This window comes from Cygnus atratus, chromosome 4 (genome assembly GCF_013377495.2).
Source record: "Cygnus atratus isolate AKBS03 ecotype Queensland, Australia chromosome 4, CAtr_DNAZoo_HiC_assembly, whole genome shotgun sequence".
NCBI classification, from domain to species: Eukaryota; Metazoa; Chordata; class Aves; order Anseriformes; family Anatidae; genus Cygnus; species Cygnus atratus.
Window position 1 is genome coordinate 35872276 of NC_066365.1, and position 252967 is coordinate 36125242.

Sequence of the window (252967 nt, forward strand, 5' to 3'; positions counted from 1 at the left end):
GGAAAAATAAAGATCCAGATTTCAGTATAGCATTTAGTGTTGCATAATTACCCACCACAAATGAAAGTATTTAATTTTTTTCCTTTTCTCAATGACTTAGAGTCATGAGTACATTTCTTTTTGCTCTTTTAGTGTCAGGAATCAGCATTTCCCTTGTGATCATCGTGATTTGTATAATTGTTTTTCTTTGGTTTAAATGGAAATTGTCTAAGGTAAGTCCAAGTTTCTACCTTTGGTTATTTGTTTATGTGTGCATATATATCTACACATTATAGAATATGAAGTGTCAGATGCCCAGTTTTTCCACTTTTCACTCAGATGTGTGGCGCTTGTTTGTATTGTAGTTGCTTCTTCTCTGGGATTTTTTTGCCACTGCATAGTATTCTTAAATTAGTCATCTTGTAATCAAGGTTTAATTTACTGTAGCTGACCTCCCTTCCTGGTCAGTACCTGCTCACATTTTAGTAGGAATGGTTCCTGTTTTGCAGTTCTATTCTCCCTTTAATGACAGTTACTGTCATTAAAGGTCCTGCATCAGAGATGATACTCAGCATTTCAAGTGAGTTTTATCTGTCTGGGTTACTTTGGGTGCAGTAATTACATTGCAACCATAAGTTAATATTGCTAACAAATTAAAAAGTAACTTATAATAAGAATAATACAGTAACACTAAAGGTTCAGGTATGCAAACATATGCTACTGCATTAATGAAGCAAGTTAATGTAAGGAAAAAATAGCAGACAAACTAATACTATTATTATATTGACATTGATTTTGTGTTTGCGTAGCTTAGATGCATACTGCAACAATAATAACGTATTTGTGTTTCTTGCACAGGGAAGTTCAGCTGAAATTAATTCTGTCCCCTCCAGTGAAGCTGTGGTGACCTTAAAAAATACCAAGTTATGAGAACCAATGTGAGTGGCCATTTGAAAGAGCATTACAATGACAGTGGGAGAGCTGTTGTGTGACCCCTTGGTCTGTGCACCTGTATGGCAGAACAGTGTAGACTATGGGACTCTGAGCCAGCAGTTTCCCCTTTTTCAGTGAATATTTCAAATCACTCAAAAATAACTTGGAATGTCAGATAACAAGTAATCTCTGTCACCAAAAGAGTCTTGGGCAATGCTTTTAGGTAAAGCATTAAAACTGGGGGAAACATTAAAACCAGGGAGATTCTTAAATACCACCTGACTTGGCATGCATTGCCTGTAGTATAAAAAGGGAAACGTTAAACTGCTGCAGAGCCCCAAGCCTTATAAACTCCTTCCTCATCAATACCATAACTAAATCGAGTTCTGAGAAATGTGTGTGATACTTGGGACTCCGGGAAAATTAACCATTGGTATTTATGGCCTTTACTATGTATTTGGTCTGCTATATATTACAGTGAGGTGTGTTTCCATCTTACTCGTATTCCAATAATATTTTTCATTGTTCTCTTTTCTTATGTCCTTTTCAGGAGGAAAGAAGAAATGAAAGTCCTCTCAGATGATAGCTATTTAAAGGGCTCTTCCACAAGAGCAGTATATTCAAAAAATAAATTCTCGAAACTAAAGAGATCCAAGTTATAGAAAATGGCACACTTAGGCTATGTATATACTAATGAATTAAACCTGCACAGGAACATTAGCACTGTTGAGACTTAGCTGGAATAGCCCTTGTTTAAACTTGTATTGTGTGTATTACCTATTGGGAATGGCTCCTGGAAGCCTCGAACTTCCAAAATTTGGCTAGTGCCACAACCAAGTTACCTGAATAAACAACGGTATTCCAGTGCATGGGAGTTTCCTAGACATTGTTTAATTTACTAGTCTAGATACATAGCCTTATTGTGTAAAGCTATTTCTAAATGCCATATTTCATGTACATATTCACTCATTTAGGGACAGTTATTATCAGTGATTAATCAAAGCTGGCCACTGCAAACCTTCATTTACTCACTGCACTGTGTTTGGCTTCTGCATTGTAACTGTGTAAAAAGCTAGTCATTTAAATATAAGTCTTGTTGTCATAAGCTTATTAAGATGTCTTAGACTGGAGCATGAATTCAAAGTTGACCTATGTTGCACTCTCTCAGTAAGTAGATGATTTCATGGAACAAAATAACAGAATAGTCTCATACCTTGACCTTAGGCAAAAGATAAGCATACAAACTAAGTGAATGCAGAAATCACTAGTGCAGCGTAAATTCATATCCTGGCATATACTTCTGAGAAGCTACATAAATTTAAGTGTGTGAAACCCCATGTTGTGACAAAGCTGCCTCTACTACCCAGAGAAATTCCATAACCTCAACAAGACATGCAATTCAGTTTTCAGCACATTTATTTTGTAAGAGAGGAAATAAGGAAATTTCTGGAAAAACTATTTCCATAGTTTTCCATAGTGTGAAAGATATGTTAATACACTGATAAAAACTTGTCCATTAACATAAGCAACGGTGTCTATAAAGGATTAACTGCTCGCTTTAATTAATGGACCTTCCTTACTCTAATTCCAGTCCTTGGTAACAATACTAATAATTCTAATAATCAAGAGTCAGTTAAGGCTGAAAACCTGAACTTTACTGGATGATACCATCATTATTCCACTACTTCCCCTAATTGAGTAGCACCTACTGACTGGTGTCAGAGGCACTCAGCAGCAAGTGACTTCAGTGGGGTTCTGCTTGAGGAGGGTCTGGGGGATGTGGGGCAAAAGGGGTGAGCAGACACATGCTCAAAGGGCTGCCCTCCTGTAACGTGTCAAGGGAAACAGAACTGAAGAGGTAAGTTTGAGACAGTGTCAGATTGCACTACCAAAACATTCCTGTGTGAGCTTTGGCAAATGACTTTTACTTCTGAATCTGAGCTCCTGTTCTACAGGACAAAACTGGTAGCATGTCCCTTCTTCATATTTATCTGTGAAGATGAATACATTTAAGAGCATGCCATGTCTAAGTCCCACAGTAATGAAGCTGTACTGAGAGTTGTAAATATGCAGGAAAACACAGATTCTGTTTCTCTGTAAATCTTACCAAGCCAGTTATTTTCCTAGTAACAGTGGAGAAGAATGCTATATCAGCTTTCAGCTTGAGGTATTGATTGACATTCTATGCAAATAAAAGCACAAAAGCAGTGTTTTTTTGTCAGGGTCTGGACTTACTTCATGAAAGCCAAAGATACATTTTCATTTGACTTTAGTGAAATAAAAGCTCATTCTCTGTGCAAAGGAATGGTTAAAAGGTAACCACTTTGTCCATCTGCTCAATAGATAAAGGTATTTTTTCTTTTCCATGTGTTTAATTCTTAGCAGCAGTATTATTTGAAGTGGGAAGGTTGTGCTATAGCTGTTTCATTTTTTTTAATGTACATCTTATGTTTTTTTTTTCCATTAAATAGAAGTGCACTACATGCTTAAATGCTTTACTAAATACTAGATCAAGGGTGCCCTTGGCAACAAACAGTGTTTAGCTGAATGCAGAAGAAATAAGTATAACAAACATTTGTCTGTTTTCCAGGAATAATTCATAGAAACCATGTTTATGTTACTTTTAACTTGATATTTGCAAACCCCTGTGTGAATGACTCTGCTTTTGGAAATGTTTTCAGAATGGCTGTATTTTATCTGAACTTTTACAGAATCCATGTACTAGAAATTATATTTACTATTTGTAATTTGGTGTTCACTTCTTGTTACTGCACTGTCTAAAATGTTTGTGATTGTTCAAGTAATCAGAAAAAATCTCTCTAGCTTGGGTGACCAGTCCTGCAAGAGTGGATGCTGAATACTTTGTGGTTAAACTACCCATGAACTTGAAATTAGTTGTGTAAATGAAGTCTGTGCAACATATGGCCTGACACATGCACTCACAAAGCAGTTTGCTTGGCTCATTACACTGCAGTTTCATAGTGTGCTGATCAGCAAAGACTGATGGGCATTACATACAGATGGAGTAGGTGGCAGTAGCAGCTTGCTGCGAAACAGTGGGGAGATGGTATTGAAAACGTAGGTTTATACAATGAGATAAAAAAACTAAAAGAACAGTGTGCCATGGCTCTGATTTGGAAATGAGACGTTATAGAAAAGCTAGAGAGGTGTGGCAGGAGACTGGGGAATTTCCAACTTGTAACAAATAACGACAGCAGAAAGCTAGCTGTATTTATGAGTAACTTGCAAGTGAAAATAATGGAAAATCAACTCAGTACCTCTGGAATGATAAATTCAGTCTTCTTTAGCATTGCTTTACAGATTTGAAGACTGTAAGAATAATTCCTTTTTCCACTTGTCATGTATGTGTCCTTTTCAGACAGAATTCATGAAATCAGATCTGTCAGAAGAGGCTTATTGTGGCTGCAAGTGGATGCTTATCATCCCCTCTGTCCTGAAGTAGCAATACCTTGGGAAAACTACACACACATCTGTACTGTCACAGCAATAATGCAGCCCATGCCATTGGTTTCCTTAGGCACTTCTGATTTGTTTCTTGCTGTACTATAAAGTTGTACGAATGGTCATAGTAGGTAAGACCAAAGGCCTACTGAGCCCAGTACTCTGCAGTCAGCAATGTTAGTAATAGGTGCCTAAACGAAAAGGTGAGAGCAGGGCAGGTTTAGAATAACTTTCCTCCCTTTGTGTTAAGACTTTTTCAACTTTACAGACTTTTCAACAGTATAGATTTGACTGGTACAACACCCCAGAGACATGGAGGAGATCTTGAGCTACTGAGTTCTGCAGCTCAAGATCTCCTTTTTCCCTCTTTTTTTTTCTTTTTTTTTTTTCATCTACTGTGTAGTAAGCTTATTCGTTGTCCTCTTGATCTTTTTACTATGAACAAAATCAGTGGACAGTTACTCTCTTTTCTCCTTTTCCATGTTGTTCAGGATTTTATAGGCCATGAACATAATTGCTTTGTCCCCCAAAGTAACAGTGTTGCTTACAGTACATTGACCTAAGGTTTAACACCTTAGAAATGTGAAAACACATCTGCTTTTAATAACTGGAGGCTGAAAATTGCAAGCTTACTGTACTTTCTGAGGTTACCTCAGAAATAGTTGCAATTTTTACAGTTTCTGCAAAATGTTTAAAAGTTAGTGTTGACACTATGGAACACAAGTTAGAAGCAAAAACTCGTGCTTCTTCAGTTTCAGTATGCTTTGTTAAAGAGCACTGACAGTATTTTATATTGTCACCCCTGTATTAGTTCTGTATCATCCCTGTATCTATACGTGCTAGTTAGCCTTGTTCAATCCAAAAGACTTACACATAAAGATGAACGGAGATTGGAGGATTCACCCATATGTCCCATGAACCTCTTTCTCATAAGTAGAGAAAAACATTTTCAGACTGACAGTGAGAAGTTAGGCATTTTTAATCCTGAAACCAGTCTTTTGAATCTGCAGCACTTGCTTTTAGAAGATATAATAGAGCTGACAAAAGCCTAAAATAAAGAAGGAAGATACTGAGTTCCTTTGAACTCCTTTGGGATGTAACTAAATGACTTAGCAAACAGGACAAATTGAAGGTTATACAAACTTTAAAATAATAATGTAAGTATATTTGAATATTGATCTTGCTAAGCAAGTTTTATTCTGACTGTTCAGTCAGGCACATATAAATATTTCCTGAAGCATTCTAGTTTAAGCAATACCCTGGAAGATGACTATGTCAATTTTTGCACACAACAAATATCTCTATTACCTACTCACTGTCAACAGATAAGTAGTATCTAGTTACAGAATTTATTTGTGGGGTATAATGTAACCATAGAGTAAATCCAGATCTGGCAGATCCTGGATAACAACTGTCAAGCATTGCTGAATTTTCCTAATTATAAATGTGCATGTGGTGAAATACACACACTGAAGGAAAGCGTTCAACTATTACATTCACATCAGTGTCTGAGTGTAGTCCATTTGTTTCCTGACACGTTAATGATTGCTCCCAACAGCAAATGAGTAAAAATTTGAGAGTGGAGATAAGAAATATATCCAGAGTATTATTGATAATATATGTGTCTTTATTTAGACAGACAGCAGGTGTGATCACCAGCAGGCCATCTCACACCATCTCAGACAGGACTGTGAAAGCACCTTGCAGTGAATTGTCAAAAATCAGTGGGACAGCATCTGATATTCAGCACTCCTTACCAGGAAGCTAAGTGTTAGACAGACATACAAACACTCACGAAATATCTTTCTGTCTTATAAACATTCCCAATAGTGAGCTTTGAACCAGGCTGGAGGCAAATGGGATGCCTTTTCTTGATAACACTTGTTCTTTTGATAAAAAGCCATGGGCCCGTTGATGGGGCATTGCAAACCAGTTGTTTTCAAAGCATTAAGTTGTGTTCTCAGGCATCACTCTGTGATCATGTTTTAGTATTATGCAAGTAATTGACTGTGGCTTTCAATTCCCAATGTGTGCTCAAGTTACAGTAGAGAGAAGTGCCGAAGCGTAACATCTGTGCAGTGCGATTTGGGGCCTCCAGTCTCTGTACAGGAGCAGGGAGGGGTGTGTTGTAACTTATGCCATTGATAGGGTTTGTGTGAGGTCCCCTTGTAAAGATAAGTTCTATTGTGCCCCTCCTTGCCTCAGTTAACCTGGAAACACCCTCTTTCTCACTTTATGCTGGACAAAACTTTTTTTTTTTTTCAATACAAAGGTAATTTTGAATGAGAAACAGCAGAGGGGCTTTTGCCAGGCTTGTGCCATCAAAAGTACTTCCAGGAAGGGAAAATTCTTCCTGAACTCTTCCTGACACCTGTGGATGGTTAGGATCATGTGGATGATCATTTGCATAGGTGTAGCCTTAGTGGAGGGCCTGCTCTAATTTTAGTGGAACTACTTTCCGTGTATCAGGTATATCTGGCAGCAGTTTTTTACCTCCATTTTAAATAAAAAGAAAAAAAGAAATTTCTGGAGGACCCTTTACCTAAAATTTTTCAGCAGGCTGACTCATATTTTGTAGCTACCTCCAGAGGAATTCTGAAAGTTTAACAGTACAAGCTAGGTAGGTAAATACAGAGATGTGTAAAGAATGTGTCAACAGCCATTGTTTTAAAGAAAAATATATAGTTTGACATCATTTCTTCCCTCATTTGTAATATATGGCAAAAATCTAATTTTTGCATGAAGACTGCTTCTTTATCTGACATGGGTTTTGCCATGTTCAGCATTACCAGTTTCTGACATTGACTGGTGGTAAGCAGCTACGCATCTTTTCTGGAAGTCAGCCATACATACCTCTTTGTGCCTCTCACATGTAAAGCACTAAGTACTCAGGAGGTTTCAGTAGAAGTGTTGCCAATGGCTTCTAAAATGAATTAATTTTCTGTGTAACCTTGGGCCAAATTATGTAAAATTTTCTCACATCCACTGGAGTCATCAAGACTGTTCATGTGAGCAACTTACTGACCTTCCTTTCTCTTGCTCTGTGCAATAGGTATTGAGGTGATATTTTCTTCCTTCTTACAACTTCTTTTCAACTAAAACTCTAGTTTTAGATCTCATTTGTGTTAACAAATGAATTACTTTTAAAGTTTCATTGTTAGGTATTTTTTCTAAGAATATAATTTCACCACAGCATGTTATTCTGAGTTTGCAAAGTGTCTTCAGCCAGTAAAAAAAGTCTCAGATATTCAGTTATCACAAGTAAGCATAGATCCAGTGCCTACAAGTTATGTCAAATGAAAATCTCTCTCTCTGAATAATAAAAGAGAAAAAATAATCTACCATTCTTCAGTACAGATTGGCAATTTCAGCAGCAGATGGCTCAGATACAGCAGGGTCTGGGTGTATGAATAGCGACATTGTTATTCATCCATCAGCCTCATTACACCTAGGCAGTCTGTCCATGCCCTGTTACAGGCACCCTATTGTAACTCGACAATACGTTTTGATCAAGATGTATAATCCTGAAATTGAATAAGTATATTTTAGGATGGGATTTTTGTGGGGATGATTAACATGACATCCCAAATTCCGATCCTACAGTGATTAGAAGGAGAATGAATTCATCACCACTGCATTTTGAATCCTAGCACCTTGAGACACTCTGGTTACTCAGTTGTCTGGATTCGCTTTCTTATCTGCATATTGAATTTCAGGACTGATGGCAGACCTTGTTGATAGAAAAACTGTAGTCATTGGAAAGGTGCATATAAAAATAGTGGTATTACAAAAAGCTTTAAAAGCACAAGAGGAAGTATTAGCTTTGAAGCCTGTAGACGAAGAGTAGGTTATGGCTATCTTAATTTAATAGCTGAACAGAAATGGAAATAGGAAATATATACAACTGGAGCTAGGGGACAACATGTTTAAGGTTTTCAAAGATTACAAATTTACTCTGTTCAGGTTATGCATTTTTTCATACAATCAGGCAAGATTTAGAGCTGGGTGAAAAAGTCTACCTTTTAAAAGGTGCCTGCCTTGCATCATTTTATATTATTAAGCCCGTAAAATTTTTATTCAAAACATATTTGTAGTACTTCTGTGTAAGAAGCTGAATCAGTTTCTGGGATTTGTAGTGACTAAAGATTCCATGTTTGCTTTCAGACATGCTTTTGCAGGAACACCCAGCGTGTGTGAAAAGCAATGAACAAATGAGGAACATAGAGAAAGACAGAGAGGTGGAGACTTAGGGAGAAAGAATGCCTTAATCACTGCTCAATTCAACCCCTGATTAAAAAAGTTATTTTAAGGTATTCGTTGTTGCAGTTTTTAAGGCTCCTAGGTAGAGATATGTCATTTTGGAAAGTCATTTAGGCATTTAAGACCTTAAGTCACGATTGATTTGTATGCTGCTGAAATCAGATTCTTCAATCTAAATTTGTCACATCCTCAGAAATGTACAAATAGTTTCCCCTGGAAATCAAACATGGTTTCTTCTCGCTAGGCTACTGTTGAGTTTGTGTTGATGAAGTTGATATGAAGAAACTGCATTCTGCTCATATTAGGCTAACCAAGCAAAAGTATATGTTTCTTTGGTTGCAGGCTACTTAGTTATTTGCTGGGAAACTTAAAATGATTTTAGAAATGACCATAGGTGTTTCAGTGTGTTTGGAAATCTGGATCTCAATTCTCATTCACAAGTTTTACTAACAGCTGTTTTGGTTAGTACCAATGAGAAGCATGGTTGTTTGTTTGTTTGTTTGTTTTGTTTTCCTATACATGTGTATTTGATAGAGAACCAATGGAGGAAATCAAGCAGTTTTGCATGTGCTGATTATAAATATGATTGGCAACACAATTGGATTGCATGCTACTGGGAAAACCAGTTGAAACTTTAACTTCAGGAGGAAATTACCCAGAACATTGTTAGATGGTTTGCCATCATTTTATGGCCTACCAATTCAGCTTCTCAGCCAAGCTAGAACTTTCAGTTCGGTGTTGTACCAATGCCAGCTAAGGCTCTAGATTGTGTTCGTGGCAAAAATTCACGGCAAATTCATGCCAAAATTGCAACCTGTATGCCATTCTGAACTCTCAGCTCATCTCTTGTGAGCAGAGTTGTGAAACATATAAAAATCCTGTCTTGCAGATGCAGCTCTCATCTATACAAATAATCTGCTTGCACATACCAACATAACAAACAGCCATAAAAGAGTAAGGGAAAGATATCTTGAATCCAAAATCAAGGTAGTCACTTTAACTTTTACCAGTCTTGATAGTGTTTGTGGTGGTGAGCAGCAAAGCCCTTCATGTACATACACGTAAATCAGAGCAATGCAGTGTGTTTGAGAGGCTGTTTATGGCAGGCACAGTTGTCCATTTCTCATAAAACAGCTTGAATCAGCAACTCAGGATATGACTGTGTAAAGCTAACAGCTAGGGTTTAGAGGAGAAAACAACTACTGCAAGCAAGGAAGAAAAAGCTGTACTTTCCATCTTCCTGGCTCCAGAGTCTTAAAACATTCTTTCATTCCTGGTTTGAACTCACTGTTATTTCATGGGCTATGAAGGGCATTCACAGAGAATGCAAGAAGTGAGATGTAAGCATGAATGGGGCCTAGTAGAAAGATCTTAGAAGAAAGTCCTGAATTGTATGACAGTATTGTAATCCATCTCTGCTCTTCTCCAAAGTGGTCATACTAGATTCAAGTACTCAGCCAACTGAACAGATATATGCCTGAGCCCAACTTATGTAGACTTCATTAATGTTACAATTAATGAATTCTGTTCATTGCTCTGCTCTGAACAAAATCCAGTCAATTAAGAAAAAAATTAAACCAGGGAGTTCATTCATATTCAGCAAGGAGTATGCTTTATAACATTCTTCTCCTACTAGGGTACTTTGCTTTCTGCCCTTTACATTGCTCCAAGTGGGAAAAAAACATGAGAATTTTTCTCCTCCTGCTTTTTTACCCCAACCTAAGAAATGGGGCAGCATCCCTCCCTCTGCCCTGGGGGGTGCATTACATGCTTGTGCAAGACTGTGCACTGCATGACTGAGATGCCACAGTTCAGTCCTAGCTGCTCATAAGGCAGTGTCTGATGGCAAGATTTGTCATTATGAGAGCATATCTGTTTTTCACAGAATCTTCAGTTTCCTGTCTGTAAGACATATTAGGTATGTTTTAATGACAACTCCAGACTAGCGGAGGCTAGCGCTAAGTATTTTGCAGCTACGCAGGTTATGCCAAATTCAAAAAAACCCACAAGACTGATGCTGAATGTCAGGTTAGAGGTAGATGTGGTTGGGCCAAGCATTAACTGAAGAAAGTGGATATAGCAGCAGGCCTTTGAATACTAGGGTAAGCTTGGCTTTTACCACAAAAAACAATTTCATTTGGACTCACAGCTAAAAATGTCACTACTGTGTGTGCTCACTTCAGCTCAGAATGAGCTGTCAGTGGAAAATACGATCTTCCAAAATTCCCTCGTGCTTTTTCACCACACAGAATCCTGGAACCCTCAGAGGTGGTGTGGATACACAGAACAATGCAATTTTTATGTAGTCACACAAACTGCATGACCAAAATGCTTTCTGCATATAAATAATACAGATACAGATGCCCCCCTTTGCTAAGATGTAAGAAATCAAAAAGTGCAGTTCTGAAATGCTATGGCAAGAAGCTGTGTTTTCAATTTAAAGTGAGAGCTGGGAGAATGTGAAGAATAAATGAACTGGAGAGATTAAGCAAGACTTGGGATAAATATTCTGGTTCAGATGTAAAGGCTTTAGTGACAATGTCAGATGCCTGGGGGCAAGAATGAAGCAAGGACAGAAAAGATCAGGGTTAGAAACAGTTTACATAAATGGAAGAAATAGGTCTAGAAGTACAGAAGAGCATAAGTATGAAATAGCAAAGAGTACTAAAAGACCGGTGACAGAAGAACAGATTGAGATTTGAGGACTGAAAGTAGCCAAGCTAATAAGCAACCAACAATGAAGTCGGAAAAGTAGAGATCATTGAAGGAAGGGAATACAGTTGGAGCTGGGTGCTTGGAAGGCTGAATGAGCAAGACAGAAGGAAATGGAAGGGAGATGTTGAGATTTTGAAAGGGAGTGAAATCAAGCAACTCAGCATTTACTATTTGAAAACAAAAGATGAGTGCAAACAAAAGTCATGAATATTGATTTGAAGTGCCCAAATATTAGAAAGGACCAGCATGTTTCAGAATAAGAGCTCATATCTGACCTGATTAATGGAAGCCAACACTGTCTATAAAAAGGGAAAAACAAAATTGCACTTGGAAGCAATCCTGAACTCAGGGTGTTTTGGCCCAAATATTGATGATGTAAGCATTCTCCTTTTTAAAAAAATAAAATAAATTTGTACCTTCAGCAGCTTTACAAACACAGCTATTATATTTAAGTCAGTAGATTGGTACCAGCTTGTGAAAAGCTGGATATAGTTTACCTACCATTTTTTTTTTTTTTCCCTTGAAGGCATTGGTACTTTTGGTTCAGACTGAAATCAACACAGTAAAACTCTTTTCTTTCCTTGCATGATGGAATAGAAAATCTTGAGTCTCTGAATTGTACACAGTGGGTGAATGAGGAAATAGGAGTTTTGTCCAAAGGATGGAGTGTTTCTAAATCTGAGTCTTAATCTTTTCCTAATGGTATGAACCCTTGCTATGATGATTTCTACACAACACCCCTGCAGTCTGATTGTGTGGACACAGAGGTAGATTTCAAAAACCAAGAGCATTTTTTTCAAAATGTATGTATTCAGACTCAGGGTATTTAATCTTTCTGGTGAACAATGCAAGCTGGATAAGTTAATGATGAACAATATAACCTTATGTGAAAGGGTAGTAATAATCTCTCTTTCCTATTCTAGAGGAGAATTCTTGGTAATCCTTGACAGGTTTGTTTTGTTTTGTTATGTGGCAGGAGACATGTTTGGCTTCATCACTCATTTTGTTGTTAGCCAAACTGAAATCCCTTCCAGAGAAAAGACTTAAACTGTAGAATGGTCTCAAATTTTTGAAAGCTGTATCTTGAGCAGTTCCAATACGCATGGTGTTCATGCAAATTACTGCCTTTGCTTCATGTAATGACTGGTCAAGTTCTCTTAAGAAATTTGTATTTCAACTGCTGGAAATTATCCGTAATAGAAGTATCTGGACAGAAATGTGCTTGAATACCTATTACTACAGCACATTTTCATCAGCAACTGAAGCACCAGAGCCTCTTCAAGTGCTAGGTAGGAAGATGAGCATGTCTTTTCCTAGAACCAAATGAAACTGATGGACAGCTAGGAATTTCAGGGAAATCTAATTTTGCACTTCAAAGTAATAAATGTGATATAAATATAATTACTTGGGGGGGGGAGGGGAGGGAGGAGAATGTTGTGTTATATCAAGGTAACATGCTACTAGAAGGAAGAATTCTGATGACAGTTTCTCCAAAAAAGTGACTAGACATTCACGCAAAACACTATGTCCTTGCTTGTAGCAATTCTCACAGTCAGCCTATTATGGACTTCATTGACAATTTCCACAGGTTTTCAAAGATTAAGAAATACATAGTTTTTGCTTATGATGGGATATAAAAGCTACCCTTTAAAATACATAATTATATAAGTTATTACGTACCTTTTAACAGAAAATACTCTTCCTCTTATCCCTGGCCTCCTGTGACCATAGAACATGAAGCTTTGTGTCCGCTCTACCTCATCTGTGATATCTAAGTCATGGGGTGAAAATGAAAAATGGGGCTAAGCAGAAAAGAAAATTTAATGTAGCTAAAACTCCTTTCCTTTCCTCTTTCCTTTCCTTTTTCTTGCCAAAATTGAAACTAATAAGATGAAGCAAACTCAGGTGAAGTGGCTTGCCCAGGGTTACCTGAGATACAACCCTGGTTTTCTGGAACAGTTCATTGCTCTTTACCCTTCACAGTGATGGTTATTTTATCAGAGGCCCCAAGGGTAGGAGAGCTGTGTTTGAAGGCTGCATCAATCCGAAGTAGCTTGAATCTACATTCCAGCAAAGCACCTCAACCACGAAATACTGTGAATTCAGAGAGTTTGGTTTTCAATCCCTGCCTTGAAGGCTGGCCATGCTATTACTGGAGTCAAATACTCAAAAAAAAAGAAAAAAAAAGCAGATAAGAAGTCAATCTTATTGACCAGCCCAGTTGCTGAAGCAAATGGGGTGTAGTTTCAGCCCTAGAAAATGGGTGAATATTGACAGTTGTTCTCCCACTGGTTTTTAACCAGGAACAGTCTAGTGTAAAATATGTGTACTCGCCTGATAGCAGGGCATGATGTTCTCACTGAGCCCTCTTTCAACTGAAAGCAGAGTCCTGCTTGCCTTCTTTTCTTCTACACGGAGATCTGGCTTTATTGACTGCACATCCAGAGGAAGGCTGGAGCATGCTCCCTCTTCTGCTTCAACCCTCCCAAAAGGGCCTTCAACTGCTGCTTAAGATACACTGTACAAGTTGGAAGGTTTAAGTCCAGAGCCCGTCTAGTTAAGAAAACCTAGAACATAAATTTTCCCCTTCCCAGACAACTGTCATCCATTAGACTATAATGCAGTAAAGCAAGAGAATGTTACGACTGACACTAGTGTTGACCAATGATATTATATTTTTATTATTTGTAAGAGCTGTTCTCACTCTACTAGGCATCTATCTATACAAAGTTAAATATTCTAGATCCCAAGTAGCAGAAGACACCTAGTATTCCTACACAAACAATGGAGGAGCCTTTGAAGATCCAGTTTTTGTCCAAAGAAATGTTAGAAAATACGTCCAGATGGTTCTAAACTACATGCTCTGTCCCTTTCCCTCATCCTTCACCCACCTCCTGGCTTGGCACCTTAATAAAGTGTGAAGTAATATCTAAAGTAGGCTGCTACTTCTGCCCTAGTGAAAGCAGATTAGAGTAGAAATTGGCAAACTCATCGTCTACATGCCTAAAGAATATAAATTACTGGGTAAAAAATGGGGTGATGAGACATGCAGCTATTCAACTAGACATCCAAGTTTTCAGCTGGGTTTCAAAATACCTGATCTTGGTGTGCAAGCTGTTTGCATATATTTCTGAGCTTCAGATGCTTGCATTTTGCTAGAGGGTGGCTTTTTCATTCATGTGTAGTCAGATGCCAGTTTCTGCTTTAGTAAAATGAAAAAAAAATTCTGAATATTTTCATTATTGTACCCATCAGTTATTAGAAATGTTTGGAAATGTTCCCATCTTGCTTTAAGAAGGTACCATGAGTACAGCAGTTTATTCATAATTATTCTCCATTGTCAGTTTTGTCCACTAAAACGCTCCTTGTAGATAATGTTTCTCTTATTTAGAAGAAATTAGTAAACTTCCTACTAAGGACCTTGACTCCCTTTAAAGGATGCTTGGAGAGATACAAGTGAAAAATACTAATAACAACTAGACAATACTGGTTTCACGTATTAGAATTTTTTGCTCAAAAATGACCTACTGGTATGTTCTCTGAGATGGTGGTTTCTGCTCTCTGATACTGCTTCATAACCCAGTCAGTAAGCATGAAGAATGCCAATATCAAGCATAAATTTTGGCACAAAGATTCAGCCACATCAGGGAGAAAAGGCAATCCTGAAGACAGTGAAATATTTCATCTTTTATATGAAACAGACATTTTGTTAATGTTACAGAAGGTTTCATTTCTTCATTTACTTGTTTTTAACAACTTTTTCCTTTTGGGTCAAAAAAAAAGAAAGTGTAAAATGCCATAAATAAACTACATAATAAGAAGTTTTAAAAGCACAGGAAGTGAAATGTAAAAAACTTGGTTTGGTTCCATCTTAACTTTTTATTTATTTATTTATTTTTATAAATTCAGATTGTTTCTCTTTCTGACAGGAAAAATATCTTACTTTCTTCTGCTGTTCCCAACCATTTTAACATCACTGGGAAACTCTTCTATCATACTTCAGGATAATGAAAATATGTGAAGACATGCAGAAACATGCTTCTATATTCTTTAGAGAATGCCTGCTTTAGAAGATTTAGTGAAGATGAGGCAGTGATACATAATTGCAGCTAATTTCTTTGTTTGACAGGTTTTAATGTTTTATTGTAGGTCTATTGCTACGGTTTTGAGAGATTTCATTGAAAGACTGCTTGCTGGTGCAACCACTTTTTGATCAAAATTGTCTTTACTTGCTTGGAATGGAATTTAGGAATTAAACAGACTAAAGAAAAATTTCAAGGCCAGGTCAGACAATCTTGTAAATCTTCAGCCATTACTCTTTAGAGACAGACTGAAACGAATACCACACAAATTGTTTCATGGAAGATCTTCAAGCAGAGCCTATTTATTTTCTCTTTGGATAACTGTGACTTCTTCATCTTAATCAAATCTTTGTCTATGGCACAAGTCTTTCACCTTTCCTGCCATAAACCAAAAAATTACCATTTTTTTTCCAGCTGTACCTTACTCTACAAAAGCAAACATGCACAATCTGAAGACCTACTACTAATGTAAAAAAAAACTATCTTTGAGCCGTTGCACAATGAAATCTTAGGCAAACGCAGAAATGGAGGACTTTGCATCCAAGGAGTCTGGTTGTAGCTGTGCTTGAATTAATGCTGTTCAGTGGTACAGTGAAAATGATCACTTGTTAACACAAAATCTGAAGCTACATTTTTAGTTCAATATTTTGTTTAATCAAAACTGCTCACACAATATGTTTTTATGCACAAAAATTCAGTTGTGATTTTGGAACAATTTTTTTCTATCTGACCTCAGTGATTTAGCAGTTGGACAACAACATCTATTTTTGTATGTTTAATAAAATCTAGAAATGTTTAGTCTATCCATGTAAAGTCTTAAGAAAAATCCCCTCATTTTCAAAATAGTTTCTGCATGAAATTTCAATACATCTGTATGAGTGTTCTTTTCGGGGTTAGTAATCTGGCTTATAGCTGCCAATTGAAACATGAAGTGTTTAGAAAAAAAAGTCCTGATTTAATCTGCTGTGTTTCTTAGAGAAGCATCTGCAGTTTGTTTTGTTGTAGTATTTAGATACATATTTCTTCAGCAAGCCCATCTTTCTTTCATAACTAAAACTGGTATCTAATTTTACAGATACAATATACAAACTGTACACAAGCAGCCTTGCAGATAATTTGGGCTGGAGATAACTGGATCTGAGGAAGATTATCATAGATATGTCTAGGTATAGGTAAAGCCCCTTAATAAGGGTAGGATAAATATTTTCACTTGCAGCAGGAAGCTAAGTGATAGTCTGTCTTTCCAAATGTTTTGTAAATATTTGGGACCTCTGCTGTAGTTTGCAAAACAGTTTGTAGAAAATATCTCCATACAGACACACCCAGAAGATTGCCAATACTGTCTGCTGTAACTACAGACAGGAATTACATTCTTTTCCTCTGTGCATGCCATAGTTCAGTTTCTGGTTAGTTTTATCTTTATCTTTTTTTTTTTCTCCCCCTCCTTTCTCCTTGTAAATCTCCCCCTAGTTTAGGACATAACTTATCAATAGTTGAGGACATACCCTCTTCACAAAAAGAAAATCCAGAAACCATGGATATTTTTAAGTAGTATCCGAACTCATAAAACAAATAAAAATGGCATTTACTTATTCAGATTTCAGTTTTTTGTACATGAGGTATATCAAGCCCTACACCCCAAGACCCAGCTCCAGCAAGGGTGTCACTTCTGTCCATTACAGGCCAGTCACTGGGGCATCACACCAGTTACACACCAGTTACAGTACCTGTGACCTCTGGCTCTGGCCCCAGAAAACGTGTACTGGTTAATGAGGCACACCTGGTGGCACTGCCCACCTGCTTCTCAGTATCAGATACAGGATCACAAATGTAATAGTCATAAGAGCAATAGAAGATTTTGGAATAACCTTTTTTGTATTATTATTTTTAAGACTTTTTTGAACAACTTGTTGGAGTGGAGATGTACAACAAATTACACAGCACCATATTTATTAGCATAGATAAGAAAGCATGTTATCTTGCATGGGCTATCCCTGGTGGCAGTTTAAAAAAAGGTAAAGAGGCTGCTGCTGTCCTCCCCTGAGGAGCCAGCCCCCTCAGCAATCAGTGTGACTCGTACCACCTGGCACCCTGCCACAGAGCAGCCACTTGGCCTTTTGAAGAGCTTGCTGCCACATCCCATGGCATGAGGTGAGCCACTGCTTCCATTGTTTTGGGTGGAAAAGGAGTAAAAACACACCATGAATTGGCTGAGGTAGCAGGGAAGGAGGGTGGGGATCAGGCAGACAGTTTAGCAGCCCCTGCAGGGTGAGACAATAGGGCCGCCATTACACGGGGAGGCAGGTGGGCCGCCATTACAGGGGCAAGGCAGGGCAAGGCAGACTTGATGCTGCTCATCCTCCTGAGGGTGAGGGCTGAGTTGTACGGCCACGACAGAAAGCTCAAGGTGGCATGTGGCTGTAGGGAAGGGGTGGGAACACCTTGGGGCTGCTGGGAGCGGGTCTGGGGGCAGCCTTGGCCCACCAGCATGGCAGCAGCCATGTTGTGTCACGCCATGCGGGCTGCAGGGCTGAGGCCACCTCAGTGAAAGCACAGAGAGCTAACCTGCCATCTGCAAGGTGAGTTTGTGTGCAGCCTTGTTTGTCTCCTTACTGGTAAGGGCACAGGGTGGTACAGCCAGTAAGGGGTGAGGGCACCAAGTACATGCTCACTTTGTGCTTTTCGCATAAATGTAGTGCATTTTCCTGTCAGCTTGTGATGCCTCATATGATATGGTACAATAAGGTGGGTTGGGGTGGCGTGGAGAAGAACCCTGGAAGTTTTTCTTGGAAAAACACCCTTGTTTTTCCACATAGCTCAATGTTTTACGATTATTAACTTGGTTTATTTCTTTTGTCCCATGTTATTTTGAAGGTGAACTGTAATAACTGGCCTTTGCTTCAATAAAACTCAAACTTATCTCAGACTTATGGAACAAAATTATTTATGTATACAATAGCATTTTACATGCTGACATGAATATGGAGAGCTGGTGAAGGAAAATATGAATTCTGATACTTAATCTCCTTGAAATCCTGAAAGTATGGCTGTGGTGTGTCTGAAATAACTCCCTTACTAAGGGAAAATGTCTTACGTTGTTCAAATCCATGCTACCTGATTAGAATTTATGACTGTCTAAAAATGCTTTGTGGCTGAATTACAGTGCATGTGTGTATGTTAAACCTGGTGACTGTGGAAAGTAAGCAACAATGATATACAACTTAAAGAAAGATGATCAAAACCAAGAGCTGGTGTGACCAGTGGACTCCAATACATGTAAGTAGTTTGAGTGCTTGTCAACTGTCCACGTGATCCTAATGTTGGCAGACTGTTGAAAGTGATGCGTGGGAAACTAGTGCAATGTGCTGATTTATTTTATGCTAATGGGGAAAAGTCCATATTGTTCAAATTAAGTCCTAAAGCAGAAACAAATCATCCAGCCAAGCCTATCCTATGGAGTTTCATTGAAACAGTTAGCGGTCTCTTTCGTGACCTCAGAGTTGTAAAAATTAAATAATGTTAGGGGGCTGCTGTTTTCAAGTGCTTCTGTCTGCTGAAAGTGGCTGAGATTCTCCTGCAGATGGCTATTTAAGTTAAAAGCCAAATGGAGAGATCACAGCAATTAGTGCACATTGGCTTCTTACTGCATCAGAGTGAATAATGTGGGAGATGTGAGCCAGGACTGTGCCGCAGTCTGTGTTTTTTTTTCCCATCAGAGACTGAGTACCAGCAGTTCTTCTCAATTTAAGAAAAAAAAAAAAGAGGGAGAACTTCTTCCTGCTTCACTTGAACAAAATAAAAGAGATTATGCAAAGATGGACTGAAGTGGGAGGAAAGAAAAAAAATATTTCAAAGGGGAGAACAGTCTACTTGAGGGCTCTGACTGGGTCTGTAGTACAATGTTTCTCCTACTTTTGCTATAAACTCACTCCCCCCGGGCTCATTCCGGGGAATGAAGCTCTCCCACTTTTTTGTATGTAGCCTGAGCCATGGAAAACCGTAATAGGACTTCAGAGTTTTTACCTACAATAACTGAAGGTAAAAATGATTTGTCACCTTGAGGATTTAGAATTTCATGGGGGAAAAATGGAGGCCCAAAGTACTTATGAATTCAAATTTTACTTCTTACAGAGGGAATTATTCTGTGTAAGAGCTATCCCATACCACAACACCAGTTTCACTAAAACTGTTACAACATTATCCAATGGGAGGTAGCTTTTCCATCACTCATGAGTGTCTGTGAATTTCTCCTTTTCTGGAGGTTTCTAGCTATCCAGTGAAATGACTTGGGGCAATGAGATTGCGTTAGAAGATAGTGATTGGAGAATTGGTCTGAATTCAAGTCAAGAAATGCCTCTGGAGAATGATCAAATGCAAACCCAGCACTTTTTCCTTCAGGTCCTTTTCTTAGTGAGCATGCAAAACAATGGCAAAATGTTTCTGTTTCATGGCCAATGTTCAAGTAAACATTCAGCTTTTGCCTCCAGCAGATGGAGTGATATAAGTTTGATTGCCTTATGTTATTGAGTGACTTGTTGTTAGCATCTAGGGACTAATAATCTGTAAATTAGTGTTTATTCCATTGGTGCTGCAGTGAAAAAGTTTAATCCCTGAAAATTTAAAAATATAGATTGCTTTCTACACTGCTGTTGTAGTTTCCTTAAAAATGAGGAATGAGGAGCCTACAACTAATAAATCTAGAACAGAGATATTCCTCATGTAGTGTGAGGAGAGACTGGGAATCAGTTCTCAGTAGTTTTTGAGCAGTCCTGGTGGTTCTTGGAGATTCCTGAGGAAGAAAGCAATGTCACTCCTATCATCAAGAAGAGCAAGGAGAATCTGGGAAACTACAGGTTCGTCACCCTCACCTTGGGGACTTGATGCAGCAACTAATCCTGGAAGCAATGTCCAAACATGAACAGGACAAGGTGGTGATTGGGAGCAGTTAGCATGCACTGAAGGGGAAGTCATCTTTCACCAACCTGATAGCCTTCTCCAATGCAATCACTGACTTGGAGGAGGAGATAAGTGCAGCGTGTGTTTACCTCAGCTTTAGCAAGGCTGCTGAGACTGTCTCCCATAACATCTTTGTAGACAAGCTGATGAAGAACAGGCTAAATAAATGGACTGGGAGGTGGTTTGAAAACAGTCTGAACTGCCAGCCTCAAAGGGTTGTGATCAGCAGTGTGAAGTCCAGCTGGAGGCCAGTCATTAGTGGTGTACCCTGGGGGTTGATACTGGGGCTGTGTCAGTGCAGAACAGAAAACTGTGAAACGTGTTCTGCCACTTGATGGCAGCTGACAACTGCATATACATACGCAAGGTTGTTGAAAGGACACAGAAACTGAATTGATGCCTGGAGGGGCAGCTAAACTACCTCAGAATTTGGCAATACAAATTATTTCAAGTAAAGGTTACTAGGGTTGCAGGGGGAAGCAAACTTTGTGAAGAAGAAAGTCTCAAGCTGACTGTAAACTCCTGAAAGAATAGAATAAATTGATGCCAGCCAGCTGTGAGAGCTGCTGACAAAGACAAGAGGCCGTGGAGCTGACCCTTGACACTAGCAGTTGCCATTGCCTGGCATGAAACCTCCCGTGTTGCTGGCAATAGAAAGGCTGGGAACAACTGCTGGTGCCACCAGGGGGTGAGGAGAAGCCAAGCTGAGCAGCAATTCCATCAGCATTTATTTACTCAAAGATCAGATGCAATACAAACCAAACCAGGGGACTTGGGGTAACAGTGTGTACTGACATGGAGGGGATTGCACTGCATGGGAAAGGAGGATGTTTGGTGACATGGCTACTTTACAGCTGGGTGGCAAAGCATAGCTATGTTTTCACAAAACAGTTGTTTTATAACGTTGCAAAACTATTGTGACCACTTGTTTTTTTTTTCCTCATGAAAATTGAAGATGAAATCGTGGCCTACCTACGTCTTAACTTTAATGTGCTTTTCAGCCTTCTTTTCTACGGTCTGTTTACGTAGAGAATAGGAGCACCTTCTGTCCCATTGTCCCCTCACCACACACACAGTTTCATTATGAATTTCCAACTATATACATGCAGGTCAAAACCATACTACTTACTTCTCCTAGACCAGTGAGGCATTGCATTTCTGTAACGCTTATACTACAGCACGTGTACTGTAACTGATGCTCTACTAATATCAGAGGAATTTTTAGCAAGCTCCAGTTGAATTTTATACTGGATTAATATGCTATAGCTTGTATCTGAACCACAGTGCTCTTGGTGCTAACCGTTTCCTTCACACTGCCATTTCATTTAATGATTGTGGGAAGTGTCTTAATTTGAAGAAAAGATCTTTGAGGTATGTGTTCATGCACAGATCTATATAGATTTTTGGACTATAGAAATTATTCTCTACAGTACTTTCTGCAATTGTAGGAATACTAAAATCTTGCAGACACATACGGGCTATCTTAAATGATGAAGAATCCCAAGTGTGTGGAAACCATCCTTCAGTTGTGAGCAGATAAACTACTTAGGAACCCCTTCCTTTCCTTACTAAATGCATGCTCCAGTAATTGTTCAATATGTTAATATAAATATGGAAATTATGTGGCTAAATTAACCTTTCTGGAACTTGTTGAATGGAAGTACTTGAGCATGCTTAGTGTTGCATGAATGCAATTTTTTCATGCAATTCAGGATTGAAATTCAATAGTGTATTCTAAATGAGTAATAGAAAAAAGGTTCAATAATAAAAGCAAGTATTCCTAAGGCTCCTGCATTTTGCAAGGTAGTTAACTAATGTTTATCCCTGTTCTGTCTTAAGCCTAGCTGACATGTTTTTAAGTAGCATTGCTAATGTGTGCAAAAGGTGATAGGTATTGGCAAGGCACTTCGCCTGTCTTGTATGAGAGACTACTACTACTTGTATGAGTGACTACTGCTACATCAGGGTATTTTGCTGTGCATTCTGGTAGTATATTCTTTAAAATAGTGACAAATAACTGCAAGTTTCAAATTTTTACAGGAGAAAGTGACCACAACAGTGTTAGTAGTCAGGAAATGCAAGTAGTCACTCTTCTCTCTTGAATGTTTCAACTTCTGCATGCAAAATACGTAACTTTTTTTTTTTCCATTGTAAGAGAGTCCTCTTGTGATGAATATCTGAAAATCCAAGCGTCCTCTCTATCTCTTCAATCACTTGTATTCCAATTTTTGTAGGATAATACGGTGCAGGAAGGAGGCAGCAAATTTATTAGCATTGGGCACTGAGATGCTCCTTTTAACAAGATGAAACTAAGCAGGGCTGCTTTGCCCTGTTGCTCCTTGGAGAGAAGTTAGTTCTTTTTCTTCAGTACACAAACACTACCAACAAGGACCCTGCTTACCTCTAAATTATATTGAGATGTTTGTGTATGCATCAGGTGTGTAGACTATGAGATGAATTAGAGAGAGTCTAACATCACCTAATGCTTGTGGAGCAGGTTGTTGATTTGAAAGAGTTTTATTCTTCTTCATTTTATGTGGGCTATCAGAAATCTGCTGGGACATTGGCTTTGATTCTCTTTACTATCACTTAAAGATCTGCCAAGGTTCTTGCTAAATGTTTCTGCCTATTGCTAAACTCAGTTTTTTTGTGTGCCCTGTTGGGATAATGCTAACTAGCTTTTGTTTTGTTTTTTTTTTTTTCCTGGAGAGGTCCATAGCCTGACGGCACAGGGATGCTAGTGTAGCAGGATGATTTAGAGGCTGTGGGTGGGACGGTTGGTTGCAGGTTGGTTGCATGTTATGAAGACTTCTGATTTCAGCAGAACTGCTTCTGAACACTTTGATGCTGTGTCAAGCATGGTTTGCTATAAGATCATAGTTGGAGTCCTCAGTATATTAAAGTACCAAGTCTTTCATCTCTCCCAAATTCCACTGAGGAGTCTCCTGTTGATGTCAGTGAATTTTCGATTAAGTCTTTATATGCAATTGAACGTCCTCCTTGTAAACAGGTTAATGGCATTCACTGAGGAGATAGGCATGTCGTTAAATGCATATGTTTTGCCGGCTCTTTGATAGGCTTCTGTAAGCATTATCAGATTTGCTTATAGATAAAACATACAGAAACATATTTACAGAAGATGAATCCATGCTGCATCACACATCATCTGTGTGTCTGATCCACCAGACCTGTGGAACTTGTATTAAAAAAAAAAATAATAATACAACACACAGCAAATGTAAGTGCTAAAACCAGTATTTCTATATTTACACATTTCCTATTTTATATTTGTGTAGTAGTTCTTTGTGGAGAGGAGTAAAGGTTGATAAACACTAGCTTTTAAAATTACTTCCTTAAAAGAAAGTTAAGTTAAATTAAGTCGTGGAATGACGTACTCAACAGCGCTTTCCAAATACCTTTATTAACCCCAAAAAAGGAAGCCATTGCAGAATGGAGTTGAAACAACCCACACTGGGGGGCAGTGTTGACTACTACAATTACTGTCAGTCCTTGTTAGCCCAGAAGAATTTCCACAAACTGGGTTTTGGAAAGGCTGGATGTGACATTAGTGTGACAGTAAACATACAGGCATGTGCCTCACATGCTTAGACCTCATATATTAAAAAATATCTTTTTTTTTCCTCCAGGAATGGTGTGGATATTGCCTTTGATGGCAAGTATCCATAAGATTTTTGTGAAATGTAGCATGTCCCACCTATCTTATAGTTCTTCTCATCTGGTTCAACATATTTGTAATATATCTCATGTGCCATAAATGAGTATGCTTCCATTTGCAGATTATTTGGATGAGCATTTCTGCACTTAGAAGGAACTAGAAGGACTGTAATAACATGGATCTCAAGTGAGAAGGAACAGATGTTTTTTGTTCCAGCTGACATAGGTTGCTTTGATAGACATCAAATGTCTGAGAAATAGCTGAGAAAGCTATGGAAAAAAAACTATTAGTGGTAATAGTAGCCATAATATAAGGGAACTTAAGCAGCTGAGTGTTCCCCTTTCTCATCTGTTTCCTTCCAAGACCAAACTGTAACATGTATCATGATCACACTTCATATCTTACTCTATCACCATACAATAGTCATGTGAAGTCACTGAAATCGTAGTGCTTACAACTGCATATCTCTACCGACAAACAGTAAGATGTATTTCCAGCTGATGAAAGTCTATCATCGCTTTTGCAGGGTCGAGATTTGTACCTGGGGATGCAAAAACAAAAGCATCTAATGCTTTGTAATGAGAAAAAAACAGAGTTACCTTCTGTAGCTCATGGTCTGAGAATAGAAAGCAGGAGAAAAGCATGAAATCCAAGGAAAACATTGTCAGTATGTGCTTATAACTGTATTTAACTTAACATGAGACACCCTGTTGTCCTGCAAATGTTTGCAGTCTTGTATGATCCTGAGATGTGATCCAATTTCTTACAACTATATTTCAGTGGCTGGGGCTGCAATACTGTAACATAACAAGCCTGTCAGCAAAGGACAAAGTAATGTAGACAGTACTGGGGAATTTTAGAAACCACTGAAAAAGATTCAGAAGGAAAAAAAATCACTTAATGTTTGTGCTGACTACTGTAGGGCTAAGCACTTTCTTCATTTCTCCTTTTATAGTCTTACTAAATAATAAGCCTAGGCTAGAGAGATGGATAAACTTGTTCCACTGTGCCTATCCTTTGTGTATACCAGAGTAGTTGCAGTCCAATACCCACATAAACTGTGAAATCCATAATCACCTTATACCTTAAAACACTTTAAAAAGCAGACTGTTTCTTCTTAGTAAGCAATAGAAGTCTTACGGTCTGTTGCATTCTCCAGGTTTTAAAATATGCTACATTCAATGTGCTTTGTCCCAGTAATTAACAGGAAGAAATAGTCGCAAGAAACAAGACACTTGTATTATTTATGTAAAGAGGTTGAGATAAATTTCTCAGCTGGAATGTTAACTGTTCCTACAAATATTTTGCACCACTGTGAGTAGTTGTGGTATAATAATATGCACATCTATATTAAAAACTTAGCAGCCAATACTACTTACACGTTCTCATAGCTGTGATGTTGATGGTTCATTTTCACCCTTGGTAGTGTTATGTTAACATGTCAGTGCCAAGAGCAGTTTCTCCCAGCAGCAGGATTCTCTATAAACAGAATTAAACAGAATTTGTCATAAATCAAGCTGTTTTTGTTTTTTTTCTTTTTTGGAAACCATTTGTCTGATTGTGATTTTTCTACCCTGTGCCAAGTCAGAATATTTTGAGAGCTATCAAGTGAGCAATGAAAACACACAGCAGATTTTCCAGGTAGCACTTTATGTACTGTTAATGCACAGGGTTTTCGGTAGCAATTATCACCGTTAAAAGCAGAGGACGATTCCTTTTTCTGTATAGCTCGGTGACTGCAAAGCAGAGGTCAAGAGCTTATTTCTCATGTTTCCATTCTCCTGTTGGTTTTGGTTGGCATATTAGTGTAGGACCTCAAGGATCTGTATCCAGCAGGAAACTGATACAACACGCAGCTATGCCAAACTAATCTTAACCACCTCTGCATGGCAGTGCACACCACCACAGCAGCTGAGACTACGCAGTACTGAAGTCACAGTGCTGCTGCTTTCTACAGACTCCAGTGTTTCTTTACAGCGTTGCAGCCCATCACCTTGTTTAGAGAGATTTCGGTGTGAGGTAAGGCTTGCTTGCAGCCACAGAGTCTCTTAGATCTAGGCTTGACCCCAGATCACTCGAGATTACGCACCACTTTAGCTAACATAGACAGACTCCACTTCTGTGAGCCTAGTGTGCTGCAGATACTTCACGTTCTGGTTATACAGGCTGGCCTGTCTTCTAAGGGCTTGGTAAAGCCTCATGCAGTTACTCTGATGTCTGGGTACATTGTTTGCTCTTGTAATCTAAATAGGCATCTACAAGGTACCTCAAGAGTGTGTTCTAAAACAGAAATCTGCTGTTGCTTTAGACATAAAATACCAGTTTCCATGAGGTCAGCAGAGTACAAATTTGAATCTCCAGTGCAGGTAGCTCAAAGGGGAAGCAGCAAGACTGTAATTAGTTGAGTTGTAAATTTAACGAGGATACCCAGAGTTAACACGCACTGGTTTAAAATTCCTTACCTGTTCCAGTCTGGTAGATGTATTTAGTGTACACTCAACACCTTGAGGTAGGATCAAGTCCCCACAGAATATGTGCACGAAGACCTTCTCTTAAACCAAAGTGAAATTGATGGTGCTGGTGTCCATCCTTACCTTTTCTTAACTGTTTCAGTGTTTGTCCAGGAAATGGGATGTGTAAGTACAATACCTAAGAGATATAAAAAGGCATAACCCAGATCCAAAACAGAGTACACTACTAGGTTAGTCATTGTTCTGGACAAGGGTGCGTCTCTTCCATGTAATCTTGCAGGGTAGAGGCTAGGAGGAAATTCTTCACTCAGAAGGTGGTGAGGCACTGGCAAAGGTTGCCCAGAGAAGCTGTGGATGCTCCATCCCTGGAGGTGTTCAAGGCCAGGCTGGATGGGGCTTTGAGCAACCTGGTCTGGTGGGAGGTGTCCCTGCCCATGGCAGGGGGTTGGAACTGGATGGGCTTTAAGGTCCCTTCCAACCCAAACCATTCTATGAATCTTCCCCCAGATTCAAAGTGCTCTCTGTTCCCTGTATATAAAACTGGACTTCAGATGGTCACATATGCTCCTTTGGAAACACTTTCTATTCTCTTCACACAGACCCTGGTGCTAGGCTCAGACTGGATCTCCGGCTTTTCATGAGCCCTTAAGTCCAATGCTTTTGTCCTTGGAGAGCATACTTTTCATCCGTGATTCCAAAAAAAATCACATTCTAGGTAAAGATGTCTTTTTACCAAAAGAAACTCATGTTCTCAACAGGATCCCACGTGAATTTTCTTAACCAAGTTCGCATTACCTTTAGCTTAGCAGAAGCTCTGTTCCCTTCCCTAGGTCAGAAGGGACAGATTTCCTTAGTCTTGGTGTAACCCCAAGTCTGCTGACAGTCTGCTTACATATTTCCCAAGGCTATCAATTCAGGTATAACATACCCCTAATCCTGGGGTCTGATTGGGAAATATAACCAGCTTTCACTTAAACGAGGCCTAAAATAGGTCGGAATTCCTTTGAATCAGGTGTCTTATCCTTGTCCGTGTGTCAGTCTTGTTTTCAATTCAGCTGCATGGATGCTAATCTATCATAAGCAGGACTAATTGTACATTCTTATTTTGCCACTGTCTCTTCTGTTCTTTTGTGGGGGATCCAAATGCCCTTTCAGTGGTGTTTGATATGCTGAGCTTAGCTGCCTATGCGTTCTGCTGTGTTGCCCTAAATTTGCTTTGAAAATGCAAAAATACAGTGAAGATTGATCAAATATTATTTTGTGGGATTCCTCTCAATTTCTCTGTACTGCGACACTCACCTCAGGTCTTAGTAGGAGCAAAATTTTGTTTCCATGGAGAGAAATTATAACAGAGAACTAAGCTGCAAATTTCTTTTAATCTATTTTACTCTTTTGGGTCTTAGTCCTCCAGTTTGACAGGTAGGCATGGTGTCATGGAGGAAAACAGGTACAGTCATTAATAGCAGTTGGGGTGGCTGCTGATTTCCAGATTGAATGGAAAAGAGCAAGAAGAAATGGAAGGCTTCAGTCAACAGATCTCAGCTTCCAGATGAATTCAAGCTTTCTGGCTGAAATTCAGAGTGTACATGTAACAGAATTTGTTTCGATATTGAAACAGCTGTCCACTTCCTCTCTCTGTTTTATTAAATAGTTTGTGATCTGCTTTTTAATTACTGCGTGCACTTGCTTCACAAAGATAATACCTTCTTTATGGTGACTAGTTGTGCTACAAATCAGAACTAAGCCTGTACACTAGGCTTGTCTTGCAAAAAATCTTTTTGGTCCTTTATAAACCTAGCTGTGAGCAATGAGAGAAGCAAATATTCTCAGACTGTAAATGGTTCAGGACAACCTTCTTTTCCTTCATTATTTGGAGACGTGGCTTTCTTTTTGTAGCCAAATAAGCATCAAAGGATTGCAAACTTGGAAACTGTGAGTTATGTAGGATTATGTAGAATGACTACAATGAACCCTTTTATTATGAGAATTAATGTGGTACTCCTTCTGCAGTTCCCAATTCAGCATTTGTTATAGTCAGAAATGCTAGTAAGTGAAATGTTATGGGATTCATTATGTGTATTTTTATAGGTTGTAACTAAAACCATTGACACTCAATAGAAATTTTTAATACAGTGCTTTTTGTTATACATGATATTGAATATCACATGTATATCCAAGATAGTTCGGTCATGGTTGTGTTTCTGTTAACAGTGATTAAGGGCAAAATAACATTTCTGTTACTGCATAGTTTAACAAATAAGCTGCACAGAGACTGAATTCTAATCCAAGAAATATTTCCACATAAGCAATGAACAATTGCTAAGTACTTCAGAGCCAGCCAACACAGAATGACTGTACGCCAGAAAAGTAACAAACGAAACTCTGCTATATATATTACTGTATGAACCATTGGGAACATCATAATTCTGGGTGTTCCTAACAGGATGCCAGAGATCTTTCTTCTTTCATGGTGGTCAGGGAAGACGCAGAGCACTGACTTGCTGGCTTGTACAACTAAGAGAAAAATGTGACTTTTCTCCTTGAGATAAGCTGGAGAACACATGTTTTGCAAAAGCAAGAGGGTGAGGAAGATAGCATGGGAACAGACAAGATCTTGGATTATGTAACTCCCTTTTGGAGGAAGGGAACCCCTTAGCTTCAGGCAGAACCTTCAAGTCATTTCTGATACAAACCAATGTGAGCTCAAAGCCAAAAGAAAATATTTCTTTAAAACATCCTCAAGCTTTTAGTAGAATTATTACATTTGTAGAAATGGGTGATTTGAAGTGAAAAGAAAAGGAGCTCAGTATCACCACTTCAGGGCCAAGAACCTGGCAAAGGCTTCACAGCTCCCCTAGGTGAGAACGCCTCGTTCATGTCTGCAGCTTGGTGGTACGTTCACAAAGCACCATGAGACCTGAGGGACCTCTGTGCTGGAGTCCAAGCCCATCAGTGGGGGTCATTCAGACTCAAATCTTCCTCTCCCAGTTAAGCCAAGCAGAATCGAAGCAGAAGAGTGTCTGACCCTTTTCCCTACCGTACCACTTCTTGATCTGTAATAACTGGTGTTTGTTGGACCTGGCCTGAAATGGTTTGTCTGCTTAGGGAGAAAGTGGATGGCAATTTCCGTACTTACTGAGCTCTTAGAATAAGTGATGAACACACTGTGATGTGCTGTTGGAATGTCCAGTCCTGCAGATTTTCACATGACTTGCTTTTCCTACCCCTGCAGCTATAGGCTTATGGGTCAGTACGCAGGCAAGTGTTCTGGGATCTGACCCGAGACCGATGTGACACCACGTACAGGAGATGACAGTTCAAATACTTGCTCAGTCTTTCGTGTGTCACTTTGACGTGCACTGTAGAGTGTGAAGTTTTACAGATGCACTCTTAGGGAGGAAATGAAAAGGGTGTGACACAACTCCATGTTCCTATTCTGTAGTTTTTCTCAAGTCACCTTCGTTAATCAAGAATCGAAGTTGGTAGCATAAGCTTCAAAAGGTGGTGAAGTACAAACATCTGTCGGTCTTAGGAGATAACAGCAGTGTTGTCAGACCTTCAGTGCTGATAAAATGGGTTTTACTCTGTAGAGCTTGGAAGTTCAAAATGTAGACAGCTATTGAAGCTGGAAATCCCAGAGGAAGTGTTAGAAACTGCTGTGAAAACTGCATTCCAGTAAAGGTGAATGTTCACCACCACTCAGTACAATGCCCCCTTCTTGAGCCACTTTACAAAAGTCTGATGTTCTGCTCCCTATAAGATCACTTACAAGTTCTGTTAAATTGTCAGTAAGTTTTTAACAAGCCTCTTCCTTGCTCCCCAAAGGTTTCTCAGTTGAAGTGCCACTGAACGTGCTTTAGGGCAAGTGCTGTTGGAAATGTCTGTTGTGCCGGATGCTTTCTTGGGCAGAACTGCTTACGGAGCAGAGCAGAGGTTAAGCAGCTGAGCATTTGATCCAAGTCTGTTGCCTGGGCACATGGAAACGGTACTTCCGACCTATAGGATGTGGGAAGGGATGAAATACACTTGGTAGGAGGAATTTCAAAGCTCAAGAGTTGAGCATAAAACTTGGAATTTTACTGTTAGCATAGCAAAGCTCTCATGCAGACAAACATTTGGCTTTACAGGTGATTTACCAAAAGGGTAGGTAGGTGTTTTCCTCTTTTCTGTAATACCTCCAGGTGTTTGTTACAGCTGTCAGAAGCTTCTTAAAGGGAAATGAAGAAAAATCTCTACTGTGCTTAAACCTGAAGGGAGTAGGAAGAGCAAGCACAGAGAATCTTGTGATAGCAATGTGAAGTCACTGGAATATGAAATGGATCTGTCTGATCGCAGGTAAAGAAAAGGAACCAAATCCAGACCAGGTTCTGAAGTATCAGCTTGGCCTGGTTGTAACTGTCTCTTCATAGACCTTGGGCAAAAGTATTTGCTTTGGAAAACATTGGCAATGTTTACTGAGGTTGTTGTAACAGTAAGTCATTTAACAACTTTGTGCATCGGATTGGTAGCAGTAATCAATCCGTATTTGCACCTATTGAGAGGTAAAATGAAGTAATGGACTTGTGTAACTGCTACCAGTGAAGGAGCACACAGGATGTTACAGTGAATTAAAGTGCACAGGAGAGTCTGAGTAATAATAAAGTTAAACTGTTCTTCAGATGAATAGAAATCTGTATTGTAGGAGACAGAATAAAACACTGCTGTCCTCTAAAAACAGAAAATTAATAGAGGGATCTTCAAGCACAGAGGTTGTGTTATATGCTAAGAAAGCATCCACTGCTGATGGCTGTGCTGTAGCAAGCAGTAAAAAATAATTTTTGCAAGAATAAAACTGCCTTCAGGCCTACATTCTTATTTTGCTATATAGGTAACGTGGTTATCGTGCATACGTAGAACACTTATCTTGTCCAAGCTAAAAAACACATTCTTCTAAACAGCAGTCAGGCAAACAGCTTCAAAACAGGCAGCCACTATGTCTAACCTTCACGCTTTCCAAGAATGGGAAATATTTCTTGCAGTGTAGAAAGCCTTGTTAATTCCCATTCATAGCAGATCCCACAGGGAATTCAATGGCAAAGTTTTCTTCTTTCTCTCTCTCTCTCTTGCAGAGAGACGAGAAAACCTCCTGAATGGAGATCCCTGTCTAGTTGGTACAGCTGTAGCAGTTCTGAGACTTCATCCTTCCTGACTCCGCACTTGCCGTGGGACTGGACTGGGGTTGCACACTACCGCGCCCCGTGGCTTGCGCATGGTTGGATGTTGTTAGTCCCAATGAGCTAAATTCCCTGGCAAAAGTCCATTGAAGAATAATGGTGTAGGGCTAGGGGGGAATTCAGGACAAGACAAGCCAAATACAGTTGAGACAACTCTAGCTAAGCCAGAAAATAGTTCTGAGCTTTATTCATGGTTTGTGTTCAAGTGGATAAGGAGGCAAGTATGGTAAAGGAGCCATGAAATGAGCTAGTGAAGTTAGTCACCTTCTCACCTGTCCTTCTATCCTGAGACAAAGTAGCTTTCAGCTCTGTGGTGAGACTACTTGTTGAAGGGTTGCAAAGAGTCGGTAGGACTCACATGGAAATGCTCCATCTCTGTAATGAGATGGTGGAAGTGTGGTACAGAGGGATGCACACACAGTGTGGCGTATTTGCTGCTTTCACTTTGTGCTCCTTGTCCCAGAAATCAGTACAAGTTTTAGCTTTAAATACCTGAGCCGCTTGCTTCAAAACTTGTTAGATTTTTGCATTTTCATCTTCTTTTGCTAATCAGTGGGAAAAAGGAAAGAGCCAGAGCTGTTTTTTCAGTTGCAGATTACCAAGGTGTGCTTTGCAGACTGCCTTTTGAGGAATGAACTGTAAGACTATGTTGCTGCTCTAAGTTTATGTATTTTTAGATCAGAGAAATGTGTGGTGCTAGGCAGTGTACCACAGTCATCAAAACAACAGCTATTACAAAAAGTCTTAAGCAAGCAAAATGCAAACTTGAAAACCCAGTTGGAAGCATCTATCAATAGACCACACCAAGCCCAGCCTAAGCCTGAAGCAAAAACAAATTAGAACACTCATCTTTCTTGAAATCCTATGAACATATTCTTAAAGTTTCCCATGAGGTTTCAAAAAAGGCATTTTGTTACGAATAATTTGAAAAAGTTTAGGTTTTCAGTGCTTTTTTTAGCCTATCAGACAAGTACAAGCCTACGACTGGCTACCACCCAAAGTCCAGATCATCTAACTTGCCCACTAGGTTCTCGTTACGGTGTTCCTTGGAGTAAAATGGAAGTTTAGATACCCCTTTGCATATCTGCTATTGCATCCAGGGTGCTAGAGAGACTTAAACTGCAAAAATCACCACTTCAACAAGCAGTATCTGGAGGCTGGGGATAAATAATAGCTTGCAAAACTCGTTTTCTGCTAGGAAGCAGATGAGTTATGTGGATGAGTTATTAATCTCACGCATGTCTGTCCCTTCGTGTCAGAACACCCAGTGCTGTGCATTAGCTGCAGACAAAAGATTCACTCCTGACAAGTTTCCTACCAGCTCCTGATAACTGAAGAAAGAGGCTGCCCTGTTCTCCCTGAGTGGGTTGCCGTGTCCCCAGATGAGGTGGGCTGTGTAAATACAAAGACAGAGAAGCAGCATTTAAACTGGCTAGTCTTACTAGATACTGTAGAAAGGAAGGACCTCCAAAGAGATGTTTTGTTGCCTAGGGATTTGATGGTTTGCAGTGTATACATTTTTAAATAGTCTTAGTGTGCTTCAGAGAATGTCGTTTTAGATGTGATAATAATCCTAATAGGATTATTTACTACTTTGAATTGTATTTAGGCTTTAAATTGCAGTAATTTGGTTTTCAGTTCATGTAATCATTCTTGATAAGCGATATTCATTGTGTTTGTGTTCCTTAGTCGCTGTTAAGTAGCAATGAATTCCCCAACTGAGAAAGGGAAATACTGTTTTAGACTCTAACATTTGTTAGAGCGGAAAAGCGTTTCCTATCCAATTACATGGACATTTTGAAGGGAGTTTTTCTTATCAGACATTCCCATTGACAAGGAGGAACAAAGTCAAGACGGTAACAGCAAAGCTATTGCGGGTTCCTGAGTCAGGTCCCTTAGGGCAGGAGTCCAAATGAAGTTTGTGACTTGATGAATGTGATACATTTCAGGCCTTAAGAGCCTGGCAGTAACAACAGTATGGGAGAGGAAGTGAATTTAGCCAGAAAAAAGATTACAGATATGCAAGAAAGAGTACAATGGAAAAAGCACTTCATTTTCAAGCAGTCTGTGCAGTCAGTACCTGTCAGCATTTGAACCTCCTGGTTAGTCATAATGCAGTCTATTCCATAAACTCTGCTCACGTGCAGCTGGAGCATCTTTCTCTTCTAAAATGGTGTAAAACCTTGAAGCATTTGCCATGATTTTAAGTGAATCACTTGGCATGCATAAGGGCCTAAATCAGAAAGATAAATGGCGAGGAAATATATAAAACTAGGAAGCAAAGCTGCTGTGTGATTACTGTATGGGAGGTGTGTTTGTCTGCCTGGGTGGTTGCTCCTGTGTGGCAAGGTAGCAAGGTAATCCTTCCTCTTTGCCTTTCATTAATTACTAATGAACTAAAGAAATTCACCCCAAGCTCATAACATGGGATCTAAGGAACCAGTGCTGTGCAAAGGAAAAGTGCTGGCAGTAGAGAGCCTGTTGCCAAAGAACAGAAATGTTTATCACAATTAAGTAGTATTTCTCTTCAGGAATCAGTAATGTTTGAGGACTGCATCACTCAGGCTGCAGAACTTGTGCAAGCTAGGAAAAAAAAATCCTAATTCATTTAATGATAAAAGGACACTTTTTATATGAACTGTATTTAGATAGGAGTTAAATTATTCCATATTCCTCGAAATCAACAAATACCTGTCATCACTTATTTCAGATAACAGGTGTTTTAAAGCTAATTTATTACATCTGAAAATGACATAAAATGTATATGATAAAGGATGAAGTTTTTCTACTCATTTTCTACAGTTAGAAGAAATTTGTGAATGGTATTTCCAGTGTGATTACAAATAATAATAATAAAAAAGGCACAAAATACATCCATACATCCAAAGATGTAACAAATAATGTTTGTTCAAAAAGGTGAATAACCTTGTTTTCTTTCAAGGCTTACTGTGACTCTTTTTGAAAAAATGAGCCTGTTAACTTTTCCATGTGTCATGCAGAGCCTTGCTTAGAGAACTGCCATTCTGAAGATGTGTCATGATCTGTTATTCCAGTTGTCATCACCAGTTCAAAGACACTTTCCATTTTACTAGTGAGGAAGGTGTCTGAGCACGCCTCTGATTTATATGTCATGTTACATTCACCATCACAAGCTGTCAAGGAGATGCAAGAGGTATCTTTGTTCAGTCTATAACAGACTGAAAAGAAGTCCTCAGGAAGGAAAATACGAGGATGTTAATACCGACTCTTCTACCACTATTGCTTGAGCCAAACTGTGACACTAGATGTATGAAAACACTGCCTTTGTCTCAAGAGAATCTTCCAAAAATTCGTTGTTAGCTTAATAAAGCAGACACCTCCTAACTATTGAAAAACTGAGGGAGGAATTTTATGCATAACAGCAAAAGGGAAATTCACTGGGCTGTGTCCACAAAGCATATGGCTGGGTCCGCAAGTGTTTCTTCAATGCTTATTGACCCTGTGCAGTATCCTGTGTACATGGCTTCCAAATCTGTGCTTCCTCTTGCTGGTGGGTTGTGTGACCTCAGAGCACACCTTTGTGTCCTCGTGGTTCTGTGGTTAGTCTGTGCAGCAGTTAGTTAGCTTCTCTCTGCACTTGCCAGGTGTGTGCACGTGAGGTTTGGTTCAGTCTGTCACTAATGCTCGGTTCACGCAGGAGCGAAGGTAGTCTGGATTTCAAATGGTAGAAGGCCTGTGTTTCCACAGTGTTTTTGTAATGTATTGCTAACAAAACCTTCCACTTGAGACAGGAAATGCAAAGGGATTTCAATTTTTTTTCTACATCCTGTTTATAAGCAAGCATTAAGTATGCTTATAGGGGCACGCTGCAGCTAGAAAGGAAAAGCTTAACACCAGTGATTTGAATCCCGGAGGAACCCTCTGAGAATAGCCATGCATATTGAATACATTAAATGACAACCAGCTCTTACATACCTGCATGAATGTGATGTTGCAAGTTATTTCTGACAGTATTCTTTTTTTCTCTTTTTAGGATTTACTGTGTGAGGCCATTGTCCTACAAAGTTTTCTGGAGATGAAGTCTTCTAGAGGGAAGCTCTGAGAAATGTCAGTCATTCCTGAATGATTACTGGCTCAGATTTCCACCCTAAGCTTTCATCCGTCACGCAGTACAGAGCAATCTGTCGGCCTGTTCACAGGAGACAAAAAGGTAAAAGTAAAGAGATAATGATGGCAAGACAGTTCCCTAGCTATCACTTTAAAGCAGGTGGAAATTTACTGTTAAACCTACCTATTTACAAGTGATAATATGATTTTGAAAATACAGTCCTTTTTGTTGATTTAGTAAAAACTAGATGCAAATTAGCATTTTGGATCCAATTCTGGCCAGGTAAGTACACGCATATCTTTGTATACATCATGTTAGATGTCAGTAATGCTCTTTATTTCATTTTTTAGTCAATAATTATTTGAAATTTTTACATACACCAAGCTTAATCTTCATATAAAGATACAGAATGTTGTTGGTTTAGCTCCTGCTCTTTCAGACAAATGTATGCATTTGATTAACATAATTGTATGAGATGGAATAATTGGCTTATCTTTTAATAAGTTTTCTCTTTGTTACTTTCATGTGTGGTAAAAAAGTAGTGGAGTGGGTGCTAGAAGCTGTGATGTTCTGGAGAGGGAGCTGCTTTTTTTTTTTTTTTTTTTAAAGTATTTCACGTTGGTTGCAGGAAAGGGTGCATTGTAACAAAAATATCTTTAATAGGTTGTTGGAATGATTAATATAAATAATTGGATTTAAAGGGAGTTTTCGAAGCAAAACATCACTTAAATAGGAAGGAATGGGAAGGAGATAACAAGGAGATGGTAGACTAGAAAAACGTCTTTTTGAAAGCACAGGAGAATTTCTGCTAGGCCGGAAAACACGCAGTTTTGTTTAAAGACTTCAGGAACATAGTGTCCATAGTAAAGTTGATGATTACAAATAAAAATACTGTAATTTAGAGAGAGTCACTTGCTTGTGAAAGCAGTGAGCTTGATTATTTTTACCAATGAAGTGGTGCAAGGCAGGCCTAGACTATATAAAGTTAGAACTGATCGATAAACTTACTACTACAGTAGTGACTCTAGCTTCAAATAAGTATTTCATGTTTTTGTATCCAATTGTTTCTGTGCCAAATTGAATTCTTCCAGGGTAAGACAGGATGATGCAGTTTTCTGGGTGGGTGTCAGTATTACCATACCCAGTTCATAAGTGGATTTGATGGGAAAAGCTGCCGAAGAAATACAGGGAAATATAGGGAATATAGACAAAGTACTGGTGAGAACAGTACTAATTTTTCTGAATTAAGTAACTAAACAAATTTATCATAGAGATTACATAAGGAATATTGCTACTTTTCATTGTTGCAAAGACCACAAAAAGCCAAGTGTCTTACGGCTGTCTCAGTTGCTCAACTAGTAGATAAATATCCCCATGGGTGCTATGTAATAGACCTTATTTATTTAAAAAAAAAAAAAAGTATGCTTAAGCTTTAGATGTTTTTAAAGAACTGTCAAAGCATTTTCCTCACTTCATTCTCTTTTGCCTCACCTTTTCCACTTGCCTACACATACGTTCCTACAACTGAATGTACGGTATAAGCTTGAAATACAGCAGACCCTTGCAATACGCAATAGGCCTTTATGGTGCCCCACAGCTCAGAGAGGAAATATTCAAACTGTGAATTGGAAAAGTATACTTATTGTCATAAAATCAGCATACATAATTCTGAGCTATACTTGACTATAGAAAACTTACTACATTTTATTGCTATACAATCTATGTGCTGTGAGGCTAGGGTTAGAGGAAAAAAAAACGAACTTTTAAAATAATTATTATATATTTTTTCCTTCTTAGCTGTTTTGGTTGTTTTTCTTCTGTTTCAGTCTTAATCAGTCATGTTTCACGTGTGGAGCAGTTCTCCTTAGCAGAGTTTTAATTTCTCCCTGAGAACAGATGAAAAACTTGCACATATTGAAAAAGAAGCCAATGAGGGAAGTAACGTGTGGCACGTAGTTTTCTAATAACCTGTCAGACAATAGGGACAGAGCATTTTTTGAACTCCAAAGTGTGTGCAGGGGGGTGTTAACATAGGACTCTCATAAAATGCTTTGGACATGATAGATGGCTGATCTGTGGAGAACCGGCAAGGCCTGAATTGCCACTGACAGGGAGTTGGATGCATGGATGTGAATAGTGTTAATCAAGTATTTGCCAGCTTGCAGCTGTTTATTTTGCTGGTTTTTAAAACCTGTGTTTTAATCTCAAAGTTTGGAGAAAAGAAACAACCATGGTCTTTGCCTTGGCCATGAGTGTTCCTAGTTGAAAGTCAGAAGTCTACAGATGGTAAATGGTATTTCAGGAACTTAGCACAACTTTACAGGATTGCAGGATTGTGCATCTTTATGGCTAAGATATTTGAATTGATACTTAGAACCGATACTAATGTAACATGCAAAACTTTTTCTGGGATTAGATTTATACTTTATATATTCTCCTAATTCACGCACTTCAAAGATATCATGATCAGAACATAAAACAAACAAAACAGCTGTCGTATGCAAAATATAGGTTTTGCTGTATGATAAGCCTGCAGCTCAGGAAGCCTAACCAGAACCTAAGAATAATCTGTCACTCACAAAAGCACAACACAATTACGAAGCAGATAAGGTGAGCCACTTGGGAGAGTATATACCTTCTGAAGCTCCCTCTGAAAGATAAGCATTTGGGTCAGCTGCCTCTGAGTTTAAAACAGATGAAAACTTAACCACAAAGTGGCCAGCATATTAGACCAAAGGAATTAATTATGAAATTTGCCTGGTAAGCAGTTCCTAAATGTCAGTTCCTTGTGTAATGTGATAAACTTGCACAGACAGAAGTCTGTTGAGCTGTGCAGTAATTAACATGCCTCAATAGGCTTGATTCTTGAGGTTTGTGTTTTCCAGCTTAAAAACTTAAAACTTTAAAAGCTTAAAGTTTTTCCTAACATATACAGCTCTTATGGTTTTATTCTGTCATAGGGAAAGACTTCTTGCCAAACATTCAAGAACGTTTTTGACTTCAAACTGTGTCAGGTGGCCATAACAACAGCTCTGAAATGAGTTCACTTTCTCAATCAACTAAGCACTTAGTCATGCAGCTTCAGTGAGAGCTTAAGTTACTTGCATTCAAGCTGTCTTTCATGAATAACGAACAGCTGCCAAGCCATTGCCAGGCTTGGTGATCTTTAAAGAGACATGGCTGCATTCTGTCAGTGGATGCAATTCTGACAGATCGGACAGACCTGCTTCAGAAGTAGAAGTGTCTCCTCTTTTTCAGTTCTTTTCCCCTTTTTCCAAACGTATCACAAGCATTAATGCTCTGGGTTGATATTAATAGAATAACTTAAACTGCACAAAATATTTAAAGATTGTTTTTCCAGACTTCTGTCTCAGTCATTGATGTTGTAGCAGATTGCATCAGGTTCTCCTAAGATTAAGCTGTCCCCTCTGCTCAGACAGCATCAAGTAACAAGACAGCTTGAAAAAATCAGCTTACGTTGCTAGTGGTGATGAGCAGTGAGAAACATGCTAACAGAAAGAACCATGCATTAGTCAAAGTCCATGAAGTACTCTTAGAAAGCAGCCCAATTACCAAATGAAACAGTACAATCACCACTCAAAAAAAAAAATCGTTTCCTGCATGTCCATCTTTGCAAGCCTTGTCAATGACTACTAGCCAGGTACCATCTTGATAGCCTGGTGGGAAATGAAAGCAAAACCTGGGTACCACTATTAGTAAGTGTGTATAAACTCATCTGTACTGCTGCCCTGGTGGCTGTAGAAGACTGGTGTGGTCTCCTTCCCTAAAGAAAACAGTTTGTGATATAAACTTCTAATGTGCATAGTACATACATCATTTAAAAATAGCCTCTTTTTTTTAATCCATACACTGGACAGAAAAAGTAAGGATAGGGTGTTCAGGTAAGTGTAACTCCTTTACTTGTTCCACTCAGCTGTATATTTACAATCAGTTGGCAGAGTCATCTTAATAAAATTAGCTGAGTATCAAGTGGAAGTGGCCACAAGATGCTCTTTGGTTTTGTGTTAACTAGAAATGGGAATATCAGATGTACTACTAGAAAAAGAAATAAATAGTGGTTACATTAGAAATATAATAAAAGTGACAGTAAAAATGTCTCTGAACCTGGAACATTGATTGATATGGAAAAAGCAGTGAGATGTAAGTAGATTTAATCAGAGATTTGGATAACTTAGATAACATTTAGATAATATTTTTTTCCAAAATATTTCTTGGGTAAAAAACAGGCTTGGCCATGCTATACCAAAACTAATAATAATTTCCTGGACTGTGTGATGATCTTCACCCAGTTAACTTTTTTCTTTTCTCCAGTAGACACACTGGGGGGAGAGGAGGGAATATCTTTCTACTGTTCTATGTATGGCTCCTATTTACTTTGTCTGTGGCATTTTTGGAGCCCTACTCAAGGTCCAGTCTTGTTTGCAATGTAAACATGAATAAGGGTAGTTTAGCAGTCTGGCTCATTAATTCTGTCAAGATGAATTTAAAGCCTAGAAGAGAAATTCAAAAGATTTGCCCTTACTGTGGCAACCATACATAAAACTAATCACAATACAACTGGAGAGAGCATTACATGGCCAGCCCTGTCTCATTTGTCTCCAGAACCAGTGAAGCCTGGAGAAACAAGTCAAACTAATGTTACTTGCAAAGTTCTAAATTGTCTTACATCACTGTTTTTAGCAAAAATAACAATGTTGTGGTGGCACTTTTTCCTCAGGAATTCTGCTACCATGTAGACTTAAAATTCCATCTTATCACAGGCTGACTGCTAACAGGGAACTAGAGCACTGAATCGTTATCCAGCTCAGTTCTTTATTTGTTAAGGCAACTTGACCTTGAGTCAACTTTTTGTCAAAGAAGTTAGATATTCAGCTGAGATATACACTATATGTAGACTATATTTCACTATATATAATTATTACAGCTTGATGTAAATTACACCTGGACTCTTTTCATCACTTTGCATTCATTCTCACTTGACAGCCAGAGAATGTTTCCAAATTCCCTGTTTTCCAGTGCTGTTTCAGGAACTATAATCTCAGTGACAAGGAACCCATATTCCCAAATATTGTATAACACCTATGAGAAAACTTTTTGAATAAAAGTCAAAGAAAGAAAACAAAATACAAGATTTTTCTAAGCAGTTACAAAAGAAAAGAAAAGTTAATAAAAATAGGATATTTCTTCACTTTAAGAGATTGAGCTATTCCTTAGTTTACCAACAGAGAATGTCTCCATTCATGTACTTGGGTTAGTCCTGCCTCCCACAGAGCATGAAGGACGTTTTTGTTTTTTTGAGAGGCAGTGGAATGGCAAGATGCTTCTTCATGTGGTGAAATAACCTATAAAGGCATTTAGAAAGAGACAGAATAGCAACACCCAGTTAGCAGAAATTGAAAAGATGAAGACTCTGGCAGCTGTCAGAGTTGATGACTGTGAGAGTTGGTTGCGATATGAATGACTCAGGTGAGGTTTTACTTCTGGTGGCCTTGTGCCGCCAATTTTAAACCAGAGGAAAGCGTACCCAAGTTTGCCAGTTTGGGAAAACAGCATGGAGCTAGCCCTGGGCAGAATGCATGAATAAAACCTGACTAAGAATCATCCAGAAGGCCAAAGATATCTGTCAGGCCAAAGTTCACAGATAGAGATGATATCTCCAATTAATTCAAGTGGAAATAAGGAAAAATAGACAACTTTGGCCATGCAAGGAATCACTGAAAATCAGCTTGTATGCCTGGAAATTTATATGATTTTTTCCAGCTACTTACAAATATTGCTAGTGTCCTTAAGTCACACAGACTACAGTGAAATACTGCTAAAACGTCTTGAACTTGCACAGAAACACTAATGTCTCTCTCTCTCTAAAAGAGGCTTTAAACTAGAGTATGCAGTTTAGTTGGTTGTGAACAACTGTCATCTAGACCCCTCGGTTAGCAAACGTTACAGATTCAGCCAGAGACATACAGATAATTTCTTCTGTTGATGTAATATCTTTATATCAAAAATATCCTCAAATAATTCCTAAGTTAAATTAAATAGGTAGTGGGAATGAAAAGCTGGGAAATGATGAGGAGTGAAACGTAAGTTTTCTTAAAGACTGATGTAGCAAACAGAAGTAATAGAAATATTAACTATAATGGCATCTTGGTAGGCTTGCACTGAATGTAGTTAATGTTTAAAATTAGATGTTTTTTCCACACTGGCTAGTAAATAACTTCTATGAAAAGCTTGATGAGATGCAAATAGTTTCACATAGCATGGAAAGTAGTAGAAAATAACAAATATTGCGGTTTACTTAGGAATACAGGCTTTTGGTTAAAGAATTTGCTGGCGCTTCATGCCTGAATGCTTTAAGGGTATTTGGCTTGCTTACAGATTTTTATCTCGTTAGCTTTGATGGCCAATAAACTGCTTTTCATATTCATTTATTTGTTCTAAATTGTAGTGGTTTATAATCTGAACTCCAGGTTTGCTTTCCCAAGTATCTCCCTGGCAAAAACAGTTTGTATGTCACAGTTCTATGAGGCTTGTTACTATTGTTCAAATAATGTGGAAGAACAGTAATAAAATGCTAAGTAAACCATTCGCCATTTCAGGCATCTGTTTCAGTCAAACAGGAGCTCTGGCTTATTTCAGATTTCCAAAAAATTAAGTCTTTTGATTTACTTAAAGAAGATGGGACACCTCTCATGGCAGTGAAGAGTTTTACTTAAACCCAAAGCCATTTAGTCTCTGAGAATGAAAGATATTCAAGGCCGCCTTGAGAAGTTAGATGTTTGCTTTCTTCAGAGAGACTACTGAAATTCATATGCTCGTTTTTCTTAGAAGTTAAGTAGCATAGTTTTAGTAGGCTATTGAATATACTTTTTAAAAATCTGTGTTAAACACAACCTGTTTTTGTCTTAGGGCTTATTAAACCATGGACCCAATCACTTTCCCATTCTCTTGCTTGCTTTTGAATACTGAAGCCTGCTGAATTCTTTTTCCCCTTGAATTTTCCTTTCCAAAAATTTGTTGTCAGCTTTGAGAAATGAAACACTTAGCATTTTTTGAGGTATTTTTTATTTCTTATACTTACACTGTGGGTTTTTTCATATGTTTGCTCCAGAAAGGTTGCATGACCATTACATGGGACTATAGTTCCATTGTATTTTAGTAAAGAGGAAGAAGAGCTATTGAATGCACAAGGACTAAAACTAGTTTCTCTTCCTTTATAAGGAAAAAAAAAAACACGCATATATATATATATATATATACATATTATATATATATAATATATATAAAATTGTTTACAAAAGGCCTTTAAATGAATACGTTGGTCTGTTTCATATTTAAGTCATCACGCAGCAGAAGAACAAGTAGCTAACTACTGCTTTTCCAAAGGCATCTTGGCCTTTGGACCTAATATAGTCAAAGGTCACTGGGTCATCATGAAAAAGTCAGAAGAAAGGAGTTGGTGGTCTTGGACTGGAAGCAGTGTATTTGCCAGATTAATATATTTGCCAAGCTACTACTGTACTCCTAATACTATGATCTTGTATGAAGATGTCGTAATACTTTTATTTGTGATTACAGGAAGAAAGCAGGTAAATTCTGTACAACTGTCTTAAAGCATAGAAAGGAACTGTGTTGTGGCATACAGTCAGATATATTTGTAACTTCATTTAGAGGGAATCAGGAGATACAGAAAGGAAAATTGTTCCTTTTCAACCAACAAACTCTAGCAATACTAAAGGACAGACCATTGTTTCAAATTGATTTCCCTAAAACCATATGGGAAATTCTATTTCATTCCCATGGAACTATTTGCAATTTCAAAAGAAATTCCTATTCCACATGCAGATGAAATGAGCAAGTTTAAAATACTTGGGAAGGAAAAAAAAACTGAAGGGAAGATTGTTCTCATCTGTCAGTTCTTGTTAGCCTGGTGGTTGGGGAGCTCATTTAATATACAGAAACACTACTGTTCAAATTCCTGCTACACCATCTTCCACCCTGGAGGGCGTCCACCATCCCCAGGAGACTGTTTTCAGTTTTCTTAGGAGGGTTGTTCTAATTCGCCAAGTCCATATACTTCTGAGCTTGCCAAAGATGCAGAGAGATGCAGATAACAAGGTGAACCCGAATCTTCTGTGTGAGTACCACAATGTCCAATGGTTCGTCATCACAGACAGGAGGTGTTCGTGTCGCTGTGACCAGAATCTAAGCTTGCCTTGATTTGCTTTGATTTCTATGAACATTTTTCTTTTCTCTACGGAAAGACCTTTGCCGTATTTTTATGTTTGTTTGGTTTTTTTGTGAGGAAAAAATCTGACAAACATTTCACTGACTCAGATAACTTCAGTAGGGTCATGATCTTGCTTTTTAAATTCATAGATAGTTGATCTTTCTCTCTGTGTTTGGTATTCTTTTGGTATTCTTTTATTTCACAGTGAAGATGAGAGAGGTAACGCATCCCTCCTACAGCAGCTGGCACTGCTGTTTTCTGCTACTGTGATTAGTGAGGAAAGTATCCTTGACTGAAGTAGAAGCACAGTTTGGTACAGTTTAATCATCACCTTCCAGAGGAAGCTGCGGTTTTGCTTGGAAACTATTCTTACCCTTATTCACTGCTGCATTCAGAATAGTGAAGTGTTGGAAAAATATATTATTCTGTCTCTCCACCTTCCAAGTAATGTTTGTATGCAACTGTACAGATGTAGCTGGCAACACTGGTACAAAACTCTGGCTGGGTGGGTGGTTGGCTGACTTACCTGACGTGTTTTGATCCCAAATATGTCATCACGTGTCTCCTCTATGATTTTAGTTTGAAGGAGTGAGCGCTTTCTTAAGCTATTTTAACTAAACCACCAAAGCTTCAGCTGAAATGAACATACTCCTTAAAGAAATCCATCCTTCAAGAGTTCAAACTTCTAACTCATGATGTTTCTGGGTTCAGGAGTGGAAATTTACAGAAACTTACACTTGTTTTCTGTTTTCTCAGAATTTTATTTTATTAGTCATTGCAGATTATTTTGCTGGGAAAACACCGGGAAAAATTCTCTGAGACAATGCTGAAGTCTCAAAGGCCTTTGTGACATCTTGAGTACACGAGAGAGAAATCAAAGTACTTGCAACACCCTGCTTTCTTTCACAGTCTTCAGCAGTCAACAGTTCAAACTAACAAATACTATACTGACCGTGGGGTCACCAGGTGCTCTCTCCATACTTACTCTGAAAGCTCCTGAAACAAAAGAGCGGTTTCCCAGTACACCTTCAGAGGTTCATCTTTCTGCAAATCACTGTAACTGTGGGAGAATATGTTTACATGAATTTCTTCTGAGTGCTGTCAGGACTGTGCTCATGTGTTATGCTCTGTTTTAATAATAAGGCTCCCTGTCATCAGTTTTCGCATTAAATTTTTATGTGGTTTATTGTTTTTCTGCATCAGCGCTCCATCTCCTCACCACAAAAACTGATAGTCTTATCTGTTGTTTGGGCAGACTGTGCAAGCTACTGATGGTCCATAATGAAAAGAAAAAAAAGTGTGTGCACATGTGTATATGTGCATATGTATTTTCACTCTGGAAGGAAGATGGTGGAAAGGGAAGATGTTCAGCTAAAGTTTCCCGTGTTGTCAGAAATTTGGACTTGGCAGTGGAGCTGATGTATGCATCTTACTACCTTTGGATAGTTTTCTTCAAGACTTGTTGTCCAACTTGTATGTTATAGTGACACGGTTTCCCAAAGCAGCCAGCCCTGTTTGGGTTAACTAGCTCGTGAAGGTAGGAGAGGCTGTGAGGAGTGCATTGGCAATGAGAATTTTGGCCTGACTTCTCTAAGGGACTGGATTGCCGTAGTCCTGCATTCAGTTCTTTTTCGTTGTGCTAGCTAGAGTCGGATTTGGGCCTTACTGATTTATGTATTTCTCCTTCTTCCTTTAAAAAACAGAGTAGAAATTATGACCCTGAATAATACCTTTGAGAACATGGAATTCAGGAGCTAAAGTGAATAGCTGTACTGGGGGGATAAGCATGTGGAGAGCAAGAGAAGGCTGAGAAAAGCAGTGGCTCTGTTACTGTTCCCTTGTTTCCCATGTAATTTTTTTTTCTGTTGACAAGTATGGTAGTGCAGCATCCTAATGAAAGCACAGCAAGATTGTCAGAGAGAAAGAGGCTGCGTCTTTCCTTCCTGTACCTCCATGAGAAGACAAGCAAGCGTGACAGGCTTGGGAAGGGGGTAAGTCCAGAGCAGCCCAGTCAGCAAGAAGCGAGAGCTCCAAGCCACACTCCCACTGCTGCCCTTTCCACCCAGAGGCCACGGGGCTCGGCTCCCCTGCAGGCAACTCCATCTGGGATGACACTTACAGCACTTTCTCTATGCTGAAGGAGGAAACACTGTCTGAGAAGAAGGGCTAAGCTGTGGGCAGCTTTCTATCCTTGTCCCTGCCTATGTATATAGTAGAGGAGATGGGAAAGCTGGTGAGGTTTGGGGGGGACTGCTGCTGTGATTTAATTTTAAATGTGTGAGTGAATGCTTTGAATCCCATGATACATCTATAGCAGCAACTTAATTTTGGCACTTTCTTGAGAATCATTTGATTTTGAATCAGTTTTGAATTTCCACCATTTTTTCTTGTGTGCACTGGTTGTATAAAAAATGAGGGACTGTCTGAAGGATCCTTATATTGTGAATGAAATTCTTCTGTGAATCTCATTAAAGGAGTTCACCTTTCATTTAAATGGATGATCAATATGTTAAAGAAGTGCTGTTGGACCATCCGGTTACATAGTGAGTAGGGAGATCTATCCCTGGTAATCTCATCAGTGAGGTGGAGTAGGATCTTCCATCAATTTTCAAAGCAATTTATTTCTTTCTTCTATCCACCATCTGCCAATTTTATTGCTGTAAAGAACTATGAGGAAAAACAAGGTCAGAGGTCTGTCTTAAATTGCAAAGAAACCTGAAATTAGAGTTAGGACTGAAAACCCATCCTTAATTATTTCACTGTGCCTGTGTATTTCAGGTGTATGTCTGCACTTGCACGTGCCATCGTGCTTAGGCAAAGACAGGAGGAGAAAGTTTAGGACTGCCATTTCAATCTTCACTCTCAGTTTCCTGGCTTTTGTGTATCTTGAAAACAGACCTGTGACATTATTTTAAACATTTGCAAGTAGCTTATGAACCATCTTTCAATAATGTTGTGTCTGGAATGCCCCAGGCAGTACTAAGTTTGAAGAGCTGTCCTGTAAGTGAGTTATAATATAAGGAGGCCACATAGTGCTGTTGCAAGAATTTGTGTATAGGAGAACTTATATCTGACATTCCATCTTGTTTGTTTGCTTTATGTTGTAGAAAAGGGACTGATCCACAGAATTCAGGAATGTGCTGCATTGGGCCATATTCAAACAAAAGATATGTTGATAACAATAATTAAACAAAATACTAACAAATTGATTTTGCATTTGGAGATGTTGTCCCAAGAGGTAAACTGAAATTTCAAAGACAGTCTTTACTACCTATAACCATTCTATTTTTGTTACTGGCCCCCAAATTATTAAGGTGAAAAACATTAATTCCTCTCACAGTATCATCCTTTCCCTGCTGCCTCATCTTTGGCAGTCACTGGTGGCAAAACTCTTACCAGCATTTCCTAAATTACTTTCATCTGTTTGAGAAAGTAGGCGAAATCAGTTTCAAGAGTAAGGCTACTTCCAGAAGGCTTTGTCAGTTCTGTTTTACATGAACAGTTCCTTACACCATCAGCCCCTCAGAAGAAATTTTTGGGTAAGCAGAGTTAAGTCAGCCAGGTTGTACTTGGAGAAAGAAGCCTCACCAGGAGAATGAGGCAGACTGCTCTGTGAGCTGTGGCACTTCACTGGGAGTGTAGCAAGACTTTCTCCTCAAGCAGTTTATCTCCATCTGCCATTTTCAGAGACCATGGGAAGAGGCCTGCCCTGGTGTCTCTGCCCTGTCTGTATGTGTACACTTGCTATATGTCTCTATCCCTGTGTCTGCTGGATGCAGGAACAGTGAGTGTGAGCTATCCTCTAAGTTCCAAAGCTTTACTGAATTGGTTGGGTGAATAGGCTTTGCTTTACTTACCTGTTTTACTAGTTGTGAAGATGGATTTTCAAGGCAACCAAAAGCCATTGAGCTTCAGATTGAAATGATGTTTAAGTATGAAGCAACTTGATATTTGTTCACTTTTTGTAATTAAGCATTGTATATTTTTTCTGAGTGCTGTGACCGTGGATTATAGTTCTGTTTTAAAGCCAAGAGACAGATGAATGGCAGGACTTCAGAAGGGTGGAAAGGAGTTTGGGCTTTTTCCCCTTTTGCAGAATTTTTCAAGTTTCATAATTGGACTCATTGGCTGTCTGAGAATAAGGAATTAGACACACGTGGGATTTGTTAAAACCGTACGTTACACATAAAACAAAGTAAGTCAACAGAGAAGCTGAAGTAGTCAGACGTCCAGGAAGTCTCTGAAAACAAGAGATTATGTATTGCTTCCATTAAGAAACATGTCAAGTAGAACAAGATTAGTCAAATGGTTTTAGGTGTCACCATTGCCAATAGAGTATTATAGTAACTAGATAATGTTACTTGAATCTCTGCTGGTTCTCCCTACCTGTGTAAATCACTCTGATCCTTATAAATCAGGATGATTTAAAGCAAAGCACATTGCCCACATATAAGAAATTACAGATCAGACAGCAGCAACTTTTTGAATGTTTTCTATGAGAAAATGGAAAAGGAGGAAAGGGGCTTTTGTTTTTATGGGGGAGGAAGAGAGAGTCTTCACATATGCAAACAGGCGCACACTACAGTTCCCTACAGATTTTCTGTCTTTTATTATGGAAGTGTGGTGTTACCTAATATAACAATGAATTATCATTGATCAATACACAAAACTGATGGAAAAGTTACTTCCTTCACTTAAATTCAAAGAGGAGCAGCCATTCTCTGAGGATTGGAAAATAAATGTCTATTGTTTTAAACACTATTGTTCTCATAGCAGAATACTTTATATCACATTATCGTACCTCCAAACTTAGAGATTGCATTGATCATATCTAATCTAATCTAATTTCCATTCAAAGGCCAACTTTATTCCCAAAGAATGTACAATATCGAAGAACTTCAACACTTTTTTTTATAGGTAAAGACAACAAACCCCTGTTAAGATATCTTCCAAAAAAGGGACTAGTAAGCAATTGCTGTTTTTGTTTTGTTTTGTTTGTTTGTTTTCTTTTGTTTTTCTGGGTAATTTTGTTGGCCTTCCGTAGTGTGGAACTAATGAGGAGAAGAAAGCTCATGAGTGCTTGAGTCTCTATTTTCAGGACTGCTGGTAGCAGCACAGGGTGGACTGGCCCTGGGAGGACATTGGAGCTGAGTTGCACCTGTGCTTGCTCTGGCTCACCTTCTCCTCTTGAAGAATTGAGTAACATTACTAGCTCCAAAAGGGTGAGAATTAGGTCAGCCAGTAAGTGTTGTCTTAGGGCTCAGGTCCTTAAAGAAGGAAACAAACTGGCCAGTTGTAAGAAAATTTGGGGGAGCAAAGTTGTAAGAATTCATTTTGGGGGGAGGGGGGAAAAGGGCAAGTTATTTAGAACTTCGAGTCCTGTAACTCTTCCTCCCTAAATCAATCATGGAATGGTTTGGGTTGGAAGGGATTTTCAAGATAATCTGGTTCCAGCCCACTGCCACGGCCAAGGACAGCAGCCACTAGACCAGGTTGCTCAAAGCCCAAGTGTGAATTATGGGGGACTTAGAGGAGGTTGGCAGTGTATATGTCACATAAACCACCTGAGAGGACTTTGGGAGCAGATCCAGGAAAAGTGTGTGCTGGGTACAACATGGAGAAGGTGCGACTGGACTGAGCCTTAGTGCAGAAGTTGTCTTTGATGTCCTCAAAGGTGTGGCCAAGTGAGATTGTCCTGGAAAGATCAGGTAGCCTCTGCAGTAGAACCGTATTCAAGGGCGACAACAGGAGACCAGGCTAGCTGAGGTCTGGAGTTCACGTTAGTCTAGGGGATGCATGCAACCATTACAAATCAGTAAACTGTGTAAAATCCCTTAGTCAGTCATGTTGTACCTAAACTTTTGTTCCTGAATGAGGCTTGTCTCTGTGTTTTGATTCTGTGACCTGAATTCCTTTTCTTACATGCCATACCTACTTTCTAGGCACAGCCAGCAAGCGACCTGTACCCCTTCTGTAACTTCAGTTGTTCAACTGCAGGAGCTGTGTGGGCAAAAATTTACACAGAAATGATGAGATGTGCACATCTACGCTAATAGAATTGGAATCTCTTTCTAATTGTCAGGGAAGAGGACTTAAACAATAATGACAGGATAAATGCTGTTGGTTTCATTGTAAATGTCTGCCCCTCTTCCCTTAATCTGATTTCAGTAAAATAGAAATGAATGAATGAATGGAAATGAATTAAACAAATGGCTGCTGTCCCAACTCTGCTTCCTTTAAAAGGCAATAAAGTTTCATACTGTAGTGGGTTTTTTTTAGGCTTTTTATTTGATTAAAAATGAACTTACATTCCTAGAAAAATATGATATGGAATAGGAACATGCCCCAAAGAAGGGCCCATGATCACCTTGCTTGCAACACATGATGTGCCTGACATAATAAAATACTTTTTTGTGAAGCTCTGCTAACTCCCTTCTTCAAATCCTGCTACTCCAGAGGTGTTTGATAGCTGGCCTAAACATACCTAACTGTTTGATAAGCATGCAGAAATCTGAAATCTGCAAAGGTATTTTCCGTACTTTAGACAGAATAGGTGACCAAAGAAATGGGTGAATTTTGGAAGTTTGTTACTAGTGAGCCAAGTTCTTGTGGAACTTGGTTGCTAAGCTTCCATTGACTTCAGCAGAAGCACGGTTTCACTAGCACTTTGTGAGGTCAAACTTAGGACTGAGCATGCTACAATCTTCTTTACTTAATCTTCATACTTCTGTAGTAATCTTCATACTACTGAGTATGTGCTTAAAAAGGATTATAGCATGTTTTCATTTGGCAAACCCTAAGTTTAGCATACAGAAGGAATAGCTTTAAGGATAATAAAGATATTAAAATACATCTTTTTAAAGCCAGATAAGAATAACATTTTTTTCTGGTGACAGATTTCTGTTCATTACTATACAAAGGAAGGGGAGGCAATTTATAAGAAATACAAGCAGGATGGTAATCGCTGTTTTTTAAAATCTTGAAGGTTTTAGAGTCTCATAGATAACCGCTATGCATCCTTTAGATTCTAAAAGATCTTGAAAGAAGACTAGGTATAGTGCTACAGGGACAAAAAGAGTTATTTAAGGGATATTAAATGAGTTTTCCCACTAATTAGGGGATATTGATTATATTGGAGAAATATTTGAGGAGCTTGATGCCAAGGCAATACCAAAAAAATCACATTATTTTAAATGTAATAATTAGAAACATTCTGTACGATATTTGTTGATCAAAGGCAATGTTAATTATAAAATAACTGTACAAGAGAGATATTTCTTTCAAAATTTCCAAGGCAGAAAAACACAGCATTAAGTGAGTTAACATAAATTTTGGATGTATAACCAAGACAGTAACTGACAGAAGCAGAAAGATGATCTCACCTTTTTGTAGCTTTGCTAACAACAAGTACAGATACCAGCAGCACAGAATACTAATGCTTATGATAATAAGAAAAGCATTAAATTTAGAGAGTTTAGAAGATAGGAAATCTAAGAGAATGTAATGAGAAGATGCCATGATGTGTCATACTTTTGTTTAATATAAATTTTATCGTGCATTTAGGGTTAACTAAGTAGTTAGAAAAATATAAGTACATATATAATGCAATAGTGGTATTCTTCAGACCATAGCTTTTGTGCCCATAACGTCTGAGGGGTTGTTCAAATAAAAGACTTAACTAACCACCAGAGGAGCTAAGTCAAAATAGCTTGCGTCTAGGCTCATCAAAGGACAGAAGTTAGTAAACAAATCTACCTGTTGTGAAGCTCAGTGCTGGAAATGGAGAATAACCAATAACTTCCAAATAGAAGCTATGATGAGGGCTTGTACACATACCACAGCCCGAGATGAAATGCTGTCCTTGTTCAGTGTTTCCAAACACATTATTGGGGTGGAGGAAGGAGTTTTGATGAGGGAGTCACTTTAGAGTGTTGGGGGGTGGCTGTCTTTTTTTTTTTTTTTTAAATAAAGGACATCAGTGTTTGTAATGTGAGGCTTACAGTACTCTCTTTGTAGTGAGCTCTTTGTGATAACGCGATTATTCTGCGATCTAAAACCTCCCTTCCTGTCTTCAAAGCAGCTACAAATTATAGATTTCATTCTAAAGTCTCTTCCTCTCAAAGGCTGTAAGCTTTTTACAAAACAAAGAAATTATATGCTTTAGATCTGAAGTGCATTTCTTCTTTTGTTTAACCTCCAGTCTCGCAAACTGAGAGCAAGAGTTCCCTGTGCATGGTGACTCCGTGGGTCTCAGCTGCTCAGCGGGGCTGGGCAGCACCTTCCCCAGGTGCAAAGGAAGGCTGGTGCCACTCAGGCCAGCCCAGCAACACCTGCTCATAACACCTGAAAGGAGAAAAAGACCTTGGAGTGTAGAAGTTCTCAGAGAACACTTCTACTAGCTGTAGAGGTAGGCAGCTTTTCTCTTTATAGGTTTGAATGAATTAATAAGTCTGTTTTTGGTTTGTTTGCATTTCTAAATGTGGAAATGTTTGTCTTACTGATAATACAACTAGAATGGCTCTTCAATCAGTCTTTTTAAAAATATTGTTCCTTGTTTAGCTTTTATTTTATATTAAAAATGGGCTTGTTTGAGTGTTGTTTTCTGGCTGGGGTGTGTGTGCACGTGTCTTTTTGATTTGCTTGCTTTTACAAAGTGGTTAGCTGAAATTTTTGTGATCCTGCTGCGGAGGAGTTCGAGGCTCAGATGATGTGACCCCACTTAATCAAGGGAAAGGGTGAAAGAACAGAAACACTACAGAACTTTTTCAGGAGACTGTGTTTCTGATAGAAAAGCCAAGTTGGTTTCAGCTAGAGCTCCTGCCATAGCTAGGCTGTGCTCCTAGCTAGAGTGTGCCATGATAATGGCATGGTACAGGATGTTCTTGGCCTGTGGTATGGCACTGGGACCTTTCCAGATGCTGAGCCTTGAGAGGACATCTTGAGAGTCCCAATTTATGACCTTGGGAAAAGCTTGCTACCGCTCTGATTTGTGAACTGCATTCCAGTCACTAAGTTGCTCAGGAAGGTATGAAATAAAATTAGATAAAAATAATGTTGGTACTGCCTTAGCTTACCAACAGCAGCTGCCGTACATGAGAGGTCATGGTGATATAGCAGTGTAACTGTAAGCATGTTAATGTCCTTCCAGGTGTGTCACAGGATCTCTAATTTGTATTTACTTACAATCAAATGTGTGAACATAAATGAAAGGGAGCATTTCTTGGCATTTGAGATAATGGAGGACAGTATCAGCTTTTAAAGTCTCAATCTGTGAATGACAACTTTTTTTCAAACTTCATTACTGGGCAGGTGGGAGAATTGCTTCTAGTTGGCTTTGGTGTCTGTAGGATTATACAAACAACTATCTTGGGCACTCAGACCCAACCAACTGAGAGTATGTGAGGCTCTCTAGAGGAGAGAAGCCGGAGGATAGTTTCTTAGTTGGATGTAACTTTATTTAAATTCAGTGCAGTGCTAATACTCTATACTCGTGAGATTCTCTTATCAGTGTTAACCTTGCTTATATATCTGATTACTCGTGTTTGTGTCTGTACCTGTGTACAGCTGGTTCTCTTTAAGCCCATAACTGCTTACAGGTGTTCAAACTGCCTATGAGCTCCTGCACTGTGTTGCAGACTTTGCAGTTGTTTTCAAGGATGGTCTATAAAGTTGTTGTCCCTATCCAAAGATGTGGATTCTGAAGATGTCTGATGATAGTTTCAGTCTGTTGATGCTGCATTTAAACAATCTCCTTACTTAGGTATAGAATCAATAGAGAAAAGAGCTCAGCAGCACAGAACAAAGTAATGAGTGCTTGTATGTCAATAGCCAAATCATATGAGATGATTATAAATTTGTGGTGTTGTTTAGGGTTGGTATTTCTTTCTGTTTGCACTGGCAATGTAAACTATTGTATTAGTGAATGCTCTTCAGCTTAAACTTGATAGTGCCTACACCGAACTCTACCAATTAGTCTTGAAAAAGTGTTCTAAATTTAAAGTAAGCTCTTCAGTTGGAACAAAGGTGTTCTTGTTGCTGCTGGAGTTCTTATGAGCTACCTGGTTGTTATCAGATTACACCATATCTGCCTCCTGAGCTACTGCAAAGTGCTGCTAATGAGGCTTTTAATATTAGTCTAGCAGGCTTTCAGATCCTTTTCTAAAGCTCAGAGAAGCACTTAGCTGTAGAACTCTCTGAAGTTCCTAGCATGAGAAATTTCCTTTGTTGCTTAGAGCTTTGCATTTCCTGATATTTACTACTTATACTACATTGTGGCATAATAATAGAATATGAAATTTAACACTGTCCTGGGCTTTTCTAATACTTCAGAGTTTGAGTTGAAAAGAGTTATAACCTTATGCAGGGCTCTAAAAAAACCACAGAAATCTAGAGGCAGTTTTTAATGCAATTTTCCACATGTATATTCTACAATAAAGCACCTCTGTTGGCTTACAGTCCATAGAACTATCAAACTTCAATCTCAAACGCAAGTTGTTTTTTTTTTTAAATACTAGGAAGAGGAAAAAGTTGTTGAGAAGTGATTGCTATTCCTGTACACAGTTGAACTTGGAGCATGTATTTGAGACTCTTCCTAGAGAGAGCAAACGTGATAATATGTGCATTAGGAAATTTAACTGCCAAATACTAGCCTCAGTGATATTGCTGAAATGTTAAAAACCAATCAATAAGAATCACTTGAAAAGGTTGTTACCTTTATTCTCTAACTTTTTTTTTTTTTTTTTTGAGACCAAGCAGTCAACAAGAGTTAGATTTGATACAATGCTGTGTTGTAGCAGCACCTGTTGCTGAGGGACTACTGGTAAGCATAAGCTGTTGCTGCTCTAGTGATGGTGTCTAGTTATTGACAGGGGACTTTGAGGGAAGTAGGACTGTTACTGAAGGCTCGTACAATGTCTATGGTGTCTGATTAATCTCTGTAGCTCTTGCTTTATTACTGGCTCTGAAGTTGTAGCAATATAGGGGCTAAGAGATGGGTTGATAAATCTCCTCTACTTCAGCTGGAGGCATAGCTGTCTACTTTCCCTGCACAGCTGGGGATCCTGGGAAAAAAATTGTGGTGATTGAGAAAGGTTCTGTGCATAGTGTCTTGCTTGTGATGACTCAATCAATGAGTTGTGGCATCCCCACCTAAGCAAAACTCCTTGAAAGAGGTTTCTTGCTTCAAGAAAAGCATGTGCGTGCTCTCTCTCTCTGTCACTACTACTGTTTCTAGCTTGCTGTTTGTTAATGTTACTGTGAGGGTTCTTCCTTTTGCACAAAGCTGCCTGGTCTTTTAATTGTGCCAATTCTTGTTCACAGAAGAATAATAGTATAAAAGAAGTTGGGGAAGAAAGTAGAATGTATTCCTTAAAAGGCCAAGTGACTCTTGTATTGAGAAGGCAGGGGGAAGAAATAAATAAAAGGAGACATGGCATCAATGGCTTCTTGCCTATGTGCTCTCACAGAGCAGCATCTTCCTAATGCTGTTTGCAGCACTCATCCTATAGTTCTTTATCAGCATTTCTAGTGCATCAACTGAATCAGGATGAAATGCTGTGCAACAGCTTATTTGGGTGCACGTGTATAGTGCATGACCATACTACTATCAACATTTGTGTTGACATACGTATCCTATATTTGTTTTCTGTAGGCTTTATAGGTTTGGTTTTCTAAAAGTTTTAGTTAGAAACTGTTTTCTCAAAGTTGGGACATGCAGCAAATGAATTTCTCAAAATTCTTGATTTTTTTTTTTTATGGCAGTGTGGCAAAAAGAATAGACAAGAAGCTGCATGCTGAGATGTCAGAAGCCTCAAAAAGGTGTTTTATCATACTGTGTTAAGGATCATGTGAGATCCTTGAAGCAGGTGGATTCACCAGATCTAGTCTAGTTATTAATTTGGGCTGTTGAAGACTATTCAAGTACCCACTTTGCCTATTTCCCCAGGCTGTCCAGGGGGCGTGCCACAGCATTTCTTTATGGCGCCGCACTCCTATGTAGCCCTGTTGCCTGCAGCCTGAGTTTGTGAGTCCTGCCTGCAGTCAGCTGGTTCTGCTGCTTTAATGAGTGCTTGTCTCTTCATAAGTCTCTACTTCATACCACTCAACAAGTAGGTGCTGGCATTCAAAAGCTCCCCCTCCCTTCCCCTGTGAAACTGATGTTTTCCTTTGGGAAAGGGCCTTTTCTTCAAGGGGGGGGGGGGGGGGGGGGGGGGGGAGGAAGGAAAACAAACAAAACCTCTGGGTGAACCTTAGTCTAATCTTTCCTACTTGACGTATAAATGCTGAGAAGTGGTTTCATTGCTTTTAGTCTCTTCCTCTGTGGGCTGTTTTGAGTAACTTGGTTTATTACATACACCTAAATTCTCTCTTTTATTCCAGAAATCTGAATGGCTTTCTATTTAGCAGTAAATAGAAGCAATGGAGTAAGAGGGAGAAAACTAGTATTAGAATCTTTTAAAGAACACGTATGACTAGATATATCTTTATGTGGTGGAGAAGGGGAATTTTTTTCAAATGTCATCAATAGTAGAGTACTCTTATTCTTCTGCTGTACAGGGAAGCTGAACAAGCAGGAACTATTTCTTATTTTACAGGAAACGAATCTTGGAAAAGTTCAGCTGCTGCAGGGATCTAGCAATGGATCTTTGCTTTTTTTCCCAAAACACAAAAATCTTTCTCCTGTTGTAGTCACAGTAAGAGATGGATTAGATCCCCTGAATATTGGAGTGTGCATATGAGATGACTCCCTCCTAAAGCAGGATGGCATCACTGACTAGGAGATAACTAAATCCTCTTTATATTTAACATGAAATACCTAGAATTTGAACTTAGATACCAGAGGATCTATGTCAGAGCAGATGGTGCAGACAGCATGGGTAGCATCTGGTTTAACGGGTCTTTCCCAAAGATATCACTGCATCAATGTAATGCATCATATGCCAAAAATCCTCAGCATGTTGTTAAAGATAAACCCATGTGGAAAAACCCTGATACAAATAGAGGACGACTTCAAGTCCATCTCTAGTAGAATATTGAAGTGTTTGGTTTTAACTGGTGAAAGTTTCTACCACGTTTCTTCCTCAAAGAACAAATTGAATAGTTGCTACAAGGTCTGAGAGTTGTCAGGGACAGATTCAGCTTAGACTTCCTATATCTGGGTTACACTTAGGGAAGGACTAATAGCATTAAAACAGTACAGAGTGGAAAACTTTGGCTTTTACAAATGAAACTGGGAATTAACTTAATTTCAGTTTTCTGAAACTTCTGACCGATCCAACTGCTGTACGTTATCTTCTTGTAATTAATAAGTCATCAAATGTTAAAAAAAATCATACAATTTTGTTTTAAAATATGAAAAGCAGCCAATTTTTAGAGCCACCCAACTGCTTTTAGTTTGTAAATATAGGGAGCAAATCTCCAGAGTGGCAATAGCTTGTAATAATTATGGGCAAGTGAAAATCTATCAAATCATACTCTGCTGAAGAATGGATCTAAGGAAAAAATTGCTATTTTTGTAGTGAAGTTGCTAGGTTAGAGATTTGATGAAAACTAAACCAATTGATAAAATGCACTAAATCACTGTGGAAGCCTAAACTGAAGTAAGCCATCCTGATTGAGAACAAATTGGAGCAAAGATATGAAGGAAACTATATATCAGCCGCTTTCATTTTGCATGACAGAATTTACTCTGATGAAATCTGGAAAGATGTGTCAGTACATTATGAGTTGTTTGTAAATGATTTGCTAAAAAAGATTCTGTAACATCTGTAAATACTTAATGGCTATAATATATTGCTGTATTTCTGTATTGTGATAAAATACATGGCAGATGCTTTATCTTAGTGTGTTTTTTTGGTTTGTTTTTTGTTTATCTTCCATTGACTTGCTTTCATGTCCTTTTTCATTCCTGCTAACTTTCGTAGGTGGTAAGATCTAGCCTAAAATTGGATGGTTTCTACTTCAAGGGGGAGACAGCTAAAGGATCCCACACCTTTCAAATAAATATGTATGCTTCACAGTGGATCCCAAATCCCCAGGCTTTCTGCATGAAGTGCTCACTAGCCTGCCTGAGCAGATCTGAGGACAGCTGTCAGTTCTGTAGTCCTCTCTGATGTTAGGTAGTGTTTATGTGAACAACCTCACTGGCATTTACTTTGTATGATAAAGAGTGCTCAGAGGTATTGAGAAGACTAGCCTATTCATTTCAGAGAACCCAGTGTGTGGCTTAGGATTTTATTTAAGATGGAAAGGGAGATCATGGGCAGCAGACCATTAGATAAATTAGCAATCTGGCTTACCTGGGCAGAAATCTGTATAATTTTGTTGTTGTTTGTTTGTTTTTAAATTGGGAAATGTCACACAAGGAACATAGCAGCATGGATGGAAGGAAACCCATGCTGTGCACTTGGTAAAAGTGACTGGGTAGCTACTTGGCTGCCAGAAATCAAATGTATGAAGTGTGCATACAGGAGACTGAAATGGTTTTGGAACTCAACTGAGCATAAGTATAAAACTGTTTTTTTCTATACTTCTGCAAAAGCACACAACCATTGGACTCTCACTATACTTGTATACAAGTGAAGTTTTAGAAGGTGGGCACGGTATGCTTGTCAGAATGTCACAAGTGTTAATAGAAATGAATGTATGAAATAGCAGTGTCTTATCCAAGTCTTTGGTCATGGTCTTAACTATTTCCTCTCCATTAAATGCATTACACTACAGTATGTGAATCCACATGGTAGTCCAGAACAGAAACAGAGAACTCCTGATTTTATTTTCATGGATTGTCACTGGCTATCCTCATTGACTTCTAACAATTTAAAGTTGATTCAGAAAGCTTATTTGATTCACAATATGTCTCTCCAATATAACTGTCTAGTTTTCTCTCTGTGCTGATAACTTCTGAAGCAGTTATCAAGAAGTCTGTGAGATCTCTTTCTGGGAGAGAAGAGGACTTCTGTTTTCTTTTTAGTTGCTGTTACATGCTTGTATTAATGCAGTCTGGGAATGTGCTCAAAGGCACAACTCCTACTCACTGTACAGGGTAGGACAATTGTGTGTGCAGGAGCATGTGCTTTTAGCTTTCCCTCTGCATTCTGCAGAACCTGTTTCTGTGTGGGGAATGCATGTAACTGCCCATCATACAGGGCTGTGTATGGAGCCTGTAGCCAGATACAGATCTATGACAAGTTTGTATTCTACCACAAGAGTAGAAAAATGTTTTGTCTGGGCACAATGCTTTCAGTCTGACATTAGTTTAAGCAGGGAAAATTTGGTCTTTTCAAAATCCGTAATTATCTGCAAGCCTTATTTACGTACCCCAGAATGGTATTGTGAACCAGCAAAGCCCCTGAAATGGACAGCAAAGTTTGGGAGCCTTATGCACAGGGGAGCTTCTTGATGTTTGTGTGTGTTGCTGCCCAATTGCTCCACCTTGTCAGTCAAACTCGATGAAGCCTCTCGCTCCATTGGGAGGAGAGTTGTGGTATAAAATGCGCACGGGAGCATTCCTTGCGGGAGCTCCCAAACTTCATTTGTGCTCTGCAGCTCTGAGACAAAGAGGGTTGAAAGAGGTCCTGAGGATGGCAACTGCAGCATGAGTTTTTCCCCTGTTTAAATGGAATAAACCTTTCTAAAAGTTTAATAGTACCTAATCACTTGCAGAACACATGTAATTTCAATATAAAATTTCTAAGAGCTAACAAATTTGTAAGGAAAGAATATTATAGATTGACTAGTTACTATTTATATTTTCAGTGTTCATATACAGATTCCTTCATATATATATATATATATTTTAGCTGGTCATACACCATTTGCTTAGGAAACTGTCACAATGACTGTTTTGGACTAATTACCAAGATCTTCATTAATAACTGCATTTTTACAATAATATGCAAAATTGTTTTATAAGCATCTTGAAGCCATTGTATGCACTTGTGCAATGGCGGAAGATTCTCAATTTTAAGTCAAGCCTGACTATTCATAAATTTACTTTAATAAACCTCAGAGGGAGCTCTCTTACTCTACATATTGATTTAAATAGCTTGTGTGCTCATAATGATGTGTTTAACTCCAGGATTATTTTACATGGAAAGCTTCTAATTGGTGTTTGTTTGTTCTCGTTTATCATAACTGTTCATTCAGACTGCAAGGGGCCCCATGCTTTAACTTGAAATACCTAAGTCAGTGTTTGTGTCACTTGGAGGGGAGTGTGCAGGGGATGCATGAATAATCACTTCAGATTCCGTAACAGCCTCCTAAACTTGGAGAAGGAGGCTTTGAATATCCCTGCATCTGGTGAGATTAGTAACATCAGCTTAAGTAGGAAAGAGTACATTTCATGGACTCTTGAATACGAATGGCCTCCTCTTTCTTTGAAGATAAAACATACCTAATGATTCTTATCTCAACCTTTATATCCTTGTTGATTTATGTAGTGAGTGGGTGGATGCAAGATTTTAGTATTCTTCAATATCAGACTGGTTTTGAGTTGAAGATATTAATGTTATTCCTATCTCTGCTTAAATAGTCTCTTGGATACTTTTGTTGTCCTCTAATTATTTAAAGGTGAGGTGTCGTGATGCTGACCCAGTAAAACTCTATTTAAGCATCTCCAGCTGTGGAATGCTTATTTGAAGTGAAACTTAATAAAACTAGCCCAGCAGTATATAAACTAACTTGATTTTATTTTCCAACCTTTTTCCTTTCCCTACTGTAAGTAGATTTTTTTTACCCGCCATGGATATTTTTCATATTCCAGTTATACATGTAGTCTTAGAGATATTTGTAGTGTATGAAAAAGTGCAGAAGTAGATAGCTCTAGCTTCGTGCTGTAGTTTCTAACAATACCCAGCTATTCCCCTGTATGCTGACATATCATAGCCAGTGCAGATATCAAGTGGAAATTTGTTTGGAACTGTGAATGCTTTCTTTTTTTTTTTCCCCCCTTCATTTTTGCTCAGAAGTATCTGTGAATGTCCTAACAGCTTTTAGGCACAAACCCTTAAAGGAGTTAGTTTGATTTGCTGACCAGTTACTTGCCTAGTTCATGCTGGTATTGAGATTTTGGTGATAGGTTAAAAGTGAGCATGATGTTAATAAAAATCTCTGTAGGAAAAGATGGTCACCCAACAGGTTAGAGGATAAAGGCAGATATTATCTGCTATTCCAGTGATCAGCTAGAAGTCTGGAGGAATGACATTTTCTACACTGAGTCACTAGTTGACTTTCCAAGCTGATGCACCACAGACAGCCTTCACTCTTTGGCCTTGGGAGGGAAGGTCCGAGTGCAGGATAACCAGCCATTCTGCAACAGACTTTGGCATCTGCACGTTCACCTGGGGCCTGTCCCCTGGAAGACTTTGCAAGTTTTCGCTTGCTCCAATGTTACAGCTGGGGGAAGAAGAATCCCAGTTTCCCCTGGCATGTTATGCCATACTGTGGTGAATTCCAGAGATGACTGCAGGTCTCAGCAGTGTAGGTACAGGGAGGAAAGGTAAACGCTTCTCAATGGAAAAGGACGGCTTCTCCTCTGTGTGGTGCGAAGAATCCATGGCTGTGCAGTGCCAGGGGTTGGTGCACTACTTGCAGCCTCTAAATAGGCAGGTCTGACACCTGCTAGCTCTGTGTGACCTTTGAGGATCTAGCTGCGTATACTGTGCTGCACCAAGGTTTGGACTACCTCATACCTGTGGTTGCCTTATGTTCTCCACTAAATGTTGAGAAGAAATGTTCTTGAGCCTAGTTTGGAACCCTGGAGTATTGATAAAAATATGTAGAATATAGAGGAAAAATGGGCAACTTCCATCTCTTTGTAGTTACACTACCATAATGCTGGACTAACATGGTGGTAAATCAGGATATCTAGAAATGTTCACTGATATCGAGCATCCATGTTTTTATAGGCTGATCTCTACTGTTAGACATTGCTTGCATTGCTTGTTTTAATATTGGAATACTGTGGTTGTATTTTTTAAAAATCTGGAATATTCCTTTAGGAAGGAAACTACTTGGCTTATTTGAGGCCCAGTGAAGAGAAAGTACTTTGAAGTTTACTTCAACAGTTCTTTGAACTTGATTCTAAATATCTTCTATAACTAACGTTGATCCAAAGCCCATCAAAGTCAACTTGAAAGGTGACTGCAAAAGTTAGAGGGCTCTGAATTAGGTTCTGAGAACTGAAGGAAATGCTCCTTTTTTGATGGGAATGCTTTCATATGTATTTACAGTTTTAACAACTGTACATTTAACATTTACAGTTTTACCAGACTACTGGTATGTAATAGCAGCATCTATGTTTAAATACTTATAGGATGGGCTTCAGTGACATAAGCAAGATGAAATAATTTAAAAGCCAGTGAAACAAAGAGGATAAAAGTTCTTGTACTGTGCACAAAGTCAATGGGTAGAAGCAAGACAGGCCGAGCTATTGAATACTGTTTGAATGGAGTTTGGCAGTGCTTTGAAGTACTACCGGCTTTGTGTAGCTTCCTAATGCACTGTCTGCAGTTTTCCAAATTCATCTAATGACGCGTCTTCATACTTCTGATAAATATTACTTCACACCAAGCTGTGAAATTGAGCAGTAGGCTAAGCACATGCACAGGAAAACAATTCTTCACTTTCTCCTTGGAAAACTTGTGATTGAATAGATTTATCATTTCATTTGATGAGAATTTCTTGCATTCAAAAAAAAAAAAAAAGAGGGAAGCAGCATCCAACCATTGAGTTTTATGCAGACCTTGTGTACTGCCACAGTTCCTTACCACAGAAGAAATGCCTAGACTGGTTAAATGCGTGGGGGGGAAATAAAGATGTTTCTGAACTTTGCATGCCTGTGTGTATGTACTGTATGCATATGAGAAGTCCTCCTATTTAGTCGTTGATAAACCAATAGTACACGGTTTATTGAGTTGTTCGCTGAAACACAAACACGGTTTGTCTCCCTGTGCACTTTACTAGTAATGAGCACATCTTTACAAATAAAGATAACAGAGCACAAGCAAAAAAACTGAAGAATGAAAAACCCAATCCTATTTTAATGTAGTTAGGTCGTGGGAAAGCAATTAATCTCAATGCAGAATGGGACAGAGCTCCTGCTAGTTGTCTGAGGAAGCTGAAAAAAACAGTAAATAAAACTTTAAGCAACGTGTCCACTTAATGAAATAACAGGGTATATTTTCAAAATACTAAAAAGGGCGGTAGCGATCCCCATAACTTCTGTTGTTGTGTTTTAAAGCCATTTTCCTGCCTGCGCATCCCACAAAGCGTACATCAGACGTGGGGGGGAGGCGGGGAGGAGCTGTCGCCGACGGGCAGGCTGCAGCCCCAACCCCTCCTTGTCCCCCTTTCCTCAGCTCGCCGGGGCAGGCCCAGCCCTACCGGGGGCGGGCGGTGCCACCGCACCGGCCCCTGAAGAGCCGCGGCGGGGCCGGCGCAGAGCGCGGGGATGTCGCTGGTGCCTCACCCCGCTGCCCCCTGCCCGCCTACGGGCGGCTGCTGGAGGCCCGGGGCCAGCACCTGCCCGCCGGCTGCCCTGCCCGAGCCGGGCTTCTGGTGCTGTTCGTGGTGCAGGTGGACCGGTTCGCGCTCACTCCGGACTTGCTGGCTGCTCACTTGGAAACCCCGCCGAAAAGTCTGCAGTTCATCTCTCAAGTTACAGCGTTGTGAAAATTTGCGGTTCGTTTGAGAATGTTTCGTACGTTTTTCAGTTGACAGAAAGCACACAGATCTGCAGTGCCAGAACAAGAGCAACTGGTAACCCCAGGGGAGCAAGTATTTTGGTAGATCAGAATGAGGTCTAGAACAGCTTAATGCTGAATGGAGTGTAAAGAACATTTAGAGATACCCTGAATGTGTTTGTATTAAATTGTTGTTTATTTAACAGAAATAAAAGTAGAAGACTTCTGTGTATATTCATATATTATACGAATAAACTATGTCCTGTATTCTGCAGTAAAACGTTATGGTGATTCGTTCAATGTATGTCTCTCATAGCTGATATTCATGAAATGAAGATCAGCTACGTCCTGAAGGAAGGTGATAATGTTACCAATGACACCTTCTATTTCTCCTTTGAAGACAGTGGTAAGACTAAAATGCTTTACTATGCGTATCTTAGAACTACACCATCTGGAAGATATTTAAGTAATACATTTTTCTATAAGTAATATGTAAAAGTGTCATGAACACATATCAAATCAGGATATTTTGTTCATTTTGGCATAGTGTCACAATTAACGCAAGCTGCTGTGACAAACTGTGAACTCTTAATGAGATAAAATATTCATCACTGTAACTTGAGGTCACATGCCAGGTCACCAGTTCCTGAAAGTTGTCATGGTACTGTTTGTTCAGGGGCCTTTATGGAGGACTGTTGCCAGTGACAGTCAGTTCTTCATGGTCAGCGGTGCGTATTACAAAACTTCAACCATGCAGTGTGGAGCATTGATGGTTTTGGACTCAAGGCCAACTACTGAATGAAACTAGAAAATTAATACTGACTTTCTGAAAATAAGGAAAGTTCAGTTCCTCTAGATCATGGGTGAGAGCCTGGTGAAATGGTAAGACAGGCTGGTTGTGTCCATTTTGCTCATTTATACAGAAGCGCATCTGTGTCTTGCGTGTTGTTCTTATTCCAAAAGCTTTAGTGGACCAGTGATTATTTATATCAACTGATATGTCTACATTGCATTTTTTGCATGTTCCTTTGATGTCTCTTATTTAAATATCTGCTTTGTTCTGCTTGTGCATTGGCTATTTTTTTCATGTAGGCTGCAATATTTTTCCCCAATCATCTACATGAAGGCTTCTTAGTGAACTTGATTCAGAATTTTACACTAGCTCTTCTTAATTGTGGAGAGACAGGAAGGTTCATAAAATAAGTTCTCAATTCACTTGAATAACATCTGTAAGGATCTGCCTTCTCAATAAGCTCTGTAAACTTTCTGACTACTTTGATGTAATCCTGAGAGCACAGAAGGTATCGGAATAACATTTGACAGAAAGCTGAATTTGTGAGCATTTCCTAACAGGCCTCAAAACAAGTTTGAAACACTGTTAAAATATTTTGTCCAAAGTTGGTAGACTCAGTAAAAAGAAATCCGTATTAGTCATGTGTGGATAGTCACTGAAAAGCAATAGGTTATTTGAGCTTGCTAAGGCTTCCTGTTCTAGTTACTGCAAACCAGAAAATATGTATCTTGGTCTCTTGAAAACCAGTTACTACATTCTGTCTGTAATCAGTCTGTTTCTGTTCTTGTAGCAGTATAAATTGTTGTAGTTTAGAGACTTAACTGGTTTTAAGTTAAAACTAACCAGACTCTGAAGATTGTTTCATCTGCAAGCTTATCATCATTCTCCAGAGGTAAGATGAAAGATTGCAAAAGATGAACTATCTTCAAGACATCAAACATTAACAGGGTTGTAGGAATTTTGGCTTAGGGGTCATACAGAAGCTCAGCATAGTTCAGGGAGGATACATACTGTTCTTGGCCTCTCCCATTGGTACGTGTGGTCCTGTACTGTACCGTGGTTGTACATCTTCCCTCCATCAGTGGCTTTCTTGAATATGTACAGTAGGATTCCTCTTCTAATGGTATCTCAAATATGAAGAGAGGAAGATGCTCTTGGTCACGACAGAGGTACTTCAGAATTACTAGATTTGCCTTAATCAGCCTAGATCTTACTCAGGAGATTTTTGCTAGCTATCAAATTAAACTATTTTGTCCTATACTACTAATAATGTAAACTAACAATACTCCACCGTTTGTTATAAACCGATCCCACCACAGGTAAGCACGTGTCTGACAAATAAGCATTCAATTATGGGTTAATGATTATCTTGCATTCTGTTTAGCTGAGACATTTTGGTTAGCTGAACCCATTTGTTTTATGACTTGAATATGAGTGCCTTGGATATGGCTTCCACTATTTTCTTTATAGTGTTTGTAGGGCAACATACATTGTTCTCAGACAGTGCACTGAAGGCATCAGTTAGCAAAACAAGGAAATGTGACTTGTTTATTTTCAATTGTCCAACAAGTAATTGAGCATTTGGAACCAGTCATTTGTTATTGTCACTTTGTTTGTATATGAAAGGTTATATAGCTTTTAAAGGACTTTAAAAAGCTTTTCAATATTAGGTCAACCTTGGGTCTGGTTCACTGAGATCCTGTCAAGGATTAGTTTTTGATGTTTACAGATGAAGATGGAATAGTAGGCAGTGGGAAACGCACGATATTCATAGTGTGAAGTTCCTTTCTAGTTAAGGTTTGGGTAAGCAAATCACTTCATTCAGCTGTGGTTGTACCAGACTTCAGGAAACTGGTAAACCTCTGTTTCATAATCAAAGAATGTACCAACCCATATTCCGTGGCTGGCACTTTGCATCCTTGGCAACTTTACAGCTGGAAAGATCTTTCTGTTTAGGAGTCGGTAGAGTAATACAGAGACAAAGCTATGACAGACTGAAAATGGCTCTGGCTTTGTGCTTCCTTGGGTTATGCTGAAAGAAAAGGTTGGACATTGGCCAGCTAAGTGGGGGTGGATAAAACAAGCTAAATTTCATAGACCAATTATTTTCTAGCTCTTTTTGTAGTAGTGTGTAACTGATGCAGTTAAAATCAAATAGGGCTATTCATTTAAGAAAATGGAAGATGCATTCCCTGTCTATTTTTGCTTACATTTAATTTAGCACACAGGCAAAGGTGCTGGGAACTTGCCACTTGTGTTTCTTACATTGTATTTTTGTCAGTTGACGAATATATGAGTCTTTCACCAGCCATGGCATGGCTACATGGAGTAATAATGATGAGAAACAATGAGGGAAAATAAATAAAGAATTACATGACCAAACAGATGGTAATTCTTATCCCTTGTGCTCTCAGGGACACAAGGGTGTCAGTTGATAGATGTTTTCATTAACAGCACTTTGTATCTGTGCTAAATGGAGGGATTCTTTCAGCTAGATCACTTGATCATCTATCTGCTCCAGATACCAAAAAAGAGAGTAAGAAAAGATGTGGCAAGAAATGCGTGCAGCTATGCTTACAATGAAAGTATGTACTGACTGAAAAGTTTTTGTATACTGATGTGACTGGCACAACTACGGGAGGAGTGTGTGGCTTCAGGAAAGTGTGCTGAGTGAGTAACATCTGGAAGTTCACTTAAAACTTGCTTGGTGTGGGAAAGAAGGTTGAAAAGTCAATGCTGTCATTACTGTTTTAGCACAGGGAAATGCTTTTAAAAGAAATTCTATCTGGATTAGGCTTTTGATGGCTTTGGTGCTTAGAAGTACATTAGACGTATTTCCCTGGGGGTGTTTACCTCCCAAAGGAGTGCCTAAAAAATGCACAAGTGTAATAGCTGTTGTACAACTCAGGAAAAAATATCTAAAGGCATATCAGGAGAAGAGAGCATATACTGCTTTAGTACAATTTACAACTGGTTCAGCAAAACACACGAAAAAGTCTGATGTTTTCCACATTTTTGTGTTCTGTGTGAGGAATGTGAGGAGAATCTTCTTAAAACTATTTATTATTGCATCAGTTCAACGGAAAATGAGCAATGAAAACAGTGTGTGTACTGTTGTTGTTAAATGTAGAAAACGAATGTGAGGAGAAAATGTGTGTATTTTTCTTTCCTGTCACTTCCCTTGCACAAGCACAATCAAGTTGTTTCAGACAGAAGTGTTAACCTTTAACGTGACAGTATACCTTCTGAATATTTTGTCCAACCTGAGGGTAGGAAAGATTCCTTTAGATTCTTGATCTGGATAACTATTTGTTATGCTATTTAAGAGAATTGTTGGGAAACCTCTGTTGGTGATACATGTGAGAAATAATGCCTGGCAGTACGTTTTCAGAAAAGATGATCCCTCTCATTTGAGGAAACTGTTCCAATTCCCACCATTAAACTGAAGATTTGGACAGAAATACCAGAATTTTAATCTACTAGTCATGGTGCGCGCTGGCAACTCTGAACTGTGAGTGTCCAGTGTTGAATGTACAGATCTGCAGTTCAGTTCACAGCCGGTATAAATTGAATCTGAAGTAGGTAGGTTTCAGCTGTTCTTAATGTTTTACTCTTGAGCTGAGTATACAGATAGCATAATATTAAGGTTGTTCAAAGATTTATAATAGAGCAATGACAAGCCGTAAACCCAGAGTGGTTATGTTTGACTGTACCATGTCTGATTTTGGAAGCATGTGTTGTTTTTCGTTGATTTTCCTGCAAAGATCTTAGTTAACTGTTTAGTCCAATGCATCTCCACCTGTTTCGTATCCAGTAATGTTTTGTATGAGTAACTCTTTTATTTACCTATGGCGTTCACCTTGTTTATTTTTTAGTTTTCAGTACACTTAACCTTTTGACACTCCTGCCATTGCTGCCCTCCAGACCTTTTTTTCAATTACTCTTGACAAAAGAGTAATGAGAGGCTGCTGATACTGACAGCTACAAGGTTTTGCTAATGTGAGCTTTGTGGGACTAGTTCAGGCTTCTTTCAGATGTTGTGTGGAATGTGGTTTTAAAACTTAGAATTCCCTTTGGGTAAAGGAATCCTACTGAAATGCTCTAAGGAGTATTTGCAAACCATGAAATATCAAGGAAAATATTGTATTATGTACACCTAGCTACCCATAAGTAGCTCTGGAGAAAGAAAAATTTAGAACGTGATTTAAAGTGTGAATTTGTTCTGTGTGTTTTATTTGATGCAGTTCCAGGTGTGAAAATCTGACCAAGCTACAGTTAACGTGAGCCTTGCTATTTATTCATTTTAGTTGGCCAGGGATTTCACTCAGGGGCCTTCTCACCTATATTTGATTGATGCTACTGCAAATAAATTGTATGGGGGAGGTGGGGATGGGTGAAAGCCCTGAGGAAAACTTTGCAGGAAGTATGTCATTTTTCCACCTTTTTACTTAGCTGTTGTGTTTCAAAGACTTTAGACTATCCATATAAGTAATTGTTCCAGGGCTGACCCAGGCTTCCCTGAGGCTGATACAAGGAGCCTCGGCTTTTTATCTTTAAGCTTGTAAAACTTTTTTCTAGACAATGTAGTGCAACTCCTTAATTTTGAAAAACCTCTCAGAGTTTTGATTGAAGCTGGCACCTAAGACAGTACAAGAGTACAGACTTGTGTAATTCTGTGAATTGCGAAGTTCTCACAGATTCTAATGCAGTATCATAGTAAGTCATATGCTTACCTAAAAAAATCTATAAATGTTACCATATCCAATCACTTAAGCACAGGTATTCTTGTGCAAGTAAAAAATAACCCCAAAGCAGAATTACATGGTGGCGTTGTTTCCTTTTCTAATACCATCTGAAATATGGCAATTTGGGCAGCTTTTTAGCGATCCTTGGTTTGAATTTTATCACCTAAACTGGCAGAATTTAGTTACTCCTTAAACTTCGTATCTCATGAGGTTTGTGTGTTAATGACTATATTTATCTATCTACTTCTACGTGTAAGACCTCCTCTAATTTTATTAATAATTTTACAAATCAGCATTGTGTTACTGCATGCAAATCAGTGCACCTTCCTTTTGCTAAAAAATGCCCCCTTTTAGTAGAGATTTTGCATTTATCTCCTCATATTCACAAATCTGAAAATAGTTTGCAGACATTGCAAGTATTGTTTTACCACTTTTTTGGATACAAAAGCAGATTATTTAAGAGAAAAAAGTTGTTGGATACCATTTCTGCAGATGCAAGGTTTTTATTTTTACTACTGTATAATAGAGGACTCTTACCAGCCTCCTTTGCAGTTCAGTGTTAACTGTGTAACAAGGAAATGGGTACATCAGGAAATCAATCAGGTAAATACATGAGAATATATTTAGAAAAGTTAGGTGATTTCAAATAAGCTGCTTTGAAGTGTGTAGGAATAAGATGTCTTTAAACATGTAGAAGGTAACTTGGAGACTATGTGCTAAAGGAAGGCAAGGGGCACTGGCTGCACATGGGGAGTTGAGAGGTGCTGTACAGTTTGACTGTGCAGCATCTCTTGTGGTACAGTTTCAAGTGAAGTTTAAGGAAACCTCGTTCAGGTTAATGTTAGTTAAAGTAGAAGCTGCAACTCTCAAATATATCATATGGAAGCTTAAAGGATCCTATAAGGATAGAAAAACCCAGAAGAATATTTTAATTAACAGTAATTATGAAAAGGAAATGAAGAACTGGTGTAGAAGCTTAGTTCCTCAGTAGCGAAGTGAGTGGTACTGATACCCGCAGTGATGGCAGCCAGGTCTTTCTTCTGTGATCCTGAAGGGATGACAGCCAGCTGGGGTCAGCTGTGTCCTGACAAGCGAGGGGGACAGAAGGAGTAGAGTGGGTAAGATTATACAATAAGGCCAAAATTTTTCAAGCAATTTGGCAACCAATTGTTCAGGCAGACCAGCCATTAGAAAAGTGCAGTCTGGCTGGAGGTCTGCACTGGGTAGTGGTTCACTGTCAAAATGCAATAACATTGGGAATGAGGACCTGATGTGGATCAGAGCTGTTTGATACTTTCATACAGGACTTTGGTTATTTCTAAAGATATGTACCCTAAGTAGCTAGTGTTCAGTTCTCTCTGGTGGTGCTTGAGAAAATGGTGGTTTATGTTGCTTTAGAAATAGTTTATTCTCATATACTGCAAGGCGATCAGTCTGCTTCTGTCAAAAGAACAGAAATCTCTAGTGAACAGTTCTGTCATTCCAAAATCGGTAATTTCAAAATTTCTTTGTATTAAAAAAAAAAAAAAATGCTCTCTAGGTTTTGAATCTCTGGAGTGGAAAGAATGATTCTTTGATTTAAAAGTGCTAACTTTATTTTTTTTTTCCTGTGTCATTACTCAATGCCACAGCAAGCCCAGAACAAGAGACAGGAACGTAGAATGTTAAGGGTTTAAGAGCTAACAGCTTGAAGAAGCTGAGCTCTACTAGCTAACCAGTTCTGTTCTGGCAACATCAACAGCAAGGGCTACCAAAGACATAATATTTAAAGAACATCATCACCATTAAACAGATAGCTGTTCAAAAGCATAACCCTGACATTTGGCACTTGGTATTTTCTATTTCTTACTGATTGCTCTGTTTCTCATTAGCTTATGTGTTGCTGTTTTCCAAATTGCTGCTTTCATGTCTTCACTGAGGCATGCTAGATATTTGCAGAGTTGTCATCTCCTTCATTGTGACTTTTTGGTACTTTAGAGCTGGAAGGTCATATTTGTAAAGGCCTCATTATTTTCTGCTATGTGCAACTCCTGTCCTAGCAGAGTGAGATTCTTCTCTAGTCAGTGTCCTTGGGGTTCAAATCTGTACCTTTTATGTGTGTGCAGCAAATAGGATGTGTATCTGAAGTGTGAGCATACACCCAGAGTACTAGTACTTAACATTGTAAGCTGCATGTATGTGAAACAAGTGTTGTGAAGGTGCTGCTATCTGTTTTGCCTTTATGTTAGAAGCTTTTTTGTCTTGGATCTTCTAAGGCACAGAAAAAGTAGCAAAGATGCCAGTATTGAGAGCTACTCACTCACCTGCCATGGATATAAGAAAATTGTATGTTTTGTTTGGGTTTTGAGGACTTTCTCAGCAAAAGAAAAAAAGAAGTAACTGCATGTGAGGCCTAGGTTTTAGATCAGATTGAAGAACTGTTGTTGAAATTTAAAGAATTTTAAGAAATGTAATATGCATGCTACAGAAGTAATTCTAGCATTGCTTCAGCGTGAATGAAATTAAAACCAGGGGACTCTGAATCCTGAAAATTCACTCAAGTAGAACTTATTCATTCTCAATGTCACAACAAGACCTCCTTTAGAAGATATCTGGAAGGGAGCTTTAACCATTATTGTGTCTCTGTAGAACTTACTTTTCAGTCCTATGGGTTTGCTAGGTTCAAACAGTAATATTGACCTTTAGGGAAAAAGCACTTGATTTTTTTCTTTCATTTCATTTCTTTCTTGGAAGTCCTATGTGCTTTATCTGCGGATCCACACGTGTCTAGTTATATCTGAGGTCAGATTCATTTTGGAGTGTGATCTTTGATATTCCACTGAAAGCTTTCAAAACCTTAATGGTGAAAGCTGATCTGTAATGTATTACTATTGATGGGGTTTGTCATGAGTTGAGCATATTGAAGCAGTTTAAAAGGAGAGAAAGGGATTTTTGCAGGCTGAGCATGGACTTTTTAACAATGTTTTCTTATCACTGCAGTGGTTATTGCAGTATTGCATATTGGGATTCAAAGTAAAAAAAAAATCCCCCAGAGTGTTTGCATTGAACATAGTGAATGGTGCTAAATCTTGAATTTGTTAAGTAGCTGGGATCTGCTGCACAGATCTGTTCTCATAGTGCCTGGGATGATTGCCGGGGCAAGCAGAGCAACTATGTTTTTGCCTTCATCAGTCTTCATCTGAGACCACCCTGTTATGCATGCTCAAAGACACACACTGAGAACTTCCTTACAGTTTACCAAAGGTCTCGGGAGCCTGGGGAAAGTCCCCACTGACTGGAAGCTAGGCAACATTATACCGATCTACAACAAGGGCACAAAAGAAGAACCAGGAAAATACACACCTGCTGGTCTTACCTCAGTACCTGGAAAAGTTATGGTGATTATCCTGGGTGCTATTGAAAAGAATTTGAAGAACAAAGCTATTGTCAGGCATAGTTTACCTGGGTTCATGGAGGAAAAGTCCTGCCGTAGTAGTTTGATCTCCTTATTGTAGAACAATAAGGTCACCTGCTTGGTGGATGAAGGGAAAGCAGTGGATGTAGTCTTTCTGGATTATAGTAAGGCTTTTGATACCGTCTCTCACCCTATCCTGGACAAATTGTCCAGCTTTGAGATGAACAGGAGCATGCTACGCTGGGTGATGAACCAGCTTGATGGTGGTTCTCCAAGGGCCGTTGAGATGGGGCTGCATCTGGCTGGCAGCCAGGCACTAGCGCTGTTCCCCTGGGCTCTCTTCTAGGGCCAGTCCTGTTCAACATTTTTATCAATGATCGGGATGCAGGAGCAGAATACATCCTTAGCAAGTTTGGTGACAGTACTAAACTGGGAGGCACTGTTGACTCTCTCAAGGGATATATGGCCTTGCAGAGAGATCTAGATAGATTGGAGCACTGGGCAATCATCAATAGCATGACATTCAGCACAGTGAAATGCCGGTTCTGCACCTGGGATGGAGTAATGCCAGACACAGGTACAGATACTGGGAGCTGAGTCACTGGAGAGCAGCTCAGCAGAAAGGGATCTGGTGGTGCTGGTCAACAGCAGGCTCAATGTGAGTCAGTGATGTGCCCTGGCAGCTAAGAGGGCAAACTGCATTTTTGGGGTGCATTAAACACAGCATGGCCAGCCGGTCATAGAGGTGATTGCCCTGCTATATTTAGTATTGGTGCAGCCTTATCGTGAGTATTCTGTGTACTTCTGGGCTTCACGGTATAAAAAGAATGTTAAGGTACTTGAAAGCATCCAGAGGAAGGCAGCTAAGGAGGCGGAAGGGCTGGAAGGCACGTCCTGTGAAGAGGCTGAGGACACGTGGGTTGCCCAGTCTGGAGCAAAGGAGGCCGAGAGGCGGCCTCCCTGCCCTCTGCAGCCCCTGAGGAGGGGATGCACAGAGCGAGGTGCCGGTCTCTGCCCCTTGGTCTCCCATGACAGGACACATGGGAATGGCGCAGAGCTGCCCCAAGGAAAGTTTGTACTGGACATTAGGAAACATTTCTTTACTGTGAGCGTGGTCAAACACTGGAACAGGCTTCCTAGAGAGGTGGTTGGTGCCCCTGAGTAGTTGAGGCCTTTCAGTGTTCAAGAGGCATTTGGACAATACCCTCAATGATATGCTTTAACTTTTGTTTGGCCCTGAAGTGATCAGACATTTGGAATAGGTGGTCTTTCTAGGTCCCTTCCAACTGAACTATTCCGATTCTAATTTTATTTAAAAAAAATGCTTGTTTAAATCCCATATTTAAACATTAATGCCAGCATATGCAGTTGTGAAGAGAGATGGTAATAGCAAAGGAAGCTGTAGTCATTTGAAAACGTCTTACAAGTACAGTATAAAAAAACTAAACACAGAAAATTGGCAAGGTTTAATGCCCCTTTCTTTATGTGCAGAAGATTTCATGGCTGAGTACTTGTATTTGATCATACCAAACAGAGTACAGAGAAACCTATTTTAACTTTTCAAAATCATGTATATTAAATAATTCCTTGCCAGTATCTTTTTATTGGACTAAAACTTGAAATAAAATGAGTTCTTCAAACAAAAATTTGGCTGCCTTAACATTCATGTGGTAGTTGCGTTAGAACCTGCATCTTGCCTTTTCAAAGCTATTGTGATGTCTCTTGTACTTTCTCTAAGGAGACTACTGCAAAAAAGAGATGTTTCTCATCTGTCCTTACCAAATACCTCTACCACCTGTGGTAGCTTAATTGCCTTTCCGGTCAACTGTGTGTAGGTTTAATTGCTGTCTTTGAACCATCCACAAGTATGTTTTTCATTTAGCCTAGTTCATTTTAAACTAAAAACTAAAGGTGAACATCGTAAATTTTAAATACATCTTAAAAAAATAAGTTAAAGCTATGTATTTTGCTGTATAGTGGGATGTATAATTTTATATTAATCCTTCATTTTTTTGCCATCTTTGTCTTCATGTCCTTTCTCATCTAGGAGCCTGATAAAATGCTTTTGAAGTAAATGGAGGTCTTTCCAAAAAATCCATTAAGCTTTGCTTAGGCCTCAGAGTGAAGCCTTTTCTAGGCAGGAGCAACAGCACATGTCCTCAGAAAGCTGCTTCCATTTACACAAAGCTGCTTAGACAGTGCAAAGCATCTGGAAAGTTGCTTAATTGGTAAACCTAAGATGTCACCTACCATGGTGGCACCTTCTTGGATGAGGTGTGTTGTTTTTTTTTTTTAAAAAAAAAAAAAAAAGACACCAAACTGTCTATAGTAAGAATATGATTAAATGGTAGTAGCAGTAAAAGACATTATCATTGAGTTGTGTGCTTTGATCTTCTTCTAATAGGTGAATTAAACTTCACTTTCATAGAATACTTGTTTTAGAGCACCTTGTTGTTAAAACAACTGTTAATGTTGCTGTGGAGTGAACAGAGTGGACTAGAGACTGTAAGTGTTTTCCCTTTAACTTGTTGTAGGAAATCTGAAGATTAATTCAGTCTCTTGGGGCATCTCTTTTACTACAGTACATGCTGCAGGGAAAAAACAAACAAAACCAGAGTTGAATGTTATGCAGACATTTTGTCTTCATGGTTTTGGTTCTGTATCCTAATGGTAGAAGATAAAATATAGGTTACTGTTTCTTGCATCTGGGTAAGATTAAGGAAAGCAACTACAAAATGTAACGAAGTATTTCTCTTACACTTTTGAGAGCAAGCAAAATACTTGATAAAAATACCATTACTGGTTTTTCCAGTTAACACGTTTCTGCTAGTTTATATAGTGTTCTTGTGTCAAGCAAAATATCAGATCAATTTCTGTACTTCTTGTGCAACCAATGCAGAGATTACTTTTGAAGCCTGAAGTTCTAATAGATTGTTTTCTTGATGGCCACCCAAGAATGTAAGAAGGGTATGGGTTCTACAAATACAATCACACTCAAAATGTTTTTATACACTTGTTTAAAGCGTGGCTTCAGGAGTGTCATGGATTCATGTGCTCTGCGTATGTTTCTCTCAATGCCTACATAAACTAAAGGAAATGGGACTTCAGTAATTTATTTTTTTCATTGTTTGCAGTCTCAGAGCATGCAAACAGAGTTATTACAGACAAAGTCTTGTATGTTACTGCCATAATTTGCTCGTGTTGAAGCCCTCAGATCTGTCTGCCTATCCCCATCGTAATTCTTTGGTGGGCTTGGACATTTTGGCAGTTCCTACAGAAAGTTCAACTGGTCTATTGTATTTTTTTCATTAGTGGGTTGGTTCAGAGCTTGCAGCATAAGAGTTCACCAAGAATGATGAAAGCCTTAAAGCACCAGAACATAATTATCCTTTGTTCTCTGATTTTACTACAAGGCTTGTTCTCTGCCCTTGTAGCCATAAGACAAAATTTCAGAGTGTGAGAGAGAGTGTGCAAGTGAGAGAGAAGGAAAATGATATGAAAGGAGTCATCCATGGAATGACTGTCTTGCGCAATTCATCTGTGGACACTGATTAGAATTTCTTCATATCTCAGTCTGTTTACATCTTCCTTTGACAATGTACATGTAGCATTAACAGACATTAATGGTCAATTAAGGACTTTTATGACTTAGTGTTGAAATTAACCTATTTTTAGACAACTATTTTTTATGGAATTAATGCATTTGACTTCCTTTCCCACTATGGATAATATGTTCCATTTTGGTTTTGTCATAACTGTAGCATGAAATTACAGAAATCTTCGGTTTCTGATTGTATACAGGTAAACAGATACGCTTGTTCAGTTACGAGATATGTAGAACATATCAGAAAGGGTTTTGTAGATCAGGCACTGACATATTTGTCATTGCTTCAGAACAGTAACAGAAGTGGAATGGAAACTAAAACAAAACACAGTTACCCCAGTCAGCTGATACTGTGTTGTGAATGTGGGTACATTCATCCTGGCTGGCATTGTAAGATTTTTCTTATTAGGAGAACTGATGTAGATTAACCCCTTGGTCAACAGATAAAGCTAGTTTCTTTCTGTCTGCTTACCTGACATCTTTGGCAATGTTGGACTTTTGTTCCCCTGTGAGTATACCAAGTAAATATTTCTTACAGCTGTCACTTAGAGAGGATAGTTTTCCAGAACAGGGCATACTTAATTAAGGAGTGCAACGTTCTAGTCCTGATGAAATCAGTGACTTGATAGTCTGTGTTCTCCTTCCTGAAGACCCAATACACCTTGGGTAGTTTTCTGTTCTCCTTTTGGTTCTTTTGAATCTTAGATTTTTTTCTTCCACATGTCTTCTGGCAATCCTTCACTCCTTTTTTTTCCTGCGTTATATATCAGTAGGCTCTGCAAGACTAAATTCGTCTACTGTCTCTGTGTTCAGGGTACACGTATCTATCCTAGCTGCGAATTCTCTTGAGGTCCATAAAATCTGAGTCAACACACGCATACCTCATGTAGCTATACTTCACCTCAAGTATTATCTAACCATCAGATGTAACTTAGCATGGAGTCTTCATCCTTTTCACTGCTCACATATCTTTCCTGATAGCATTTTCTCCCTACCAGTGGTTCAACGTCAACTTCTAGGTTGTCCTCTCTGACGTTATTTCCTTATATCTAAGCCCAAACTAAATCTTTCAGAAAAATGATCCTGCTGCATTGTCTTTCCTGTTTGTTTGTTTGTTTCTGAGCTCTTTAAGTTTTAAAGAATAACCTACCGCAAAGGAATATTTAAGGAGTTCATGCTAACATTTGTCCATCACACTTGAAGTTACAATGCAGTCATTATTTTCAGGAGATGGAGTTTATGTCTGCATGGGTTTGCTATGGGTGTTTCTGCTAGTGGATTCATGGGCCTGTTACTTGCTTTTCTAAAGTCTTTGATAGCGTACATAGGTAATTTTCTTTAAAGTTTTTTTTTTAATTTTTCTTTAAAAGGAAAATATTTGCATTCACTAAGCTTTTCCAGTGAGGGGTATTTTAGCATGAGGATTAAATGCACATTCAAAATGGTATTAAGTGGCTTCTAGTTTAACCTCTTGTAATTTAGAGGGGTAGAGATTCCACTGTAATTCCGTTCATATCTGGTGAATTGTCTGAATAGACAGACGGATAATTAGGAAATGAAATATAGCTTCAAAGTGCAAAATATTAATCCAGAGGTCATTTTTAAATTATGTAGAACTAATTAACTTTAAAATGTCTTTTTATGTGCTTTTCTGTTGGGTATTGGTCATGCCATTTACACATGTGGTACACTCAGGACGACGTGGTTATTACTTCCTCTGTCACTATCCAGAAATTAGAGGAATAGAAAAGAACATATAAACCTGTTGCATACATGCCTCTCACAATCTGAATGCAAATTCATCTATTCTGTTCAACATGCGTCTCCTATAGTAGCCAAAATGGTTTGGGGATACTATGGGATTCAGTTTCAGGTGTTTGGAACTCAAGTTTTGCAATATGGAAATTAAAATAGCAACCAGTTGCAAACTTCTTTTCTGGTTCCACCTAAATTTCATTGAACTTCATTGTCAGTATCAGTAAAAAGCTTCTTAACAATAACCTCTTTGAAATCTGAGTCTAATACTTTCCATTTGTTTTAGCTGACTTCTAAGAACTGGTAACAGGCTATTCTGAAATACTAGAAAATGCATTTAAGTATTGTTACTCATCTGGAAAAAATTGAGCATACTTTAATGGACAGAACGTGTAGACCAGACATTGCACTAAAGTGCTGTCTTTCAAAGGAGCCTAGGAAGGGTTTGTTATCAAGAGTCAAGACACTGAGTTTCTACAACTCTTGAGGGGCACAGCAGCTGCATTTATAGCACTCATGTTGATGAAGGTGGTCTCAGCTTGTTAGATTCATCTCCCATGTAGACAGAGTGCTCTTGTGCTCTTTGTAAGGCAGGGCCTTCTCTGCCTTTTCCAGGTAGGCTCCACCACAGTATGGGATGTGGTAGAAGAGCGCAGCATTTTCTCCTTACAATGCTGTGACTAGGAAAATACTTCTTAAGGCATTTGACTTCTCACATGTCATTTGATTCTAGATGGCACTAGTGATGAGATGACTTTCCAAGGTCAGCTATGTTCCCGTGAATTACTCTGGCTTGTGCCCTCATCACCCAGAGTGCGTTTTGCTTTGTTATGCAGGAAATGGCTCCACAGATCAGCAGCAATCACAACAATTGCATCAGCCTTTCTCTTATGTCAGTCAGGTGCTTTTTCTGACACTGTACAGGTTTATGATGTTTCTTTGTGATTGCAGATAAGAAATAACTATGCTCTCTGAGAATGTTATTTATTTCTCACTTCTCAGAGGTGCTGTCAGTTTTTCAGCCTCGGTCTCTCCCCAGTATGCCACTATAAGAACCATTTCCTTCTGACCACCTGTAGTATCAACTGTGTTGCCAAGTTTCGACATGTTGATGTAATTTGGGGAATTATGCAGGCCATAACTTTCCAAGACAACCATTATGTTTATGAACCCTGCTGATTCAAAATGTGGTTAATTCAGCTTCTTCTTCTTGGAATACTCTAAAGGTCAAATTGGAACATAAATCTCTCGCACTGATTTACAACATCTCTAAGGCCTCAACTTCTTCAGGCAGGGACCTGAAATGCCAAATGTATTCAAGTGTGTTGCAAAAAAGCATTGGGTCAGGGTAGGAATTTCATTTGTAACTAAAGCTGCCATTTGCATTGTCGACAGACAGTTTTGTCTTATGCTAACACACATGGAATTCGCATTTTGAAAAATGTAGAGGTGTTTTGTTTATAATAAAATCTCTGCATTTCTGAGGTAAGATTAGCATAAAATAATTGCGTGCTTTGTTCTTTGAAAATGCACGTTGTCAGTCATGATGTTATCTTTGCAGAGAATGACAAACTTCGTAATACGTCTTTCTTCCCTACTTAATTTGACGGTTATGAAATTTAGTGCATTTTGGCACTGACCATTTAACAGCAAAACTGAAATTATATTTTTTCAGGGTGTAGCATGCAGGAGCACAGTATGAATTCATCCTTTGATCTTTCCTTCTACTTTCTCCAAAAGTAGCCAGTGAATCAAAGAATTGTTGGTCTCCGAGACAAGGATTGCATTTATAACTGTATGTTGAATACCACTTAAAGAACAACAAAGAATACTCTTTTACCTTTTTTTTTTTTTTTTTTTAAGATATTTGTCATGTATATCCAGTCTGATGTATAAACCTACCTACATCGCTTTGACTTTATTCTAACACAGTGAACAAATTTGGCTTCTTAATCAGGCAGCTCAAACAATAATAGTCTACCTCAAAATCAGGCCTCTGATGCACTTGAAAGATTTGTGGAGTTCTTGTCCAATTCAGGTGATGCATTTTGAATTCTTGTATTCTATAAGATTACATTGCACAGTCATTTCATCATAGTTACCGTGAATGGAACACGTTACTATACCTTCTATTAAATTCAGTCACTGTGAGGTACCAGATAACTTTTTTTTTTAATTTATTTTTTATTATTATTGTTATTGTCATACACTGGTGTAGTCATAGGCATCGACAAAGCTGTTGGGAAGGGGACCGCAAGTGCAGCTGATAACAGTTTAGCTGTCACTGACAGGTCAAATAGAGATTCTTTTTAGATTCAGTTATCAGAAAGGCTAGGGGATGATTTGGGACCAGATCCAAAGACTTTCTCTGCTGAGTATTTTCTAGGACAGAAGTTTGAAGAGTATTTTTGAAAAGTAAACATGCAGTAGTTAATTTGTTTGCAGAGCTAATTAACTAGGTTGTGATCTTTTTATTTATTTATGTATTTATCAGATTCAGGATTAGCATAAAGAAATGCTTGCCAAAATCAGTACATCCATACGTAGAAGATATCTTTCTTCTCCTTTTCGTACCACATTTGATAATTCAATCATCAGTTTTTCTTCAGGGGCAGTGTACTCACTTGTGGAGTTTGGCTCCTTTTAGGTTTGCAACAGTTATTTCCTAATTTCAACCAAAGTATCTGCTCTGTGAGTAAATGGCATTGGCATCACTCACTTGCCATGTCATGAAGTTGCTACCAAGCTTTCTTCACTGCAACACAGTATGTAAGTGATGATGAAGCTGCTACCAAGCTTTCTTCACTGCAACACAGTATGTAAGTGATGATGAAGCTCTTACCTAGCAACAACTTTTCTGCTTCATGAGCTCTGTCAGTAAAAGTGAGCAAAGTTGTATTCAGAAGCTTTCATTTCTATTTCTTTCTGCTTCTCTTTCTCTCTTTTACACAGGCTTGCCTAGAGAATGTTGTGGCTAAGTATGATAGCACAAGCACCTTTCACAGTGCTGTAGTGTTTCATTATAGGTTGTCTGCGAGATATAGTTAAACAAAAAGCGATCATTGTCTTGAAACAGACCGAGCATGCTTCTTCAAACAACCCAGCCAGCACTCCCTTGTGAGGGTGTCAAAGGACAGGATGTATGGGCAGGCAGCTTTCATGCATGAAGAAATCAAGGCTGTCACAGAGTTACAGGGGCAGAAAATCAAGAGAAAGGGAGGCAGAGGCAGTCATCGCTTCCTGTAATGCTGATACTTGTCAGACAAATGGTGATCTCTGTAACATTCCCAGAGAGGCTGCAGGTCATTGCTCTGTTGTGGAACTTCAGCCAGCATCAAGTGGTTGGAGAGTTCGGAAACCTTATTGTCGTCATCTGTCCTCTTGTGCTGCTCTTGCTATGGCTCTGTAAATTGGCAGTGTGGCAGGGATCTTTGAGACTGAATTGGCATTTCTCCAGGATTAAAAGGGAAAAGATGAGATCAGAAGAATGAGCTCCATGGACTGAAGCACGAAAGAAACAGATCTTATATTTCTGTGGTACCTCTTGCCACTTCTCCAGAATTTAGACAGGAGTCAGTGGAGACTGGTTCAGCATTTCTAGTTTCGTTTATGATTTGTTATCTTGTATGTTCTTGTTCCTTGGCCACTGCACAGTATCCATAAAGCACGTTTATCATGCTGCCCTTTCATAGGCTTGTGGGAGAGTCTGGAAGGCATTTATATTCTGGTGATAAAAGGATCTTTGTTAAAAATCATATTCTGTGTATTAATATTTTAGAGTTTTGGCAAATAATTTCTATAGGTAACCAGAGGTGGCAGCTTGCAAATGGATTAATAGCTGTTTGAAACAACTGATACTGTGAGGAAGCCTAAATTAGATCAGATGAATTAGGCTGGATTAAGATCAAAGCCCAGATAGGCCATAAATATATGTAAGATGATGACTGACTGGGGAAGGAAATTTCTAATGAAGAATTTATCACACAGATTTTGCCAGCTTATCAGTACAGATGGCTTGCAGAATTCTTCAGTGTATTTGTCGTTGTGAAGATCAAACAGAATTTACTGGTCAAATCATCTTCAGCGTACAGACTGTTTGTAAATTCAGTAGTGCACGATTTAGACTGTCTAATTAAATGAATTGGTTGATACTGCTGCTGCTGCAGTGATAGATAGTTTCTGTAATTAGCCTAAGTGTGGAAATTAAGGTGATTCCTTGGAATACAGTTTTGGATATAATTAATACAAAAAAAGGATGGTGGTAAAAGAATAAATTTCAGTCACCACAGCTTCTTTCAGGCCAGGTATAGTACAGAAAAGCAGTAACTTTAGCATTACCTTTACTTGTACATATTTTTCAAGGAACACTCAGCACTTTCTGCAGACAATTCACTTCCTTAATAGTCTTCTGCATAATAAAAATCTGAGCACCATCTAGAACAAACAACTGACAAGTTTCTGAGTTTATTTTTGAAAAAGAGGTTTTATTCTGTCAGAGAACTGGTTAGCCAAAACTTCAGTTTTGTGCTTGTTCTAATTAATGTGTAAAGTGACTAATGAGCATTTTTCCAGACACTGTACAAAATGTTGTTACCTGAAGCACTACAAATTAAAACAAGAGTCAGCATCTCTGCTTGTATTTCTGCTGTCTTTCTTATCAAGTCCTAACAAGCTCACTCTTAGCTTTCCTCAGGAACATGTTCCAATATTTTATTTTCATTTTTATTTTATTTTTATTTTTATTTTATCTTATTTTAATCTCTACTGTTCTGATGTTCCTTTGTTCTGCCATTTCTCTCCCTCCTTTTTGTCTCCTGGTCTTTCCAGACAAAGCTTTTTGTGAAGTAATAGCTGGCAAACTCCTATTTCCCATCTGTTTTGTATATATCTTTGTTGGACTATAGGCCTGATTTCATGGTCAATTGTTTGAGCTACCTGAGTAGATGAAGACAATCAGTTTGCTCTTAACTGAGGAGTAGGAGCTAGACTTAACTCATAAGAAGCAGAGCATCTAAGACTGTGTGTGTGAATGACTTCTAACAAATTTGGTTGTCTCTCTGTAATAATATAAGCCCAGAGCATGAGTGGGGAAGGGTGGGCAAGCAAAGGCAGAGAAAGGGTATGACTTTTGGTCTCCTGCTGCACAAGCTCGATTAATGTTTCACTGTAGGCACTGACTTATCATTCTCAAATGACATTTTTTTCTGTCAACTTCCAGGTCTCTTGGAATTCAGAAGGATGAAAAGATGAAATCCTCATAATTGGGTTGGATTTAAAAACGGAAGGCAAGGTAATTCAACCTGTGTACGCCAGCCCTCCACCACAAGCTGCAGTAATGGAGTTGGCTCCAGTGAAATGTGAACAACAACATGCTTATTCCTTTAACGCCCTCTCTAACGACATCAAACAAGAAAAAAAAATGTGAGTATAAGCAGCTTTATGCAGTTTGATTAAGGTCTCAAAATTTCCTGACAATAAGTGAAATTAGGCATGAATTGTGAAAGACCTATTAAATACTGATTTAAAGGCCATGTGAAAGGCTTTACTAAGAGGCAGTGCCACTATTTGAGATTTGAGCACTGAAAATGATCAGGTGCATTTTTTTGTCAGCTAATTTTTACTCGTTTGGAGGTTAGTCCTCTTTTCCAAAACCTACATTTTTCCCCTATTTTTACTTATAGACACTTAAAGAAAAAGTGCAGTACTGTTCAGCAACCACTTTTGACATGTATTCTGCATGTAGATATTAAAAAAAAAAAAAAAAAAAGGTAATTTTATAGCTTGCTGACTTTCTTTTTACTTGTTTGTTCTGCCAAGTCAACTCTAAGGTTTTTTCAAATGCTGGCATGTTCTTAAAATGGAATTTATGTTATAATCAGACTTAAGGTGTTTAGGACACCAGAGTGACACATTTATTTAGAAAGTAATTCCACCAGTAATCCAGCATTTCTCCAGATTTTTCTTTTGCTGAGATACAAAATGGCTATTAAAATGAAGAATGAGAGGGCTTGGAACAGGCCAAGGATGATGACTTATTCCTGAAAAAAGTGGTTGATAGGTTGATAGCCTATGCTGTTATTTCAACTATTGAGACATTCAGGAGGGAAAAATCTACTTATTGTGTCAAAATTGAAGACAAAGAACTAGTCATTTTTTAAAACATCTTCATTTTGCAGTTTGTAATTACTGTTAATTTTATAGAAACTATTTCTAGAATTAAAAGTGTATTTTTAGGAACATCTAAGTCTATTTATGAATTTTCAGTCTGTGGTTATTGTAGGCTATTTAGTTAGTTAGTTGGTTATTTCTGTCAAAACAAAGTTTTCCTAAACCTAATAGCATGTATGCCTGCTGCTTGTCCAGGTAGCTTGTTAGATCTTAATGTGCATGCCAGCAAAGCAGGAAGATGAAACAAGATCAGGGATTAATGGCAGCTGTTTAGCTGGTCCGCTCAGCACTGCCACTTGCTCCTTCTGAGCCAGAATGTTTGGTCATCGCAGATAGCAGCCTGAGAATACTCACTCATTACAACACAGCCTGATATTGTGGTATGCAAGAGTAAAAACCAACCACCTCCACCACCACCAAAAAACATTTAAACCTGTACATCTGTGTAAATACAGGGACAGGTGCTATCTGGGGCAGGGGACAGCATTATGTGTCTGTGTCTGTGTGTCTGTGTCTGTTATGTTTTGCTTTGTTTTTTAGTTTCTTGGAAAGTACGTCTCTGAAAAAATGACTGCTTGAGCCATAGTGTGAGGTTCATTTTAGTCCAGGTAAAGACACAAAGACAAACTGCCAACAAACTCTGTTTTCTGACCCACCATCTTTCCCTTGCCCAAGAATTTGTGAAGATTTTTGTACAATGGGAGGAGAGCTGCTCATTTGTGACTTTGCTGCACCTTAATGCTTTAGCTAAAGTTACAAATGAATTTAAGTTTTCTGTTCCCTCTCATCTCCCTTTGTAAGTTTTCCAACTTTTGGAACTATTTCCTTTTCATACTTATATATATGTACTTTTTCTGAGCTGATGGTTTTTGTTCTTTCTTCCTTCTGTGCTTCTCAAACTTCTCATTCCGTTTATTTCCTTCACTGTTTATTTATCTGAACTGTTTTCTCCCTTTCTGATCCCTTTCAGTAAATCTTAGTTATCTGCAAATCAAAATCAAGTGCAAATATGCATGCATCCACAGAGCAGCTGTTGTAAAGAGACATAATTTCACTTGATGGAATTGATAGAAACCCTGCCAACCACCCAAGCTAAAACAAGGTCTGAGATGGTGGTCAGATGTACTTTTCACCAGAGCAAAAAGAAAGAAAGTGTTCTGCCATTTGGCTTATTAATGTACTATTCTTTACTAATTTAAAACTGCTGAATATATTTTTGGTCCCTCTGTGAGGGCTACACCAACGAAATTGGTGTTTCATAGCATGCAGGCCCCATGTGCCAAGCACATGACCAGCTTTTACCTCCCTGTATTCATCTAGTCTTTTCCCCCAAATCTAATAATACTTGGCATGACATCAATACTAGCATAGGGTTAATAAAACCAAGGATAGTATTTTTAGGAAAGCACTGAACATGGAATGTTCTCTTTTATGAAAGTCAGGAGATTTTTATGACGTTTCTTCTGACAGGAGGAAAACAGTGCTGGCTTTGTTAGATTGATGAAGCTGATTGTATGAGACGTCCCTTGAAGGCTTCCCTCTTCGGGAAGGAAAAGGTTGGTGGGCTGTGTAGTGAAAGAGTTATGGGCCTTATTAATTATAATACCTTGATGGAGTACCTCTGTTTATTACAGCTGTAGAGCTGGCAACCATCTGATTTGAATGCTTCATACTGGCCAGTTTGCAAGATATGTTTTGTTGTCATTTTCAGTGTTCTCTGTTTCTCTGAAAAATGCAAATATAAAATATTTAACACAAATGTATAAATTTTCTGGCAGTTGAGCCTGCAAATATATTCTTCCTAAAAATTGCAAAACTGGGAGGCCAAAAAATTTTATGCATTTTGATGCATGTGCAAATAATCTAACGAGTTTGTGTTTAAATAAGAAAATACAGAGATTTAAGTATGTATTTGTAACATAGTTTACAGAATAAAAATCTCCTGTTATTTTTAAAGTAGAAGTCGTACTAAATCCTCAACATAGATTCCTTAGATTACACTTCATTATTTATTAAAAACTACAGAAAATACATTCCTTAAATCTAACTGCTTCCTACTCTGGCCTTGCCTTAATTCTGATTTGAGGAAGGGGTGAAGAAGCTGTAATGGTAAACAAGTGTTGAGCCTTGGTATTGTGCATAGTATCAGTTTCTGAGCTCTTCTTCTGAGGATTCATGGCAGCTGCTCTGTATCATCAGCTCCAGCAGTCAGTCATCAGGTTCTGTGATACACGCCGTGCCGAGATTGCTAATGCTATAGTTGAACATCTGCAATATGTGTTTGTTTCCCTACAGTATGCAGGGGTTTTGTGTGTGTGTGTGCTGCACATTAACGATAATGGTGTAGGGGGCTTTTTACTTTGTTGTTAGGTTTTGTGTTTTGTTTTTTTCAACAATGTTATGTCATGGCTCAATAGTCTGGAGATGGTTATATTGCAGACTGGCCCTCTCAAAAACCTGCCTGTCCTGACAGACATTTCCAGGAGAAAATAAGTAGAGAATATCTGAGGAATTATGAACGTCTTTGCCAAACAACCACATACCATAGTGTGTTTACCTACGCATTTAAGTGTGCTTCATGTGTGTGGAAGAGGAAGCTGTATGTTTTGTATGTACATGGGAGGGCTTTCCAGTGCAAACTCTGACCTCAGAGATGCCAGTGCTTGTGACTGGAAACAAGTGTATGGGTGGTCCCATTACGTGTGGGTTTTAGCTCTGTAAAGGGCCATACGGCAGTTTGTCAGTAACTTCATGCTCGAGCTTTTGACTGCAGTTGTAGACTGATAGGAAATTTGCTGGTTGATCATTAATTTATTCTTGAATTTAAGTTTTTTTGTGTGTGTGTTGTTTTTTAATCTAGCCTGAAGTCAGAGTTTCCCTTTGTTTCCAGTCGTTTGTTTCTAAGCTGATGAATCTTTGTTAATTTGGAGCACCACATTAACCACTGTGTTTGGTCTTATTTTAAACTACAAAAAAAATAAATACGGAGTCTGTCAAGAGATAAAGGCTCAGTAAAGATATCAAGCAGAAATATAATGATTGCACTGAAAAGCATATTTTGTTGGCAGCAAAAATGTCATCCACTGGGATGTTTCTGAAGATAAGTAGAATATTTTCTGTAATGAAGTAGTCACCAAGAAACACGTGAATGATGCTTTCACTAGTCTTTTTCTAGCCTATATATAGTAATATAGTATCAGTTAAATCATTTTTTTTTAATATATATATATTTCAGCTGGTAAATAAGTTTAAACTTCAGCTTACAGCTAAGGTGATTTCAGAAATCTATTTTTTGTCGATGGTGTTTTCACAACACTGCTGAATGCCTTGTACTTTTTCATCAAAGGCACGATTATTTACTAATTGTAACTGCTTAAAACATCTTAAAACTGACTCCAGGCTGACAGGTGTTACACAGCCATAACCTCTCTATTTTTTTACTGAAATTACATGCAACGAATAATCTAGAATAGCTTCCAGTTAGCAGGAGAATCCTATGCTGGACTTTGCCCTACACATTTGAAAGGCCTGAGGCAACTCCTGTAGAGATGTTAGTCTAAGAATTTGCGACGTTGAAGCAAATCAGAATTGTGGGGTGATTTTGATTACATGCCAGCTGGGCACTAGTAGAGAATGAAATCCTTTAATCCAACATTTCCGGTGCTTGTTACATTGAGTGCTTGAATTGGTTGGTTGATCTTGATTGTGACCCTTCTGTAACAAAAGTGCATAATTATAGACTGGAAGAATAATGTTAACTAACATTAATTTTAACAACAACAAAAAAAGATGCTGAATTTGGCTTGTGCTCATGTTTGATGTTGATAGGCACATGCTATCATTGTTAAAGAGAGTCAGTAATGTAAGACTGCAACATCACCTACAAAAGGCCTCCCAGAGAGTTATTTTCCCAGCTTAAGCCTGCTCCTGACAGAAGTAATCTTTGAAAAAGTAATCTCTGAGAGCTAATAGGTAGCTCAGTTAGGGAGCTGGTGTGCTAAGGCCGAGGCTGTGACCCCTGAGCTAGCCCCCATCATGTGGAAGATGTGTGCCAGTTGCATATGGAAGTTCTGGGAGAATTGAGGCATTGTGGTTCATGTGATGCACCTCTTGCTCTCGTATCCACAGGTGAAAAAGGAGATTGGTTTTGTCCTGAGGTAAATATAAATGTATTTAAGCTATGATCTAAGGGAATTTTAGTTGCATTTTGCTAACTGTAAGTAAGTAATATTCAGGACACTTTTTCTTTTACACAGGGGGGGATGTGTTAAAGAGTCAGCCATTTTGACTGAACTGGGCTTGGATTTCGCTGGAGAGGGAGTACTCCGTCATGGATGAGAACTAGAAATTTCTGGAAGTGACCATAAGATGCAGAGGATATCTGGGAGAAACCTCTTTTATCAGTAAGTAAATCTTTAATGTTTGAAATTTCTTGCAACAGGAAAGGCAGCTGCTAAGTAGCTGTTCCACAGTTGCTTGTTCCTCTGTTTATATATAATAAATGCAAAATAATGAGAATAACAATGGTATAGATATTTATTGCTCAGATGTGTCTCTGTGTTTCATTTTCCAATGCTGCCACCCAGAAATCTAAGTGAGTATATATCAGTAGAAATAAGAACAAATCAGTAAATAAGCTTCTGCTGTTTATCCAGTGCTCTTCCTGCTATTTATCCAGTGCTTTTTTCCTGAAGTCAGTTGTGAAACAACAGAAGTCAGGATGCTCTGTCTCCTGATCTGTGCCCATTCAGTCCTGGAAAATGACATATTGTTTTATTTTGGCAGGAAGATACATTTCATATTAACTTTAGTTGATAAATAAGTTATTTGTTCTAGATATCTTGAAGTAGCTGGTCTCTGCTTGCAGAACCAACTTGTGAAGTGAGTTACAACTCCACATTTTACAAGGGCAGTGTTATGCTGGCCTTTGCGTGACAAGAAAATCCGAAAGCTGCTAGATATTCTCAAAGGGTTATCTGCTAAGAGACGTGTCAGGTGTGAAGCACACAAGTTATGAGTGTGCTGTCATGGGATAGCAGAGTACCCACTTGTGACAGCTCTGCAAAGTAAAATAGAAATCAGAGGAATCTTCTTTGCATCGAGGAATTTGAGAAGCACAGAGCAGAAAGTTTTTTTTCTCCCTGATTTAAAAACAAGTTAACAAAAAAAAAAAAAAGGTTTAAGGTTTTAAGTGTTTTATAATTTAAACCCACACTTCACAATATTTGCTTTGCTCAACACAAATATATCAGGATATTGTCTGCATATTAAATCAGACATTTAAAGCCTAAGTGGTTTTATACTAGAGAAACTGCAAGTTCTATTTTAGGAATGATTTCATACTCCACTGCCTTGAGAAGCTCTTCACAAGCCATCAGATTCTCTCCCAATCATGTAGGCCATGGACTTGAGAGGGATTAATTATTCTCACTTGGGGAGGTAAATAAAGTGTGTCATAATTGCTGCTGTTGAACCTCAATAAAAAAAAAATGCTCGTATATGTGAACTAATGCTGGATTGAAACCCAAAGGTGGTAATGGATTTCAAAACCCCATGGTGAGTTACAGATCTTTTCTTCTTTACATCCACAGTTGGATTCTGCCAGTATGTGTGCACCTTTGATTAAAACAAACAAGAAGCCTAGCTATAAAGCTATACAGGCATAAAATTTTGTAAAACCACTTTGCATTAAAAAAAATCTTTTACTGAGTCCTTTCCATGACATTTTTTCAAGTATTGTACAGCTTCACTTAAAAAAAAAATAATTTAAAATAATCATAACATTGAGTGTTTTTACTGCATTAAGTAACAAAAGCCGAATGAAACCTTGCATCAGTTGTACCATCCTGCATGCGAGTTCACAATAAAGCATGTTCCAGTTTCTGAGTATTATGTTTTTGCTCTACAAAACCTTCATGCTTTAACATTATTTTATGAAGTCATGCTACAACAAAAGCCTTCTGATCTGAATAGCAAGAAAAGCCTACTGAGTTAAATCATCATCTGCTGCTTTGAACTAAATGGATTCATCTCTGGCTCTAGAATCTCTGTGACACAAACCTCTCTGATTTTTGTTAAGGTGAGAACATGCAGTCTTGTAAACCTGGACAGTGAAAAGATTCTGCTTGGATAATATCCCAGCAGAGATAATAGAAATCTGACAAGTTACTGCATTTCAGAGTTAAATGAGGAAGAAAAAGTGGGGGTGGGAGAGAAAAAGCAAATTTGCATAGCATAGTGGACACAGTAAACCCTGAGAACATTATTCTGTCTCATTGAGCTGTAATTCCATGTCAAATGTCCAGTTATTTGCTAATCTAGCTAAGAGAGCATCCAAGCGAGATGTGGACAGATGAGACAAGTCTTTAGGGTTTATTTGGTGCATAGGTAACAGTGACGAAAGAACTTCACAAACTTTTAAGTGTGTATGAGCACAGCACAGATACAGAGCAGTAACAGAAACTTTCAGCACAAAGTAGTAAATATAATGGTGTGATGTTTGTTTTTAAATGTACACGACTAAGTTACACTTTCAATGAAGCCTTGAACACCCTAAGTGACATGAATAATTGTCTTAAAAGGCTGTTACAGCTTTTCTGAAGGCATAACTGGAAAACTCAATCCACATATTTTTATACAAATGGGAAAATTGGCTCTGTTGAATAGTTCTCTTAAGTTACATTTGATAAATATCCTCATGTGTTAACTTTTTTGATGTTTGTATAGTTTTCAAGTGCTTAGCAGGTGAAGTCAATGGAATTATTAATGTAAATACAATTCCTTATGCACACGTTAGCAGGAACCTACCCTAATTTATTTATTTTTAATGAGCTATACAACAGTGTTAGTGAAAAGTGTTGTGTAACTGTCTTTTTAATTTTTTAAGGTCACTAACTACCAAATGAGCATTTAAAAATTGTTTGTTGTCGTTGTTTTAATTTTTTTAAAATATGTGGAGAGTAATTCCTCTGAATTTTTACTCAGGTATTGGAACCAAAGATGGTACAGCAGTTAAGGTAAAGACTTCAAGGGGAAACGTCAGAAACAGGTCCAGTTCAATCCAGGACAGGCTTCTGCTACCTGGCGAGTGAGGGTACTTGTAGACAATGAATATGAAGCATCTGAAACATTCCAGATTGTTTTGTCTGACCCAGTTATGGCTGCCTTTGAGATTCCAGCATTAGTAATAGTTGAAATTGTGGATCCTGGTGATGGTATATATCACTTCTTGTTCCCTGAAAATTTGTGATTAGGTGCAGTACTGATCATTTGCAAGCCCCGTAAGTACCTCATCTGTCTTTGTTCTGTTGTTCCATCCTGTCTTAAAGCTTCAGCTAGCTGAACAAGGAATTTGTATTCTTTATTGAAGTACTTCTTTGGCTACCTTCTTACTCTGTATGTAATGTCATGCAGGTGTTCAGCCTGTATCCCCCCTTTTCTCGTCTTGTTTTTCTTCTCAGTGTCTACAGCATATATTCCTCAGCTGGAATACAGAGTAGAGGAAGATGTAGGTGGACTGCTAATTCCTCTTAGAAGATCTGGTGATGTCAGTCAAAAATTGATGGTCATTTGTTCTGCACTCCAAGGTATGTTATCTAGCTGGGAAACATCCACCTGTTAGCAGGTATTTCCAGTAACTTCAGTGGTTGGAACAAATGATTTTTGCAGGCAACTCGCATGTTGTTTTAATTTGTCTAGTTCGCTGCTTAAAGAATATTTTAAAGACTGAAATGTAAGTGCATGCGTGCACACACACGCATGCATGTATGTGTATTTTTGGAAGAGACACCATTTTATTGCCTGCAGCTTTTTCTTGCAGAAGAGAAAGTGCCTGTCCCTGCAGTGATTGTTTAGAGGAGGAAAAAAGACTGTTAAGAGGATACGAACATTATGTATGCTTCATGGGCAAGGATAATGGGAAATCATCCTTAGTTCTGAGACTTACTTAAACTTCTGGTTGAAAAAAAAACCTTCTGATGTCTTTTGTTTCTATTTTACCTTTACCTATAAGAGTCAGCCTGAGTGGCCGGCAGGAATCCTCAGAGAGTCAGGGATTCTGTCATTTGTTCATTCATCAGTGACTTACAAGGGCTCAGCAACATTTTTCCCTTCTTTGTTGTATATTGAGGCACAGAAAATCTTACCAAGTTAGCTAGAGCTTTTTGTCCTTATAGCCCTTTTGACCTAGGTTTATATTGTGTATTAGCCTTACATTACAAGTATTTCAAACAAATGCAGCATAAGTAAGATGGAGTAATTTATTTATTTATTTATTCCTTGTAGGAATTGCACAATGAGGTAAAAGTGAAGTTCAAATTCACATTTGTTATTGCAGGATGAGCTCATCCTAAAGTCCCAGAGACTTTCCTATGCATTCTGGTCCATGAAAGGATGGCGCGTAGAAATGAAAAGGAAAAGCTGTTCTTGCATTCTTTCCTTCTTCCTGCACAAAATTGCCTTACATTGTGACTGTTGAACTGCTGGTGGGACTGTTCTCTAAATGATTTAGATCAAAGCATATTTTTGAGAGGTTTTTTTTAGTTATTTGACTCATTTCACTAACATGATTGAAGTAAAGCCCTACAGAAAAGATGAGTCAGGATAACTGGAGAGAAAAGGAAATCAGGAGCAGGACAGGTTTCATGAGGGTTCCAGATGATAGTAAGAATTCCCTAAGTTACTTTCCTACTGGAAAAAATGTAACCATAAATGAACAGGAAGAATTGCTTGTGTTTAACTTGTTATTAATGCATATTTGTTAGTCAGTTCCAGCATAAAACATTCTTTACAATTTGTTTAATTTAAAAGTCTATTTTTCTTCTGCTTCTTTAATGTCATGACTCCCTGTAAGTCATCTAATTTCTCTCCTCATAGGTTCAGCTACTGGTACAGTACCATCTACTGTCTTGTCTTTTTCTGACTACATCTCACGTCCTGAAGGTCATTCCTGTGTTAATTTTAATAAGAATGAGACTGAGAAAAGCTGTCATATTATCATTATTGATGACTCCCTTTATGAGGAAGATGAGACCTTCAATATTTCTCTGAGCATGCCACTAGGAGACCAAGTTGGCACTGAATTCCCGAGCACTAAAGTAATAATGTTGGCTGACGTAGATGATGGTGAGTACAAAGAAGCACGTTTTTTTTGCTGGGACTTTCCTCTTTAGAACTTTTACTGATAAATATTCTCTTTGTGGTTTTGTTTTTTAAATATCTGAAACTGTGGGTCTAGGATTCACTTATTCTTTATAACAACTGACGGTACAGGCATGAACTATTTTTAAGATACAGCGTAAATATGGATCATTCATTTTGGCTTTCACTGTTTTGTTGCTGCATTAGGGGTTGAGGATTAGATTTTATTTTCATTACAGGTACAGAATTAGCTTTGTTACTCTGAAGTAGATTTGCAAGGACTAGATTTACATTACTGCAGCACAACCTGTGATTACAGTAGTTTCCGCAGGTATAGTATTAGTTTTGTGACAATACTATAGATGAAATAATTTGGAAACCATCAGGTAAAGCTGAAAAGTAGAGTTACTAGAGGCTAATTTGACATGCACATTGATTCTCAATATGTCAAGCTCTTTTAAGTGCAGTATGCTAACAGTCAAAGTATATATACAAAACTTGAATTAATTGCTAGTCTCAGCAAAGGAATAAGGCAATAGAAAGCCTAACAGTGCCTCTTTCCAACTGAAAAGAGGCTGAGCACAGTTCTGATACAGGATGTGACTTAACAGTATTTGCGCAGTCCTTGGTCAAACTAGTCTTAATGAAGTGTACTGTGATGCCTCTAACAACAAGAGGAGGAAAAGAAAGAAATGGAGAGAGAAAGTTTTTACTTGCATTAAGCTTTACAGCAAGAAGGAAAGCCATTTAAAGTGTCATCAAAGAAAGCGGTCTGGTATGGTGTCAGATTTTCTGTTGGCGCAATTTCAGTATTTACACAGAGCGGTTCGCAAGTCATGCATAATTCAGAAAATCCATTCAGTCAGTAAAAATAATGTATGGTAAGGTGAGATAAATACAGATATTCAAATTTTACATTATTTTAATTACTATTCCCATTCTGAAATTCAGATACCAGAGCAGAGTTGGGAATGGAAATATTTTTGTCTTGCTAGCTGTTCTGTTAAGATGTCTCATGAGAGTTTCATAAAGCTGGTGAGATCACTGGTATGTGCTGTGTGTGTGTGACGATGGAGGGGAAAGCAGTTTTCTAGTTTTACTGGTTCAAGGTTGTTGTTTGGTTTTTCGTGTATTTGGGTATCCCTCTGAGAAGGGCCCTATATTACTATTTTTTTAAACAAATGGTTCTGCATAATGTCCTTATACTGGAAAATAAAGCACATGATACAGTGACTTTTTTTCAGTGAAATGCATGAAAAATGTCAGTGTTAAGTCTGTACACAGACTTGGTTTTCATCTCTCAAATTACAGTCGTAGAAAAATTATCCCTATTTGACATCTGAAAGATTCGCATTTCCACCACCTCTACTAGAGTTTGATGTGATTTGTGCATAAGGAGGAAGGCACTAATCAAAATGTATGATCAAGTATGGTTTGGGAAACATATGCCCAGGGATTATTTAAAATGAACAGACTTCATATAGCAAAGGGTCCTAAGATTTTGTTGTCGCTGTCATAAGCAGAGGCCTGCCACAGACTGCCTCAGGTGAAGATCCATAGCTCCTCATAGAGTCATATTATGTAAAAAACAGAAATAACTCATTATTAGGTCTCAAGAGTCTCCAGAGGTGCCAGTTTCATAAAACTTGGGGGATGAAAAGGTTTAAAGCTTAAATATGTCCGAAACTAATTTTTACACTCATTCTCATAGCACCGCAGTGACATAAATGAAGTAAAGTATTCAAGAATTAGATGGAAAAAAAACACCAAGTTAACACTGAAGGCATAATGGGTATCCGTTGATCTAGGGGCTCTCCAAACGAAAACACTGAAGGTTTTGTAGCACACCCTTGATCCTAAACCAGTAAACTGAGTTGTGTATCATTTGCCTGTAACATGGGAGCATGCTGTCTGTGTCTGGCTGAACAAAGGGTCCAGTTGTTCAGTAAGAAGCTTTAAAGAGAGACGTGCAAAAAAGCTTGTGATTTTTACAAGCAAGCAGAAATGCATATTAGCTCTTTGCTTGTGTGTTTAAGTGACATCACGGTAAGAACAGGTTTCAGGTCCACAGGTAAAAAGAAATTAAAAAAAAAAATGGGGGGAGAGATTTGCAGGTGAAACAAGACAGAGCCTTTTATTTTTAATGAAGGAAAACTGATTTTAAATGAATAGTTAATGGCATTTCATGACTGAGCTCTTTATTGTTCACTAAAATTTATCATTCAGGTCAGATGCCATTCTGCTTTCTTAGTTAAATCTTTGGTAATTAACATAATGATTTCTTTACTAACTGTCCTTAAAGAGAAGGAGAAGTAGTAAATACATAAATGATCTGCTTTTCGTTTTTAATTTGCAAGCTTCAAAAAGAAGGTAGGTCTGCTTCCTTTTTTTTTATTATTTTATTTATTTATTTGAGTTAGGTTTTGAAACCCAAAATAAGTTACATGTTTTAAAAATATTTCCTAGGTAAAATGTGAAGGGTACTGAGGTCATCTTTGGGCTCACATAATACAAACGGATTAAATTTCAGACTTATGAAGTGCCAAGTAGCATCATCCTTGAGGGCTGAATGTGTGCTTTTAATAGCCCATGGATGATGGCTTTTTTCCTATTTTTTGAAGAGTAGGTGTATCTAAATTGGACACTAAGAACTCTGAAGACACAGAAAATGCTATTGAACATTTGACTAGTCACAGTTGTCTAAGGGAAAGTTCTCTTGAGTTGTACTATATTTACATGGAAAATGTTCATTTGGGTGATAAAAAAAAGAATTAGATGCTTTTTTAATCTTATTTTCACGTGCATATATTGGAAATAAAAGTATTTGCTTAGTATTTTTCACTAACAATACAATAAGATTGAGAAACTCCCTTTTGGATCATTGTAGCAAGCATTTAAGTTCTTATATAAAATACATACATATATTTTTACATATGTATGTATGCATGTGTTTGTATATTTATATGTGTGTGTATATATAGTATGGAGGAAGCAGTGCCTCGAGGCGAATATAAAATTCTCAGTCACCTAAGCAGTGCTGTCCCTGTTCAGAGGAGAACTTGGTATGAATGGTATAGATGGTATGAATTGGTATAGATGGTATAGAACGTTTGCAAAAACATTTATCTAGGTCAGGTCAGGTCCAAAATCTAAAACATGATTTCTAGAACAAGGGACTTGTATCATTGAGTTGCTTTATTTTCTACAGAAAAGCCTGTCTATTTTTCTCTGCTGTACTTGGCAGAGTGAGTTACGAGAAGCTGCCTAGCACTGCTGTAAGACTGGCTCTAAGCTCAGTAATCAACTGAGCTCCAGAAAGCTCTAGGTAGCCAAAAATTAAAACTCCTTATGGACTTCAGTGTTTTCCTCTAAGCTTCCATCACCCCAGCTGTAGGAGACAACAGTTGTACCTCCTAAAGCTTTTCGGAGTTGGATTTCCCCAAGAGATACCATAGAAATGAAGAGTATTATGTGACTGCCAAGTTGTGTAACTGTAGCAATTCTGCTAGAGAAGATGCTGGCTGTTGTGCTAAAATAATGTTGCAGTGACACTGGAGAGATTATTTACATTGTGTTAGTATAGATGAACAATAATACGCAACACAGGAAAAATGTGTCAGGTTCTATTAACACTTCTGGCAAAGATAAAGGCTGCTATTGCTTAGGTGACAGAAGTAAAGGAGACCATGTATTGAATTTTGGAGACTTTATCTGTTACTTAGTAAAAGCAGCAGGTATGACCTGACTCCAGTGTGCGCTTCTTCATTCTTCTTGATTAGTATTCAGAAGGGCTGCTAAACTGGTGCTCCTTGAGACAGGCTTGTGAAGTTTGATCTCTTATGCCAAACAACAGTCTGCCTAAACCCAATTTAATACTGACCTTTTCCATGACCTGTATTGAATAACTTTTTGCATTTCCTATGAATAACTGAAGTCAGTTTGTCACACTGAAGGAAAAAAAAACAGCTTGTAACCCTTTAATCTGCCCCATCTGTGTCAAATGTATGCTTTGACAACAATTTAAAATCATAAATGTCTGAACTCTGACAGCTGAAATCCTGCCTTTATCTTTTGGAGACGGAGGAATGTGTATATATATTTCCTTTAATAGTAAATAATAATAAAAATCTACATTGTTCTACGTAACAGAAATATAATGGAAGAACTGCCTCATCTTATATCTGTGCTAGACTCCATGGACAAAGTTTTTGAAATGGCTGTTTTACTTCAAATGGTAAGCTAAACAGCCAGCTGTGGAAGATCTTTGTCAGTTGCAGATAAGAGGAAAAACATATATAACACTTCATTTATTTAATTCAGTGAGTGTTTTGTTTGTTTTTTAAAGGATATAAAAAGCTTACATTATGTGGTAAGCAGGTGCATAATAATATTTCTGTAGGTGGGCAGTAGATATCATTGGGATTTGCGGTGGAAATTGGTAACGTTTATTTTTCTTGTAGCCATTAATGGATTAAAAGTCAGACTGCAGAGTTTGAGCAGTACGTGTAAATGTGCACAAGAACAGGCAAAAAGAGGCTCCTTTAAAAATATATTCATTTCTGCCTGTATTTAGAACCTACTTAGTACTTCAATAACACTGAGTATCGAGCGGATGGAAGTGCTGGTTATGTGCGTATTCATGTCTGGAGGACTGGAACAGATCTGTCCGAAGCAGCTTCTGTCACTGTGTGCTCCAGAAAAACAGAACCAATATCAGCAGAGGGTGAGTTTCTCATAAAAATGTTGCTCAGTTTTTTTTTTTTTTTTTTTTTTTTTTAAGAGTATGTGAGCAAAAAAATGGGGTATCTGGTATTCACTCTTATTTATCTCCAGTGTACCTATAGGGTGGAAAAGTTAAGTAAAGGATATTGGATGTGGATTTATCAGGTGGAAAACACCAGGTGTGTGGGACAAGGGCAGTTCAGCTAAGTTCACTGACTTGCTGATAGAGACTGCAGGATGGCTGTGGGTAAAACATTCATTAATTTACTTGCACCTTAACTGATGGCAGGGACTAGGAGAAACAGACGTGAGAGTATTTTCTTTAGAGCACTTTGTTACCCTGCAATAAAACTGAATTTAAATCCCCAGTTGCCCTGCAGCGATTCTATCAGTACATTAGCCGAGGAACCTTTGTTTATCTATGAGAATAATATAATAATATAATATAATAATATAATATAGTAATATAATATAATATATAATGTAATATATCTATGTATGTGAGATTCTAGGGTCTCTCAGTTACTGTGGAGAGGACTTCTGGGAAGGCACCACCAGTGTGACCTTCCAAGAATTTTCCAACGTTGATCCAAAATACCCAAGATCTGGTGACTGTCTGTAAAACCTTTTCGTTTCTCAGTCCCAATGAAAAGATGTTTTCCTTATCAGCCTTTGGGAATATTTCGGCTGCCTGCTGTTTTGCAGTGCTGCTTAAATATGTTGATCAACTTGCTTGCTGCTAAATTAAATTTAAGGAGCAGTTATAGCTGCTGGATGTCAAGGAAATCAGTTGCATTGATGAGAGTTTCTCCGTTCAGCCCTGAAAATTGATGACACACTGGCAAGAGACAGATAAGTCTTCAGAGATACTCACGTTAATCAAGCTGAAGGCAAAATTTTCTTTTTGAGTATGTATGTGATAGATGATCAGATTTGCTGCCAAAATAACAAAGAATTGTAGTAACTAGTACTGCAGCATGTATCATTGAAGTTAATTAACGAGTGGGTATATGGAAATGGAATTTAACTACAGTTACTGAAGAACAGAGAAGTGGTTAACAAAATAGACATGGTAAATGATTCACTTGCTATTCAGGTGAAGAAATTAGATTGGTCCTATGGGATTTTCTTTGTTGTGTGTAAGGTAGTGAAGTAATGTTGCATTTCTAACTGTATATTTATAATTAAAAATCATTTTTGTAAAAGCCTAGTTATAAGATTATGAAAAAATATCCCCTTCACTAGATCTTTTCCTGATTTCATGTATTTATACAGTATTGTGGACACAAAAAAAATCTTAATATGGTTGTATGTGAAATAACTATGCACATGGTATTTGATTAAGAAAAGAACAAAACCTGTGCAAGAATTGTTGTTCTTCACAGTGCGCAGAGCTGCATTATGGTAGGTGTTTTCTATGCAGGTAAGCATTCCTTGCCTCTCATCAGAAAGTTAATTTCTTTTCCACTCTCATTTCTTTGCTTTTGCATGCTGATTTTATATCATGCCAGATGTTATATTATGCCACCATGCCAATTACTAATAGTAGTTTGGCAAGTTACAGTTTGCCCTTTTTTTTCTTTCAGGAATATCAATGTTCTGTTCTGTCATCAGTGGTGATGTCTGCTGACCACCCTGGCCTCGCATTTACACTGTTAGGGAGCGAGCCAACCTTCCAGCAGCCTCTGCAGCAGTGGAGTTTTCTCTCTGATTTTGCTGTGAGTTTGCACTCTGACCTCAATCTAGAGAAGCAAAGGGAATTGTCATTTTTTTAACATATTTTCCACGCAGTCATCAGCAGTATAAGATCAGTAAGCATCAACTCATTTGGATGCAGTCAGATGCTTTCATTGCATAACGAACAGTCAGAAGTCCCTGGTGTCCCTGGATCTCAAGTCTGGAGGCCTGAATCCTAGTGAGCACCTTCCATTGAGCAGGCCAGTGCTAGAGCTGTGGGCAGTCTTGAAGAATTTGCCTTAATGTTGTCACCCTCGGTGTTGTCAGGAGACTGTGATCCTGCAGCTCCTGCTGCAATTGTGTCTGATACGGACATTGGGTTCCAACAGGTACAGCCTTTTACTTAGGACTTACAATTTTTTTCTTGAGGCCTAATGGGCAAAACTGGCCAAAAGCAAATGGAGGTTGGGTGGCAGGTGTTCTGTAACCGCTGAAACAGGTGATCTGGTATAGGCCATCCAGCAGCAGTTGTCAGGAGAAAATCAAATGTTTTCAGATGGAGACTTTTACAGTGCTTTCAGATTGCTGTAGAATTCATCATCTCTGATGAGATAAAATTGAACTAAAGGATTATTTTTTCTTGTAATTAAAATCTTCTTTTTCCATTTAGTTACCTCATAGTCCAACCTATTCCTACGTACTTTGCTGCTTTTTTTTTTTTTTTTCAGCGAGGTGGGGGAATGGGCAGGGAGTAGTGTTGGTTTAGTTCTAAGCAAGATTGTTTTCAAAATTAACCTGTTCTGAGACTGATTTTTTTAAACTGGGAATCAGTGTAATAGAATTGAATCAGTAGAGTTATTTCTCAAAGAAGTGGTAAAACACTTCATTAAGTGTGAGTCTGGTTTTCTGACAATTTTCCTGTTTATATTAAAGAAAAAATGCAGTGCACCAAGTAGCCCTAACTTACTGTTGTAGACTATTATAGAGACTTTCAATGAACATACAAGACTCGTTAAAAATCTCTTAGAATAACATTGCATCCCTAAGCCAGTATATGAAAAGGACCTATTTTTTCCCCAAAGTACTGGATATTTCAAAGCCCATGTGTCAGAGCTATTTAACCTTTTTGAACGTTAGAGCTGCTCTTTATCTTTCTGCTTCATTATCCAGTTTTGAATGCCTTGACAATTGTAGAGACAACTGTACTGCATACAAATTAAATGAATGTCTCAATCTGGTTCACTCAAAACAATTTTAAGTGAACTGAAATGTTATTATTTCAATTTAAAGATACCACTTCAGTAATAGTCTTCACGCTGCTACCTTGTAACACAGGAAATTAATGCTACACAGGAAAAGGATTTGGGGATGAAGGAAATAGCCGTGGCGGTGGTGGCACTTGTGTGTTTGAATTAACTGCATGCTTCCCTGTGTACAATCACTGTGTACTGCTGAAAGTCTTGATCAGCACATCACTACTACGGCAATGGTGAATAATGATCATCGTAATTCTACTGCTAAGGTGATTTTGTTATTCAGTTCCTTTTCCCCACAGGTCAGTGACCCAGTGGCCGCAGATTTCAGTCTAAATACTCAGATGTTTCTGCTGTCTAAAAAGGAGCTTTGGATATCTGATGGGTCAATAGGATTTGGAGAAGGAGCTGATGAAGCTTTTACAGAAGGTAATGAGTCACTTGCACATTCAGCATGTTATGAAAGCCAAGAAGAGAACAGCATTTAACAAGAGATGAATACATATTTTACTAGTTCTATACCTCTTTTAGCAACATTTTTGTGTCTATGTATTTCCATGGCAGAAAAGTAAAATACAGAAACACTAAAATATGATTTAATTTAGTGTAACGGCAACAGACTTTGGTTCTGTTTATTGGCTTTAAGAGGAAAAGCATTCCAAAGGGAGGTGCAGAATTCAGGTGCCTATAAATGAAACCACAGTTCTGAAAACTGTTGCTCAGCTATTATGTAATCGCACGTTCCCTTCACTCTGGTGGTTTTGCTTTAAAGCTGTCTACTCTAGAACTTGTTGTCCTGTTTTGAGAGGGATGAGTAATTTCAGTCCTTTCCTTCAGTTGTTCTAGTCAGGTGTGTTGTACACCTGAGACTCCTCAGGACTCGATCCTGCAGCTATTCCCGATGCAGACTAGATGAACGGTACCTGCATCTGGTTTCAACCAAGCTGCTCACTCTGTCTTGATTTTTTTTTTTTTGAGTTTTGACCCAGGGTACAGTGCTCTCACATACAGCACTCACCAACTGGAGCTGTTAACAGCTTCTAAGGAAACTCCTGGTAAAGGCAGTATTAGATCAGAAATAACTTTGTCTTTAATTGGTCCCTTATTTGAGCTATTGGTCTGAAACCCAATGAGAACCCAGTAAGTTTGTTAATAACTTTATTTTGCTTAATATATTGCTATCGGTGGGTAGCTTCTTATATGTGAATATGGGTTGCCCTCTAGTGAAGAGAAGGGAAAAGCTTACTAAGAAAGGAGCTGCACTGTAAGAACCCCATCAGTATGAATTGTAACAGAAAAAGAGACTGAAGCCTATGATAAATTAGTAGTAGCAGTCATGGAGTGCATTGTCTTCAAGTGCAAAGGGAAATACTCTTAAACCTAGGTAATTTCTGTCCTGAGAACCACAGTCACAATGGCTTGGCAATAAGTTGCTTTAATAATTTTAAATTGACTAGCAAAATGTGAAATGCATTGATCTGTTTTGCTAGGATCTGAAATCTGTGGCTGAGTGACAGTGGATCCTGTTCAGAACCTTGGTGACTCCTTCAGCTGCACCATCGAGGTGTTCCTTGGCACTGGTGCCGATGGGTGCGTGCCCAAGTACAGCCCAGACAATCGGGAACACAGGTGTCTGGCTGACTCACCCTCACTCATGTACAGATTCAAGATCCTGGTATGTAAATAGACATGGTAGCAGGCATTTTTAGATCCTTGACTTCCAAGTGAACCTGTAAATACTAAATTTGCCTCCTTTAGGATAAAGCTCAACCTGAGACACAAGCAAGAGCCTTTGGAAACCTGAAGTTTCATGCTACATTAAGCAGCTGACCACACAGATTTTTTTCCTCTAGTAAAAGACTAGTGTGTGTTAGGTAGTTGCGATAGCCTCTTTATGTTAACACTAGGAATAAATAGAGCCTATTAAAGCATGTTTTACCTGGCCTACTTCAGAAGGATTCATTAAAAAAAGATTAATCTTATCACCAAGTGTATTTCTGTCATTGGCTTTAATAGACATAATTGCAGTGAACTTGGACCTCCAGCTGGATTAATCTCATGTTTGGCATCTTCTAGTTTACAGTAAATGTGCATGGGGGGGCTTCTCGGTTTTGTTTGTTTTTCTGAAGGTGGCAGCAGGCCGAGAATGGTACATTCACACTACAGTCTGATTAAAGGAAAACACACACAGGCATAACCGCAAAAGAACTCTTGACTACCACCATGTGTTGTCCTCTGCTAGTGGAAGAGTTAGCACCACGGCCTCTAAATGAAGCAGAAGAGCCAACCCAGATGCCCCGGTCTTGATGCAGGACATTGGAGCTCATAAGTGTGCCTTACATCCATCAAGGAAGCCTGGTTCTTAAAGAGATGCTGCTTCTAGTTACAAGTATATTATCCTAGTTTTCATGTAACTGTGTTTTGCTTTTTTATTGTTAATTATTCGTGGGGAGGAAGGTGGTGGTGGTAGCAGTAGAATGGACGCTAAGTAGCAGAGCATTCGTCTCAGTGATTGGTACCAGTGGGTTTGTCTCACTTTAATGAGAACTTTGGACCTATGGACAGCAGTGGAAGACTCAACACAGGTAAGGCTGCAAGTGCAGCTCTGTTGTTATTACCTATGAGGAGAACATTTATGTAGGAGCAACAAGAATTAGAACTATATTGTAAAACCACACTAGATAATATAGCAATTTTCAGGTACTGGCATTAAATGTTTTCAAACATGCTTAAACAGATTCCAGCATTTCAGACCAGTATTACAGCTTTCCTATATTGGACAATAATTGCTTATCTTCCTTTGCTTGAGTATTTGTTTTGCCAGATAGCTAGCACTGGGGGAATGCACTTGTATCATCCAGAGCAAATATTTTGCTTTAACGTCTACCTGAAAGAAAGAAAGAAAATTGACTTTATACAACTTGTAGGCATGCCATTTAGGACGTTAAAGTTTAGTTCACTTCATTCTGCAAACTGGCGCTTGCAAAGTACTAGCACAAAGGAATTGCTGCTCAGCTATTTAATACATCCTTCCTCTCAAGAATGTTATTTAGGCTAGGTGTAAACAAACTATCATGGCTTATTTGATTGGTCTGGTTTTTTTTTTTTTGCTGTTGGGTTGTTGTGGGTTTATTCTTTTTTGCAAAGAGGGATGCTTTGCAATGGGATGATTTTTATAGATGTTTTCAGCAGTAAAGCTTTTTTGTTTAGAGTACACTAAGCATAAGTTAAGTTGCATTTTGAGTAACATTTTCTAGGGCTGTCATGACATTACAGAGTTGAGATTTTTTTTTTTAGTGGATTGGCTTAAGGTTACTCAATTCAAATTGAGAATTTGTCCTTTTTTTTCTCTAGTGAATTTCAAAATTATGTTAAACTAGGTGATTGCATTGGGAAATGCACAATTTAATCTTGGTCATAATGTGCCAGAGACTCAGGTCAGCATAGGAAACACTCCTGAATGGTACCATTTGTTTGACTAGAGCAGTCGAACAGAGTGGATTGCAGTGTGATGACAACACAGAATCTTGCACACTTGCAGTCAGCATCAGTTCTTTTCACAGGAATCAAGACCATATCTGCATTTTTCCACAGCTGTTTTAGACATGTGGGTTGTTAACATACTGTTAAGTTCTATGTTCTGACTTGCTGCTGTTTTCCAATAAAAGTAATGCTACCATTTTTAGGCCATTCTAATTAAGTACAAACTTCAGTGTCGCTTCCCTTTCTGCTGCCACTGTAAGTAGAAAAATGTTACGATTTTGTTCCTATCTACACGTTTGTCATTAGTTCTTGAGGTAAATACCTGGCCTTACCACTAATGTCAAAGAACAATGTATATTTGTGCAGTACAATTAAGTTTAATTAAGTTAAAATCCAAGCCACGGAATTTCCAGAAAGGGGGGACTTGATGGGTCGTGGCTTTTACCAAAAAAAAAAACTCACCTAAATAAGTCTATTTTTCATAACATAAAAGCACTGTTTGCAACACCCTTAGAGGTTAAAACAAAAGCAAAGACACAATTTTGGAGTGACTAAATAAATAGGTATTGAAGTAGAAACATTAATAAAAAAAGTCAAGTGAAACCTTATTAATAAATGAAGCCTATTTATTACTTCAAGTGTTAATGGTAAAAAAAATTCAGCACAGCTGTTGCATTTAAAAAAGTGAACCTACAGTAAGTACTATGTTTCTAGTTCAGTAAACAGATGAACCCGATGTCCTTTAATGACATAATAGTTGAGCATTATACAGTACATCTTATGAAGACCCGTAAATTAAAGAACTACTTTTTAAACTTAGTGATTACAAAAATTCTGCATTCACAGCTTTAGCTTCTTTTTTCTTCCACGACCATCAGGAGTACCATCCATTTTGCGCTTCTGTGCCTGTAAGGTAAGTTTTTAAAGTAAGTTATTGTGACAGAGAAAAATTTTAAGTAGTGCATTTCAAGTCAAAACTGCTAGAGATCACAGTGTAACCCTGGCAGCTTAAAATGTGATAAATCACAAATGCAGTGTGGCGAATATGCACATCCCACTCAGGACAGTAGCGGTCTTGTACTCTCCAATCCTGGAATAGTACCATTTCACAGAGGAAAAAAATGTATAGAGACAAATAAGGAGCTTATAAATAAAGCTCCCTTACTTAAGGAATGGTATTTCTGAACGCCTGTTTAAGTATTTTGAGAACAGTTCTAAGTAACAACTTCAAAAACAAAATCTAGGTAAGAAAATGGGTAGAAGTTGTAATTTCCTTTACAAAAAAAGCTCTGCATGTTTAGCAGTACTTCAGTTAGCAGAGTACTGTCATGCATATATGCTTGTTTTCCCAAATCTAGCTCTAGAGCCCACTTCATGACCACCACCACCCAAAATAAGGCACGTGATGGCAGGCAACAATGTCTACATGGGAACATTTGTAAACAGATCTATAGCATTCTCAGAGGGGAAGGAATGGTCTGCATCACCTACATACCACCCCTCAGTGGCAGACATCATTTCTTCATGGATAAAAATTAATAAAAAGGTTAAGTAAATCTTAGTTGCATTTTATCAAGGTAAACTCCTATAGCCCACAACTCAGGGATCAAAAACGTAACAAGCTATCTGCTCCAAAGCGTGTGAGCTACAGTTTAGAACCTGAACTTAGTTTCCATCCACAAGGGTACTTAGCTGAATGACAGGAGTAAACTTTAAGCAGCGCTTAGCACTGCCCTGTAAGGTTTTTTGCTGTGTTATCTTTAAATAACTTTAGACATCACTTGGCCTAGACAATTAGAAAAGCACGCTGTCTTCAAGTGAGCTTTCCTACAAAAAAGCTTTTTTAAATCCTACCGAAGATGGTTTTGGTCCACGTTTCTTCTTTTCTGCCTTTTCCTTTTCTTCCAGTTCCATGTTTTCTCTTTCAATCAGGGTGATTAAAGTATTGCATCTCCTTTGCAGCTCCTAAATTGCAAAACATAGTCAGTCACTCACTACTTTAGGCAGCCAGTTCATGTAAAAAGCATCTAGAAATGCCAGTAAGTAATAAGTTTGTTTGTTTTTCATCATGCAAAACCTTGGCAGAGCGAAAAAGGAATGAAACAAATCTTTTATGGTAGTTACTGGCTGGCTTCATATGAATGGATTTGATCACAGATGTTTGTTTTTAAAACAGATTTGTATTTAATTCAAATTCATGTTGATTTTGAAACACAGTAGCTTGGAATTTACATTTCTTCTCTCATGAGACTTTTTAGTTTATTGCATTTGTCATCCATTACAGTTGCTGTGGAAAGTCTTAGAAAAATTAATATAGCGACCACATGCACATACCTGACTATTTCAGAAGTGATTTAGTAAGCTTGCTATGTAACTGTGGTGTGCTGTCATGGGTGTTCATGAGCCAAAGAGCACGACAGATTAATACATACCATTGCAGTTCTGGACTTGAGAAACCAGTCAAATCTGAATTGTGGCGAGTTTCGGATACACTGTCTTAATTCGTCATAGACGTTTTCCTTATCAAATCCTAGCTTGTGAAGCATACAGATTAGAAAGCGATCCTCTTCTTCAGTATAATTCTTCCCCTTATTGGTACCATATGATATTCTTAGCTGGTGGAAGGGGGCTTTGTATCTGCCAATCTAAACAAAACAAGATCATACATAACTAAGAAATCCTTTAGAAACATGGAACTGTTTTCTCTGAAAGCAAAAAAATGACATGACAGGCAGAGGAACAATATACCAAGTTAAAAGCTCTAGTTTTCTATAATCTCTGGTCCTGAAAGTCACCGTGTTTAAGGAACTGTAGATTCTAGATACTGAATTAACTATATCATCTAAGCAGCCAGGTTTGACATGTTTGTTTGCTTGCCTGTTCGACAAATAATCCTTTGATTTTTGATCGCGCAGTGCAGGCCTGACACTACATTTGAAAATAGTCACGATCTGCCAGCCTGCAACTGGCAATGATTCTTTTTAACAAAAAAATCCTCAGAAATGGTCAAAAACAAAGGAAAAGGTACATGGCTCAGCTGCATTTTGGTTAATAGAGTGAGACACTGTTCTTCCCCTGACTTCCTTAGAAGAGGAGCTAGTCAAGCCTAAGGTGGGGAAAAATGTCTGGTATTTATTACAGGTGTCTTAATTTATTATAAATCTGTTACCAAGCCCTGGCTGGTGAAATGCGCAGGATCAAAGAAAACTCCTCTGACTGGTAAGTCTTCTCTTTTTAAGTCCTCTAAAAATATAGTAGTTTCAGCTATGTGGGTCCAACAAACGGAAATTGTGTTTCTCCAAAAAGCACGTAGTTACTGGGAGCTGATCACAGTACAAACAGTTCATAGTGCCATATAATGACGATTGTTACAAACAAGAGATTAGGCCACACCTGAAGTTATCACCATAGCTATCAGCCGAAATAGGAAGTTTAAACCTACCAAATGCAATTAAATTCAAGAGTAGAAACTGCAAAGGACAGCAGTTCTATAGAATAGAAAAGCAGAAGGTAGAAACCGCTGAGGAACAGGTAAGAGAGGAGTATTAGGCCTAACGTGTCTTCTTAATGTACTATAACATTGGCTAGGCATACAGCATGGGACCTCACCTCATTGGCACAGGGAGATAAAGGAAGCAAGAAATACAGCAAAGATACCTTTGTATCAAGTGCTTTTTTTATGCTAATTCGTCTCTGAATTCTGGCTTCTCCTCTTTCTATCTGAGCCATGATCTTCTCAATGTCTTGGAGTTCGTTGCACCTTTCCCAGAACACAGCTAAGAAAAGAACAGATGGTTAGTTTCTAATCACGGAATTAGGTTTTTGCCTTAAAAGATGTTATATGTTATTTCCTTTTACCAGACCTTACTGCTGTATAAAAATAGATATGCCTTTACCTGATAAGGGACCTTCACTTCCTGAAATTGTGTTGGGAGTATTACAAATGCTATTGTGAAGAGGGTAGATACAGGAGCCCTCATTTTAAATGGTGTGATTTGGCCAGCCAATTTCCTTCTCAAAGAGAAAGTCTTAAAATGGAAACTGATAAAACAGTAATACAGAAGGGAGTGGGATTGCCACTGTAAGTTAGTAGCCAAAGACAGGAGCAAGTGTCTAAAAGACAATTAGGTGTTTAAGTAAAATGTCACATCTGTAAGTAAGCAGCTGTATACCGTAAAAAACAAAGTCCCAGAACCTTGCAGCTGCACTGCAGGAGAAGACCCTTCTCTGAAACATCAGCAGTTAAAGTAATCAGCTGGTATTCAGTTACAAAAAACAATGTTCATTATTCAGTCACAGAACGTTTACAGTATCCCTAGCTTTAACAGTGTGAAATAATAAAGGGGTAAAGAGTCAACACAGTTATTGGTTGGTAAATCTAAGGAAAAGAGAAATCTCCATCTAAGCATTTTTTTCCTCATCATTTCCTTTTTGCAGAAATTAACAAGAATTGAAACCAGCACTATCCAGAATATATCGAACACCAGTTAGAATATATGAAAGTGTGTCATCAATAGAGCATGTGCACATTTCAGTACAGTTTTAACTATGCAGGGGTTAAACCTACTAAAATCTGTATCAGTAGACCTCAAATCCATTAGCACAATCTCACCCTTAGAGAGTCATACAGGGAGCTCACCCAAGTAAGATGGTCAGCTTGTTCACAGGCATGTCAAACCAGGACAGCAGCATTAGATACAGAATTGACTACTTGAAAAGTAAGTTACCTGAATACTCGATGACTTCCTCTGGGGTTTTTCCTTCTACTTCTCGAGCTATATTTTCAATATCATCACGGCCCCACTTCTCATTAGCTTTGATGAACTGGTTAAAATCTCTCTTATTCCAGTTAGTAAATCCCTTTACAGCAATTAAAAGCAAACATGGCACAAAAGTTCAGCATTTGTCCATCTCCACATTTCTTTCAACAGATAATTTAAAATGACTAACACTTCTGTAATTCCAAAAATATTAAACCTGTGCTTTCCTGCAGTTTGATGGTAGTAGAAAACCTGCTTTTATAGTGTGGTCACTGTAGTCTCTCTCCATCTAAAAACTACCTAATAATTAGCACTGCTTCAGCTCATAAATTAACCCCTCTTACCCATTATTCTCTGAGAGACAACATGGGATCACTTTTTAAGGAAAAAAGTCCCTCAAGAGAGGCAAGTAGTCTCTGTAATGGTTTTGTTCAGTCACAGAGGACCACCAAGTGCCTTGCAGATACCATCAGCCTTCTGCATCTTCCCTGGTCTCTCTCCCTCAAAGTCTGGAGGTATTTTGTGTGATGTTACGCAGCAGGGACAGGAAAAGCAATGCTGAAGTTATCAGCTGCCAAGCCAGACTAACTGCACATTTGTATTAACTTTTAAAAGAAAAAGTACAAAAATATTCAGCCAGACACATTATGATTTAACCAGAGCTTATTTGATTGTACTGGCTTTTAATAGTGAGCTGCTCCAATGCACTACTACTCAAACAAGAGCTCGTCCTAAAATTACCCACAAAATACACGTGAAAATATAATACAGACAAGGACTAACAGGTATTAACCTGCCTTGAATTATTTAAATGTACAAGCTACCTAATTATGTACCTATTCAGCTTATATCTTCTTTAAGAGGGGGATGTTATCACTTCTAGTCCTAGTTTAAGAAATCTGCCCCTTCACCCTGCAGTGTATAGTTAGTACCTGTGGACGTGACACTTTGGGAAAGGCTATGCTTTAAATTACATGGAAAGTCGCACATGCAGCTCTGCAGCTAGTCTGCATGGTCCCCCAACTGAGAAAAGATGTCAGAGGCTACAGTCAATGTGAACTTGCCAAGTCAGACTCTGGACACAGCTCTTACTTAAAAATATACGGACTATGTAGATCAGGTTCAGTAGAACCTAAATACACTAATTTCAAAGTATCCTTCAGAAGTATCTAAGCCCATAACAAGCCCAATGCTAACCTTTTTTTCAGCATGAACCAAGATTTACAACCATGTTAATTTAAATATGGCATTTGTAAATCACTGACTAAGAAATGTTCGCGTAACACTGTAAAACACAAACCAAGCTTCAGATGATGTCAGTCTCACTAAAGAACCAACGATACCTGGGTTAGAAGCTTCTCTTTCTCTTCTAGTTCTTCATCATTAAGAGGTTCAGCCTCGTCAATCTTAAGCTGCTCTTCCTTTTGTGCTTGGGCTGCATTGGGCAGATCAGGATTACGAGGTACCTGAAAGATTATACATTTGTAAAATCTGAAGACTTTTCACCAGTGCTTGGTGTAGCTTCTCCATTAATACAACCTAATCATTTGTTCAGATTAACATGATTTCATTTAAATCAGCGTGAAAGGCAGAACAAGTATATATTCTCCTACCAGTAACTGCTGCAATAAAATACACTAAATACACTAATGTAATGAATGAATTCTGTTACCTTGTACCCGATTGTTTTCCTGTAGTAGAGAATCTCTTTTTCCAATAGTTCAAAGAGCCGTGGAGGAAAGAACTGAAAGTCCTGTACATTTGGCTGCTTTGGAGGCCGCGGTGCCTGAAATACATAAAAATGCTTGTATTTGACTCCTGTTCACATCCAGAATCTGTTTGCTAGTAACTGAGTCCTGTCTGTGAGCAAAAAACCGTCCATTTTTTACAAAAATTACCCTAAAACAGCACGCAAGTCAGGTACAACCATGAAGACTTACAGAAGTAACAGGTATATGAGAAAAGCAGACAGGATCTTTTGGAAAGAGAATGGTGGGGAAAGATTCGCACATGCATTCCCTTGAACAAAGTTCACGTATTTGAGTAGCAGTAAGGGTATGTTCCATAGGTAAGAAAAAAACTTCTACTACTTAAAGAAAGTAAAAATAAAATATGAAATACCTTATATCCTTACCATCCTAAAATCTTGTAAGTTTCATACTGCTCTTACTTTTTCCTCACAGAAATTTGTCTTAAATCCTTGGGATTTTTCTAAATTTAAATCCTTCAAGTGCCTCCTCAATTTATGAAACCAAATGAATTAGCAATTTCTTGGTTTCAGCTTTGACCACTTTTCATGTGTATTTGAACAGTTTGTTTATTTTTTAATTAGTCAACTCACCTTGGGTGCTTTTGGCTCGCTGACTCGAAGAGCTTCTCTAAAGTAAGCATCCACAGCATAATTGGCTTTTCTTTCTCGTTTAGGTGGTTCAATCCACTCTGTAAATGCCATCTATAAAAACAAATCCCACCACCCCCAAGAAGTATTAAGACTAAGTCTTGCAAAACATTCAGACCAGCTATGAGTTTGATATAAAAAAGTCTACATATACTTCATTAAGTAACTAAACTTACAAATTATTTTTATAGCTGCATTGTATTTTATTTAACCAACGTATCTTAAAAGTATGGTTTAATCATACAAATCAGTGCTTCCCTCCAAAAAAACCTTAAATGTTACCTTCTGTTTTTCTCTGTAGTCCTCCCCTTCGAAATTATACACGCTGGACTCTGTATCCATTGTGAAATTTCTGAGGGAGCTTTCACCCATCTTTGAAAGTTTTTCATTCATTTCTGCAGTCTGGGGGCAGGAAAGAGAGAAAAGACCAGTAACCTTTTTGGAAGGTACTTCATTATAAAACATCTCAGTTATAACAGCATTAAAAAATTAACACATTTGAGCAATACGAAGCTTCTCAATAACAACCACTCTATTTTCTCCAGCTTATAATGAAGCTATCATCCAGCGATACACTATCTTACCACACAATTTAAGTCTACGGGGAGTTTTTCTTTCTTTTTTTTTTTTCTTTTAAACTTGATCTCACCTTCTTTGCACCTCTTTCCAAAATGTGATCAATATCTTCATCTGTAATCTCGCTTTCCTTTGAGGCAAACACATGTGTTGCTCCGTGTCTAATCATTTGCAGCATTTCATCCTTCCCAAGTTTATTTAAGTTTTGATCCACCAGTCTTCCTGAAGATAAAAGAATTGAAAGGTAGCAATTAAAAATTTTATATTACTGAAGGAACAACATATGATTTCCCCCTTCCCTTATATTTTCAAGTTAAAACTATCTCATTTTTGCTCAGGGAAACTCCACGTGAAAAAAATAGTAAAATAAAATAAAATCCAGCAAAATCTAGCCAGGGACAACATGCATTCTCTTTACTGTACTTTATTTGTGTTTGAACAATTTTGGATGCGAGACCTTATATACAAACTTTATGTTATGGTGTGCATATTTTCATAATTTCAAAACCAAACCTCGCTGAATCCTTTTTGCGTAATAGTTACTGACTCCAAACCAACCAAGGTACCATCCTCATCACTTCTCCCCATCTATTAAAAAAAGGCCAAGGCATTAATTTCTCCATTTAGGAGTGGAAGTTGAGTGCTTTTAAAACAAGTTTGTCTATACCTCCTTGTCTGCATACTTATCACTGGGGAAGTAATTAAAAAGTTAATGAGGAAAAGCCTATCCCTGCTGTAAAATTTTCGGGTCTTTGCACTCTATATTCAGAATACAGCTGAGGCAAAAGCAACGTTCCCATTAATTCTTACTACATAATTTGTCTGCAGTGCTGTTAAAAAAAAAAAAAAAAAAAAAAAGAATTGCCTCCAAATACTTGCCTTGCTGGATGACGATGGAATCTAGCCGGAGTTTCATTTCTGCACGTTCCACTATTCTTTCTTCCACTGTATTGTCTGTGATAAATCTGAACACTCTAACAGTCTTTGTTTGGCCAATTCTGTGTGCTCGATCCTAGGCAAAAAAAAAAAAAAAAAACACAAAACAAGTAAATCAACACTTTCTTTCTAGTGTGAATATATAATTATCTTCAATTTTCATTGGTTTCAGCAAACTAACTTGTAAAGCAGAATAGTGTAGGTTAGTTAAATCTTTACAGAAATCACTTTAACATGACTACCCAAGATATCACATTTGCAGTTCAAGTTTTTTCTTGTTAAGCAACATCAACAATAAGTATGTTTCTAAATTTCATACCTAAAAATAGCTTTTCCTTTTTGTTTTGTGTTTATGTGTGTGCGTGCGCACGTGTGCATTACCTCACATGGGAAAAGAATAGATGCTTCTGGCATTAGGTAACCTTCTGTAAAATCAAAATATTTAAGAAATTCTCTCTGTACTGACCAGAAGCTACCTATCCCCAAATCATTCAGTCATGCTATTAATATTTGAAGAAAAATACAATGTACAACACCTCACCTGACTGGCAAATCATTAACCACTGTGAGAATTAGTATTCTGAACATACGCTTTTAGTGGTAACTGGAATGATCTTGATTTAGCTTCCAGGTACTGCTTCTGTCATTCTTTTGAACTAATTTTTGTTAGAATACTTGAGAACGTACAACTTAAATTTACAAGGTTTGTCACTGAAAGGCCTCATTTGCCAATGGTAACACTGGTAGATTTTTAAATATCAGCTTTACTTTCTTATCCAATCAGTAGTGTTCTTGATAGGTACCATGGCTGAAAATGCATACAAATCTACTTTTAAATAAATAAATAAATAAATAAATAAAGTTGCTAACAGGAGCTTGCTCATTTATCACCACCCTAAAAGCAATTTTTATAAACTTTAATTCAAATTTTATTTGCCTCTTTTCCAAAATCTCACTGAAGACAGTATAAATACAGTAAGGTCTACTTTCCAGAGAAGGAAGATTTTATAATTTTGGAGTTAACACATACCATTAGTTTTTAAAACTAAAAAAGGCTGTTTTCATTAAATACTACTAAGGGTACTGTAGCATATATCACGGCATTCCCTCCTGCAAAGTCCAAATGTGACTACATGTTCCACAAAGTGCAAGCTGCACTGCAACTGAAAAATCAGTCTTAAAAATACTATTAATATTACGCTAAAACTGGAAAAATGTCATTTAAATTTGAAAATACTATGTCACACAGCACACGCATTTCTAGGACAGTTATATGAGGAAAAAAAGGACATTTCCATCTGGATTCTTACCATAGCTTGAAGATCTACTTGTGGATTCCAGTCTGAATCATACAAAATTACAACATCAGCAGTAGCCAAATTGATTCCAAGACCTCCTGCCCGTGTACTCAACATGAACACAAATTTTGAGCTACCAGGTTCATTATATGCGTTAATAGAAGCCTAAATAAATAAAGAGAACATGATCAGTTGAACTAAATGTTTTATAAATACTATTTTTACTTAAGTGAAATACTTTAAATTTTAAATACCTGTCTCTCATCATGAGGTGTTTGTCCATCCAATCTACAGTATTCATAATTTCGCCACATACAATAATCTTCCAAGATATCCAGGACTCTGGTCATCTGGCTGAAGATTAAGACTCTTGAATCTGTTTGGCGTAAAAAGGTTTTATGTTTTCATCAAAACTTAAGATTCATTAAACTTCACAAAAGTTTGCCAATCAGAAAGGGAAGGAGGGCAGTTGCATGTAAGAGTAGTTATAAATAAAAAGACTGATTTAAGTAATACAATGAAGGTAAGTTTTCAGGGCTAAATATATTTACATATATTTAAAACAGTACCTAGTATTTTTATTGAACAGCCATTAGAAGGTGAAAGAATTAGAAAGGTCTGATGTCATCTCAGATGTCTATGAATTACAGAGCCTAATATATAATACAGGTCTGCAGATGTTGCTAACAAGTACTGTAATGAATTTCTAATATTTTACGTATATATTTCCGTATTCTTTAAATGCCTATGTGTATTTATTGTGCAAATGAAAATTTCTTGGGACAAGTGATGTAGAAGAAAATTTCTCTTTCAAATATAAAAACATCAAGAAATAAAAAGAACAAAATGTTAAAGTGTTTTGGATTTAAGATAATTAGAAATTAAATTCTTCTTAAAGACTTGGTCAGTCAGCTTGCTTACCTGCTAAGAACAACATTCAAAAAAATTTAAATATATATTAATGTATATGTATATATAGAGACACAGCCAAATGTTTCAAATGTACTTGAGGGATTTAAGGAAAACAAAGAATGTTACAAAGTTTCTGCTTCCCCCTACACACTCCCAGTATGACTTTTGTTCTTTGGACTCAAGGTCTAATAATTAAATGCTCTCTTTTGGTTAATATCAGCAGTTGATTTAAAACCATACCAATTTTATTTGTCATGTCCCAACAATGAGTCTCACAGCAGAAACAAACGAAAATTAAAAAAGCACAGTAACCAGTGAACTTTTTTCCAGTCTTACAACAATGCATAGCTCCACAGCTGTTCAAATACTATCCAGATACTGGGTACAGGTTACTTTTATATTACCTAAGACTAAGGATTGATTTTTTTTTTTTTTAATCCATAACGTCTCCCCAGTCACAAGCTTTCCTTCACTTCAGTGAAGTTACAGTAATGTTGAAAATATAAAATATATATTAAAAAAATAAATAACTGGGTGTGCCCCCAGTTTTGACTAAAAAAAACTCAAGTGCGGTTCAAAAGTCATATCCAGAAAGAACAAAAACCATTTCACAAATGACTGGACTTTAACCCTACATGAAGACTTGGAATCTAAACCGGTATTTCATGGCAAACCAAAGCAGTGGTTAAAATATTACACGATTAGGTTTCAAACAGCTCATATTGCTGAGAAACTTAAAGCACAGACCAACTGATGCTTCTGTGGTCTCAGCTGGAAAACAAACAAGCAAACCAACCCCTTTGCAGTCACAAAAAAACCCAGTTACTTATAAAGGCACTTCACAAGTCTTTCTGTATCAAGTATTTAATATGCAGTGCTTGAGAAGTCAGTATCATGCTAGGAATCAACTATGATCCTACATAACATGCTCTGATTTTTGCTCAGGAGATATGAAAACATTATGAAGTACTGACTTCAGTTTTTATCATTAAACCAAACACCTCTCAAGCAACAATACAACAAAAAGATGCGTACCTTGCTCTTTCAACTTTGGCAGTAATTTGTCCAGTACTACCATTTTGCCACTGTTGGTGACCAAATGCATATCTGTTGTGTAAGGTGGACCAGGTTCTGCTCCATCAAAGAGATACGGATGATTGCAACATTTTCGTAGTTGCATAAGGATATTCAACAGTCTCATTTTGTCCAACTTCCCAGCAGAATTCAATATATCTATATCCTTCATTAAGATTCTTGTATACCTATATCAAAGGAAAAAAAAAACAACCTTTGTAACTATAAAATGAAGTTGCCCTTTGTTTAACTAATCACAAAATGGTTTGGGTTGGAAGGGACCTTACAGCTCATCCAGTTCCAACTCCCTGCCATGGGCAGGGACACCTCCCACCAGACCAGGTTGCTCAAAGCCCCATCCAGCCTGGCCTTGAACACCTCCAGGGATGGGGCATCCACAGCTTCTCTGGGCAACCTGTGCCAGGGCCTTACCACCCTCCGAGTGAAGAATTTCTTCCTCATATTTAATCTAAAGCTACCTTTTTTTTCTTAGTTTCAAACCATTACTCCTTGCCCTATCGCTACACTCCTTGACAAAGAGAATATGGTATAGTCAAAAGCTCCCCCCCCTCCTTTCAGCAGGTAACTTGCACTGATCTGCACAGTTTTGTCATCATAAAAGTGTCACAAGGAAATACATACACCGAAATTTAGTATAGCAGAAGGAATTAAATCAAGTTCTACACAATAGTTGAGTCACAAGCAGCACATTCCTTCTGAACCTTAACCACAGCACACACAACTATCTCAATTACCATTCTCGCTGCATTTTGCTGAGACCCACATAAATTTTAACTTCCTTCTTTGGAGGCAAACTTTTCTCTACATCAGCCTTAATGCGACGTAGGAGGAACGGTCGTAGCACCTGAAAGAGATTGCATTATTAACTGTATTTTGGAAACTGAAATACTGAAGGGGTCAACAACACCAGTGCAGGCATACTCTTATAAATGCTCAACCACCAGACCTATTACCAGATCATCTGAAAAAGCAATCCATATCAGCAGGTTATTTTTACATAAGCTTCCTTTGGAAGACTCTAGATCTTCTAGGACAAGTCTTTTAACAGGGGATTCCTAACAGTCTTCCAGTTTTTCCCGTAGAACGCTCCTGATATTTCAAGTGAAAAAAAAAATAAAACTTTGTTTGACTGAAATCTTTGTAGTGTCTTCGTAGCCTATATTCTAAATGCAAGTATCTGAAAACTTTGAAAGCCAGAACTGTCAACCCTTTTCTCTCCCCCAAAACAATTTTCTTTTCCTCTCCTCCAAAACAACTTTCTTTTCAAGACATAGACACATTCTGCACTTCACCAACCTTTTCTGAAAGCCCACCATGGTTTCTGGAATAAGCTATCTTACCCTAATATTTCGTCACAAGAAATATTAAAAGAATTATTTATAACCTAATGTAGATGTTTTGAAAGCACACAAAAAGCAGAAAGACTTACCATATGGAGACGTTCCACCAACTTTTGATCACCTAGACAGTTGTTTGTATCAAACCATGAATCAAAATCCTGTAACAACATAATTGGCATGTAAGAACTTTTCTTTCAAGATGCAGTAGCATTACAGTGGTGAAAAACTGCAACTCAAGTGATTCTCTTACACACAGAGTAAATAAAAGAACAAATCATCCCTTTTGGTGTATTTTCTTGGAGAGATCTGTATCACTACATCTTTAAAACAACAACAACATACCACTGGGGGTTAAAAAAATTAAAAATTAAATCATTATTTTTTCTTGAAATCCTATCGCTCCAGTGGACAAATTCCAGCTGGAAGATGTGTACCACTGCAGCATTTGATGAAAAATGAAAAGGAAGAAGTAAAATTCTGGTGTAATATGTCACAAGATTTCCACTTCTATAGATGTGAAGCTCCCAATTCGGTTACGCTCAAAACCAGTTAAACACATGCTTGAAAAAGGCAAAAAATAACAACAATAATAAAAAGTATCTTCCTGAAACCATACTATGATGCACTGGGCTTGCTCAGCAGAGGTGCCACTTAGTGAAGTCTGTTGCTAATTACATGGTATCTCCCAACTCACAGTAAACAAGTTTAGATAAACAGTAAGGTAACTTATAGTTAAATGTAAGAATAAAGTTGTTTTACCAACTGCAATGTTTAATCCTATTTTGAAATGCAGTAGAGATCACCTCCAAACTGTGACTTGAAACACCTCTCATATCTGCTAAGCTCACAATAGCCCTTAAGAATGGTCAAGCTGGGGAAATTAGTTTATATACTATACTTATGACATACAATATTGGAAACATGCACTGACTGTCAGTCTATAGTTATAAGCAACGGATACGTCTGACTGTGTATCTCTATCTACATATACACACACACACACACACACATATCTACAAACACACACAAACAAGGCCTATATTCCAGGCCTTTCCAAGTCTGGAAAACCACCAACGTTCACTTATTAATGGAAAGTGAGACTTACTTCAGATGAGTTAAAGACATCTGGCAAAAGGAAGTTAAGAAGTGCCCAGAGTTCATGTAGGTTGTTCTGAAGTGGAGTTCCAGTTAATAGCAGCCGATTTGTAGTCTTGAATTCCCTCACAATTTCTGATAACTGAAGGAGATTGAGACATAAATGAATATAAATATACTACTAGTACCACCACCTAGCAACTCAGAACAATATCTCTTTCAGTAAAAGTAAAAATTACCTTTGACTTTTCATTTTTAATCCTGTGGGCTTCATCTATAACTAGGTATCTCCAGTTAAACTTCTTGAACACTGATTTTTCTTTGATAAGCATTTCATACGATGTTACGCAGACATCCCATTCTCCTGGCAACAACACATCTCTGACAAAGGCAGCCTAGACAGCAAGGTGACAGTTCTTTATTGAGGCTTTGTCAAAACTAAAACAAAAAGAACACACTAGAGCTGCTAAGATTTTAAAACAAGGCCGCTGAATTTGAAAATAAAGGTAAGATTAATTACAGAGTCAATATAACATACAGCCACTGTAAGACTTAAAGGCTGTAAGACTTGTCAGTGCTGAAGCTGCTAAAACCCTTGGGGCAGAGCAGAGAAGGAATTTCAGTTCTAACTTCAAATAAGGTTTTCAATAGCTAAACTGTAACATTTAAATTTAAGAAGGAAAAATAAATTTAAAAAAATCAAACAGAAAATACATTTTGAGTCCTAGTTTAGACACGGATTTTTTTAATTGAAAAGTAATCCCAAACAGCTTTATTTGGCAACTTGATTTCTAGAATGCCGACATCCAAGGATTAAGAGAGGACACAGCAATTATTAAGAATTCAAATTATAGAGGTATACAGATATTAAGGGGTTAACTTATGTAAGCGAGAAACATACTAACAAAAAAGAGCATGGACTTTTGATTTCTAAAAAGACACACTAAAAAAATCACAAGGTATCATACCTGGATCAATGACTTCCAAAATTATTTAAAAGTTTAACCAGTATTTCTGTAATTTCTAACATAACAAACTTTTAAAGTAGAGCTAGGTATCCTTAGAAGAATAATCAGAAAACCTGCTGCCAAACAGCACTATCACATGCTGGATTTAACACGTGCAAACGCAGGAAAAATAATGATATCAAAACTTACTCGCTGGTCTTTGTCACCTATCAAACACACTGCTCGAAGTGTAGGTACCCATCTCTTGAATTCATTCATCCAGTTATGTAGAGTGGACTTTGGAACTAACACCATGTGAGGACCAGGAATATTTCTGTAGTGTTTCATATATCCAAGAAGAGAAATTGTTTGCAGTGTCTTCCCGAGACCCTGTGAAAGGCATTAACGTGTCAGAAAAAAATCTCTCAGCAAACACCTTTAAAAAGCTCAACAGTGAGCTCTGAGTACATTATAGAAGCCACAGCAGCCTAAACAAATGGCTAAGGTACACTAAAAGGCATCAACATTTTAGTTACAAAAAGCTTATATAGCATCGCACAACTGAAAAAAAAAGTAATAGAGTAACATTTTCAAACACAGGATTATGAAGTTAGAACTTTGCCTTATCCCTCAAGTAAGAAATTCTTAGAAGTGCAAGAAAACGTTATTACAAAAAAATTATTTTTGTAGGATAGGATGTACTCAGATTATTTACAGGTCAATGAACTTTACAAACTGACATATTCCTTATCTTAAACTTGAAATTAAGTGAATAAATTAGGAACCCTGTAAGATGACTTTTGCAGGCCACAACATGTCGTCAGTTCTCATGAGAATAAAGCCAAGCGTAAGTAAATATAAACAGCTGCATATATCAAAAAACAAAACGAATACTGAGCTGCTTTAAAAGTACTTTCTAAAGCACTGTTCACTATTCAGCAGAAGTATTAAAAATCTTATATCTTCACCGCATAGTTTTAATTAAAACAAAACAGGAAAATACACAAACCCCAGACCCTGTGTATAATTTACATAATTCAAAAGACTGTGACTCAACTGCATCGGATTTAAAAAAAAATAAATCAGTGCAAGTTATTTTTGTTTCCAAATTTCAAGTCTTTGTCTTCAAAATGAGCACATTCCACCTGGTGTAAGATGTGGAAAAGTGTTTACAGGCTGTGTGAAAGGCATAGATAAATTCAAAAAGATAAATATTTAAGAATAAATCCAAAAATACTTCACAGCAAGCATTTAAACTCCTCAGTCCAAAACAAATTTTGGAAGACCACGAATCCACAGACTTCGGAAGTTTCCCAAACTTCTTTGTTAACACAAACCTACTCCACTTAGAACTCTACTTGCCAAAGAAAATCCTCTATTCATAAACTTGTACGTTGAAGAAAATCCTTGATCTATTTCAAAATCAAATGTGCTCCTAAACAATAACGTTATTTGTCTCTAATTTACCTTGAAGTTTTATACATAAAACCAACTATCAGTAAGATATGAGAAATGCATCATACCAATATATAATTCAACTTTTGTTTTTTCTTACCTGCTCCTGTTAAAAATCAGATGCAATTAAAGGAGGAGGACAAAAACCTATCTGCCTCTCCAGCTACTACAATTTCTTTTGCCTTCATCCTTTGTCATCAATGGAAAAAGAACAAAAGCAGAAACAAAAGATGCTATGGCTAGCACTGACTGAAATGCCCATGGTCATGGTGCGAATGAAATGTTAACACGGCTCTCTGGCTACAACTTAGCATCATTTTTCCTGGAAAGTTTCCCACTGTTGCAGTTCTTCCTGCTGAGAACATCAATCCACAAAGCACACTCGTATCGTGCTATCTGTATTTTATATCCTAATAACAGGCAGCGTTCCCACATTTGTTGCTCTTTTCATGTATGACACTCTCTTCACAAGGGCAGCTTCAGAATACCCTGGCAAAATAGCTGTGGTTTTGAGAAAATATACAGGACACGTTGTTCTATAAAATGCCTCCCCCCTCAATTATATTTTTCTAAAGTTTAACAGATCCCCTTTTCATGCCTGTTTCTAAAACTGCCTGTAAAGTTTATTTAAATTAACATACATGTGAAACTGTTTTAACATTAGTGACCTAAAAACAAACTAGAAAAATAAAATTTGAGAAATCATATATTGCATTTTGTGCTATGTAAAAAAAGTACATTGCTGATCTAAAATTCTATTGCATCACACGTGGTACCAAGCCCCCCAGTAGAAATATGGGCTACATGCATACCATTTCATCTGCTAGGATACCATTGATGCCATTTTCATACAAAGAAATGAGCCAGTTCAGTCCTCGGACCTGATAATCACGCAGCTTTCCCCATTTAACATCTGCAAGACATGAAAGAATAGACTTAATGATTTGTAAAGACTTGCCAAAGAGCCATTCCTTTCCTGCTAATTGACACTGATTATCTAAACTACAGAACAAAATCAAGTAGTACACCCTACGCAGTAAATTCCAAGGATGAAGCAGACTGGACACAAGTGATACACTCATTTTGTTTCTGTGAGCTGCTTCAACAACTTTGATTTCTGCAAGAACACAAGTTATATGGAAATTCTAACCCTATAATCCCTCCCAAAATCAGAACACAGTACAACAGTAAATCAACAGAATATTAAATTCTCTGTTAAATTGACTGGAAGCCATTATGTACTTTAAATTGAATCAGAAGATGGGCTACACCTGAAAATTTTAAATGACCAACTTAAAAGCTAGCTCTTTCCCAGTAACTAAGGTATGGCAACTGGATTTCTAAAGGACAGGATTGACTGGACCCTCCTTCTACCCTGCCAGAATATGAACAGTCCCTAATGTATTTTGTTCCATCAGACTAGTGCCTGTTACTGTTTTCTTTCTCTCTTGCCACCCAAAAATTGACTCATTTTCTTTGGGAAGGGTGAAAATAAACTCCTCTTTTAAACTCTAAAGGTTTGACTTTTGAAGGAAAATAACTTTCAAGGGGAAAAAAAGTGAGAGAGGAAACACACATGATGGAGATTCTTCAAATCGAGTGCAGACATTTGTTGTCTTGGAGCTTTCTGTTAACAGTTCCTCGTCTTCTTCCTGTTCTGTTCTACGGTGTCGGTAGCTGAAAAAGTGGAAGAAAGTAGTAAGTTTCTTGCTAAACTGAAAAGACACTAAACTGTTCCAAAATTTAATGGCACTGCAGTACATACAGATCACAAATACACAAAGAAGCTTCTTGCAGTTTTCTTTAAAAGAACTCTAAAGTTAGGCTCATGAATTGAAATGCTTTTTGACTTTTTAGAACCAGTAGCTTCTTAATGGTAAGATGTCCACTACATTCTGGCTCACATTGGAGGCTCAAATGTTAGAGCAGTGTGACCAGATAGGGGTAAACCACACAGTCAGGGTGCATCAGTCCCGGCCTTTAACTACAGGACAGGGAATGACGCTGTGTTTAAGAGCTCTGCAACATCTGCCAGAAGTTCCAGAAATAGTGCAGACATACAAGCTGCAATGAAGGCAATCCAAATATCTTGACTTAGGATTTTCAAGGTGCCTGTAAGATGCATTATGTTCTCCGTGAACTCTTACAACTTACAGCCATGAATGCTCTACTTTTCTGCCCCCGCTTTTCTTCGTGCTGGAATACTTTTAATTGTGATAGTGCTTTACCACCATCACAAAATTCTTCTAACTCCTAGAATTCTTAGACAACCCTCCACTTACAAGTGGGCAGTTGAAAAAAACACAATTGTACAGTGTAAAACACACACCCAAACAGGACAAAAGTCTAGCAAGTTTAACTTACGCTTCTAAAGTACAATAAAATCCTTAATTACAGTACAAGGTGGCCTACATGTCATCACTCACTCGCCAACTGACAGTAAATTCTGTTTCTCATCCTTCTTTATTCGTGGACGTCCTGGTTTCATTTTCAAAGGTGAAGTTGGAGTTTTCTGAGCAGCAGGCTGAATGAAGTGAGCAAACAGCTCAGTCTGCTTCAACAGATACTCAAATCTGTTTGCTCTGTCTGTTTGCTGTTGACAAGGGAAATTAAGTGGAACAAGTGTGAGACATTACAATATGCATTCGTTTAAAAGACAAAGCTAACAAATGCTTTTTAAACAATGCAGATTCACATCCCTTCACATACATACCTACAACAGCAAAAAAAAGATGATTAACATCAACAATGTAACTGGAGCTGACAGATTCAGTATTCTGTCATTGGGTCAAAGCTAACCACTGCTAAAGAGTAAGATCAAAGTTTCAAGACAGATCTGCATTAAGACTGACATCTGAGTTGGGCACAAAGGTTGCCCAAGTGTCACTAAACAAGGCAGCAGAGTCCCTTTAACAACCTTCTCCTATCAAAAATGATGGTCCCATTCCCAGAAATTGACTCCCACCCGGGATGCACAGGATCCATCAATGAACTTGTTCCTCTTGCCCACCTGGCAACAACTATTCTCTCTTCTTCCACAGGAGTGTCCCGACTGCTTAGTGAGATAAACCATGTCGCTGAGGTGTCAGATAAGCAAAAGGGCTGGCATGAAAGGCGTGATGGACAGCAGAAGAGCCCATAGCTTGAAGCCAGAAAAACTATTTTAGTGGCAAAGAGCTGTTAGATATTCTCAGCCTAAGCTGGACTTAGAGTGCACCCTTTGATACGAGTTGCCATTTGTGCTGCACAAAAAAGATTACAGGAGACAATATCCAAAAGTTTAGCTCCTTTGAGACAGGTTCCGTTTAGAATCAACACACCTTCCCAGCGCCACTCCAAGTATCCTGAGCTTACAGGAACTTCGGAAGACAGCTCCAAGTTTACCAGCAACCACCCTGACATTCTGCCAGCTGCCACAACATAACCTGGTATTTAGCAACTTGCACAGTTACAGGAAGTCAGTTTTCTTAGTAAAAAGGAACATATGTTCCAGACTTCTGCAAGGGCAATGCCAGACCTGTGAGTATTCTCCTCTTTAAGCAGATCCTACTCGGCATGAAAGACGGGTGAGAGGAGACCAAGAAAGCAGCAAACCCCGTACATACCACAAGAGTCTGACTGACTCTAGCCATAGTTCAAGCTTGATTAACACAGCTACAATCCACAGCCCCCAAATTGCAGCTTTCCTGTCTATCCCTCAAAGATTGTTTTGGTTTGCTTCCTAACAGCTTCTGACATTTAAACTAGGTAAGACCTTATTACTATCCACATCACTAATCCTTATTTGTAAGTACTTTTCACCGGCTGTACAAAAGATAAGAAATACAAACTGCGTTGCACAAGTTTCCTTGTTCAAAAATGTTAGCAGGGAACTTTCCGTAGGTTTTGGCACTGCACACACACGCCACAACCCATTTTCAATGCACTTCAGGATATTCCTTTAAGAGACTAACAAACATTGTCTGTATCTTTTAGATAGGACACAGACAAGAACAGGCTGTACTACGCAACCTTGAGCTATCCTCATACCAACAGAGACAGAGAAACTTTCCCTGTTTTCTTTTGCAGTGCATCTTCTGACTATTTTGACAATAAAATACAATCTTTCTTGTAATTGTGCCTATTTAGAGACTACAGGAGACAAATCCAAGTTCACCTTCTTCTAGGAAGTAGCACAAAGAAATCAGCAGAAGACTGGGTTATTTTCAGTGGTAAGAAGAAACACAGGAAGCAGCAAATTATAAGAATCAGTTTCACTTTACTATGAAGAAATTCCACATGCAGTCACAGACACTGGAACTATGAACAGGAAGAAAGGAAAAACAGAAAGAACAGAGCAAGGAAATGTGATGGAGTGGTGAGGAGCGGGTGACTCCATCTCCTATTCTCTGGATACCATAAAAGCTAAAAAATAAGGAAATAAAGTATGTTTTCTCTTATCTAACACGTGAAGTACAGAATTAGCCATCTTCATGCTTGAGCAGTCTTAACTAGAGCTTCATGATGAACAAATTAAACTTCAGAAAAGCTAACATGATCCCTTTCAGTCTTGACAAAGTGAAAGCGCTGAAAAGTTTAACAAGGCTTACAGTTAGCACTTGTACTTTACAGCACACATTTTCTCAGCCTCCTGTGAAACAGCTTTTGAAAGCTTTTTACTTTGCACCATGCACTGTACTGCTTGAAAGAACTTGCTTATTATGAAGTCCCCCTGCCAGAGTATATTTCTATAGTGTACAGTGTACATTATAGTGCATTATAGTATACAGTGTCTACTCAAAGCCTTAAGCCTTACGCTTTTCCTACAAAGGACTACTAATCCTGCAGTTCAAAAATAATTATTTTGGAATTATTTTCCTGTATTCGGTAGTGATATAAAAAAGATCCTAGACTTCAACTGATTCCATACGTTCAGAAAGTAAGGTAGCAGCCGTTTAGAAACTAATGGATGCTTTCCTAGAGAATCTTTCTTCTTTTGAGACAGTGAATACCCAAATCTTCATTACCCTCCTCGTCTGCAGGACAACTCTGCAGCCAACTTCAAAAGCAACATTACAATTTTTTTTTCATTTTTTTTCCCACTTAAATTTGAATACTTCCCATTATACAATTCTTCTAAACATAGAGCACTTCAAAGCTGCTCAGACTAGACTTCCTAGGAACAGCAAAACACGTTAACAGTTGTTCCCACAGAATACCACAGTGGAAACACAGAAGGAAGAGAGAACAAAATGCTAAAAATGAAAAGGGTCTATACGTTGTTTCTGTTTATTTGTTTCAAATTACTTAAATTTTATTTTTGAATGACTAGACAAAGTCTTATAAAGCCAGTTATGAGACTTCTAAAGAGCAGAACACTAAGTCTACCATAAGCAAGGCCTGAACACTGGATAACTGTACGTGTTCCCAAGTGTTACATACCATTTTCTCTTCGTATGTAGGATCTGCTTCCTGGATTTCTTTTTGTTTTCCTGGTGACGCATCATCAAAAGATTCCTGAGATGAAAAAGAATTAGAAAGAACTTATTATCTGAAGAGGAGAATATAGCCATGTAGAAGAGTATAAGCTCCCTGCAAATTACCCTCTATCCACATCAGATGGCACATGCATCTTTCGCTGCTTTGATATAGTCAGCCCTCTATTACTTACTGTAAAATTACCTGGAGATGGATCAAAGATCCCTGCCACAGGGTGACGGACAGAGCTAGCTCTCTATAATCTAATTTAGCTCCACCATTAAAGCATCACATCGAGGTAGACGAGAGAGCCAGCTGTTGTCCAGAAGCTCAGTGCGCCACTTCAAGGGTGCTGAGCCCAAACCTTCTAAAGCTGACTCTGGAGAGCACCGGGAAAGAACCAGTCCTGAAGCAAGAGTCGTTTCAAGTTTTTTTCCTTTTCCAGGTTACCCCAATTCCTCACCGTTCTGTATCAAGGGAATAAATCTAAATAGAAAACCTGGACTGCAGTTCTGTCCTGGAAGCAGAGTAGGAATTTAAGAGAAACTGTATTTCTCCCGTTTGGTTTACTAAATCACGTAATTGTTGTTATCACCAACAGTACTGTTCGTAACAGAAAAGCAGGCAGGCGGGAGGGGGCAGTCCTCCCTCATCCCCCCTTCCTGCCAAGTCCTTGCCATACTGCCTTCAACTGCTCTTTCAGATTGGGTTTATTTTGTCCTCATCTCCCCTTATTAGGTTAATTCTTCCCCCATCGTCCCCCATGTGTAATTTCACCTTCTGTTCTTAAAATCAAACCCAACAGGACAACCCTTCTCTGCTACATCAGGCTAAGACAGTACATCACAAAACAACCCTTGAAAGGCTAAGAAATGGAAACATATGAGATATCCTCAAAATTATTAATAATCAGCTGTTTAGCTGAGCAAAGTAAGAGCTAAATTAAGTCTTTCCTAGCCAACACAGACCCAAGGAATGTGAAAATAAGAAACAACGTGAAACAAAGGAAGGCAAAACATGGGATGTTTGTGGGCGGGCGTCTCCTCACATAACTCTGGCAGGTAAAGCCTGTGGCAACAGAAGCAACCTAACAGACGTCTCATTCAAAAGTCAAAATTAAAGAGCAGAGTATGAAAAACTACAGCTAAAGGTCTTCTAGCCTTACACCAGATCTTCTTGCTCATCTCCTGCTGGACTTGGCTGATACCCATCTACCAGGGAGCACGGGGTTAGGGCTGTTTGAACTCGTGTACAACGCTCCCGTTTCTCCTGACACACTTGCCGGGTGAAGCACAGCAATGCAGCAGCACGCCGTCTTACCTCCTCACGTGCAATAAACACAGTGAAGCCTTGCGATTTTGCTGGAGAGTAAGAAAACTGATCTCCTGAGGTGACTGGGACTATCAGGAAAGTACTTAGGCACTTATCTGTCCGTAAGGTTATCCGTTCCCTACGTGGAGAGGCACTGACTTTGCAAGCAGCGAAAGAAGCCTTGCGCAGGTTCAAGCAGCACCTATTACCCACAGTGCTCTGGCTACTCGCTCATCCCAAAAACACGGCGCTCGCAAACGCGTTCAGACCGGGGGGGCCGGACTGCGCGGCGTGACTCAGAGCACCGCGAGCAGGACCGACCAGTTTCCTCCTATCACCGCAGGAACAAAGCTGCGATAAAATTAGCATCTCCAGGCACACGTTCAACCCCCCTGAAATTTCTGGAATAAGCACCTGTTGCCAAAAAAAAAAAAAAAAACAAAAAACAAAAAACGGAAAAGTAACGACCCGAGCCCCGTCGCCCCCCGCCTCCCCTCACACACGCGGCGCGGCGGAGGAACACGGCCCCACGGCCCCGCGCGGTGCGGTGCGGCCCGGCCGGGCGCGGAGCGTTCCGGGGGGCAGAGGGCGGCCCCCGAGGGCCCCGGTCCCGGCGGCGCCGCGCCCGCCCCGCCCGCCCCTCCATTGTCTGCCGCGGCCCCACGCGGCCCGGGGCCGCCCCGCCGGCCTCGTGGCGGGCACCTGCCGCCGCCCCGGCAAGGTGCGCGGCGCGTTGGGAGGAGGGGTGGTGGCCGCGGGCGGAGCGCGCCTGACCTCCATCGCGGCGTCGCCTCCGGCCGGGCCGGCGGCGGGGGGAGCCGTCCCCGCGGCCTCGCTGCTGGCGGTGCCCGGCGGGGCGGGCGGCTGCGGCGGCGGCGCGGGCGGCTCGTCCGGTTGCGGCGGCGTTGGCCCCTGCTGCCCGGCGGACATGATCCTGGGGCGTACGGGGCCGGGTGGCTGGGTGGGTGCCTGGCTGCGCGCAGCGGGGCCGGGGGCGGCCTGGCGGCGGGGGTCGGCGGCGCGGAGCCCGGTGCGCGGCCGCCGGCGGAGGCCCGTCCCCGCTGCCGCCCCGGCTTTCTCGGCGGGCTCCCACCAACCAGGAACCGAGCCGGCTCCCCGCTCTCGCGAGAGCCCGGCCGCCGCGGGAGCGAGCGCGGCCACGCGCGGTCCCTCCTCCGCCTCCTTCCTCCTCCTCCCAGCCGCTGAGTGGCGGCGCTCCGGCCCCGCGGGAAGGGGGGGGGGCGCTGTGGGGAGCGCGCAACGGCCGCCGGAGGGGAGGGGCGGGGCGGGGCGGCCTCGCGCGCCCGCCCGAGCGTTGGGGCCGTTAACGGCCGCGCCGCGTGCGCGTGGGGGGGGGGTTGTTATCCGTCATGAAGTGGGGCAGCGTGCACCAAGGGCCTGGTTCTCACTTTTAACACTCACAATTAACATTACCACACTGCCCCCAGGGCAAGAGCACGGAGCGTAAGGGATAGTTCCATGCCCTTTTCCAGAAGTAAAGGCAAGAAAACATGAGTATGATACCAGACCGAACACAATAAGTGTGTTTTTTTTTTTTTTGCAGGCAGCTCCAGCTGGAGTAAAAGGAGTTGATTAGTCACTGAAACAGGTGGCAAAGCTAACCCCTCAAGCCCCCTTCTCTCTCATCTCCTGCCAACCCGTAAAATAGTATCTGGGGAACCTAGGATCCAAAGGTTGGGGGTATTGTTTAATTAGACAATGGAATAAAGCCTGGTGCCAGCTGCTGTCCTAAAACCCTCATGTGCTGCATATCCCTGCTGTATTAGACAAGGGAGCTGCTCTACACCAGCCTTTGTTACCTTGACACAGCTGAGGCACACGCTCCCACAGCCACCCCACTCACCCTGACAGGTACCACAGGAGAAATTGAGACTGCACGAACCAGGTGAAGCTTGACTGGGAAGGAGAATTTTCTGAGCACCACTGGTGTACTCCAACTGCTGACAGAGGCTGAGTCCAAAGGGGCCAACCGAAGCCAGGCTGAAGCTCCCTCACCTTTTGTTCGTAGGTACAGCTAGATACTGGGTACTCCAGCTGAACTGCTCTGCAATTAAAAGTAGAAAGTGTTCAGCTGTGGATGCACCTGCATTAACAAGCAGTGTTAATGGAGGGACATCCCCTGAGCATAGGCTGCTGGTTTGCAAAGCTGCGTGTCCCACACAGAGGGGGGGCTAACAATGCAGATAGTAAGAGAAATTACTGCTATGATTATTACAATTCATTTTTCTTTTTTTTTTTTTCAGAGACTTTAACATTTTTTTGAAGTTAAAATAGTTTGCTTTGACATTTCCAAACAATTGTGTCAATTCATTTCTCCCTAACTACTCAGAAGAGTAGTAGTAACTTCTCAGAAATTTTCAGTTTTCCTAGAACAGGATTTCTCAACTAGTACCAAATTTCCTGACATGTCTAGGCACTGTTTGTTATGATTTCTCATCATAGATGAAAATCCAGTCCCAGGGCTTTGCTGAAGGTTCTTCTCTACATTCAGTGAGACAGCTTTAACTTCTCAATATAAGCAGTAGCAAATGACACTAAGTTTACTGACTTATCCACCATCTGACTTGTCTCCAGTTTTAATCTGCTCTGCCTTAGCTCCTGCCCCTTCTCCTCTCCTCTTCTAGAGCTGCTTCTGATGACGCAGTACTATCTGCATCGTGTGGGCAGTAGGTGAGGCTAGGAAGCAGGATTCTCCCCTTCCTGATTTTTCACTCTTCTGTTTCCCCAGAAAAGCACTCAAACAAAACCACACATGGAAGATCCCTGGTGAAAAAAAGTGGAGCATTCAGGAAGTAATCAGGTATTTGGGAAGAGGATGATGTTTCAGCACCTTCACCATCATTTGTCAGTGTAAAATTGCCAGGTAAGATCATAAAGGTTGGTAGGAGAGGAGAGAGAATTGTTAGTATTTTTCTCCCTTTTCCTACTATCTCCATTCAAACCTCATTGAATCTTGGCCATCCAGCAAGTCAGTGAGAGGTGCTGAGATACTTTTGGGCCTCAGAAAAGATTAATATATCTTTCATCTTCAGACTAGCTTCTTCTCTCTTCCTGGCTACTGCTTTAGCTTCTCCATTTTCCTCACTTTCAAGAAACTCTACCTTTATGATAAAGGAACAACACTTTTTGCTTAAATATCAAAGTTAACATTGAATAAAGTACCAGCCTCAAGTATTTTGTTCAAATACAGTGAAATATTGTAAAAAAAAAAATCCTAGCCACAATCTGAATTCCACAATAAAACCAGAAAATCTTTGTATTTTTTTTCCTCTCTGCAGAGGCAAGAAATAAAAATCAGTCTTGCAGCTGCACAGACATTGCAACATTGTATGAGTATTTTTTGATAACCCTATTAGGATAACAGTGAAATAGTTTCATATATCCAAAGGCTTCTGAATATGATTTAGTACACCACAAAAAAAAAAAAACAACACTCTTACCTCTAATTCATCCATAATTTCATTATTCAATATTACTGACATTAAGTTGTCATGGACGCTGTATCACTGCAAGAGTGCAATATCAGTAGGAGTCAACTCTTAAATCTGAATTTTAGACAAACTATTTCCAAGCAAAGAGAGCCATGCTGTGAAGCAGCAGTAGGAGTTAGTTATGGCTTAACCCAGCAGGCAGCTAAACACCACACAGCTGTTGAATCATGCCCTTCCCTACAGCAAGATGGGGGATAGAATCGGAAAAGGTGTAAGCGCAAGAACTCATGGGTTGAGGAAAAGACAGCTTAATAAGAAAAAGACAAGTGACAGAAAAAAAAGCAAATGATGAACAAAACTATTGCTCACCACCAGGTGACAGATGCCCAGGCAGTCCCCAAGCAATGGCAGCCTCCCTTGCCAACTCCCCCCCGCTGTATTGCTGAGCATGGCATCATAAGGCAAGGGACATCCCTGCCATCCACTTGAGCCAGCTGTCCTGGTTCTGTCCCCTCCCAGCTCCTGGTGCACCCCCCAGTCTCCATGCTGGCAGGGCAGTATGAAAAGCACGAAAGTCCTTGGCTCTGAGTAAGCATTGCTCTGCAGCAACTGAAACTGTGTGTGCTATCAGCGTTATTCTCATCCTAAATCCAAAACACAGAACCTTAACAGCTACTAGGAAGAAAACTAACTCTATCCCAGCCAAAACCAAGACAGTTACAAAATCTCATGGTCAGAAGAAAAGGCTGAACTACAGACAAAAATAAAGCAAACTATTAGACTTCGAAGAAGTACAGAAGGCAGGCATAATAAAAAAATAAATCCAAAGGTTTGAAATTTCTAAAAGCTCTAAAACCGTAGAAGACCAAGCAAGAACAAAAAGAAACAATGACCTCCAAAGTTAACATATGTTCATAAATGCACAAAATCATAACAGTCCATACAAGCCCAAAAATGGAGACCTTAAATTAAAAGCAACCAGGAACATAAAGAAGCTCATGACAGAGGTTACTGATGTGTTAAACACCAACATGTGCTCAAATACACAATAAGGCATAAAAATTCTCCCTCAGCCAGTACCAAACTGTAGAGACAACTAATTATTAACTTGCTTATAAAGTTAGTAAAGAGCACTTTAATTACAGATTTTTGTCAAATCTCTCGGGTGACATCTTTCAATTTTGTTGCTCAGTTGTGTAATCATAACTAATATTCTTGAGATGACTTCTTGTTAAATTTAAATGAAAACACCACAAGAGCAACTCAAAATGATACCATTAGCTGTGCAGCAATTATGTTAATAGGCGTTGCTGCACATGCATTAAACACTAAATCTTCTCAAAGTTTGGAAAAGGAAAGGAATGAAACAGAACTGTTTGTGGTCACAAGATCAGACACATGCAGGCCATTTGAATTCAAGAAGCTAGGAAAAGGGAAAGAATCTGGTTTGCATTAAGTTATTAGTTGTTTTTGGTTTAAGTATAGTTCAAAATGCAAAAGTAAAATGCTACACAAAAGTTAGATGTTAGATTCTGCCCAATAACAGAGGTGCAGCTGCATCATAACTGATGATGCATTGACTTTCACTGTAAAAAAAACATACACAAAAGATACCATACATTAATTTCAATAGATTCCTTATTGCAATGGAAACAAAGTTTAAGTATTTACCACTTAAGTGTATAAATATCTATCCACGTAGCCTTTACTGGGAAGATGACATTGAAGTTATTCAAATTACACAGTAACCATGCTAACACTGTGTTTCATAGAAAACAAATGGCGCTGAGTTCATCCAGTGCTTAAGCTGTAACATACATCCACAGAGCACGTCAGTCTCTGCTTGTGTCGGATTTAGAGCAAGACCTTTGGTCAGTTAAATTTACCCATAAAAAGCGTCAACTGTTGATACTTGTTAAAGTAATCCTCAAAGAAAGGAGATCCTGTAACAAGTAGCACTCAGAGAAGAAACCCACAATAGATAATAGATGCTTTTATTTTTTGGAAGCCACTGTGACTAAAAACACTCAAACAAAATACACAATTATATATTTTTACATATAAAAATAACACGAAATAACATAATATGCTCATACACATAATTCATTATGAATACACATCCTTCCTTCTTCAAAGCTTCCGATTCTCATCCCTGCCAGTGGTCAACTTCTTCACAATGTTTTCTCACAGTCATGAAGTTCACTTCTCACCAAATGGCATGGCAATGAGAACAAGACAATGTAAGCAGAGCTGCTCCCTCACAAAAGTCAATTACTACATCAACAGGCACTGACTGAACTAAAAATCAGTCTTGCGGCTGTATAGAACTGGCAACATCATATGAATATTTTTTGCTAACCCTAACAGGATAATGAAATAGTGTCAGAGACCCAAAGGCTTCTGAATACGTGATTTACTTCTCAATGAAGCTTTTAACACTAATTCATCCATAATTTCATTATTCAGTATTACTTGAAATTGTCATGGACCTTCTATCACTGTGAAAGTGCAATATCGTTATTAGTGATCAGACCGTATCACCAGTACCCAGCTATTTTATGAGGAAAGGCTGACAGACCTGGGTCTGTTCAGGCTTGAGAAAAGAAGACTGAGAGGGGATCTTATTAACGTTTACAATTTTCTTAAGTGTGGGAGACAGAGGGGTTTGGCCAACCTCTTTTCAGTGGTTTGTGGGGACAGGACAAGGGGCAACGGCCACAAAATGGATCACGGGAAGTTCCACACCAGTATGCAAAAGAACTTCTTCACAGTGAGGGTGACGGAGCACTGGAACAGGCTGCCCAGGGAGGTTGTAGAGTCTCCTCCTCTGGAGATATTCAAGGCCCGTCTGGACGCCTACCTGGGCAACCTGCTCTATGGAACCTGCTTTGGCAGGGGGTTGGACCCGATGATCTGTCAAGGTCCCTTCTAACCCCTACAATTCTGTGATTCTGTGACTATCGACATCCGCTCCTCAAAAGATCACAGAGTTGGTTTATGTGCCTGGGGAACTTGGAACCCTATTACACTCAATACTTTTCAAAAATGCTGCTCCAGGCCTAACTACAGATCACTGAACATCATTTGTTTTAACCTTCTGGCCTCAACTACAATTAATTTAATAAATAAGTACAATATGATTTATCTGTGTTACTATGAAGACATCAGCAGAGGGCTGAAACACCATTTGGATGCAATTAACTCCAGACACAAGCTGAGGTACTCCAGCAGGCCAGTCCGAGGCATCTCCACAACTCCCTGGCTAGAATCTTTCACCGCTGACAGGTAAGGGGAAAAAATCCTAAACCACTTCAATTAACCTGCATAATGTGTGCATGTAAATCCACAACACAACTGCACAAAAACAAGTACTGATTACTTCTTCTAAGTCTATTCCCTGAAAACAGCCTACAAATACCATGTCTTATATAACTTAAAATCTGATAGGAACTGATCAAAAATAAGGTAGTAATTATATTTTCTCCCATTCTGGTGAGCTGATTAAGAAAAAGTAGTAAAGGCAACTTTCAGCTGCATTTATTCACATTCGCTAACAATGATGCAAATAGGAACCTATTGTCTGTAAATGGGATTTTAAAATAGAAATATGTACTTTACCTGCAGCATTCCTTAATTGTTGTTTCTTGGGCACGCACTGGGCTCTGCACTGCTAGGTTACACTGCTAGTCACTAGCTAGTTACAGCTAATTCAAGAACAGCTCAACTCTCCTGCAATGAAATGACAACAGCTAAACTTGAATAAAATATCAAGTTGTCCTACTATAAGCCTTTCATTTTTTCCTCAGTCAAAAGCACTTTATTTCATACTTGAAAATGCTCAGTCAGTTCCAAAAGTAATGCTAAGAATGGTTTTACTATGTAGTATTACACCTTTTAAATATCTTCTTAAGACTGGATTTCCATACCACCTTCCAAAACACAAATCAGGTCATCTGGGCACACTACGCAAGTCCCACATACACTAACACCCAACAACAGCTGAAGAGAACTTCAAACAGCATTTAATCAAATCTTGTAATAGGACTCAAATTCTTATTGGCTTTTCTCAAAATTCACGTGACACGCATTTTCTTCTTGTTTTATTGCAGATCCACCTTGCTAGGAAAAGGCTTGGGATCAGTCATGAATCCTGTAAGAATATTCAAACATGGATTAGTACAAATATTGATTTTATAACTGAAAGAAAACTGAGTATCTCATTTTAACAACTTTGGTATTTTATGTTCTAAACTACATGGGATTATTTCTATTCCATTTTAACACAGTGGGCTAAAATACTTCTAAATTAAGAAATGAAAACAAAAAGTATTAAAAAAATTAACACAGAATTAAAGGCACTGCCATGTGCCTCATGGTTTAAAAACAGGAGAAAATTTCTTTTGTCTTACTAAATTCTGCATCATAGTGAGATGCTTCCATTGAAAGTCAATTTTACTGAAGTGTTTGGTGCTTTTAGTGTTTCTTAATTTATGCACGGGCACCACAGGTTACGTATCTCTACATTTCAGGTAATTTGTTTCTTGTAAAAAGAAGTCAAAGCAAACATCAACCTTCTCAAATCCTCTAAAATATAGGAATTTTCATTTAAAAAAATTGTGAAATGAAATCCACTGGCATTCAACAGCTGGATTGTTCTGATAAGACATCAAGCCTCTCAACTAGTTAAGCATCCAGCACCTATTCTCCCATTTTTGTTACTGAAAATTAATACCAAGGATGCTAAACCTTAAACATACACTGGGAAACTTTTAATGCCAAAGACATGTTCATAAGTATATCGAGTACCTTCTTGTTTTGTCCCACTCTGTACTTCATGAGGCTGAGAACTAGACTTAACTATACCTTGTTAAGTTAAAATAGAAGTTTAACAAAGAGAATCACATCTTGGTCTTCAGTTCATCCACAACAAATTGCCACATTTTTGTGGAACATTTATTACACTAATTGCTGGACAAGCACTCGTTTTTGTTGTCATGGATCACCTTAGTATTTACATGTAGTAAGACAAGAGGAAATGAACGTCAAGAAGTGTTTGGTGCAATACACAGAAACCCCAACCAAATACAAGAAATATAGAGGATAGTCTCCAAATTTAAGTCTGCCTGTGGACAGCACTCTGCTTCTTAAGAGTTGTAAGCGTAAAAAAAATCCAAACGTTACATGGTATTACTGCTTTCTAAAATACACTGACATTGCACAGCAAAAGCTTTTTCTTGAAAAAATATGTATATCCTCTGGCTCTTTATGATACAAACCTCAATGGTTAAGGAGGGAATGGAGGGTTCATTCAGGGCTGGTAAGTTTCCAAAGTAGTTTTGCAAGACTATAATATATATATATGTATATATATATATATATAAATTGATAGCTGCAATCATTAATAACTAAGCTTAAATGTCATTGTGATAAAGATCTTGCTTAGCTCATAATGGAATTTGAAAGCTAAAGAGCTGCTCATCTCTCCCCATTTAGCTATATGGAGCAATGAATTCTAAATTACGTAATTAAAATGGCAAGATTGTAATTTGTCTGCATGACCTGTGTGTGGCACTACGTCAACTACCATACATGAATGGATTGCAAGATTTTTCTTTCATATAAATAAAAATCTCAAAAAAAAAAGACTAACAGTCATGTTTATATTGTCATCTTTTTCAAGGTCACTTCACATATTTCTAGCATAACATAACAGCTGTTTCTGCACCTGCGCTTTATGAGGCTATAATGATTAAGTCAGTATGTAAGTGTGGCCAGCAGTACTTACCAGGAAAGCAATTGCTCAGATCGTAAGGTAAGGGGATGCCAAAACATTTTCATAGTTGATCTTACTGTACAAGGCACTAAGATTTTCTTCTGATTTTTGTGAGGAAGATTTACACACATATTTGCAGTTTAAAATTACTCATCTATGACACAGCAATTAAAACTATTTACAAATGAAAACAGTGTTTTAGTGAAACAAGACCTTACCTGTTTGAAAAGGAACACTTGAAAAACTGCTTCTGCACTGATCTCTACTGGAGTTTCCATCAGCATCCATCCCTGTTACCAGAGTGTTCTCTGGGAGCTGGTAATGGAAAATTGCACATCTAACAACAGCCTAGCTTTCTTTCTACCACTTACAATTTTAGAACTCATTCTTAATGTAATATTCACATTCTTAGGAATTTCCAGAGCTCTGACAATCCTGCAACACAAAGTCCCACTCTAGCTTTCTAGGTGAAATACCAAACTTAGTATCATGTCTCTGATTCTGAACATTCTTTGGTCAACATGGAAGTAGAAAAAACACTTCAATTAAGGGGAGAAAACAGCTAAGAAATCTAATAGACTAAAGAAAAGTTCTAGATGACTACTTTGTATTCTACTACCTATACAGGCTGAAAACTTATTTGCCTTAACAAGGAAAAGAGCCTCAAAATAGAGTTTATTATCAATCATAATAATGTTATGAACACTGTCAAATTTAAAATGAAGAAAAAATAAGCATAATCTGTAAACCAAATACTGATGTCAGCAAACAGAGCAAAACCACCTTGTGTCACTAGCTCAAGAAGAGAGGCCAGCCTAGGAAACTGATTTTTTCAGGCATTTATACTTCACTACCAGAGATGCTCAAAACATCTGAAAAAATACTCTTTGATATTTAAAGTGTCAGTGCTCAACTACAAAAAAAACAGTTGTAAATATATATACTTATATATAGACACATGTAGTTGTGTAGTCAGTAAATGTTTCAAGGAAGGAGGGGTTAGGGATGTGTGAAGGATTAGCAGCCCTTCCAAACTTTCTCCCCGAGATTTGTTTGTTCGCTGAGAAAATAAACTACAGCTTTGAAATATTCTAAGATCATAATTAATCCTTGGGCATATGTGTGATTGCAGGAGTACACAGCATGACTCTTTCCCACAACGTTAAGCAAAGTAACTACAGCGCATAAACAGGAGCAGTGATTATCTAATCACTTCTGCTAACACATTAGAGGCAACTCATCAGTAGAGGTACACAGTTGCAATTGTACCAATAAAATGATTAAAACCAGTATGTCCTAAACCAAACATTAGACTTACTAATTATTCACCATGCCTGTGGCTTTGTCAGCCGTAGCATCAGTGAGGAGCAGTTCAGTATTGGATAAAACCTTCAAAGCAGAGTTGAGTTATAGCTCCAGGGTCTTTAAGGATTTCAACTACTTTTGATTAAGCCATCGAGGTCCCCTGGCTCGCATCACTTTTCCTGGCTCCCAGAAGGCTGGGACTCAGATTAATTTAGTTGCTTGCGGCAGGGTTTTACATCAGAGATTTGTTTTGAAAACTCTTTTTTTGAACTCTTTTTTGAAAACTCTAGACTTTTTTTTGTTGTTGTTTGAAAGGTACTAAGAGATAATGTACAACTTTGGGAGAAAAGTGGTTTGTATCTAGGCACCTTTACACATATTAATACCCGTTCACTGTTTCACAGGACAGAATTTACACATCAAAACTGAACAACTTGATTTATTTAAAATCCACCTCAAAATGCATTGTGTTTAGTTTTTTTTTTTTAAATGAACATTCAAAGCATCAAAATATTACTAATTTAAAAAGAACCTTTGTTAAAAATAACATAATTTACATATGGTAGATTGTGGCTGTGAGGGGAGAGAAACAACCAATGGTAGAATAGACAGTACTAAGGCCAACATGCTGGAAAACAACACAGCTTTATACTCAACTTTTAAATGACTTGCACAAAATAAAACAATTGGGTGGGAAAATAAAACCAACTGCTTACTTATGGGCATTTGTGTAAAAAAAGCGTTAGTAAATTTTCTATCTAGACCTAACTCGTTCATGTATTTAAAGAGCTCTATTTTCTTCCAGATAACAACAACAACAACATGTTCCTAAACCAAGGCAGATTATTATTTGGAACTGGCATAGTAAAATAAAGGATCACAGTATACAGAGCTTAAAATCCTGTACCAGGAAAGAGCGACAAGTGGTTTACAAGGGGATCATTTAAGAATATTACCTAATTTTTAAAAACAGAGATACAAAATATCAGTTGCATAGGGATTTAAATATAAGGCCAAGCAGGAGATTAAAGTAAAATAAAGATCATAAGAAGGGCACTATGGTGTCAAAACATAGTATTTCCGTTTGAATTATGTCTAATTCAAAATCACAGTATTTTGCTAGTACTACAAACAGTGAATGTCAAACTGTCCCATTAATCTTGAACTGAAAACTGACATTAGAACTTCTAAATAGTACAAAACTAAAGCTCATTGTCTAAACCTGATCAGTGTATTAGCACAACAGTGCTTGGTACGTACCTGATTTATATACTCTACCTTCTGTAAATAATATAAAGGTTATTTCTTGTTAATAAGTGTGAGATCACAATATTACTGCATGCCATCAGTGGTTTGCAGGCTTACTTGGTATTTAATTATTCAGTCTTTAAAAGTGTAAGATCCCACCCTGCAGAATCTTCACCCATCGAACACAGAACACTGTCATTAATAAAATACAATAGAAGTTCCACCACTAACAACTAACATATAAGCCAGGATTGTAGGTCTAAACCCAGTATAGTTCATTATTATTAACTCACAGCAATTTTTGTTAGGAAGGTAACCTGTAGACTTCCAAATAATCTTTCGCATGTATTAAATATAAACAAGTAGGTAACTAACGGTCATCTCTTGACATTTCAAGTAGATTATTCAATTGTGGAAGTATTTCCGCAAAAATCAATTTTAAGTTGTTAAATGAAGTTCAAATATTAATTTCCGTATCTACATGTAGCTTAATTAACCTAAACTTGTAAGAAATAGTAGTGTAAAGAAAAAAATCTCCAGACAAATTAGGCGTTAAGATACACTAACTGGGAATACCTGAACCAACATTGTAACTGAAAAAGTGCATAAACATGGTAATACTACAGATGTGTTAACTACAGAACAAAAAGTTTTCTGAAAGCTAAGCAGTACTATTTTACATGTTATTTACAGGTTGCAAATTTTCCAGAGACCACATAGCTGATTTATGATCTTACAATTCTTTTGATACATTTGAAGTGTCATTTGGCTTCCATCCTATTCAGTCAAGAACCTATTCACGCACCAGTGAATACTGTACAATCAAGCCATGCTGCCATTGTGGTCCTGTAATTCTTCAAAATTCACTCCTTTCTGTTCTCCAAAGAAAAGGCAGTATATTCACTTCACGCTTTTCGTCGGTGTTTCAGATTCTGTAGACTGTCTCCCATCAGTCCATGCCTCCCGTGTGCTCTTCAGTGCTAGTGTTTTCTGCTGGTCAACCACAACATAATCAACTCTTTCGTCTGCCACACTGCTGCCTGAACCACTACTCTTTTTCTGGATAAAGACAAGGGTGACAAAAAAAACAGTTAAAGCAAACTAACTACTTATTAGAAAAATCAAATGTATGTCTCAAACAGATATAGAACAGGTACCGTTCAATGACAGGTCCAACAGAACCTCTCCAATTGACCTTTTGACAAACTAATTAGGGTGATCTTGCTGGAGGTTCTTTCCCAGCAACTACTCGTGAAGAAATTCTAAGCACCTCATGGCAGAAATGCACAAGTTCAAAATTTGCTCACCTTACGAGGTGGGGTAGATTTTCCTGAATCTAGGTCCAGATCTAAATATTCTACTTGTTTATCTCCTTTAGGTTTTACCATAGGGCTGCTTCCTCCATCGAGACTGTTGCTACCGAACAAATTCTGAAATTATAATACAAATAATTTCAGCTGCAAATGTACATGCTAATAGTTGAAATTATCAAATATGCTTATTATAAACTGTCAAAATATTCAAGGTTAAACAACTGGCTGAGCTCTTACAATCAGTTAAACCATGCAAGTTTTACTGACATTGTGCAACAAGTATATTCAAATTTAAGTGGAAATGGAACAATGTTGAGCTTGGGCCAGAGTCAAAATCCAAAGGGGGTTGGGTAATGGAACCCAAAAACCAACCCCCCAAAGTTAAGGTTGCAACCAAATCAATCTGTCCTCCATCTAATACCCCTTTCATATCACAATATAAGAATGGAGTGGTTTTGGTGTTTCCTTCATTTATTTATTTCTTAAAGAATTTGTTACATCTCAAATCTAACATCTCTTAATTAAAATTATAAAAAATAATTGCCATTAAATACCTTAGGAGAATTTCAGCCTTAAAATAGTGGCAAAGCTCCAAAGGAAACTTTTGCATGTCACTCAAAAGCTATCATAATTAAGCTTAAAATCAAAAGGTGTTATTCAATTAATAAAACTAAAATATTAAAACTTTGGGAAATTTGTGCAGAGCTGCCTGAACTGAAGTTGTATTGCATATACCTAAATTTAAATTAGCCCATACTTTCACAACCTCACCTCCTCTGTCCTCTCCCAGCCTGATCCCTCCCTCTTAACAGGTGTTATAGGAACAGTACAATAGAAGGACTCTTCTCTAAAAGATAAAGAAAAAAAAAGGAAGACAGAGGGCAGCAGTCAGCAAAAAATGAAGAGGAAGGCAGAAGGAAAGACAGAAGGGTAAGGCTGACAGCAACTTGAAAGAAAGCAGAATATTGCTGATTTTATTAAATAAAACAGAAATGCAACATGTCCAAACAAGATGGTTCAAAGCTGATGACAGAAAAGGATGAAAAAAGTCTGGACTCCTTTCTAAGATGTTGTTGGAACAAATCAAAACTTTTGAAAAGACTATGTAATTAATTAGCACACATTAAAACAAAGGCCTTGACATATCTGGAAACATTCAGGTTCTCTAGGAAATAAAATTTTATTGGTTAAATCTTAACAGGCTGGGCTTTTTCAATTCATGTTATCCATTGCACCTGTATCGTCCATCTCATTAAGTGGTAAACAAGGACAAACACAAACAACTGTGACAACAGTTCATTTTTGTTGCCCAAACTCTCTAAACGTATTTCTGCATATTTAACAAAAATTGGGATCTGTATAAAGGTTTCCAGCATATATTTTAAAAGCTCTTACTCATTAAACAGAAAAGGATATGTTATTTCACACAAACTAGACAGGCAGAACATAAGCATTAGAAAACAAGCTTAAAACATACTTAAATGAAAATGGAAGGATATCTGTAGAACAACCTTGAAGAAAGAATGGTGCAAGCAAACAGAAGGTACTAATGACAGGCCATTTTGGCTGCAATATTAAATACACCGTCTTAGCACTGAAGTTAAACCCCCTGAAACGGCATTGTAAGAATCAACAGAAATCTCCACTTCTAATTGCGATTCTGCAAATCTACTTATGGGCAGAGGCGACTCCAAACATTTGTGCAAAACGGGACATTTCTTGCATCTGTAAAATGGGACGTGACCAATTACTTACCAGTGCCTCTTGCACAGCGCTCTTGTAAGAGATGGGCTAGGTTTTTACATCATTGGCATCCCACCACTGAAGCACGCTTCACCTGAGAAGCGCGCTTGCACTGCCAACAGGTCGGACACTGCACAAAACATGAGCCAGACTTTCTGCGGGCTCATAAGCTTGCACTGAGTCCGAGCTGCTGCAGAGAAGTCAGCAGGAGGGGCTTGCTCAGAGGGACCTAAGAAGTGGTATCCACAGGCAGCCATGGAGCACAAGAGGTAGAAGACTGGAGGGGACTGGGGTAGGTATGTGGGACAGCAGGGGGTGGGGTAGCAAGCAGCACTGTGAGAAGAGTCCAGGGCATAGTGAAACGGGATAGCACATGCCATATAGGAAGGCAGACAAATGAATAGCACAAAAAAAGGTGGCAAGAGGCAGGCTCTACCCCAAAGAAGGTTTGGAAACCATAGCTTCATAAGGCTTTAAAGGTGAAAAATGTATTCCCCACTAAAAGAGAATCAAAGCATCAAAAATGTTGCAATTGCATTGAAACTACCCTGACCCAAAACCTGGGGCAAGATTCAGGTATCCCCCCCACTGCTTTAAGAATATTCTGGACCATGTTTCATTCCAGGACTAGGCCTACTGCTGTTCTTTTACTTGAAAATGCTATTGCATTTTCTCTCTCCCCAATTAAAACAAACAAACAAAAACAAACCACCACACAATACACATCACTGATTTTTCTTAACTAGCTCTGACAGCACTGCAAGCTAAATATCTGAAACTCTACCATCTGAATTAACCCTCCCCAAAAGGGAAAAAAATAGATATTTAGTATACAAAGCCCCATTTGACTTTTTTTTTTTTTAAAAAAAAAGAAGCCTAATAAAAGCAGAGGTAGCTCAGTTCTTTTTTGTTGTTGTTGTTTTCAACAGAATACAAACATATCGATCCTTTTTTTCCCCCATCCTTTCCACATTTCTTGGAAGATCTCCTTTTAGTAAAGGTTTTTAAGCCTGTCTTAGAAGTTTTATGAATAATTTATTTCCCTTGATGCCCTGATACTCAACTGCTACATAGTCTAGAACTAACAATGGCAGACAAGAGGAGATGGTTTCTAGGGAAAAGAGAAAGTCATATGTTGACCTGTTTTGTACAACAGACATATATACTAACCATAGCCTCTATAAATGACTATACTCTTAACTTCCTCAGTGAAATCCTAACAAAATTACAGTTCTATTACACAGACTTAAGATTTTTGATCTAGAAATATAAAGGAAGGTGATGTTGAGTGGAAGGATTTGTGTTGTGTTTGCATGATTTAAAAGTAAGGACTGCACAGGAAGAGAGTAGTTAAGATGTAGATTTTACATACTGGGTCTTCAGTGGACTGATTTGGATTCATGGAAACATAATTCTCTTCACTGTCATGCGAGTCACTGCTGGAAGTTGTGCTATGAACTGAATCCGGTCTGGGAGACATGGGAAACCTGGAGGAGCTAATTACCAGGAATTATTTTACAAACAATACATCTTGAATATCTTAAACCTCCTGGTAAACAACAAAAATAAGCACATTAGAGATGAAATTTTCATTCAAGATTACTAGAGTGTTGCATTTTTTTGGTTACGTTTTCTTTTACATATGATATTGCAAAATAAAAAATCAGTGACATACTTTGTCTTAACGCATGCGTGCATACACACACACACTTCCAAAGGAAACCTCAATCTGTATTACACAGGCTGAGAATATAACACAGATGTGTATACACATATATTAACACTAGTCAACAAAAACAGTTAATCCAACTGAAGAAAAGCTAGGAACTTACTCTCGTGCAAAGCTTCTGGTGATAGGAGATCTAACTGGGGCTTGTAATTCTTCCCATTCAGGCAGCGGTTTTATTTCTAGTGGAGCTGGTTTTGCTATACAAGAAACAGACAACCTTAAAGCACAGAACATTCCCAAACAAACTTAAATTTAATAGCTTTTCAAAGCGTAAATGCCAGAAGGAAATACTATTTTTCAAATAGTGAAAACTAGTTAGGAAATTCCTATAAAGCTATGATACATTAACCTGTAGTTTAAATTTTCCAGTTACTAAAAAGCAACAGTATTTAGAAAAAAACACGAATTAAGAATTTGCAAGATACACTCCTACATACAATTTCCATTTCAAAGAGACTGAAAATGGCAGCATCATGTTCTGTGTTTACAGTGGCACAATGACTTGCTGAACTGACAAGTGCAGATAGGGTTGACAGTTTCAGCTTAAAATGCCAGCAAAGCCAACTCTGTATACTTTTCCTGGCTCGTGGACAATGATTATTATGCAAACTCTGCTCTGTATGCATGTGCCCCTACAGATTAGGTTTCACAGCTCAAAGTGTGGGCAGAATCTGCAACTAAGTTTGCAAAACGGAGAGATGAGCCAATACTTAAGTTCCAAAAGGTGTTTGGCTTGCTTCAGTGCTCACCAACTGCAGAGCAGAGCAGCGTGTTTGTGCCAGCAGTGACAGCTAATGTGCTAGAAAAGGTGCCATTTTTTAATTCCATTTTCAGAACAGAAACACAAGTTGATTGTTAGTGAGAAACATCATCTCATCTCTCCCTCCAACTTTTGTTTCGTCCTTCCTATACATTTAAAAAAATTCAAGAAGGATCATGGGACTCTTAGGGAACAAAATTACATATGGTCAAACTGTCGCCACAGTTCAAATCTCTACTTCATTCTCCCTAAAACTGTTTTAAGATAAAAAGCAAAGCCATTGAAATAACATCCAGCCCCACCCGTCCCCCAAATTATCTGTTTGCTGCATGTTAACAAATTCACCAAGATCAAGTATCAGGCATGCAGAACTAGTTCATGTAGAATAAAAGCTGTCATAAGCGATCACATGAGGAACTGACAGAAATCAGTTGCTTAATCAGCGTGGTTGTCTTGCAAGTGAAAAAACAGAACCGTACTCATCATACTTTCATTATACTCACTCTTCAGATAGAGTTTACTGAAGAGTCAGCTATCTTACATATCAAACAAAGACTTATGATTCACATTTTCTGGATAAGCATGAGTCTTTAGCATCCCAAACAATTTTCTCCTTTAATTAAAAAGTCATAATTACTCAAAGCATATCAAGCCTGCTTCAGTAATTGTGCCACTTTAACTCACTTGCTCATAAAAAGCTGTCACCACAGCCTCAGAAGAGGACCTACAACTCATCTATGTCAAGGTATAAGGTATCATATGAGATAGGGTGGCAGAACTGAACTTTACATAGGCAAGATGATCCTGAAGATTGAGTGACAAAAATTATCAGCTCAGCTCCAGTCCTCTGTCAAGGCCTGAGGCTAAATGGCAGGTACAATCAGTGGCCAAGGTACCACTCCAGCAGAAAGAGTAAGGACTTCGTCAAAGGAATACTTCATCTGGTTGCAATGGGCTTTAACGACCAAAGGTACTGAACAGCAACACTTCTGTGAGATTTTTGATGTTATCTGTAATTTGCTCTACTTCACGTGACAACATCAAGCACCACCTCAGCATCTTGATTTAAGCCCAGACTAATTGCAACGTTCATGAAGTTACCTACATAAATCACATTATTATTAAATGGTCACAGGATTGGTATTTTGCCTTACTTCAGCATTTAACCTACAACAGAAGACCCAAATAAACGGTGACTTCAGGTTTATTGCCTAACAAAAGACAGTTCAAGCAACTTACATGTGAGTCACACATACTTGTTTCTAAACAAACAAAAAAGTAAATCCAAAATATGAACAGCTAAAATTTAAGAGATCTAGCATCTATGTTAATGTCAAGGTAATGTATTCATCTGCTGTTCACAACAGAAAGGCTTTACTTTCTTACATAGTTTTTTGCTTGGCATGGGATACGCGTCTATGATCTTAGATTATAATAGAAGTAAGAAGGCTAGAGGAGAGTTATAGAGTAACAGTTCGCTTAATTTTTATTTATTTTTATAAAGCTCCATATACATACAGTGCTCAAGTACATACCCTTTCTTCTTGTAGTAAAGTCACCTATGGTTTGTGAATCAGTTCGCTCTAAACCATGTGGTTTAGGTCTTAAAATTTTAGGACTTTGACCTAATTGGTAAAAAGAAGACTCTCTTAATATAATATTCTTTTCATAACTGGAAAATGGAGTTTTGTAAATAAACAGCACAACCCCCTGCAAAAAGGTTAACACCACAAGCACAAGCAAGCTGCTGAAGGAAGAGTTTTACAGTCTAGTTAAGTCTCACGCTAAAGGCTTAAGCACCAAACTTGAAACAAAGAAAACACTGCATGCAAGTCATTTGCTGGAGGCAAGCATAAAAGCTGTACAAAAAGGCTAAAACATGTATCAACAAATTTTGTAACTGACCACTATTTTCAAGTTGTATTACATAAATTCCATATTTGAGGAATACCTAGCACGACAGGAGAATAGTCACCTTTCAGACATAAGTCAAGCTACCCTCAAAGAAATTAAGTCTTCTTTAGCTCCAGTATTACGTTGGATATAGGGATGGTCTAGGGAAACGTCCTACCCACTACGTACCCCCTTAGCTGAGAAGCCACCAGGAACTCCACACTGTAGTTAAACTTGCTACCGAGAGGTCTGTATCGATCTGCATCAAAATCCCCTCCCTGACCTTGCAGAAGCAGGGTGACTTTCTTTCGAAGCTCCCAGCCTGCATACAGCACAGAGCATTCCAGCCCTCACCACAAACAGCCCTATCAGAAAATGACATTTAATTCTTTTTGCCATTGTATACGAACACGTGCAAGTGCAGTGGATGCACTAATCATTCCCTAATATTCTATGCTATCATACAACGCAACCTTTTAAATGAACCTGGTAACAAGATGAGTATAAAATAAGAACACATTTTAGATTCAACACGCTCCCTCCAGGCAGTAGTAATATAACCCCCTTCTCAGTAAGGAACCTCTTAGCCAACTTAACAAAACTCTGCAAGCAGTTCTGGTCACATTGTGTATTTTAAATAAATATGATCAATAATGCATGATAACTAACTTGTCATGGAAGTCTACCTGACAAAGGGTTTGTTTAATATTACAAAAAGTGAGTGCCTTCAAGTGGTACACCAAGAAGCCATATGAAAGGTAAAGATTTACAATAAACCAAATAAGTTTAAGGCTGATTATGTTCAAAAGTTGCCCTACAGCACAAAAGGGAAAAGGACTGGCACAGACTCAGATGTGGGCTGGTTCTACCAGCAGTGAGTGAGAACGCTTTGTAAAAAATAAATTTGGCAACGAACACCACGAGTTTGCAAATCCCTACCCCAAGGGTTTTGCATATGAAGTGCTCTATTACTGTTATCGCTAAGTATTGGGAATAATCAAATAAGAAAGGTAAACACTTTTTTTTTTTTTTTTTTTACTGTATCTTAAATTTTACACAGCACTTCCACGAGACCATGCAGGTAAGACTATTTATTTACTAATATTGCCACACAGCAGCTTTAAAACAAAAGAACATGAAATAATTTTCACACAAAGGCTTCTTTTCTAATTTCAGAAACAGATGATCCCTTAAATGGCTAGAAGTGCTGATGAAGAGACCAAGTGGCTGGGCAATGCTGACCAAAGACTTGGACTGTCAAGTGGTACACATGGTATTTCCGTAAAGTATGCTGTTGACTGGACCTAGATCAAAAGCATGACCCAACACGCTGCCAAGTTTATTCTGAGCTGATTCAATATTCCTAAGTACCTTGCCTACAACTCAATGATAAAAGCTTGCCTATACAAAAGGCCAAGATCTCAAGCTCAATTGAACAGATTTAGAAGTTCAAATTCCAATGTTTTCTAATAAGAACAATTTGATGCTCAATATCCTTACCTAGTCGTATTAATTCTGTTTCAGTTTTATAATCTGATTTAAAAGAAACTCAGGCCAATACAACTCAATTTAAAATGCCAATCAACGTACTTACACATGAGCATAGATCTTATGCATACTGAGAAATCTAGCACACGTAATAGGGTTAATGACATTATTTAACCAGCACGTACTTTATAACCTCTCCTCTTACAGCCAAATGTAGGCTGAAGCAACTGAAACCAACAGTATGGGAGAGAGGCACATGGAAGTCAGGGCTGTGACTCATTATTTCTGCTTTTGTTAATGATTCTATGTGGTCTCATGCAGCTAACCTTCCTGAACTATGTGATTATCCCTGTTTGTAAAATATGGGCATTATGTAATTGCCTGCCTCATACTTAATTTAGCACTTCGAAACTGTTCTGAGGCTTTCTGAAGAGCTATTTAAATAAGTACAGGTCCCTATAATATTTCTCTTGTGCATCAGACAAGAACATACAAAATGTTCCAGCATAAAATAGACTGAGTTTTCATCTCTTCCTCCTGAAAGACTGTTCAACCTAAAATAAATTTAGTGGCAAAACAGCTTGCTGCTACCAGATAGCCAGGATAATGCAGTTCCCCTAGTTAGTTTGTCACAGGGAGTTAAAATACTTGTGCAAGTTTTCCCTCTACAAAATGAAAAAACAAAAGGCCTAATCTCTTTTGAGGAGCTTACATTGCAGTAGGAAAAATCTGACACCAGGCAAAGGAAAAGGAGTTGGGGAAAAATCACAGTCATGAGACTGATGTCTCTTATTTTTGGGTCTGTATTACAGAATTCCTCTACTCCATTTTTGTTCATTTAAGAAAAAAATAACATAAGGCTATGGCACAGAAAAGCCCTTGATAATACCTCTAACTCCCTCAAAAGGCACGTTTTAAATAAATCCATCAAAGAATTTCAAACTACCATTCCTTATCTAAATATCAGCAGTTCTGCTACTCTATTAGCCATATCTACAAACAGAAGAACAAATTTTTAGGACTGAAAACGCTTAAATACTACAATTGAAATTCCTGATGCTAACCCAGCGTAACCTCTCTACTTTGCTCCTCCAAGCTTGTGGGAAGCAAAGTGCTCTCAGAGTAAAGAGCTGGTTATAACAGAGAAAATGCATCATACCTGTACAACAGACTGGTCTCCAATGTTTATTCTCCAAAATAACCTCCCAAGAAGGGTGACAGGACCATTCCTCTAATTAGTTTAATAAAGGTGATGCAAGGTGTCTGTGGAGCTCCCAGCTCCATCTGGTGTTCCAACACCAGTGACACTAAGGAATGCATTTCCTACGGTTTAGGCCCACTCATCCTAGTTTACCTCAGCTAATGTTTAGGCACTTATATGAGGCAACGCTTTTAATATACAAACCCATTCCGGGAATGAAAAATCTGGGTTAAAATACAGTTTCTCTTTTTTTTTTTTTTTTTCCCTTTTTTTGAACTAAAAGGAAACACGATGTTAAAACACAGCTGGAAAGGAACCCACAGACGAAAAAAAAGCCAAAACACCAAATAAGTTACAGCAAGTGAAACCAACCAAACAAGAAGTGAAAATTAGATGTTTTCATTGTTCAGTCAAGTCACCACCTGTAAAATGCAGAACGCTACAGCCAGAAAAACTCAGTTTCTACACACTCAGTGATACGAATACTGTGCAAGGGCACTCTGAGCTGAAACATCACTAACGAAGTCTATTTTTCTAACAAATGGCTGCTTGTAAAAACTGCCAAGTAGAACAAGTGATTATGGATCCAGTGTTAGAGTGCAGTCAGATGGCATGAATTCTGCTCCTGGCATTTCGGTGTGTGTCAATGCTGCTTTTGTCTCACAAGTCATCAGGAGAAGAGTCCATTTCACTTGTTTGATTTTATTTCAAATAATGGTATAATTGAAAAACGTTTTTGTTTTGTTGCTGTTTTTTTCCCCATAGCCTAACGTATTCTCTTGTTTCCCAAAACACCTTGAAATATGATGTGGGGAGGGCGAGGGGGAAGCAGAGAGGAAGGGTTACCACTGCAGCGAAGTCCTGCATCAGAGTAGGTAGATCCTGTTGTGGTTTTGAGAACACAAGGCACCCAGTGAATAGTCTCATTTTGTTTTCAGGCTATAGCCTTGAAGCACTAGTACTAACAAGACTTCTGTTAAAAAGAAGCTTGTTTTTTGAGTGGTTGCTTGCTCTCCATAGCTTGCTGGCAATGGATTTTACATCAGGAAATTGCAAACATCCTCATGAATGAGGCCAACACACTCTTTAAACGCCAGGTATTTAGAGCTTAAAATTTTAAAGTAAATCTACTAATGTGACATAAAATTTCAGAAATGTGTGATCTGCTAATGCTGTTTCCTGGCCAACAGGACTCCAATCCTCACGAGACAAGGAGATCAGGCATAGGAACGCTAAAGCAGTGCTTTACTTGGAATAGAAAGGGGAGAGCAAGAGGGAAAAACATCCACAAGTGTCCTGCATCAATAGAAGTACTTTGAAAGCAACATAAAAGTATTTTTCAGTTTCCATTAAATACATAAAGATGCTGCATTTATTTTATTTTTTTAGAGAAACTGAAATTTGCAGAGGTCCAAGAATTCCAGTACTCAGAACTGCTGTCCTTTTCCTTAAAAAAACAAGGCTGAAGCTCAGTCTCAATCCCACAGGGTTTATTATTTGACTTTCAATTATGCAGAATAACCTCCCCCTTTCCTTCTCTTCCTCACCCCAGCGAACTCTGATTCCTGAGTACATGGTCTTCAACATGGAGCTCTACAAATATCCTGAATTTGCTTTTTCATCTCTGTTTTTATTAAGACTTTTTCCTGCCAAGGTACTTTTAATTAGAAACATGTATTTAGTTGCACAAGATTCATATCCATTTCCATACTAGTATCCTGCAACAAATAGGAGTATCGATACCGTGCTTAGTTCTGGTCAGTGATTCCACACAGAAGACGATGACTAGTCTCTTTACGACAGTAAAAACAAAATGGAAGCAGCTCATTCTTTCAAAATTATGAATTAAAATCAGTCATCTAAAGAGATACTCTCCAGTTTTCTTAGACTCCTTTAAATTCTCCAAATAATTTCTCTCAGAGCACTGGTACTTTGGATACTCCAGAAATTAAGAATGAATTAGAAAAAACATCTGATTATAAAGGCAAAATGTATCTGATAGTTAAGGTTCACTGGTATTCATAAAATACTTGCCAAATGCCACAAAAACTATTCAGAGAATACCAAAGCTATTAATCACCTAAATACTATTTGACTGCTCTAATTTGAAAGTAATTCTACATGTCTATATTTAACAATCCCCCAATGCATGATCAACTAAAAGCCTTCAATACCAAAGGTAGTGGTTTAAGACCAAAGTACAGAGTTCTGATGTGTTTATTGATTAGGAGCTTAAAGCTGTACTAAGATGTATGAAGTCCAAGGGACACTGCTTAAGATTGCTTTCACTTTTATTTTTTTTAATGAAAACTGAAAAACGGAGCAACTTGTTCCTTGAAAAAATCAAGCCTAATGTTAAACCTATAAAAAATGCTAAAGAGATATCAGGACTATGTATATAAAAAAATGTTTGCTTAAACAGGCATTAAAATACAGGGAAGAAAGAAAAAAATGAGGAGAGGAAAAATATAGAGGGTTATCACCAGTATTCTCCTGCTCTCCCTAGGATCTCTGAAGTTCTACAATACCGTCTCTACAACTGGTACCAGAGTAATTCTTGCAGTTTGTCTTTAGAAAAGATGTTAAATTTTTTAAAACCATTACATCCAATAAGTTATAGCTTCACTTACAGCTGTAATGTAGCTATCCAAGAAAGTCTCGGAATTATTTGCTGTTTCAACATTTTCTGAGACCAATCACAGCTGCAAGTTAAGGATTGGTGGACCATAGCAAGGCATTATTAAGTTCATTTAAAGCTTGTAACCAAAAACTAGCCTCACAGAAGTAATTTAGTACTGCCATGGAGGAAGTATAATACTCTTGAAGTACTATATGTGGAAGAAGGCTTTGGAGCTTGGGGGAAGAATCAGTAAATTTGTATTCATTCTGCTTTAGGGACTCTGAGAAAACATCAAAACATCCTCCAAAGAGTTATTTTTTTAAAATTCTTAAACAGAACAAATAGTAATTGTAGCTTCCAAGACTAAATAGAACAATTAAGTGCTTGGATTTCTTAAAACAAAATGAAGAACACTTCTGCTCTGAAAAGTCATAATGAAAATTAGTTGCTTATTCCCCAGATCTTCATTTTTGTTCTTCCTATGGATTAAAACCATCATTCACAATTTTTTATTGCCCACTTGTCCTGGAGCCTAAGTGATATTTCATTTAAGAATATGCAACTATCATAATAGTGTGGAACTCTGTAGTGTTGCCAACTTCTTTTAGACCTCTCCCACTTTTCTCCTCCTCTTTTCCATTGTTTTTAAAGTAAGTCTTATCTCCTGTTGTCACAAATGTTTCAATTGTTTCTCTGAAGTTTTATTTCAGGATGCTGGTGTGGTGCTCCTGCTATATCAGGATGTATACTATGTTCACATCGTCCAACCCAACACATGTAAATATTTAACAAGACAACTGTTCACTAGGCTATTTATAACTGAACTTCATTATTAATGAGGGTTCTTAATTTCCTTAACAAGTAACGATTTTGCTTGAAATTTTTAAAGGATCATACTGAATTACTGCAAGGGGTAATTATGACTGTCATCCAGAAGCATCACAGTGGGTCGTATGGTGGCCAGAATAGGGCAGATGCTTCCTGTCACATGTGGAAGTTCTGTGCATAACTCCCTCTTCAAAGCCGGCCTACACTTTTAAACGTACTTTGGAAAACAAAATTTATGAGGTTAATCTGTTTGGGAGATGCTCACAAATACTTACGGAAAAGACAGATTTTTATAAGCAGACCACTCGTGTGGTTTGATCACATAAATTATGTCATGTAACATCTTAAATGATAAAAAAACTCTAAGAAAACCAACCGGATTAAGTTAACTCAACAAGAAGCAGCAACATTTTTAAAACAGTCACAAGTACCAACTCTGAGAATTTTTTCCCCCTCTCGCTTTGTTTCTTTTAATGTGCAACTGGGTATTTTATTTGCATGAAGAGAAATGAGTACATCACTAACTCTCTCTAAATCCTAGTTTACTGTTTGCTGGGCTTAAAATTACCAGGGCCAGCAGCAGTTTCTTTTCAAGATAATCATGTGGACTGAGGTTGCAAGAAGCATCTCTACACAAAATTCTGATTTATTTTTGTTGAAAGACAAATCTTTTTTTTTGGGGGGGGAGAAAAAGGTGAAAAGGCACTACACTAGCTATTTGTTATTCTTGCCATCAGCAAAATAAGCTGTGAAATTCAATCCAAGACTAAGAATTAAAATCTTAAAAATCATCTTGAACGTAATTCAACTCTAATGACATTCAGATAAATATAACTGCCAGTGAAGACACAAGGAACAAAATCCAGTACAATGTTGTATCTAAGGAACAGGAAATCATGAGTTCTTGACCATTAGCAGTTTGCTTACTGATCCTGAATACATTGTTCCATCACAGCTCCCAACGACCGTGAACTGGTATCTGCACAAATTTGACTTCTTCTGTAAAGTGTTTTTTTTAAATACTATGGATCAACAACATTACACTCTAACCAAGTGAGTTCTAACTTTTGATTTTCATTCCATAGTGGGCCTGACTTGTTAATTAAGCAATATGCTCACAGTTCATATTTTTCTTTTTTAGAACCTTAAAAAAAATCCGCTTTTGTACAAAGGCACGCTACCCTTTCGAAAGTGGAACTTATCACATTACCCTAAGCAGAGCACCAAACTAAGACTCAGAAGGAGAAAATTCTGCTACAAATTCCATCACAAAATTGTTTGATTCAAGTTGGAAAAATTACAACTTGAAAAAATAATAACTTAAAAAAATTACAACTGGGGCTGTCATTACCATGCACACAGACACCCCATCTCATTCAAACACTGTCTCCGCTGAGCTAGGCGAGTTTTCACAGCAGCTGGAGTAGAGGCCCACTCCTCCTCCAGCCATCTCCTGACCAACAAAACCTAATTCAAAACCCCTACCCCTTGTGTTTTCGTCCATGTGCTTTCCCTTGATCTACAAATAAATACCACATTTGTATTGAAGATTAAGGTTGCCTGAACTCACAGACTTCTGTCAGGCCTTAAAACTTTCTCACAGACTGCCAGCACAGCCAACCAGCACCTCCCTGTTCAAGACATTTTGCTATACAGAATTGTTCCCTGTGGAGTGGCAAAATGTTTGTTATGGTCCTACAAGCTGTCAGCAGGCTGGGATCACAGGATCCTCATATCACAACCCTTTTTAGATATTTTGAAGAGCCCTAGGAAAGCACAAGGTGGAGCAGAAGAGAACCTGGCTGTTCTCTGCAGCCTTAGCTTTCCTTAGCTTGCCTCACTGCACTTGGGTACTTTTAATTCTACTGCTCCTTCTTTGATAAGCAGCATTTTGAAGAAGGAACATGTGAGTGCCCCAAAGTAAAATGCCAAAGCATCATTCTGCAGCAGAACCAGTCACAGAGCCTTTTAACAACTCAGAGAACATACCCAATTGCAAGAATGGATGCAACATTGATGCCAGTTGAAGCCTTTTGCTAGCAACAGTGCTTCCAATTTAGCATCATGACTACATGCAACCATAGCAAGCCAAAGAGCCAAAAAGCAGAAATACAAAATCAGTGCAGACAACATATTATAATAATATAATATTAAAAAACAGCACCCTGAAAAAACACACACTTTTAAGGAAAGATTTTTTTTTTTCATTCAGTTACAGATGACTACAGAAAAGCATCTGGCCAAATGCCCTCAATTTTGTCCCAAGTAATATATCACTTACCTTTTGGTATGCTTCTCTAAAGAAATAGTAAAATGCTTTGATTCCAGCTACTGGGGCCATAAACCAACACCATGTTTTGAAATTACTTTCAAGACTTCTAGAAAGTACTGGAAGCCCTCCCTACTTACAGAAGCAGCTGTGAGCCAGAAGAGTGAAACTACATAAAAGACTTGAGATTGCACCGCATTTTCTCTCCCGCCCCTCCAGCCCCCCATGCTCTAGAAAAAAGCCATTCTAGAAAACAGAGGAAAACGACACAGAGCATCTCATAGCACCATGCCCTCCTGCTCAGGCTACTCCTACTGGGAAGGCTGAAGAACTTCTGGCTTTCAAAAACTGAAGAAGTGCCCACACACCGTGCATGTAGCTTAGCGACTTTTAGAAATATGTTTTGCTGACATTTAGTTTATCAACGTCACTGATTTTCATAATTCATTCCTCAGTCACAAATGGGAAAATTTTAACAACTTCTCTAGAACTTTAGGTGCTTATATCAGAGCTGTGAAGACATACACATTCAGTCACTGCTGCTGATAGACAAATTGCCAGATCTTTGTTGCCTTAAACATGATTCTTCAAAGACAGCACCACAGAAGTGATCAAGCATGTATCGATCGTTACCATATCCATTTGCTACCATTGCCAAACTACAGTGTCTGTAAACTTACAAGTGTAGAATAGAGGAGATGCATAAGCACGTACATTTGACAATAAAAAGCAGTGCCTTCCTCATGTGCTAGTTTCACTGCATTATTTCTTTGTGACATTCAGTGCTAAAATTGCATTTGACAAACTTCCCTGGCCTGCAGAGAAACATGAAGCATTAGCTCTGGCTCAGTAAGCTAAAGGTGATGATATTTCTCAATATGCCTACAAAGAAGGAATAGCTACTTGTAGGCTGTGCAAAATACAAATTCTTCATTGGTTACAGACATTACTGCAAAAAGTACATCAGCTTCTTCAGACAGAGCACAATACAGCCCTCATACACCTGGAGGCCTTACAACCAATACACCAGATCTCAGTAAGGGCTGTAACATCATATCTAGAGAAGCAGTGGTGGTTTCCAACAAAAATTCTTGAACCAATCATATTAAAAAAATTAAAAAGGTCAATACCCTGAACTTAACTATTTTATGTACCATTTCATCCCTATGTCTACCTAGACATTAGTAAACATACTGGCCCACTTTTTACCTGTTATGCACTAATACGTGGCATAGCACCATTGCAAAACATTTATATGACCAGAAACAACCTTATAATAGAAGTTGCTACAAGAACTTGAAAGCTAAAACAGCAACATAGCAGGACATGAAGCATATACTTGCTTTCATTAGGTAAGGAGCCAACTAAAACAGAAGTTTTATCCTATTTTAGTTCAAAACTAACTGCAGTTTTATTTTCCCAAAAGTATTTCTGAAAGAAGTGATTTGCACATAGAGCAGCTACTAAAATAGGAATGTTACCATCCCAATGCATCATTGTATCTGCTCTTCACAACAATGGAAGTCTCAGTAGTACACTTGATAAAACTTGAGTGAGCCAGTGCATGTGTTACTAAGATAAAACCCTTGGTGATAAATCAGAATCATTATCATTCTTGGTAGCTCAAGATCTTCACAGAGTTGTGTTTTTTTTCAGACCCTAGGCATTCATTACAAAATATGTACTTTCATGGCTAGCCTTAAAGCGATGTTATCTTTTACACTACGTAAAATAATCATGTTCTTTTACAGTGATTCAGCTTCTAAAAGTCAGCAGGCAAAAATATGGCCAATAGAAGCTACACCGGGCACCTCTATACTCATTAAGAGATGTGTTAGTATATCTAAACATCTGTTCCCTGTTGTGGCTAGGTCTGTCTTAGCTGTAAAGCACTGGTGGACAGGAGCAAAGCAAAAGTCTTACACACCACTTTTAAAAGGTAAAACACTAACTTAGTTACAAGAAGAGAGATGCAAGAATAGCAACGCTTCCTCAGCAGACACCAATTTGACTGCTTGGCATCACCAACCAAGCTTTTCAACATAAAAATTAAGTAGTTTTGAAGGTCAAGCATTTTATCAGTAAAATACACAAACCGGCCAGTCAGGGAAAATATTTTCAAGCAGTTCAGTGTTTATTTCGAGAACATTTTCCAGTATCGTGTTTCAATCTGTTACTGTCCAGCATTTCTTAAAAATAAAACAGATCTACTGTCTGCTAACACTGAAACAATTAGGCACAAGAAGATTGCCAAGGTTTTGAAAAAGGACATATTTCATTTTCTGAACATGGACAGTCAGAATGACACGTGACACTTCCCATTTTACACTGAGATCATCTATATCATAATGATACTGTCCAATGCACTGATTTACAGGCTGTTTTCACTTAATGGAAAAAAATGTCCATATAAAGTTTTATTTGGTTAATATTTTGGATCATCTGATTATGACATTAATTTTTCTCCAAATTCAAACCAGCCACTCTAAATCTAAATACTTTTTCTTTTCCTAAACATAATTCTACAAAGACAACTTACTCACATACAAAGTAGTGCAGACATCTGACCTAAATTTCTTGAGTTCCCTCTTCTACAATTTAGGCATTTCTGATAGGCTGATAAAACATTTCAGATTGACTGGGAAGTCTAAACCATTTATCAGTGATTCTCTACACAAATAACTTCATCTGAACACATAGTATCTATTGGTTAATACCACCAGTCACCTAAATAATCCATATTTTAAGGCAAAGTAAACCCAGTGCACTATGTTTAAGAGTGGTTTTGTTTTGTTTTAAGGATAGCTTTGGTGGGGCATCTACAAGTTTATTTTTTTTTTTTCAGTTTTGTCATTGAAGTTGTTGCAGCACCCTCAAACTTTTAACGGTTCTCTCTCACACGTTCAGCTCTTCAAAATATTCCCACATAAAACCACTTATTTTTGATTTATGACTGTTTAATCTATCACAGTCTATAAAGGCAACGAAATTCAAAATCTAGGCTCGTATGCTTTCACTTACTGCAGTTTATACAAATAGCAATGCAAGCATGCCATGGAGCTTGTGCAATACAGCGAACATACCTTAACAATTGGCTGGAATTAGCAGTTTCCTTCTCCCATTTGGATCCCAAGGAAAACCTATATGGTAACCTCGTAGCCCACGTTAAACATCTTCCTGCGACTGCCCTGTGTGGCTGCTACCACTTAAGCACTAGGCAGCCCTAACATCAAGTGATTTTCCTTGCTTTTACAAACTGAAATGAAGGTTTAACATTATGTACTTACTGGTTAACACTTCCTTTAATCTATTTTTTCCTTCACTCAAACGCATTTGTAAGAATTATTCTATGACTACTACATACTTTAAATAGGGCTATAAAGCACACAATATATAAATCTTCCCTTATATAATTGCTAACAACGTTGACATCAAAAGCAAATACCTAAAATAGTTATTAATTTTTACATCATATAATGGAAATGTGTGCTGCTCCTGTACCAAGCGTTATTATGCCTATATATTTGTATTCTATATAGTTCCTTGTGTGCTCTCTTCATGGTAAGTTGGCTGTCCTCTCTGCGCAAGGACTAAACTCAAACTTCTGAGTGTTGGCAATTCTATGCTAATTTTTGATTAATAACTACAGAAATTCAATTAAAACCTATGCTTGTATTTGGTATTGTTACTGTAATGTTTTAACATCCTTAAGAAACAATCTAGAACTCTTTTATTGTATGGATACCTAATAGGATAAAAATTGTTGCAATATCTGAAAGAGATCATTTTCCACTGATCAGAAGTTGCAAGAGCTATTTTATTAGATGATAAGAGTAAACTTCTATTGGACATTTTCCTCACCTTTTCTGTCTGGTTTGAGGTTCCGATCCACTGGCGGTGGCTCACATTCTGCAACAGGCACTGACCGTCTGGGAGGGGTCTTTGGACTGGACCTGAAACCCATGTGAGCAGGAGGAGGGACTTGCTTTCCAAATAACGGAAAATCAAACGTGCCTGGTGTCATTGGTACATAATTTGTTTCCTGGATGGGTTCAGTGAAGCTGCTGGAATGCTGTCGTGGAGGAGAGTTGGGATTCATTGGGACATAATTTTCATCTAGTTCTTCACTTGAAACACTTCCCACTGTCAACATGCTTCTGTTTTTCTAGAATTAACATATATTTCCTTTAACAAAATAAGTTATGCAATCAGCTGTGAATCATATGAATCTCTTAACCTAATCTACTCAGATTAATATATTCTTTTGAAATTGAAAAAACACAAACACCGTACGGCTTGCCTTCTTACATGGGAACAAAAAGCATTCAAGCACTGTCACTGCCATCTCTCATAAGATCAAGTCATACTTACAAAGTGGTTATGGAAGCCCTCCAGTGAATTAGATCTGTCATTCGGAAACGTTCGTGGAATATCATAACAGTCTTGAGAACTAATTTCTAAAGAAACAAGAAGAGAAAGTGGCTATTTATCATCCCTGTTCCTGTCACTTGGCACCAGGCATCCAGAGCCTGTTATTTACTGTCTGCTTCTGAGACCGTGCAAACACAACTCCTGAAGTTGTGGCCAACAGATTTTTATCTATATACTTGAGATGACTGTATTCATAAACAAACTTAGCACTTACCAGTCAACTTGAAAATGTTATAGTGATGTTTTCCATGGCAGGAAAAGCAACAGTAATTTTTCCTTTTAAAGAACCAGCTAATTCTTCCTTTCAAATAGACAGGCATTAAGAATTTAACGTAAGAGCGGCTTTTGAGATACAGGGCCCTCATGAGAAACCTATTCTAAAATAAATGAACAAACAGATGTAATTTAAGGTCTAGAGAGAATTTTTCTGACTGAATACTTTTTCTGACCCTTGGAAAGTGCTGATTCAACACAATTTAATCCAGTGCAATAACAGGTAAATTCCTCTCATGTATCCCCTGCCCCCCACCCCCTCAGTTCCCCTGTTAGGATCTCCAGGGTTTTTCAGTTTGAATGAACATCTACAGAAACAAAGATGTCATGCTTTTCAGGGTCCTGGCTCTTGACAGCCCACATTAAGAAGAAGAGGAGGATTTTTTTATTATTTTTTTTTTTTTTTAGAAAAAAAGATTTTTACTTGGAAGGAAAAATAAACACTTCTACTATTGAGTGTCAAATTAAAAGAACATTTTCAGGAAGGCTACTTTTCCTGAAGCTAATAATCTCAGCTTCAGTAATCTCAGTTTTAAAGCAAAATTATTTATCGTCTTCCATTTTGCTCATTTAAAGCAAAGTAGAGCAGGAGTCCACCAATACCACTGCACCTAGCCTAAAAAAAAGAATGACAAATTGAATAATATCTGAGTGCCTGTACAACCATGCCCCTTCTGTATATTGCCTCCTGCAAAAGCCTTGTGCCTGTCTCCTTCCCCATTTCTGCCTCCCATCCCATAGGTAGTACAACTCAATTCTTTAAAATCCCCTCAAACATTAGCATCAGCTCTAACCATTTGACAATTTCTTTAAAAATAACAGCTTTAGGCCCACTTGTCTCAAGAACCTGAAAGAAATCAAAATCTTATCCCAAGAGTTGTTAATACAACTGCAACTGCTCTCTGTAACACCAAGTTCTCTGAGAACACAAGAATGGGAACAAACAAACAGGCAGAAAAACAAGATACACCAAAGTCTTTAAGTAAAAGTAGCTCCACCAGATTTACTAGTACCCAAAAATATACCCAGCTGCTGAAGGAAAAAACAATAACACAAATGCATTAGCAAGTCTGAAATGCCAACATTTAAGTGTCTATAAGGAACGATTTCAATTTTGCTTTAAAATGTCAGTATGCATATCCACCACAAGGAGAGAAAAAGCTTTGCGGCACCAATAAACAGATCAGGGTTGATCTCAAAGCTCTGGATGCACACCAAGTCCTACTGAACTTAGTGAAACACTTTCAGCTTCTGCAAATTTGGACCACTACACGCTAACCTTACCTTGGCTGTTCTGATGGACAGATAGCAGCAGTTTTGAACTCAGCTATATGACCTTATTAACAAAAAAAATTATGAATTCTTCACTGCTGTTTTCTAAAAACTAATAACACCGTGAAGATGTCTAGGACTTCCAATATTTTTAGCTAAGGCTGAACACCACAGTGCAATATACAGCATGTATCAATGTTCTGTGCTTTGCTATTTTGACAGTTTCCTTGAATAATCTTCTTTCTCTGCTTTCTTACATGTTTTAAGCCTCACTATCATAAAGTGCTTTGTAAGATGTCATACACTTGCTTTTCAAGGACAAAACAAACCCCCATATTGTTCAACCCATTCATACCACATGTTTCTTCACAAGATTAGTATCGTTTAACACAAAATCTGGAAATGCAAAGTAAAGCATGGAATACTAACCTTTACGAAAGATATTCAAATCTACAGTTGAAATGGTATTACTGCGTGAAGGTGGCATTCCTGCTGTAGGGATGCAATAACTACTATCAGTATCTGAAGCAGTACGAGTAATGCTACATGTTTCCACAGGAGATCGATCTGCAGCGTGGTGAGGTTTTGGTGGCCGAGGTGGAGGAATATCTGGAATAGTCTCTAGTTTTGATGTCTGAGACATTGTTCCTTCCGGAAAAGTTCGTGGAATCTGGTAAGTACCTCCAGGTGTGGGGGGAATGTCATAACTTATGGAGATGTGTCTCAACTGTGCATCTAACAAAGATGTTGCTGATGGCGTGTTGAAAACGTGCTGCTCTCCTTCTGCATCAGTCCCAGTTGGAGATGCTGCCTTCGGTAGAACATCCTGTGAATAACTCCTAGGCAGGTTATAAAGGCTGGAATCTGCCAATGCCAGTCCAGTACGAGAAGGAGGAGAGTCATAGACACCTTGCTGCTGAAAAAAGCCATTCACAGCGTGCTTGCTCACTGATGGAGCAGGATTTTTGTGGGAGGGCACATTATCATTGCAGTCTGTTTCAGAAGAGCTGGATTTTGCAGAGTCAGCATGAGATCTACACAGGAGATGAAGAGATTAAAACATTGATGAACATACAAAGAAAACAAACATTACACACAATAAAGACAACATATAAACAACTGAAAAGTGTAGCAGCCTCTTCCAACTTTTTCAAACTGAGATGCAGGAACCTAACTATTAAACAAACAGTAGTATTTAAGCAGAATCCTAAGTGATTACATGTATACAAACCCATGCACGTGAAACAGGTAACAACACAAGTGTGCAGCTTTAGTAGCAGCTCAACAAATTGATGTTTCATAAAGCAAGTGATTTCCAGAAAGATACCAAGCCAAACTAAAGCAGAGTTTGTTTAGGGGTTGAAGGATTTTTATTTTAACCCATCCTGTGAACTAGCAGCACTTTGATGTGCTTAAGGTGAAAATGCACTCAATCCTTGGGTTCACAATACTTGCCAGTTCTAACCAGCATGAAAAAAACGATCGAATATGACTGCTTGCAATGCCCTAAAGTTTGTGCCTCAAGTTATGTACTGACCATATAACGCTGATTCAAAATACATAAATCAGGAAAGGAAGAAAGAAAAACTGAAATAAGAGGAAGACAGACTGCTCTTTGGGGCAACAAATCCATACAATGTGTGCAACAGAGTGTTTTGTCTTGAACACAAAGCAGTGCTGTTAGGTAAAACTGCATAGTGGTTTGCCTTTGATTTCTTAGCAACTTCGATCTTCAATGAGAATTGCACTCATTAATACTGGTACTAACCAACATGGAATGCCAAAACCTGCGATTTCTTTTTTTCTGGTGGGAGGAGGAGGTGGGACGGTATGTAAGCCTCCCCAGTTACATTGCTCCACATAGCAGAGAAATTCCAAGTCTTATTCCTTGCTTAAATCCATGTCAAGACAACAGCAAAAATACAGAGGTGAAGTTAATGCAGTCCATACAGTTTATTTTACCTTAACTCCCTTTTTAATTACCACAGGACTATATGATTGTGCTTGTGTATACATACGTATGTAAATATTTCAGCATGTGTATGCATCAAGGAATAGCTGCTATACTACTCATATTACTACTCATATTAAGCAACTGGACCACGCAGTTTGCAAAGCTTCTGAGGAACAAAATACAGAAGTCAACAGTATGAGTACCACCAGAAGCATTTTTTCCCTTAAAAGACTCTCATCCTAGAAATTCTAAAAGTGACCAGAACTAGAACTTAACATTCAAATTTCAAATTGTCAGTAAGATCACATTTTTATTTATTTATTTTTTTAACTTAAGGGACAGCTGGATTTATCTCACAGGGTTCTACTAACCTGAGGAGAAAGGAATCCAAGTTTAACTATTCACTTACGTTTCCTCTGCAGTCATTGGATAAACGGATTTCGTGTGAAACAACCCATACTTCTTTAATATCTACTCCAAAATGATGAAACACTCTTAAAGTGCCTCTCTCCACCAGCTATCATGGGAACTGATGCGATTAGCTTAGAGTGGACATTTGCAGTCAAAAAAAAGGCCAGTCATCTAGCACATCTTTTTTACTGTATTTAATAGCAGAGATGCTATCTTCCATCAGCCTGAATAGCCTATGAGATGTTTTCTCTGGCTTTAATTATGACATTTATTTCTATTAGCTTGGTTTTTGCACTTTTTATTTCTTTATTTTTTAATATACTAATTTTGCTCTGGTTACTATTTTTAATGTAGTTTAAGTTCTCGCTCAATGGTCAGAATTAGTTTCTGTCTCTGAACATTAATCTGCATTTAGTTTAATAGGAATTCCCCCAAAAATGTTCCCATTAAGTATTTACCCTTGGCAAAACCAAGGAAGTGAATCTTATATTCCTTACATTGCCAACTATCAAAAACATGCATCTCTTCTTTGCTAACAGTTTACTTGCTTTGCCTCAGAGCTTCAAAAGTTGAGTAATGAACCACTGGAAATTTAACACCACTGCAAAAAAATACAGCACATAGAACTGAAGGACGTACATAAGGTTACAGAGCGCTTTACAAATTGTGAACATAGTGAGTAGTAACACTCTGTGCTTCGCCTCTGATGCAGTCCTTGCTCTCTATTTTAAGGATTAATTCAAAAGCTCCTCACTTTCAAGACACTCTTCTAGTTCTGTGGTATTCATCTGGGCCAAACTCACAGCAAAATTCACATGCATTGTACTTGAGCAAATACAGGATGGATTATGATCTGTATTTTATATGTTACAAAAATAAAGTGGGCAGTCTAGAGAAGCTGGACATTGACAATTAATTGTAGAACCAGAATTTTAATTCTAGTTGACCATGATATATTTTTATACGAAAGAATTCCCAAAACTACAGAAATCACATAAATACTACCATATATCTTACAAAAGGAGTACAGAAGTGCACTTAATCAAAAAAAGGGTTGACTCAATCTTATTTTTCAATTATTGGCTTGTACGTGTACTGGGATCACTTCCACCCATTTAGCCATGCACCAGAACTCAAACAACCTATAAAACATTTGCACACACAAAAGCAGAGCACATGTCCTTAAAAATCTTATCAGTTCTAGGCACTACGGTGGTTTTACAGACATGAAGACATATTATAATGATGCCAAGTTATATTTGATTCTAAATAAGCACAACATGCAGGGGTATATATCCAAAGCTCAAGATGCAACTACAGCACATGTACGATGCCATCGCTTAAGCATTACCCATCGTGTGGAAGCAACATTTAGGAGTTCTTCCGGGTGTCCGTAAATGCTGCTGCTTCTTTCTTGACCAAAAGCAGTAGTGAGAACATAAGACTTTCAAAAACCGACACAAAGCAGCCAGACCAGTCAATTGCTTAGCTGATGGCAGCAGTACACATTGCTCATTACAAGAGGGCTTTTCTGATTTACTTCAGATTTTGAAATGAAATCTTTTGGAATCAAATTCCTAGTCTATTGAAATAGTTTTCAAAATATGAATGTGTTGCAACCAATCTGATTTTGCAAGAGCAAAAATTTGAAGACAGTCTGAGAAAGCAGTTTATGCCAAAATGAAGATGGAATTCAGCCTTTGAGGTTCAAATAGATTTCACAAGTCAGTATTAACTACTGACCATGACAAGAAGAACATATACCATTTTGAAAATCTAACTCTATATTTGATTCATGTTAGCTCAAGGAAAGTTAGATTAGGACCACAGATCCACGACAGATTTTATTTTAATAACTTCTGATACAGGATGCTTGATGACTTCTGCTATGTTTTCAACAACACCAAAAAAATCATCAGTTGAGTTAAACACTCCACTAACTTTTGGTTAATCAGGTAAGTATTAAGGTTTCTTTGCACTTCAGATTAAAATAAAAGGCAAAATCTGATATAACAACAAAAACTACTAACCCTCTTTATAAGCAGAGGATAACTAATGAACTCAGTGTTTGCAGATGTGTGCATCGCATCTGCGGATTACGCTAAGTGGCCAAACTATTCCTTACTCAGTACTAAGAAGAGAGAATTGTGTAGCCAGCTGGCCCACAAGGACTGTGCATTAAGACTCACAGAGCAGAGGTGGGATATTGGGGGCAAAACAAGCAAGTCCATTGCCATGTACTAAAAACTAATTGTTGACAGAGACTGAGGAGAAAAGATTTCAAAATGTTTTAGTCTGAGGAGCAATCTCCCATTTTGGAATATGCTGGGTATGATCTAGCTTGGCCGGTCATCCTTTCAAGCTGATTCTTTTTGCATCTGCAGGAATCAACACAATAGATAAATAGAATACTATAAACCAAGTGGCAGCAAAAACACTCTTGTGTGCCAGCAGTCTGGGACAGAAACAGCAAGCATAGTAAAAAATGTGGATAAAACATCTCTATGGTGATTACAGCTATTTTCAGAAAATGGAAGCCAAGGTTACATAGTTTCTTCTATTAAAACTCACAGAACACCATGCAAGACGTATCTGAAACAAATATTTTCAGGCAAGTTAATGGCTCTGTGATTAAATTCTCACACACGTTCTGAGAACAGCTACTGTTCACTCACTGCAGTGGAATCTTTTTACTTTCAAAATCTTCTAAGAGAAGGTATTCCTGCCCTTCTTCAGAGATAAAGGGTGACCCTTGGCTGGTTCATAAACATAAGAAAGATGAGGAAGACAGCATTATTTCCATATACATCTTGAATGAGCCAGAACAATAAGCGTTTCGGAAACAGTGTTTGGCTTAATTTTCTAATTTATGATCCAAATATGAACGTCACAATCGCACTAAATGCTACAGTTGAACAATACTCTTTCTCAAGCCAACAGTGATCAGAGCATAAAACTATTTTAGACAAAATACAGCATGATAATTATAACTGCAAGTACTGTGTCCAAAATCATCTCACAACACTATGTGGTGTATTGCATGACACCATAAGGAAGCATTTCGAAATTATTTGTTCTGAAACACAAGAACTCCAAAAAAAACCTGAACAGGCAGGTTGGCCACAATCTCTGTGTTTCTCAGTTACCCACCTCACCTGTAAAAGAACCCCGAAGTTTTAAAAGCAAATTCAGTCATTCCCCGCTTATCTATAAAACAATGTGCAAAATTAGAGCAGAAAACATTCTCTTTCCATACTGGCAGCTTGAAAATCCAAATATAAAACACTACAGAAATAAACCACTCAAGTAACACCACCTACCTATTATTTTAATGTAAACGGTACCTATTTATTAAGATTTGCTTTTAATAGATGTTTGCATACTGTTCTTCCCCATTAAAATAAAGGTTGCCTGAAACACACAAATGAATTGTTCCAAATTTGGAATCAATAGGAAAATGATGCAGAATGATGCCGACTTGTATTTCTTCTTCACCTGCAAGAAGGTAGATTGGGGTAACAAACAGCGTCCTCTAACACACCATTTAAGTAACATGCTACAAAGATACATAAAGCTCTAAGTCCATAGGAATTATATATCCTGTATATGTTGGCCCAAATCCATCACAATACCTGTACCAGACACGAGACACACACAATCTTTTTACAGTTGAACAAACTCCAGCGTAACTACTATTCTGAATTTTCATTATTAAAGCCTTGTTAATAAAAGGACATAACTCTGTAGTGAATTTACTCAAACATAATTCAGAAAGCCCGTATCACATGTGTGTAAAACACATTTAAACCATCTCTACAGTCCCAATTACTTCATTCAGATCTTAACCATTTCTCTTTTCATTTTTATCTCCACTGGACATTGTACCTTCCCCAAGCACCCAAATACCTTCTTCTCCTATATTACTGATGTCTTTCTCAAGTAATTTTGGAGGCTATCCATGGACTCTATACCTCGCCCCATTTTGTGCCTTCATCTATGGTCTTAGACTTCACTGTCTCTACTTAACCCACAAGCTGTACAACTGCTGAAGTCAGATCAATTTCATATCCCAGCCTTGATAACTCAAAAAAAAAAAAAAACCCTCTTCATTTGGTGCTGGAAATCCACTCTGTGCCCATCCCTTGCAGAAACAAATGGGCACTCAGACATTTCTGATGAGTCAGGGCTCTGAAATGAGCAGAGACTGCTTTGCCAAGCCATTATGGAAACAGAACCAAACTTTTTGATAATTTTTTGGGGGGAAAACTACATACCTCTCAGGCACCATCAGCTTCTGAACATCACTAAGCATGTAACCACCACTCAAGTCAGACACTGTGTTTCCCTTTCTCTACAGGATGCTTTGGGGCATGCCGTGCTGCCTGTAAGCTGCACATTCCATACACTGGGGGAACTGTAGGCTCATTCCTCCGTTTTATAATGAAGACTGAAGAGTGCATACTTGCCTACCATGCAATCATTGGTGAACGGAGCAGGAAACTCCTCAGGCACAACAGAGCAAGTTAAAAATGCCAAGGGAGCAGAGAACACATGGCACAGGTAAAACTGGCAGAGCATCAAGGTGCTGAGGAAGAAGGCACCGCCACTAAAAGGTATGGCCCTAAGGGAGTATGCGAAATGCTCACAAAAACACTTTTCAAAGGAAGCTTTCCTCAGCCTTCAATATGTTTTCTTGCTATCACAAAAAGAATACGCTATTTTGTTTCTTAAACTGCAAATACCCTCAGCATATTTCATTTTAAATTACTGCAGAAAAGCAGCTTTCAAGAGACTTATAACTTTCTCCCACATAATATTCGAGGTTCGAAGGAGTTCTGGAGATTATCTGCTCCAGCTCTTCCGACACCTCTAAATAGAGCCAACTTCAAAGTCAGGTGAGGCTCCCCAGGGCCTCCTCACCCAGTCAAGTTTTTTGCTTGCTTGTTTGCTTTTACATCTCAAAGGATATAGATTTCACTAACTCCTTGGGGTTGCCACCATGATCCATTCTGGAAAAAACACAGTGACATTTCCCAGGTAGTTACTGTAAATATCACATCCTCCTATGCAGAAGGTGCTGCACATCTATTTAAGTTATAAGTAGCAGTTAGAAATATATGTGCATTTGATTCAGCCTGGAACCACTGCATTCATTTGATGCCTCAGATGGGTGATTTCTTTTCAAGAATGCAACACGGGCCTAGTGCTCAAACAACTTAGAGTGCTTCAAGAAGTTGAAGCAGAAAAAGAGGAGAAGCAAAGTTATCAGCAACTTCCCCCACAGTTCACAGGCATCCAAATCTGTGGCGACTCAACAAGAAAAAAGTGCTTTTAGCACAAATATCCTTGGCCTGTACAAATAAGTGTTATTAGAAAAACAACATAACTTACCTCACAGGTTCAGGTTTTTTACTCTGGCAGTTTATTAGCAGTAGGTAGTCTTGAGGATCTTCTTGACCAGAGGAAGACTCTAGTGGGGGGATATTAATAAGCTGATAAGGAGGAGGTAGGGAAGATTCTGCTTGCATGGAAGGCGGTGAAGTGTTGACAGGCAAGGGTAACTCAGCGGATGCTTGTAAAGAACTGACCGGTGGCTTCACAGCATCTGCAAACACAAAAGCATAACACTTGGTACAATGAAGAAATGGTCTTACAACACTACAAAAACATTTATTAACACAATGTAAGTTTGTATTGTTTTTAAATTCAACATTGTAAAGTCAGTGGACATAAGAAAACCTTAGTCCTGGATATTAACATTTGTATTTAGCTTTAAATCCCTGTAATCTCTTCATATTTTTTCAAACTGCAATCAAACTCTTAAGTTTGCCTTGGTAACAGAGGTTATGCCTTGGCTGTATGACTTATTTAACCTGTTTTTGAGTCACAGAAAAAACAAAGATGCTGACAGCTGCACTAAAACAGCTAAGAACACAATTCTATTGTTTTAATCAAGAGCAGACACAGGCTCATAGCTTATTACTTGAATTTCAAAACCTGAGTCAGCACTTGCATATATATAGATAGACAGATATATTTTCATCCCTTAGCGACCAAGGTCACTTCATTTCAGATTAGTCACCCTTCGAGAACTGGGCTCTCTCAATAGATGAAAAGCAACAGGAAAGATGCTGCTTTTGCAATGGAAGATTCCTTATGGCTAAAATAGAGACACAATAGCTACCCTGTTCCTCTAGGCACCCCTCATTACATACACCAACTTTATATTTTAGTACAGTAAATGTGGTTATGCCTTTTTTTTTTTTTTTTAAGGCATTGTAATTTTTCTATATTCCTATTCATATATATACACTAGCCTTTTTTTTTTTCCTCTCCTGACTATTAAATTACCTGGGATACTGGAAAATATTGACATTATCAAACACTCGTTTTTTTTTTTCATTGTTTCAATGATTCATACACTAAGAACAACGTAATTAAACCAACTATTCCTTAATTATCAAGGCTCCCGCATACTTGCAACTCATTGTCCTTTCCATTTTGTGCATCCCATGAACAGACACTGATTATGAACACTGTTTAAATGAACATATTATCCAAGCGAAGCTGCTCCTTCAAAGCTCATGGGCCAGGTATGGACTACATAACTTCATCCAGCTTCTGCTCCCCAGCACTATCCTGGTAGACACCAGATGAACAGACCAGAATATAGCCCATCTGCTTACAGTTCTGTGTACACAAGGTACAAGTGATTTAAATGTGGAAATAGGAATAGCAGTATTTGCTTTGAACTCCCCTAGCACGTACACAGGCTCAGAAATTAAATCCCACCACACACACGTAGGTGGAATAAGTCTAGATGTACCAAAGTTTCTCAACTCAGCCTACCTGAAAAGGTAGGATAACCTATGAGAAGCTTTTATAGAAGGCTGGACCTGACCTATCCATCAAACACGTCAGCAGAACAAAGGCAATACCAGACTGCACCCAGTGATCACACACACAACAGCAGAATGGTTTCTTTGCTACATATTAAAATATGAAAATATGAACAGTGCTCTATTATTTAGGAATTTCAAGAGGTTGTAGGAGCACATCTGAGGCATCTGCATTAAATAATACAACTGATATTTCTTCATTCCCCCTAATATTGGGGGTTCAATAGCAGAAACAGAGAGCTGTCTGAATGGCCTTATCAAAAACGTACCTTCTTGCTCCTGGAAAAGAAGCAGTAGGAGAAGGGACGGGCAGCTCTCTGAGCCTTCCAGAACTGGGAACCATGCACAAAGTTTACACAGGACTAAGAGAACAAGAGAAAGCTTTCCTGCCAGATATACTACATTCTCTAGCTATGTTTACAGAGAAGCAAGATCTACAAGGGCTTCAGAGTACCCAAGTCACCAGACCCTGTTCCACGTCTTTGTTCCACGACCTTCACATCATCAGAACTGGTTGGTGCTGAGTTCACACAAGGGAAAAAAAAAAAAATCACACAGGATGTCCCTGAAGCTTTTGGGGAAGATGGGTATTTCAGTTAGACTGGAGGTAGTCAGGAGAGCTTAGCAGGTACATAGTAAGATGCCTGTCTACATAAGGCTGAGGCATTTAAACAAAATCATGTGTTGGCATTCCCAGGAAGAATAACCGATTCAATAGCAACTTTCCAGGGGAAAAACAAAATCAAGAAGCTTGAAGAAAGAATAAGCAGCGTAGAGGACCAATACAGCATGTTTGGAGAAAGAAAAATTACTTCCTTAAAAAAAAAAGAGTGAGAAAAAAATAGAAGTTGAAGGCTTGCTCTATCTTGTAAATAGTGACAGGGGTAAGGTGACGAAGGCCATTAGGCTAAATATACTGGCTCAGATGTGAAGTTTCTAAGCCCATGATGCCACCTCTGATAGCGGCCTGTTGCAAACAGGCTGAGCACAAGCAGCAAGGCAAGCCTGGCATCCTGTCCCCAGCTTCTGAGGCTCTACGGCTTTGGGACATCCCAGTGCAGAGGCTGCATCCAGAGTTTGTGCTTGCCAGCCTCTGAATCGCTCTTACCTCTTTTGAGTACCTTTATTTATTTATTTTTGACTTCCACAATATCCCGTGACAGCAGTTCCACAAGATACTATGTGTGGCATGAAAAACTACTTCCTATTGATTCAAATCTTCAGCTTGATCACTTCAAGTGATATCCTTCAGCTCCACTCCTAAGAGAAATAATGAACCATTTGTTCCCAATTCATTGTTCCCCCATTCAATGGGGATATTCTCAACTTTATGGAACTTTGTCACAGCTTCACTGACTTGGTTCTGCCTATTTTTTCTTGGTACAGAAACCATCTCATTGCAGAGCTTGTTTTCCTTCACTCCCACCTTTCCTAGCTCTATTAATTCTTTCCTGAAGAGGGAAACTAACTGTTGCATAAAACACACAAAATTTGACCACACTTATTGATTTACAAAGATATAACGATATTTCACTCTTCCTATTCCAACCATTTGGCTTTTGACTATTACTGATGATTAAAGGTGACACTGTCAAAATGCCCAGAAGGTGCTCATGATCTCTTCTCTAAGCAAGGATTTGGACCCAATTAGGATTAAGGGATCATTAGCAGCGCTTCCCTTATGACAGGCTGTCTCATTTACTTTGAGGGACACCATTTGACAAAATCCCCGAGTCCTCCTACAGATTTTTTTTGTTGGTGGTGTGTTTTTTTTTCCTGGTATTTCGTAGGTGTTAAATGGTGTAGGCTACTGCCTGCTTTAATTCAGTCTCAAGTTCTTCACCGCGGGGCCACTTCTTACTCACCTTATGCATTCAAGCTATTTCAAATTTGACTACCAAGAAAACAGAAATGTTAACGACTTATCACTGATCAAACGAGTGCTGTTTTCCTATCTGTACCCTCAAGAACATTCTCTTTAGCCACTTACTTCACAAGCTGATATGAAGAAGAGGGTTTATCCCAGCAGCCTATTATGATTTCAAAGAGTACAATAATCAGCTTGCTTCATTCTGAACCAGCAGATTTTTAGGGAAGGGGTCATCTGCACACCAAAGAGCCTCGTAAGTCATTTGGTTTGTTCCCAGAGCTCAGACACTAGAGCTGCTTTGAAACAACTGGGAGCTGGAAAAACATCCAGAATATTTAACATGCAAACGAGCGTAAAAAGAATCCTGTTTTGTTTTTATAATTCTTGCATTTGGTACAGCTAGAATAAGCAGCTTTCTCAGAAGATACCTTTTGTCATTTAATTTGCTAAAAACAGTTAATGGCATCACCTTTTCTACAATTTACGCTTTTTTTTCCTCACAGCTATACTTATATTTACTCCAATATTAAAACAATAAAAAATCAAGGTGGTAAATAGGAAAACCTTATGAACAAGAATACTACAAATAACCTAGAAGATTTGAGTGTAGGAGTTTACACTTCAGGTGTTGTTTTTTTTGTCAGAAATTAAGTCTTGCTGCACTGTGACATGTAGTGATATACATTCTCTGCTCAATATTCTGATAAAGTAAACATTTAAAATACTCTCAAAGTGAGCAACGTACACAGTTTCATTACAAGAATCATCACGTCATTACATACCGAAATCGCAATCAAAGAGTAAAAAAAATGCACTCTTTGTGCAACGAAGGTAAGACGACAAAAATAGAAGTGGGATTTTCCCGTTGTACTAATGAATCAGCAACAGATATGCAGCCACATGATTCTACTACTCTATGTCTCATTCCATCTATTTACCATGGTGCAGATGTTCTTATTAAAACAATCAGTGGCCAACAAAATATTAGTGATACCCTTGTACAGAATTTTTCAGATACAACAGTGTTGGCCATAAAAAAAATACTATGGTACAGAAAATTCACTAATAACTTCTGCTCTTACATTACTCATTTTTCTACATCTATCCACTATGCAAGCTGCACGTATGTAAAATACCAAATACATGGTACACGTGATTAAACACTTTAATCCTTCCAAGGACTTTTTTTTTTTTAAGTTAGTCTGTTAAGTCATTATCTCTGCTGCTTAACGTAGCACCATACATCCCAAAATACACTGCTCGAGCTTCCTCTTCTTTCAGCTTCTACACGGTCTCAGATGAAAGATCCTGGAATCAAAGGGCCACATGTGTGTGCACACACACAGCACAAGCATCCATACACTGATGGGTGCAAACAAACAAGCACTTGCTCTGTTCACGTATTTAACTCAATAGATGCAAGCCAGATCCAGCCCAGAAGATGCACGGACACGTTAGTCTGGGTTTGGCAGCACACCAAACTTTCCTAAGAGATGTTTTCAGCAGAAGTGATCAGCTTACAATCAATATGAAACCCATGCAGCGAGCCTCCGTTCTGAACCTTGCTGCTATACAGGGATCAAACCCTTGTAAGTTCTTTAAAAGTCCCTGTGCATTTTGGAAGTGTTTTGTTAACTTAATATCATCTCAAGTATCTCTTCCCTCTTTTCCTGAGGATAACAATATCCTTTTTAAAGAAGGTAATGAATTCAGCAGTTGCTTACTGTATTTTCTGTTCAGGACATCCCTGGCTCCTGCATAGAAACCAGAAACATGACCAACTGTTCTAAGTTTCCATCACATGCTAACATTTCTAGCTTTCAGAGCTCAATTGTACAATTTAGTACTTAATGCCTGCAGTTCATATGTAAACTTAAGCTGCCCTTTTGGTTACCCATTTAAAATTCAAAAACACCAAAAGCATTTCCACTCAGAATTTCTTCCCCCTCTCCACCTGCAATTTTCTTTTGAAGACTGTTCTTTCAAAAGGGGGGAAAAAAAGGAAAAAGAAACATATGTAGCCCGTTCTCTCCATCTTCAGATGGTACGCAGGCTGGGTGATGCAGGAAAAATAATCAACAAGTACTGTTACAGGGTAACTTCGGTAGGTGCTTGTGAAGAGAAACAGTGCAGCTCACCACATTAAAAAGCTTTTTCATTCACTATAAAGGTCTAGAGCTCTCCTCCTAGAACAGGCTGCTCTTGTCACATGGCGAGTTTACCCAGCTGCATCACACTGGCTGCAACCACAGACATCTACAGGCTTCCAAAAAGATGTTTTTTAGCGCTCAGCATAATGGTGAACAACACCTCCTGACTCAATAACTAGCCATCTGCAAGCATCTTCCAAGCCACCCTCCTGCAATCCCCTTCTCCAAGCAGCTCGTCAGGCAATCTTAATGGCACAAAAGATGTCCAGCAGGAACCAGAGGGAAAAAATAACTTAATTACCTATGCAAATTAGATTCACACTATTTTTCTCAAGGAAAAGAAAAATCAACCTTCCACAGGATTTCCTGTTGAAGACAGCTAGCAGTTTAACATAAAAACCCCAAACACTCAAGATGAAGGTTCTAACTGCACTCCTGATTGTATGTTTTTTATGTAGGTAGTTTTTCATCATATACTTACAAGAGAAGATGTACCGCCACGGATTTTGTGCTCTGCTCGTCATTTGCTCTTAGCCACCCTCCTTAAACACATCATCTGAAGTTGAAGACAGCTTCATGTTCTGTCCTGTATTCCTTTTCTCCTTTGAAAATGGGCAATGGTTATCCCAGCTTTGCCACCTTCAAACTCAGGTCTTTAGCCATCAGCTACCTCTACAAAATCTACAATGCCAAATTTCAGGTCTTTCTCTGGACCCACTTCAAATTTTATTATCACTCTGCAGTTTCTCTAAATGGTATCTGGTGACTGTGACAACTTCCTCCACAGTCTACTCTGACTTCACTCTTAGCAATGACATTGTCACCGAGAAATCACATTTCTACATCTCACCAGCCATTTCCTTCACTTAAAGTAATCATCCAAAAAAGCCCCCACAATAGATGCCTCTGCACCACTGCTACCTCTAAAATTATTGCCTCACTTCTGAGATAACGGATCCACAATTCTTATCTGGAGGGTCTCTCTCCTAATGCTTAACTCCAACCTTCCACGTTATTCTTAACTCCATTCAGTGCCACCAGTCACTCATCCTCCTGGCATGTCATCTTTGAGATCACTTTCCTTTTAATTAGTCACATCCAAGAAGTGTCAAAAGTCACAGACTGTCATTACATACATCATCTCTACGGTGCAATGTCCTATTATCATGCCTATTAAAATAAACCGGCCTTCTCAGTCTGTTTCCACCTCATGTCTAAGAGTAACAGATTTCCATTCCCTTTTTACTACTCCACTCATATCCATTGAGAAAACTTATTTAAAAGTTTATTACTCTGACAACGCATTTTTCTTAGCATTCCTCCATCTATTTCTCACTTTTGAGACCTTTCATGACCAAGGTAACCAGTATTCATCATGTTATTGACAATGATTTTGATCTGCCAAACAAGCAAGCCTCTATCATCCATTCAATAAGAACATTTTGTGTCTCTTACAGGCTGCCCCTTCACGCAGGAAGGGCATCCTAAATATGTCTAATATCCAACTTCATTTATCTAAGTCCCCTTGATAATTTCTTCTCAGTAATCCCGGAGTTCAACACAGTCCAATAACTGAAGGACTAAGTGAACTTAGCTGTCACCATAATCAAAACTGCCTTATTTGCTCTAACTTCCTACTCCTCTGTTTACATGCTGATGCCTCCTACCACAAATAAGGTAGTATATGACAAGGTACATAAGGGGTGTGTGTGTGTGTGTGTGTGTGTGTGTGTATATATGATAAGGTAGATGATCACAAGACCGTTTTCTGTTTCACACTCATGTTACAGGCAACACAATGGTATCCTGCTCTGATACAGAGATCCCAAGCAAAGTACAGTAGCAGTGATACCTGGCCATGCAGCATGGTTCCTTACTGGAGAGAATTCAAGGAGCAGGTAGGAAGGTAGAGTTATGTTCATCCTGCCAGTCATTGCTCTTACACACATGCTATGATGATGTGCCCAAATATAACACATGTATTATCAGTACATGGTTAAAAAATAGTTAGTTGACAATTTTACTGTTCAAAATGCAGAAGGCATGAGAAGTAAATACCAGACAGCAATTGCCTGAACAGAAATTCTGCAAAATTTGAAAGTGTTGTGGGAAGCAAGCTGTAGTTTTTTCAAAGCATGATCTGTGATACTCTCCTTATGACAAGGGAAATTTTCTTTAGCACATGTAAGTTATTTGTGTAAATTTAAGCATAGCTTTCAACATTTTTCTTCTTTTCCTTTTTTTTTTCCTCCTGTTTCACTTCATCATTGCTGTCTTTATTCAAAAGACTACATGCAAGTAACATGTTTGCATATAGTAAGATCATTTCCTCCTTCCCTTGCACTGCCAAATGTGCAATTCACTGAATTACAGACACACTAAGCTCGATCACGTATAAAACACTGATCATGAACGTCTACTGAATTCTAGGGAAGGACCTTCACAGCCTTCTTTCAGGACCTGTGCTTAAATATTCTTGGAAAGTTTTCCCTTATTGTTGCATCTCTCACCAAAAATAAAACGAATTGCTTCTCTTTAGGTAACAATTGATCCATCATATCCTGCTTATCACAAGTTTTTATACTTTTAAAGACAACTATTCCCAAAGCATTTTCTTTCTGGGAAGAAAAGAAACTGTTTCAACTGTTCTCCTCATCGATCACTTAAAAATCCATTTCCTCTACTCCTATTGTTCTTTCAACATTTATCCTCATCCTCCTGGAAACTCAGACCACAGTATTTCGGCTGAGGTCTCCACAGTGCCAAGAAGAGAATGGTCATTTCCCCATGTCCGTTTTGCTTCTCCATCCCAGAAGGTCTCACTGGAGTTCCAAGCACACAAATAACTGGCAGCATGTTTTCACTTAGAGTTGCAGTTTAACCTCTACATGACTAAACCATACCTACCTTATATTTTGACCTTACACAGAAAAGATGAATTCTAAAAGTACAGTATGAAAATTGTTGGTAAAGCAATTGAGATTCATGCTCACGTGTAGCTCCCCCCCTTTGCATATACATTTTAAAAAGATTCCACTTGAAAACAAAAAGCATTTAATGAAGAAGTTGTAAAATGCACTCACAATTTTCCATATAGAAGTAGAGGAATTATTGAGGTTATTAAAAAATAAACATTTCCTTGATGTTTTGGGCTCATTGCAATCTTAAGAGATAATCTAAGTAATTGTAAAGCCTAAGTTAAAGCAAATTCCTATAAAAAACAATACAATTACATTATAACGTAATTGTTACAGATCACACAAGTCAATGCAATCAGAAAGCTGGAGACTCAAGGACTTGTAACAGTAACAAAGGAATGTAAGTTACTCTTACTCTCCAAATACAAATATAATCTTGCAGATCTCCAGAATGAATAGATTTCACATGCAAAAATCAATTTCTAGTTGGAAGGTCACAATGGAGTATTAATCATAAATTACTGTGAAAATTGATTTTAGAAGAGGAACAAGAAGAAAATACAGGCTTAGTATTACATGAATCTCTGAATTTTCACTAAGTACGGGAGGAACAATTCAGTACTAGACTGAAGCGACCTTTTTTTTTTTTTTCTCTGCACAGTTTCGACTGTCTCTCTTTCTCCCTTATTTCTCCCAAACCCAAACAGCAACTCCATATTCCGTTTCTAACAGCATTAAGTGCCACCTTCTCTTAACTTCTCTTCAAGATTCTAAGGAGACAACCGGACTGGGCTTCCAGAGAAACAGCAGAAGGAGCTGCGGGCTGGTGGGGAGCCCCAGTCCTTGATCTAGTAAAGGTGGCTAATGACAGTCCTCTCACAACAAGACCTGCAACCAGTCTGGCAAGAGACATTGTCCAGCTCCAAAGAAAACCATCTTCCATTTCCATAGGCTAAAGGGAAGGTTGGTTATGGCCCATATGTTGTCTTGCTGTCTAGATCCAAACTGAAGTAATAGAGTTTATTTATTGCCTGTGGTAAATTTCACCTGTTCTTTAACTTCCACATAAACTGTACATTAACACAAATTTTGTAAGTATGCCTATGACTTTAAGTCTTCCATTCACAGGTAGATATATCCTATAAAATAAGAATTTGGCAATACACAGACCCTCAGCAACTGATTTTCTGATTTCCCTTTTTTAATTCTTCCCCTACGTATTGCAAGAGCTCACTATTTCCATGAAGCAGACAGAACTGCCAGCTTTCAATTACATGAAGCGATGGGGTCGGGGTAATTCAAACAACACTAAAATTCTAAAGATAAAACACAATGAGAGCATAATGGGGAGAAGTTTTATTAATAAAATTGATTCGAACAAACAAACAAAGAAAGAACAGATCCAAACAGGCCACTGTTAGCTCTCTGCATTCATAGAGAATTTCATCAACAGAAAATTAAGGACTAATTAATACATCAGCCCTCAAGCAAGAGAAGGCCTCGTGGTTTTGAGGTGACCCTACTTTTCCATTACACACAGCAGACAGGCGCTCTCACGTACAACGCAGCAGGCAGATAACTACATTTCCTCTTTACTTCCCAGATTCCTGGTTTGTCCCCAGAACCAGTGATTTCTGAACATCTCCTGCCCACAGCTGCACTGGTGCATTATCCGTCAGAAAGCAATCACCTGCCTGCCTCTCTCCTGTACGTAACAGATGCCTGGCAGACTGAACACTGATTCATATGGCAATCACTTTTAGAAATGTGCTGTGGGTGGTCTCAGTTATATTAAGGATGTCATAAAAACATGCTGTAACTGTCAAAATAAGCGCCCTTCACTGAGTTTGCTATTAGAGTGGTAATCCATGGATGCAGTTTTCATGACAAAGTTTTAGTTCAAAACTGCATTAAGGAGAAAGAGAAGAATCCCTCTTCAGAAAGCAAGAATGTTTTCCTGTCATTTTTGGCCATTTGGCTGGAGTAGAAAGAGAGAGAAAAGCCCTACCTCAACCTTTTTCCCCCTACCTCAACCCACAACAACCCCCCCCCCCCCCAAAAAAAAAGAAAGGATTTAATTACAGCCTCCCCTTCAGTCAGGCAAGCCTCTTGTGACTCCTATGTGACTGTGCACATGGCTACAGCTATTCATGCAACCCACTAACAAGCAAATAAATCAGGCTAGCTTCAGGAGAAGCAATGGCAATGAGCTGTTTGTAGGTATTTAACACGATCATGTTTCCTACATGCTGCTTTCACACAATGTCTATTTTGGTAGGATTTGAGCTGGAGAGTGGAGAGCTACAAGTTATTTTTTGCTTGTTTCAGCCAGTAAGGAGAGGACATTTTTTCCAAGTTGCAAAGCAGATGGAAAAATGGCAATATTAGAAACTGGACATTTTGCGCCCATTTCTGCTTGCACAGCCATGTGCTTTATACCACACAGGATTCCTTTGATGATTATCTTCTGTTTTGCACGATTTTACTTTGATTTTCCCTATATTCTCAAGACCTAACATCATGCAAAACAGAAGAGCATCATTCCATTTCTACGGCACACTTAATTTGTAATGAATTCTTAATATCGCCCTCTGTTCTGCTTACATTTTTTCAAGGTAACAAGGAAATTTCACAGTTAATGCATGTGAGTTTTAAAACGTGCTAGCTAAAAATAGTCCTTTGATCTTCGGAACAGTCTTTGCATGTAGATAGACCACTTTCTTAGGAAAAAAAACAACAGAACTTACCCTCATCTGTAGGGTTGAACCCACAGATATCACAGATGCATCGGACCCACTTATTCATCTCCTCCTCGCTGTCTGCCACCAGATAGAAAACTCTGTCTATAGTGTTGATATCAAAAATATAACTGTTTTCAAACTCTTTTTTGTTGAATGTTAATCCAGCATCCACTTGCTGACATAAATTTAAGTCAATAATTCGGATAGGCTTCTTGGCATGGTCATTTTTGTAGTATTCCAATACATCTGGATCTCCTGTTAAACGGCCGCTGCGAAGCACAAACCATCTCCTCTTCCATGCCTGAAAATCAGTGAGAAAAAGGGAAAAAAATTAGAAGTAGGAATACTTTCAAATTGTTATATTTTGCATACGGTTTCACCCTGGGTAGAACTGAGTAATAATGAAAAGTTATAATTCAACAGCTGAATTTAACACAATCCATTTACTTATTATTACAGCAATGGACTACAGGATTAGTGAGTTTGTATTTCAAGGTTTATTTCTTCTGTATTCAAGCTTTGTTTTTAAAAAAGAGAACATATAATTAAGTCACTATTTAAAAAAGGAGAAAGGATGAATTTAGTAAAGAGAAAAAGGTGGGAAGGAGGCCAGGAGAAGGGGAAAAAGCATAAAAAACTTCTGAAGGAAGCAGAAGCAAAATATGTCTAAGTTCTCCATTGTGTTTTTTTTCCCCAGTATCGGCCACTTCAGACTGATGGATTCTAGCTTTTTTTTTTTTTTTTTTTAAAACTGATACTCAATGATAGCAACCTGATAGTTCAAGAGCACACTGTTCACACCACACACTCCTCTTGATGTTAAGCAATCTCTGCCCTCAGAACCTCTTAATATTTGACAGTTGTAGTTACAGAGAAGGACCTACATCATTATTTCAGAAAAAGTTAGAGGTGGAAGGGGAAAAATGACCAAACTGTCAAGGTTTTACCACATGAAAAGTCCCTGCATAAGGTACATCCACAGGAAAAAAAATTACAATTACTGCACTTGTTATACTAACCTCCCTGCTGCTACACATAGAAAGAAGCTGGCCAAGGATAAGAACAGAACTAAATCGCCTCATCTTCCAACTAATCTTCAGCTGCCTTTCATTGCTGGGGGCCTCCATCACTTATCATAAAACATGCTCTGTCACTCCAAAGATGCTAACTCAAACCAAGACAGCAAGGTTTGCATACTACTTCTGTCTTGTTACCAACAGCATTCTTATTGCCCCACTTCACTGCATTTTGTTTTTTTTGGTACCTCAGCCCTACCAACAGCACAGCATCCTACACCGTAAGCTCCCTTATATGCACACATGCTAGGATAAAGGGCACGGTAGAAGACACCAGACGTACTGTTACAGCCCGCTAGAAGAGGCGCATTGCGTTCTCACAGTTTTGAGTAGAGCCTGGATTCAATGGAGACCCATCACATGGTGGTTTTTTTGTGTGTTTTCCCCACCCCCTCCTGCACTTTTCAGCAAAGTTGGCGACCAAGGCATGTCAACACAGTAGCCAAACCACTGCACAGGGCACAGTACAAGTCTGCAGGGCAACAAGTTACTTGTTTAAAAACTTCCTTCAGATATTCAAGCAAAGTTCCAAGCAAGTCCTTTTTAAGGACAAAAAGCAAGAGAACAAACCCAAAAAATATGTAGGTGAGTATCAGCTAACCCTGCCTGTACGCTAGCCATGGCAGAACAAAAGGCTAAAGGAAAGAAAGAATCAGCAGGAATGGTTCCAGAGGAAGTCAAGACGTGATATCCTTTACATACTGCGATGTAGCTTTGAAATCAAGAGTTTCTGACAATACGTTAGGAAAAAAGACTCAGACCCGTTTTCTCAGGAAGTAAGAGAGTTTCTATTTCATTTTTATGAAGCTATAACCTTTGAACAAACCAATGGAGGAAGACATCGGGAACAGTCAGAACTGTACCACCATCTCACAGCTCCAATCCACTGCCATCAGCTCTGCACTGGAGACTCACAAACCGCTCATTGTCAAGCACACGTGCTTTTTTGGGTATCAAGCTCAGGAAGCTGTTATGAAAAGATAATACAGAAAATGGAAGAAATGGAAAAATGCCAGACAGCTTAAGTAAGGTTTGAAATCCATTCTCCAGCTACAAAGCTGCAAGAAGTTACTCGATTTTAAGGCAACTTCTATACTTGGTAAAATAAGTATACTTATTGTAGCTGTTAACACAGCATCTGCCTTGAAACGTGGAACCACGTGGATTGAGTCAGGGCCTCAAGCAATGATGTACACAGCACCACCAAGTTCAACTGGGTAAGCAGAAAACACTGCAGTGGCAGATGGAGCAAACCAAACACCTTAACTTTGATTTCCTGAAGGAGCATCTTCTAGTAGCACAGCTGCTAAGCACCGCGTAACAGTGACCCAGAAACACTGGTAAAATTTGTTTTGGTTTCCTGTTTCCAAGCCAAGTGACAACTTCGATTCTGGGATAACAGGAAACGTCAGTATCAGAGGCATTCTCTTCAGACAAGGCTGACCACAGATAACTTCTGAATGAACTGCAAAACTCGTACTTGACAAACTAGACTTATCTTGAACCTCAGCCTTCAGTCAGTCAGAGGACTTGGCTGATGCTTAAATGAGTAGGAAAGATTAGAGGAAGAAAGCTACAAGATGCATTTGTCTCACGATTCACGGAACAAAAATTAACTCTGTACCAACCAAGCATGCCTCTCATGAGAGCTCAGTTCCAATACTGCGGTAACAAGTGAAAAATTCATATTATCAATCCCACCAGTCTTTGCTGAGAACTAATGAGTAAACAGCACTCAAATTCAGAAAATCAACCAGCTAAACAGAATTTGTTTTGAGCCCTTCGGGCTACAAAACAGCGACTATTAAGTACTTAAAACATCGAATTCAGCCCAGCAGCACCTGCTACTATTTTTGAAGAGTTTTCACATAGTGCATATGTGAATGTTTATTTCAGTCAGATAATGAGTCACGCTCACTGGAACTGGCACAGATTATATTCAAAAACAAAAGCAATTCCATAAACTACACACTAATAAGGCAGATACAAAGGTTCTCTGGATTACAGTACAAAGCACAATTTAGCAGCAGAATAAAGCTTAAAGCTAGACAAGAGAACTGACATCAGCACCCTTGCTAATCATAGTACAAAAGCGCCTCTATATTTTGTCAAAGTGCAAAATGAGCCCACATAAATCACTCTTTGTTATTTGAAAATATCTGGGATTCTTAAAGCTTGATCTATTTTTAACATTTCAGTATTTGTCGTTGTAATGAAAGCTGTATACTGCCTCACAAAATCCTGTGCTATCTATGTAATGAAGGAGCTTCTTCAGTAACTGCTTTCCAAAAAGAGTTCTCTAGAAGACAGCAGGCACATGTGCAAAGATGTATTTATGTATATTTAATTTTTTTAATCCTTTTTGACATTGTCTGAAAATTTTGCATACAGTTATTTCTTTTAATCACCAAAAAAAAAAGCAACTGGTTTAAGCCACAGGAATATTGTAAGTACCAATTATCTGTCATGTCACCTACAACTACCAACCACACATTATTTGCTCAAATATTTTTCCAGGCTTAAACAATATTGGTATTGGAACAATGTTCAAATCCCATAACCTACTGAGTATATTTTTAACTTCTCACGCTTAATCTAGTTGATTTCTAGCACAGAAAACCAGTGCCTAATGCAGGAAAAGTTGTTTGTTTGAAGTGATAAATAGACATATATGAAAAGTTTATTAATAAATGGAATTCTAAAATATATATACTTATACTAACTACTAGCTACAAAACTGCATGCCGATCAAATCCCTAATTCTGAAGTAAAACTGATGCTTTTGAAAGGGTGACAAGGCAAATGTCACGCGACTCAAGCTCACCAGAAGCCCATGGAGGCTTCTAACATAATTTACTGCAAAACAAGGTTTGCTGCTTTTGTTTCAGACTAAGAAAGGACTTGTGTGCCTCTCAGCTTTTTTTCTGCTAGAGCTGCAAAGCTTATCAGCTGGTCTAACATAGGACTCCACCACTCTTGCCAAACATCGTCCTGTTTATATCATGAGACCACCGTATCATGAGACCATCATAACTATAGAAACAAGCTTGTTTGCTTGGTTTTGAAGTAGGCTAAAATGTGACAAGTTGCTCACCCACAGAGCATCAAATGATCAGGGTAATACTGGAATCCAGTAATTCTCAAGCAGCATTTTGAGTAGATTATAAAACAGAAATAAGAAATTCTTATTAATTTTTCCCACTCACTCATATGTAAAATTTTGATGTAGAAAAGAGTAAATCAGCTAGGATACTCGTAGAAAGCATCATTTAGCACAGTGGTGGTTTTGTTTTTATTTTATGTTGTTGTTTTTGAAAGCTCGTAGCTAAGACTATATGCAATATCTCCTTACATGAGGTGTATCTGCTGAAGATGTCAGCCATGCTTTAGCTATACTTTCCTTAAATTTTTATGGATTTATTTATTTCTCTTCTTGTCACATGTATCTGAGATGTACCTCGTTCAGCTGCTGGCACTAGTTCAAAGATGTAGGAAATAGTGGATGTGTGTCTAAGTGGAGAGGGAAAGGAAGGAGGAAGGGGCCCGGAAAGAACAGATAATTTGCCTTTTTATTTTAAAAAGGACTTAACATTCCATTTAGATCCCCTCAAGCTGCAGCTCAAGAGGCCAAAATAGTTGCATGAAGTGTTTAAAAGCTTAGAGCTGCTAAATAAATCAAAAACAACTTGTTCTGGCCAATCTTTCTTACAGTTCTCACGTGGTCAAGTAACTTTGCTTACTGACAAACTGTCAACTGTCCTTGTCTGGTTTGCTAAGTATTATGACCCATAATTCTCACATCATTTAAAGTTGCTTTTCCCCTTCTAGATAACATCTGCTCTTCTCTCAGGTAGAACCCACTGAAAAAAAGTCTCCAGAATTGTTAAGCACTGCCCAGCTCCAAGGAAGTATTGCTCCTGTCCCTCTCCAGCAAATTCACTAATAAATCTTTGCCCATGATTGACCAGTAGAACCAAGAATAAAATTACAGGTCTCAGACCTTCCTTCTCATCTCTCCAGTAGGCACATGCTCAGTTTTTCATCTTGGTATTCTGCAAAGTACTTTAAAAGGGCAGTATTTGCCATTTTTCTTTTCCAGAGAAGTAAACTAAAGCTTGGAAGAAAGAAGCAACTCACCCAGGGGCACAGGGAAGGATCCAAGAGAACACTTCATATTTTACAAACGTGATAAAACACTGCTTTGCTCCAAAAGAACATCCCAAGTACTGAGAAAAGATGCAGAACGTGAACTAGAGAGAAGTAAGGGAAGGGGGAAGACGGCCCTCGTCACTTCAGAACCCTCTTTTGAACTTTTGTTTCAGTCCTGAACATACTGTTGAGGTCACTTGACTCATCTGCTGCATTAAGGTTTTATTTTCCTTATGCTTGTGCTCCATTTCATCCATCCCTCTCCCTTTACCTTTTTTTCCAGTGCTGAAGTCAAACGAGGAAATAGCTGCATGTCTTGGACAAACAGGAAGAAGGATGGCAACCAGAAGCTAAATATTTCTTCTGCTCTTTCCCTCCCCATTTCTAGTTCCCAGGTGTTCCATCCATTGCAGGAGCCAAACACCTCCGATGATGCCTTGCTGACTCATGCGTCGGACCTCAGCTCTGCATCCCTTCAGAAGCCCAAAAGCCATACCACACTGTTCCTTTGCACTAGGCTTCTTTTTAGGTCCTGTTTGTGTTGGGCACAGGGCAGTGACAGCTGTCACCACTGAGCTTCGTTACCACAAGGCATGTACCTGGGAGGACGGCCGGGAAGTAGCTAAAATAGGTCACCTTAAGTAATGTTACTTCAAGCACAGTACTTCACTGTTTCCACTTGCAGAAATCCTAAATGGTGAAATTAAAAGTTTGGCTGAGGTTTTCCCTGAGAAATTAGCACTTGTATATTTCTACATGGAAATAGATTAAGGGATGTTTTTCGGAAAGCATTTTTAGGAAGCCTTTAATAAATGGCCCTACTATAAGCACCACAACTCAAGGACACAGAATTATTAGTTACTTTTTAAAATCAGTGCTGTAACACCTACTGGGAGCAGCCACACTCTTCCTGAAAAAGTGATGCCTTTAAAAAAAAAACAAAACATACTGAATGAACTCAGCACAAAATAAAGCATGTTAGTATCTTAACTCTAAGAGCAGAAACTTCATTTCCAAGATTTCATAACAGTCCAAGTGTTCTACTTTTAGTAGCATTAAACACCAAGGAGTGTAAACAGATTGCTGCAAAACAAACAAACGTGATATGAGGAAAACACTGGATATATTATTACTTTCTTTAAATACTTAAGACTTGTTTTCCAGGAAGCACCATCTTTTCTCACTGAGCAAAATAAGGAAAAAACAGTCTCAGTGGAAGTTTCCACTCTCCTGGCCATCATCCTGATCATCTGTTCCGAATACACACAAGGCCAAAATTTCCTGTTTTCAAACTATTGTCACCATTTTCTAGTCTTGTGCTGTCGATTCTAACTTTAGCTTGTTAAATAAACAAAAGAAAACACTGCAAATACAGCAGAACAATACTTGCACACAGATTTGCTGTGAGCACTGTTTCATAAGTGATGGTTCAGCATGTGAACTAACTAGTCTCCCAGCATTACGCAGCTAATTAAAGCATCAAAAACAGGACAAAATACAACTCAGACGATAATTTTAGCACTCTAACTGCTGTTTTGTCAATCTAAAACTAATTGAATGTTTTCATAATCCTTCACAATTTTTTTTTTATTTTTTTTAATTGAAGTCTTGTGCCTATTCCCAGTGTAATTATACAACCAAATCTGTATCATCTTCTCCATATCACACTGATCCTTATCATGACTGGTAGCATCAGCCACTTCAACACTTTTCTGCACTATGTCAGAAATTTTGTAATGGCAAGCACTAGTTTCTCTGCAATACTCCTGCACATCAGAGAACTATCGCCACGTCTTCACCAAAGGTGAACTGACTCACCAAGGTAATGCAATGAAGCAGGTCTCCAGTGGAGCCAGGAACTGGGCCATCACGTCTCCAAGCTAGGACCAGTGACCAGACCATCCTTCCAGCTTCCTACATCATCTCACCCACCCCTTAACACCTACATTGTGCTGTTTCTTATCTCTTGCAAGCTTACCTTTTTGCTTTGTTCTGCTACACAACGCCCACCCTGAGTGGCTAACACACAGCTTCATACCAGTCTTGCCAACAACATGCTCCCTATGACAAAAATGAGCTTCGCCATCTCCTCTCACTGTTTTGTCAGCAATGAAAACGTAACACCATATCAGCTACTAGGAGGAAAGTTAACTCTATCCTAGCTGAAACCAGGACAACCGCTTTTCATGGCATACAGAGAAGTATATCTGTTGCAGGTCCCTTACCCACTTATCTGCATGGCACCTTTGGCTTGCTGCCCTTGTTCTCAGAACATCTCCCACATTTCATCTTTTCCTCTCTCATCAGAAGCACATCCTGGGCACCTTCCTCTCATCTTTCCCACACATATATACAGTCATGTTTTTGTGTATTTATCAGACAAAGGTGGTGCAGTTGGTGGGGTTTTCGCCTTTTTTTTAAAAAAAAAGTTACTTGAGTCTTTTCATCAACTCTTAATTAAAAGTCCCTTCCCCCTCCCAGTCTTAATCTAAGAAAGCAAAACATTCAGGGTAGGTTCTGCTTTTTTATTATTATTATTATTAAATGACTGTACACTTCTTATTACAAGGATTAGTGCAGCGTTGACAAGACTCCCTGCACACGACAACCCAGGCAAGAAGCAAGCGGCACTGTGTTCGACTCCGGCTCCACTGTCCTGAGCTCATGACTACACATCGTGACAAGCTGCATGAGAACAATGCATAGAAAACCAAAAAAAAAAAATCAGTACTTATAAAGACACAATTAATCTAAAGCTGAAATGTCAAGCCTACACTCCATGGATATCACCAGCTGCTTTCCCACCAGTGGCAGGGGATGAAATATTCCACCATTTATTTTTGTCTACTCATTTTTCATTCCCTAGCTGGGTAGTCATTTTGAAGTGGTGCTTGTAACAGGGTGTGAAAAATTGCCAGTCTTCCAGTTGACAAACCCAGTGCTTTTTTTTTTTTATTTTGTACAAATTCATTTTTCATTTTTTTTTCCTTACTTGCCTGTGCAGATATCTGTCTTCATAATCTGAGAAAGCCTTAGACACAAAGAAAAGCAAGACATTAGAACTGTGTAAAAACTCCATCACTATTTTGGACCCTTTAAAGGACACTGAAGTTGCAATGAACAAACGTACAACACACGCTTCACTGTTTCATGTTTGGATCACTCAAGTGTGCTCATGCTGCATACAAGACAGACAATTCTACAGATGACCACACAGGCCAGGCATTCTGCGTGTCATCTCAATCAAAATATTCATTGGCTTAAATGCTGTGTTTTGTATTCCCCATAAAAGAAAGGGGATTTGGGCTACAGAAGCAACATTTTCTCCAAATTCAACAAGGGATGATGAATTAAGGCGGAGTTGAGGACAGTGCAAAGTTACTCCGTAATTTCTACTAATTGCCTCCCCATCTAGCTAGTGTGGCTTAAGCTACTAGTTGCTTGCCTACTGAAAGAAGCTGCTAGACATCCATTAACACTCACGGAAAAGTCTCCAAAGGAAATTCCAGACTATTTAAATAATCTTTTCAAATTAAATTTAGGACATGTTGACACTCCATCCTTATCCATTCCTTGTGAGACCAAGACTATGTTCTGTGTGCGAGCTGACATTTTTGCAAGTCAAGCATCTTCAGACTAGAGCTGGAGCCTCTTCTGTAAGTGAGTCAGCCACTATTACAGCAATGAGAGGGCTCATACTTTGTTGGGCCACTTTGGGCATGCTGAAGGGAAAGCTATTGTTCTGCCAAGGTACTACAAGGAAAATCAACACACTGTATTTTAAATACTGTAAGACATTGCAAGGAATTCCTTATTGCAGGGAAATGGGGAGAAATAGGACAGGCATGCTCAGCGTTGTTTACATTATTTTAGGAGCAAAATTATCAACCTTCCCACTGCAAATCAGGTCTGCAATGTGCATGAATCAAGTGGGCAGAGATGGAAAAAGAGCTGGTAAGAAAATTCAAAAGTAAAACAAAAATCAGCATTGTGTCCAATACATACATCCACCCTTAATCACTGAGAACCACTTCGAAACTCTGCTCAGAGCATTTTCACAGCGGACCTGAAGAACTTCAGACAAAGAAATCATTTCTAAATAAACCAGCACAGTCAAAACTACCAATACATTATAACATAAATTGCTTATACTACGCTGAGATTCTATTATAATAAAAAAACCCTGTTTTTCCTAGATGGCAAACAATATACTTTTTAAGGTTCAAATAAGTCACTAGTAGTTACAAAAGGGTTAAGATGAAAAGTCAGCTACGTTGCATACTTAACTATATACCAGCATACTTGAAAATTAAAAAGCTTCAGTATAACAACTCTGAGTAGCTTACAAAAAGCTACTCACTCTCATCAGCTTCAGTAAAAAAGTTTTTTGTTTCCTAGCTTCTAACAGTACCATCACACAACTTATTATTAGATCAACAGTTTTGTAGAATTTAACCACCACGACCAACTAATTTATCTCTTTTCTTCCCACCCCACAGCAACCTTATGAATCCAGATTTGTTCAGAAACCAACTCCTTGGGATCGCTTTGCCACAATTGCTTACCACAAGAGCCAAGGCGCCCTGCCGGAGGAACCTGAGCGCCGGCACGCCAAGCCCCAGCCAGCCAGCATCTGCTCCCAACAGCTCGCTGCAAGCCTGCGTGTTGACAAAACTGAAGGACTCGCACTACTGTTTTAACAGCCAAGAAATAACATATGGTTCTTGAATAATGATACAAATATTAAGATAAGCTAAGTGTTTTAGAGGACTGTATTAACACACCTACGTATGCCCACATATGCCTGTAATGCACTGAAGCAATACATCACGGAACTCCTACTTGCACTTTGTGGCATAAAACTTCCTTTTTTTTTTTTTTTTAAATGAGTTAGCAATACAAGTGAACAAACGGGTGGAGGTTTCGACCAGTGCTTCACAAAGTTTTATCAAGTCCACTTCTAGAACAAAACAAAAGCTAAACCATTTAAAAAACATATTTCAAGCAGAAAGATACTGTTCTCTAAGGAAGCCCTTGTTTACTTAATCCAAATCATTTTCCGTACACATGAATTAAAAAGCAGAAAAATAAACAACAAGAGCAGTTTTTTCTAGTTTACCTCTTTAAGTCTTCAGAAAACTTAAGCAATGTCCTGGTCATTTCTGTAGTTGTGTCTACCCCCAAAATAAGCAAGGCTTTCTTTTTCCTGTCGGCTTTCCATCTCACTATACACCACCCTATCCTCATAACCTTTGACCAACAGGAAGTAGACACAATGGCCTGAAAATAACAGCAATTGTAAGATTTCGAATGATTTAATACATGAGGGGTGGGTTTAAGACTTGGAAAAACCTTCCCTTGCTTCGGTTTTCGAAACGTTGCTTTAAAAGCATGCTACCTGCATAGACTCACGATGTTTGTTACAGATTCAAGGCTGAACTAGGTTAAAAACAGTGCAACATCATTCAGTGTACAGAGGTACAAATTCTTGCATATATTGAGGTTCTGCATTGAAGTCAGTCATTAGACTGTTTCATAAAACCAACTCAATTTTACGATAGTGTAAGCAGTAAAAGGCAATAGAAATTTCTTGCAGCATGGTATCTTGTTTTCCAAACCATTATTACATCCTAGTATGAACTGTAACCAGTAGTCCATTTAAACACTGCAGTTAAAAGAATAAAAAGAGTCTTATGATCAAAAGTCACTGAACAGTCTGCTAATGAGAAGGACCTTCCTAGTTTGAAGTAGTCAAAGAGCACTTCATGTTACAGAGGGAAAGGTCTTTATCCTCCCCTGATGTAAAGGCCCATGCAATGACACCACAGACATTTTCATTACCAATATAAAAGTCATGTGCTTTAAATTTTACTAACATCTTGGCATGAACACTCCAGAGTTATAGATTCCGAAGTCCAGACAGGCAATTAAAGCATTTCTTTTCATTAGTTCTAATGATTTTGTCTTGCATTCCAAGTACTGGTTGATTGCTGTCTTGCAAACCCACAATCACGTCCTGTTTTTGTTGTCATCCCTCCCCAAAGGCTTCGGGTTCCTCCTGTGCGGTTACACTGCAACACAACCAGGTCACCAAGATAAGAGCAGAATGAGCCGACTCTGAAAGGGATTCACCCCTCTCATAGAGAGCCCTACTCTATCTCCTGAAAAGGGGAATGGGGGTGGGAAATAATCAGTGCCTTTTTTATATGGCCTCCTTGTCGGGAGCTTAAGACTACTAGATCAAGGGTTCTTCCTCAATCACTGAAGCTGATAACATCCCTCTGTCTTGGAAGTGCGAAGAAATTTCAGGCTAGGGGTATTACTGAGGAATAATTACAAGCATGCCAAAACACAAGGTCCTAATAATATCCCAACACAATTCCAAACATGCTTGCTACCCTGCGGACACACTTGATCATGCATTCACTGAACCTCTACCATACATCAGGCACTGACTGCATGGTTTTAGAGGCATTTCAGTCACAGAAATGCACTTGAAATACTCTTTCCTTAGCAGGGGAAGCTCGGGCACTGCCTTTCTGCAGTATAAGACCGGATCTAGCCCATCAATGCGGTATTTCATTAAGGCCTGCAAGCACTCACACTAACCACAGAGGAGCTCCTGATGATATATTCCAGCACAATACCCACAACCACTTCCAAATACAAGATGGCTGTACTGCACACGAGCAAGCTTTTCAGCACAGCAGCAGAAGCCACACAGCATAATCATAGCTCAAAGCAGAAATGGTTCAACAAGGAGAGTAAATGTGAGGTTCCCTGCGAGTTCACAGTTTAAGAGTCCCTTGAAACCACTCTGCCTGTTAATAGGATCCTCCTTTCCCTTCCCCCATGTTAAGACAGACCCTGATGCCATCACACCAAGGAATAACAGAGAAAGGATATCCTGCCTAGATTTTCCACTATACAGATCAAATCATCAATCCAGAGAGGTCTCTGCTTACACATGGGATAAAAAGAAGATGCTTCCAACTGATAAACCCTGAGAGGAAGCAAGGTTGGCTCCACGACTATTTTTAAGTAGTTAGCATTCACACAATGGCCTAAAATTAATGGCCAACCTCCAGGGCCCACAAATACTTCACTTCAAAAAATATTAAGGAGGTAAGCGTATTTGAGAGAAAAGAAATGAACTACAAGGTACAAGAAAATCACACTTCTTCCCAGACTCACCTTGAATCAAGTCTGCATGCTTAGTTTAAATAAGCGGGAAGATAGGAAGCATTAGGTTGTTTTCTCTAAAAACGTAGCATTTCCTTTGAGAACTGCTGTGAGAAACCCAACTGCACAGCTCCGGTCATTTTGACTAATACTCTTTCACTGTAAGCATCATATGACAAAAAGTAAGTAAATGCAGAATAATAAGAATATCTTTATGTAGCTGTACCATGAAAGAAGGAGCTTGTTTCTCAGCCCAAATTTCAGAGGCCAGCCACCACAGCTGTGCTGCAGCAGGGCTCTCTGCTACATGGGCAGAGCTCCCAGCTGAACAGCTCCCAACATGGTACCACCCGACAAAGGGCATTGAGTTTACCAAACAGCCAACAGTTCACATCTCAGTTAAAAGCATTTGACATCTAAGACTTCATCCAAACATGATACAAAAAAGGGCACTTCGTGCATCTGGTTAGTACACGAATGCAAACATCTCCAGTATCATCTAAGGATATAAAATTCAAATGACACTGTTTTCAACATTAAATGCACAGAAAATGCAATCCTTATGCCAAATATTTCCTAGGATAAACAACAAGATAAGGCAAAATGCACTTGAGTATCAACTTTCTCATCTAAAAAATGCCCCAAACCCAGACATGCTTAATATCATCATTCATCTTTCCCTTTAAGTTCTGAGAAGGATTTGGTGTTTTTTAGTTGTTGTTGCTTATATTAAAAAAAGATGCCTAGCCTTCTGGATATTTTTTGTTGTTGTTCTTTTTAAGCACAGCATCCTTCTGATGAATAACTGCTAAGGGAATAAGAATTGCATAGAATTTCTGATCTCACCACAAACTTCATTCCCCTCCTCCTCTGTGCACTAGATAAAGCGAACAATTAGCCTGCTGTTTGCTCAGTACAGTGAGACTGTTCATCTCTTCATTTGTATCAGATCACACCACAAAGCACAGAAAAACATGAAAAATAGATAAAATGAAATAACTAATCATTAAACCACCAACACTGCTATGAGAAATTAAATGTCAGGGTTTTATTTTTTGTATTTCTTCCTAAATTTTGAGCATATTCAAGTGTTACAACCCCCTTACTTCAGCTGGTTTGCAAAGCACTTCACATTTTTAAGCTTTGCTCTTTGATGTGAAAAGCAAGCACTGCATTATCCAACTGCTTTTTACGCCTTTTTGTGAGAGTTTCACTTACTATAAAAATTGTTTAATTTTTAACTTACAGGCAGCAAAGGAACTCTAAAACTGGATGCCCTGTTACTTACTGTATCGGCTCTCTATACATCTAAACGGTATCTACTTTGTTTACACTCTGGAAGCTCTTACTACTGCCAGCACAGGAACAATGTAACTGTGGAAAGGGGAAAACATGTTTTTCTAAATTTTTTTTTTTTGTCTTCTAACAGAATTATGAGGTACACATGCAGCAGGCTGAAAATATTTTTAATTGCTGGTAGATGGAAAAAACAAACTACCTCAGCAGGTACTTTGTTTCAACTCCTAACTTAACCCTTTTCATTCTGGAACTGTGAGTACTAGCAATTGCTAGATAACTACAAAACTCATTTTTTTCCCCCCAGTATCTGTATTATGATGACTTTGAAAAGGTTTATTCTGTATTTTCAACACAACCATTACTTAATCCTTCAGACGGAAAGTGTTCTGGAGCAGCAGAGCAGTGCAAGTTCTTATACAAGATTTTAAATCTTGTTTCTATCTTCCAACTCTTAAGAAAATATCACATTTGTATGAACTTAGATGACTGATTTCAGTTAGCTTTTAAAAGAATACATATATGTGTGTGCGTGTGTATATATATAAAGATATACCACCATAACAACATACCAAACTTGAAGCAAAGGAAACTTCTCATTTTCCTCTCACTTACAGGGGCACCCGAAGCCTTTTCGCCCCAAGGAACCACCAGTGCCACTTATGTTAGGGCGTGTGACAAGTTGTCCAGGTGTCCATCAGGCACAGCTGGCTGGGAGGGATGCTGCTAGTCTGGCTGGTTCTTGCGCAGGACCCTTCAGCAAGCCCCCTGCACATCATGTCTCCAGGGCCTCCCTCCTGCTTTACAGGCTGGCAGCACTGCCAGCAGTGCCCAACGGGAAAGACTGCAGTGCTCCATTTCCAATCCGTGATATGTGGCCTGGTAGGGCGCTTGCCTTCCACATCCAACATTCGGTCTCACACAGGCTTTCTAAGGTGTCATTTACCCTCAGTGCTAAACAGATTTAAGGCTTGTATTCAAGTCTCCAAGTGAATGGCTCCCATACTTGTACAATCATCTACCCTCCCTCCCAGACCTAAAGGCCAGCGCAAGTGCTGAAAAAAAAAATGTAAACAGCTCCTCTAAGCAATATTCAGCTGCCCTTCACATCTGAGCAGGTTAGTTCTGCCTCTGTCTCAAGTGTCTTTCTTCTACAGAGCTTCAGAGCTGAAGCTGCTTATTCACTACATGAATCGTGACAGAAGAACTGGAAGACCAACAACAACAACACCAAGCCATAATTTCAGAAGCTGCTGATGCAGAATGATTATATCTTCGCTGTCACCGACTGTGAAGATAAGACACCTACAAACATCACATTATCATACTGCTGCAGCCAGTCCCCTATTAAACAGGTGCCACTTCACCCAAGCTACTACATAATTTGAGAGCACTCATTTTTCTCGGTAAGTAGGGAGGGCAGAAGAATGAATAAAAGGGAAACAAATATACTCTCACTTTTGAAAATATGCTCACTTGCTAGGGTGGCAGGAATACCCATTCTTACTCTCAATTTTAAAATTTCTCATAAAAAGTAAGACTTCAGCAGATGAGGCAAGTCAGCTCAGATTTTGCTAGATTAAAACTGAATTATTACACAGCAAAGATCAGAAGACTGAGGATGAGATGATGAAGTACAAATGTTTAGAACCTCGGTATCACTTCATTTTGGTTCAAAACAAGTGCACTGCTTTTTTTTTTTTTTCCATTAACTTCTAAAATGCAAGGCCCCATGGCATATTAAGCGTCTAAACACTGACAGGACTCCTACCAGCAGTTGCTAATAAACACTGTCCAAATTGCTTAAATCCAGAGAAAAATTATTTTGGCAAAGTCACTGAATAAAAGCAGCAATAAAAAGCATTTATGCCGAATTCTTGGCACTTTAAGTAAAATACGCCAATCAATCAGTTAGTCGCTTTGTGAGCAATAAATAAGCGTAACCAGCATTAATCACATGCTTTCCACCCCCTCACAACTCAGCTCAAATGCTGTAATAAAAATAACTTAAACAAACTATTTAATAGTCTATTATACTAAAAACACCCTCTCCAAAGTGTTGGGGATCACTTATTTTCTGCAGTAATATGTGCTTGAACTGGACATACAAATTCAACACCTTCTGCCTGAGCAAGCTGATGACAGTGTGTGATAGCGTTTGAAGGAAAAGCTACGGCTGAGCTTCTCTAAGCTTTTAAGAGAGGTATCACATCGCACTCACAGAACTGACACATTGCCCACAAAACAGAAAGAAACTAAGTTCCAGTGATTTTATCAGGTAACACAAACGAGCTGACACAGTAGAGAAGCATATACAAAGGACTGCTTTCTCATTGATTCACAACATTTAGGTTGTTATTTCCAGGCCAGGTTAAACAAATTGGTGTTACGATACTATTGTTAGGCTAGATGTATAAACATGCTCATGCACTTCTGGAAGCAGGCCAGCTAGCTCAACAAACATAGTACAAAAGAAACAGTTCAGAGGTAGAACATTAGCTTCTTCTTGGGCTCACACACCATGTTGTTATGGAGAGGGAGCAGCGGGTGGGAAGGAAGAAAACGCAACACAACAAAATATTTTGCTCCGCTGTTATCACTCTTTTAAGAAGATTAGAAAGTTTACTAGAAAAAAAACCAGGCTCGATAGTTGGTTCATATGCAGCAAAATAACTTCTGAATATTTCATAGGAAGATCCACACATCAAGTAATTTCTAATCAGCATGCTTTACGCAAGGCGAAAGAAACACTGGAAGTATAGATTTCTTAGAATTAAAGTTAAATTAGCACTCAAAACACAAATTACCATCAGCAAAATTTTACTTGGTACAGAAAAACTTATTTGTTTCTTTATGAGCTAACAGTAAGGACAAAAATAATTTCTGCATAGTCCAGATCTCCCAGTTAGCCTCTATGGATAAGGGCTCAGTCTTAATCCCACTCTTCTGGGATTGCTCTGGCATCTGGCCCTAATTCCCCTTTCTGTGAGAAACGACATTAAAACAAAGATATCAGAGACATTTAAGATATTTCCACACACACACTTCAAAGCATAAGTGTTTTAAGACATGCTGTTTACAGTCGTTTACCAGGGCACTCAGCGTACAGATCGAGTTGAAAGCAAGTATGTATGAATCAACAGACTACGAATTTCCCAAATATTACAGCCAGCCTATGTAATGAGGAAAAAAAGGTCCAACATTTAAATAAGAATGGCAGAATAACAAACTCAATTCATGGATTAATCTCCCTGTCTTCAACTCCACCTCAGTGAACCTGGAATCACTGAACTGTTCGCACAATGTAATTCCTGCTGATCTGTTTCTTCAGGCATCTCCAGTGGACACAAGATGCAGACAGCAGAAGTGAAAACACCACGTCTTCCATTGAAAAGTATCTTGTAACAGTTCGCATTTATGATTTGCTCTCTTCTCTTCAAGGCAGACACTCGGAAAGAATAAGCTGGTTTGCACTCATACCAACAAAGGACATTTCTATTTTTGTAATCAAAACAGTTGCCTCATTTCACTGAAAATACTCTATAATTTTAAATTCTATTCAGAGCAACAGATCCTTTGCAGACAACATGCAGCTGTGTATGAAGCTTGCTTTGCCCGTTAAGTAACAAGTACATACAAACAAGTTCAACTGAGTCCCTTCCAGCAGCTCAGGCAACACCAGGGCTTGACCAAGGTCTCTGAATTAGAGATCTTACGACTCCTCAACACCGCCAGTACATTTGGAGAGCAAGTTAAAGATGATAGGGAAAATGTTTCCATACCTATATATAGCAGAGATTGAAACTGTCAAGCAATTCATTTCAGCCTATCAACTTGACTTTGCACATAAATTGTGGGCCTGCCTCTTATTTGCTTATCATTGATATCCAGCATGACCTTGAGTTTTAAAATCAATACGAGATGATCTGATACTATCAAGTTATGCCATTATTATTAAACAAGGAAAATTAAAACCAAAAACTTGCTGTGTGTACTTAATGATATGCTGTGAAATATCATCAGTACAGTGTCTATGAACCCTTAGTAACTTGCACAGGTTTATATTTTTATATTCTGTCAAATGCACATGAAAGAACATTCTTGTCACAGTGTGCATATTTCCCACTTTTTGACATGCCGGAACAGGTCCTCATGGGGTTCTGGTGAGGTGTTTTTTTGACACTGTATCTTCAATAGCTCTTAGACAAAGATCACTTCCTTGCAGGATTGCTGAATAAATAGAGCACATTTGAAAACAGAGTTCAGAAGAGATTACATCACAGGGGTTCCCTTGCCAAAATAGAATTTGTGCTGCTTGTTGTCTCACTAGATGTGCATACATGCATATTAGTGTCACACAGTATTTTCTCTAGGCAACAGAATGGACCAACTGCTCACAACATGCAATGCCAGTTTGAAATGTTGTTGCTCCCCCACCTCCCCAAGCAGATTACTGGGCTAATCTTTAATATAGAATAATTCAGCCGTACAGCTAGAGCAGTAATTGCCAGTGCCAGTAATCTGTCTTCCTAAAGACCTGCATTATGAATACTGTAACAATGGAGTCCCAGAATTGGAAACTTTTGTTTTTCCCTTTTAGCTTGCTAGCAAAAACGGAGCTTAAGTATATGACCAATCAAATACACTACTTTGCACTTTAAATCCAACGTCCTTCGATGAGCTCCTTGACACATAGCGTATGACCCAGTCAAATGGGATTTCTGTATAGCACCTGTTCTAGCACGTGCATGCGCTACCTGCCATACTATTTGTAAATAGGACAAGGAGTGCCATTTACACCCGACCTCTTCCTGGGCCAAGTCAAAGTCAACCTTCAGGGAAATCTAAACAAAAAAAGAGTTACTTGATAAAAGCCATAACTGCTGCTGCCAGCAACGTAACCCTTAATATTCCGCCTTGGTATACGGGCATAGGAAGCTACATAAAGCAGAAACACATACTTTTAACACTAATGCTACAGAATTTCACAAAGAACAGCAAAGCATGATAAAAAGTCAACTAACAAGGCAGATGCTGACTATGAAAGAAAAATAATTCCATCACCCCGAATCTTACTTTAAAACACAGCCAGATCCCGCATCGGCTTTTATCCAGGCTGCGGCGACTCATCCAGGAGAAAAACCCAGGAACATCTCCATCTCAGCATCACTCGAGGAGAGCGCTACGCTCACTTAGTATCAGTTCCCAACTGCAATACAACTGAAAGCTCTGCAATCTTGCAGATTCAATGAAGGTTTTAATCATCTAATGAGATTACCTCATCTGCGTGTGGTTTCACAAAGCAGTCTCAATGGTAGCCCATTACGCCAGTGCCCTGACATGCAGTATCAATCATGCTAATCAGCTTACTCTGATATCACCCCTACAACTAGATGACTGCCATGCACAGAAACCAGAACTGTGAAGTTTCTACCTCACTGCAGCAACACCCACAGGATTAAAAAACTGCGATCCAGGTTTTACCCGAGCTATCAGAAAACACTGATAGCTCAAATCATAACATTAATGCCATTTATATTCAACAGGTTATGAGCTATGGTCCAGTTTGAAATTTTATCTATATTCTATACTCAATCATAGCCAAGTACAACAGCTCCTATATAGAGAACATGAAGCTCAGATATAGCAGTTTATATGTTCACAGCTTATAATTTTCTGATGTGAAATTTATCAAGCTTGATAGAATGGTATCAGTAGCTATATTTCCCCCAAATGCAAGCTTCAACGCATCAATATTGGGCATACAGCCCAATACACTGGCTGTTCTACTACTACCAGTATGAAAATGGTACAGTAATTAATGCCATTCACTTACCAAATCAAGAAACAGCCAACCTCTAAGTAACGTAACATCTGAACAAATAGAACTTGTTCTGTTTCACAGATGAGGCTAATGAGAAGAAATAATTATTAAAACTAAGCTTAGCCTATATTTTGTTCTTCAGTTGCATGGGAAAAAATAGCCCTGAGTTCTAATGTCTGTCTAGGCAACAAGGTGATCCAGTTGTTGCTCATGCAGTTAAAAAAAAAAAAGCTAGCCACACTACATAGCTTGCAAGACAAACAAAACAAGCCCCTCTAGTAACTGCAATTCATACAAGAGAGATTAAGTACCTTGTCCAAAGAAGCACAAGATTCATGGGCAGAAATCTAAGATGTATGTTTTAAATTACACAGTGCTACCTTATCACACTGGCATCGCCCCCTTTCTTTTTCCCCAAAATACCTCAAAATATCAGCATTACCAGAATTTATACACATCTTTAATCAATGCAAGAAAAAACACACAAGCGTAAGCACAGATATTAAGACACAGTTAACAATGTGATTTCCTTTCCTGAAGGCAACTAACATATCTAGACCTGACTGGGGCCTCTAATGCACAGCCCCCTAGACCACAAAGCACCTTCCCTGCAGTACCCTTTTGCTATTAGCTACTTTAAGTAAGGGCAAAGGAATGAAGTGAAATAAAGGAGACCGGACAGTACACAAAGCTATGATCTTACAGTAGTTAGGCTAGAAATACACAGAACCTCCTAAAACTTGACAACTGTAAAAAGCAACAATCTCAACAGTAACGAAGAAACTGCTGAAGACCTAGTATGAAGCAGCCTTAAGCCTTTACAACCCTGTTGCTATCAGCCCACTTTGCTGGACCAAGTAAAATCCCTTAATTCTTCTGAAAGCTTCTCAATGCACTGCCATGATACTCATGTAAAACAGGAACACAAAAAAGTAAAGTCAGCACAATGACTGGATAACAAGATCAAAAGACTACTCATTCACACGTGCCAACTGAAGCAAGGATTTGTTCAGTAGGGGAAGAGTCCTGAGACAACTTGTTTTTTTTTAAATGGAGGATATACTACAAAAAGGTAACCTAGTCGCATTTGACATTCCTTATAAAACACCTCATTGTTAAAAGCATCTAGATTTTCTCCTCTGGCTTTACATACATAAAATAAAAATACATAAAATACATACATAAAATGGTTTGGGTGGCAAGGGTCATTAAAGATCATCTAATTCCAATCCTCCTGCCACAGGCAGAGACACCTCCCACTGGACCAGGTTGCCCAGGGTCTCATCCAACCTGGCGTTGAACACCTCCAGAAAGCAAGTCACTGCTGTCTTCAAGAAGGGTAAGGACGTGGATCTGGTGAACTACAGATGGGTCAGCCTTACCTCGATGAAGCAAATAACCCTGGAAACCACTTCCAAACAAGTAAGGCCAAGACAGTAATTGAGAGTAGACAGCATGGATTTGTGAAAGGAAAAAACACACCTCACTAGCCTGATGAAATAAATGGCTTGGTGGATGAACGAGCAGTGGATTTCCCTCATCTTGACTTCAGGAATGCTTTCAGCACTATGTCCCATGGCATCCTCAGAGAGGAACACAGTGAAACATCGGCTAAATAAGCGGACAGCAAAGTGGACTGCAGTGAATGTACTTCCAGGCTTGTGATCAGCAGCACAAAGTCAAGGTGGAGGTCAGTTACTGGTGGTGTACCCCAAGGGTCAATACTGGGGCCAATACAGTTCCGTACCTTCACTAATGATGGGACAGAACACACCCTCAGCAGGTTCACAGACAATATGAAACCAAGAGGAGCAACTGATATACCAGAAGGCCATGCTGCCACTCAGAGGGACCTCAACAGACTGGAAAAATGGGCCAAGGAGAATCTCATGGAGCTCAGCTACAGGAAATACAAAGTCCCACACCTGGGAGGAATAAGCCAGGCATCAATGCAGAATGGCGACCAGCCAGCCCAAAAGCAGCTCTCCAGGGAAGGCTCTCAGAAGCCTGTTTAGCCTAGAGAAGAAAGTGATATTATCAAGGTGTAATAAATACCTGGCGGTTGGAAGCAAAGACAGTGGAGTCCAACAAGAGGCCACAGGCACAAACTAAAGTACAAGTAATTCCTTGTAAACATATCAAAAAACTTCATCGTGAGGTTGACTGAACACTGAATCAGGTTGCACAGAGGGCTCTGTCCTTGGAGATGCTCAACGAAATGGGCATGGCCATGAACAACTTGCTCTAGCTGACCCTGCTCTGAGCAGGGGGGTTGGACTACATCTCCAGAGGTCCCTTCCAATCTCAGTAATTCTGTGAATATATAATCAAGCAGCTGTCAAGCATTGAGTTTTGTTAACTGTTTGAAATTTATTTTTCCCCACAACTGCACAGCCAAAAGACAGTTTGCATAAGCAAAGACCTTAGAATCCTCTGTGATTTGAAACATCAGCTATTGAGCAAGAGCATTCTGAAAACAATAAAGTAATTTACTCTTTAGGAAGCTATTTTCAATAATCTGTGAACCTCCCCTAACAAAGAATACAGTTGAAATAGCAAGGTAGGTAGACAAGCTGCTACACAGCCTGATCTCTCCCTGTGTAGCAATGTAACTTTGCAAACAGATGTCTAACTACAAATCAGAATCGCTTACTCCACCATCCCATCAAAATAACTCCAATGACAATAAGGAGACAAGATAGCAGTGAGGGGAAATTCATTTGACTTCTGTCAGCTTCAAAGGAGTAAGAAAAAAAATACCAAATGTTTTACTCCACTTAATACTGACCTTAAAAACAGCATTGTTATTCTGCCACTAGCCATTTTGACAGCTTTTTTTCTCTTTTCTGCTTTTGTTTTGTTTTCCTAAGCACAGCACTGAAATCTACCTAGAAAGAGCAACGTACTCTTTATAAGAACCAAACTATTTTAAGACAACTTTATACACTTCGACATGAAGTTCATGACACTAATCACAACACTGGTAAGTGGAACACTGGCAATGCACAAGGGTCTTTTTTATTTTTTTAATGGATCTAAATATTTAATTGTCCCACTCAGCAACTTAATATTGCTTCCAAATCTGAACAATATTCATCAAGTCTTCTAGCAACCTTCTGAAACCAAAACGTTCCTTCCCATCTCCCATATACACTTCCTATTGAAAAATACTGAAGTATTTTAAGGGTTTCTCAGTGTAGCTACTAAAAGAGTTGAACCACAGGGGAGGACATCTTCCTTAAACATGATCCAGTAAGTGTCTCATTTTCAGTCCTTTTCTCACACACACTCAACTTACAACAGATGTCCAGATTAGATAGATCATAAACACAACCAGCTTAAACGCGATTAAATTAAGAAGGTACTATAATAATACCATAGGCAACCTAGAACTTGGACAGTCTAGTCTATCTGTAATAAGGTAACTGAGGTTATTATGTTAATTTCCATAGAGATCTGAAATGCTAATTAAATGAAAAGTAAGAAAAGTACAAGTTGCACCCTCAGCATGGAAGAAGTACCACAGAGAGATCAAATTCTTATTACGTCTGTTTCCTCATGCATCCCAAGTTTGCTCTATGCCTCTGGCTGATATTCTGTAAAACTATCATTTAGATAAACAGAATTCAAAGCCCAGGTAGAAAAGTCACATAAAGCTTAGGGAAGCACAGCCGCGTAACGATGCGAGACTTCATTTCTAATAACAGAGAAAACTTCAACGGCTTTCTGCAATTCAGTTATCAGCAGTACCATTATTTTCCCACAATATTTGTTATTCACAGTCCAAAGGCACACGCTTTCAAGCGAGTACTTGCTGACTAAACCGAGTCCATGCGTCACACACATGCTCAAGCACTTGTTCTTATAGGTAATACAATGGTGAATCACCAAGAGTGCTCAGAGGATAAAAAAGAAGAAAAATACATTGCTCTGGAAAAAAAAGGAGAAGAAAATCGGAAAAGGTTTATTGAACTTAAGTTCAGGGGTGGGATTTCCCCCCCACACCTATTTTTTAAGTCACCACTTTCTAAAGACAGGCAAGATTTAGACTGCCATTTAGTAATCCTTCCTGATCATTTACATTTTGTAAGATATTTTTAGAAATTAGAACAAGATTGTATCATTCAAGAGAGGCGCCATTACTCACTTTTCTGTTCATTTTTCCTGAGTGTGTGGAATTAGAGGAAGAAATCAGTAGCTAAGAACTTATGCACACAACTTATCATTCAGAAATAGACTAAGACGAAACTACCAGTCACCTTTTTCATAGAAAAAAAGTAATGTTCATCCAATTTCTAAGTTAATTTTTATCGAACTCCTAGTTCCCAGAGTATTTTTCCTAGTGTGAGGTATTCTATAAGCATATTGAAACTCCGCAAGCATGTAAGCGACCAATGAATGAGACAGAGCAAAAGACAGGAAGAAACTGATTTGCAGCACATGATCATAGGAAATAGAAACATGCAGACTGAACTGCAGTTTCAGAAAGATTTTGCAATTACTGCCATATACCAAGAAATTATCATCTCAAGCTTACTATATACGACTATAATAATGCTTAATGTCTGACAAGTTATTTTGGGTCATAAAAACATGCAATTTCTGACACATTTCTTGTTGGTCAAAATCTACAGATTGCTCCACACTTCTAACCAACACATTGCAATAGACACAAATGTTGAAAGAAGGTTTTAAGAAAGATCTTCCCACCTGACAGTAATTTCTTTCTGACTCCATTATGATGAAGCAGAGTGTGAAGCTGTACTGGAATTTACACCCACAGAAAACTTTAAAGATGAGAAAACGCTTCTGGAGATGGACATTTGACCACACTGCATATGGGATTGGGGTTGTTTGGGTGTTTTTGTATTTTTGCATATTTAAAAGAGTCTGTCCTGGGAAAGTGCAGGTGCTCCTTAGGCCAACGTGCTTTCAAACCTCACTTACAGGATTTACAATGGATATAGCTCAGAACCACAAACCTCAACATATGTGCTGTATGGCACCGCCGAGACCACGTCTGTAAAAAGGCATATCTCAGCCTGCCCTGGCTGTTCCTGTCTAATATACTGAAAAACCCAAGTGAGCAGTGCTAGACAAGATACACATCCATACAGAGGCTGATAAACGCACTGTATCCAAACAGCTCAGGACAAGGTAAGCCCGATGGCTTCCACTGATACTGCTCCCGACGGCTTTTCAGACAGGAGAGCGGTGAACAATTTTTATCAGAGGACAGACCATCTGAAGGGTAACCAGCTCCAGGGCGTTGTCTTACTAACAGTCAAAATAAAAAGCTGGCCTAGACAAGTCTGCAGAAGCAGCAGAGCTCGAGCAGAATGAACCCTAGGCCCAAGATGTTGCTAATAAGCGACCGGTGCTATCTTCCAATCTCGGTAGTGGGGATTTAGGTCTGAAAATAAGGGATAATATCTTTTTTGGACTCTGCCTCCTGCCCCTAATTTCTGTTCTACATTATCACACAGTGATATGATATGCACACATCAGAAATTACATGATTGTATAATTATACGTGACTGACATTTGGTAAAGTGATTTCAGACACTGTTTCAAGACTACCAAGTAGTCACTGTATTAGACCATTTCTGAAGCTATGTGAGATCTTACAGCAAAAATTTACAGTCAAAAAGCAAAACTGAGCAGTTTCAATTTAACTGGATCAGAAGCACACATGAAATACTTCACAAAGCACAGTGGGTTTTATGGAAGAGAAGGAAGTACTGGCTAGCTCCTCCAGGTGCAAAGTATTATGGAAAAACCTGATCGGGAAGAAGGAGAATACTCAATGAGCCTCAAGAAAGACCCAATGCATCAGCAAGCAGCAAGACATGATGCACGTCGGTGCAAAGCCCTGCCTGCACATGACCAGCTTGGTGCCCATTCCAGCTCTGGTGGGAGACACACCGCACCATGTCCTAAACACCCATCCAGTGCCGCAGTTCTCAAAGGCCATTTTACAAAAGCTCTCTGTACATCTATCTTGGCTACTTTGTCATCATAATTGTCTTAGAAAGGAACGCCAGTGTATTTCTTTTGCTCTCATTTATACATCAGAGGCATGGCTTAAGACCTTCAGAAAAACAATGCTTGCTCATCCTTCAAGAATCTCGTACAAGTTGTGCATGGGTGCACATGAGCTTGCAGATGTATTTTGAAAGAAGTAGAACAACTGATTTCCTGAAAATGTAATGTCCTGTTTATTTGTCCGTCCTCCCTTCCCCCTAAGGTGATGTAGAGAATTATCACAATTCCAGATGTTTACAAGGGGGAAGGACAACCCATAATAATTTTGCACAGGACAAGAAAGCTGACTGCATAAGCACATTATTCTGCACACACAAATTCAAGATTTCACTAGTTTTTCTACAGGGGCTCTATGTTCCATCCAAGTCCTGGAATTTCAAGCTGTAGGACACTAACAAGCACACATTTGAGTTTCTAGCCACTTCAAGTGTGCATGAGGCAATGAACTTATACAAAGTATTTTTAGACTTCCTGCAATCAACTGTCCTCCCAGCATTGCTCAATATGACGCACAGTTGTCTGAATTATTCAGTTGTGCTAACATATGCTCTAACTTAAAAGTTGCATTTCTGTTTTTTTGATAAAATAGCTACTGTAAAATTTGCTCATGCAATAAGTTGAATCACAAGTGATTAAGGGTCATCCACGCTAAACTACATTGTGTAAATGCTTATTAAATTATACTTATAAAAAGTAAGTTGTTTTATCTACATAAAATAATGATATAAACTGAACAAAACACTAGTAATGCTTGGGGTGTGTGCAGTAAGAGAGGTGCCTAAATTCTGTGCAGTAAGTTTTGCCATTACAGAGTCACACAAGCCTAAGGTTAGTCTTACTTGCAGACAAGTACTATGTTTTGTAAAGGAAAATACGTCAAAAATGTTGCCTCAGATTTACAGGTCCTGAAAGACTGAACCACTGCAGCCTTTCTAAGAACTCTCCTATTCTCTGACAGGCTTCAGAGAACATTCAGCAGTTGAATTGTTTCTAGGAGTAGTCAGGGAATGGGATGACAGCTTGGATCATGTAGGCATCTTGTGTGCTGAAGAAAGGATCAAGTTATAGATATACCACTGCATGTACGTAAAGGCAGACAAACATAGTCCAATACAGGGTGTTCTTGTAAGAAACAGTGATGGACAGGGTGATTGCTGGAACAACTTCATTATTTATTAGAATTGAGTAACAAATCACTACTTGAAGCTGCTCCAGACTATACACTATTATAATAAATACTGTCATTAACCATGATTATGCATTATCTCTAATGAAGAAGCTTCAAATGAAGGAGCTTGCAAATTAGCTGTGGCCTACATCTTGAAGTCAAAGGAATCTTAGAAGTCTTCTGCTACCAATTTGCAAAAATAAGTGAATAAGTTAAGTTCAAGAAGATGCTGATGACATTTCTTCCATAAAGAAAGTAAAAGATGTCATCAAGATGTGATGCTCTGATTTTCAACTGTTAGATGTGTTTCTTTTTGATTACAACTGCTCTTGGTGTGCTTTGGTACTGTGACTGTCATTTACAGAAGAAAATTATTTACTTCTAGCAACTGCCTCAGTTCATGATCCCCTCATTAAGAACATTATCATCTGCATGCTATGCCACGGGAAAAAATTGATCTCACAGTCCCAACTATCCAGAAAAAAAACGATCAGAATAAGTTTCATGGACTAAAGCTGATGAACTTTAACTGTATGGTTATTGATTTGAAGCCCAGCTGAGGCTCCAATGCAAAAAAAGTACTTGAAGAGTAAAGTAAAAGTTATTAATAAAATTGCACAGTAGCATCTTGTTAGAAAGAAATTTTAATTCTTTCCGAAGAACAGAATTAATATAATCTCAGTTTCATGTTAATAAGGACAATTGTTTTTGTCAGACCCAATGCTAACAGTTAAATAATCCAAATTAAAGCAGTTTCTGGGGGTTGTCCTCTAGTATTAGTGAAGAACTAATTAAAACAGCTACACTGACTGATTCACAATGCTGCTGAGGATGTTAGTGTAGCTAGTGAGAGTAGAGTACAATTGCTTTTTGCCAGTTAGTCTGGATCTTGACAAAATAAAGAGTAGTTCAAATGGAAAAATAGAGCCAGGTACAAAGTTACAGATTCTCTTCTGAGCAAGAACAGAACACACTTCCTGTTACGATACTCAACTAACCAACTCCTTTTAAAATGTCATTTTTTTAAAAAAAAAAGTCACTTTTTGCCTTGTCAGTTTTTAAAATCTCTCCCCCCTTCTGTGCAGGGCAACAAGCAGTTCCTTAAGTGGATTGTCCCAGATAGTAAAGCTTCTTTTTGGATAAGTTTCTTACATTTAATACAGATAGCTTTTTGTGGAGCATCGCATATGCAAAAACTTGCTAACAACTGTTTTATACACTGCTCTTTCCTGTTTGTCACATGCAAGAAATTTTCCTGAAATATCCTCTGAATGCAGGACTATTCTTGCTATCATATGCAGGTCCAAAGAGTAGCATGAAAATTTCAAAGACATGTTGCCCACACCTGCAAATTCTAATTTTCTGGTGATAAACAACTACTTACACCATGAACTTGGTCCATTTTCAGACAACCAACAGCCCAGCAATAGCAGCAGTAGCTCCAAGAACGAACTAAGCACTGAGCTTCTCAGAAATCCCCCAAAATTGCCAGGCAAAATCTGAGCTACCATATTGGTTTTGGGTTTTGCCTATGTTGAATATCAACAGTGATGACAGAAGGTCACATACAGTCCAAACAAACAACTCCAGCATTTGGATAGATATTTCCCAACTATCACAGCATTAGCTAATTGCCTCACTTCAATCGTCAGGAAACACACATCTATCTTATTTACCAGGGGTACATGAGGGGAGACAGAATCCATCTCATCACTCTAACACTATTTAAGTGGAATAAAACCAAGTTTGTAAATCAAACAATTTAAAGGAGTCAATATGAGGAGAAAGCACTGATCCGTGAAGAGAAAGCACCGATTCCTGTCACACCCCATTTTTACTTTGTCCTTAGATCATTACAGAATGAGAAGCAATGGTTCAACAGGAATTATGTAAATGTTAACCGGAAATTACAATCTCAGAACTAAAAATAATCACCTAAAAACTATGGATAAGAACAGAGTATCAACAATTTTTTGTTCATGACAAATCCATATTGGGGTAAAGGTTTAAGGTTGGGATTTACACCAAGAATACATACACTACCTGTAATAAAGCATAAGGGACACTTCTGGCACTCCTAGAACTATTGTATTAACAATATATATATACACAAAGAGAAATGGGGACACAGAAAATGTTTAAAACCACAAGAGAGCTCACTCAATTTTATGCTGATTTGACAGAGAGCAGGTGAAGAAACGCCTTGCTATCTCCCCAGTTCCCTCTCTGCTTTGACACTTAATACTCTATTTCCGTTTTATTAAGCATACGGAAAGTCTGAATAACTCACACTGAAATAAGTGACTGGAAACTATTTCACCTCTCTGCAGATGTTCTCATTTAATCTTAATATCAGATCCTTACACCTGAATGAGAAAGCCTCGTTATATTTCACACCAACCTTGATGGAATTCTGCTGCTCAGAATATACCTTCAAATTCTTCTCCTACCCTTTTGACTGCTTTTGACTGGATAGTTAAATGCAGCCAAAGGAAAGTAGTTTTTTCATACCTTACAGGAAAGCAGACAGTTACAGGTGAAGACTGCAAATATAAAATTCTGGAATTCACACAAACCACACAATATCTCAGGCCCCAGCCTGATGATCACATACCCAAAGGTCTGCAATTACTACAAAAATCAGCCAGCCTTTTGCATGAGTGTTATTGCTATGTAATTTTTTCAGTGAACTTGAAGGTGTACTCAGAGAGAAGTTCCTGCTTTAAAGCAAAATCAGTATGAGCACTCCTAAAAGCAGACACATTGCAATAGCTGCACTTATTTTCAGAATGGGAATACCAGTAACTAGAGTGTGACAGCAGGCAAGGTTAGTTTTACTTTTATTCTTTAAGGAGATCTTTCAAACCAGGTATCTTTGGACAACACATTAACTCCCAATGGTTTCTTTAACACAGGTGCAGCAGTACAGCATGAGGAAAACACAAAGCTTGCTCTTCACGGAAGGGGTAATACATATCTCCAAAACACACTTGCCTTCTTTTCTCTTTGCCTATCCCAGAGTTTTTTCTTAAAAGCATGGAGTGAATCACTTATCAGATACTTCTATCTAATGCACTAACAATAAACAAAAAGTTTTGCAACAGCCTTAGTAAACTAGTAGTCACAAATTTAAACAAACACAGATTGCTGCACTATCACAGAGATTTAGAAGATACCTTAGCAGCAAGGACTGTCTTTCAACTGTTTATTTGTTTTTTTCCAATAGTTATGAGAACCTTGATTATTAGCAAAACCCTAACAGGATTTTTTTTCCCCCTTCATGTTTTGAAGAGGTACAACTCATTGTTTTTTTTTTTTTTCCCCTAACTTTCTGTGGTATGTTTTCAAAGATTCTCCTTTTTGTTATTATTACACACTTGAGGAGAGCTCATACAAGATTATGAAAAACAGCTCTTTCAAAATTGACCAACACTCTTTCAAGGAAAAGCATATTGAACATAATAAATCCAGTTAGGGTTTCCTTCTCACCACATTTAACGTCTGGACATCCAAATAAAAACCTGAGATGACAAGCAGAAAGAAATAGCAAGTAATAAGTATGTGAAATGGATTATCAAATTATGACACAATTTCTGTCAAGATGATCTCAGTTTTCACATGGTTTTTCACTATTACTTAACTAACTTCTGTAATTTAGACAAAACGCTTGGCTGCAGCATTTGAAAAGAAATGGAAGGTAAATACAGAAGCTTCCAAGATGAACCTTGCTGGTATTTCTATTCTACCAGTAATTATCATGTGCAAAAGAACATATGATTTAAACAAAAGTGGCTTGCATGGTACACTCATGACTGCACACCTGCACTTATTACACAGATAGTCTACTGACCTTAAACACCAAGTCTGTTGAACTAGACTTTCATCAACGAAACACGGTTACTTAATGACTTAATGGAAACAGACCATTAGCTTACAAAACAGCGTCGGTTTGTCTAACCAGAAAGAAAGTAAAATTACCCCAGTGGGATAGAAAGCAAGGCTAGTCAGGAGAAGAAAGGAGACAGCAAGTGCACAAGTGGGACTTGGCTATGCTGAGACAGGCAGGACAAAAGGACCCAACGCACCTCCCCTGTCGCTGCCCCTCTCCCTCCGACTCACCTCCACTGCTGGTTGGGGTGCTCTCCACACATGCTACATACACAGCTCAGGCTGGCCCACGGCCAGCTCAGTGTCGTCAGCTGCTCCATGTTCACTGAAGCAATGCACAGGGGACAGCGGGAGAACATGGAGTGGGCCACGGAGTCAACTCGGGCCTGCCACTGCCACCACCAGAGAGCTGGAAGCCCCCAGCCTCATACAGCGTCAGCCCTGGAGCTTTCCCAGCACTGGTGTACCACCTGAGGCAGACCTCAACCTGGCTCAGAACAAAATCCATGGCCATGTACATGCCCCCTGCCCACCAGGTGGTTCTCAATGTCCAGGCACCACCCTGCCCACAGCCCAATGACTGAAGCACGTCAAGGTGCAGCAGCCACAGCAATGAGCACCCCCCACCAGTGAGCTGTGAGCAGGACCTATGCCTCCATAGTGTACGGTAAGATGAAAGGCATGGATTTTTTACATGGCCTTGACAGCTTCAAAGCACGATAAAAACGCACCAAATTCCTGCAATAAATTATCTAGCACATTCTCAACTATTTCCTGAAACACGAGCTGCTCAGTCAAAAACTTAAAGGTCAAATTTGCATCGATAGCCTCGCCAAGAAATTTTCTGAAGAAAAAAAGAGGGGAGGATGAAAGAACAGAGAAGCAGATGTGACAATAAGAAATCACTATCTTCTATGTTACACAAAATAAAAAGCTGCCTGCAGTGCAGAATCAACCTGAAGAGGTGAGCTATCAGTCTCGTTTTCACCAATATTCTCCTATCTTGAACCCTTCCTAATAATTTAGTCAATGTTACTTGGAAAGCCTTCTTTCTTCAGAAAGAGTAAAGGGGGATCACTGACTGTCTCACTTTTAATCCTTCCTCATACTCCCATGCAGAGAACTTGTCTTCCTTAAGGACACTTCACGGGTACCTCATTATCTCAGGAAAAATTCTTACAGTATACACAAAATGGCTACCCACCATTTTTCACTAATGCAAGCTGCAGCTGAGCATCACTACTTAGAAGTTCAAAGTAAAGCACACTGCTGTTAAGAGAATGATCACTGAATAGCAGTGTGCTTAAGTAAGCAAACACATGAAAAAGCCAAGTGTAAATTCTTATCTATGTACTTTCCAAACATACAATGAGCCCACGTGGATTTTTTTATGCTTCCTTTTAATGAAGAAAAAAGGAGTCACCTGTATCTTCTAGGACCATCACATACCAATAAGAAAATTGAAAAAAACTTAATTAGTTACAAACTAGACAGGTTTGAGTAATCAGGAATGCATAACATTAAGAGGTCCCACATTCAACCAGCTGATCCTTTAGTGAGATCATTCACATTCAAGCTGATACAGCACCACAATCAGGCAGGGAAGAAAAAGCACAACCACATGCTTGCGTTATTTTCACACCTCATACACTCAAAGCTTTTTAAGAACAAAACACTTGAAAAAGTAAACTGTCTCTTAATGCAGCCTGGCACTATGATTTGCAAAACAAACAGGACAGCATTTAAAGCTGTTACAAACTCAGTACTAGACTTTCAGTGATCAAACCATAATGAGCCGTGCAAAACTGATAACCAAGGAGGAAGACTTCCTACTAGCACAGCTCCAAGCTGCCACTTCACCTCCCCTCAGCTCTTCCACCTGATGAAAGACTGCACCAGGGATTGGCACAGCCTAAGTTAGGCCTGTCGTATGCCAGTGCAGCTAGGCTGTCCGGTACATGAGGAACAGAGGACCTTGGCTCTTTTTAGCCCTTCCCTCCCCACTGCAGTAAGGGAAGACAAAGAATCCAGCACCTCTTCCACAACTCGCTTCAGCTTTCCACAGTAACATCACCATTTACTCCTGGGACACAGATTTAGCCTCAAAAAAAAAAATACCATCAGGTGCTGTTATCCACCAGAATACATTACAGAAATTCCCCAAGAGAACCTATTCAGCCCAGCTGACAGTAACTGTAGGTCTGAATGACATATTAAAAAGCAATCAAGCTGATTACATTATGCATCAAAACATGGTTAAGTGGTACAGTTTTGCTGCAATGTTAAAAGAACATCTGATCTTCCTCAGAAGAAACAAGGTTGAATTGTCAGAATACAGGCACGTAAAAAAAGAACATGAAAGAATAAATGGGAATTTTTCAGTCGTTACTGGTGTGGGAAGCCCTATAACACAAGTGAAAGCTTTCCAGAAGCAAAAGGTTAATTTAGTGACCTTGCCTTAGGCAAGTGGAAGAGGTCGTACCATTACAGAATTCTCCTATTCCTTTTTGTTTGTTTGTTTTCTTAGGTGCAAGTTATTCCCGCCACTCCCTTCTTACCAGGTGTAGGTTCACTTGTAAAGCTCCCAGTAAACCACCTCTGCACTCCAATACAGCCCGTTCTGCTGTTACAAGTCAGCTACTCTCCAAGTTTCTGTATTCCCTGAGCTTTCCCCCCCCCACAAAAAAAGAAAAGCTGCTACCTAAATGAGACACATTCATCAAGTCAGGAGAGAAGGCACCCAGCAGAGATAAGCAGCAGCAGAGAAAGTAGTCAGTCTGTAAAGATGTAGCAGTTCTTGTTGTACAAAACCATTTTTCTTAAAGTGTCACTCAGTAAGACAGCAAAGAGCTCCACCACGGACGAGCCACACTGCTGCTGCAGACAAAAATTCACAAACACACATGCACCCATAGCAACCACAAACTCCAGGTGGTGGCAGACTTATGGAAGGACCACTTTGTTCCAGAAAAGGGAAGAGAAACTTCGGAAGAACGTACGCTCCATCTGCCTTTCCAAATGCAAAGGCTATATCGGACTCAAATTACAATTTTTTGAGCCCTCAAAGTTCAACCAAACAGGGATGCATCTGAAGATGCTTGCCAGCCACCACCAAGACGTCAACAGTTCCTCAGCAACTGTGACAAAACCTACAAAGTGCTGCAGAAGACTTTATATAGTTCTTGCATATCTAATTTGACAAGACAGTGTAGTGATTTCAAACACGAGTTCTCCTGTCACTTTTAATTGATGACTTTCCACTTCAACTTTTCCTCCAGGTTTCGGATGCTTGACTAAATACTATTAGTTTAAGTAAAAACAGACACAGAGAGATGTCAAATCTGTGCATACTTCTGTGCACCATTGCATTAGCACTTTTAATTTCATATTGCTTTTTCTTTGAAGGCACTTGCACAATTATGCCCAGAGAAGCTGTGGATGCCCCATCCCTGGAGGTGTTCAAGGCCAGGCTGGATGGGGCTTTGAGCAACCTGGTCTGGTGGGAGGTGTCCCTGCCCATGGCAGGGAGTTGGAACTGGATGAGCTGTAAGGTCCCTTCCAACCCAAACTATTTTGTGATTTTATGATAATATTGTCAACTTGACTGGACCACTGCTAAGTCTAGACTAGCATCTCACAAAGCTCTGTAACTGTACTTCTGCATCTCCTCTACTGTAATCCAGGAGAGGAGCACAGTGGTCCCAGGATGGTTTGCAGAGGCACATAAAGCAGTATGCCACTGACATGGCATTTTCAGCAACAAGTGCTCACCAACCCATGGTCTACTTGTACAGCTACTTTTTTTTTTTGTTGTCGTTCTTTAACCGAAAAGGGTGGTGCTGATTCCTCTAGTGAACAGTGATACCACACGACTGAGCAACTCTTTCCTAAGTATTGCAGTTCCAAAAGACAGAATTTCACAGGCAGACAGATTAAATACAACAGGAATGAGAGGTGGAAAAACTAGCTCAAAACTTCTCTCCCAACATAGTTATCAATCTGCTGGTCGTATACACAGCTTTGCATCACATCTAGGGAATACAAAATGGAATTTCCCAAGGAAAAAACTATCATGTCCCATCAAGCTCCCTACATACAACACGAGAGTGGATGTCCCCTCTTCCTACATAGAGAGGAAGAAAGTACCAAAGAAGTGATTAAGGCAGCCAACGCGTGCTAACAGGAAAGGTTTCACATTTCAGCATTGCCCAAACACACAACTAAAAAATAAAATTCTGCTTCCATGCATCGGGCCTGAGCAGGAACATTCACTAATGAAGGCTTCGGAGTCAAGTAATAACTTCAACAGAAGAGAAATAAAATTTTTCCAAGGTAGTTTTTGAGTTATGCAGTTTAAAGTCTTCGCATTTCATATCACAAACCAACTCGTGAAATTCCTTCCAAAACCCCACCCTTAACTCCGTGCCAAAAAGTTCAAATTTGAAATTCTAGCCCCATCCTGGATTAACAATTCACTGCTCTGTCACCAAGTCTTATTTCGCAACCAGCCTGTAATGTAGTTGTAGCAAGAATGTCTATAAAATCTTAAGCTGCCAAGACCTGCTCTGATGCTACCACTCCACTGGCTCCCACTCTCATTCATGACTCCAGCCCAGCCTGAAGGCAGAGATACAGGAAAGGGCAACTCTGCCAGAACATCAGGTATTTTTCTGCTACTGCATCAGAGCTGTCTATTGCTTTAAATCAAAAGATTCACAACACATCAGTGAGTCTGAAGAAGAATCAATACAGCTGTCACATTTCATTCTTCCCTCATGAATTAAGGAAAAGGACCCATTGCTTTCAGCTGTTAATCAGAACCCATGACCTGCGTACTCCTGCAAGACACTGCTGATTGCATAACTTCTGGTGTATATATGCTGTGAATAAACAAATGAAGAGAACTTCCAAAGCACAGCACTGAGTTATAAAAAACTTCTCTACTCTGTGAGTATGCAAGTGTCCATATGGTCTTAAAAACTTCAAATTTTATTCCTGTAGATTATTGTGAGAATGATTGTCAGTAGCAAAGCTGACTTCACAATGTGAGAAGTGAAAGCTGCAGACAATCTAAAATCTAAAGAGCAATAAAGAGCATTTGTTTTTTAGGATTTCCAATTACTTTTTCTTACATGAGAACATGAAATTCAATGAAGAAAAATTCTAAATAGCAAAGCTATCTGGAAGCAAAGCTCTTAGGAAACAACATGACAGAGGAAGTGTATTTATAGGTCGGCAAAGGGGAAAAAAGTCAGTGAAGCAGCTGCATAGTTCTTCCACAGTGGACAAAAAAAAACAATGAAAAAGGAAGAAAAGGCAGGCAAGGGAAGAAAGTTTAAAACAAACACCCCAGAACTTAACTTATTCCTGTCTCAAGTTACCTTCAAAGTATTTTTTCCTTTAAAAAAAAAGTACTACTTTTTTTCCTACCTGATCCAGTTTTCATAAGTGCCTTTTCCAGTTTTCATAATTAAACCCATTAAATAAATAATTATACGGCTATGACGCATGTTGCTATGGCAAGGATTGCGATAGCAAAGATTCAAGCTTTTATGACTTCACTGCAAGGTCACATAAAAGACTGTGAACAAGAAAAATGGGTGGCGAAAAAGGTTACTTCCATTAACATCAACGGAAAGGAAAGACGCTAAGATGAAGTACGCGTCGTACACTTGAGAGTGGTCTGAAGCGCAAATGTTTCATTTTTCACTCCAGTCTCTGCAACAAGTCACAGAAGGAACAGAATATGACTAGCTCATCCTTCTGGTTTTGTCTGAAAGGTATGTTAGCACAACAGGGTGAAAAGCCCCAGGGCCACATACATTTATTTGCCCGCTAACCCCGTCAAACACTCTTTTGCCTTTCAAAGTATCCATAAAATACTACAAGACTGTGATCTTTAAAGAGTGTGCATTCCTTGCCGGCTACCTTTCAAGTGGTGTTCCAGGCAGATAAACACCAAAGCCTCCCTTCCCATAGGAACACGGGCATCTTTCATGCCTGCGGTTCCCAAGCAGCAAAGCACAAGCCTGCTGCAAGTGAGACCCAGCAAGGCGTGCAAGCAAATCATGCCAGCACCAAGCAGGGACACCCAGGTGGGCCTGGACAGCTGGCCACATGCTGCTACACACAGTGGCTGTAGGGCCAAATGCTCAGGTGATGATATCCAGGGTAAGATGTGGCCCCACAGAGGCCCTGGACAGGGGGAGGGAGGGAGGGAGCAGCCATCAGTCCCACACTGGATAGGGCTAGGGTAGAGGAAAAGAACCTGCCCCCAGATTGCCTACTTGTCCCTCCAGAAAAGCTCCCAAAATAGTTAGAAACCCCTGTACTACACAGTCACCGAAAGCCACGACTTCTTATGGGAAACACCTGCACTGGCGTATGTGAGACAAGCTGCCTGTTGGCCAGCAGCTACTCACAGCACAGCACCATGTTGCTGACCCAACATCAGCTGGCAGGGTCCCAACACCACTGCACCTCACTGAGATTTACAAACCTGAGTGCAGAGTGGAAAGCAGAGCTAAGGAAAAAGCAAGATGCCTCAAACCTGTTACTATTTTTACCAGTAAATCTTGTCCTAAAAATATTTGCGTGGGGGAGGAGGAAGAAAGGAGGATTTAAGGGGTGTCAACTCAACTTCTAATCAAATACATACATGTATTTGAAGGCAAATAAACTGCTTTGATGCTGCTTCACAGTGAAGTCTCCAATTTACTATAGAGGACAAGGCAAACAGACTTTCTCATTCAGGGAAGAGGTGGGAGATACAAAATTAGAGATGAAGAAAGCACACACTTGTACTGAACTTTCAAAACAAGTTATTCCAGTTTAGCATTTTTCTTCCTGAACTGACGTAGCATAAATAAGAACCAATGAACTAATGAAATGCAAAGGTTATCCTGAAGCATGAAAGTATTATAATTATGCTGTGCTCTGCTAATTTTAGAAGACGAAGAAGAATGACTACACTATAATAAGTCAAATGTAAATATACAAGGCCATCCACTCACCCATGGTGCACTCAGCTCACACTATTGGATTCTTTTCTCCTTCTTCTCAATTTAAGGCAGTAAGAACAGCAAGGCATTCTTCTACTACCTCCCATTTGCTGGATAAACAAATCTGTTCTATTCCACAAAAACGTTTACCAGTTACAACCTCCTTAATTTCAAGACTGATTTACCACCTGGAACTTTCCCTACCATGCAGAAATTTTTAAGCCATAAAGAAATTTCACAGCACAATAAAGAAATGCTATGTCTAGCATCTTTGCAGTGCTTCAAAACCCTCATTGGCTTCACTTTCACATCTGGATCCCAGGGGAAAAGCCAGACCCTCATTACTACGCAACTCAGCACGCTAATGCCAGTGCAGTCTGGAGATTGCAGTTTCTTGCCTGACACTCAAAACACTCGGACTGAAAATGGATATAGTAAAAAAACTACTGGGAAGCTTCACACAAGGCAACATCTTCCCTTGTAGCCACCGTTTCTAGATGAAAATCACCTGTATGGCCTTAGGAGCCAGTGTTTTGCACAAACCTCTTTCCAGTAACACAGATTAAGGTCAGAGAACTACACTGGAGAACTGAGATACAAACCACAACACATCTTTACATGAGTACATGCTTACTATCTACATTACCCTAGAAAACTTCAGATAGTCAGTACTACGCAAACCGTGCCACACATATTAGGAAGACCATCAAAATAGAAAAACCAGGAAACCCTGAGATTATGGAGCTGCATTTCATTCCAACTTTTTGGGAGAGTGGGGAATGTGTAAAGGAAAAAAATAATGTGGAAGTTTTTTGCTTCAGTGTAGCTTTATTTTTAGACTTACGAAGAATTATCTGTTTTCTTGTTAAAATACTTTTACTGTGACATTAAAATGAAATATTTTTATCAAAATAAACTTTTCTATGAAAGTTCCTTATGTCAATGTGTTATAACGAAATATTTCCATTAGATAGCACTTCTGATAGGACCCTGGAAAGTTGGAGACTCTTCAGGTTCTTACAGAAATGCAGATGTTACATGCTAGCATTAACAAGGGACCACAAAAAGCAATTCTAAGCACAAAAGGCTTTTACAACAGACCAGATCCTACAGCTGAAGCAGCTCTCATGAGCAAAACTGGCAAAAAAGATTAACTACAGAACTTGGTTCAAAACCAGACTTACTTCATATTAGCAAAAAGTATTTAGCAAAATACTGATGAAGTTACAGTAGCTCTGAATAAGTGGCTTACTTGAAAAATTCTTTACTAAGTTTAGCTTAGTATTAACTCATTAAGTTTAGTCCTAGAGGAAAAAACACGGACTGGTACAGTTTTACTTGGTATTGAAAATGCTATCTGAGTGACTACTACATTCTTCTTACACTAGATCTTTTCAGTGAAAGAAGTTGACCAGAGAAGTGATAATATATAAAATACCATAAATACTCCTGTGATGAACCCCAAAAAGCTCACCAAAAGCCCAAGAAGGCGTTGTACTTGGGAAGTTGGGGGAGAAAAAAAAAAAAAATCACCTCACAGGATACAAACTGTCCATCAATGCAAGCATTTCCAACTCATTCCATAACAAGCCCAAGGACCAGTGGTGAGAGTTTTCAGTTTCCATTTACCTTCCTTTGGGCCTCTGATCCCTGCCCCTCTGCCTTTGATTTTTTTTTCTTTGATTAGCTAAAGATAGTTACAATACATTTTGAGTAAGCTTGATTTCCCATCATCTGAAAAAAAAAAGCCTATCACCATTATGAGGCGTGTCCCAAAAGCATATAGATTTCATATGCCATGTGTCATACCACAGGGGCATATTTTGTTAATGCCATGTAAGATATTACAGTACTTCACTTAGCTCTGCAGACTTTTAACCACACTCACCTAACGAGACAGGCGAGTTTGGCTTATACAATACGTAAACAAGCCTTAGAGCAAACATGCAGTAGAACAAGTTGAAACATTGGTTACATTAGTTAAACCTCATTACACCTGAGTAGCCTCTTCATTTCCAGTTATTCCCATTAAGAACACTGCAGGTTAGCAAGATCAGAAAATAACAAGTCATCATCTCCATCCCTCCATTCCAGGAATCTCTTGCACGGAAAGGTGTAGGAGAACAACTGCAAGAGTAAGCAGTATTTCTGGATCACTTCCAGCTGACTTTTACGTCTACGTGCAGACAGCTCTATCTATTTCCCCCTCAGGCATCTACCACTGGTCATGGCAAAACTGAAATGCACAGGCTGGTTAGTTCTAACGCTAGCAGCAGCCACCTCTGGTGCCTTGACCTCCCTCAGTACACGCACAGCTCTGAGGTAGCTCCACAACTGCTTCCTCTCCCAGAGTGAGGGGCTTGGACACAGTGCAGTATTTGGGATACAGAGATTCTGGACATAGTGCAGTATTTGGGATACAGAGATTCTCTTCTTGGCAGAGCTATCAGTTCCGTTTTCCAATAATTGACTTCCAGAGCATTTTTAAGATCTGTGAAAACAGCAAGTAGCCCCCGAAGTCTGATCACTGCTGTAAGCGCAGCTCCCAGCTCCACACAGCCCATCTGGGCCTGGCGCGTCACAGGCCGGGAGACGCGTACCTGACAGAGGCTCAGCCCGGAAGAAGCAGTGCGGACACTGAAGGAAGTATTTGAAGACTGAGAAGAAGCTTTTCAGCCCCCTCAGATGAGGGAACTCTGCTGGCTTCACTTTTTTTTTTTTCCTTAGAACAGTGAGATCATCAAGTGAAAGAAAATTTGGCTTTATAATTAAAAAATGTTTCATTCTTTCAGGAGTCGGCTTTCATATTTGTGTTTGCTTTCATATCTCAATGGAATTCAAACCACGTGCACTATTTGGGGCTTTATTGAGGGATGACCACAAAGAAACTTTGCAGCTGATACAGAAGACAGCAGCTTATCTTGGCAGCGCTCCTAACAGAGCGCAGATAATTCCCATGCTCTCCACTTGGTAATCTGTCAATTGTTCCTATGCACTAATTCAATCCGTTTCAGCCTTATGGATCTCTACCCAGCCAAAGATTTCTCACTCTACCCATATTATTACTAAAAAAGAATAGTTTCTTTTAAAGCCTAAACATGCTTTCCAAGCAGAGGGACGAGGCCATTTTCATTGTAAACTCTCCTCACAGCATAGTCCACAAGCTCCTTCCCTCAGTAGTATACAATCTCAGAAAGATGGGAGACAGAAGAAAAATGGGGAAGTGGTTACTTAAGTCAGTTACTCTTCAAGGGATTTGTGGCCATTTAGCATATTTGTGAAAAAGTTATAATACATTTATTGTCATTTTTAAACATGACAAATAACATGCTAAATAACACACCCAGAGTAACAAGCATTCTTGTTGTCCAAAACTGAACCTTACCCTTCTAGGTAGGAGTATTTCATACAGGTATGTGATAAATATAACCCGCAGTTCATCTGTACGCATCATAGGTCAGCCTTAAGTAAGAACTGAATGAGAAAACTCAAGTTCTAATAATCCAGAGAGGACTTCGGGGTAAAATGCTTAAACTTAGCATGGAGTTAAATAAATCAATCTGCTGGAGCAGACAGGTAAAATAATGATACAAGTCTATAAGGATACACTGCAGTTACAAAAGGCTTTGGATACCACCTTCACATCATCTGGATTTCATGCATTTATGACAAGATTAGTTGTTGCATTTAGTAATGTACAATATGATTAGCAGGGCTGACAAAAAATGACAGCAACTATAGTTTGCATTGTCTGGAAAAAGTCTACATGCCTAATCCAATGACAAGTCTAGGCCATGTCATCTCCATATTCCTGGAACAGAGGACTCTAGTGTGCAAGAGACTTGATTGTTAGGAAAACACGGGTATAATTTAAAGTAATGGAGAATGTGAACTGCAGAGACTGCTTACAAGAAAATAGAACATATACTCCATTTGTTAGTGAAACATTAATGATAGCAACATACAGAAAACAATTCAGAGAAGAAGCAAGACTTAGGAACAAAGAGAATGAAGAAAGTGCCATTGACATAAAACCTAAGTAAAATGAGCATGGGTACTCATCCATGGACAGGTCAATACCAACAAAGAGCAGGGAGGAAGAGATACACAGTAATACAGAAGTTGCACGTCCCCAAGGGAAAGTGAGACCAAAACCAAAAAAAGAAGCAAAACCTACTATCCTTTAGTGGAAACACTAATCAGGTTACCAGAATAGCAGGCTATAGCATAACAAGGCTATATGTAAGAGCTCAGGCAAGCAGGTTTTGACTGCTTCTAACATGAATAAAGATGGAAGGAAAAAACATGTATATAAAAAGAACGAACGAACGAACCACTGACACGAGAAACTAGCTTGAAAAAGGTCACCTGTATGCATCTGTAAGAGTCATGAGCAAAGACTGAACCATGCGGAAGCCAAGGTTTCCCAAACATGGGATGTACCAGCAGATAGTTTTCTGGGAAGGCTCTTGGCTCTCGATTTTGCTCCTGCCTCCCCCTTACAGATAACCTTCTGGGCATACTGCAAGGCCTGTTTATTTACCCAGGTTTCTGCCTGAAGGACACAGGGATGGGTGTAAAGATTTTTCTGCTAAGAAACCAGAGAGATCTTTTGTTGGCACATCACTAGTTTATAAGTTGTTTGTTTTAGTTATTACATAACCACACCAAGAAGTTATAGTAAAAGATTAAAAATGTACACTGTGCTTTGTTATATTTAGAATATATACTCATTTGGACAATGAGACAAGTATTTACTACACTTCATGTAAGTTCAACTTGTTCTAATAATATCATGAACAATACTTAATTTTTAATCCAAAACTGGGACAAACAAAGGACTCATTCACTTGACTGTTTTACAGTAAGATAATGCATGCCTAACAGAGCTGGGGTTCAAGCAATGTATTTTTCTTATCACATACAATAATTAACAGAAAGTTTCTAAATTGTACTATTCATACCTTAAAGGTTGTTGGTTCTGCCTGATCCTCAAGATACACCCCTGGGCAAACCTGTGGATTTATCCCTGTAAATCAAAAGCTACAATCCTGCAATTACACCTCTTTATCTGGGACCCTTCTCCACGGGAGAGTAAGAAGTTGTTTAAACCCTACTGGACAGTAACTGCAGTTCAGAGGAACTACATCTAATGGCCTCAATGAACCTTCTTTCAATCAGTCTTTTACCTACGTAGTCAGTAGTAGTTTAGGGATCTGTTCAAAATAATTAATATGTGCAGGATGCTGCACTTTTTCATGGAAAGCCAAGATTAACACATTAAGTCAACAAAATCTATTTTGAAATAGTTTAATTCTCTACGGAGATGACTGCTTTCCCCAAACGATGCAGACATGTCTGCTGTTGTCTGGGCCAATTCAGAGACTTGTTATTCACTACTTGGTTGATTTCAAAATCAGACTACCCCCTTCAGTAGGTTGCAGAGACTATGACATCACATTTATGATAATTTATTGCACAATTATGGTGGCTACATCCTTGGATTTTATTTCGTGGGAAAGTATTTTTCCACTACAGCCCCAACCATTTTCTTGGCTTATGCCTGCTCTCAGAGTTACAAGTTTTGGTATAGAGCTTAGCATGATTTTTTTCTTAATGCTATAAAGGTGTTTTATAGCAACTAAAGGCTATATAGTTCAATTACCTAGAGAAATATTTGCATTCTAAATTGAGACTTACTGCAATTTCACAGGCAACTCATAGAAGCACTGCTTTAACTATTTGCTAAAAAAAATCACAGAACTCTCCAACAGATTTGACTTCAATATTACTTATGCCTTCTTCAAGAAAAACACCCAACACCCTTTGAGAAGGCAAGACTGTCATCTTCTTAAATGAGTGCCAGTAACAATCATTGCAATTTATTGCAAGATTATAATTTTAAAGCTTCAAGTTCAAATTAAAAGATTCACAAACCAATGTGATAATTTATTGACTAGAACTGGCAAAATACTACCATGGAACATTACAAGACAACTTAAAGTAATGCAAAAGATTGAAAAATCTGGATTCATTATTCTTCGCTCAGTGTTATCTTTATTCTAACCAGAAAAACTTCATATTACAAACTTAAATGAAAATGCAATAGTAGACAGGTCCTGTAATACTTTAATTACAGGACCCAACCCTTGCATTTTTGCTTCTGATTCGGCAAAACTTCCACCATGCCGTGTACAAAGGACACACAAGTATTTTCTACATTATTTAACGTGGCATTTACTTGGCATGTAGCAAAAGGATAGTAATGAAAACACCTTAAATATGGTTGCTTCCATATTCAGTTCCCACATGGCGTAGTGGTTTTAAGAACTAGCTTGCCATCATACTGGAGTAGTGTTATAAACAGGATACTGTCTTCTATCACACTTCCATTCTTCTCAGTTCCCAACCATTATTCATTACCCAAACCGCATCCCCAAACTTATTTTCATGCTCCAAATACAGAAAATTAAATTCAAGCCGTCATAGGAATCAGGAACTCCTCCCAGCATTGTGGAAAGAAATCTAGATTCTTTCATTACACGTAGGGAAATGGTGCAAATAGAAGATGATGACAGAAAGAGTATCTAACTCATTCACAACTTCCAAGATGAACTAATAGTTCCAAAATTTCTCTTTGTGAGGAAATCCATCCTTACTTTTGCTGACCGGAAGAGAACAAATGGCTCATGAAAAACCTTCTAGTCCTGTGCATATATAATCTCAAACAGGAGAAACTGGAACATGAGATATTTCTATGGCATGTAACAGCAGTGGGGTTTTTTGGGTGGGGGGTGCGGATAGATGTTGGTTTTTGGTTTTGCTTCAACCGTCTTTTCAGAAATTGGTATAAAACTTCACTGGAGCAATATCCTGTTGCTTTGATTGACACAATCTTACATTTATGTATTTATTTTTAAAGTCATCTGCTTCCCATGCTATATGAAAAGCATTTAAAAATTAAGGTAGGTTGTAACATTCAAAACCAAGAGAATCTCTTTTTCAAGAAAACCATTAGGACATCAGTATAACATTCAGAGTGTTCTTACCTCATCTAGTCTGTCCTTAATACGTTTGACTTATTCACACCTTCTCATTTTAGCAGGAACAATCAGGGAAGTGAGGATGCAGAGACTGATGGGAAAGTACAAATGCCAAGTTGCCATAACAAGAACTGCATCTTTCCTCTGCTGTCTCTGTTTACCATTTTAAACTCATTTACCAGTTCCACATGTAGTTGAAATGTAGGGAGATGTACTGTTCAGCACACTATACCACGAGGCTGGTCTACAAAGATTCAAGACAGGCCAACATAGGAAGTGAGAGGGAGAGAGCAAGAGAGAAAGAGGTAAGAGGCCCCTACGGGTTAGTTTTAGCTTCCATGCTTCGTTGTGGACTCACAGTCAATCTAAAAATTAAAATAAAATAAAGGCTTCTCACAGCTTAAAAATAATAGGAATAACAGGAAAAGCAAGGTTGACATCTGTTTTGCAGCTTTTACCGATTTGGCCTAAGAGGTCCAGCAGGCTAATGGACGCAGACCTTGTGTCCCCAAGTGCCCTGTGTTATCTTCCTGCCCCGCGTTAAAATACTCAAAAAAAAAAAAAAGTGAGCAAAGCCCTACTGTTAGACCAGACATTGCTGCTCAAAAGTCACTGGTTAAATGACAGACACCCTGCATCTCAGCACTGTACCTACACGCAAGGTTTGCAACTGGATAGAAGACATAGCAGCAGCACCAGGAAGACTTGATGCAGTTCTCCCTAGCTGACAACGTTACTAACTTAACAAGCTTGTAACCCACTATTTATACCCTGTTATCATCTGCTACCATTCACCTGCTTGTCCTGATCAGCTGAACAGCTACATCAGTTTAGAAGACTGGATAAGCTGCTTACTTCACCCTTCTGCAGCCAGCTGATGTCTTTGTTTTTCCCATCTGTACACAAGTGAATTAGCTTCCCAAGCACATTGCCAGGGGGACCCCCCCCCCACCTCCATAAATACAATTTCAACTTCTGGAAAAGCACCAGGAGTAAAATGTTTGTTTACTGCAGGCAGGAAGAGCTACCTATGATTCAGACATTAGGAAGTGACAGGAAGGACTAAATTATGCAATTTACAAGTAGGAAAATAAACACAAAATAGTTGCAATAAGGGGAAGGAGGAGGAAAGGACACGAGAGACAAGTTTTGGATCTTCTCTCGCTTGTGCAGGGCTGAAGCGATCATCGCAGCAGGAGGCCCCCCGCAGGATTTCTTTCACCTTTCAACCCTTACCCTAGAGCTGCTGGCCAGGGACTTTCCTCCTTAGCACTGAGTAAGAAACATCTGTCCAGCTCGGTCACCCAGCTGGAAAGGATGGATCACAGTCTTCCCTGTTCCCTAGTTCTTTTAAGCAGTTCCACTTCAGAGGGGAACGCTCCATCCCGCCCTCCCTCTAAACAACAGCTACCAGCAGCAAAGGATTCAAACCACTCCCAAGTGAACACTTTCTCCCCTCTATAACAACCACATCATGAATGTGAGCAGCAGCCACGACACTCGGGTTCGCTTTGCTGCCACTGGGCATCCTGAAGTAACAGAAACCACCATGAAGCAGGTCACCAGAAAGGCCTCTGCCACCTTCTCAGCCCATACCACGCTGCCTGCAATGGGAAGCAACAAGTGCAGAAGAAGGGAGCACTGGACTGCAGGAACCGTAAGGCAGACGAAACGACTTACCAGGAGTCAAACAACAGGACATGGGAAAAAGGTGGCCAGAAAGGAGGCTCATATTCCAGCCACCTAAGGGAGGCAGGAACATGCTTCAGCCTTGCTGGACACCGGTAACAGAGGCTGACAGGAAAACCTCTTCCCGTAAGCAGAGAGCAGAAGCACCCCCAAAGGGAACACTTCTGCCTTGCCAGCAGTCCTTGGAAGCTATCAGGCATCTCACCAGTGTTGCTAATGACTTCGCACCTCCTCTCCACAGAGTTTTAGATCTACTCCCAACAGTACAAGCCCAGCAAAAAGGTGTAATTATGTGGACTATTACTGCAATTTAAACATGTGCCCATTCCAAGGCTCAAACAGCGAACTGGAAGATTTGAATTGCAGTTGGCTATGGCTGTACGACAAGAAAACACCACCAAAAAAACACTGGCAAGTTTAGGTAATGATGATGGTGCCTCATTTATATAATCAGTGAAGACATCCCTGCCACTCTTTATAAATCAGACAATAAATTCCTGTCTTTTTCTTTTTATTTGATCCCACAGCAGTAGAGATTCACAAAGAGAGATGTCAGGTCAAGGAAAAATGCAAAGGAGTGTGAAAAGACAATTAACTTAGCATTGATGTACACACCATAGCAGAAAACTCTGTAGTTACTTGTCCTGGGACAAAATTACTCTGGGATGAAACCAAGGCTATGTTTCCCAATTTACACTTATGACTCATTTAAATGCTACTCTTTACTTTATCTCTCTCCCCTTCCCACTCACCCCCCAAAAAATCTCTCTTCCCTTCCCAAAGCCCCAGAACAGAGAAGACAGGTGCCACCTTAGAAAGAACCAACTCTGGAGTCTGTGTAAGCATCCTGTCTGCTGATGGACCTTTAATAGGAAACAGCAGCTTCAGTTACTTTTCACAGTGCTGACAAGTTGATGCATTTTAACTTTAATTGTGCACACAGACAACTTTTAGGTCACAACTCAGAACATGACATAACCTCAGCTTTGAGCTTTCAGGATATTATTTCTCACTGTATAAGAAACAAGTCGTTAGACTGCAAAAAACATAGCACGATGCAAACTTTCAGTAATAACTGCATACCATACCTGAGAAGACATTAGCACATGCAAGAACCAGAAGATACTGTTGCTCTTCATACTTACCCTCGCACTTCCTTCTTTAAAGAAAGTTATCTCCAGTAGCAACAGAAAAGGATTTTGTAAATAAAAACTTTCTCTAATGCCACCATGAGAACATCACTCAGTATAGCATATAATTGAAAGAAACATAGCATCACAAAAAAAAAAAATCCAAAAACCCCGTGGAGTTATGTAACAAGTGAAATAATCAAAGGGGATAAAGTTCTATTAGTTTGTGGCTTAAATCTCAAATCAAGTTCATACAGATCACTACTTTCTAGGAAAGCCGAATTGCCAGACTGGATCCCACCCCAGCCTACCTCTGACGCTTCCGTGTGGCAGAGTGCTCCACTGCCTAACCCGTTCCAGGTAGGGCAAGCTTCTTCAGACTCAAACTGCACTGAGTACCCTCCCCTCTTCATTCTTACTCCCCCCCCCTTTTTTTTTTTAATTGAACCATGCAAAGACAAATTGCCTATTCATTTCCTTAAGTCCACACATGACTCCGATATCCTCTCTCAGCTGTTTCTTGACAAACACACAATACCGATCTATCTGTACAATATCCACTACAAGCATCAGATAAATTATCCCAACGGTCTTGCCTAATACATTTTTTTCTTCTTAGTGCTTGCTGGGGAAGTGCAGACTTACTGTCAGTATTTCACTACATTTCTAAGAATTTATATGCTTTTTTTTAATTGTAACTGTTTGTCAAATTCTGCATATGGCCTTCGACTTGATTAACTATGGCTCACACGCTCTAGATCTAGCTGTTCCAACAAGCAATCCTTCAAAAGTGTCAATCCTATTTTTACACCATCCCCCCAAAAAAATCAAGCCCAGCTTCTTTACTACATCTGATCCTGTTTAAGAATCTACATGGAAACACAAGCGTCAGAAAACAGCAAAAGAAACATGCATTAAGTGTGAATGGGAACATTTGTCTAGCACATTACGTGACTCAGTGCAGCTCTTCATACAAAGAGATGACGACAAACTGACACTATTTTCAGATTTTTTTTATAAACTGCTATCATTCTACTTTAAATCTTAAAATTCAAAACCTGTTTTTCATTTGATACCATGTACATATCTACACTTATAGTAACTCTTCCAAGTGCAATGTAATTCTTTTGTGTTGGTCATATCAAAAGTCTATTTGAAGGCAGGGGTATTAACTGTGTTTGAATAGCTTCCTGTATTCTTATTCCATACCCCAAGACTAATCCCATGAATTCCTACTGTCAGCAATAAACACCTACAGGTTTATTTTGCTTTTAAATCCCAAACCCCAGACAACACAGAAAAATAAACTGAAGTCTGTCTATTTTTATGTTGTTTTTCTTTTTGCTTTTCTTCTGAGGCAAAGATACTGAAGAGCCTGGAAGTAGCTGTAACCCCAGAGGAGAGGAACGTGCTTGCCTGCACCTCTGAAACCCATCGCATTCCTTTTGGGGTGGAGACAGACTTACCCCCAAGGAAGGCAGGCAGCAGATCTGCCATCACCCTGCCCCAAGGCTGGCTGTGCTGGAAAATGGGTGGAGAAGCAGATTCAGTTTGTGACAGCCACTATCTCCACTGCCACGAAGGGTTTATCTGTTGTTGTTTTCACTTATAAAAGAGCAGGACAGTCAACATGTGACCAGCTAGCTTGCTGGGAAACTCTAGTGTGGAAAACAGGCAAAGAGACAAGGATGCTTTCCTCCTGCTAGGCAAGGTCATCCACATACTCTACCGCCATTCCCACCCACCTCTACCTGCAGAGATAGGGTAAAACTACAGGGCCCCATCTGCAAACACCAGAATCCCTAATCCAAGCTTACCAGGGTTTGGCAGAAGACCAAAGTTACCTGTCCTAGAAAAAGCAGAGAAGTCAAAGCTTGAGGCTTGCCCAAAATTCTCAAAGAACATAGCTCCTGAAAAATGAATCTTTTTTTTTTTTTTTAAAAAAAAAGTCATTCTGCCAATAAATTGCTGTACAAACTACGAACAGCAAAACCTTCTTGCTTAATTCAATTCTTGACATGGGGCCTAAACTCAGCTTTGTCCAGAAGTGACAGACTGGTATGCTATCTTGGCACATTCTCCTAGAGGTGGCACTTCTTAAAGGTATGTTTTTACACAGAATTACTTGTATTATTATGAACAGATATTATATTTAATAATACACAAGCCGTACAGACACAAATGCCTGATTTTTAATTATATGTTGTAATACCACCAGCTCCAAGACAGACAACTATCGCGTTGTCATTTATCCAAAATTGCTGCCATTTACCTGCAAAAAGGAAGGAAAATACATCACCGTAGCCTCAGGTATTTTGATCCTGAAGTTGTAATTTTGGTGCAAAGAAATGCAATTAAATACAGTCCTTCCTCTATGAGGCTTCAGTTAAAAAAATAATAAAAAAGATGGTTAGAGAGTTCAGCAGTTAATTCAGTCTCTTTCATCTCAGTTAAAGTTACCTTATGAACACTTCCCTCATGTATACCACTAAGAAGGCAAACACTATAAAGTGAGATTATTTTCTACAACTGAAAGCGTGCAGAATGTTCCAAAAAGCTTCAGATGTTAATCATGAGAAACAAAACTTTTGTTAACAGCTGGAAGCAAGACCAAACACAAGCACAAAAAACAGACTACGTAATTTTATTAGAAGCCAGTTTTGAAAAAATACAACCAGCATGAAGCTAATACTATTTGTACAACTACAAACACTTTCTAAAGTAAACAAGCCAGAAATCCATAAAAAAGAACTGCAATAGCCTATTCAAGAATTGGTAAAGCAGGAATTACGAATAAACAGCACTTTCCTTTTGATCTGGAGATAGCAGAATTTGTTCTTCCCCCATCCCCCCAAAAAGAAAAATGTAGTACTGCCTTAGAAATACTTGTTTGTACGTATAAGACTCTTAATTCACATTAGAGCCCCTAGAACAGCAGCAAATTATATTGGACTAACAATGTTCACCTGTACACAACATACCTGCCTTGACAAGATTATCCCTTTCTCTGTGATCTTTCTGCCTGCCTTGCTCAAGTAATTTGCATGACACAAGGTCTGTCCCTCCTAATGAAATACTGCAATTAAATTGCAACAGATTAAATTGCTTCTATTGGCAATAAAATGTTTAGTCATTGAAGCATGGAAAATTTTAAGGTCAGTTTAAGAGAAGTCCCAAGGCATGGTCACTGCAATGCCACAGAAGAAGTTTGGATGAAGATAAGGTGAAAATAGATTTTGGGATAAAACTATAAGGTAATATAAAATAGTATCTTTATTTGATTTGCTCTGTGTAAAAACAAAACTTGCATCCCATCAGTTGTACTCCCCTTCTTGATTTAAGAAAACAATTTACCTAATATAGTTTGGTTAAGTCTACTTTTAGACTAGAAAAAAAGGATAGCAAAACTAAAGACATATGAAATACCCAAACCAAAGCTATCTACAATACATGAAATTAGTCTTAATTAAGACTGCTGTATCTTGAATCACTGATGCTCCTTTCACTTTTTAAGTGAGACTTCCGTCAAAGCCAAGAGCCAAATTTAACGAGAAATAAATGTTTTAAATGTTTACATGAGATTACATTTGATTCTAGCTGTATGATCCAAAAGCCATGTCAAAAAAAGGCTAGCAAAGTTAAAAAAAAAAACAAAAAAAAACAAAACACACACCCCAGAATTTCTAAGCCATCATTCCAAGATTTTAAAATTTTCAGAGAAAAAAAGGACACTGGAAACAGTTTTCTGACTAGCACTCTCCCCTTTCTAAATAGCTCTGTTCAATACCAAAACAGAAGGAAAATGGAAGCATTATATCCCATCTGAAAGGTGTCCTCATCAACCAAAAACAACACCACTGCTATGCACACACCGGGGAGTAATAAAGCACCCCAGAGGCCTCCAAAATATATGCTCATTTTGACAGTCAAGGCCTAGACTTTTTAAAACTAAACTGTCCAGTAAAAACATTCCTTTTCTCAAGATATCCAATTCACATTTATTTAAGATAGTTGCTTTCTCTAGCATTTTGGCTTACAGTCGACTGAAAGACGGGCAAAACAAGGTCATCTGCACAAAACTGGAAGTTAAATTTATGGTATTTCATGATTTCCTTTGACTTTAATATATACGTTGCTTAAACTCAATGTTCAGCACCGCAAGATTTTGTGCTTACGTGGAATAGCAGATGTTGTGCAGCATCACAAAAAGCTGGAGACATTAATTTGCTTTTCCACTTCCTCCCCCTGCTCCCTGTTAGTCTTCACTGAATTGTAATCCTTTGCGATCAGCTGCACCAAATCTTATTAACACATCTACCAAAAGAGAGAACCATGATGAAAGGGTATCCACAGCCTGCTATAGATCCAACTGAGAATGATCTTCAATAACATGAAGTCAGAATTTGAGTATTTCATCTTCTCTTGGATCTTCTGGTCTCAAAATAAATGTTACTATCTAACAGCATTAAGAACAACTGTTCTCTATAAGAAACATCTTTAGAAATACATGGCTTTTTTGCCATGTCCAGCAGTTCACCCGCACTTCAAGAGGAACAGCACAATTTCTGTAACTTCAGTCTGACTTTCCTACGTGCCCCAGAAAAACAAGTGCTCAAACAGTTCAGGTACTAGCTGTCTGACCATCCATGACAAGAAACATTTAAATTCACAGTGTATGTCACTATGGTATATTACATGAAAAAATCAGACTAACTAGTGGAAGAAAATCATCTTTCTTCGCACATCTGTACAGGATAAATACTTGCAGATTGAGTTCCATGCTGCAGAAGTGAGATTTATGCCCAAAGATCGCGCTTGCAAGGTAGGTATACCCCCAAAGTTATAACCAAGTCCATTTTAGCACCTTCAGTTGGCACTCAAAACAATGCATCTTCCTTCTATGAGCAAAGAAAGCATTATGTCTACTTGTGCTTTCAAATTCATGGTTTAGGTTTCACTAACTTATGTTTATAAATATCACAAGTCAAGATACTGCTTCCTACACTGCGCGCAGAAGAAGGGAAGGGACCGACTTCTGTCCAGAACATAAGGCTTCTGCACTAACACTTCTGCACTGGTTCCTGCAAGATCTTCACCAACTTCTGCAGGAGGCACAAGTACAATCAAGTTCAGAATACTAAGGTGTCACAGAACATTACCTGATTACACTCACCTACCTTAACTTGACCACCCAGCTTTACAGGGACAGCACTCGATGTCAAACAAGCTCATCTTGTTGTGTTTTCTGTGTGTGTGTGTTCGTGCATGTAAATCAACTGGCTTCTTAGATTTGCTCACTATGCTGATGCAAGATCACAGAAGGTTTTAACACAAACAGGTGCCTTCCAGAAAATGGGCTTTTGTCATGCACTTCAGCTTCTACCAGATTACAACTGTTCTGCTGAATAAAACATTTCTTAACACCATTACATATCTTAGCACACTTATGTATTACTCAAGAGAAAAAAGGTACCTATGTGATTAGTGCCAAAGAGTAAACGCCAAGCAAAACCACAGTAAAATATTCCACTGTTATTACTTCCATACCTATACTGTCTTAAGTACAGGTATGGAAAAAAAATGCTTAGCTTCAGCTACACCATACTTAGATTTAAAAATCACAAAGACACCTAGCTGCTCTTTACCTCAGTAGATGCTACAACCAAGCATCAACGCTAAGATGCTGGTTATAAGCATATTCTGTTGTCCTACTGAGCCCCAGACATCACCCAAATGAAAGCATAGCTGTCCTAGGAGAGAATTGCAAAGAATTACTCCCATTCACTTCATTTTTTCCTTCCCTGCTTTACCAAGGACAGCTGTGTTTAAATATCTGGTTGCTTCTTAACACAATGACAGTAGAAAATTCTCTATACTGCTACCACAAAGAATGAGCTATTTTAACTGGCATGTGCAATGTAGCAGAGAACTATGAAGCCAGGGTTTGCAAGTGCTTTTTGAAGTACGAATTGGGATAAAGTGGATTTCCAATTACGTCTTTAAAAATAAGGGAACAAGAGCAGTAAAAGTGCAAGTTGGTGACAGCAGGTTAGAACAAGGGCATAGAAGTTCGCAAAATTGAAGGCAACAGAAGTTGGAAAAGTAAACAATGCAGAAGGTAACAGAATCCATGAAATATGGCGGTCCTGCATCCCTATGCAGAGACAAGTCCATTCATGCTACTCGTGAAAGCATTGCACAGGCTGTAGAGACCTATGCAGGATTTAGCCCCAATTCCCTTTCCCTACTTGTCTCCTAAATCCACATCCTGATCTTGGAGCAACAGTGTTCTCCCCCAAAACCTGCTGCTGAAAACCACCAGCCTATTCCAGCAAAGAAACTGTTCTGAACACCAGCTCCAGGGAACGAACAACAGGTGCAAATGGTTATTGGAAAGTTACTTCCACACCTGAAACACATGAACTTGACATCAAAATACCACTGCTCTGAGGGGGAGAAAATATACATGGCATTAAGGCACATATCCAAGTCAATCTGTTTTTTCCACCTGTAGGACAGTTTACTTTCTTTTTTTAGCCTCCAAATGATTGTAAGCTAGCTTTAATACTGTGTCCAACTGTTTCAAACTAAAAATTGAAGTCGCTGTGAAACACATGTCTATGCACTAGCTTCAAAGTGCTCCTTTTCACCCTTCCTAAGAACTGAAACCACGTTTAACTGCAATTTCAGACTTATCATCTCCCTTCCCAGATGGTAACCTGGATTTGCCCCAACACTCGCATGCAAAATCTAATAGGGCGTGAAGTTACAATTTTCCATATATATATGTGAAAAGTATGCGTTACAGAAAAGCAGTTTCCTATTGAAATCACTTTCCCATCTTTTCTCCTGGTGCAGTCTCTTGAAATATCACCAGGATAAAATATGGCTTTAAAAACATAACTTTTCTGTGCCCTAGCATAAGTTTAGAATTACAGAGAGCAGAAGCCAATGCTTCAATCAGTGCACTCAGTTCCAATTTATTTGTCAACTTTTTCTTTGCTTAAAGACTGTGATCACGACCTCAGGATCATTTTTATGCCTTTAAAAATGAGCGTGACCCTTTAGCCTACAACTGATCAGGCACCACAGACGAGCAAGAGAAATTTTACTTCAAGTCCTCCTCTAAACACAATCTCTCCTTTCTCTTACACATGAGAGTACAAGCAGAAAGTCATCTGAAACAGCGTGCAGGATTTAAACTTATGACCTTATGGCCTTGGGTGCACACAGATGTTAAACGAAGCCCTGCCAGCACAGGCCGACCATACTATCACTGATAATCTGCCTCCTCAAAAAGCAGATCCCTGTTCTAAGTGAAAGTAAAGCAACTGCTCTGTTAGGACAGGGATCCACCTGACCAACACTACAGCCACTTTTACCTTCAAAGGTTCTGATGCTATTCTGATACAGAAGCAGAGCTAGAAATACACTGAACAGAAAGTTATATGGAAAAAAGCTAACATATTAGGGACTGATTTATGCTATTAATTTAGGGCAGCCAACTCTCACTTACACTTTCTTCCACTAACAGTGTTAACTGTACACGATTTAGGGCTTGAGTGGGAAATTAATTCGAACTTTAAAAACATTAATAGTTTTCCCAATTCTCACACACTGGTGAAGTGGCATCCTGTGAACCTACGCATACACACAGAGGCTCAGCCAAAAATACAGCCCGCGTCCAATTCACCAGGGAAGCACAGCACTCCCGTGACCCATCAGGTCATTCTCTGCAAGTCTGATCCTGTGCCCTTGGCGTTAACAGGATTTTTGTCACTGGGAACTGGTGAACGGACTATTATTTTTTTTTTTATAATTAACTTTAAGAGCCAATTTCATCAATTCCCTGCCATTTAAAAAGTTGCCCACAACAGCAACAGCTCCTTTCCAAGAAGCTAACTGACGGAAAACTAACTAACTGACATTAATCGCTAACTGACGGAAAATAGCACGGTTATGTTAAGATTGAATTCTCAAGTAAAGGTTTAGCTGCCTCAAAACGACATCGAGCTGCAAATGCCGTTTCTATTTAAATACCACCCAACAGGCTAAACAAAGACGGAAAGAGAAAGAAAAAAAAAAGCCCCAACATTTTGTACCAATTACACAGATACCATGAGGCGGCTTCGGTGCCAATGGGAAAGGGCTGAGCAGAGATGACTTCTGGCATCACCCGTGCCTCCTACGTGACTTGACAGCAGCGTCTCCGCCAGCTCCGAGGAGCACCAGCAGCCTCGCTGCTGCCCTGTCACGAAATCTGCCCTCTCAGCAAACACGCTCCATTTTCCTGCGAACTCAGTGGCAGCTCCGCTAAAATATTTCCTTCTGAGCACCAGCGGGCAGCTGTTAACACGAGGAAAAGGCACTTTTCTTGCAGCTCCCTCCTCCACCCGACCTGCAGTGCTCCGGTCCCAAGGGCAAAGGCTCCCCCGGCCCTGCGGGGAGCGCTCCCGGGGCATCCCCGCCTGGGGGGGGCTCCTTCGGGCCGGCCGCCCCCCGGGGCCGGGCCGGGGCAGCAGCAGCAGTGTTTACACGCAAAGCCCCGATATATCCCGAGCCCGGATCCCCGGGGAAGGCGGAAAAACTCCGCCCCTCTCCCCACTCTGCTGGGAAAGGCGATAAAGCCGCGGCAGGGAATATCTGACCGCTCGGCGTTTCGAGGGGACAAGCAGAAGGGAGTTAAGAAAGAAGAAGAAAGGGAAAGGGAGGAAAGGGAGAGGGACGGGGGGAGCCCGGTGGGCTAGGGAATCGGGCGAAGGGCGGCTTGGCCGCCGGGCCCAGCCGGGAGGGACGGAGCGGCGGAGGCCGGGTAGGGCGAGGGGGGGACCCGCGGGGGACGGGGAAGGGGAGAGAAGGGAAGGGAAAGAAGGGAAGGGAAAAGAAGAGAAGGGAGGGCGAGGGCACTCACGTAGCGCTTCAACTTCTTCTCCGGTGGGGACTTTCGGAGCCAGCCCGAGCAGACCACCTCCCCGCCGCTCATGGCTGGGCCGCCCGCCCGCCCGTCGGGGCGCTCCTTGTCCTCCTCCTCCTCTTCCTCCTCCTCGTCGTCCTCCTCCTCCGGCGGCAGCCGGGCCGGGCCGAGCCGGGCCGAGGGAGCCCCGAGACGCGGCGGCAGCGCCGCGCCCGCTCCGGCCTCCTGGGGCTGTGCGGGGCGAGGGAAGGGGAGGGAGGGAAGGAGAGAGGGAGGGACGGGGAGCGGCGTGTGTGTGTCTGTCTCTCACGCACAACAAGCGGAGGGGCAGCGGGGCTGAGGCGGGAGGCTCCCCCCTTCCTCCTCCTCCTCCTCCTCCTCCTCCTCGCACCAACAGCGGCAGGCAGACAGGGACGGCCGCCGCCCCGCCACAACTTCGGCTCCGCCGTCCCGGGGCAGGATCCAGCCGCCGCCCCGCCTCGGCGGCGCCGCCCCCGGGACCCTCCCGCCGGGGGCTCCCCCTCTCCTTCCACTCCCCTCCCTCAGCGACTAAGCGGGCTCGCCCCTTCCCCTTCCTCCTCCTCCTCCTCCGAGGGGAGCGGCCCGAGCGCACGGCGGGGCCGGGTCCTCCCCCTGCCGGCCATTAGGGGGCCGGGCACGGCACCCCCCCCCGCCATTCCCAACAACAAGGGCCGGCAGGGGAGAGGCGGGACCGGCGGCTCCCTGAGGGATCCTGGGAGCTGTAGGCGTCGCCGGGAGCGGCCGTTAGGGGGGCGCGGTCCCTTCGTTGAGGGGAGAAAAGAGGGGGGAGAAATCAATAAACCAACACACTAATACACTAACAAACACAGCCTCACCGCCCCCAGCCCAGCCGGCCCGCTTTTAGGGCCGGTTTGGGGCGTGGGGAGTGGCGGGGCCGTGAGGGGGGCGGTGAGGGGGTCCCGGCTGCGGCGGCCGGGTCGCTGAGGCGAGCGGCAGTTTGGATAAGAAATGTTAAAGCTGCCGCCGAAGGGTTGGTTAATTCTTTGAAACGAACCGCAAATTCGTTCGTTTGAGATGAGAAAAAAACAAAACCCCTATAAAATTGCATAAAAAACACCTCAGTAAAAAAAAAACAACTATAAAAAGTGCATTAAAAGCACTTCAGCAGGAGTAAACTCCTCGTAGCTAGTTTCAAACTGCCTTGGCGGAAAAAAGTAATAATTATAAAAAAAATCCCCACGTACAAAGGTGGTCTGTGAGGGCAGAAAAGGCAAACGGCAGAGCCGCTCCTTTCCGGAGCGAGTCTCTGCTGATAGTGCTCTCCGTCTTTTGCACTCCACCGAAAAGTATCTCCTAATAAAAAGTCTTTTATTATGATTATTACTTTATTATTTTACGGATTATTTAATTGCAGCCTTCTGGGATGGGACTGCTCTGTTTTTTGCTAGCAACAGTGCTCTTCCACCACAGAGAGCTAGTCCCCCTAGTGTGCCTTTGTTGAAGGAAGAGTGTTGTTCCACTTGCTGTGATCCATCAAGGTATTTCGCATTAAAGAGTTGCAAAACAACGTCTGTATCGTTTTAATGGGGTCATTTGCAGAAATAACAGGAAAATTAAAGGTGAAAGCCTGAAGCCTTTAAAACCAGCACATCAATTCACTGTAAATCTTCACACATAATTATTTTCATTAATTCTTGAAGTGTTATGACAGGTGAAATGCTATTCAGTGGTAAAAGAAAAATCATCAACGAGCAAATATTTTTTTTTGCCAAAAACATTTAAAAAGAGAAAATAGGTTAATTATGTGTTTTGTCAATGTTAAGAAGTGCACACATCCTAGCATACAAAACATCCTCACTGACATTTCTACACAACATCCTTGCAACTGCCTCATTGGGCTATTGACAGGAATAATAAGGAAAGTGATTTGATGCATGCAGTTGGTAGCATAACTTGAAATTGTAGTGTTAGGTTTAGATTTCAAGCCAGGTTTCACTATACCTCACTTAAGTCGCTAATGCAGTTTTTTGAGAATCTTGACATTTGATTTTACTTCCAAATGTCAGATAAGACCACAAAATTGTCCAGTTTTCTTTAGAAACCTGGAGACCATTTAGTATTATCAGAGCACAATCACGTAGAATGGGTGTAAACATACTAAAAATACCATTGTCATTAGCATGTTAAAGTATGATCCAGTCATTCATTTAAATCCCATTAATTAACCCCAATCTTGAGGGCTAATCAAAGAAAGACAGTCTTTTGGCTTAAGCAGACTCTATGGAAGCACCAACCAAACAAGCTTTCTGGCCCAAAGACACAAAATTGCCCCTGAGTTCAAATTTCAAAACACTACATTTGCATTTTAAAATACCCTGAAACCAATGTCAGCCTGGAGTCCAGCATTAGTTTGCCATATAGCTTCGGTAAGAATCTACTTGCTTGAAAATAGCTGTCCAGAGACAAATTCTATGTGTAGGTGTCATCCCTGCCATATAATGATAAATCACAAGTTAGGGAAAAGGAGTTAATGTCAACAATAGTGATAAATAATTAGAATGCAATAAAAACTTTCTTTTAGACCATATCTTGTTGCTGAATCTTATAAAATTGTTCAGTTTATGAAAATATATCAAAGAAAGATTTCCAAGTGACTAATTAAGATCTTGTCTATTGGACTGCTCCTTTTCTAATCATGACAGTGGATTTCCCTTCCTGCTCTCAGCTATTTGAATTACCCATTCACAGTTCCACCTGCACTTTCACTAGTAATGTCAAGAAATGGCTGCATGAAGCAGTACTTCTCCTTCAAAGTAAGTTAACATCTAGCAAAACCAATACTATTAATATAGTGGATTTCCAAGCATAACCAGCAAGGTTCCACAGTTCGTAATTTAGATATCTCATAGTAAGGGAAACCAAAGCAATTAAGAACTCTAATGAAATGCATAAACAGTGCAATACTTAGGTCTGACTATTAGGATCTGCACAGTTAGAGCTGTAAACATGTCTCTGAAGAGAGGTTAGTAGGCACAAGTGAAATAACTTACGCCATGCAGAAAATTCCTTACATTCAGCTAAGTCAGGGTAGGGCATAATTTCCTGAAATTGGCATATGAATCGCAAAGCCTCTGCCAAGAATGAATGTTTCAGGTAGTTTTCCTGCTGTGTCTTGGTTTTGAGACCTTAAACAAGGTTAAGCACAATCCATTTTGTCACTCTCCTGACACACGTCTTGTACTGGGGGGCGCAGGCTCCCCCCGGTCTCAGCATGCTGGGGAGGGCTCACGGCGGAGGCGCTGGGTCACGCTGCCGCTGGGTTAACTGACCGCTGGGGCTCTATGTCAGGGTAAGGCCACCCTCTCCCCTCACTTTGACCCCGCAGGTTATTTCCATACAAGTGTGCTCTTATTCAGGAAGCTCAGGGAATAAAGATCCTTTCAGGTCAATTAATTACACTATGGAGGTCTTCTCTGTTATTGTTCAAGGGCTATCCTGGAGGAAAAAAGGATTTTCTCTGCCTTGCTAGTGTACTAGTGATGGCCTAAAAAGCCAAAGGGGTTTCACTGTGCTCACTAAGATCCGTCTTACTCTTTTGTTCTGTGAATCGTCATAGGCCCGAGATACCGCTGCCTTATTTTCCACGAGTTTCCCTTGCTTTATCCTGACTTTTTTTTTAATAGCGTTAAGAAAACAAAAAACTGCTACCAGTCATTTTGCAGTTGGTGGAGGCTTTCTCCATTTCTAAAAAAGAAGCTTACAATTGGCACTTATGTGCAGCCAAGGAGCGGATGTGCCCAGCTGAGCCGCTAGCGAGCGGAGCTCGGCTAGAATTCCTGCCGGCTTTAATGCCAACATAATTCCAGGCCCAGCTCCTGCACAGTTGCATGTGTTACTATTTATGAATCCCGTATAGCTGTTGTCGTCCAAGGCAGTATCCATTTTGTGATCAGATACCGCGATGAACTGTGTTGTGCAAAACTGTGAACAAAAGGCAGTTCCAGTGGCAAGGTGACACTGTGCCCTGGTGTGTGACTGCCACACGCACAGTCATGGGGCTTTTGCCACAGGCTGGCTAACTGCCTTGGACGTCAGGCTCCTCTGACTTGTTTCATCTCAATTGCTACCTTCATCCTGAGAGCATGTGAAAGATGCTTTCATTCCTCCACTGACTTTGTGTTCCTTTGTGCGTGCCTTCCAAAGTGTTCTAAATGGCTTCTCCAAAATTTTGGAGTAGACTATTTATATAATTCACCACATAAAGTAGGTCATGTGTAAATCCATTTGCCTCTGGTTTGCCTGCCAAACCCTCTTGACAAAGGAAACAGGAGCTGATAGATGAGGAGATTAAATTCATATGGATTTGTTTTTAAAAATATAAATGATACTAATTTCTCATGCAAATAGCTTAGAAATTCTGGACTTGCATAAAAAGACGCTGCTCACTACAGCTCTTGACTTTGTATTGTGTGATGTGAAAAACTATGTGTTTATTCCACTGTAGTTTCACATTGCAGCTTCATTCATCTGTGGCTCCTGACAGTGATGCCTAAACTCTTCTGTGCCTTTCCCATACATTTTAGAACAAAATTTGCACTTTGTTGTGGCACAAGAAACTTAAAACACAAATAAAAAAACGTACATTTTGCAAGTTGAACTACATCCCAAAACATTTTTAGGTATTTACGCAGCAATGAACCGGTGCAAAAAATTCTTTTAAGCTTGAAAAAAAGTGAAGTTGAAATTTGTTTTCATCTGAGGTATTTCTCCTTCTGATTCAGAAATATTCCTAGGTAAATTAACCTACAGAATTCTTCTGGCAGTCCATGGATTACATTATCTAGTATTTCTTTCTTTCAGTTTGTAGTTATATATATTATTTGGAAAAGAGATTTAGGAAAGAGCAATACAAAATAGTCATAATTAAATGAGATGACTTGATGTCCAAACACTTTAGAGTTGTTTACTGGTCATTAAACTGCCTCTTGTCTTTTTTCTATTTTTCCATTCAATATTGATGCAGGCAAACACAGAAAAGGGTATACTGCAGAACTTGCACACAAAAAAAAGGAAGAGTTTTTGTAATACATTGAGATCTCCTTTGTGATTTTTGTAGAAAATTCTCCTTCACACTCCTGGAATGGAAATTCACTGGTAAATGTTTGTCCATTTGTCTTTTTTTTTTTTTTTTTTTTTTTTTTGGCCATGGGATAAGTTGAATGCCCTACTTCATGCAAGGGAATTTCCCTTTTCTCTCTAGACTGAGCAAGAAAGAAGGAGCAGGCGAGCTGGTTGGCCAGCCATGCAGAAACTTCCTCAGGTCTATACTGCTTAAAAATGAATCAGGAAGATTTTCCCCCCATAAGGATGATACCTTTGCACCTATCCTAGTGTGCTGAAAATCAGTGGAATTTTTTATATAAAAATCAGGAAGCATTTTACAAGTTCCACACAATGGAAACTTAACAGTTCAGACAAGTTTGATTTGACCCTGTAATAGAAATATGAATTACTATAGAGATGACCGTGTTTTCAGGATAAATTGTAATGCATGGTCATATAAGAGACCAAACTATGTTGTGCATAGTCAAGAACGCATCACCCAACCTGTTTTGGTTGGCTGTGGTTTGTCCTCCAAATACACAAGGCGGAAGATGTTTTGAACTTCTCCCTCCAAAATAAATTTATTGCTACGTAGAGTACTGGGGGAGCAGCTAAAGGCTAGGAGACAGCAAATAAGAAAGCATTTCAGGATGGTGGTTTCAGTGACAGCATAAGAAGACGTCACAGAAGAGGACCTACCACCACAAGATAGAGACAACAGCTACAAGATGCCTCTCTAACAGGTTCTCAGACTACAGGGTCACACATTAGGACCCAAATTCACGTTGTTTGGAACCTGCTGCTTTGCAGAGAAATCACCACGATGAATTATCTTATCTGCAGACTTAGGGGCCCCTCCTTCAGAAATGCTAAACAATAGCTCTCGAGACAGCCATGTTTACGCCTCTTTTAACTCACTAGAAGAATAAGAATGTATGCCTTCCACATCCCTAATACTTTCTACTGGAGTAAGGACAGTTTCAGGGATAGTCCTGGCAATTGCCTACAGCATCAGCCAAAGAGGAGTCCTACTACATTAAGCCAACTAGCAGTGCAAGTCATCTAGGCTGGGGTGCATCTCACTGTAGTCATCTACAGCATGGTCGTTTGCATATGAGCTACTCATCTACACTTCTTTATAGTCCGTGGTGAGATATAACCAACTAGGACACATTTCATCTCTTCCAAAGACAGATGGTTAAGGTGATTGGGTGAATTGCCTTCCTGAAGTGCTTGTTTATCTCCATTGACTATAAAAAGAGTCTAGACAAGTAGCACAGAAGTACATAGCCATGCTTGTGATGTGTAAAGTTAGGTAAAATGAAACCTTAGCATGTGAGTCAGGAAAGTAACCATACTCTTGGAGGTAAATGACAGTCCTGAATGGATATATATATTTTTTCCAAATATTATTTAGTTATTATTATTCAGTCATTAAATTATTTTAATTTCAGTTAAGTCTTTTTGAGAATTTTTAAGATCCTCAGCCTTTATCAATAGCAGGAATAGGTAGACTACCAAATCTACAAATTAGATAAAAAGATTTGAGTTCCAGAGTCGAACACTTTGCACTGAAGCCAGAACAGTCTTGTCCAAGCAGAGCGAAAAGGAGAGACATGGTCTTTCTGTATTTACTTATAAAACCTTCAGTGCTTTGGCCTGAGATTCCCACAGCCTGCCTCCAAGGACATAGAAAAGTGTTGCTACCATTATTTTTACTTTATCAACCTCTACTCTTTACCACAACATCTAACATCTCTATAACGTTTAAAAATGCCAAAATGTGGAGAAGGAAGATATACTTATTTTTTGCCTTTTCAAACAGGGAAACATGCATTTTTTCTTTGCAAGAACTTCATTATTTTACTTTAATGCTAAGAGTTTCCACTGGACTCAGGCTTCATCAGAAGATTCTTTTCCGTAGGTCTGAACTCTTTCAGGCTCAGTCTGATCTTTTCTGTCTAGAATTATTACCTAGTCAGGAGTGCACAGCAGTAGAGTAAAGCAGATGTTCTCAGCTAAGTGAGTGGACTGTATCATATGGCCTGAGTTTGAATTACATCTTCCAAATGTTTCTGTACCCCTCAAACCAGAAAGGAAAAATCAGATTGAAACTGACAGGCTATAGCATGTGTAGTGACACCGTCAGGGGAAGAGAAATGCCTAGCCCTGAGGTTATGCAGTGTCCGAGACAACGTGAAAACATGTTAGAGAAACAGTGCAGCAGGAGGGCAGTGGAGTCACAGCTGCTTTTTCAGGATGTCCCAAGCTAAGTCTATAAAGAACAGGAAGATGAGACAATTTCATGTAACTTTACAAGTGGCATTAATGATCAGATCACAATTTAGAGAGATTGTTCGTTTACTCTTGTATAATTTCCAGCACTTCTGGAGAACAGTCAGAGTTCTCAGTAATGAAAAATGAAGTGGGTATGAGGGACAGTGAGGGGAACAGTTCAAGATGACTACGGACTCATTCTTGCCAACACTGCAAAATTTAGATCAAAACTGAGGAACTCAGTCAGATTCACTAAGATTAAAACTCTTTCCTTCTTCTCCTTGCCACAAAATGATGCCTCTGACATTTTTTCAGTGTAGCTTGAGTGTTACAAGTCTTTATCCCTTCTACGGCTTCTCAGTAATGTACCAGAAATACCACACTTTCCCTGCTTCTTCCAGGCACAAACATGTTTTTCAATTAAAGAAGTCAAAGCACAGGAAAAAGATATTTCCACATTATCGGTGAATAGATATAATGTTCTACTTGCATTTAAATAAAAAAATGTAAATTTCCCAAAAATCACCATCCATTGTCTTCTATTTCTATCCCTCCACCTGCCCCTGTGTCCTTGAGGGCAACAGTATCTTAGTTCACTGATTAGGCCATCACCCTGTCCACAAAATCTAGGTCATCCAACATTGTAAGAACTAAAACTGTTGCTCACTTGACAAGCCACACAACTCAAATATTGATTATTGATAATATGTGGATAGTCACAAGTCATTAGCAAGCCACAGTTTGCAAAAACCATGAATTAAACCACTCACAGAAAACTCATGACCAGGTGGAAGAGCTACATTTGACACCAAAACAAATATTTTCTGCTTATTGATTCATCTTCCTCTACTGGAGACTATTATGTCAAATTTTAAAGGAATTAATTTCTCCATTTTTTTCTGAAATATAAATTTTGTGCTCTACTGTAAGTAAGTTATTTGTATGTACTGTGGGCTTTCACAGATAGCTCTTTGTGGTTTTCGAGATTCAAGTCTTTAGTAAAGCATTTGGTATTTCAGGAACGGAATACTTATCTTCATAGATTCATTGTATGGTATAACTACTACGGCATAATTTTGATTTGTTTGCTTCATTTGCTGAGGACTGAAGCCTGTTCCAGAACAATCATTGGGGCAGGCAGGCGGTCGCAGACATTCCTGTCATTCATTATCTGTCACAGGAACACTGTAGGAAAAAGGCACTCTGCTGAGGTTCATGCTGGGGCCATTGGTGTGGGCCTCAGATATCATTAAGGTGTTTCGTCACAGGCACTGAAAATTTCACAGTGTTCCACTATTATTTTGTTTGTTTGTTTGTTTGTTTGTTTTTCTCCTGAGAAAAGATACAACTTTTAGCGTTTGAACGTCAAAAAGCTTTAATTTTTCTGGGTACCGATTTACTTTTTCTTTATACAAAGGTAGTGCATAATAGTGTTCTCTTTAAAAATTCAAATGTCAATTTTTTAATGCTTCTTCCTCCTAATGTTTTTAGATTGCTTGAAGCCTTCCTCTAAGTATTCCTGTTCCTCTGGAAGCTGGCTGTTTTCTTTGTAAGGGGGAGAAATTGGTGAACCAACCAAAAAAGTCATGAAAAACGGAGAGAAGGTTACAAACAGCAAAGTATGGCGTAACCTGTGGTTAACTCACTTCCTGCAAGGGTGGGAAGGGTGAGTTTTGATCCCTGCATTTTCTGACACGGAGGAGAACTTGAATCTGCCTCTGCTTTCTGAGTGAGTACCTGAACTGCTTAGCTGTTTTTTCCTGGGTATTTTTACCCTTCTGTTATGCCTGGACGTTGTTCAGAAGCTCTATTTTAGAATTAACGAATATATTTAACGTGAATCAATATTTTCTGAAGAAAAAGTATTCTTGGAGAGTGTCTCACAAGCTGTGTTTCAGTGACAAGGGCCTACCTGGGAAAAGGGAACTGGGAGGCTGCTGTAGTAGGATCAAAATGGCACAAACCAGCAGCTTGGGACTTGCCTGTAGACATTATCTTCATCCTCAGGAGTAGCAACTTTTGTTTTAGTGGGAAGGGTGGCACGGTTTCCCAAAATGAGGACAGGAGGTTGGGAAGGATCAGTGAGAAGTGTCAGGAGGTCAAAGAGCATTACTGTGTGTGGGAAGGGGCTCTGTGTCTCTCCCCTGGATGAGACCCTTCCCATCTCATCTACCAAGGTAGAGTTTGAGGGAAGCAAAACCCCAACTCACCAACTAAGCCACCACCTTTTCCACAAATTTGAGGTCATCCAGCACGGTAAGAAATGAAGCTGTTGCTTACTTGATCAGCCACACAATTCCAGCACTGAGTGTCGGAGGCAGTGCATGACAGGGTACTCATGATCCCATCAAAAGGTCATGCTTTGCCAGGGGTGTGAAATGAGAGCGGCACCTCAGCTCACTCCCCTCTGGAGAGTAAGAGAAAAATTTCAGACTCTGTTACAGTGACAGAGGGGTGTCCTGAGCTTGGGTGGACAGCAGGAGTGTGGCGAGGCCAGGGGTGCAGGATTAGCCATGAACTGATAAAAGAGGGGGTTGGAGCCAGGCATACAGATGTGGAAGGAAGCAACCCTTTGTTCGAGGCAACCGCTTGCGTGTAGCCAATGTGTTCTGCCCCTCATATTTTAACCTGTTGTATAAACACAGAATGTGAGCCTTGCCATGAGGGTAACATCTCTGTTCAAACACAGTAAACTGGAGCTGGATGTAGTTGGTATGTAATACCGCAGTCAGATAGCAGGAAGATCTGAGTTTGCAATGCTTAGTTCTGTGCTAATCCTTGGCCTCCCACATACAGCAAATTAGAAGTAATAAAGTGTTGTGATCAAATAGGCAGGAAGTCAGAGCGCTCTTTCTGCAAACATCTTTGATAGTGAGAAAGGATAGGTAACACCACAAAAATACAAAAACAAAACCAAAAAACTCAAGCTGTCAAAATTTTGGATAACTACATACTTCAAGAGAGCAAGATAATTTTCTTATTTTTTATTTTTATTTTTCTGGAGGTGAGCCCACAACTTTTGCTCCACAGTACCAAGACTCTTCCAGGAACCAAGCGGCTCTGTGTGCCTTTCCCAATACTCACAGTGTTCCTTCTCTGTGCTCAGTGGGACAAAGTGCATCGCAGCAGTCCCGTCAGAAGCAATATTATATTTTCTCTCTTCCTGGCACAGCTGTTTGTGAGTTTACTGTAGTAAAAAATGAGGTACCTAATGCCATTTGAAAAATGCCCAACACACCTAATTGACCAAAGCCAGATAGAGGAATAGTGATAATAAGCTAAAGTCTAATTTGTTGCATGCCTGTACAGATTTGATAAAAGCCTATCTAGGACCTAACCAAAGGTTAAAAGTGGTTTGAAATCCCTTCACATGATAAGGTGAGGAGAAGTAGCATAACCTCAGCTGTATTTTATGACCTTGATCACTTTTATGTCAGTCAGTAGTTATATGTCTCCAACTCTATGGTGCAATCAGGCTCTTCAATGCAAAAGTACAAAATCTGCCCCATGATGTTTTGTTCAATAAAGGTTTACCTGTGAGAAGAGATTGTTCTGTTCTTGGTGTGCAGTTATTCTCTTTCAGTGTAACAGAGTGTCTTGGTTCAATATAGCACAATACACTTTTCTTCCCTTTGAAAATGATCTAGCTTCTACTCTAAAATTTTCTGTCTGAATACTGAAAATAAATGTAAAAACTGTATATAGTTCATATTTTATTATGAATGTATAATTACAGGCTCCCATAAAGAAAGTTTATGAAATGGGAACTGCTACTGACTAGTAATGTCAACGTTGTTGCAATGGCCTATTTCCATTTGTTGCAACATCCTGTAATATTTAATAAGAACACAGCAACTTAAACATCTAATAAAAACAGAGCATGAAAGCATGAAAGAAATTAATTTTAAAGTCTATTGATATTAATGGGCAATGATGATCTTCCTCTAACATTTTTTCTGTAGCAATCGAGATATATGACATTGCTGTCAAGTAAGGAAGCTGTATTTAGTATAAGACAAGTGGATGATGTTATTGCTCAAGCAGAGACAAAGAAGAATAAAAATCAAAAATGAAAAGTAAAGATGTAAAGGTGCGGGGAATTTAACGGAGTATGCAGTGCCTATATCCCACAGGGTCTTTGTTTCATTTTGTTTTGTTTGCTTGTTTGTTTTTATTATCTTTGATTGATTTTTTTTTTTCATCAGAGTTTGTCTTGAGCTCTAATTCCAGGACTTGTCAGGTGTTAAACCCAGTTTTGTTCACTTCCTCCCAAGGGGATGGAAGGGACGTTAGGATAAAGAGACATGGGCAAAATCCTTGCAGACTTGTACTCACTGCGCCTCCTGGCAAACAGTACTGGGGTTAGTGTTGGAGGCTCTTCCACTTCACCCCCTTTCTGACTCACAGCAGGAATTTAGTATGACAGCAATGCTCATTATAGTGTTACAGAGATCTGGTAGAGAGAAAACACACTATAAAACCATGTCTGTTTTGCATCCAGATCAGCCTCTTGCCATAATTAACTGCCAAGTTTTCCCATGCCTGCTCTCACACTGCTCATGTTTGTCCAGCTCCGTAAAGAGCTGGTCCTTGTCACTACAAGCATGCAAATAATAATCAACAGCAATGTGGCCTCTGATTTTGAAGTCCTTAGAATAGTAACATTTTTGGGAAAAAAACTCAGGCAATGCTTAAAGATAAGACAGGTAGGTGCCAGAGGTAGGCTTTGTTGAGTTCAGGAACGTTGTTGAATCTTCTTTTTGACCTTTCCAAACCTAATTAAAGATTTAGTATGGCACACAGATACACATTGCTCTGTCCCACTTCTCCAGATGGGCAGACTTCTACTGGTATAAGCTGAGTGATTTGGGGGAAGCACAGCGTGTCTTGCAGGACTGGGGACTGCACTGAATATGTGCATAGCAAACAGTATGCACACAGGCCCATTTGTAACAGCAGCAGATGTTAACTTGTGCCAGCTTTGTATTTGCATAAGTGACTGAAAGAGATGTGCTTGCAAGTATATGGATTTATTCTCCGTAACACACTGTAAAAGGCCTAAATGTAAAGGAACATTATGTGGTTGAAATACTAAAGAGTTCATGTGCAATCATAAATCTGCTCTTACATGACCATACATCTGTACTGCTGTTTCCCCAAAGCCCCTGCCAAAACCTCAGCTAAAAAAAAAAAAAAAAAAAAAAAAAAAAAGTCCTGCAACTTGCTGAAGCCAGTGGGAATTGAAGTAATTCTGCAGTTTACTACGTACACCATGTGAGGAAAGTGTGTGATATATTCTTCAAAGCTACAGGAAAAGAAAGTGTAAATTTGAATAAGAGACCATATCATAGTGCAACTTTAATATTTGGTGTAAACAAGCTGTAAGTCAGTTTTTTTTTTTTTTTTTTTTTTTTTTAAATGTGATTTCCTAAGTTTCTCTGAGGGAAAAGAGCAAATCGAGAAACATGCTGTGCTTGCTGTTTTCCAGTCAAAGTGCCTAGACAGCACCAGAAATGGGGAAGTGAAATAACTTGGGGTAGATGGATTATGCATTAAAAATATTATAGAGAGCAGTCAAAGTGCCTCAGATTGCTGTCATCCACTTAGACCCCTAGCTGCTGCTGGGCCTACCTGAGGTCTATTTTGAGGGTTCAGGCAGAATCTATGTGGTGGCACAGGCCTCATATGAGTGCTTTTTATGGGGATGCATTTCATCCCAGTTGCATAACTGTCAACAGCTGCAGTCCATAATAAACGTGGTATATGACAGTTGTTAAGTGGACCTCTCTCATTTACTGCATGTATGTAGAAAGCAGAAAGCACAGGAACCAGGGAGCAGCGAGTAACTGTGTAACGCTTCAGTCACAGTAGTTTTCTGAGTGAGGTGAAAATGTTTTTCACTTCAAGGCAGCAAATATATGCTGACAGGAATTCAGTTTAAACATGAGATGCCACTGGTAAGAGACCACAGACACAAACACAAGCTCGCACCAAGTTGTGATCTAGCTTTTTGGAATTTGTGACCTTCAGCTCCAGAAACATGGGCTTGGTAAGATAAGAAGAGCAGCTCTCCTAGCTCACCCATAGATAGGGAACTGATAAACACTGAAGTGGTTTGACATTCCTTTCTGCAGAGCGCAGGGGTATGCGTACGTATGATATAATTACAGCCCAACTTCTTGTGACCGTAGTTTTCATACCCCACCATCAGCCAAAGCAGACCTCCCACATCAGGAAAGCCCATATGTCATAAGAATCAGCAAAACAGCTTTAGCAAAACAACTCTGTTTAGGAGGTCAGCAACTTTCTGAGCGATCAAGTAAGGCAAATATCACTTGGCTTTATAAGCCTGTATGGAGCACCACTGTGCATGTGTGAGTATATCGATAACGTTCCCGTAATCTTCAAATGCATTGCAGAAGGAGCTTTGCCCTCCATAATCTCCTGTGCTTAAAAGCATTTGCAGTATCCACAGATATAATGAGCTTAGAAGACTGAAATAATCAATACTCTTTGTTTATGTTTTTCTCATACACTAAAACAATTAATAAATATTTGCAAAGCCTTTGTGGGAACATTGCCACAGTTGTCAAGACTCACTACTGCTGATGCAGACATGCTTTGTGCATTGCTCTGCATTGCTTTTTTTTTTTTAATGTGTAGATCCCTCTGCACAGAAGAGAGGTGGTGGTAACTACACAGGCTCTCTGCTTGTGCAGTGGGAATAGAGGTCATGCTACCTTTGCACCCAAATTTCAGGCCTCCTCCCTCTGTCCCACTGATTTCCCTGCACCCTGGGGTCTACAGTGACATATAGGACCTAGGAGGCAAGCTGATGAAAGAAGAGGCTAGCAACCTCCAGAGGCTGTGGGGAGCTGCAGGTGCTCCAGCACAAGCTTGTGCCACAGCTTTCACAGCATTCATGAGACCAAGATTCCCAGGTTGGATCCATCAAACCCAAAGAGAATAGGAAGCCAAGGAAGACAGTCCCAAATGCAGTCCCTGAATCTCGCTGATCCCAGGTCACACTAGTTGTATCATGAACCTTAGCCATACCATAACAGCTTTGATTTAGTATTATGACAGATTCAGGTATCTGTCATCACTAAGCTTCCCAAACAGTAAGGCAAGCCTGAAGTGCTGCTCAAGATTATCTCATGAGCTATAACTTTTCTGTAAAGCCAGCAATAAGCTGTATCATATGTCATATAATAGGTAGTTCTACAATTACATGTTATAGAATATTTATGTACTGAGGCTCATACAAGCTTTGATCTGAATCTTCTCCTCTTCTCCTTTCCTTTCAAGAAAGAATATCTTTGCTTTACACAAATGAACCACGTATCGACAGTGGACAATAACACTATCTGTATATCAAAAATTATCACTATCATACACTGTTTCATCAGCTGAAGGCTTAAAAACAAACAACCTTGTTACACTAATTACACAGATTTCAGTGTGCACACTGGCACCTTCCCCTGTCTCCTCTGGCAAGAGGGAAGGAGCAGGGCAAGGCACACTGACCTACCTTCCACTAGAGGAGCTACCTCCACCCAAAGGCTAGATTTTACCCGGTGTTGCACTGAAGCAATGGCAGTGAAGTCAATTTGGACTCATTATTTTGACTCGCTATTTAGACCACTGTAATTTGTTGCTATTTGAACTGTAGCAATGCCCCAGTTAGGGATGTGACAAGGCTTCTAGGCATGGCAATAATGTTGTAACACCTGGTGCACCAAAGTAGCATTTGGTTCTTGTTGTGCAAATTACAGTAAGAACAGAGCAGTAAGAAAAACACTGTAATTGTATTCAGCTTGCTAAAGACGCAGTTGTGTATATATGTGGTGTTTTCTGTTTTCCAGCTTCTATTGCACAGCTTGGTCACATCCCTAATCTGTGTGAGGACACAAGGCTGTGTTGTGCATGAAGGGAAATCCACCTGAGCTGCACAGGAGCCACATCATGCCCCTGCAGGTCTCCTGCCTGGGAGACCAGGGACGGGACATTCCTACAAGAGCACCTGCCTTGAACACAGCTATAGCACTGAGCGCTGTATCCATGAAATGTGCATATTGCACTCTGATGAGATAGACTTATTCTTTTTTTTTTTTCCTCATTCAAGTCAACTGTTCTTTTATGTGAAAGAAGTCAGGAATAGGCTTTTTGTAATTTATTTAAAATAGCAAGAACCCAACCTAATACAAATTTTCCAATGATAACCACTCCATGTCATTAATGAATAAGTACTTCTATACTATTTTGGAGAACTGCCACCATTAAGAAGCCTGCTTTTTCAGAAGGAGGACTGTTCACTAGGAAAGGAAAGGTCAAAGTCAATTATTTTGTCTAAATCATCATGACTATTTCTTTTGACAAGCTCTATAACAATTTCTGGCATGGCCCTTAAACTGACTGAAAATCTAGCTTGAATAGTCTTATCATTGAATGTTTGTAGTGTCATTTTCTATCCTGAGTTTTCATTTTAGGCTAGTATTGGAAATGAAAAAATAATGCTGTCTTGTTTCGTCCTGAAATGTACCAGGCAGTACCTAATGGCTTCCCAGTTCCTTTCTTCATTTA

At 39.0% G+C, this 252967-nt stretch overlaps 2 protein-coding genes across 6 annotated transcripts; both read right to left on the reverse strand.

The window, feature by feature from the left end:
* Window positions 1–105101: 105101 nt before the first annotated feature.
* On the reverse strand, window positions 105102–129235 carry SMARCA5 (SWI/SNF related, matrix associated, actin dependent regulator of chromatin, subfamily a, member 5). Its single transcript, XM_050710467.1, has 24 exons — window positions 128851–129235; window positions 126730–126804; window positions 123735–123901; window positions 122885–122985; window positions 122121–122221; window positions 120064–120243; window positions 119146–119301; window positions 118917–119048; window positions 117901–117969; window positions 117206–117315; window positions 116412–116638; window positions 114719–114840; window positions 114477–114629; window positions 113106–113242; window positions 112304–112448; window positions 111937–112056; window positions 111598–111708; window positions 110929–111042; window positions 110600–110722; window positions 109224–109356; window positions 108154–108272; window positions 106929–107141; window positions 106351–106461; window positions 105102–105402 (listed from the first exon to the last, which is right to left on the reverse strand). The coding sequence occupies exons 1-24, from the start codon at window positions 129004–129006 to the stop codon at window positions 105337–105339; spliced, it is 3141 nt and encodes a 1046-aa protein (XP_050566424.1). The 5' UTR covers window positions 129007–129235; the 3' UTR covers window positions 105102–105336.
* Window positions 129236–139027: 9792 nt separating this feature from the next.
* Window positions 139028–237516, reverse strand: GAB1 (GRB2 associated binding protein 1). Of its 5 annotated transcripts, none has more exons than XM_035550694.2 (11): window positions 237020–237516; window positions 180624–180918; window positions 169431–169644; window positions 162104–162708; window positions 160070–160155; window positions 159560–159770; window positions 146935–147024; window positions 144743–144836; window positions 144283–144406; window positions 141162–141284; window positions 139028–140913 (listed from the first exon to the last, which is right to left on the reverse strand). In XM_035550694.2, the coding sequence occupies exons 1-11, from the start codon at window positions 237089–237091 to the stop codon at window positions 140755–140757; spliced, it is 2073 nt and encodes a 690-aa protein (XP_035406587.1). In that variant the 5' UTR covers window positions 237092–237516; the 3' UTR covers window positions 139028–140754. The 5 variants fall into 5 exon arrangements, with proteins under 5 accessions (XP_035406587.1, XP_035406575.1, XP_035406595.1 ...); XM_035550682.2 differs by having other exon boundaries at window positions 159560–159863; window positions 237020–237258; XM_035550702.2 differs by lacking the exon at window positions 237020–237516 and adding an exon at window positions 236507–236867 and having other exon boundaries at window positions 159560–159863.
* Window positions 237517–252967: the final 15451 nt, after the last annotated feature.

What these genes read in the sequence shown, in the direction of transcription:
- SMARCA5 (XM_050710467.1), bottom strand. Translation starts at nt 129,006, where the DNA reads ATGTCCGCCGGGCAGCAGGGGCCAACGCCGCCGCAACCGGACGAGCCG. An exon ending in ATGTCTTTAACTCATCTGAA is followed by an intron (nt 117,970 to 118,916) that starts GTAAGTCTCACT and finishes ATGTTGTTACAG; the next exon opens with GATTTTGATTCATGGTTTGA. An exon ending in GGAAGTCATCGAGTATTCAG is followed by an intron (nt 108,273 to 109,223) that starts GTAACTTACTTT and finishes TTCTTTTCTTAG; the next exon opens with CTGTGTTCTGGGAAAGGTGC.
- GAB1 (XM_035550682.2), bottom strand. Translation starts at nt 237,091, where the DNA reads ATGAGCGGCGGGGAGGTGGTCTGCTCGGGCTGGCTCCGAAAGTCCCCA. An exon ending in AGGGCTTCCATAACCACTTT is followed by an intron (nt 159,864 to 160,069) that starts GTAAGTATGACT and finishes TGTTAATTCTAG; the next exon opens with AAAAACAGAAGCATGTTGAC. An exon ending in CTTTACTACAAGAAGAAAGG is followed by an intron (nt 144,837 to 146,934) that starts GTATGTACTTGA and finishes TTTCTTGTATAG; the next exon opens with CAAAACCAGCTCCACTAGAA.